The following is a 272821-nucleotide window of genomic DNA, read 5'->3' as shown; positions in this document are numbered from 1 at the left end:
CTCTCTGCCTTCAGAGAGAGAAGGGCCTGGCTGCAGGGAGCTAGAGACTAGATACCTGAGTGAAGCAGGGCTGGGGAAAGGCTGGGGAGCTCCAGCCTGGAAAGCCCCAGGCTGCGGCCTAGCATTGGGCTAACAGGTACTGGGGGTTGCAGAGGGCAGCCCAGAGGTAGGCCAAGGCAGCAGGTCCAAACCCTCCTTGCCAGTGATGTGTAGGCTGATACTGCAGTCTGCCCCAGGGTGTGGGGCTAGACAATGACTGGCAGTAGCCATATACTGAGGCAAGGTGGGGATAGAGGGTGGGGGTTCCCTGAGGAGGGGAGACCCAGAGAGAAAGGGGTTACTGCCAGGGGGCAGCACCCCTATGTAAAAGGGCACCGGGTCCAGGGAGGGACACGGGGGCCTGAGGACAGGCGGAACACCGGCCTGCATAGGGCACTCTGGATGCTGGAACGAGCTAATTCCCGGAGTCACCAGCAGGAGGCGCCGCAGGGGTGAGTCGGCCCGTCTACAAAGCCAGATATCTAGCTACTGGAGAGCCCCCTTGTTCCAGTCAGGCAGAAAATAAGAGCTACCATTTGCACAAACCCTTATAGGGAAAAGATGGATTTTTAACCTAAAGCCATACCCAGTTCAGCCACATTTTCATGACTTTCCAGGTGGGGCAGTTAAGAAATGGCTGGGCCTTTGCTTAAAATTTGACTCACTGTGGAATATCACGTCACATTACCCAGTGTTGGATAATTATGGACTGAAAGGCCTATGGAACTGCAGAATGACCAGCAAATTAAACCGGAGGTGATCTTTTAAAAATAAAGTGTTTACATTAACTAGTAAGCCAAACTCTGCCCAAACCCAGATCTGCTTTGTGTTTAAACCCTATGTAAAACCCAATGCATTCAAGCCAGCATGGAGCTGCTGTTTGAAGCATCTCATCTGGGCCTTTCAAAAGAATTTATAAAATTTAGATGTACTGATCCATTTGAAATTAAGTGAGAGCTGGGCATCCACCATCCATGGCATTCACCTGCTCCTCAGTATCATGACAACTGTGTACCTCACAACCTTTATTGTATTTAGCCTCACTACACCCCTGTGAGGTCGGGAATTACGACCATCCCCATTTCACAATTGGGGACTGAGGTACAATGAGATAAAGCAAGTTGTGAATATAACTCAGGAAGTCTTTGGCAGAACAAGTAATTGAATCTGGGTCTACCAAGTCCAGGATTAGCACCTCAGCCATGGAAACATCCTTATGCCTGACTCCCTTACCCACCTCTGAATATCCCCATCCTAGTATAAGCTTTTTCCACTGCAATTTCCTGTGCCTTCCATACGTTATTCATTGTCTTTAGACTTTAAAGACCTAAAAGACATCTGTGCTAGCTTTAGTTGCCTTCATAGACAAGTAGAAACACAATCCACAACAAAACAGCAAAAGCACATGCAGTGGCCAACTCAGCCAACACAAAACACATCCGGATACAAACATTCCCTCCCCTGATCTCCTGCAAAAGACGTACATCTCTTGTACTCAGATGTTGTGGAGCTAGAGCCTGAGCTGGTGTAAACTGGAATAGCTTGAGGATCTGTAAATTAAGCACTTTGAGTGCATTTTTCTTTTAAGTCTTTGACAAGTAAAAAATATACATGGTGAATAACATGTCCATGCCTAGTGTTCATTCATCTGAGCTATGGGGCTATTTGAGTGGAGGGAATGAAGTGTCAGTTTCACCATACTGTGTTACCCTGGCACATTTACAAATGGTTCTGAACCAATGTGAAGTAATTCATAAGCTAAAGGGGTGGCAGAGTAATTTTCAATGTTTTTTTTTCTATTGGACCTGATCAGAAAATGGCTTTCCATTCTGCAGGAAATTCTGACATTTCTGGGGTGGGAAATTTTTGACTTTACAGCAGAATGAATATACTAGTTCCTTTTGAAAGTGGCAAATAATTTTGTGTTATTCTGTTATAACAATTGTTTTTGTTTCAACTGTTATAACATATTAAACATTATAATAATATAATTTTAAATAGCACAACTTTACTTATAATGTCTGTCTGCTCTAGGAAGCACACTTCCAGATGCAGCCTACACATGCCTCAATTCCATTTTTCAAGAAACATAATTTCAATATCCTTTCTGCCATTCCTCTTCCCTAATGCTTATCAGGCAATGACTTCTCCCCAGGAAGGGGAATAAACGCACAGCGCGTGGGTGTACCTTAGACGTGGTCTACACCAGAAATCTGTATTCCTGAGCAATGTAGTTAAGCTAACCTAAGGGCCTATGTAGACAGTGCTAGATCAAAGGAAGAATTCTTCTGTCAACCTCCCTACTGCCTCTCCGGGAGGGGGATTGCTTACGACAACAGGAGACTCCCATCAGTGCAGGTCGTGTTTACACTGTAGTGTTTTAAGAGTAAACCAGCTCTTACATTAAGTGGACCTAGCCTTAAGCTATACAGGGTATTTCTATACTGCTGCTGGGACCTCGCCTCCCAGGCCGGTTAGGCAGACTTACTTTAGCTCCTCTTGAGCTAGTGTGCTAAAACTTGCCGTTTAGTGATTACAACACGGGCAGTGGCTCTAGTTAGCCACATGAGTTCAGACTCGGGTTGTGGAGGCTACAGGCAGTTTGAGCTGCCACTGGTGCTGCACTGTCCACATGACTATGCGTAGCATGCTAGCTTCACTGCACACTCTGAGTGGCCGTACAGACACACCCACAGTTGCTGTAACAACAGGCTGCTTGGAAATTCTCTTGGTTCAACAGAGACCTAGCACTGCAAATATAATCTAGAGAAGCAATCAGATGTTTAAGCATTTAGAAGAGAGGACCTTTAAACAAAAAGTGCTGCTCAATATTAATTGTAATATATAATTAATATAATGGTCCCTTCTGGCCTTAAAATCTGCAAAGCTATCTTATCCCTTACACCTTCTAACGTTTTGGTTTTGCTTTCCTGACTAGCGCTGCACATAGGAACATAGGCCCTGATCCTTAACGGTATTTAGGCACCTAACTCCCAAGGATTTGGGCCATAAGAAATTGTCTTAATGGATCAGACTACAGTGGTGCCCAACCTTATTACACAGGAAGGCCACATGAACCAAACACTGGGGGGCAAGCAGATTCTACACATTTTAATAAGATTTAAAGTCGCCTGTATTGATTGATATTTTAAGTTCACCTTGTTTTGTACGTATTTGGGTTGTTTCTATGTACAGGATTGTCTATTTACACCCTTGTGCAAACTAAAATGATGTAAACATGGCCCCAAAACACTAATGAATTGGCCCCTAGGTGCTGGACCTAGGGATGCTGCTGCTGAACCCCCTGGCTTGAAGTGGTTTCCATCATATACAGGGTTTACAGTTTGGTTCAATGGCTTTCAGCAGCCTCACTATAAAAATTGTTCCAGTGCCCCTGAATTGGCCGTCAGTAGATTGTGTTGAAGCGGGCTGCAGACCTTACAAAATGTTCTGGTGGCCCATATATGGACTGCAGGCCATAAGCTGGGCACCCCGGTATCAGAACAATGGGAGCTACAATCCTGCCAGACACCCCAGCCATTTGAGGAGAATTGCCACACAAGACACCCAAACAACAACTCCCCTAAGGCTGCAGGGAATCGTTTCCAAAGAGACATTTTTGGTTTTCAGCCAAAAGTTTTAGCCTGAACATTTCTGGGGTTTTATATTTTCTTTAAAAAAAAATTTACTGTGTAAAAACTCCCCTGTTTTGTGACAAGCACCAGTATTTCAATGGTTCAGGTCTGAATTTGCCCACTTTCCATTTCACTGGGGAGAAGTTGTCATTCAACTCTCCACAGTAACACCAGAGAATGTTTCACTGGCAGTTACTGACCTTAGAACACAGAATTGTGCGTGAGCTGTTCAAATCCTTTGTCAACAGTTAATTTCACCTGCCATTGAGCTGCCCATTCCCCCAACTTTCAGCTAGGTCCCTCTGAAGTTTTCACTCTCATTCCCCAGCCTGGACTCCCCAAAGTAATTCCATGTCATCTGCAAATTTTGCCACCTCACTGCTCACCCCCTGTACCAGATCATTAATAAATATTTGAAACACCACCAGTCCTAATGCTGAACATTGTGTCAACCCCTATTTTACCTGTTGCTGTGTTGAAATTGACGGTTTATTCTACTCTTTGGCCCAGATGCTCAAAGGTAGGTAGGCTCCTAACCCCACTGAAATCAACGGACGTTAGGAGTCTAGATATCTCTGAGATCTGGGCACTTGTTTTCTGTTGCGTAACCAATTTCTCATTCATGACAGCATTTTGCCTCATATTCCATGACTACATAACTTCCTTAATAGCCTAATGTGAGGGACTTTGTCAAAGAAAGTCCAAATATATTATGTCAGGTGGTTCCCCCATATTCGCTCTCTTGTTGACAAAATGAAAGAATTTAGTAAATCAATGAGGAATGATTTTCTGTAGTAGAATCACAAGTTGTTAGTCCCTATCATGACATGCTCATCTTGGTATTTTTTAATTCCATTTCATCATCACTGCTAGAGAGAGACACACATTATTGCTTATATAGGGTGAGATGTGCCCCCAGCCATGCCCTTCATCCCATTACTCTATGCATTACTCTATGCTATTGCAGCCCTTTCTGAACTCCTGAGTCTGCCAGTGCCCCTCAATCCTGATCTTCAGCCATTTTTGCTACTCCAGTCCCAGGTCTCTGGTACCCATGTTGAGTGAAGGTGGTTGAATTTATTTTAACCTATCTCAGAGCTGGAAGGGACCCCAAAAGGTCATTGAGTCCAGCCCCCTGCCTTCACTAGCAGGACAAAGTACTAATTTTTGCCCTAGATCCCTAAGTAGCCCCCTCAAGGGCTGAACTCACAACTCTGGGTTTAGCAGGCCAATGCTCAAACCACTGAGCTATCCCTTCTCCTACCAAATCATATTTTTATGAAAAATGTATTTTTGCAGAAAAATTTTAGTATAGTCCAACTTCTTCTGATGTTTCAGGGGGGGAAAAAGGAAACCAAACTCCAAATATTTTCAATGTGTAGTGAAATTTGGAACATAAAACCCTACAGATTTTAATAACATTTTTTCAAACCCAAACTATTTACATAGAGAGGAGGGGCACTGTTGTTTTGGTTTTTTTTTGTAAAAACTGCAATAGTGGTGGGGAAAAGCTCCATGAAATTTCCCACAAAATTTAAAATTTAATTAATTATTAAAAATCACATAAATTAATTAGAATTTAAAATCTCCAACCAGCTCCAATGCTGCATAATACTTTGCACCATGACTAATCAATGTAAATGAATGATGCAATCGGAGGATTAAGTTACTTCCCAAAAAGAGAGACTGTCTCAGAATCTTGTCCATCATGAATAATTTCTGCACTGTTTGCTTCCTATTATTTCAGCTTTCCAGCCTTCTAGCTACATTTCACTTTGACTAACTAATAAATAAGATAAAATAGGGTTACATTAAAAAGAAGATGCTTCCAGCTCAGGAAAATACAATGGTTTACTCCATTATTTACCCCAGCTTGATTCAAATATAGCCCTGTGAAAACTATCTGCTGATAAAAGCTGGCATTTACTGAAAGACTTCAAAGGATTTACATTAGTAAAAGGACTTGCGGGGGAGGAATTAGTCTCAAATCTGCCCAGGAAAGGGGGGGTTAGGGACTTGGGAAATATTTGGGGGAAGGCAGAGTTCCAAGTGTCTCTCCCCTAAGATTTGGAACACGCTTGGTGGTGGCAGCTTACCGTTAACTTAAGCTGGTAAATAAGCTTAGGGGATCTTTTATGCAGGTCCTCACATCTGTACCCTAAAGTTCAGAGTGGGGAAGGAACCCTGACAATGACTGAGGATATTGACATAGGATGAAACAGGTTTACAGGCAGTTTGATCTCAACCCACTAATCATAATAGAATATTATTGTTCTTATCTCTGTAAAGACAGGTTAAAAGGTAAATCTATTCAGAGAATATGTTTTCATATCATTATAAATATATGTTTCTAAAAATATGCTCATTATTGTTAATTTTCTCAGAAATATTCACCCCTGGCTACATGCTTTTAGTCTGGTCATCAGAAGTACACGTGTGGTAATTTTTCAGCAGCCAAAGATCTGGAATATCTTGGAAGGGGTGAATAACAACAGAGGGAAAGGTGTGAGTATCACGCCTTCTTGTCAACTGTTGGGAATGGGCCACATCCACCCTGATTGAATTGGTCTCGTTAGCACTGACCCCCCACTTGGAAAGGCAACTTCCATCTTTTCATGTGCTATTTATACCTGGTTCATATCTATGGGCCTTCGTAAACTCTGTGATATACACAAGCAGTTTGCTAAGATTATCCTACTGTGACTCCAATATCCTGAATCATTTTTTTCTGTGATATCAACCCACTTCAGACCTGATGCCCAGCCAAATACTTCCCCTCTTTTTCATGCAATTTTGCTCCCTTCTGCCTCCAGCTGCTGCCACCCCCTTTTCTGCCCTCACCCAAAGACCATGGAGTTTTTATCTCACTCCCCTGCCCAGAACACACTCAGACCCAGGGCAAAGGAAACAGCAATTCTAAAGGCCAGGGAGCCTGCTGCGTGGCCTACAGAAGCAGCAGTATCCCAGAGCTGAGAACTGTGCAGGCAAAGGAAGGGTGCAAAAAATACCGCCACACCCAGCTACAGCACCAGCCATCTTAACAGAAAGCATCACCCAACCCATCCCCTAAGAACATAAGACTGGTCATACTGGGTCAGACCAATGGTCCATCTAGCCCAGTGTCCTGTCTTCCACAATGGCCAGTGCCAGATGTTTCAGAGGGAATGAACAGAACAGGGCAATTATCAAGTGATCCAGCCCCTGTCATCCACTCCCAGCTTGTGGCAGTCAGAAGTTTAGGGACACCCATAGCATGGGGTTGTCTCTCTGACCATCTTGGCTAATAGCTATTGATGGACCAATCCTCCAGGAACTTATCTAATTCTTTTTTGAACCCAGTTATACTTTTGGCCTTCACAACATCCCCCTGGCAGTCACTGTCCTCCGCACAGCTCTACTGCTGACAGCTGAAATTCTTCTTTAGCACATCAAGTATTGGATTGTGTTTTAGGACCTGAGTACTAGACCCTATGTTGTTGTATAATTTAGTTGAAGTCACTTGAAATCAATGGAGCTACAGGAATGACAGCAAATGAGGATCTGGCCCTGAAAATAATGAGTTCTCCTGATACATCTTATTTTTATTAGTTAGTTTATCCAAGGGAAGGACAAGGCTGCTTCTCTGGCCCCTCTGGCTGTGGGGCTGCAGCCCTGCTCCCAGCACAGGTCTGCTCTCTCCTCAGCTCAGCCCCACTCTGTCTGTCAGACCCAGGGCGCCTTCAGCTCACACGGAGGACGGGACCTTTCTGACCCGCCGACTCCCTCATTGGCCGGCCTGCCCTGTCAATCAGGCTGACCTGGAGCATTGGCCTCTCCCCATTGGCCCTGGGGACTGTCAGTCTCAGGGCCCTGGTGTTCCACCGACCCCTCCCCTTTTGGCCCTGGGAGCTAGCCAACCAAAACACCCCCACTGAGTGTTAGTAAGGGGCCAACAGAAATGTGGGAGTGGAGCCACTGAGCCAAAGCCTGTGCTCACCAGCACCCGTATAAATCTGGAACAATGTCCTAGATTTACCAATGGCCTGATCCAGAGGTGCTGAACTCAGTGACAGCTTTGCCACTTAACCTTTTGTGGGCCTGGTGCCAAACATATTTGTGGGCCCCCATGGAGGCAGTGGAGCATGGCGGGGGGGGTGAGGTCAGTCCCCAGAGCGAGGGGCCAGCCAGAGGCAATGGGGCATGGCAGGAGCGGCCCCGCTCTGCCCAGCCCAGTGCAAGGGCACTGTTTACAAACCAGCAGTTGCCAGACACACACTGGCCTGCCCAGTCCTGTGCTGCCAGCGTGTCCTTTCCCCTCAGAGGTGGGCCTGTGCTGTGCCACACAGTCCCCCACCACCACCACCCAGCACCCCCTGACTCCCTATGACCAGACCCCTCCCGATCCACCCACAAATGCACAGCGCCCTGCACAACACCACCCCTGCCCACAGCCCCACCATAACTGCCCAGCATCTTCCACAGAATCCCCACTCCCTAGTGCCCCCAACACACACACATCCTCCCCGCCCCTTCACAGCCCAGCACTCTCCCATGCGCCCCACAGACCCACTCCCCCAAGCTCTGCTTCCCGGCCGCACTCACCGGCCCTGCTGGGAGGTGACTGTGTCTGCCGGGCTGAGCTGGCAGTGCAGCCAGGGCCAGTCCCAGGGCCGGGAATCGCTCCGTCCCCTCAGGAGTGGTGCAATCAGCCAGGCCAGGGCCTGCCCCGGCTGGGATCCCTCAAGACGCACTTGCCTGGAGGGGCTCAGCCAAGCCCTCCGCACTGTCTCCCCCTCCACCTGGCTGAGAATGGCCAGGCTTCTGCACCAGTCCCAGGCAGCTCAGCTCTGGGGAGACAGAATTTTGTTATGTGCACCAATATGGAAGTAATGTGTGACACATCACCTTCATATTGGTTCACATAACAACATTCATGTGGTGGGGGTGGGGCCAAGGGGTTCGGAATGTGGGAGGGATGAGGGCTCTGGGGTAGGGCCAGGGATGAGGGGTACAGGAGGGGGCTCAGAGCTGGGGCAGAGCACTGGGGTGGCAGGGCTTGGGGCCAGGGATGAGCGGTTTGGGGTTCAGGCTTCCCCAGGGCTGAGGTCGGGAGGACTCCCCCCCGCCCTCTCTTGCTGCAACAGCTTCGGACGAGGCACCTCTCCCCAGCCACAGCAGCTCCAGTGGGGCTGGGCCAGGCCGAGGGAAGGGCTCCTCTCCCCCAGCCGCAGCATGTCCAGGGCAGGTCCACGCTACCGCCAGTGCCGGGAAGGGGGGCCTCTCCCTGCCATGGCAGGTACATGCTGGGGCCAGCAGGGAAGAGACGTCTCTCCCCCCTGTACCCCTGAGCTGGACTTAACAGTCAGCTGCGCAGCCCCACAGCTTAGAGGGAATTTAGATTGTGGGTCTTCCCTAGGTATCCTGATCTAAATGTGACATTAAGCCAGCAGGAGCATATGCTGACACTGGAGAAACCAGAAGTGCCCAGCCTCCCTGTTCTATCTGCTGGGGTGGGGGGGAAGCTGTAGGTACAGTTTCCTCATACTTTAGTAACCTTCAAAGCAGCTTTGCAGCAGGTAACCTATCCATTTGGTCTCTGGTTTCATATTGTAACAGCTGCTTCCACACTTAGCATCTCCAGAATTTCTGCTGTTCTTTGCAAGGACTCCTATTAATTTCCCCATTCTGGCTATCTCGCTGACCCCCTTTTCCCAGCGGCTGGTCTCCTAATTCCTCTCCCAACCATTCTAGCTGCCTTTTATACTGACCTGTCAGCGAGCAGATCTTTACTACACATGCTGATCATGAGTTTTTTACCACAGAGTTTTGCTGCATCTGTTTCTGCCAGTTCTGTGGTTTTCTGTTGTTTTTTTTCCCCCCCAGCTGAACTCAAGCTTTCGACCTTGTGGTCTACCTTTTTTTTTTTTTTCCTTCAGCTGAACTTTTGACTTTTTGGCCTATTTTCAGCAATGATGTATCATGTGACCTGCAACTTCTAATGGTGGAATGACCTCTGCATATTCAAAATGCAAGCTAGGGATACCAAATGGAACCTGGAGAACCTCTCCGGTATCACACCATCTCTTACCCTGCAGCAATCCAGGCACTGGGATTCAAATCCTTCACACAGGCCTCTGAACTCCCACCCTCCACTTGTGACCCGTCTTAGCTCAGTTCACCCGCACAGAACCCCCACCTCCACAGACTTATTTCCACACAGCTGTGATTGTCTGGATTCCATAGACCACAAAGAAAACACACAAACCCCATCTTTTAGATCCAAATATTTATTTTCATCTCTTAGCTCTAACTACAGGAAGCTCACTACATGGATAGAAAAATATCACTAGTTAAAAAAAATGGATAAAGTATTAAAATCAGCCCTACAGAAAAATATTTGAATTAATCTAAACAGCTCTCCCTTAAAAGCTACATAGTGAAAGGGCCCCAATCCCTCTATGAGTAGATTTCCTTCATTACGTCTCTCTCAACTCATCATGACATTGACTGAAATAATTGGAGCGAGATCTGTGTTATAAAATCTGATGAAACTGCGGGAGAAATCTCTCTGGATTATAACGTCCTGTGAAGTTGCAGGAAAAAGATCTCTTTCCTGCTAAGAGTAAATCATGCCAATCCCTTTACTTCCCCCCTCCCCATGTTTATAAAGATTCCCAAATTAAAATATGCACACCCTCCTCTCAAAAAGAAAAAACAAAACAGAACAAAAAACCAAGGCTAAAAAAAATGTCACTTTAAAGGGGCATTTTAACAGCGGTCACTTCTCTAAAACAATCTGGGTTTCCTTTGGTTTTAGAAAACACTTCCCCATGTGAATCAAAAGAGCAAACACTTAAGAGAGGATGGAGGATGGGTGGAAGACCTGACTAACAGGGCCAGCTCCACCTTTTTCGCTGCCCCAAGTGGCAGGAGGGGAAGAAAAAAAGGAAAACCCAATCGAGCTACTGCCAAAGAGCTGCCGAAGAGGAAGATAGGGAGTGAAGGGCCCGCCACCGAATTGCCGCTGAAGACTGAAGCAGAACGATTGAGTTGCCGCTGAAGTGCCACCACTGCCGCCCCGGACCTACTGCCTCAACAACAGACGGATGTGCTGCCCCTTTCTACTGGCCGCCCCAGGCACCTGCTTCCTTTGCTGGTGCCTGGAGCTGGCCCTGCTGGCTAAGCAGAGATTCTAGCTAGTTACTTTGAAGATTCAGTGGCACCACTGTCAAAAGCAGCGAGTGATTCAGTGCCTCAGTTTTTAGGGGACTCAAAATGGGGGAGACCCCCTTACAAGGAAAGTGATTCCCCAGAACGCACTCTGAAAAAATCAGTCTCAGACTGAGCACTCCCAAAATAACTAGCCAGTTTGGAAAAAATCTTAGCCATTTTCTTTCCCTCCTCCTTCCCCCTCTCACCCCTTTCTTCAATCACAGCTTTTCCATGCCACATCTTGCTGCAAGCTTGTTGTTCTAAAAAGTCCTGGTGTTAAGTCGATTCTCCATGCAGCCCTGCTGCAGACTTAAAAACTGCCCCCGCCTAGGGTTGGGCACCTGCTTCTGGCTGCTGTGCACAATCTGTGCCTGGCAAGTCTCTGGTTGTTGAGGGCACTTGGCACAGGGCCAGCGAGTGCCATTATTTTGCAAAGAACAGAACACAGATATCTAGATTTCCATGGCCGCCTCTGCTGCAACCAATAGACCCCACTTCCCTCCAAGAGCCATGGATACAGCCCAGGCATCCTAACTCCCAGCCTCCCCTGCTCTAATCCACTCTACACTTTTCCCCTACCAGAGGTAGGAAGAAAACCCAGAAGTCCTGACTTGTTGAATCCCGTCTCTAACCTACACAGCTCCAAGACCAGACGAATCTTCTTCTCTGCCTTTACTTACGTATAGATAGTTCCACCAGGCTGTTGAGTTTTTTTATAAAGAATTCTGCCTTGCGGGCATATCTCCACCAAACTCCAGCGACAGCTTTGCCTGTAGAAATACAACAGGGCTGGGGGGAAGCTCTGGGGTTTATTCTTTAAACCTTAGAACCACCAGGAATGTATGTTCTTATTTTATTTCCCTGTGAAGCATCGGGTGAGGAGGCTCAAGAGCTAAACAGAACTCCCAAGGCAAAGGGTTGGTGAACTTTTAACAAAGAAGATTTTTCTCCAGGGTGTCTGTTATGCTGTGATGTACATGGGAACATTGGTAATATTTTTATGATCCATATGCGTGTCTCAGTTTCCCCGTGCACTTTGTATGGCTACCCACTGAGTAGAACGGGGAATGAGGGCTGGTAGAATGGCAGGTGGACTGTCTGAGATGGTACCAAAGTGTCTTTAGGAGCAGAAATGAATCAACACACCTGAATGAAAGATCCAGAAGACATAATGGGAGCCCCAGTGACTGAACAAGAACGCTTAGCTGCTGGGCCTGGAAAGAGCAGGCAACTTCCTCCGACACTCTGCAGGGAGGAAAGAGCCCAGCATCACTGCTAATACGCAATGGGCTGCATCGCTCCCTGAGAGGAGAATGTCTCCGCAGAAGTCTGATCTCAGTCGGACTCGCTGTAGGAGCTCCCGGTGGCAAACAGGGGTGCTGGAGCCTGAAGGCCCAATCCTGGAGTCGGAGAGGCCGCATGGCCTCCCCTGATGGAACTGTGTCCCCCCGAAGGTCTGCCACACTACAAGGGTTACTCCCAGGAGACTGTTTAAAGGCCGGGATGTAGCACAGACCCTGTAATTCCACGTCTGATGGGGCATTCACCCCACACCACCTCTGAAGGGCTTAATGTGGCTAGTTGGACCAATTAACCACTAAGGCTGTACCTGGAGGGGAGGCAGGGAGCAGAGAGGACTAATTAAAGGATGATGCTCACCTTGACAGGAATAGGAAGGGCTTGTAGAAAGCCAGGTAGCTGAGGGCAGAAAGGGGCTGCAGGGAGGTCTGTAGTCACTCTGTGGGGCTTGAGAGAGCAGGCAGCTTGGCCCAGAGGGAAAGGCAAACCTGGAGGAGGATGGAGAGGAAGCTGGACAGAGACAATGTAGGAAGCAGACCAGGGAAACAGCAGTCGTGTGGGACACAGCAGGCCTTAGCCACTGGATGTAGGGTCCCTGGGCTGGAAGAGGCCAGGCCTAGGTTCTCCTACCAGCCACTGGGGAAATGGCTCCATTGATGGGCAGCGAACTGGAAGACTGCCTGGGATGACTGGTACAGAGAGACGAGGGTACACTAAGCCATGAAGAGGGAGCCATTGAGTCCCAAGAGAGAGATGGAGCGAGCACATTCAGGAAGGGGTGTGAGACTGGCTGAGCTATTCCCCAACTGCGGCCACAAGCAGGTGCCCCAGTGGTGAGCAGAGCATTCCATGACGCCATGATATAGGCATTTGAGTTATATAAATATTACCACAGGCAAAGAATCTGATAGATAAGTGTCAACAAAGTGAGCCTAACTCAGTTATCCAAGGAGCATGTTGGAGAAAAATCCTCATAGTTAAAATTTGTGTCAAAACTTTCAATGGTGACGGTCAGTGCCCAACTATTAATGGCTAAGGGGGCCCAATTTTGAGACAATGCTGAGCACTTCCTCCTGAAAATTAGGCCTCTATGATATCTCACACAATGGACGTCCTCCAAGAGTGCTACTGAAAACTCCTAGCCTTAACTTATGTTGTAAAGCCATTCTCCAAGTTCAATCAGGTTTAACTGATCAGACCCAATTCTCCAGTCTTCCCAAGAGACTTCCAAGTTATACAACTCCCAAATTTCTAACGTCCCAAGCAGGCTGATTCCCTCTGCCCCTTCCCCAGGCTTTGTTTTGTGCATCATAAAGTAGCAAAATTGAAGGGCACAATCCCCAGTTTTATTTCCCTTTCCAGAATCTCCTTAAATTTCTTCTCCTGGTGGTTGAGAGAAATGAGATATCAATCGTGGATCTTAATTACTGCAAACCAGACTAAGAAAAGACCTAGAGATCTATGCTCTACAGCTAACCCAGAGCATGAACAAAGCAGGTCAACTGAGAGCCACTTCTGGCTTAGAGAATTACTCACCACATAAAGAATAATAAGCACTTTTCATCTATGAATCTCAAAACACAGTAGAAAAAAGCCAGGTATTATCATTCCCATTGTACACAGAGAGGCACAGAGAGGCTAAGTGACCGAGCTGGGGCTGGAACCCAGGAGTCCTGATTCTCCTAGCCCCCTCTGATACCAGCCCTAGACCCCATTCCCCTCTCTAAGGATCGAACCCAGGAGTCCTGACTCCCAGCCCTAATCACCATACCACACTATGTTTGCTTATTTCCTCTCTACAAATCAACGCTAGACAAGTTACCTTAGCTCTTCCTGCCATTTTGGGATCTTTGCAGAGGCCATCAGAACCTTGATCCACTGGAAAGGGAGGAGGGGGGAGGCTTCTAGGGCACTTGGCATGCATTGTGGATAGGAGCCAAGGTTTCCGAGATGAATTGGTTCGTCTTGCTGAGCAATGGGGGTGGGAAGAGAGGAAGCCAATTTACTCTCTATAAAGGTGCCCATGTCCTGCCCAGCCCCCCCCGGAAGTCACATCAATGTTCTCCTCTGTAGTGGCCCCTGTTCCCCAGGACATGTCAATTTCACCCTCTCGAGAGCCACCGGTGCCCCCCTCCCCATCTGCTGAGTGTCTACTTGGTGTGCGTCCTCTGGTGCTTCATGAGAGCGGAGCTGTCTCCAAAGCCCTTCCCGCAGTCAGTGCATTTGTAGGGCCGCTCTCCAGTGTGGGTGCGCCGGTGGTTGGTGAGTCTGGACCTATTGATGAAACCCTTCCCGCACTCGGAGCACTTGTAGGGCCGCTCCCCGGTGTGGATGCGCTGGTGGTTCATCAGGGATGAGTTGCAGCGAAAACGCTTCCCACACTCGGTGCACTCGTAAGGCTGGTCTCTGCGGTGGATCTGCCGGTGCCGCATGAGTGACGAGCTCTGACTGAAGGTCTTGCTGCACTCGGGGCAGCTGTAGGGTCTCTCTCCGGTGTGGATGCGCCGGTGCTTGATGAGGTTGGCGCTTTGGCTGAAGCTTTTCCCACAGTGGCCACAGCTGTAGGGTTTCTCCCCAGTGTGGATGCGCCGATGTTGGATCAAGTTGGAACTGCTTATGAAGCTCTCGCCACACTCAGCACAGCTGTAGGGCTTTTCGCCCGTATGGGTGCGGACGTGCTTGGCAAAGGATCCCAGGCTGAAGCTCTTCCCGCACTCGCTGCAGAAGCAAGGCTGCTCCCCGACGTGGGTGTGGTAATGCTTCACCAGAGTGTAGCTGCATTTGAAACTCTTCCCGCACTTGGTGCACTGGTAGGGCCGCTCGCCCGTGTGGATGCGCTGGTGCTGGAAGAGGTGGGAACTCCGGATGAAGCCCTTTCCACACTGGCTGCACTTGTAGGGGCGCTCCCCGGTGTGGATGCGCTGGTGATCAATGAGGTTGTATCTGAGGACAAAGCTCTTCCCGCATTCGGTGCACTTGTAGGGCTTCTGGCCCGTGTGAGTGCGCTGGTGCTGGACCAGGTGGGAGCTCTGACTGAAGCTCTTCCCACAGTCCAAGCAGCTGTAGGGGCGCGCCTCAGCCTGGGCATGGTTGTCCTCCATCACCACCTTGAGGTCCGTCTCATCCGCAGATATCACCTCTGTCTCCTGCTGCCGTCCAGCCTCGCTGGCCTCTCCCTGCTCAGCACTCACACGAGGCTCCCTTCCTGCAGCCCCTTCCTGATCGGGATTATCCTCCTCCATCCCAGCACCTACTGGGGAGAGAGGGAGAATCCAGGCAGGGCTCATCCCCTGTGCCAGGGAGAGAGGGGGCACAACAGGGAGCAGAAAATCTGAAGAGCAGGAAACGAATCCCCCTCAAACCCTTCCCCAGAGGAGAGCAGAGAGGCTGGTTCTGCCCCAATGGCCCGGCTGAGTCCTCAGAGAATGGCTGGGGGAGGGCAGGGTTCCACCCAGGGGGTCAGGAAGGGTGGGCGAGAGCCGGGAGTGACATTTGTCACGAGGACAGAGACCTGCTGGAGATGACATTGAGCGAGTCCAGACTGTGGAGGGCTCCAGGTGCCTTCGCTGGGACCCCTTCACTCCTGTAAATTGCCAAATTAACCTAAATTATTTGATGCCAAGTTTGCCACTTCAAGGATTCCCCAGCTTTGTGGCTCACGGACACCAGCCCTATGGGTTTGGGCTGCAGTTCTCCAGCCTCAGTTTGGCAGGACGTCAGACTAGCTGACTAGAGCGGCTCCTTCTGGCCTTCCCCATCTATGGCTCTAGCATGGCACCCTGGGGTGCTGGCTGTTAGTTCGTGGAGGGTCTCTGGGCCAATATCACTCCTTTCTTACCTGTGCAAATGACCATCAGGTTCTCCCTTTCCTGGGAGCCCTGGATATCCGGGACTCTCGGCTCTTCCCCTCGCTCCATCCAGGGGATCACAGCCGGAACAGGGACGAGGAATCCTGCTCGGGGGAAGGAAGCAGAAGAGGTGGTGCTTGGTGAAGTCTCCCTGGAGGGCTCGGTGCAGAGAACACGCCCTCGTTTTAACCTGACCCTGTTCTCTGCTGGGGAGATATGTTCACAGGGACCCTTGGGGCAGGGTGATGCCTGGGGGGATGGGATGTGCCCCCTGTAAGGGAGTCAGAGATCTCAATACACAGTGAGGGGGCGAATGGCTCAGAGAGTCGCTGGGCCGTTCCTAGCCCTGCAGAGAGAGCAGAACCCCTGCTGGGCATGGAGCTGCCTTGGGAGGGGGATAGAGGGATTCAGTGTGTGTGGGAACCAGAGCAAGGAAATGCAGCCACCTGTGCCCTGGAGATCTCTGGGGGAGGGGATCAAACTACCCCCTGTGAATCTCCTTCCAGGGAGGGGCTGTGGGGGGTGACCATCTCTCCTGTGGGGCCTGGGGCAGGGACCAATCCCCCAGAAATCTACAGAGCCAGGGAAGAGCCCTGAGCCGAAGCTGTCCAGGGCTCCCCGCTACATCAGCTCCTGATCCCCGAGGGGCAGCGGTGCCTCACCCAGCGAGATCAGAGTCTGGTAATTCTCCTGCATGACGTCCCTGTAGAGCTGCCTCTGCCCTTCGTCCAGGAGCCCCCACTCCTCCCGGGAGAAATACACGGCCACCTCCTCGAACCCCACCGGCGCCTGGAACCAGAAGGGACCCCGCTCAGCACCTGCTGCTCCAGCCACAGCTCCCAGCGCTGGATCAGAGGGTGGGCAGCGAGGGGCACCGCTGGGAGAGCCCAAAGGGGGAGTGTGTGCAGCAGGATCCAGGGGGCAGGTGCAGAGATCACTCTCCGATAGCACATCCCGCTGAGCATCTCACCTGGTAGCCAGCCACAGCGACCACCAGCTCCTGTGCCGGGCCGCTCCCCTCCTCGCCCAGGGCAGGCCGACCTGTGGGGGGGGGGACAGGGAGGTCAGAGCCAGGGCACAGCCCCCCGGGGACGGGTGTATGGCCCCCTATGGAGCTAACTGCTCTGCTGGAGACCCGTGGTTGGCACAAGGTCCAGCGGGCCCTGCTGGGGCCATGCTCATCCTGGGGCACATGGGCAGCTGCTGGGCTCGCCAGCCCCCTTGGCACAGCTGCCAGCCCCACGGAGCCATCCCCCTGCTGCTCCCCCAGGATCTGCGGCGTGTGAACCCCGCTGGCAGCCTTGGGGGCTCGCGTGGGGCACGAGACACAAACACTCGCGGAGTCTGGTCCAGCCACACACACGGAGCCCAGCTCTGTAGCTCCAGCAACTCCGGATTTCAGTCCTACTGCCCCTGCCCCCAGCCCCGCCGTACCCAGGTCCTGCCGCTCGCGGGGCTCCGGCAGCGGCTTGTCCGGGGAGCCCCGGGGGAACCGGCTGCCTCCGTCCCGCGGCTGGGAACCGGGCTCCAGCAGGGAGCTCAGGGGATCCATCTTGCCTGAGATCATTTCCCCTCTGCAGCCATCACGTGTAATCCGGAGCCAATCCTGTTAGAGCCGGGAATGAATGAGCCCTGCCCGTGCCCCTCACTCCCAACCCACAGCCCCTGCAATGCCAGCCCTGGGCTCCCCCTCCCCAGCCCTGCCAGTGCCCCTCACTCCTGGCCTGCAGCCCCTGCTGTCTCCTCCTCTGTATGCACCTGCCTTGCACGTCTGCCTGCAGCACTCCTGGCGCTATCCAGGTGACCCATGAAGAACTCGTGTTCTGGGAGCCTCTCAGTTAACAGGCTTCACTTCAAAGGGGGCGTTTCCACCTAACCTGAAGAGAAGGTGGGGAGCCAACATGACATTGGCTAAAGCTCAGGACGGCTGGGTTCTGATCTCATTTCTGGGAGCTGAGTGGCATCTAGCGGACAGAGCGGGGGGTGGGCGCTAGGGCTCCTGGGTTGTAGCCTGCCCTATGGGAGAAGAGTGAATTACAGCGGGGGCGGGGCTGGGCGTCAGGACTCCTGGGTTCCATGGCCCAGATCGCCTCAGGCAAGTAACTGAACTGGTCTCCGGGTCCTTGAGGAAACAGGGATGGAAGGAACTTGAGGAAAAATAATTTCCTGCAGACTGGAGAGTTTAGTGTTAATATAATAGAGAAATTCAACCCCAGCTTCCCAGAGCGGAGCCGGTGCTGGCTTAGGCTGTAATAGCGCAGGGACCTTCCTGTCCCAGCCTCTGGACAGCTGGGTCCCTCCCAGGCCGGCTTGTCCCGTCCCCCTGCGTGCCCAGGGGTGAGTCCCTGCTGAGGGCCGAGGGGGTAGCCTGGCCGGGCGGTGAGCGGAGGCTCAGGGAGAGGCGGCCCCGGGGAGGGAGAGAAACGGCAGGAGGGCAGGAAATCGCTGTCTGGGGGAAGGGGCTGCAGGGAGGAGGGGATCGGGGGATTCGGGGCTCCCCGAACTGCATCTGGCACCAGAGACACCCTCGGGCAGCGGGGAGGGGTCTGTGGAGCTGAGCCCAGCAGACTCTCCCCAAGGCAGCCAGCTCCTCGGGAAGTTTTGAAGGGGTTAATGGTCATTTATCAAAGCAGGACTTCCCCTCTTTGCTCCCCTGCAGGCAGGATTCCTGGTCCCTGACTCCGGGATGGAGCACAGGGATGAGCCATGTGTCTGGGATCTCCAGGGTGCCGAGGAAAGGGGGACCCTGACCGTCACTTGCACAGGTGTGGCCTAGGCTCCGGGACTCTCCATAAACTAACTGCCAGACCCCCGGGGTGCATGCTAGAGCCATAGATGGGGAAGGCCAGAGGGGGCAGCTCTGGTCAGCTAGTCTGACGTCCTGCCAAGCCCAGGCCAGAGAACAGCACCTCAGACCCGTAGGGCTGGTGTCCATGAGCCACAAAGCTGGGGGAGCCTTGAAGTGGCAAAACTGGCATCAGATAATTTAGGTTAGTTTGGCAATTTACAGGAGTGAAGGGATCCCAGCAAAACTGCCTGGAGCCCTCCATAGTTTGTCTGGTCTCACTCAGTGTCATCTCCAGCAGGTTCCTGTCCCCAAAGCAGGCATCACTCCCAGCTCCCACCCACCCTGCCTGACCCCTGGGAGGAGCCCGGCCCTCCCCCAGCCATTCCCTGGGGGCTCAGCTGGGCCATTGGGGCAGAACCAGCCCCTCCATTCTCCCGTGACGAAGGCTTTCCAGGGATTCATTTCATGCCCTTCAGATTTTCTGCTCCCTTTTGTGCCCAGTCTCCCTGGCACAGGGGATGAGCCCTGCCTGGATTCTCCCTCTCTCCCCAGTAGGTGCTGGGATGGAGGAGGATAATCCCGAGCAGGAAGGGGCTGCAGGGAGGGAGTCTCGCGTGATGTCCCAGAGCTCTGAGCAGGGAAAGGCCAGCGGGGCTGGACGGCAGCAGGAGACAGAGGTGATATCTGCGGATGAGATGGACATCAGGGTGGTGACGGAGCACAACCACGCCCAGGCTGAGGCGCGCCCCTACAGCTGCTCGGACTGCGGGAAGAGCTTCAGCCAGAGCTCCCACCTGGTCCAGCACCAGCGCACTCACACTGGCCAGAAGCCCTACAAGTGCACTGAGTGCGGGAAGTGCTTTGTCCTCAGCTACAACCTCATTGATCACCAGCGCATCCACACCGGAGAGCGCCCCTACAAGTGCGGCCAGTGTGGGAAGGGCTTCATCCGGAGTTCCCACCTCTTCCAGCACCAGCGCATCCACACGGGCGAGCGGCCCTACCAGTGCACCAAGTGCGGGAAGAGTTTCAACCGCAATTACACCCTGGTGAAGCATTACCACACCCACGTCGGGGAGCAGCCCTTCATCTGCAGCGAGTGCGGGAAGAGCTTCAGCCTCGGCTCCTTTGCCCAGCACGTCCGCACCCATACAGGCGAAAAGCCCTACAGCTGTGCCGAGTGCGGCGAGAGTTTCAGCAGCAGTTCCAACTTGAGCCAGCACCGGCGCATCCACACCGGGGAGAAACCTTACAGCTGTGGCCACTGCGGGAAAAGCTTCAGCCAGAGCTCCAACCTCATCAAGCACCGGCGCATCCACACCGGAGAAAGACCCTACAGCTGCCCCGAGTGTGGCAAGACCTTCAACCAGAGCTCATCGCTCATGCAGCATCAGCGGATCCACCGCGGCGAGCGGCCCTATGAATGCACCGAGTGCAGGAAGCGCTTCATCGACAGCTCCAAGCTCAACAAGCACCGGCGCACCCACACCGGTGAGCGGCCCTACAAATGCACCGACTGCGGGAAGGGCTTCAGAGACAGCTCCGCCCTCATGAAACACCAGCGGACCCACACCAAGCAGGGAGGGGTCTCTGGAGGAGGGGAAATTGACGTGACTTGAGGGGGACTCTCTGCCAGTATATCATAGGCTAGGAAACTGAGGCGTCCATGCATATCAATCATCGAAGTATTTACCAACATTCTCATGTTCATCACAGCTTAACAGACACTTTGGAGAAGGCTTCCTTGTTCAAGGTTTGCCAGCATGTCAGCGTGCTGGCGTTGTCGCCAACTCTAAAGCATGCCCTGCCACACCCAGTCTTTTCAAGGAGGTCTATTTCTTTCCTGTTCTGTGTGCTAATCTCTGTGAAACAGCCTTAACTCAATTTTGGCCCCAGGCTTCAGGGCCACCCCACCCTGGGGTCTTGGGAACCCCTGTTCCTGGTAGTTTCCCAGTTTCAGCCACCTCTACATAAGAACGGCCATACTATGTCAGACCATGGTCCATCTAGCCCAGTATCCTGTCTTCCGACAGTGGCCAATGCCAGGTGCTTCAAAGGGAATGAACAGAACAGAGCAATTATCAAGTGATCCATCCCCAGTCATCCAGTCCCAGCATCTGACAGTCAAAGGCTTAGGGACACCCAGAGTTTGGGATTGCATCTATGACCATCTTGGCTAATAGCTATTGATGGACTGATCCTCCCTAAACTTAGCTAATTCTTTTTTGAACCTAGGTATATTTTTGGCCTTCACAACATCCCCTGGCAAGGAGTTCCACCAGTTGACTGTGAGTTGTGTGAAGAAGTATTTCCTTCTGTTTGTTTTAAACCTGCTGCCTATTCATTTCATTGGGTGACCCCTGGTTCCTGGGTTATGTGAAGGAGTAAATAATACGTCCTTATTCACTTTCTCCACACCATGGTTTTATAGACTTCTATCCTAGGGTTAGTGAGGGATAGCTCAGTGGTTTGAGTATTGGCCTGTTAAACACAGGTTGTGAGTTCAATCCTTGAGGGGGGCACTTAGGGATCTGGGGCAAAACAAAGGGTGGGGAATGGTACTTGATCCTGCTGTGAAGACAGGGGACTAGAATCAATGATCTTTCAAGGTCCCTTCCAGCTCTATGAGATAGGTATTACCCCTCCTTAGTCATCTCTTTTCCAAGCTGAACACTCCCAGTCTTTTTAATCTCTCCTCATATGGAAGCTGTTCCATACCCCTAATCATTTTTGTGACCCTTCTCTATACCTTTTCCATTTTAAACATCTCTTTTTGAGATGGGGCAATCAGAACGACATGCAGTATTCGAGGTGTGGGCATACCGTGCCTTTATACAGTGGCAGGGCTTCTTCCCTGAGCTCCCCCTTGCTCCAGGGACCCATCACAGGAAGTAGCTCCACTCCAGTGTGGCTTTTCCACTCCAGGGATCAGCCTGTCTCAATCTTTCCTCCCTCTAGCCACTTACTAGCCGCCCTTTATCGGCCCAGATGTAGCCCAGCCATCTTTAATTAGCTGGATTGAGCTCACCTGCTCTTGTCCAGGGGAGCTGGACCTAGTCTATCCACAGGGACCAGCTACCCTGGGATACAGCCCTTGGGGGGAAAGAAGGGGATATGCTGGAGTATTCTGTCTATCTTGATTATGTTGGGTGGTGCTGTGGTGCCTGGAAAATATAAAAAGGAAATGAAATAAAAAGATGTGGGATCTTTAGATCAATGTCTGTAACCCCTGACTGCATCAGCGTTAAGGGCAGATTCTGATCTCACGACACCCATGTAAATCCCATGCGGCCCCGCTGATGTCAGTGGAGTTAGGGCTAGATTCTGATCTTAGTGTCCCTGGTGTAAATCCAGAGTGACCCCAATGATGTCAATCGAGCCAGGGCTGGATTCTGATGGGTCTTATTAACAAAATTCTGGTCTGTTTGTTCCTTTAAGAGCCATGTTCAATTGCTGGATAACACACAAAGGTTCTGACCTGTTTTTTATCCATGCTGCTAGTGAGTTACTCTCAGTCCTGGTATAACGGGTTTCTCACACAGAAACTCAGTAATTCAAAGGGTCTGATTCTGATCTCACACCAGAGTAAATCCAGAAGGACTCCAGGAAAGTCAGCAGGATAACTCTGGATTTAAACCACTGGGACTGAGATCAGAATCCAGGCCTGACTCCAGTGACTGAGTGGGGTGCTGCTGGATTTACGCCAGGGTCACTGAGATCACAATCCAGCTCCATGATTTTAAAGTTCTATTGATACCATAACTTAGACCATGGGAGGAGCAGATGCTGGTGAAATTAAACTTCTGTATTGACCAAAATTCTGCCTTCTGCTACATGAGCACTTTGATGGGAGTGGGAGTGGGAGTGGCATGCTGACTGGGTCCCATTGAATGGTTGGTTGGTTGGTTGTTTTTACATTTGTCTGTTTCCAATAAACTCTGATGCTTAAGGCACATCTGAGAGGAAAAGACTGTGTTATCATTTTAAACCTTGCTCTTTCCACTGAAATAGCTAAAACCTGTAGTTTACACATCTCTCATCTCTCCAGCCTCAACCCCACTGAGTCTGTGGCATTTTTCTACAAGAGGCCATGAAAAGTGGGATGGGGCTTGATGGGAGATTTTTAGCTCATCCTTTAACTTCTTTTGACAATAGAAGTGTCAGGCCTTGGAGCTCTCTCTGCAGCTGTCGTGACCAGGGAGCTGGGAATTTCCTCTGTTCCTGAACCAAGGGAAGTGGAGACAAAGGCCCCCAGACTGGGATTCAAACCCACATATCTCAGCACCACCCTCTTTTGCAGATCCCCCACTCAGCCCCTGCTGAGTTGGTTCCTTTATTCTCCCCTTGTAAAGGGGTCCCTGCAGCCTCTGATCATGTCTGTTGCTCTGCCCTAGGCTCCCTGCATCTGTCTATATCTCTCCAGGATTGAGGGACCCAGAGAAGAGCCAAAAGAGCCTCTCCTGGATTATATATCAGAGGGGTAGCCGTGTTAGTCTGGATCTGTAAAAGCAGCAAAGAATCCTGTGGCACCTTATAGACTAACAGACGTTTTGCAGCATGAGCTTTGCTTGGTGGTATTGAATGCCGGTAAGTATTCACTAGCTCATGCTGCTGCTAAAAACAACTTAGTCTATCTATTATAGACAGGAACTATCCCCTCTGTTCTCAGGCCTGGGAATGGGACATGCAGCCTTTCCCTTCTATGGGGCTCCGAGCAGCCTCATGGCAGGGGAGTGGGTGGGGAATGGGATACGGGGCCTTCCCCCTCTAAGGGAGCCAGCTCCAATCCAGCCCCAGTGCAGTGGGACTGGCTGACTCAGGGGGGTGGGGAATGGGATACGGGCCAGGACCTTAGTGTGTGAATCTCGTTTGCTGTGTTCATTAGGCCTAATGTGAAATTAGTTGGGTCTCAGCCTGATAGGAACAGACAGGTGTGCGCTAGACCACAGTCCCCACCAAATTGTGAGCTCAGTGACAGCAGGGGCCATGAATCCCTGTGACATTTCTGCCTCATCAGCTCCCTCCAGGGTCAGTGACTGAGGTATTTACCTCACACCTCAGGCCCCAGCCTCCCACCCAACTGCCACAGAGCTGCCAAACCACAACATGCTCAAGTGCCATGGAACCTCCAGAAAACAAACCTTCCAGTTTTGTTCAATATCTTCATTGATGATCTGGAGGATGGTGTGGACTGCACTCTCAGCAAGTTTGCAGATGACACTAAACTGGGAGGAGTGGTAGATACGCTGGAGGGGAGGGATAGGATACAGAGGAACCTAGACAAATTAGAGGATTGGGCCAAAAGAAACCTGATGAGCAAGGACAAGTGCAGAGTCCTGCACTTAGGATGGAAGAATCCCATGCACTGCTACAGACTAGGGACAGAATGGCTGGGCAGCAGTTCTGCAGAAAAGGACCTAAGGGTTACAGTGGATGAGAAGCTGGATATGAGTCGACAGTGTGCCCTTGTTGCCAAGAAGGCTAACACCATTTTGGGCTGTATTAGTAGGGGCATTGCCAGCAGATCAAGGGACGTGATCATTCCACTCTATTCGGCATTGGTGAGGCCTCATCTGGAGTACTGCGTCCAGTTTTGGGTCCCATACTACAAGAAGGATGTGGAAAAATTAGAAAGAGTCCAGCGGAGGGCAACAAAAATTATTAGGGGGCTGGAGCACATGACTTATGAGGAGAGACTCAGGGAACTGGGTTTATTTAGTCTGCAGAAGAGAAGAATGAGAGGGAATTTGACAGCTGCTTTCAACTACCTGAAAGGGGGTTCCAAAGAGGATGAAGCTAGACTGTTCTCAGTGGGACCAGATGACCGAAGAAGGAGCAATGGTCTCAAGTTGCAGAGGGGGAGGTTTAGGTTGGATATTAGGAAACACTATTTCACTAGAGGGTGGTGAAGCACTGGAATGGGTTACCTAGGGAGGTGGTGGAATCTCAATCCTTAGAGGTTTTTAAGGTCAGGCTTGATAAAGCCCTGGCTGGGATGATTTAGTTGGGGATTGGTCCTGCTTTGAGCAGGGGGTTGGGCTAGATACCTCCTGAGGGCCCTTCCAACCCTGATATTCCATGATTCTAGATCCCAACATCCCCCTCCCTCCACTGCCACAGAACCTCCAGACCTCAGCACCCCCTCCCCCAAGCCCCATGGAACGGCTAGAGACCCCCAACATTCCATCGGAAATGGACCGTCTCCTAAAAGCAGCTGATTTCCTCCTGCAGAGGTTACTGGGGGGCGGGGGGGGGCGTTAGGCAGCGTGGACCCGGAGAAGCTGTTCGCTCTAGCTGGGTTTCACCCTGCGGTGGGACAAGAGCACTTTAACTGCGACACGGGACCCCGAACCCCAGGGAGCCCGTAATGCGGATTCCATCCGTTTCCTCTCCAATCTCTAGAGAGAGAAAGACTGGACCAGCGCCCTCAGGGAAATCTACCGCCTGGTACCCCTCCCTGGGCACATCCCCTAGGGAGAGGGCACCCCACTGCTCCCCACGCAGCTCTAGCCTGTAGTGTCTTCCCCAGGGGCTCCCATATCTGGCCAGCCCAGTCTCTCCATGGTAGGAGCCTTTGCCTGCTACTTGTATCCGGAAAATCTCTGGGTTAAAACCATAGAGATTGGAAGCGCCCAGGACTAGAGCGAAGCCGGGACGAGCGGGGCTGTGATAGCCCCGGGACCTTCCTGTCCCAGCAGCATCCCGGACACCTGGGTCCCGAGCCCTGCTCCCGGCCCGGGTGTGCGCAGGGCGAGGCCCCGTCTGCAGCCCCGCTCGGGGGAGATCGTTTGTGAGCGGCAGGGGACGGAGAGAAACAGCAGCAGAGGCAGGAAATCGCTGCCCGGAGGAAGGCGGGGAGACCCCCCCCAACCTGCGGGGGGTCTGTGCAGCTGAGCCCCGCACGGTGCCCCCAGCCCAGCCCGCTCGAGGGCAGCAGGGACGGGGGCGAGGGGTACCTGGGCTTGGTATTAAAACCCGGGCGCGTTGTCCGCTCTTAGCCCTCGGGGGAGATCATCTCACCGAGCCCCGTCTCGCCTGTTTCCTTCCCCGGCCGCGATCCCCCGCATGGAGCCGGGGGCAGAGCCGAGGGGCCCGGATCTCCAGGGCTCCCCGGGAAGGGAGATCCCCAGAGGCGCCCGCCCAGGTGAGGAATGAGCGACACCGGCTGGGAGTGAAGGGAACCGGTGGGATCCCAGCCGAGCCAGCGGGAGCCCCCCAGTTCTGTCTCCACTCGCTCTGTATCGTCCCCAGCAGGTCCCTGTTCTCATGGCAGGTGTCACTGCCGGATCCCACTCCTGGCAGGAGCCCTCCCCTCCCCCAGCCTTTCTCTAAAGGCTCAGCTGGGATGTTGGGGCAACCTCGGGCCCTCCTCTCCCCTCAGGGAAGGATTTTTGGGGGGTTGCTTCTTACCCTCATGTTTCCTGCTCAGTGACAAACCCCTTTGTTATCCCTTCTCACCCCGACCCCTGGCTGGATTCTCTCTCTCTCCCAGCAGGTGCCCGGACAGAGGAGGACAACTCCAAGCAGGAAGGCCCTGCGGGAGCAACGCTGCATGGGACGTCCCACTGTCCCAAGCAGGGAGATGATGCCTGTGGGGTAGGACAACAGCAGGGAGCCCCCCCGGGGCAGAGACCTAATGATCTCGCCCAGCTGGCCTCCATCCCAGCAGAGAAACCCTACAAATGCCACGAGTGCAACAAAAGCTACAGCCTGAGCTCGAACTTGAGCCGCCATCGCAGGAGCCACACGGGGGAGAGATCCCACAAATGTGCCCAGTGCGGGAAGAGCTTCCACTTCAGCTCCCAGCTTGTCCAGCACCAGATCAGCCACACTGGGGAGCGACCCTACAAATGCCCTGACTGCGGGAAGAGCTTCGGTGTGAGCTCCAACCTTCTCCAGCACCAGCGCATCCATTGGGTGGAGCGACCCTACAGCTGTGCCAACTGCGGGAAGAGCTTTGGCCACAGCTCCCTCTTGGCCCAGCACCAGCGCATCCACATGGACGAGAGACCCTACAAGTGTGGGGAGTGCGGGAAGGCTTTTGGGGTGAGCTCGGCCCTGATCCGACACCAGCGGATCCACACAGGTGAGAGGCCTTACAAGTGTCTGGTTTGCGGGAAGAGCTTCAACCTTAGCTCCAACCTCTTCACCCATCGCAGAATCCACTGGGACGAGAAACCTTATAAATGCCCTGAATGTGGGAGAAGCTTCAGCCAGAGCTCAAGCCTCAGCCGCCACCAGATCAGCCATACGGGAGAACGACCATACAAATGCCCTGAGTGTGGAAAGTGCTTCAACCAGAGCTCCCTCCTGATCCGGCATCAGCGGATCCACACGGGGGAGCGACCCTACAGATGCTCCCAGTGCTGGAAGAGCTTCCTACGGAGCTCCCAGCTGAAGAGACACCAGAGAGTCCACACTAGGTAGGGGGCAGTGACTGATGACTCTCTGTAGGAGTTCTACAGACCAACCAGGATCACTTGGAGAATTGGGATCATCTCAACAAGATGTGTTTTAACACAACCAAATGCAATGCTGTACATTCAGGAATGTATTTTGCATTTACTGGGTGAAGGACTGTATCCTGGGACACAGTGACTCTGAATAGGACTTACGGGTCCTGGTGGATAAGCAGTTGACCGTCAGCTCCCAGTGTCATGCTCTAGCTAAGAGGGTAACATGATTCTTCGATCTATAAACTGGCGAATATTGAGTAGCAACGGAGAGGGGGTATCACCTCTGTATGCGGCATTGGGGAGACCATTGTAGGAGACTGCGTCCAGTTCTGGAATGCACCCTTCAGAAAGGGTGTTGACAAATTAGAAAGGGTTCAGAAAAGAGCCACAAGAACAATGTGAGGTCTGGGAAACCTTCTTTGTAGTGAGCCACTAAAGAGGTTTGATCTATTTAGCTTATCCAAGAGAAGATGAGTCGATGAGTGGATCCCAGTACCTACATGGGGAGGAGAATTCTGATATCAGAAGATTCTTCAGAGTAGCAGCCAAAGGCTAAATGAGATCCAATGGCAGGAAGCTGAAGGGAGACAAATTCAGACTGGAAAGAATGTGTGAATTTCTAGCAGTGGGGGAAATTAACCACTGGAACAACTCACTGAGGGATGTGGTGGATTCACCTGGAGTCTTTACACCAAGCCTGGATGACTGTAAAAGCTCTGCTCTAGCACCACCAGAAGTTCTGGGCTGGCTGCAGGAATCACTCGGAAACAAAGTGTGGGACCCCCTAGCATAGAATGTAGGTCACTTCAGGAGCTGAATGAGCGATATGTCAGAGCCCTTCATTCCCCGCTCCCACCCCACATCCCTGGGGCCTCCCAGGAGGTCTCCAGCAGAACTACAGAAGAGGAGACTTTGATCAGGAGCCTTGGTCAGGCACCAGGAGCACACTGGGCTTAGTGCTGTACGTTATTAGGTATTGTGACGGGTTGCTCCCTCCCCCTTCCAGGGCAACACCTGATTTTACTGAGGTATCACTGAGCCCGCCTGTTCTGCCAGCCTGGGTTCCCTCATCCTGTCCTGCTGAGCCAGGTCCTCAAGCCTCTTCCAGCACACACCCAGGTAGGGCCACACCCAGCTGCAGAAAGACACAGATGCTGAGTTCAGCTCTGCATGGGACAGCTCAGCTCGGGGATTGCCCAGCATTCAAGAGCACACCCCCTCTGGAGTGTAAACCCAAAATTGTCTTGTCTTATGCTGCACAGACAACTGTACAGCGTAAGCTCATGCAAATCACCCCCTCCCTCAATGGGGAGGAAGATCTGCTCAGCTTTTTGCCCCCCAGTTATGAAATGCACAAACTGGAGAAAACAAACACAAGTTTATTACCTACGAAGGATAGATTGTAAGCGATTATAAGGGCTAGCAAACAGATCAAAGCATGGGTCACTTGCTGGAGGATTCTCTGCACCTTGAAGTCTTTAAACCACAAGCTGAGGATTTCAATACCTCAGACATAGGTCAGGGTTTGTTACAGGAGTGGGTGGGGTGAGAGTCTGTGGCCTTCGTTGTGCAGGAGGAGGAGATCATAATGGTCTCTTCTGACCTTAAAGTCTATGAGATTACTGAGCAAATAAAACAAACACGCAAACTAAGCTTAATACACTAAAGAAACTGGCTACAAGCAGTAATTTCTCACCCTAAATGTTGTTTTAAGCAGGTTGCAGAGTTTCTTGAACTTTCAGAACTTCTCTTTCTTGCAGCTTAGAACTCCACATATTCCATTCACAGGCCAGACACCTTCTAGCCTGGGTCCAGTACTTTCTTCCCCCAATCACATGTAGGTGTTTTCAGCAGTCATCCTGGGCAGGGTATCAGTGAAGAACCGACCAAGATTAACTCACTTCCCTGCCCTAAATAGGATTTACATATGGCGGGAATATATATTTACATATGGTGGGAATCCTTTTTGTTTCCCAGTTTGGTCCCTAGCCCCTATTAGTGGAAAAATACTAGTAGGCCAAGATGACCTACTCCAGGTGACAATGATCACATGACCCTGCAGTGTCAAAGCAGCATCCCCAGGAAGCTTCTTAGGAAGGTAGGAGATTAGCATCTTCAGAGTCCTGTTGTTCTCCCTAACGGCCCATCCAGGCTGATTGCCTACTGTCTGGTGGGCGTTCCCCAGGTGTAAACACAGTTGTAATTGTTATAGTCAACATTCATAACTTCAGATACAGGAATGATACATGCATACAAACAGAATAATCATACTCAGTACATCATAACCTTTCCAATGATACCTCACATGACCCATCTTGCATAAAACATATCTTAGTTATGCCATATTCCTATAACAATATCTAAGAAGAATATGGGGTGCAGTGTCACAGATGTATTATAGTAGCATCTAGGAGCCCCAGTCATGAGTCAATACCCCATTATGCAGGTGTTGCACCAACACAGGATGTGGGGGGAATCATATTGGGGAAGCATCAGTAAGCACCTCTGGCATTTCCACACTTTCTGTTATTATTTCTCCCCCCTCATTGAGTAACAGGCCTACCTGTCCTTGGTCTTCCTCTTGCTCCTAACATATTTGTGGAATGTTTTCTTGTTACCTTTTATGTCCCTAGCTAGTTTGATCTCCTTTTGTGCTTTGGCTTTTTCTAATTTTGTCCCTACATACTTGTGTTATTTGTTTATCTTCATTCTTTGTAATTTGAGCGAGTTTCCACTTTCTGTAGGACTCTTGATTTTTAGATCATTGAAGATCTCTTGGTTAAGCCAAGGTGGTCTCTTGCCACCCTTCCTATCTTTTCCTACACAATGGGATAGTTTGCTCTTGTGCCCATTGTGCTATTAGCCAGGATGGGTAAGGAATGGTGTCCCTAGACTCTGTTTGTCAGAGGGTGGAGATGGATGGTGGGAGACAGATCACTTGATCATTACCTGTTAGTTTCACTCCCTCTGGGGCACCTGGCATTGGCCACTGTTGGCCGACAAGGATACTGGGCTAGATGGACCTTTGGTCTGACCCAGTATGGCCGTTATGTTCTCATGCCCTTAATAATGTCTCTTTGAAAAACTGCCAACCGTCTTCTATTGTTTTTCCCCTTAGACTTGCTTCCCATGGGATCTTACCTACCAACTCCCTGATTTTTCTAAAGGCTGCCTTCTTGAAATCCATTGTCTTTATTGTGCTGTTCTCCCTCCTACCATTCCTTAGAATCATGAACTCTACCATTTCATGATCACTTTCACCCAAGCTGCCTTCCACTTTCAAATTCTCAACCAGTTCCTCTCTATTTGTCAAAAATCAAATCTAGAACAGCCTCTCCCCGGTAGCTGTCTCCACGTTCTGAAATAAAAAATTGCTTCCAATACATTCCAGTAATTTATTGGATAATCTGTGCCCTGCTGTGTTATTTTCCCAAAAGATGTGTGGGTAGTTGAAGTCCCCCATCACCACCAAGTCCTGTGCTTTGGATGATTTTGTTAGTTGTTTAAAAAAAGCCTCATCTACCTCTTCTTCCTGGTTAGGTGGTCTGTATTAGACCCCTACCATGACCTCACCCTTGTTTTTTTACCCCTTTTATCCTTTACCCAGAGAATTTCATCAAGTCTATCTCTTATTTCTATCTCAACCGCAGTCCAAGCGTATACATTTTTAATACATAAGGCAACACCTCCTCCCATTTTTCCCCACCTGAGCAAGCTGTACCCTTCTATACCAATATTCCACTCATGTGTATTATCCCACCAAGTCTCTATGATGCCAACTATGTCATAGTTGTGTTTATTTACTAGCATTTTGAGTTCTTCCAGCTTATTCCCTATACTTCTTGCATTCATATACAGACATCTAAGATACTGATTTGATTTCCCCCGCCCCAGTTCTGTCTTGTCTCTCCCTTATCCCTCCTGTAAGAGCCCATGCTCCCCCCAAATCCCAAACCTTCTCCCAGGTCTCCATGTTTTTGATTTACCTGTGGGCTTTAAGTGTCAGAGGGGTAGCCGTGTTAGTCTGGTTCTGTAAAAGCAGCAAAGAATCCTGTGGCACCTTATAGACTAACAGAGGTTTTGCAGCATGAGCTTTCGTGGGTGAATACACACTTCTTCGGTCACCTGACACCTTCGAACCTAGTTTAAAACCCTCCTCACTTGGTTAGCCAGTCTCTAGCCAAATATGCTCTTCCCCTTCCTTGATAGGTGGACCCCATCTCTGCTTAGCAGCCCTTCTTCCTGGAACAGCATCTGTGGTCAAGGAAGCTGAAGCCCTCCTGGCGACACCATCTTCGCAGCCAGGCATTCACCTCCAGGATGCATCTGTCCCTGCCTGGGCCCCTACCCTTGACCGGAAAGATAGAAGAGACAGGAGCCCCCAGCTCCTTCACCCTCACTCCCCAACCCACAGGGGCTGCAGGGCATGTTGATCCCTCTCGGGAGTGGTGTGGGGCCAGGGTAGGCAGGGAGCCTGCCTTAGCGACAACCACACTGCATCGCCAAACAGGAGCTGCCGGAGGTAAATGATACCCGGTGGGAGGCTGCACCCCAAGCCCCAGCCCTGAGCCCCTCCTGGAGCCAGCACCCCAAACCCCCTCCTGCACCCCAAGCCCCAGCCCTGAGCCCCTCCTGGAGCCAGCACCCCCAAACCAGCCCTGAGCCCCTCCTGGAGCCAGCACCCCATACTCCCTCCTGCACCTCAAACCCCAGCCCTGACCCCCCTCCCAGAGCCTGCACACCCACCCCCTCATGCACTCAACACTCTGACCCAGCACCCTATAACTCCTCCTGCAACCCAACTGCCCACGCCAGCCCTGACCCCCTGCCCAGAGCCAGCACCCTATACCTCCTCTTGCAACCCAACCCCCTGCCCCAGCCCTGACCCCCGTCCCAGAGCCAACATGCTGTACCCCTTCTTGCACCCCAATACTCTGCCCCAGACCAGAGCCCCCTGCTGCACCCAAACTCCCTCCGAGAGCTTGCACCCTCACCCCCTCCTGCACCCCAGCCCCTGGCCCCAGGCTCAATCCAAATACCCCTCCCACACTGCAAACCCCCCAGCCCAGAGCCCACACCCCTCCCACACCATTTATCCCCTGCTCCAGCCCAGTGAAAGTGAGTGAGGGTGGGGGAGAGCGAGTGGGGGATGGAGTGAGTGGGGTGGGGCTTTGGGGAAGGGGTGGGAATAGATCCTGGGTTGCCTTTAAATTCAAAAAGTGATCTTGGGCATAAACAGGTTGGAAATCAGTGTCCTACACTCTAACCAGTTCCTGCCCCTGCCAGCCTGGCTGACCCCTCCCATGCTCCCACAGTTAAGGACACAGCTCTCCACCCTGATCATGAATATGCAGCAGACAGTGGCTCTGAAATCTCCCACACGCCTCAGTAAATGACCAACCCTGCCCATGGTGCATTGGAAAGGGAGACTCCATTTCCCAGAGTCCCCTGCAAGGGGGACTGCACTAAAGGTGGGACAGGTTCCCAGTCCCAGCCCGTTCCCACCCCCTTAGTTCCTGCCCCAGCAGCCCTGGGGATTGGGGCTGGACCAACCAGTGGCTCCCTGGTGGGTCCCCCTGGGGGGCTTTTGGAGGAGACGCCGAGGCCGCTCTGCAGGGACGTCATGCAGGAGAATGACAAGACCTCAATCTCGCTGGGTGAGCCTTGGCTGCCCCTTGGGGATCAGGGGGATCGGAGGTGCCCCGGGGGAGGCTTTGGTTCAGGATTCCTCCCCACCCCCTTGGGTTCCCAAGGGAACCACCCCTGGAACCCCACCACCCCATAGGATAGAGGTGGTGGGGCCAGCTGCCCCTCCCACACCCCCAAGTTCTGAGCTCTGCCTCTCTGTCCCCACCAGCAACAGCTGGAGACCCCCCCCCACGTCTCCAAGAGATCCCTAAATCTCCGCAATCCCCTGCCCTCCCTGAGCAGCATCATCTCCCTTAGGGTGACCAGACAGCAAGTGTGAAAAATAGGGATGGAGGTGGGGGAGAAATAGGAGCCTATATAAGAAAAAGACCCAAAAATCAGGATTGTCCCTATAAAATTGGGACATCTGGTCACCCTAATCTCCCTGAACATTGCCCCCTCCCATTCATACACATCCATCACCCAAGTTCTCTTTCCGTCCACACAGGGAGGAGAAGAAGTGTGTGCAGGTGGCGGGGTGAGAGGATGGGTGTGCATGGTGAGGGGAGGGGTGCACACACATGTGCAAGCAGGGCCGGGCTGGGGGTGCATGTGCAGGGAAGGATGGGAGAGGTGCTGCTAGACCCCATCTCTGTGGCTACGGGGAGTGTCATGGGGGTGCACTCACCACCCAAGCACCCTTTGGGATCAGGACACGACAGGGATTCATCTAGCTTCAGCACCCTCTTTTGTCGGCTGATCTGGCTTTGCCGCAGTGTTGTCCTGGGTGACTCAGCCCTCAGGCCAGGACACACTTCAAGTTTAGTGCTGTTCCGGGATATCCAAGTCCAGCTGTAACTGGTCAGGCCCCACGCTGGCCTCTTCACAGTCCCTTCACCCACTTCCCCCTAAAAATGGAAGTCCATCCCCCTGTGCTGAGGTGGGACCAAGTAAACCTAGACCATCCCTGACAGGGGTTTGTCCAGCCTGTTCTTAAAAACCTCCAGTGACGGGGACTCCACAACATGTTGCCTCTGAATTCTCCATAGAGTTAGAAAGTTTTCCCTTATATCTAACCTAAAGCTCCCTTGCTGCAGATTAAGCCCATTGCATCTTGTCCTACCTTCAGTTGATCACTGTCCTCTTTATAACAGAACTTGACATATTTTAAGACTGTTATCATGTCTCCCTCTCAGTCTTCTTTTCTCAAGACTGAACAAGCCCAGTTTTTTTAAAACCTTTCTTCATAGGTGAGGTTTTCTGAACCTTTTACTGTTTTTGTTGCTGTTCTCTGGACTCTCTTCAGAGTCCAAAGGACAGCATCTTTCCTAAAATGTGGTGCCCAGACTGCGCCACAGTTCTCCAGCTGGGGTGTCTCCCAGAGCCGAGTACAGCAGGACAGTTACCTCCTGTATCTTACGCACAACACTCCTGTTAATACACCCAAAGTCCTTCCAAATTAAACAGAACCTAGCAAAATCACACTCTTCTTTCACAGCGTAGCAGATCCTGGGGCTTCTCCCTGGGCCGCCTCCATAGAACTCAAAACTACGAACAAAATTAAACACTCCCAAAGCATTTCTCACCCCTCTCCACACTTGGGCCTCTCATCTCTCCAGGACTCCTCGTCAGTTCCCTGTTTCTCTTGTGGAATGCTGGCCACAGGACGGCATCCCTGGAGCCGGGCCCCACCACAGGAATGGAATTGAACTGAAATGGCATGGCTCGGCTCGGCTCTACATCAAGCCCCTCACTGTGTTCTCTTAAGCCTTTCTATCATGAGGCCCAGGTGTTCACCATACTAAGACCCAACCCCATTATTCCCACTGCCTCAGGCTGAGATGCCATTAATTACGGCACAGGTGGCGCTGGGCCCATTTCCCCTTAAGGAGGCCAGTCACCCTGGCACTCTAGGCCCCATCTCTATGGGTACAGAGGAATTGGGGGGATGCGCACTCTAGGCTAGGGTGACCAGATAGCAAGTGTGAAAAATCGGGATGGGGTGGGGGGTAATAGGTGCCCATATAAGAAAAAGCCCTGAATATCGGGACTGTCCCTATAAAATCAGGGTATCTGGTCACCCTACTCTAGGCCCCGTCTCTATGGTTACAGCAGAGCTGGGAAGATGCACATTCTAGGCCCCATCTCTTTGGATACAGGGGAGCCAGGGAAGTGCATGCTCTAGATAGAGTCTCTATGGTTATGGTTGAGCCTGGAAGATGTACACGCTAAGCTGGGTCTCTATGGTTACTGGCAGGACAGGAAGATTTTGGGGTTAGGGTTGGGAATATGCGCTCTAAGTCCTGGCTCTGTGGTTGCAGGTGGGCCGAAGAGACGACCGTCCCGATATTTGGGTGGTTGTCCCGCGTCCCAACCGATGTTTGGTTGGGACACAGTTTGTCCCGATATTTCGCTCCACCGGCAGCAGTGGTTTGTTTGTTTTTTTGCTCCGCTGGTGGACCCCCCCCCATGTGTCCCATATTTTCTTCATCTCATCTGGTCACCCTATTCTAGGCCCATCTCTGTGGTTACAGGCGGGCTAGAGAGACGTGTTCTCTAGACCCCATCTCTATGGTTACAGGAGTGCACGGAGACTTACAGTCTAGGCTAGGTATTACGTTGTGCAAGGTGGGGAGCCAAAGGGAGTGAAGTCAGGGAAACCTTGAGAGGGGACTACAGAGAGAGGGGAGAATCCCTTTTTTAAATTATTATTTTTGAGGGGATTTTATATTCATTGTCTTGTTTGCATAATTGTATGGAAATTAGGGGATTGGCTCATTTGCGTAAACCCTCCAGATTTCTGAGCCTGCAGCCACAACATCCTACATAGACAGTGAGGGGGCAGCAGGAGAGTGGAGGGTGGTATAAATTATGCTTATGGGCAGGGTAGATGCTTTCCACTGATGCCCAGGCCTATAACAACTCAGACGATTCACTGGGCGTAGCCAGGATCTTCCCAACCAGGCTGAGGGAAGGGTTTGAGGGATTCACTTCCTGCCCATCAGGTTTTCTGCTCTGTGACAAACCCCTTTGCTGCCCCTTCTCTCCCCAGCAGGGAACGAGCCCCGGCTGGATTCTCTCTGTCTCCCAGCAGGTTCCAGGACCAAGAATAGGAATCCCCAGCAAGAAGAGCCTGCGGGGGCGGAACTGCAAGGGACGCCCCAGAGCCCTGAGCTGGGAGATGCTGGCCAAAGCCAGGGAAGGAGAGGACAGCAGCAGGGAGAGACAGAGGGAGAACCCACTGATGAAGAATGTTCTAAGAAGCTCCTTGGCTTGCAAAGAATCTGCACAGCAGAGAGACCCTATAAGTGCCCTGAATGCGGGAAAAGCTTCACCCAGAGCTCTATGCTCATCCGCCACGAGAGATCCCACACGGGAGAAAAACCCTACACATGCTCTGTGTGCGGGAAGAGTTTTAGTCAGAGGTCCAATCACATGCAGCATCAGAGGATCCACACGGGGGAGCGACCCTATAAATGCACTGACTGTGGGAAGAGCTTCTCTCTGAGCTCCCGCCTGCTCCAGCATCAGATGGTGCATACTGGAGAGCGGCCTTACAAATGCCCTGACTGTGGGAAGAGCTTCAACCAGAAGTCGAATCTGAAGCAGCACCAGAGAATCCACACAGGGGAGCGACCGTACCGACGCCCTGATTATGGAGAAAGCCACTCTCTGAGCCCACCCCAGGGGATCCATAAAGTAGAGAGACCCTATAAGTGTCCCCAGTGTGGAAAATGCTTCCGTGTGAGCTCGCACCTTATTAGACACCAAGTCACCCACACAGGAGAGCGACCCTATAAATGCTCCCTCTGCGGAAGAAGCTTCTCCCTGAGCTCTCACCTCATCCGGCACCGGATAGTCCACACAGAGGATAAACCCTACGTCTGCACTGAGTGTGGGAAGAAGTTTAGCCTGAGCTCCAGGCTCGATAGGCACCTGAGAACCCACACGGGAGAGAGACCCTATAAATGCCCCAACTGCGGGAGCGGCTTCGTCGACAGCTCTGCTCTTATTAAGCACCAGCGGATTCACACCGGGGAGCGACCCTATACCTGCCCTGAATGTGGGAAGAGCTTTGGTCGGAGTTCGTACCTTATCACCCATCAGAGAACCCATACGGGAGAGAGACCCTATAAATGCCCCGACTGCGGGAAAAGCTTTGTCGGCAGCTCTGATCTTAATAAACACCAGCGCACCCACACAGGAGAGCGCCCCTATAACTGCCCTGAATGTGGGAAGAGCTTCAGCCGGAGCTCAAACCTCATTGCCCATCAGAGAATCCACACACGTTCCTTCAGTCCTGCTCAGGGATGTGGTTAGGGAGATTTTGAATGTTGGCATTAAACTTTTTTGGGGGGTTATTTATCTGATCACTTGGCTCCTATGTAGCCTCTTATTTCCAAACCCTGCTAGTGCCTTGTTCATCCTGTGTTACACCCTGTGTTTTAATATGGCTAAATGTAAATGTATACATCTGGGAACAAAAAGTGTCAGCCAGACTTACAGGATGGGGGACGGTCCTGGGAAGCAGGGACTCTGAAAAAGATTTGCAAGTTATATTAGATAATCAGCTGAAGATGAGCTCTCCCTGTGACGCTGTAGCCAAAAGATCTAATCCAATCCTGGGATGCATAAACAGGGGACTCTCAAGTGGGAGTAGAGAAGTTATTTTACCTTTTGTATTTGGCACTTTTGCAACCACTGCTGGAATCCTGTGTCCAGTTCTGATACCTACAATTCAAGAAGGATGTTGCTAAATTGGAGAGTGGTCAGAGAAGAGCCACAAGAATGATTAAAGGATTGGAAAGCCTAAAGGTGGCAGACTCAAGGAGCTTAATCTATTTAGCTGAACAAAGAGAAGATTCTGAGGTGACTTGATCACAGTCTGTAAGTAACTCCATGGGGAAAAATATTTAATAATGGGCTCTTCAGTCTAGCAGAGAAAGATCTAACACTAGCCGGTGACTGGAAGTTGAAGCCAGACAAATTCAGACTGGAAATAAGGCATCATTTTTTAATGGTGAGAGTAATTAACCATTGGAGAACTGGCCAAGGGTTGTGGTGGATTCTCCATCACTGACAATTTTTAAATCAAGATGGGGTGTTTTTCTGAAAGTTCTGCTCTAGGAATGATTTTGGGGAAGCTCTCTGGCCTGTGCAAAACAGGAGGTCAGACTGGATGACCACAATGGCTTTAGAATCTATGAATCTACATAAAGCCTTGGAAGGAATAGATTTTTAGTCAGTAAATGTCAATTTCAGCATGCACACACAAACCAACGACCAAATATTTCCAGTGATAATCAACATTTACAGATAGGCAGAGTAAGAAAAATGCTGCTTTAGAACTTCTTGGAGTCCAAATTCAGTGACTGGAAATAAGCCTGTTACAAATGGACTAGTGAATGAATCGTAAAAACAGGTAGGATTTGGTGATGTCAGGATATTGACTTTGTATATTTTGACATGTGATGCTGACAATTTGGTTTTAATGGTTTATAAAACCTAAATTTTTTTAAATCTCAACATCGGCTATAATTAAATAATTATCTGACCCTCCTCACTTAATTTCCGGCAACTGTGAAAATTTAAAGAGAGAAAAATAAATGCTTAAAAATAAACATTGATATTATCTGTTGAAATTATTTTTAAAAATTCTGCTAAACCTAGTTTTATATATACCTCTACCCCGATATAACGTGACCCGATATAACACGAATTTGGATATAACGCAGTAAAGCAGTGCTTGGGGGCAGGGCCGCGCACTCTGGTGGATCAGAGCAAGTTCGATATAACGTGGTAAGATTTTTTTGGCTCCCGAGGACAGCGTTATATTTGGGTAGAGGTGTGTGTATGTGTGTGTGTGTGTGTCTATATATCTATATATATATATATATATATATATATATATATATATATATATATATATATAGTACCTATTGAAGAGACAGGCCCTTTTTTTAATATATAAAAGCTCTTTGGAACAGGGCCTGTCTCTTCAATACGTACAATGCCTAGCACAATGGGATCCCACACTTGATTGGTCCCTCTGGGTGTAACCAGGCTGGAAACATTAAAATAACAAAAATGTCCATGTTTTGATTTATAAAATGCTTTTGCAGCCTTTCTTTGAGAAGCTCTAACACCTCTCTTGTTTGTAGCAGAGTTCTGAAATTTGGCAGAGGGAAAGCCCTTGGGCTAGAGAAGTGCCTTTTCTTTGTCCTGGAAAGTCTGCTCCAGTTTGGCAGAGATATCAATTGTTAACAGTTACCAATTCTGTTCTCTCGCTTGGGTTCCTCCAGAAAGTGGTGAGAGGTTGCTGGAATAACACCCGAACTCAACCATTGTAAAGAGCCAGGCCTGTCCTGCTGCAGCACATGCTACTGGAAATATGTGGGAACTGCTGGCATGGAAGGGAATGGGGGACACACAGAGCCCCTGGCATGAGGGAGAAGGAGGGAGTCCCTGAAATAGAGGGGTTGGGAGGGTGGCACACAGGGAACTTCAGTGAGGGAATGGCAGGAAAGGAGCCCCTGATGTGTGCAGTGAGTAGGGCCTGCTGGAGAAACAGATGTGTGCAATCTTGTGGTGGAGAAAGTACTAGCATGGGACTGGGTATTCCTGGACCTTGAGGGAGTCATTCCCTTCTCTGCGCCTCTTTCCCTCTCCCACCTTGTGTCTGCCTTGGGCAGGCCTGTCTCTTGGCTAGGACTGCTGTTGTAAAGTTCTTCCTCTGAAATGTGTTGCCTTTCAAGTCCATTGAGCGTGCCTTGATGGTCTTGTGGCACAGGAGATCCTAAGCTACTGGCTCTACCTCACCTGTCTTTCGGGTCCCCTCTCACTCCTCCCCTCTCTAGGCTAACCAGCCTCTGGCTTTCCAGTCTCACTCCATATGAGAGTCTGTCCTGGCTGCTGATCATTCTCGGTGCCCAACCCTGCCCCCTGCGCCTCCCTGCACCCACCAGGCTAGTGGAGAGATTTGTAGATCTTAAAGCCACAAAGGACCATTGGGATCATCTAGTCTGACCTCCCATATAACACAGGTCAGAGACCGGCCCAGAATTAATTCCTGCTTGAGCCAAAGCAGATCTTTCAGCAAAACAGACTGTCTTGAACAAAGGTAACAGCTCCCCGCCCCTTCATGAATATTCAAGAGGGGGTGGGTCTGAAATCTCCAGCACGCCCCAAACAAACAGCCAACTCTGGTGCACTGCAAAGGGAGACTCCATTTCCCAGAGACCTTTGCAAACGGGCTAAAAGCACTAAAAGCTGCACAAGACCCACCACCATCCTAGTCCGATCCTAAAGTAGTTCCTGCCCCAGCCCTAGTGGTGGGGACCGTGGCCACAGAGGCAGGTGCTGAGCGGGGTCCACTTCCCTCCTGGTTCCAGGCGCCAGTGGGGCTCGAGACGGGGGCTCCCGGGAAGAGTGGGGGCTCCTGGACGAAGGGCAGAGGCAGCTCTACAGGGACGTCCTGCAGGAGAATTACCAGACTCTGATGTCGCTGGGTGACGCGCCGCTGCCCCTCGGGGATCAGGAGCTCCACGGGCTTTGATGGACCCACGGCAGCATCGGCTCAGGGCTCTTCCCCGCTTAGATTTCTGGGGGATCAGCCCTGCAGCCCCAGCAGCACAGGGACATGTGCCCCCAGCAGAGAGCAGGGCTGGGGTTAAAATCAATGAGCTGTTCTCCGTACCGAGACCTCGGTGCGAGGGGGGGGAGAATTTCACCGAGCCCCATCTCACCTGTTTCCTTCCCCTGAGCAGGATTCCCCGACCCAGCCGCGATCCCCCACATGGAGCGAGGAGAAGAGCCGAGGGTCCCAGATCTCCAGGGCTCCCTGGGAAGGGAGACCCTGAGAGGCGCCCACACAGGTGAGGGATGAGCAACACCGGCTCAGAGACCGTCCCAGAGCGAAGGGAAAAGTTCGGATCCCAGCAAAGCTGCAGGGAGCCCCCCAGTTCTGTCTCATCTCAGTATCGTCCCCAGCAGGTCCCTGTCCTCACGGCAGCTGTTACTCCCTGATCCCACCCCTAGCAGGAGCCCTTCCCTCCCCCAGCCTTTCTTTGAGGGCTCAGATGTTGGGGCGTCCCCGGCCTCTCCTCTCCCCCTGGGAAAGGGTTTGGGGGATTCACTTCCTGCTCATCAGGTTTTCTGCTCAGCGACAAACCCCTTTGCTGCCCCCTCTCGCCCCAGCACAGGGAACGAGCCCCAGCTGGATTCTCTCTCTCTCTCTCCAGCAGGTGCCGGGATGATGAGTGGGAACTTTGAGGAGATCCCCCAGCGGGAAGAGCCTGCAGGAGCAGAGCTGCCCAGGATGTCCCAGAACCCCGAGCGGGGAGACACCGATGGGACAGAACAGCAATGGAGAGCCTCCCCAACAGGGAAACTGAGTCAATCCAGAGCTGGTGTCGAAGCTGAATATGACATGGTGTCTCGGGGAACCCAGGCAGGGGAGAGAGCGAATACGTGCCCCAAGTGTGGGAAAAGCTTCCCTTGGAGCTCCCGGCTCCTCCGACACCAGAGATCCCACACCGGGGAGCGCCCCTACCAGTGCCCTGACTGTGGGAAGGGCTTCGGCGAGAGCTCAGCCCTGATCCAGCACCAGCGCACCCACACCGGGGAGCGCCCTTACAGCTGCAGTGTGTGCGGGAAGAGTTTCAGCCTGAGCTCCCACCTGATCCGCCACCAGCGCACCCACACGGGGGAGCGCCCCTACCAATGCCCCGACTGCGGGAAGGGCTTCCTGCGGCGCTCCCAGCTCACCCTGCACTGCCGGACCCACACGGGAGAGAGACCCTATAAATGCCCTGACTGCGGGAAAGGCTTCAGTGAGATCCCCAACCTGCACCGGCACCAGCGCAGCCACACGGGGGAGCGGCCCTATAAATGCTCCGACTGCGGGAAGGGCTTTGTTCAGAGCTGCCACCTCCTGCAGCACCAGCGCACCCACACAGGGGAGCGGCCCTACAGGTGCCCCTGTGGGAAGGGTTTTGTCCGGAGCTCCCAGCTGATCCGGCACCGGACAGTTCATACAGGGGAGAAACCGTACAAATGTCCCATCTGCGAGAAATGCTTCACTCAAGGATCCACCCTGGCCAGCCACCTGCGGATCCACACCAGGGAGAGACCCTTCAAATGCCCCCAGTGCGGGAAGAACTTTGTTCGGAGCTCCCATCTTATTACACACCGGAGAACCCATACAGCATAGAACGCCACGCGCACACACCCCCATACGTGTCCCAGCCCTGCGGTGTGTGTTAGCCAAGATTCATCCCCTAAAACACCCCTTAAAGCCCACACATGTGGCTCCTTCCATAGATGTTCCCTCCTGCGCAGAGGTACAGCTAAGGCGCGTTCAACATTTTTAGGGGCCTCATTTATTTCAACAACCGCTTGGACTGAATCCCTTGATTTCCAGCCAGACTGCTAGTGCCTTTTTGATCCATGGGGGGGGGGGGGGGTTCAGAGAGGACCATGGGGTTCAGATGCCCCCTCTGTTAATTTTAATGGGGGTTGGATCACCCATTCCCTTAGGCATAAAAGGTGGCAATAAGGCATACATTTTTAACAGAGCAATTAACCAATGGAGCAGTTTACCATGGGTCATGGTGGATTCTCCATTCCTGGCAATTTTTAAATCAGGAGTGGAGGCTTTCCTACAAGCTCTGCTCTAGGAATGATTTTGAGGGAGTTCTCTGGTCTGTGCCATACAGGAGGTCAGACTAGATCAGTGGTTTTCAAACTGCGGGTCGCAACCCGGTACTGGGTCACGGAATGTTAGGCACTGGGTTGCGGCAGCTCTGGTCAGCACCGGCGACCTGGGCCGTTAAAAGTCCCGTTGGCGGTGCTGCCTGGCTAAGGTCCCTACCTGTTCTGACACTGCACTGCGCCCCAGAAGCGGCCAGCACAGGTCCAACTCCTAGGCAGGGGGGCCACAGGGCTCCACGTGCTGCCTCCACCCTGAGCACTGGCTCTGCATTCTCATTGGCCGGTTCCCGGCCAATGGGAGCTGTGGGAGGTGGTGCCTGCAGGTGAGAGCGATGTAGAGACCCTTGCGCGCCTCTACCTAGGAGCCAGACTTGCTGCTGGCTGCTTCCAGGGAGCAGCACGGTTCGCAGTGCCAGGACAGGTAGGAAGCCTGCCTTAGCACCCCCACTGCGCCGCTGATCGGGAGCCACCAGAGGTAAGCCCATGCCCCAGCCCCAGCCCCAGCCCTAGATGCTATGTATCTATTGAACAGACTGTAAGTTCACCTTCACCTCTGCCTCCACCTCCTCCCCTGGCGCACCGCCGCGTCCTGCTTCTCCCTCCTCCCTCCCAGTGCTTGCGCCGCGAAACAGCTGATTCGCGCAGATGGGAGGGAGGGGGGAGGAGGGGGAATGCAGCAGGGCCGGGGTGGGGATTTGGGGAAGGGGTCCAATAGGGGCAGGGAGGGGGCAGAGTTGGGGCAGGGACTTTGGGGAAGGGGTTGGAATGGGAGTGGGGAAAGGGTGAGGGCGGGGCCAGGGGCGGAGGGGCGCAAGCACCCACCGGCACGAGGGGAAAGTTGGCATCTATGGGACAGGACCCCAGCCCCCTCCATTCCCACTCTACTTAGTCCCTGCTGGGGACTGGGGCAACATTGCAGGGTCCCTTGGGGTTCCAGGTGCTTGTGGGGTGGGGATTGGCCATGCATTTCTTCCGGGAGGAGTGAGGGCTCCTGGACAAAGGGCAGAGGCAGCTCTACTGGAACGTCATGCAGGAGAATTACCAGACTCTGATCTCGCTGGGTGAGGCGCCGCTGCCCCTCGGGGATCAGGAGCTGGTGGGGCTCTGACACATGCACAGCTGACTGCCAGCCCCCCTGCTCTAGCCCAGAGTCCTGGCTCCCAGCTGCTCCTCCATGTGTGCGTGATGAGACGTAAGCTTAAGGATCAATTTCCTATGAATGCATTGTCATGGCAACAGAGATCACATCCCTATGACTTGTTACTAGGTGTATTACGGTAGCGTCTGGAGGGTCATCATCCCCCCCCCCCCACACACACACACACACACCCCTCTGAGATTGTGCAGGCCATGGAGGTAGACTCAGGACTCCTGGATTGTATTCCTGGCTCTGCCATTGACACACTATGTGACCTTGCCAAAGTCAGTTTCCCTTCCCTCTGTTTAGATCATAAGCTCGTCCTGTTGGGGATGGTCTCTCACTGTTTCTGCACAAGGCTTAGCACAGTGGGGTTGGAGCCTTTAGGTGCTACATAAGACAAGTTTGCTGCTCTTCTCATTGCCTGGACTGAACTGGCCTTTCCTTGGAATCTACTGGAAATGCAGTTTCACGCCTGGAAACTATTTACTTTTAAAAATGTTATTTGGATTGCGCTTAGCACTTCGTTTACCTGCATAGAATCATAGACTATCAGGGTTGGAAGGGACCTCAGGAGGTATCTAGTCCAACCCCCTGCTCAAAGCAGAACCAATCCCCAACTACATCATCCCAGCCAGGGCTTTGTCAAGCCTGACCTTAAAAACCTCTGAGGAAGGAGATTCCACCACCTCCATAGGTAACCCATTCCAGTGCTTCACCACCCTCCTAGTGAAATAATGTTTCGTAATATCCAACCTAAACCTTCCCCCACTCCTTGTTCTGTCATCTGCTACCACTGAGAACAGTCTAGCTCCATCCTCTTTGGAACCCCCTTTCATGTAGTAGAAAGCAGCTATCAAATTCCCTCTCATTCTTCTCTTCCGCAGACTAAATAATCCCAGTTCCCTCAGTCTCTCCTCATAAGTCATGTGCTCCAGCCCCCTAATCATTTTTGTTGCCCTCCGCTGGACTCTCCAATTTTTCCACATCCTTCTTGTGGTGTAGGGCCAAAAACTGGACACAGTACTCCAGATGAGGCCTTACCAATGCCGAATAGAGGGGAATGATCACGTCCCTCGATCTGCATTAATACTGTGCAGCTGGATTGTGCTATGTGATTGATATTTTAATAGCAATAATCATTCGAAATATTAATAGTTAGTAGTTTCAGCAGTTACACTTCTGTGTTTCTAGTATAGCACTTCCTGTTTCTCCTGCAATATTAGATTTTAATTCTAAAGTGTGTGTGTGTGGGGGGGGGGTTTGATGTATTTATTTATTTATTTATTTATTTTTATACCCAAGTTTACTCTTTGTGATCATGTGACTTTTAGGTTGACTGATTTCCTGTTTTGATGTCAAAACCTCTTCAGTTTCCTTTAATCCACCAATGGGGATTGCCCATTGCAACTGTTACTTTGCCTCTGTAACCAGCACCGTCATCCCTTTTTAACATCACTTGTGTGTCAAACTTCGATCCCAAATAGTCATCACAGGCCAGATTTTTAAGGGTTGACAATACCTAGATGCTTTTGAAAATCCCACTAGTCACCTAAATACCTTTTAAAAATCTGGCTCTAAGGGCACTATTCTATCTTGTATGAAATCCTTCTCAGAGGCAAATTTCTACTGTAATTTTTACTGAATATAGGTATACAATCCTGAGATAGATTGGAGGTGTCAATCTTTCAAAAATCATGACTTTTACATCTGAAAATCATGATCTTTAAATAAATACATACATTTGGGGGTCTTCTCCAACTTGTCAAGGTCATTTTGAATTCTTATTCTGTCCTCCAAAGTGCTTGCAACCCCTCCCCCTTGGTGCCAGCTACACATTTTATAAGCCTACTCTCCACTCCATTATCCAAGAAGTCATTAATGAAAATATTGACTAGTACCGGACCCAGGACTGACCTCTGAGGGGACCCTTCTAGATCCACCCTTACAGTTTGACAGTGAACCATTGGTAACTATTAAGTATGGTCCTTCAACCACATTTCATCTAGATGGCATTTCTTTAGTTTGTTTATGAGAATGTCATGTGGGACTGTTTAAAAAGCCTTGCTAAAATCAAGGTATATCATATCTACTCCTTCTCTGCTAACCACTAGGCCAGTAACCCTGTCAAATAAGAAAATGGGTTGGTTTACGTGGTTTGTTCTTGACAAACCCAAGCTGGCTATTCCTTATAACCTGATTATCCTCCAGGTGCTTACAAACTCATTGTTTAATAACATGTTCCCATCTCTTTCCAGCTATTGAAGTGAGGCTGACTGGTCTATAATTCCTGGGTCTTCTTTGTTCCTCTTTATAGAGAGTTAGGGTGAAATTTTCAAAGGTTTAGGCTCCATTTGCAATTCCCAAAACTTCTGCCAAACCCTTTAGGCACCTAAACAAACTCAGCAGCTACATTTTCAGGGTAGAAGTTCCTTAGATGCCTAAGCTTCTGCCTTTGAGCATGACACTGCTGCCTTATCCTAGGCATCTGGCTGCCAATGTCCCACAGCGAATTACAAACCTGGGAAGATGATGGGTGTCAATGCTCATCTTTAGGGCCCCACCAAATTCACAGTTCATTTTGGTAAATTTCACGGTCACAGCATTTAAAAAATCTTGAATTTCATGGTTTGAGATATTGAAATCTTAAATTTCACAGTCTTGTAACCGTGGGGGTCCTGACCAGAAAGAGGGTCAGGTGGGGGGGTTGTGGAATTGCCACCCTTGTTTCTGCGCTGCCTTCAGAGCTGGGTGGCTAGAGAGTGGCAGCTGCTGGCCAGGCAGCTAGGCCTGAAGACAGCGCTGCTGCCAGCAGCAGTGGAGAAGTAAGGGTGGCAGTACCCAGGTTCAATTTCCTCCCTTGGGCAGAAGGGGAGAAAGGATTTGAACAGGGGTTTCCACAGCCCTGCTGAATGCTCTCACCCCTGGGCTAAAAGTTACAAAGTGGGCACCAATCCTTCCTCCTCTAGCTGTTTGTGCTTAGGTCAGTCTTACAAGAAACAGCTGAGGCACCTAAGCCCCCTGACCCCAGGAGAGGGGTTCCCATTTGTGGATTGCCAGGCAGAGCGTGGTGCCTACCTGCTGTGGGGATTTAGGCACTGAACTGGGTGAGTGGATGGGGCTTAGCACCCGCCCCTCTGTTCGGCTTCTCCCATTGGCTGGTTTAGGCAGCTCCCCGCCAGCATGCTGGCTTTTGTGGATCTTGCGCTGAGGCGCCTCTCTTCCCAGGCATTGCATAGGGAACCCGGGCAGCTCGCTCAGGATCTGTGACTCACAGGGTGTCCCTGGGAATTTCTCGGTGCCCAAAAGCGATGCGGGGTGACACTGAGCATTCAGCGCCCAAGTCCCTGAGTGAATCTAGCCCTAAGGCCTCCTCACTGCTACAAAAGGGGATTATCGTTTTCTTGTGTTTAACTTGGGGTAACCAGAGGCAGATCAAGATCTCCAGGGGCCCTGGGCCGGAGCAAGGGAGGGGGCCCTGGTGCTGGAACCATGGCCCTGCCCCACGCCTGTGGCCCTGCCCATAGGCCCACCCCATTCTGCCTTTTGTCCAGCCTGCGTTCTGCCCATGGCCCCACCCTGGTTCTGCCCCTTCCTCAAAGCCCTGCCCCCGCTCGCTCCTTACTGGCGTCTGCCCCCACTATGGCACTAAGACTGGAGAAACTCTGCTCCCACACCAGCCCTGGGGCTGCCGTGGGGACCGAGAGGTCCTCCAGCCCTCAGGCTGCGGTGGGAGGGAGGGAGATTTTTCTGGGGGCCCCCGGGCATGGGCCCCATTGGCCCATGCAGTAACCTGCCATTGGGGGTAAGGAAGGTTCAGGAGCTTTTCTGAGCTAACCACACAGCGAGGACAAGGCACTTCGGGTTTAGCAGTGAGGGAAAGGCCTGAGCAAACATCTCTGCAATAAGATCAAGGGGCCACATCCTCATATGCTTGTGCCAAAGCAGAGAAGGGCAAAGTTTGTTTTGAAAACTGGATCCCTGTGTGTAGCCGTGCCAAGGGAGGGGACAATGGATAAGGAACAATGGTCGATTTTCTGCCTAGTCCCTTGTGGTTAAAAGGTATTCCTAAGTTCGGAACATCCTGTTCCCAATGCTTTAGGCTGGTTGCAGTGCTCTGTGCACATTAAATGTTTGTTTACTACAGAAACTTTCTAATGTACAAAGGGACGAGGCTAATACAGAAATATCACCACCCCCCTTCCTCTATTCCCTGAGGGGTTTTAGAGGCGATAGCCCGGGCCTGGACGCTGGAGAATGCTTTTGCAAAACAGGCAAATCCCTTTCTTTACGTGTGTCTCCATTTAACACAGAGATTTCACAGGGGGTCGCACAGTGTGACCTCTAGCTATCACAAAGGGCTCCCCCCACCCCAGGACCAGGAGAGGGGGAAAGAGGAGAGGTAGCAACATTGTGACAAGCCCACCCCTGTCTGGCACACCCGGCTACCCCCGGACCAGATAATGGGGAAAGGCGGAGGCAGCAAACAGGGGAGCACCAGAAAAACCCCAAACCGCGCATCGCTGGTCGTAGCCCAGTGGAAGGGCAGCAGGGTGTAGCATTACACCGGCCAGCTGGGGATGCCAAAGCCCCGGGGATCTCCCGGTATTTTGCGGGGTGGGGGGGAGTTTCAACCCCCCCTCACGCTGTGGGGAAGGCGACCGGGCTAGGAGGGAGCGTGCTGGGCAGGGAAGGGTTAAGCCCAGGGCTTCCCCACCCCAGAGCACATGGGGCCGGGCGGCAATAGCGCAGGGACCTTCCTGTCCCAGCCCCGCCGGGCGGGGGGCGGCGCAGCAGCCGAGGCAGGAGATCGCTGCCCGGAGGCAGCGGCCGCAGGGCCGGGGGCGAGATCGGAGCCGAACTGGGATCGGAGAGACCCCGCCCCCCAGCTCCGGGGCAGCCCGGGGGTCTGTGCAGCTGAGCCAGGCGGGGACCCCCCACCCAGCCCGCTGCGCCTTCGGGGCAGCCCCGGCCCCTCCTCTCCCCCGCGGTTCGCTCCTGCCCCTCGGGGTCTCCCTCCCTTGGCCAGGCGCAGGGAAGGGGCCTGGCTGCATTTCGCCCCCCAGCAGCCCCCAGGGCGCAGGCGGGGAGCCCCCGGGGGGCAGGGCCTGCAGAGCGGAGCTGCCTGGGGGGGGACACGCGCAGGGAGCCCCCATGGGCGACGCGCTGACCATCTGCCCGGACTGCGGGAAGAGCTTCCGCCAGTACTCGTACCTGGTCACCCACCGGCGCGTCCACACCGGAGAGCGGCCCTACAGCTGCGCCCAGTGCGGCCGGGGCTTCTCCCAGCACTCCAGCCTCATCCGGCACCGCCGCACCCACACGGGCGAGAGACCCTACCGGTGCCCCGACTGCGGCAAGGCCTTCGCCCTCAGCGCCTCCCTCCTGACCCACCAGCGCACCCACACCGGGGAGCGCCCCTACAGCTGCGCCCAGTGCGGAAGGGGGTTCAGCCAGCGCTCGGCTCTGGTCACCCACCAGCGCACCCACACCGGGGAGAGACCCTATGAATGCCCTGACTGTGGGAAGAGCTTTGCCATCCGCTCCCACTGCACCGCTCACCAGAGGACCCACGGGGATCCGGGCGAGGAGCCCCCCTACCGGTGCCGCCAGTGTGGGGAGGGCTTCCGGCTCCGTGCCCACTTCCTGCATCACCGGCGCAGCCATGCAGGGGGCAAACCCCATCACTGCCCCGACTGCGGGAAAGGATTCTCCCGCAGCTTCCTGCTCAAGACGCACCAGCGGATCCATACCGGAGAGCGGCCCTACCCCTGCCCCGACTGTGGGCGCCGCTTCCGGCAGACCTCCCACCTCACCCACCACCGGGCCACTCACACCGGAGAGCGGCCCTACCGCTGCAGCCACTGCGGGGACGCCTTCCCCAGCAGCTCGGAGCTCTACCTGCACTACCGAAGCCACACCGGGGAGCGGCCCTACCAGTGCCATGACTGTGGGCGCAGCTACACCACCAACGGCAGCCTGCGGCGGCACCGTGCCAGCCACGCCATGGGCTAGGGGGTGCAGCCAGCTCGGCCCATAGGCACCCTCCTGGGCAAGGTGCTGCATCTTCCTGGCTCTAGGCATGGCCTTTCTGGCTGTTTGCTGGGTGGCTTGTACTGGGGAAGAGAGCTAGGGATGGGTTATAGGGAGCTAGAGGTGGATCATACCAGTAGAGAGAAGGAACGCAGGGTGGGATCGATGGGTCATACAGGTGTAGAGCTGGGTCATACCTGTTAGAATGTGAAAAGCAGCTCCACTCCACTTACCCCTGGTCCTGATGTTGAAGTTTTCAAAATGATCTGAAGTGTGTGTGTATTTTTCCAAGCACCTTGCAATAGTGTGTGAATGTATCTATTTGTTCTTAGTTGCAGAACTATGTTCTATGGCTCAATATAACAATCGGCCAACCCACAAATTGTGCAGGTAGGGGGTGTGATGTTGCTAGGCACTGGCGGCTGCCATCTGGTGACAATCACAGACCTCCTTAGTGCCACTGGCTCCCACATGGAGTAGAGGGAGCCACCGAGACAGGAAGTGACTGCCAGGAGACATGGTGGGTCAGAGCTGAGCTGGTTGCAAACCCGAGCGTTAGGAGATCAGCGTGGGTTGGAGTCAGCAAGCCAAGAGAAGGAGATGGGAGCATGACTCTGAGAGGAAGCAGAGAGACAGAGCTTCTTGGTCACAGAGCCCACTCGGGGGGCAAAGGTGGGGACTGTGCTGCAGGGAACCTGCCTGCTCATTGTTTTCTGCGATGTATCGGGAAACAGGGTACTGTGGGCATGTTTTGTAAATAAACACCATCACACCTGGAATAGACCTGCCTTGTCTGAGCGAGGTGTCATCCAAAGAGGACCAGTTTTGCAAGGCCCTGGCTATTGGCTAAGAGCTTGGGCCAGACGGGTTTCAGGGTTTGTACACGATACCTTGCCCCAGAGAAATCCTGGGTCAGTCAGTCCCTTGGGAAGAGAACAGCATGAGCCTGAAGCAGCACAGATCTGCCCCAGCCGAACACTGGACCCCAGACGGGGTGAACCAGTGTTCTAGGTGGTCCACAGAATCTTCTTTCTAGCTGGCTGGCCGGTGGGTCTTGCTCACATGCTCAGGGATGACAGATTAGAGGTCAGGAAGGAATTTCCCCCCCAGGTCAGATTGGCTGGGGCCGTAGGGGGGTTGTCAATTTCCCATGCAGTGTGGGGTGTGGGTTGCCAGCTGTTGAACATCTGGGCATGGAATTATAGAGTTGTAGGGCTAAAAGGGACCTCAAGAGGTCATCAAGACCAGCCCCTGCACTGATGCAGGACCAAGACGATCCCTGGCAGGTGTCTGTGTAACCTACTCTTGAAAACCGCCAATAATGGGGATTCCACAACCTCCCTGGGTAAACCTGTTCCAGAGCTTTGCTACCCTGAGAGTTAGGAAGTTTTTCCTTATAACTAACCTAAGTTCCCTTGCTGCAGATTGAGCCCATCACTTCTTGTCCTACCTTCAGTTGACATGAAAAACAGTCGATCACTGTCCTCCTTATAACAGCCCTTAACATATTTGAAGACTCTTATCAGGTCCCCCCTCTGTCTTCTTTTCTCAAGAGTAACATGCCATGTTTTTTAACTTTTCCTCCTAGGTCAGGTTCTCTAAACCTTTTTTGTTCCTCTCTTCTGGACTCTCTCCAATTTGGCCACATCTTTCCTAAAGTGCGGTGCCCAGAGCTGGACACAGTGCTCCAGCTGAGACCTCATCAGTGCTGAGTAGAGCAGGACACTTACCTTCTATGTCTGTCTTACAACATTCCTGCAAATACACCCCAGAATGATATTAGCCTTTTTTGCAGAGACATCACATTGTCGGCTTAGACTCAATTTGTGACCCACTGTAACCTTCACATCCTTTTCAGCAGCACTGCCACCAAGCCAGTTGTTCGCCATTTTCTAGTTGTGCTTTTGATTTTTCCCTCCTAAATGAAGAACTTTGCACTTCTCTGTATTGAATTTCATCTTCTTGATTTCAGCCCAATTCTCCAATTTAGCACGGTCATTCTGAATTCTGAGCCTGTCCTCCAAAGTGCTTACAACCCCTTCCAGCTTGGTGTCATCTGCAGATTTGATTATCACACTCTCCACTCCATTATCCAAGTCATTAATGAAAATATTGACTAGTACTGGACCCAGGACTGACTCCTACAGGACCCCACTAGATGCACCCTTCCAGTTTGACAGCAAACCATTGATAACTACTCTGAGTTTGGCCTCACCCAATCAATTCCCTGCCAGTGCAGGGACCTCAGGCATTGGCGGCTCATTGGTTTCTCATGTTCTCTGCCTGTTGCTCACAACAGGGCTGAAATGCTTTGGTCTAACAAAAGTCTTTGGACTTAAATAGTAACGGCCTGTGTTCCACGGGAAGTGAGATTAAATGAGCTAATGGCCTCAAACATCCAAGGCCTGTAACCGAGGGCTCTGTTATTTATAATGACTTTTTAAAAATGCATCCAGGCCTCTGGGTCCCTGGCACGTCTTAAAGATTGCTGCCCAGAAAGCTATTCCCTGCCTTTCAGAGTTTGCATTTCAGCCCCCCTCCATCAGCTGCGGGCAATGGCAACGCTGCATTAATTTTCCGGCTGGGGATTTCCCTTGTTTGTTATTGAGGAAGTGCCGCTAGCAGTGAGGGGGCGGGATTGGGGGCATCTGTGTGTGCAAAGGGGAATCCTGGGCACACTTCACCATTCAACACCCTCCTCCGTGCTGCCCCATGCCTTGGTAAGATTGGAGGGGCCATGGGGAGCTGGTGGGGCTGTGCGGGGCATGGCCCAGCTGGGGGCAGGAGAGTGGAGATGACAAATGCCTGTCCCAGATACACACGTGCCTCTGCAGCATGGGAGAGGTGTGAAGTGGCCCATTCATCTCAGGGCAATGAAAACCCCAGGGAGAAGACCACAGCCTGCAACAATAACTCGGAGAGGTGCGTCCTGCTCCATTCATCCCAGCAGGTGTTCCCGTCCTGCAGTCTCAGTGCTGTGTGCATGTGCCATGAACCGAGCATGCCCATCCACAGTGCGCATACCCCTCGTGTTTCCAAAAGGAGCCCCAGACACCACGCAAAAGGCAGGGTGAGAGCGAACGCCTGTGGCACGGAGTGACCCGCGCAGAAGATTTGGCCTCGTTGCCCTTGGCTTTTAGGGGCAGCACTTGTTGCCTTAATCCCTCAGGTGAGGAAACAACAGCAGAGGTCCAAACGGCTGCCTCCACCAAGGGGCCTGAGCCTCAGCATCGCAAGGCCCAGCTCTTAGGTATCTGCCACAGGTTCAGAGGAACATAGAACCATAGGGCTAGAAGGGACCGCAAGCGCCATCTAGTGTAACCCCAGCCAAGCTGCAGGATTTGCTGTGTCTGACCCATCCAAGCCGGAGGCCTCTCCAGCCTCCTTTTGAAAACCTCCAGCAAAGGAGCTGGGTACCCTGTCACTCACATCCCCACCAGTCTGGGTTAACTGAGATCTAAATGGAGGAGCAATTAACAAATGGAGCCACAAGCTGACGGGCTAATTAGATGGTGGGGAAGGGAAGAAGCAACTTCAGCAGCTGGGAGCAGACAGATGGAGAGGAAGGAAGCCCTGAAAATGGGTGGGTGGTTTGTGCTGTCTGCTGCTGCTGCTAGCGCTGCTCCCTTTCACCGAGAAGGAAGAGGGGAAGCTGCCTGGGACTGCTAAATATGTAAATAGCACCTCATAGACTTTAAGGCCAGAAGGGATCATCTGGTCTGTCCTCCTGCACATCGCAGGCCACAGACCCTCACTCACTGTTGTAATAGGCCCCTAACTGCCGTCTGAGTGACTGAAGTCATTGAATCATGGTTTTAAGACTGCAAGTTACAGGGAATTCACCATTTACACTAGTTTAAGCCTGCAGCTGACCTGTGCCCTGTGCTGGAGAGGAAGGCAAACCCCCACCCCCCCACCAGCATCTCTGCCAATCGGAGCAGAAGGAAAATTCCTTCCCGACCCCAAATATGGTTCTCGGTTAGACCATGAGCATGTGGGTGCGATCCACCAGCCAGAGACCTGGGAAAGAATTATCTGTAGTAACTCAGAGCCCTCCCCACCTAGTGTCCCAATAACAGTACAATAAAGCTCGGTGGTAGTGAAGGTGGCCTGTACCTACAGTGAGAGAGACTCACAGGTGGCCACCCCATGGCACCACCCTTCAAGCCACAGCCCTGAGTCAGGGACCCAGGCTCTCTATACAATGTGGGGGCAGAGAGAGGTGCCAGGGAATGGGATCCACAAATGCCGCATGCTGAGTGCTGCGTAAGCCACCCGATTGCAAATACCGAGGGGGCGCCCTAAGCCAGGACCCAAATATTCACTGGGCCAGACGCAGAGCAAGAATGACTCTGTAGCCCGGTTGTTAGGAGGGTTGGCTGGAATGTGGGTGCTACAGGTTCTACTCAACTATTTGTGCCCTATGGAACAGCTGCAATAGGAGAGAGCGAGAAAGTCCTGCTCCCAGACATCCCGTCGTCCAGGCACTAACTGCAGATGTAGGTTCACTTCCCATCAGGCAGAGGGGAGATTTGAACCTGGGCCTTCTACATCTTGGGCTCTAACCACAGGGCTAAAGCTTAGAAATTGTGATTCATATAGAACGTCTGAGATCAGGGACTAGCTCAGGCCCAATAGGTGGGGAACACCTAGACAGGGTTTAGGTGTGAGACAGGCCTCTGGGCAGCAGGCCTTTAGGTGGCAGTGTGGTTTCCCATTGGCAAATCTTTAGGTGCTAAAAGGCCTTTATCAATGGAGATTCACAAACCTAGAGGCTTTCAGTGCTCACAGGATTAGGCAGCATCTGAACAGGGATTTTGAGGATCTAAATGTTGGATTAGATGCCTAACGTGCAGTTAGGGTGACCAGATAGCAAGGGTGAAAAATCAGGAGGGGGGGGGGGGGGAAATAGGCGCCTATATAAGACAAAGCCCCAAATATCAGGACTGTCCCTATAAAATCGGGACATCTGGTCACCCCAAGCACAGTTAGGCACCTAAATCTCTTTGTGGATCTAGCCTTAAAGCTTTAGTTCTGGAGTCTTTAGGAATTAAAGGTGAATCTTTAATGAAAGATTATGTCACGTGATGAAAGCTCCAGGTGTGCATCCAGCCAAAATTGGCAACCCACCCGTTATACATTGTCTGAGCAGGGCCAGCTCTAGGCACCAGCAAAGCAAGTAGGTACTTGGGGCAGCACATTTGCAGGGGCGGCAGGGATCCAGCATGGGAGCTGAGAACCAACAGGGGACCCTGAGAGCTGTAGTTCCTTGGCTAGCTCCCTGCTTACAGAGCCAGCCCTGGAGCAGGGAAAGAACTACATTTCCCAGCATTCCCTTGGCAGTGATCAACAGGAAAGGGAGGGGGCGGGAGGTAGCTGAGACCTCATGCTGCAGCTTGCTGTGAGTGGAGAGCTCGCTGCTAGAATGGGGTGGCACTGTGAAGGGGGAACAAGTATGCCCAAGGAGTAGAAGGCTTTGGCCCAGATATCCCCTTCAGAAGACATCCCCAGCCTGGATTAGGGATACTGGTGTGACCTCACCTTGCAGCTCCCAAAGAAGGAATTGGGTGGACTAAATGGACAGTGCCCCTCTCTATCTGAAGCCTAGCAAGGAAGGTATGTGGATCCCACTAGAATTTAAAATGAAAAGTAAGGGAGGGGAGGCTCTACTGGACCTGGGCAGCTTTAGATACAGTACCAGGCATGCAGGAGGATTTCCACTCCTCAGCCATGGAAGCAGAAATTGACTTTTCCTTTCCAGATTTATCCAATACTCAGAAAGGGAATCTAGCACCTGCCTTCCAGATTTGAACCCCTCGAAATTCAGGAGGGCTTAAGCTCAATTTGAGCAGCTGTTATTTCATTTCTCCCAAATCAAATATACTGATCCACTGTAACTTGCTGTAGAGAAAGTAGGATAACATTGAGCAAGAAATGCATCCCAGTGGTTATTAGGACTGGAATTGCTATTTTTAACAGCCATTGCCATTTGTTGTTGTTGTTTTGTTTTTAAGTTTTATTTGTTTAAAAGGAAGACAGTGATATTGCATTGGCAAATTCCCCATAGAAACAAAGAGTGGAACAAAAGATTAATAAAGGCACCTCAACTTTTCCTCATGTATGGAGGACAGTCTTATAATATGCATCCAGATATCCTCCAATCACACAAGCTGAAAATTGTGCCACTTTACTGCAGTTCTGTAACCATATGGGAACCAATCCTGTCTGTGTTCTGTGCACATCCAAAATTCCTGCTGAATGACCTGCCCTGGGAGCGAGTTACCAGTGACCCAGGGCTGGGGCAGCAGGAGAATGCAGTTGGGGGGGGGAGTCCAGGGCTGGGGTGGCAGGGGGGTGTGGGGATGCCCAGAGCTGGGGCAGCAGCAGTGTGAGAGGGGAGCCCAGGGCTGGGGTAAGGGGCAGCCAAACATTTGTTTGCTTGGGGCAGTAAAAAACCTGTAGCCGGCCCTGGCCTTAGCTCTGGGCCAAACACATGATAAAAATCTGCAGATGTTCAAAGCAGCTCTTTTTGGTGGGGCTGTATGTGGGGAACTCCTTAACCAAATGACCCACAATTGTCCCTTCTGGCCTTAGATTCTATTGCACGTGGGTTTTAGAGCACTTTGATTGTTAGAGTCGGACGCTGATTGGGGTGGCCTGTCAGAGGAAACCCTTGCCCAAATGATCCCAAACTAGTACCATTTTCTGTACTGCCGGTACTGAGGACGGGTAGCAATTTTCAAGACGATCTGACTAGGCATGTAGGTTTCCAAGCACTTTGAACTATTGGTTCTTAAGCAAAAAGCTCTGAGGTTAGGGCTCCTTTGCCACTACTGGAGAGCATTCATCTATGCTGGGGAATTTGCCAACAGCTCAACTTGAACTCATGACACAGGGGAGGTGCTTGGAGTCAACCCTTAAGCTCCTGAGCAACTCTGTTATTAGCGCTGTCGCCTCATAGGCTCCTTCATCCCAGTCTCACGGTACACCAGCAAACCTTCCCAGGCGCATGCCACTTCGGCGTGCCAAAGCACAGCCCGTGCTCCCCCGAAGGCGGAGTGGGTGCTAGACACTAGCAGAGATCAGACCTGATCAGGTGAGATCAGTGTGAGGTGATCACAGCAAGAATTTGAGCCCATAGGTGTGTAGCAAAAGGAAAAAAAAACCTGATAAGAACAGAAATGTTACCAACCGGTGCTTTATTCGGGTGCTCTGGCTCAGCAACCCCTTGTCCAAATGACTCCAGATTTGCCCCGCTGACCTTATGCCAGGCCCTGATAGTGCCCAGGGATTTTTAAGCAGCTTTGTCTATGTAGATGCTAACCTAACAACTTCCAATGCTATGTTCCAGTTGGCTAATACATCCTGCTCAGTCTTGAAAATGCTGCTTGGTGTCCCTGCAAATACTGGCTGAGGTACATTAAGAATGGCCATACTGGGTCAGACCAAAGGTCCATCTAGCCCAATATCCTGTCTTCCGACAGTGGCCAATGCCAGGTGCTTCAGAGGGAATCAACTGAATAGTTAATTATCAAGTGATCCATTCCCGGTTGCCCCTGAGGAGCATACAAGTTTCTGACCAGGAGTCTATTTCAGTTGGATTTGCTCACAAGAGTTTGCAGTGTGAAACAGGAGTTCTGGAGGTGGCAAGGCAACGCGGCCTAACCTGAAGGAAGTGTCAGACCCCGTGGGAGCCTAACTGTATAAAGGTTCCCCCCAAGAAACTGTTTAAAAGCTGGAGCAAAGCACAGATCCTGTCCGTGCCCAGAGATCTGGCCTGGGTGGTGCTAAGAATGGTGTGGCACATTCCAGCTAGAGCTGGGGGAATAATGGATCTTTTGATTCACCGGCAATTCTGAAAACGAGAAAAGAAATAATTTGGGGTTGAACCGAAAACCACATGTTCAGCAAATCAAAAAGTTGGGGGGAGGGAGGGATTAGTTTTGGATCAATGTACATTTTTTGGTTTCAATTTTAAGCATTTTTTTTAAATCTTTTTGAATTGGAGTTTAATGAAATTGAAGGAAATTCAGAAACCCAAAAGTTGTTTTGAACCAAAAAAAATCAAAATGTTTCATTTAGAAAATATCAATATTATACATTTCAATTTTTCAGATTGTTTTTTCCTAAATCAACAATTTGGTGAAACCAGTATGAATTTGTGAAATGTTGCAAAAATCTGCACTTTTCATGGGGGAAAAAAAAGGCTTCAGGTGAAGGTTGAAGCCAGGAGGGTTCTGTGGCAGTCGGAAATGGGAGTTGAGTGGGAGCAGTGGGTAAGGGCTCCCTACTGTGATCATTTCTGAGGGGCTGGTTCTGCCCCCGGGATCCAACGGCATTCAGCACAGGCCTCAGCTGGAGAAGTGTGCCCAGTTCTTTAGGAAAGATGTGGACAAACTGGAGAATCCAGAGGAGAGGAACAAAAATAATGAAAGGTTTAGAGAACCTATGAGGAAATTTTACAAAAACCAGGCATGCTTAGTCTTGAGAAAAGAAGGCTGAAGGGGGACCTGATAACCGTCTTCAAATATGTTCAGGGCTGTTACAAAGAGGACAGTGATCAATTCTTTGCTATGTCCACCGAAGTTGGACCAGAAGTAATGGGCTTAATCTGCAGCAAGGGAGATGTAGGATAGGTTAGAAGTTTCCTAGGGAGGTGGTGGAATCTGCAATATTGCAAGTTTTTAAGAACAGGTTGGACAAACACCTTTCAGCGATGGTCTAGCGTTACTCGGTCCTGCCTCTGCGCAGGAGGCTGGACCTTATGGCCTCTCGAGGCCCCTTCCAGCCCTACATCACTATGATTCTCTGAGCCCTCAGAGAAAGGCTGGGGAGGGGAGGGATCCTGACAAGGATCAGGCAGGGTAGGAGGAAGCTGGGAGCCACACCTACCATGAAGCCGATACTGAGCAAGACAAGACGGTGTTCTGCAGGGGTTTATGTCAGGATCAGAGCGGCAAATCGTGATAACTGGGAGCCCAAGCAGCTTCTGAGCTTCCCTGCAGGCGAGAAGAACACGTCCAGGGCCATGTTGAGCCCTGAGACAGGGCCCTCACCACGGAGACAGGAGGAGGCAGATCCCGGTGGGGAAGTTTATTTCCTACAGATACAATTGACTAACACCATAGGAGACAGGACCATCACCAAAGACAGCAGGAGGGTGGGATCCAGGTGCCTGCTGGGAACCGAGAGCCACGGGTGGGGCTGGCTGGATGTCAGCTGCACCAAGCGCGTGAACGGATGTTCTCCAGGTGCCACTGGACTCTGTGCACCGTGGAAAGAGGAGCCAGGCACTGGAGACACCACCAGGGAGAAGGAGATTATGCACTCCCTCACCCCCCGCCCAGCCGTATGGGAGCATATGTCTGTCTGGCCTCTGAGAGCAGCCCCCTCCAGTTTCCAGCAGCCTCACTCACCCCTCCCCATGGGTCCCTAAGCCTCCCCACCCCCAGCCCCCGGGAGAGGGGAAGGAGCAGAGAGTGAGGCCCAGAGCTGTGGAGTTCCAGGGGAACGAAGGAACAGGTCCCCCTACCCCCACCCCACCCAGGAGCGGGCACAGACAAAAGCCCCCAAGTCCTTCAGAGATCACTCCCTCACTATTATGGGGATTCTCACCTTTTCCCTACCAGGATACCACTGCCATATAGCCGGGAACCCGCCCTCTTAGAAACAAGGAAGGGGCATGGTTACCATGACCCCCTTTGTGGGGCAGTGATCCCAGGCTGAGAACCCTGCCGTGTGGCCTCTAAGCATTTCTAATAGCCCCATCTTGACTGGGGCAGAAGGGACCCCCACGTTCACTTCCTTCCCCACTTCAACTAATTTCCACCCATGGGGCCCTCAGTCATTCCTGTCCCCGCTTCCGCCCATACACACGCTGCATCCATATTGCAATGGGCTGTGCCTTGCGCCAGGGGAAAAACTATATCAGGTCTCTGGGCTGATGTGGTTCCTAAAGAGCCTGCTTCCATCTCCCTAAAGAGGCCTGGTCCCAGGTCTCCAAGGCCCTTGGTTTCTAAGGAGGCTGGTCCCTAAAGAGGCCTGCTCTCTGGTCTCTAAGGAGGCCTGGTCCCTAAAGAGGCCTGCTCTCTGGTCTCTAAGGAGGTCTGGTTTCTAAGGTCCCTAAAGAGATGTGAACAGTGAATAGAACAGTCCTCACATGGGGACTCTAGGCCACATGGACCCTCTGGTGCCGGACAAGGTGGGAGCTGAGGATGAAGCTCCTCCCACACTCTGGGCATTTGTAGGGTTTCTCTGCCGAATGGGTGCGCTGGTGCTGATTCAGAGTGGAGCTGTCCCCAAAGCCCTTCCCACACTCAGAGCACTTGTAGGGCCGCTCCCCGGTGTGGGTGCGCTGGTGCTGGATCAGGGCCGAGCTGTCCCCAAAGCCCTTCCCACACTGGGTGCATTGGTAGGGCCGCTCCCCCGTGTGGGTGCGCTGGTGCTTGATGAAAGCCGAGCCCCAGCTGAAGCTCTTCCCACACTTGGCGCAGTTGTAGGGCCGCTCCCCGGTGTGGGTCCGCTGGTGCTTCACCAGGGTTGACTTGTGCCGGAAGCTCTTCCTGCACTGGGGGCATTTGTAGGGCTTATCGCCACGGTGGGTCCTCTGGTGCCCGATCAGGGTGGAGCTGTGGCTGAAGCTCATCCCGCAATCAGCGCATTGGTAGGGGCGTTCCCCCGTGTGGACCCGCTGGTGCTGAACCAGGTGTGAGTTCCGGCTGAAGCTCTTCCCGCACTCGGTGCATTTGTAGGGCCGCTCGCCCGTGTGGATGCGCTGATGCTGGATGAGGTAGGAGCTGTCGCTGAAGCTCTTCCCGCAGTCAGGGCATTTGTAGGGTCTCTCGCCGTGATGTACCTTCTGGTGGCGGGTAAGGCCTGACTTGTCTCCGAAGCTTTTCCCACAGTCCGGGCATTCATAAGGCCGCTCGCCCGTGTGGGTGCGGCGGTGCTGCAGGAGGTAGGAGCTGTCGTTGAAGCCCTTCCCGCAATCAGGGCATTTGTAGGGCCTCTCACCGGTGTGGATCCGCTGATGCTTGGTGAGGTGGGAGCTCTGGCTGAAGCTCTTCCCACACTGGGAGCAGCTGTAGGGTCTCTCCCCCGTGTGGATCCGCTGGTGCTTAATAAGGTCCGAATACTGGCTAAAGCTCTTCCCACATTGCCCACAGATGGTCAGTCTCTGGGGGACAGACATGCTATTGAGAAGCCCAAAGCCATTTTCCACCCCTTGGAGGTCTCCCCCCTGCCGTCCCGCCCTGTTGGCCTCTCCCTGCTCGGGGCTCTGCGACGGCCTGTGTGGCTCCTGCTGGGGATTCTCCTCCTCCTTCCTGGCACCTGCGGGGAGAAAGAGAAAGTCCAGTTCTGAGAGAGGGGGCAGCAAAGGGGTTTGTCATTCACCCACTGATATGTCTGAAAAGTTTAATCTGGTTGTGAAGGACTGGGGAAGGGAGAAAGTCACCTCATCTATCTACCCTCACCTCTCTGTGTTGTGTCTACTCCTCCTAATCTAATCTGTGAATCCTCCCTTCTCACATGGCAGTTTATGGTATCCATTCATCCAAATCCCAGGTCTAGTTCTGGTGTCCACAACTTCAAAAAAGGTGTTAACAAATTGGAGAGGGCTCAGAGAAGAGCAACAAGAACGATGTGTCCATTCTGGATAACCTGCCTTATAGCATACAAAGCTCAGTTGATTTAGCCTATCAAAGGAAAGTGACTTGATCACGGTCACTGGAAGACGATATTATCATGGATTCTAAGGCCAGGAGGGACCATTTAGTCTGACTTCCTGTGCAACACAGGCCAGAGAATGTCCCTCCTGGTAATTCCTGTTTGAACCAGAGCAGGTCTTCTAAAAAAAAACCCTAAAAACAAACAAATCAGCCAATCTTGATTTTTCAAATCGCCCATGGTAGAGAATCCACTACGATCCTTGGTCAGTTGTCACAATGGTAAATTGCCCTCACCGTCACAAATTTTCACCTTGTTTCCAGTCTGAATTTGTCTAGCTTCAAATTCTAGCCTTTGGGTCCTGTTAGACTTTTGTCTGCTAGACTGAAGAGCCCACTACTAACATTTTGTTCCCCACATACCTAGTCACAGACTGTGCTCAAATCACCCCTTAACCTTCTCTTTATGAAGCTAAATAGATTGAGTTCCTGGAGTCTATCATCCTAAGCCAGGTTGTCCAATCCTTCAGTCATTCCTGTGGCTCTTCTCTGACCCCTCTCCAATTTATCAACATCCTTCTTGAAGTGTGGACCCCAGAACTGGACAGTCTACAGTAATGGCATCACCAATGCTGTATACAGAGCTAATATCACCTCCCCATTACCCTGCTCATACATCCAAGGACCATTTTAGCCCTCTTCGCTACAGCATCAATCTGAGAACCAAGTGAAGATGAGCTGTCTATCATTAGCCCCTCCCTAGTCCTTTTCAGAGTCACTCCTTCCCAGGATACAGCTCTCTCCTTGATACAAGAGAGCTGTTTAATCTACTGGACAAAGGGCAAACGAGACCCAACAGCTGGGAATTGAAGATGGACTGATTCAAACTGGAAATAAGATATTGATTCTTAACGGGGAGGGAATTTAGTCAGTGGAACAGCCTTACCAAGGGGTGGGATGGATTTTCCATTACATGGAAACGGGGTTGTCTTTCTTTAGGGAGACAGTGCAGCCTACCAGATAGAACACCAGGAGTCCTGGGTTCTATTCCTGGCTTTGCTACTGGGATGCCTTGGGCAAATCCATTTCCCTCTCTGTACCTCCGTTTTTCCATCTGTAAAATGGAAAACGAGCCTTCCTCTGTGAGAGTCCCATGACGATGCTCTCCAGCCTGGGCTACGCAGGAAGGGCAGGCTGGACAACCATCACGGTTACTTTTGGCCGATCATCTAGGGATCTATGGATGGTCTCCTCTGGTTTTCCAATCCATGACTCTAATCCAAGGCCTGCCACAAGCCTTTCCAAATGCTCCCCTGGCCCAGCTTATCTAGTGCCCCCATCCAGACCAAGGCCACCAAGTCTAGTTACAGAGGCAGAGATGTGGAGGATGAGTGAGGGTGCGTCTGCTCCAATGTGAGCAGCCCCCCCCTGCCAAGCCCTGCCCAAGTCACCGCTCCTCTGGTGCTGCCTTCCCCCAGGCAAGTGGGTTACAATGCCAGGGCTTCTGGAGAACACATCTCACAATGCTTTGTGCTGCACTCAGCTGAGCTTGCTCTGTGATTCTTTCCCAGTGCATCGTGGGAGACGCCGTCCGGCCTTCTGGGGGTGGTGGGAAGGTGTCAGCGGACTAGCGGCGCTCAAGGGGCTTTGCCAGCATCCTCACTGCGAAGCAGGGAGGTTAGCAGCCAGGTCGAGCACTTGAGGAAGACCCATATTGGTGGCGACTGGCCGGAGCATGACCTGGCCAAGGCTAAATGAAGGAGCCTGCAGCTGGCTCGATCTCCAGAAGCCAAGAGGACTCCCCTGGGGCCTGGAAGCCAAACGCTACCGAGAAATGGTGCCCTTGTCCCCTGGGGAGAAGGGACAGAAATAGGGACACTCCTTGGCGCCGGCTGGGGACGATACAGAGCGAGTGGAGACAGAACTGGGGGGCTCCCGCTGGGATCCCACCGGTTCCCTTCACTCCCAGCCGGTGTCGCTCACTCCTCACCTGGGCGGGCGCCTCTGGGGATCTCCCTTCCCGGGGAGCCCTGGAGATCCGGGCCCCTCGGCTCTGCCCCCGGCTCCATGCGGGGGATCGCGGGCGGGGCGGGGGATCCTGCTGGGCGAAATCTCCCCCCGGGGCTTTGGCCCCGCCGGCCCCGCTCTCTGCTGGGGGGGAGGCGGGATCCAGGCCGGGGACCCTTCGGGGCAGCGAGATCGCGGGGCGGGGGGGAGAACCGGGCTGGGCTCCGCTCCGGTCCCCTCCGGGCAGCGATTTCCTGCCCCTGCTGCTGTTTCCCGAGCCGGGGACCCCGGCTCCGGGGGGCTGGACAGGAAGGTCCCGGCGCTGCTCCAGCCCCGCGGCTGGCAGCTCCCTGGGAAGCGGAAGGTTCAGGAGAGCGGTGGGTTTAACCCGTTCTTCTCCGGGCCCTGCAGAGACACCGCTGGTTAGAGGCACTTCCGATCCCCACCCCCCGCTGCCTTTCTACAGTGGTTAGCTCGCTGCTCTTGTCCTAGCTGGGACCAGGACCCAGGAGCCCTGACCCCCCTAGACCCCACTCCCTTCCCCCGAGAGCTAGGGACAGGAGTAGAACCCAGGAGTCCTGACTCCCAGCCCCCATATTATCCCCCCTAGACCCCACTCCCGTCCCCCGAGAGCTAGGGACAGGAGTAGAACCCAGGAGTCCTGATTCCCACTGCGAACCCACTAGACCCCACTTCCTCTCCCCCCAGACCTGCCGATAGAAGTTAGAACCCAGGAGTCCTGACTCCCAGCCCCCACACTAAGCCACTGGACCCCACTCCCTTCCCCCCAGAGCTGGAGTTAGAAGTAGAACCCAGGAATCCTGACTCCCAGCCCCCACACTAACCCACTGGACCCCACTCCCTTCCCCTGAGAGGTAGGAACAGGAGTAGAACCCAGGAGTCCTGACTCCCACTACAAACCCACTAGACCCCACTTCCTCTCCCCCCAGACCTGTGATAGAAGTTAGAACCCAGGAGTCCTGACCCACCGGTTCAGTTCTTATCTAGGCAGAGGACTCCTCAATACTACCACACAACCATCCATGTGAGACATGCAGATGGTGACAAAAGAGATCCAGGAAAGGTGATGAATATACACAATAACCCACTGTAGTTAAGAAGTTCAATGGGCCTAGAGTATGTAACAGAGCTTTCTTACACCTGAGCTATCCAGATACAAGAGGAGAGATTATGAATAGGGCCCTACCACATTCACATTTACTATTTTAAAAATAGTAAAATTCATTATTTCAGATATTTAAATCTGAAATTTCATGGTGTTGTAGGGATCCTGACCCAAAAAGGAGTTGTGGGGGGGTCATAAGATTATTGTAGGGGAGGTTGTTGTACAAGAATGTCTCATCTTACGCTGGGGTTATGTTCCACTGTCAGCGCATAAAGCGAAAATCGCGTATAGTCAGAATTACATTGAGTGTAATGGTGGGCGGGAGTCGCCCGCACTACAGGTACAGTATTGAAATTGTTATTTTTCTCTAATTTTTTTTGTTTTTGCTGACTGTGCAAAGCTGAATTCATGCATGTTAAATGCGCATAAGATGAGACTCACCTATACTGCTACCCTTCCTTCTGCGCTGCTGCTGGCGACGGTGCTGCCTTCAGAACTGGGCACCTGGTCAACAGCCGCCGCTCTCCGGCCGCCCAGCTCTGAAGGTAGCACAGAAATAAGGGTGGCAATACCATGATCCCACCCGCCAAAAAATAACCTTGCAACCTCTCTGCAACGCCCTGTGGGTCAGGCCCCCAATTTGAGAAACCCTGGTCTCCCCCATGAAATCTGTATAGTATATGGTAAAAACACACAAAAAAACAGATTTCACGGTCCATGATGTGTTTTTCACATCATTTGGTAGGGCCCTAATTATGAATAATATGAGACCACATTATTGGACAAGCGTGTGAGGGTCTAAGCGCTGCTTGATGGTGTTTCTGTTTGTATTGTTGTGCCCGGATGCCTCATCCGGTGCTGAGATACACCTGTTTTGGGGGTGGAATGTGGGGACTGTTTATACAGGATCCCGCACCTGCTGCTAAGATGTTGCCACCTCGGAGTGGGGTGTGGGGCTGTCCATACAGGGATACCTTGCCTATTGCTGAGATGCAGCCATCACTGAGGTGGAGTGTGGGAGCTGTTTCTATAGAATCCTGCACCTGAATCTGAGATGCAACCACCTCTGATATAGGGCATGAGGGCTGTTTATACAGAGATCCCTCCCAATTTTTAAACCAATGTTATGATTATTATCTCATTTGTCACTGAGAAGAAAACTTGATGGGCAGGAAGTGAATCCCCCCAACCCCTTCCCCAGAGGGGAGAGGAAGGGCTGGGTCTGTCCCAACGGCCCAGGAAAGGCCTCAGAGAAAGGCTGGGGGAGGGAGGGCTCCTGCCAGGGGTGGGATCCAGGAGTGACAGCTGCCGTGAGAACAGGGACCTGCTGGGAATGATACTGAACATTACGACAGAATTGGGGGGCTCCTGGTGGCCTTACTGGGATCCCAGCTTTTCCCTTCGGTCCTAGACAGTCTCCGAGCTGGTGTCACTCATTCCTCATCTGTCCGGGATCCTCTTGGGATCTCCCTTTCCTCGGAGCCCTGGAGATCTGAGATGCTCGACTCTTCCCTTCGCTCCATCCAGGAGATCACAGCTGGGTTGGGGATGGGGAATCCTGCTCAGGGGAAGGAAACAGGCAAGATGGCGCTTGGTGAAGTCTCCCCCAAGAACTAATACAGAGAATGTGCCCTGATTTTAACCCCAGCCCTATTCTCTGTCAGGGGGATGTGGGATCTGAGCAAAGGGAAAATGTTCATAGGGATCCTTTCAGGTAACGAGATGCCTGGGGGAAGATGGCCTGCACCACCTGTAGGAGAGGGATCCCCCCTACACACGGGCAGCTGGGGGCTTAGGCACAGCACAGGTATGCCATCACAGTGATAGTCAGACTAGTGACTATGTAAAAAGGAGTCCTTACAAACACAGTCATTGCCTCACTGGAGCAAACAAGAGAACCTGGGGAACTACAGACCAGTCAGCCTCACTTCAGTCCCTGGCAAAATCATGGAGCAGGTCCTCAAGGAATCCATTCTGAAGCCCTTGGAGGAGAGAAAGGTGATCAGGAACAGTCAGTATGGATTCACGAAGGGCAAGTCATGCCTGACCAACCTGATTGCCTTCTATGATGAGATAACTGGCTCTGTGGATATGAGGAAAGTGGTGGATGTGATATCTCTTGACTTTAGCAAAGCTTTTGATACGGTCTCCCACAATATTCTTGCCAGCAAGTTAAAGAAGTATGGATTGGATGAATGGACTATAAGGGGGATAGAAAGCTGGCTTGATTGTGGGGCTCAACAGGTAGTGACCAAAGGCTCAATCTAGTTGGCAGCTGGTATCCAGCGGAGTGCCCCAGGGGTTGGTCCTGGGGCCGGTTTTGTTCAACATCTTTATTAATGATCTGGATGATGGGATGGATTGCACCCTCAGCAAGTTCGCAGATAACACTAAGCTGGGAGGAGAGGTAGATATGCTAGAGGGTAGGTATAGGGTCCAGAGTAACCTAGACAAATTGGAGGATTGGGAGAAAAGAAATCTGATGAGGTTCAACAAGGACAAGTGCAGAGTCCTGCACTTAGGACGGAAGAATCCCATGCACTGCTACAGCCTGGGAACCAACTGGCTAAGCAGCAATTCTGCAGAAAAGGACCTGGGGATTACAGTGGATGAGAAGCTGGATATGAGTCAGCAGTGTTGCCAAGAAGGCCAACGGCATATTGGCTGTATTAGTAGGAGCATTGCCAGCAGATCAAGGGAAGTGATTATTCCCCTCTATTTGGCATTGGTGAGCCCCACCTGGAATATTGTGTCCAGTTTTGGCCCCCCCCTACAGAAGGGATGTGGATAAATTGGAGAAAGTCCAGCAGAGGGCAACAAAAATTAGGGGGCTGGGGCACATGACTTATGAGGAGAGGCTGAGGGAACTGGGGTTATTTAGTCTGCAGAAGAGAAGAGTGAGGGGGGATTTGATAGTAGCCTCCAACTACCTGAAAGGGGGTTCCAAAGAAGATGGATCTAGACTGTTCTCAGTGGTACCAAATGACAGAGCAAGGAGTAATGGTCTCAAGTTGCAGTGGGGGAGGTCTAGGTTGGATATTAAGAAACACTATTTCACTAGGAGGGTGGTGAGGCACTGGAATGGGTTACCTAGGGAGGTGGTGGAATCTCCTTCCTCAGAGGTTTTTAAGGTCTGGCTTGACAAAGCCCTGGCTGGGATGATTTAGTTGGTGTTGGTCCTGCTTTGAGCAGGGGGGTGGACTAGATACCTCCTGAGGTCCCTTCCAGCCCTGATATTCTATGATTCTAAACCAATGGGCCCATCTGGCTTGGTATCCCACCCCTCCCTGGATCAGCCCAATGATTAAAAAGCTAGGCTGGTATAAAATGTACATGGCACAGGGGACTCCTCATTGGCCAAGTGTGTTTCCAGGGGGCCCTGCAGGGATCGGGTCTGGGCCCTACACTATTAACGTGTTGGAAGGAGAGAGGAGGGAATCCCTGGCACAGTTTGCAGAGGACCCAGAGACACGGGCGATCAGGAAGAGGCCAGGTGGCTGAGTCAGAGCGAGCTGCATGGGTGGGAAGTTTGGCACGTGTTTTAACACGGCGCGGTGTAAACGCGTCCGCAGAGGAACAAAGAACGTGGGCCAAGCGCTCCCAGGATGGGGATTGGCCAGAGCCTCCGTCACCCATCACCCAGGGTCGCCTGGCCCTTTAAATCCCCAGCTTCTCGCCCTCTTCCAAGATGGCCTCCCCCAAAACTGCTTCACCCCCTCCGATGCCCTTATCCAAGATGGCAGCACCGCATGGCGGCACCGCTATGTCCCCTTTTGCCACCGCCCCTCGACTTACACTCTTGCCCCACCCCAAGATGGCGGCGGCTCAGCTTGAGCCGTGACACGGCTTTCTTTCTCGCCCATTTTCAAGATGGCGTCCCCCCACGACTTCAAGCTCCGGGGACCTCCGGGCAGCAAGGCGCGCGCTTATTGGTTGTGGGCGGATGGGAGTAAGGCCCGCTGCCATTGGCCGCGGGGGGTCGGGCCGTGAAGCGTCGGCAGAAACGGGGCGGGGCGGGAGGAGGTTGAGCCGCAGCCGGAGACCGAACGGGAGCGGGCGAGAGCCGGTGAGCGGCCGGGGTGGGGGAGCAGTGGGAGGGGGGAGCAATGGGTGGGAGGAAGGGGGGCAATGGGAGCTGGAGGGGAGTGGAGGGAGGGGGAGCAGTGGGGGAAGGGGGGCAATGGGAGCTGGAGGGGGAGCAGTCGGGGAAGGGGGGCAATGGGAGGGAGGGGGGAGCCGGGAGGGGGGCAATGGAGGGAGCCAGGAGGGAGTAGTGGGGAAGGGGAGCCAGGAGGGGGAGCAGTGGGGAATGAGGGAGGGGAGGGGGAAGTGTAGAACCGATGTGAATGAAATTACAGAAGTTGGGGAGCTGGGAGGGGAGCAGTCGGGGAAGGGGGCAATGGGAGGGAGGGGGAGCTGCAGGGGAGCAGTGGGAGGGGGAGCAGTGGGGGAATGAGGAGGGGGAGCTGGAGGAGCAGTGGGGAATGAGGAGGGGAAGTGTAGAATCGATGTGAAAGAAATTACAGAAGTTGGGGAGCTGGGAGGGGAGCAGTCAGGGAAGGGGAGCAGTGGGAGGGAGGGGAGCTGGAGGGGAGCAGTGGGAGGGAGGAGGGCAATGGGGAGAGCCAGGAGGGGAGCAGTGGGGAAGGGGGCAATGAGGAAGGGGGAGGAAATTGAGGTAGCTGGGACGGGAGGAGTCGGGAAGGAGATTCAGGGGGTTAGGGAGCAGTGAGGGCTTTTGAGGAGGGGGGACTCATGGGGCAGGACAGTGGGGGGGTGATCAGTGAGGGAGGGTAACGGGGTGGGATAGGGGGAAGGGGAAGTGCAGCAGGGGTGTGGGGAGACCTGGGGGATGGATGGCTTGGTGGATTTGGGGTGGTGAGAGAAGTGGTGGAGGGATTTGATGGGGGAAAGGTGGAGTGCAGCTGGGGAGAAAGGGACCAAGGGGGGAGACCAGGTGGAAGGGCAGTTTAGGGGGACCAGCGATGGGAGCCATGGGGGAATACCCAGGGGGAGAGCAGATGCTGAGAGGGGGCGCCTACAGGGGTGGGAGCAGGTGGGGAGGGGTGCAGCATTGGAGGGAAATGAACATGGGGAGAGCCGGGGAAGAAGGGACCTGTGGGAGGGGATGAGAGTAAAGAGGTGTGGGGGAGGTGGGGGAGTGAGGGAAAGGGGAAGTAGCTGGGGGGGAAGACCCAAGGGGAGGAGCGAGACCTAGAGCTGGGGTGATGGATTTTGGGGTAGGGACCCAGTGGGGGAGAGATTTGGGAGTAATCAGAGTGGGAGCCTGAGAGAGGGGAAAGAGAGAGGTCTGGTGGGGAGGATCTAGGGGGAGAAGGGAGGAACCTGAAGTGGGGGAGGCCTGGTGTGGAGAATCAGGGTGGGTGAGTCCTAGGGGCAGAGTTAGGGGGCGTCAGTGCTGGGAGGTAGGACAAAGAGATGGAGATGCCCCATCGGGGCCGCTCTAGCGTGTCCCCGACTGCCCAGGATCGATGTGTGTCCTTTGTGGCCTGGGAAACCATCTCTAGGTGATGGATCCCAACCCCCACACCTCCGAGGTTCCCCTTTGCTCCCAAGCTGGTGTCAGGTCACACCTGAGCTGCGCAGGGGGCTCTCGGGTTACCGCTAGCAATGGCTTTGCCTGCCTGCTAATGCCCTGTAATTATTCTCCCAGCGGCTCCCTGCTCTGCTTGTCCGTTGTGAGCTCCGAGGGCTGCACCGTGGGAATGTGCCACCTCTGCAGCCCTTCCCCACCATATACACACACCCCAGTCTGATCCCCCATGGCTCAGCCCTCTGCCATTGTGGCCATGCTGCCAGCCCTAGGATGCAGGAGGTTGGGGGGTGTCATGCTGAGTCCTCAGGGGCACTTCAGCAGAGCCGGTGCCCCCTAGAGCTGGGTTAGGGCGGGGGTCTTGCCGTGCTCATTGTAACCCTGGATTCTCTTTCCTGGGCAGAGGCGGCCACGCTGGAGGATGAGTAGGCAGGAGGCTGTCCCGGGACGACCTCTGAACCCCTGATCCCAGGGGGCTGCCCCCTACATCCCAGCTGGAGCCAGCTATGGAGCACCCCATGGCCAGAGGGGGGCTGGCAGGGGGCGGCACCAAGCTGTCTGCCTCGGAGCGGAACATCCGGCGCCAGAGGCTCATCGTGTACAGGTGTGTGTGTGGGGGGGGGTTCACCTCTGTCCAGCGGCCTCCTCTCTGGGGTCAGGGCCTGGGCAGACCTCACCGGGGTCAGCGCCCTTCGTCTTTCTCTGGGCATGGCCAGGAGGACTGTGTGTTTGGGGGGAGGAGATTCGGGCGGGGGGGGTGGGGTGGCAGACAGTGAGGGGCAGTGGTCTGAGCCAGGCCGGGTGGGTGATTTTGGGGGGGGGGGGAGCGCTGGGTCCTGGGGCGAACATCATGCCAGTAATCAGGGGGATTTGGGGTCCATGGCCCCCGTGAGTGACCCCATCTCTCTCTTCCAGACCCTCCACTGCAAAGCAGAGCTCCCCCGCCCCCCGGGGGCCCGAGGAGAAGGCTCCCCCGCTGTGCTGGCTGCCCCGGGGCAGGGCCGGATCTCCTCAGGCAAGGCGCCAGTCGGAGAGGCTGCAGGGCAGACGGCAGCGGCTGCAGCAGGGGGTGCCTCAGTGGGCCCCGGGGGCGGAGCTGTGGCTGGTGGCCTCACCCATGGAGAGAGCCCGGCACAGGGTACTGGCCATTGCCCTGGAGGAGTGTCTTGCCACCACACAAGGGGCTGTGAGTGCGAGGGGGAGGGGTGGTTTTCGGGTGGGGGGGGCCCTGCTTGGAGATCCGATGGCCTGAGCCCCCCAACCTCCACTGACCCCTCCCAGGCCCTGTCGTCCTGCTCCCTTGAACCTGCTGAATCCTTTGCCGCTCCCCGGTATGGATTTCTTGAGCCAGCCTCTCCCCCGCGTACCCTCCTTCTCTCGCTGCTGTGGTTTGCCCCCGGACGGCCCAGAAACTCCTGTGCTGAGCTCAGGCGGGCAGGACCACTTGGTATTTGCGCCCCCATTACACATGGGAGGGGACCAGGCTGGGCTCTTGAGGAGGGTCATTTGGGGGTGCCAGGAGCTGGGAGTCAGTTTCGGGGTGGGGAATGGGGTCCATGTTTAACCCCATGGCGTCTCTTGCCCAGCAGGTCTCCCAAAGGGGCACCTCTCCCTCAGCTCATCCAGCCACCCCCTCCCTCCCAGGACACCCCCTCCCTGGGAAGGCCTTGCCCCCTCTTGAGAGCCCTCCGCCTGGTTCGGATTGGACCCCTAGGCATCAGGAGCCCGCCGTGGACAGGTGAGCGGGGGTGAATCACGTGTCAGGGCACCTGTTGTCCTGGCACCTTCCAAATACTGAGCAGGGCGTCTGCCAGGGGAGGGGATCGCTGGCTTCTGGGGTAGGGGCTGGATCTGGAGGATCTGACAGGGTAGGTATAGCAGCGTGTGGGAGGCTTTGGGAGTTGGGGGTGGGGATGGGGTGTCAGGAGGCTCAGTGGAGCTGATGGCAGGGATGCAGGGAGTGGGATCACGGAGGGGATGCTGGTGGTGTGATGATTTTTTGGGGGGGGGGGGCTGAAGATCCTGGGGGGGTAAAGATTGTGTCAGTGAGTGATGGGGCTTTGGGGTCTGTGGCCCCATCTCATTCTTCCAGACCGTCCCCCAAGGAGCATCGGTCTCCCGTCTGCCAGAGGCCTGAGAATAAGGCCCCTGCATCGTGCTGGCCACCCCAGGGCACAGCTCGGTCGGAGTCAGAGCGGCTGCAGGGCAAGCGATGGCTGGTGCGGCAGGGGGCGCCGCAGCAGAGCCGGGGGCCGGGGTCATCTCCCTCCGTCTCCCAGCAGGGGAAGGAGCTGGTGACATCACCCATGGAGAGGGCCCAGCAGCGTGTCCTGACCGTGGCACTGGAGGAATGCCCCATGGCAGCAGTGAGCAGCTGGGGAGCTAGAGGGAGCTGCCAGAGCCCAGAGAGGAGGGGATGGGGGTGGGTGACGGATTGTGGGACAGCGGGGAAGCTGCCAGAGCCCAGAGAAGAGGGGATGGGGGTTGGGGGGGCTGCCAGAGCCCAGGCCAGAGGGGAGAGGGATGGGTGGGGATCTCAGTAGTGGGTGCTACCCCAGATGGGTCAATGGAGGGAGGGGTTGGGCTTACAACCAAGGAGGAAGCTGCTCTGACCAGGTGCCGCTGACCTGTCAGCCTCGGGTGTGGGGGGTGGACCCCATCCTGTGCCCCAGCTCAGATGCCACCTCTCATTGGCAGGATGCCAGCCTTCAGCAGGAAGATCTGCTGATGCCGTCGCCTCCTAGCACGTAAGTGCACGTCCCTACCAACCAGCTGGGGTGGGACACAGGGCCCTCTAGGGGGCGCTGTCCCAGAGCTTCACTTGCTCTCTTTCCTGACAGGGTTGATCAGCTGACAGCATCTTCCTCGTCCTCAGACCAGTGGGAGCGCTGCCCACAGCCAGGTAGGCGGAGCTCCAACTCATGCAGGGGCGGGGGTTGAGGGTGGAGCTTGGACACGGGGTGGGGCTCCATGGAGAGCAGGGGTTGAACTTTTCCTCAAAACGTTTTTTGACCAAAAATGTTGTTGAGAAGGAAACATTAATTTAAATTAAATTTCAGTTAAAAAAAATATTCTATTTTGGATGTTTTGAGAGTGTCATTTTCTTGTTTAGCAACCATTTTTTTTGTTTTATAGAAAAAGACACGCTAAGAAGCTTTTAAAGAGATTGAATCAGTCCAAAAAACGTTTAGATCTTTATCAGAATGAAACCTTTCTGCTCGAAATGTGACTTTCCCCAAGTCTCGTTTTGTGGGACGTCAACATTTCTTCTTTGTTCTGAAAATAGGTCTGGGGAGGCAAGAGTGTGCATTTTTGTGGGGGGGTTCTGGGAACTTGCTGAGGGTTTAGTGGGTTCAGTACCGTTGCAGGCTGTCTGTGCGTCGCAGGATGTGGTCCTCCCTTGACTTCTCCTGACCCCCTGTGCCCTCCTCCCAGCAGATCCTGTCCCAGAAGAAGCCGAGCCACCTGGCAGCCTCCTGCCTTCCTCCTCCTCCACCTGGCCTCCCCCGATCTGTTCGCTGTTGCGCCCCCAGGCCACGGTCCCCCCCTTGCGGCACTGGGGTATCGCCCCGCTCTTCCAGAGCGTCAAATCCAAGCTGGAGACCTTTGCCGACATCTTCCTGAGCCCGGTCAAGCCGCGCCTGCGCCCCCCGCCATCTCCCCATCCGGACGAGGGAGAGGGTGGAGGGCAGCCGGCGGAGCCCCCCCGCCCCGAGGAGGAGCCAGCGCAGAGCCGGAGCGGGCCGAGCCAGCAGGAGGCGCACAGCTCACGCCAGGGGGTGAACATCGAGGTGAAAATTGCCATCTCGCAGCCAGCGGAGAGGAGGGGCCCTGGCGAGGCCAGAGATGACGGGGAGGGGGACAGCATTGTGAGCCGCAGACCCCCCATCTGCCAGTGGCGCCTGAGCCCTGAGGACCCCGGCCAGCCCCGCCTGGGCCGCAGCTATTCCTGCCCGGACTTCCCCTGGGCCATGCCGTCCCCGTTGCCAGCGTCCGCCCCCTGCCCGCCACGCCGGCGCCGTCACACGGTCTGCAGCCTGGAGGTGTCGCGGGAGTTGCTGCGGGGCCACCCCTCGCCCCCCATCCTGCCCTGCCTGCGCAAGGAGGTCTTCCCCTTCCCCTCCCCGGCCTCCCGCCGCCTGCTCAGCCCGGTGGTGTGCATGACCCGCTGCGACGAGGCCCGTTCCTCCTGCTCGGGGCCACCCCACCACGAGGAGCCTGCTGCTGCCCTGCTTTGCCCCAGGTAACCCAGCCCCCTGTCGCCATGCCCCCTGCTTGGCCCTGAGGAACTCTGCCCCCTGAACCGCCAGCGCCCTGACTTCCTGCTTGGCCTGGGGAGCTCTGCCCCCTGAGCCCCCCTGCCATGCCCCCAGTAACCCTGTTGGTGCCTGCCCCTAACACCACCTCACCTTGCCCCAGGTAACTCCTGCCCCATCCCTCTTGCCGCCCTGCCTTGGCCTAAGTCATCCCACTGCCATCCTGCCTTGCCCCAGCATCTGGGCTCCCGGTGCCATGGCATTGCCTGGCCCTCCTGAAAAGGCCCTGAGAGGTTCCTGGTCCATATGGTCTTCTTGCCTCACAGGGACGGCTCCCAGCACCCAGAGCAGGGGGGCAGGGGCCATGGTGTCACCACAGGCGGGATTCTCCTGTCACACACAGATGCCAAGGTGAGGTGGGCCAATGGGAGGCAGTGCTGGTTCCAGAGTCCCAGTGTAGTGCTGGGGTGCCATGCTGTGGAGAGTGGGGGGCTCAGCAGAGGATGCCGTGCTGCCAGGGGGCAGGCTCGGCAGCGGGTGGTGGAGGGGGCGTGCTGTGAGAGGGCTCAGTGCGGGACACTGTGCTGCCGGGGGTGGGGGAGGGAGGTCTTGCCTGGAAGTGCTGTGCTTGGAGCGGGGGGGCCTCAGTGGGGTGCATCGTGCTGCAGGGGGAGGGCTCGGGGGCGCTGTGCTGTGGGAAGGGCTCAGCGGGAGATTCTAGGAGTACCCCTGAGGATACAGTGGCTCTAGGAGGATCCAATAGCAGAACATTTTGGGTGTATCCCAGGGGAGATGCTCCCTAGAAGAGCTCAGGCTTCTGGGAGTATCCTGGGAGTGGGGGCGTTGTGCTGTGGGGGGAGGCTCGGCGGGGGGGGTGCAGTGCTGCTGGGAGCAGGGGAGGGCTTGGCAGGGAGCCGGGGGTGGGGGCTCAGCGGGGGGCGCTGTGCTGCCGGGAACAGGGAGGGGGCTCGGCAGATTGCCGTGCTGTGGGAGGCACTCTCCACTCAGTGTGTACATAACAGGGAATCTTTCCTGATCCTGTCCTATTTCTCTCGCCATTCCCTGCAGTGCTCCCAGGAAGAGACCACAGGGAAAGTGTCTCGTTTCCGCATCCGCAAGACCCCAGCCAAACAGCAAGCCAACCTCACGCCAATGGGCCTGCCCCGGCCGGTCAGGTATTGGGAGCTCTGGGCGGAGGGGAGTGGCTGAGAGTCAGGACTCCTGGGTTCTATCCCTGGCTCTGAATCTCCCCAGCAGTTACAGCTGGCCATAGGATTCTCTTCTCTTCTGTTGTGTGGCGGTTGTCCAACCCCCACGTCCCACCCCCGAGGCTGCTGAGTCTCCGCACGGACAAGGGATTCCCGTGCGCTGTTGCTAAGTCTGGTCTCCCCGTAACAGGTTGGACAAGAAGGAGTTCAGTTTGGAGGAGATCTACACGAATAAGAACTACCGCACTCCCACCGAGAAGCGGTGAGAGGGCCCTGGGTGCTGCTGCTGGAGGGGGTGAGGGGTTGGGAGTGGCTACCATGGGGTGGGTACATCCCCCTCCTCCAACTCATAGGAAGGGGAGAGCCTGACTTCAGAGTTGGGGAGGGGTGCAGGAGGTTAAATCTAGCCGTGGTTGGTTCTTGCTACTGGGAACCCAGGGGTGCAGCTCACAAACTCGCTGCCCCCCTAAACAGCAGGAGGTGTTTGGTCCTGAGTGGAGGACCCAGGAGTCTGATCCCCATTCCCCCTGCCCCCTGTGCTGAGGGTGTCCCAGTTGGGGGACACAGTAGGTGAGGACCCAGCTGTCTGGGCCCCATTTGTGCTATGGGCGTCCCAGCTGGGATACAGGGTGGGTTGGTGGACTCGGGCACTGCGTCCTGTCTAGCCCTCTCTCCTCCCCCATAGGACCTTCGAGACGATCTTCGAGGAGCCTCGGGAGCGGAATGGGGCACTGGTGCTTACCAGCCAGCGCAAGCTGAAGCGCACCATGGAATTCCAGGACAGCAGCCTGCCCCGCAAGCAGCGCCGTGCCCGGCCCCGGGGGAGGCTGGTGGGGCGAGCGCCAGGTGGGCGACGGGCCCCACCCCAGCACCCCGACCTGGAGGAACTGCTGCGCCAGCGCCTGGCCGAGCTGGACGCTCTATTTGAAGCTGATGGTGACTAGGGGGTGCTGTGCACTGTCCAGATCCACACTGGGCATTGAACCAGAGACTGAGTGGCCCCTCTGTCCTTGGTATTGCTCATTGGCCTGGGGGAGCTCCCAGAATCCTCTGGGATCCTAGGAGAGTAGTTACCTCCCAGGATACTCCCAGAAGCCTCAGCTCTTCCAGGGAGCATCTCCCCTGGGGATACACCCAGAATGTTCTGCTATTGGATCCTCCTAGAGCCATCGTGTCCTCAGGGGTATTCCCAGAATCCTCAGCTCCCCTGGGGCTCCTGGACCCACGTCCAAGCAGAGATCTCTCTGGGAGAGAGATGTCCTAGTTCTACCCAGAATCCTTTGCTGCCCAGGAGGAGACATCTCCTCCTTGAGCCCTAGTTCCACCCAGAATTGGCTGCTTCCCTCGGGGAAGCTCTTGGCTGCTCCCAGATCTGCCTGAGCTGAGGCAGCCGTCCTGCAGCCAGTCACAAAGCTGCCTCCGCCACTGCTCTCCTCACAGGCTCCAGGCCCAGTCCAGGAGTGGGGTGGGGGGATGAATGTCCAGCAGGTGTGATGAACCTTTCCGTTCTCAGCACTCAGTTGCCTACGCACAAATCCTCCTGGTGCTTCCATCCTCCCGGTGCCTCTGTCTAGTGCCCCCCAGTGGCTGAATGTACCAGGGGGCAGATTGTTTGGAGGGAGGGGGGGCATTAGCCATTTTAGGATCACCTCCCACTGGGTGCCTGGGGGGCAAGTGGCCTTTGTCCAGTCTGGCTAGGATATAGGGCAGGAGAGGGGGCTTGTGGGCACCAGGGCATCAGTTCCCTGTGTGCATCAGGAGGAGGGCATTTTCCCCTCTGAAGTGTGACTGCAGCCTCGGGGGCACTGGCAGGAGCCGTAGGCAGGCGGTGTCTCCTGAGCTGGGCCCCGCTGGGTCAGTCAGTGGATATTTGCTGGTTTTATGTGTGTGGGTTTTTTTTGAGATCTATATTTCTATTAAACTTTTCAACAAAAACATCCAGCCTGTTGTCTGATCTGCTTCATTCGTGCTGACCCTGGCACTAGGGACCACTGTGCTACGGGGGGGAGCTCAATAGGGAGTGCTTTCCCTTTGCAGGCAATGCTGATCTCTACACACCACTAGGGGGTGCTGTGCTGCAGTGAGCTCATCAGCTGGAGTCTGAGAGGTAGCGGGTACAGGAGGAAGCTGATGGGAGGTAAGCCCTGAATCTCCATTCCCTGAGGGTGGGAGATAAATCCACCTGGAGCTGCTGGCCTAACTGGCCCAGGCTGTTAACCCTGAACCCTACTGTTGGCACTCATTGAGTGCTGCTCCTTGCTTGTTCAGGCTCATTTGGCAGCTCTGAGCCTGCCATAGCCACTGCAATGCCTTGCCAGAATCTGACCTGCTTGCACCCCATCTCTTAAGGGTCCCAAAGAGGGTGGGAGCTGCAGCGGAAGAGGCTCCTGTTTTTATGCGAGGGAAAGGAGATGGGAGGAGGCCAGTGTTAAGGCAACTCCTTTACTGTAGCACCTAGGAGCCCTAGTCACAGTCCAGGTCTGCATTGTGCTTGGTGCTGTATGAACAAAGTGATTGTCCCTTGAGTGGTGGCACTGGATAGGGATGAGATACCCCGAGTCATACCCCCTCCCTGCTGTTGTGGCTTACAGTGGGGGAGGGATGGAGCTGGGTTTGGACTGGCCTGGTGTGACTGCATGGACGCTGAGGGCAGAACTGGATGTGCCATGCTGCTGTGGTTGGGTGGGGCACTGGGGCTGTGACATCACAAGGCTGGGTGGTGACATTACAACATGGTGTGGTGACATCAGGACAGAATCAGGTGTCATTGTGCTATGTCGTATGGTGGGGCTATGACATCAACGTAGGATGTGATGTCATCAAGCTGTGATGTGACATCATGCTGCAGTTTGTGGGGCTGTGACATCACCGGGCTGTTACGTCTCCTGGGGACGCTGTGACATCACAATGTGGGGGAGGGGCTGCAGGGATTACTTCCAGCGGAGGGATTTTTTCCCCTTCTGCGCTATCATCTGATGGCGGAGGGATCGCACGCTGTGGACGGGATTACGTCGCGTGCCGTGCGCAGAGGGGAAGAGGATCCGGCAGCGACGCGCAGAGACAGACAGCCGAGAGAGTCGGGGGACAGGGGCGAGCGGGGCGCGGCCCGGCGAGGGCGAGACCAACCGGGCCCCCTCCCGTGAGGGAAGCAGAGACCGGCTCGGACCGAACCATTCCGTCCCCACCGGTTCGGCCAATCAGCGGGGGGGCAGCGAGGACAGCGCTGGGCACGAGCCTCGCGGCCAATCAGCGCGGGGGTCGCGAAGACGCCCCGCTCCCCGCAACGGCCGCGAGAGCCCCCCGTCCCCGCCAACGGATTCCTGCCCTCTACGGCCGCTTTCTTAAAGGGACAGAGCAACGTCAGGAGTCAAGGGGGATTTCTGCCGGAAGAAAACAACCCCCCTCTTCATCCCAGCGCCTGTCAATGGATTTAAAGGGAGCCCGGAGCTGGTAAAGGGGAGTTCGCTCCTGCCCCATTGTGGAAGGGGGTTTCTTGTCGGCGGAGTTTGACGCCAAGTTCTTAAAGGGGACGCCAGCTGGCCTAATTACGGAAGTGGCTGGTGAGATTTAAACTCTGGGTTCTTAAAGGGGACGTGGCCCCTGACATGAATCCCGGGAAGCGATTTCAGTCCGGTTTCTTAAAGGGGCAGTGACCCCGGCCCCCCGGGAGGCAGGAGCCGTTCAATCTGGATTTTTACACGGGAGGCGAGTCCCGCGAAGGCAGACCCGTTTGCGGGGGGAGCTTTACCCCTCGGCCCATCGACCATTGCCATTGCTGGCAGAAGTGGAAGCTGGAGTCTTAAAGGGGAAGTCACGCCTCCCCCTCCCCGCCGACGTGTTTGATGGCTGAAGAGGTTTAACTCCGGACTCTCCAAGGGGAAGTTGCCTCGCGTGCAGGCCGGCTACCCCAGGGACTGCCTGTGGCGGGGGTGTCGAGCCCGCCCACTTAAAGGGGAGGGGCCCCAATACCGCAGGGGGGGATGTGAGGCCTGATTAAAGGGGAGGCCTCTGCCAGAAGCTGCCTCAGCCATTTCATGGCCTACCCTTAAAGGGGAGGCCCTTGGAAAGAGGGGTGTAGCGTCGTTGGCTTCGGCAGCAAGTTAATCTGACTTAAAGGGGAGGTGCACCTCTGCCCACCCTGGTCTAGGAGTTTATGTTAAGGGGCATTAAACGTCTGTTGTTGGAAAGGCCTGCCTTAAAGGGGAGGACGCACAGAGCAGCCGCTGTGGCGTACTGAAGGGGAGGCCCCCCAAAGAAACTGCCACAGGGAGTTCGTGTTGGGGGGCCCTAAATCGGACTTCAAAGGGGAAGGTTGTCAAAATCCCCCTTAAAGGGGAGGTTGCCAGCAAGCGTTTAAAGGGGAGGACGAAGACACACCCCCTCCACTTCCTGGGGGAGGAGCTCCCCCCTCTGGTTCTCCACCAGTCAGCGCCCAGAGGAGAGGACCCAGTTCAGAACAGCTGCCATGCGGCAGGCCGGAGAGGGGTGAAGGGCGTCGGAGGAAGAGGCTTCGCCGGGGGCAGCATGGAAGCGGCGGCAGCTCCTGCCCCCTGCTGGAGCGGGGGAGGTGGCAGGGCCCGGAGGCTGCGGCGCTGCTCGCGGCGGGACCGCGAGAGCCGCCGGAGCCAACGTCGAGGGGGACGCCCAGGGGAGCCCGCCCACCGGGGCGTCCTCTCCTCTTCCTCAGACTCTGAGAGCGAAGGTCCCGCCCCACCAGCCCCTGTGGCGCCTGGTAAGCCCCGGCGCCGGCCCTTGCGCCGGAGGACAAGGCCATCAGGCTCCTCCTGCAGCCATGAGGAGGAGGAGGAGGAGGAAGAGGATCTGATTGACGGCTTTGCCATTGCTAGTTTCATCAGTCTGGAGGCACTGGAGGTGAGGGCCTGAGAATCGTCCTCAGCCACAGGCACTATAGGGCACAGGAGACACGTAGCAGAGCCCATTCCAGGCGAAGCACAGTGGTGTGCGACACACATACACCACACCCAAAACAGACAATTCTAGGCAGCCCAGCCCGGATAGGGTGGATTGATGGGGTTATGTTTCTGGAGTACTTGGCATATAGAATGGAGATGGGGCCATGTCTTAGTGCTGGGGGTTCCCGGGGGCTGGAATATAGTGAGGGATGTAGTTAGGTGCCAAAGGTTCCTGACGGCTGAGATAGTTGGGGAGACAGGGATGTGTCTTGGGGATGGGGGTTTCTGGGGGCTTGGATATAGTGGAGCAGGGGGGGAGGGAAGGGCGGGACAGGGCTGCGTCTTGATGCTAGGGGATGGGATATAGGATGACGGAGGGGATGTGTCACAGTGCCAGGGGATGGGATATAGCTGGTGGGGATGCCTGTGCATTGGAACCGGGGGTTCCTAGCACTGGATATAGTGGGAGAGATGGGGCTATCTCTCAGTGGCAGGGCTTCCCGGGGGCTGGGATCTAGCGGGGGGGACGGGGCCATGACTTTTTTCTGGGATCCTGAGTGCTGTGTCCAGGAAGGTTGCTCTCCTTTGGGAAGAGGTGCTGTGTCAGGCTGCAAGTAAGGCTGTGTCTACACTTCCAAAACTTCAGTCATTCAGGGGTGTGAAAAAACACACCCCGAGTGACAAAAGTTTTAGCACTGAAAAGATACCTTGTTCGAGGTGGTTATTTTTTTAACCCCAGGAGAGCTCTCCCCTGGCGATAAAGTGTGACTAAACTGCCCACGTTACAGCGCGGCAGCGCTGTGCCGTGGGCAGTATAGACATGCCATAAGACATCTTCCGGTTAAAATGTGAAGCAGGGAATCCAGGTGTCAGGAATGCAGGGTGGGGAGCTCTCCAATCTCAGTGTGTTCCTGTTCTGCAGTGACTCATGCTTGCTCCTCTTGTCAGACTCGACTGATTCGGAATCAAGGCGTGTACCCAGAGTAAAGGTCGAACTCCACTAGGGCAGTTGTATTCTGCCATGTCCCGCCCCCCAGGTGGCTGCTTCTCAGCACCAGGCAAGGGATCCCTATGTAAACAGTCCCTGTGCCCTACCCAAGAGGTGTCCATATCTCAGCACTAGGCAAGGGATCCCAGTATAAGCAGCCCCCCACGCTCCACCCCAGAGGTGGCTGTGTCTAAGCGCTAGGTGAGGGAACTCATTAGGGGTGGCTGGGCAGATGTCATCTGTCCTCAAGGAGCTGCTTCACCGTCTTCCCCTCCCCACAGAAGGACACGACACTGAGGACGCCCGAGCGGCTGGAGCATCGGCTGAAGCACTCGGGGAAGCGGAAGCGGGATGAGGGGAGCGGCTCAGAGGAGGAGGAGGGCCGTGATGAGAGCTCAGAGAAGGGGTGTGGGCGGCATGCCGGGGAGCGGGCGCTGAGGAGACGCAGCAAGAGGAGGAGGAAAGAGGTGAGTGGAGAGGGGGATGTGGGGTTGGGCAGGGAGAACTGGGGGGCTGGATGACACGGGGCTGCAAGGCAGTGTGGGGAGCTGGGCAGGGGGATGGTAGGGTATTGTGAAAGGGGGACAGTGGGGATGCTGGAAGAGTAGGGGCTGGGTTGGGGGAAAAGGCTGGGGATGCAAGGGAGGGTGAGGGGATGAGGAGAGATGGAGCATGGGGGGTGCAAAGGAGGGTGGAGGCTGGATGAGGACTTTGGGGTGCAGGCTGGGGGTGGGTAGCTTGCAGGAGGTGCTTATTACACATGGCAGGGGCATCCCAACTCTGCTGAGCAGGGGGCGGTGCTGCCAATCGTACCCCTTCTTTTCCCCCAGGCCTCCCTCCGCTCCTACTTGGAAACAGGATACATAGTAAGTGGCTCTCTCGCGCTCCGCCTCTCCCCCCTTTGTCTGGCCCACGGCACCCCCTAGGGGCAGGTTCAGGCAGCGCGCCCTCCGCTCATCCCACCTTTGTCTTTCTCCCTTGCAGTGCGACATGGAGAGTGACCCAGGGGAGCAGGTGAGAGGCCCTGAACCCTACCCCTCCTCCTGCCCCCATCTCCACCCCCTGAACTCCACCAGCCCACCCCTCCTGCCCTCACATCCCTAATCCCACCCCCCCGGGCAGGCATGGTTGGGAGGGGGACCCCTCCCTGGGGAGCTCAGAGAATCAAGGATGGTTAGGGGGGCTCCTGGTGTGTATTTGGCAACAGGGGGCTCCCCACAGCCAGTGATAACGTGAGTTCATTTCTCTCCCTATCAGGCCTCCAATGATGATCTGGATCAATCGTTCACTGTCTCAACCAACAAAGGTGGGTGCTAAAGAAGAAAAGCGCCCCTTACAGAGCCCGCCCCCCGCCCTGCTCGCTGCAGCACAGTGCCCCTGTGACATTACCCCGGATACAATCCAGACTGTTAAACAACTGTCCCCCCTTCATTCTCTAGCCTGCGGTGCCTTTTGCTCTGCTTTGCTGTGAGAACAGCCACTATAGCCCCTAGCCTGCAAAATCGTTCCCAGCTAAATGACTGGAGCGCTCTGGCCAGCCTCTCATGAATTACATACAGGGCGACGCCAGCAAATTCCCAGTCCCAGCCTTGTCCGCCAGAAATGTACGTCTTGTACTGCACAGCTCCCAGCTGGGCAATACAAGCTCACAGAAAGTCAGTCATTTCATCAATGGAAAATTATATGCATAATGTTCTCTCAAGTGGCAGTTCCCAAATGCTTCAGTCCAAACACACTGGCTTAGAAAAAACAATAAAACAACTTTCGTATCTACAGAAAGAAAGATTTTAAGTGATTACAAGTAATGAAGCATCAAAGTCAGAATTGGTTACAAAGAAAATAAGTCAAAAAGACAAACTAATACCTAACATAAGAACTGCCACACTGCGTCAGACCAAAGGTCCATCTAGCCCAGTATCCTGTCTGCCGACACTGGGCAAGGCCAGATGCCCCAGAGGGAATGAACAGACAGGTTATCAAGTGATCCATCCCTTGTCAGCCATTCCCAGCTTCTGGCAAATATCCCTGCCCGTCCTGGTTAATAGCTATTGATGGATGTATCCTCCATGAATATATCTAGTTCTTTCTTGAACCCCGTCGTAGTCTTGGCCTTCACAACATCCTCTGTCAAGGAGTTCCACAGGTTGACTGTGCGGTGTGGGAAAAAATACTTCCTTTTATAAGGAAGTACCTACCTTAACAAGCTAAGTGAACTTAAAGCAAAAATGTTTTTCTCGCCATAAGCTTACAGCAGTCTGGCTGGATTGCTTCAGCCAGGATTCCCCCCCAGTTCAGTGATGCTTCCTTTGTCATTCTAACTTCACTGCTCCTGTGAGTAGAGTGAGGGGCGAGAGATGATTTGGAGGCCACTGTTTCCCATACGCTTTTCCCCTCTTTGAGGATTATCTCCAACTGGGGTTCAGGTGACAGACAGTCTGTTTCCATGGAACCCCCCAACTGTGGCTCTGCCAATATGTAAAGTTCTCGCTCACACCTTTCTTCCTGCCAAAGAATGGCCACTTATCTAGGTGGTAGTATATGATGGTTCATTGGTTGTGCTGATACCTGGCCGGGACATCAATGTGTCTTTTGTCTCTGAAGAACTGTTTTGGGCCTGCTTTTCTAAACTTGGGACACGTTACAACAATGTGATATAGTAGAATCTTATAACTTCACATACATTGTTGCCACACATATTTTACCAGGACAAAAATGTTCAGCAGATTATGAGTTTTCAGATACCACCTCACAAGGGATACATTTGTACACAATTTATCATAGTCTATTGAAAAGTGTGAACATGAGTACAGCCTGTCACACACCCCCAGCACTGCACTGGGGCATAGGGCAGCACTGACTGCTGGGGAGTGCCTCCTACGGAGCCCTCCCACCCTGCTCATTGCATGGCAGCACCCACCCACCCCACCCCAGCGCTGCATTGGGGCATCAGGGCAGCACTGGCAGCCAGGGGAGTGCCCCCTGGTGCTGGGTGGTCTCTCACTGGCTGCTGTCTCTCTCCCCAGCCTCGGGCCCAGTTGGTGCCGTGAACGGGAGCTGTGCAGCCAAACTCTCTGTGATCCCCAAGGTTTCAGGGCTGGAGCGGAGCCAGGAGCGGAGCCACGAGGCCGACGGGGGCCCCCAGCTAGTGCCTTTCCTGCCCAAGGACCCCCTTTCTCAGGCAGCCCCAGCCCTCCCTGTGGCCCCGGCCCGGCCCCCTACTCCTCCAGCCCCGCCGCCCTCCCGGACACCCAACCCGGCTGCTGCCCGCACCACGCCCCAGCCCCGGGGCCAGCCACCGGTGCCGCAGGGGGGCCCAGCACCCCACGGCCTGCCCCAGCCCACTGTGCATGGGAAGGGAGCGCCCTTCGCCAGCCCCACGCCGCCGGGGCCCTATGGAGCAGGGCTGGACCTCAGCATCGCCGGGTGAGTGAGCTAGGGCGTGCGTTCCTGCCTCGTTCTGTCCCCCTTCATTCTGTCACCTTCCCCCCCCTTCTTTTCTTGCTCTCTTTCAATCGTGTGTCCCCTCCTCCCCCTGTTCCGTGTTCCATACCTGCTCGTCTTCCCCCCCACTTACTCTCCTCTCGTTCGGTCTCGCTCGTTCTCTCCCCTGGGCTGACTTTCTCTCTTCCTCTCTGTCTTCTGCAGGTGCAGCCGGAGCAGCGCACACGCCAAGCCCCTGCTGCCCCCGTGCTCCTCCTCCTCACAGCTTCCTCCCCGCCCCTCCACCCCCTCGCTGGCCCTGCCCCCCCACGCCTTCCCTTCCACCCTGCGCCCCCCCACCCACCATCACCCGCCCCTCTTCCCCCCCTCTCCGGGCCTGCCCCCACCACCCCCTCTGCTCCAGGTCGCCGGGCACCCGGCCGCAGCCGCAGCCTTATCTGGTGAGTTGGGAGGGAGGCACAGGGGTTGGGGGTGGGGTGTATGGCAGGGCTGGCTGGGAGAGGCTGGTGAGGGGGAAGGGAGGGGCTGGTGGGGCCAGTCCCATCTCTTCTGGGAAGGGGTTGGCGGAGGGAGGGAGGGAACATCTTTCAGGGTGAGGCAGGCAGAAGATGGTTCCCATATCTCCAGGGGGAGGGGCCGGCTAGGGGATCCCATCTCTGGGAGGGTGCGGGGGTGGCTGGTGGCTGTGGAAGGGGTTTCATTTCTCAGGAAGAGGTGGTGGAGGGTGGTCCCGTCTCTCTGGGGGACTGAGGGGGAGGGGCTACAAGGGGGTCCCATCTCCCCCTGCTAACTCCACCCCCTGCTCTCTCCTCTCTCTGCTCAGAACAAGAGTTGATCCGGCAGGGCCTGAGCTCGCGGTTCCTGACGGCGCAGGGCGGGGCCGACATGGGGGCAGCCGCCATCCGCCCGCTGGCCTTCCAGTTCCACCAGCACAACCACCAGCACCAGCACACCCACCAGCACACGCACCAGCACTTCACCCCCTTCCCGCCGGGCATGGTGCCCGCCCCCGCCATGGTGAGTGACCCTTCAGGGGCGTCCGCTCCGTCCGACCCAGGGCAGGAAACTCTGCCTTCGGGGGGAGCGGGGAAAGGGACTCGAGAGAGCACTGGTGCGTTGGGTTCCCCTTATAGCCCACTTTTTCTTTTCCAGTTTGAGAAATACCCAGGCAAGATTGATGGGCTTCTGAGGCATAACGTGAGTGCAGCCTTGGCAGCCACTGCCCTGTGCCAGGGGGTCCCAAGGGCTGGGATATTGGGGGGGGGGCAGAGTTGTGCCCAGGTGCCAGGGCTCCTGGGAGCTGGGGATATTTGGGCGGGGGGGCAAAGCTGTGTCTAGGTGCCGGGCTCCTGGGCGCTGGGGATATTGAGGGGCGGGATGGGGCCATGTCTCAATACCAGGGGTGGTTCTTCGAGCAGTGTCCGTGTGGCTGGTGCACTGTAGGTGCGCTTGTGCCCCCTGCACCTTTGGTCAGCGATTTCTCATAGCAGTGTCTGGTCTGCTCGCGCATGCGTGCTAGTCAGCCTCGTGCCCTGTGCTGCGGTTATATAGCACTGCACGAGCCCTGTGCTGCGGTTATATAGCACTGCACGAGCCCTGTGCTGCGGTTATATAGCACTGCACGAGCGAACCACCCTCAGTTTCTTCTCAGCCGCCTCGGCCGGAGACAGAGCTCTGGCAGCGGTTCCCGCTGAGATGACCTCAACTGTGTCCTGCTTTGTTACTGTAGTAGTTCGTTCGTAATGTTTAACATTAGTGTAATCAGTTAACAAGTGGTAGTAGTAGCTTTAGCTTCCTAGTTATGAAAAATAATTAATTTTTTTTTTAAATCTGTTACATTTAGATAGATATTAGTTAGTAGATAAGGTCATTCCTGTTCACTAGGAGGTTATGCCCGGTTCTCCCAGTGTCAAATGTTGTCTGTTGTGACAGGCACTCCACAGTGCACTTGTTGCCTCAGGGAATCACACATTGCCCAGAAGTGTAAGTTCTGTCTGGCATTGACATCTAGAGCCAGAAAAATCTGGGAGATCAAACTTCCTCTCCTGATGATGGAGAGCTCACTACGCCTGGCTTCTGATCCAGGCCAAGGGACTCTTCCTGTACACCAGTCTCCAGGAAAATGTTACCTCCACTATCTCTCAACTGCTCTCATCGAGGGCATCTAAGAGGAAGACGCAAGACTCCTCTCATAAGCCTTCCAAAGGTCGTGCCCTGAGTTCACCAGGTAGAATTTATCTCAAAAAAGCCAAGGTCGTTAGTGTCTTCAGCTACTTCAGCACTGTGTGTTCTCCAGTCTGGTACCTGTGAGGCTGCTGGTTCCTCAGGTTCCGAGGGCACCACTAAACCAAAAGATGGCAAAGCCGTAGGCCCAGCGCGATCGTTGGTACCGTTAGCAGACCAAAGCAGCAAGAAAACTCTTCCTCTGCGCCCTTGGTACCAAAGCAGCCTATCGTTAACAATTTTCCAGGGCTTCGAGCACCACCCATCACAAAGATAGGCAACCTTCATCGCCTGCCCTCTCTAGGAGACCTGATCCTCAAGAAGAAATTTTTTGAGGAGCAAGAAACTAAAGCCAGTGAAGAGGTGTCTCCTCCAACCACATCTCCTCAACTCTTGATGAAGCAGTCATGCCTCATCCTCCATCCTTGGTGGATGATTTTAAGCAGTTCAGGATCTGGTCAAGAGAATTGCCAGTTCCTTGCAGATCCCTCTCCAGGAGATTAAAGAACCTCATCATAAGCCGCTTGGTGTCCTTCATTCACCCTCATCTGCCCACATAGCCTTGTGTGTCAACAAGGCCCTTCTGGATCCTCCAGCGATCATCAGGCACTATTCTGTCTACCTGTGAGAGAACGGATAAGAAATATTATGTTCCAGCAAAAGACTTGTTTTTTCTCAGCCCTCTCCTACTCCTTTGGTGGTCGACGCAGTTAACAAATATGGAGGGCTGCACTGTGCTAAATCCACACCCCATGAAAGAGAGATGATAAACATTTAGCCCTAGTTGGTAGAAGATCTTACTCGTCAGCCTCCTTACAACTTAAAATAACCAACTATCAGGCGTTAATGGTGAAATATAATCACTGGGCCTTACCAAATTCACGGCCATGAAAAATGCTTCACGGACCAGGGAATCTGGTCTCTTGTGTGCTTTTACCATACAGATTTCACGGGGGAGACCAGCGTTTCTCAAATTGGGGGTCCTAACCCAAAAGGGAGTTGTGGGGGGTTGCAAGGTTATTTTAGGGGGATCGGGGTAGTGCCACCCTTACTTCTGCGCTGCCTTCAGAGCTGGGTGGCCGGAGAGCGGTGGCTGTTGGCTGGGTTAGCTGAAGGCAGCGCCCTGCCAGCAGCAGCGCAGAAATGAGGGTGGCAATACCTACCACGTCATTCTTGTGCTGCTGCCTTCAGAGCTGGGCGGCCGGAGAGTGGCAGCTGCTGACTGAAGGCCCAGCTCTGCAGGCAGCAGCGCAGAGGTAAGGGTGGCAATACCATACCGTGCCATCCTTACTTCTGCGCTGTTGCTGGCAGCGGCTCTGCCTTCAGAGCTGGGCTCCCGGCCAGCAGCCGCCGCTCTCCAGCTGCCCAGCTCTGAAGGCAGCGCCGCCGCCAGCAGCAACGCAGAAGTAAGGGTAGCAGTACCACAACCCCACCCTACAATAACCTTGTGACTCCCCCTCCCCCCACCTCTTTTGTTGACCGATTACTGGTAGAGCATAGAGAGCAATTCCAGGCAATTATTGCGGAGGGCCAGCTACTTGCCAGAACACCAGTACAAGCCTCTCTCAACACTGTCGATATTGCTGCCCATTCGATCTCTGCAGCAGTAGTTCTGAGAAGGGCCTCCTGGCTCTAGCTCTAGATTTCCGAAAGAGGAGCAGAATACAGAATACAGTGGAAGACCTTCCTTTTGATGGGTGCAGATGAATCTCTGAGCACATTAAAGGACTCTAGGGCTACTTTGTGTTCTCTTGGGAACTATACATCTGTCTACAAAAGATGGTTTAGCAAGTCCCAGACAGCTCAGAGATCCCAGACAGCTCAATTCCTGATCTCCTAGAGGCTGTGTGAACCATATCAGAATACACCCAAATTCCAGAGAAGGAAACCATCCAACCCTCAGCCTTCTGCCTTGCACCCTTCCACCTCCATGCAGCAATTCTGATGGGCTGGTTGAGATTCTGAATTACCACCCTCATCCGTACCGACTCCACCAGTTCCACTGCCTTCCTCCCTTTGGCGACCACCTTTACCTCTTCAGGCACGTTTGGGAGTCGATCCTTATAGTCAGATAGGTTTGATCATCTCCACAGGGTACGCCATCCCCTCCACATCTTTTCCACTGACCAACCGCCCTCTCCATCCCTTTTCAGGGACCCCTCTCACGGGAGCTTGCTTTGTCAGGAAATAGCCTCTCTCCTACACTCGGGTGTTTGTAGAACCAGTTCCCATGCAGCACAGAGGAAAGGGGTTTTAGTCCAGGCCTTTCCTAATACCAAAAAAGAATGGCCCTGGGAGACCCATCCTAGATTTGAGGCTACTCAACACTTGCACAAACATTCAAAATGGTGACACTTGCAGTGTTAATTCCGTCACTAGATCCAGGGGATTGGTTCTCAGACCTTGACCTTCAGGATGTGCCTTTCCACATTGCGATCCAGCCATCTCACAATGGACATTTTATTGTCAGCCAAGACCACTGTCAGTACCAGGTGCTCCCTTTCAGCCTGTCATCTGCCCCAAGGGTCTTTTGAAAGTCATGTCAGTAATAGCAGCACAGCTCTGCAGGAAAGGTATTTTAGGGTTCCCTTACCTGGATGATTGGCCGCTGAAGGATCGCTCCCTGGAACTGACTTCGTGGGCCACTTCCAAAGCCATAGATCTCTTCCTCAACTTGGGCCTACAACTGAACATTCAAAAATCTCCTTTTGACCCCTGTGCACAACTTAGCATTAATAGGAGCACATCTTGATTTAGTAACAGCAAGAGCCTACCTTCTTCTGCGCAGGTGTGTGGCTCTTTCCAACATAGCCAATACAATCCAGCTCAGCACCCAAGCTTCGGTCAAGAACTGTCTTCAATTGTTGGGGCACATAGCAACTAGTTGATCACGGAAGGCTCTGATTGCACTGCCTTCAAGGGTGGCTCAAGAGTGTTTAGTCACCAAACAGACACAGTTTAAATATGCTTCTTTCCATACCCACTTGCATAAAACAGTCCATCAATTGTTGGAAAGACCATCACAGAGTGTGCGCAGAACTCCCATTTATATGTCTTTTCCCAACGCTCGTCATAATGACTGATGCCTCCATGCTAGGGTGGGGAGAGCATCTGGATGTTCACGTGGCCCAAGGCAAATGGATGTCACAAGAGACCATGCTACACATCAAACTCCAGAGTGGTCAGATACGCCTTTCTCCGGTTTCTACCACTAATCGGGGCAAGTACATAAAGGTTGTGATGGACAACGTCATGCATGTTTTACATCAACAGGCAAGGAGATGCAAGATCCCCATTCCTCTGCACTGAGGCTGTCAAGCTCTGGAATTGGTGCATATACAATCAGAGTGTCATCACAGCAGCCTGTCTTCCAGGGGCTCAGAATGTGACCATGGATACTCTCAGCAGGCACTTCTTCCAAGACCATGAGTGAGAAATAGATTCCAGCATATTACACTACATATTCCAGTAATGGGGCACCTCCCAGATAGGTCCCAAACTGGAGAAGGTTGCTCTGTTGGTGGATCAAGATTTCCAATCCACCACAGCGATAAACAAGAGATGTGCCTAGTTTTGCTCCAGAGGCGGACTGGGTCACCGATTCCTGTGAGATGCCTTCATTGGTCGTCGGATCTACTGCCTGTATGCCCACTGACTCCTCTAATAGCCAAAGTTCTGCTCAAAATAAAAAAGGACAGAACCAGAGTCCTCTGAATAGTTTTGATCGGGCCCAGACAAACATGGTTTCTTTACCTGGTACAGCGGTTCGTTTGCTCACTGATCACTCTCTAGGTTTATCCTCATCTGCCCTCCCAGGAAGGGCTGGAAGATCCTTCACCCCAGCCTTGGAATGCTTCATCTTAAAGCACAGTTGTTCCATGATTCATGGGATTAGAGACAGCTTGCTCAGAGGAGGTAAAAAGAGTAGTTACACAGCAGAAAACAGTCTACTCACTAAATGTACTCTCAAATGGACAAGATTTGTCTGTTGGTGTGACCTCCGACATATTCCACCAACCTCATCGCAGCCAGATATACTGGACTATATCCTAACTCTAAAAATTTCGGGGCTGTTGCTGAGTTGCATTAGAGCCATCCCAGCTTTCCATTCTACAGCAGAGGGTTATTCTGTTCTTGCCCACCCAACAATATTGAGGTTCCTCAGGCGGCTCAGAAATCAGAATCGGTCAGTCAAGTGTCGTAATCTGGTTCTTAAATGCCTTACAAGATCACAGTTTAAACTGAGCTGCCTGCTCCATTTATCAATGAAAACAACATTGCAGGTAGCCATCCTGTCGGCACGACTGGTTGAGGAAAAGGGGGACATGCCACAAAGGCCCCTTTTCATAGATTTTTTTTTTTAAGGAGGTGGTCACGTTATGATCCCACCTCGAATTTTTACCTAAACTTTCCTCTGAGTTCCATATTAACCAACCCATTCACCTGCTGATCTTCCACCCTAAACCTCACCTAGGTAAACAAGAAGTATTGTTGCACACCCTTGAGCTTGGGAGAGCCCGCGCCTCCTCTCTGGATATGACAACCACTTCAGAAAGACCCCAAAATTGTGTGTCTCACTTGCAGCTAGATGAAAAGGGCCTGCAGTCTCTAATCAAAGACTTGCCAAGTGGATATCTGGCTGCATTAATTCTTAGTACAAATCTTGTAATATTCAGGCACCTCCGGACATCTGAATTCACTCTATGAGATTCATTTCCACCTCTACGATGTTTCTCAAAAACATGCCCATGACTGAAATACGTAAGGCTGCTACTTGGGGTTCTATATGCACGTTCGCTGAACGCTCATCAGTAACTCCCGACTCTGCTTCTGATGCTGTGTTTTCTGTACTTTCTTTCGTACTGAAATCGACTCTGAAGGCCACGCATTTCCCCTCCCCTCCCCGCCCTTAGAGGGAATTGCTTGGTAGTCACCCGGAGCGGAGCACCTGCAGGGACACTACTCAACGAAGAAGAGACAGTTACTCACTCTGTGCTGTAACTGTTGTTCTTCGAGATGTGTGTCCCTATGCGTGCACCACTCCCCGCCCTCCTTCCCCTCCGCTTCAGAGTTCTCTGCTTTAGGGTTTCATGGTAGAGACGGAGCTGAGGGCGGTTCGCCCGCGCAGTGCTATAGGACAGTGGCCCGGGGCAGTGCCATGAGAACTGTCAAGTCAAAGGCATGAGGGCGCAAGCACAGCTAGCGGGCAGCACCCGGAGGGGGCACATCTCGAAGAACCACAGTTACAGTCCAGGATGAGCAACCATTTCTTCCCGGGGGCTGGCTATAGCGATGGGGGATAGGGCTGCGTCTCGGTGCTGGGAGTTCCCAGGGGCTAGGATCTGGGTTGTGTGTCAGTGCCAGGATATCTCGGCAGCTGGGATATAGCCAGAGGATGGGACTGTTTCTCGGTGCTGGGGCTTCCAGGTGCTGAGGCATAGCGGTGGGGGACAGGGCTGTGTCTTGGGGCTGGGGGTTCCTGGGGATTGGGATATAACCGGGAAGATGGGGACATGATTCAGTGCTGGGGGTTCCCAGGTGCTGGAATACAGTAGGGGAGAGGCTGGGCCTGTTGTAGTGCTGGGTTTTCCTGGGGGTTGAGGTCCGAGGTCCCAGGGTGCTGCTTATTCCCCAGGGACTAGGAGACCCCTGCAGTGATGGCACTTCCCCTTCCACTCAGTGAGCTCTCCATTCCCTCTCTCTCTTCCTAGTTCTATGCCACGTTCCCTCCCACCGTGACTGGGATCCAACCTGTCCTGCCCCCTGCTGTTTCCTTTGGCTCCCTGCAGGGGGCTTTTCAGCCTAAGGTGAGCAGGGAAGTAGACGTTGTCCATTCCCAGCTCTGGGAGGGGAGTGGGGCCTAGAGGGTTAAAGCTGGCGGGGGAGGGGGTAGTGGCTGGGAGCTAGGGCTCGTGGGTTCTATCCCCTGCTCTGGCAGGCGAGTGGGGGGGCTGGGAGTCTAGGCAATTGTGGGGGAGGGATGGGAGGGAGGACTCTGTCCTGGCTTTGGCTCTGGCTGTGGTAGGGGGATTGATTTGTTTGTAGCCTCCTGACCCCCTGTTCTCTCCCCAGAGCACTAACCCAGAGCTGCCGTCGCGGCTTGGAGCTGTCGCCCCCTCTTTGTCCCAGAAAGGGGGTCAGGTGAGCAGGGCAGTGGGCTGTTTGCATGGCATGCGGTGTGGGCACAGATCCCTCTCTAACCGCCCGCTCTCTGTCTTTTTGTAGCTCACGGACCCTTTCAGACCCTCCCTGAGGGTAAGTAACCACGTGTACCAATCCTGTAACTTCACTTGTTGCAGCAGGGGACGCTGTGAGAAATGGGTCCTGGGGGAATAGGCCAGTGCGTGCCCAGCAGGGGGCGCTGGGAGGAACGGGTCATGGGGCAGGGGAATAGCCCATTTTGTGCCCAGCAGGGGGCGCTGTGGGGAATGGGTCACAAAGGGAGAATAGCCCAGGCGGGGGCACTGCCCTGGTGTGTCCCAGGAGCTGATGCTTTCCCATCTTTCTTGTAGAAGCCTGGCAAATGGTGCTCCATGCACGTCCGCGTGGCCTACATGATCCTGCGGCACCAGGAGAAGATGAAGGTAGAGTCGTGGTGGTGCCCTTTCTAGGCCCCAGTGGGCACTGCGGGGGACAGCAGATCCTGACCAGTAGCGCCCCCTGCAGTACCGGTGCTGGGCGAGAGCACAGCTGGGATCCTGCACTCATAGTCTGGGAGCATAATGTAGTAAAAACTCGTTCGGGGGGCACCTTAGCCATAGAAAGGCAAGAGAGGTGTCAGCTGAGTCTTAAATATCTCCAGAATTATAAATTCAGTGGTTTCACCCTCTGCAGCATAGCAGGGGACACTCGCTGCCCCCAGCCCCAGATCTAGATCCTCCAGTTGGTGGGAATTTTGATAATACGGTGTCATCAGAAATGAGTCCAGTTGAGTATCATTCAAAAGCCCTTTCTCCCTTGAACACAACAGTACCAAACCTAGAACATTTAAATGGATCCTGTCAAACTAACCTAATATCTATATTTTTTTTTCCGAATGAGATTACAAGTTTGATTGATAAAGGTAACGTTTTTTTTTTTTAATTGTACTTTAACTGGGGATGCGTTGGTTACATAAAAAAGACATGGTTCTTTAGTAATCCTAGGGAAGTTAGCCTTGACGTGTAGGACTGAAAACATGTTTTCATCAAAGTCATTGTCGGGGTCCTCTCCATCTAGGCACGTTGTCACACTGATCTTTGTCCATGCCACACTCTCATGTCTCTGTACAAGGCAGACTGCTTGCCAGACATTGCAGGGTGATGAGTATCTGGGCTTTGCATGTGAGCATTTGACTAGGTAAGGGTGGATTCGGGAACACATGGTATTTTACACATAACTGGTGTGGTCAGGCCATCTGTGCCTGATAGGAGGAGGATAGTTTTGGATGCACATGATCATCTTGGAGCCGTTCCATTACTTGATGATTTGCCCTTCTGGTAGCAGGTCTAAATGCACCCCTTGTCAGTGGCAATTTATGTCCGTTGGTCTGCTTCTTGGAAAACATGGACACTGTAACTCTGCAAGTGTTGTAATGTTCATCTTCAAATGTTAAACTCGGCATATGAACGCCTCCAGTGCACTTGTGACATAAGAACGGCCATACTGGGTCAGACCAATGGTTCACCTAGCCCAGTAGCCTGTCTTCCGGCAGTGGCCAATGCCAGATGCTTCAAAGAGAATGACCAGAACAGGTAATCGTCACATGATCCATCCCTTGTTGTCCCAGTCACAGCATCTGGCACTCAGAGGCTTAGGGACACTCAGAGCATGGGGTTGCATCCTTGACTATCGTGGCTAATAGCCATTGATGGACCGATCCTCCATGAACGTATCTAATTAAATTCTCTTTTTAATCCATTTATAGTTTTCACCTTCACAACATCCCCTGGCAACGAGCTCCACAGGTTGACTGTGTTGTGTGAAGTACTTCCTTTTGTTTGTGTTAGACCTGCTGCCTAGTCATTTCATTGGGTGACCCCCTGGTTCTCCCGTTATGTGCAAGGGGGAAAAAACATTTCCTTATTCACTTTCTCCACGCCACTCCTGATTTTATAGACCTCTCTTATACCTCCCCTTAGTCATCTCTTTTCCAAGTTAGAGTCCCAGTCTTTTAACTCTCCTCATATGGAAGCTGTTCCGTACCCCTAATCATTTTTGTGGCACGTCTCTGTACCTTTTCCAATTCTAATATGTCTTTTTTTGAGATGGGTTGACCAGAACTGCATGCGCTATTTGAGCTGTGGACGTACCATGGCTGTATATAGCGGCATTATGGTATTTAGTGTGTTATCATCTATTCCTTTCCTAATGGTTCCTAACATTCTGTTCGCTTTTTTGACTGCCGCTGTATATTGAGTGGATGTTTTCAGAGAACTATCCACAGTGATTCCAAGATCTTTTTTGAATGGTTATAGCTAGTTTAGACCCCATCATTTTATATGTATAGTTGGGATTATGTTTTCCAATGTGCATTACTTTGCATTTATCAACACTGAATTTCAACTGTCATTTTGTCGCCCAGTCACCCAAGTTGTGCGAGATTCCTTTGTATCTCTTTGCAGCCTGCTTTGGACTTAACTATCTTGAGTAATTTTGAATCATCTGCAAATTTTGCCACTCCACTGTTCATCCCTTTTTCCAGATCATTTCTGACTATGTTGAACGTCACTGGTCCCAGTACAGACCCCTGGGAGACACCTCTGTTTACCTCTCTCCATTCGGAAAACTGACCATTTATTCCTACCCTTTGTTTCCTGTCTTTTAACCAGTTACTGCCCCATGAGAGAACCTTCCCTCTTATCCCGTGACCGTTTAGTTTGCTTAAAAACCTTTGGTGTGGGACCCTGTCAAAGGTTTTCTAAAAGTCTAAGTACACTATATCCACTGGATCACCCTTGTCCACATGCTTGTTGTCTCCCTCAAAGAATTCTAGTAGATTGGTGGGGCACAATTTCCCTTTACAAAATCCGTGTTGACTCTTCCCCAACAAATCGTGTTCATCCATGTGTCTGATAATTCTGTTTATACTGTAATTTCAAACAATTTGCCCGGTATTGAAGTTAAGCTTACCAGTCTGTAATTGCCAGCATTGGCTCAGGAGCCTTTTTAAAAAATTGGCATCACATTAGCTATCCTCCAGTCATCTGGTACAGAAATTGATATAAATGATAGGTTACAAACGAATAGCTGATAACGGTGATGATCTGCACCAAGGAACCGCTTCTCTTTTGCCGATGACGCCAAATCAGCGGGAAGCTCTCTCCTTCCCTTTCTTGTAACCTTAAAAAACCGAATCCAGTCTCATGTTCTGAGCATTAACCGCTGCAAGGGTCCCAGTTTCACTTCGGAAGGGCTGCATGTTTCACATCCCCGGGTTAAAGTAGAATTAAAAGACCATTTGGGGTTTCAATATTTGTCTCTAATCCCAAACTACATAATTGTTCGAGGTTTGGCCCGTTGTGTGCAGGGAGAAAGGGCTTTGGAATGATACCCGACTCGCCCCATTGCTGCTGATGTATAATCCAAACTTCCACCAACCAGAGGACCTAGAGCTGGGGAGGGGGGGACTGAGAGTCCCTCGCAGAGGGTGACACCAGTGAAATGAGGAGTCTGTAGATTTTTTTTTTTACGAATCGGTTGACCCCTCCCTCACCTGTTAACTTTCCCCAGAATTACACGTGCTCCCAGACTGTGAGCTCTGGCCCAGGGTTCCCAGAGCTCCAGGAGGGCCCGTTCCCTAGCACCGAGGCATGTGAGACTGGGGGCTGATGCCATATGGAGCCCTGGGGAGTAACCATTGGGGGTGACCCTGCCTGGGCGGGGGTGGGCTAGAAGGGCCCTGTGAGATGCCGTTAGGTTCCCCCTTGGCTGACCTCCTTTCTCCCCTCTCCCCAGCTGATGCAGGGTGATCCCCACAAGCTGGATTTCCGGAACGACCTGATCACCTGCCTTCCTGGCACAGGGACCTTTGGAAGCCTTGCTCATGGCCAAGAGCTCACGCGCCCCGCCACGCTCTTTACCCCCGCAGGTCAGCGCCTTCCTGGCCCCAGGAGCCTGCAGCCACTGCCCCTCTCCCAGCCCCGGGTACCCAGGTTATTGCCAAGGGAGTTGGAGGCCTATCTGGGGGAGGGAAGAGACAGGCCACCCAGGGGCTGTGGGGACTGGGGCTCAGTCTGGGGGAGAGAGGGAGGGAGCTGGGCTAGCCAGTAGGGATGACCTCCTCTCAACCAATCTAATGCTCTTTCTGTCCTCCACAGGGGCCGTCCAGGCAAGCTCTGGTGCCTCCTTTGGGCCTCCCAGCGCGCCACACAGCTCTTTCCTGGGCCCCAGCGCACACATTGGTAAGAGCTGGGGGCGGGGTACAGGGCACCAGGACTAGGCATGGAGTCAGGGGCTGCACGTGGGCTGGGTGGGGCGCACCAGGGGTGGGGCCCCGGGGGGCATCGCTGCGCCCATTCACCCCTCCCTTTCCTTCTTGCCTTTCAGATCCCTTCAGCCGCCCCTCCGGCTTAGCCGCGCTGGGGGCGCTCTCCAACGGGGCCTTCGGGGGCCTGGGGAACCCCGCCTTCAGTGAGTAGAGGGGGCGGGGCCACAGGCGTGTGGGCGGACTCCAGTGCTGGGAAGGAGGGAGGGCTGTTCTAGGCCCCATGTGGGGCGACCCTGGGGGCTGAAACCCCCCTGGGAGGGAGTAGGACCTGCATGGTGAGAGGCTGGGGGTGGAGCCGGTGAGGGAAAAGTTGTGGACACGGGCGAGCTCTGGGAAGTGAGACCCCCCCATGTGAGAGGAGGGGGGGCCTCAATGAGTCCTGGGGGAGGAGGGGTGAGGGGTGTGTCCAAGAGGGACAGTAATTGAACAGGGACGACCCTGGAGCAGGGCCTGTGCTGGAGCAGGCAGGCAGGGATTTCTCGGGGGAAGAGGGGCGGGGCCTGCACCTGAGGGGCGGGGCCTGTTCTCGGAACCTCTAGGCGAATCCCCCATGGGATAAGGCAGGGCCTGGATAGGGAAGGGACGTGGGGGTGGGGCCTCCCTTGGCAGGGGCGGGGCCTCCCTTGGCAGAGGTGGAGCTTTTGCAGGGAGAGCTTTGGGAGCGGCGGAGCATGTGCATGGCGTTGTAGGGCGTCCTTCCCAGTCTCATGCTCTGGTCTCTGTGTTCCCATCCCAGACTCCAGCTCCATGTTCGGGCAGAAGGACAGCCCCGGGGCCCAGGCCTACGGCAGCCCCCACGACCCATGGAACCGACTGCACCGCACGCCCCCCTCCTTCCCCACTGCCCCCGCCTGGCCCAAAGGGGGTGCCGGTGATGCAGCTGAGCGCGGGCCGGCCCAGCACGACAAGGAGCTGGACAAGCGGGAGGTGCCTGCCATAAAGGACGAGAAGGACAGGTATGAGGTGGGGGCAGGCGGGGGGGGGGCAGGGGTCAATGCAAGAGGGCAGGAGATGAGGGTTGCAGGGCTGGCTGAGGGTTGTGGGGGGTCAGGGTGGGATCCGGGCAGTGAGGTCCAGGCGCGGGGGCAGGACTGATTCTGGGGAAGGGGGGACGGGCTGGCCAGAGATTGTGAGGAGAATCAAGGGCTGATGCGAGGGTGGGAGAGGAAGGGGATGGAACGGCTGGGGATTAAGGGGTGGGATGGCTGAGGAATGGGGGGCGGATCGGGGACTGATGAGGAGGCGGATGAGTTGGGGATTGTGCGGGCCTCAGCCCAGTTTGTGGTACTAACCCCCACCTCTGTTCCAGGGACACCCTCTTCTCCAGGCTCCCCCCTCATGCCTCACCGGCGCCCCTGCCCACTAAGCACCCCGCCTCCCTGGGGCTGGAAGACGGCCCCATGCGGGCACACAGCGAGCCAGGCCGGGAGCAGCGTTACGGCAGCCCGGTGGGGGGCCGGGCCTCACGCTCACCCTACCCTGACCCTGCCCTCAAGAAGGAAGTGAAGGTGAAAGAGGAGCCGGAGCTGGGTGTCTTGGAGGGGGCACTACGGGCGGGCGGGCCCTTTCCCGGGGCTCTGCATGTCCCCCACTCGCTGGGGCCGCTGGCTGTCTTCGAGCGGCCACCGTACCTGGTGGCTGGGCCAGCCCCCGGATCCCCCTATGCCACCCTGGAGGCCTGGCGGGAGCCCTACGCCCTGCCCCGCTACCTGGAGCGTGAGCTGCCCGAGGACTACGAGCGCGCCCGGCTCTATGGGCTGGGCCCGCACCCCCCGGGGCTGCTGGCCTACCCCCGCCATGCCGCGCTGCTGGCCAAGGCCCCGCCCCCAGAGGGGTTGCTTGGTGCTCCTCCGCCCCTCATCCCTGCTGTGCCCGGCGCCCGGCCCAGCTCCCCCCGCCGTGCCCCGGACCTCCGAGAGCTCACCACCGCCTACAAGGACCGGGACTCCAGATAATGATGCCCGTGGGTCCCACACCCTGGCATCAGCGGTGGCATCCCCTCCCCACACTGGGCTGGCTAGGATCCCCCCACCCTGCCATTAGGGGCAGCATTCTCCCCCCGCCCACCCCAGCATCAGGGGCAGTATATCCTCCCCACACCAGGCCAGTCGGCATCCCTCCCACCTGGCATCAGCACTGGTATCCCCTCCCCCCACTGTGGCATTAGGTGTAGCATCCCCTCCCCCATCCCTTGGACTGGCCAGGGTCAGGGGTGAGAGCGCTGAGGAACCCCCCACCCCGGCTGCTACACACAGACAAAAGCTCAGAAGGGATGGGGGGCAGGACAGTGGGGTTCAGGGTGTGGCTGTGCCTCCCCATCTCCCCCTGGCCTGGCTGGGTCCAGGTGAAGGAGGGTTGGCACTGGGTGCCCCGCGCTGTCCCATGGAGAGGGCTTGGGGGAGAAAGACCAGCTGTCGGGGTGTTCTCTACTGGACTGAGGGGAGTTAGGTCTGGGTGGTTGGGATCACCCCGGGGCAGGTGGGGGTTAAAGGGCGATCTCCCCAAGCTCGTGGGCTTTCAGGGCAGGAGTTTGGGCTTTGGGTTCCCCAAATCTCCCCGTGAGTGGGGATTTCGGGGGGTGTCTTTGCTCCCCTGTGGACTGGGGGGGCAGGAGTGGAGCTGGGGCCCCCAGCCTAGTGTAAATAGGTCCCTGCTCCCTCAGGTGAGCTGGGTTTTGTACATTTATACCAGGTTTGAGGTGGTGATTTTAAAGGATCCCCCCGCCCCTCTTCTCTTCCCTCATTTTTAATGTACCGCGCTTTTTTCTATTCCTGTATCGACGTTGTGATGCTCTCCTCCCTCTCCACACTGGACCTGATCAGAAAGGGGTAACACGGCTGCATTGGACACTGCCGGTTCCTCCCCTTCCTCTCCCCCCCCCCCCCCCCCGGTTTAATTAAACCCCAGATTGGTGCTTCTGGATAGATTCCTCTTTGTGATTTCTTCTACATGGGGATGGGTGAGGGATCTGGGTTATAATCCATGACTGCAGGATCTGAACATGCCGGTGATGAAATATTCAGGCTCAGGGCTGGGAGGCTCCGGGAAGGAGGGGGCAGCTGGTGCCTTGACGCAGTGAAATGAGGGAGGCCAGATGCGGGCTGATCCTGGGGTTCGGGCACCAATCCAGGACCCCGGGGTTCCATTCCTGGCTCCACTGCAGGCTGGGGGTGACCTTGAATCTCTCTGGGCCTTATCTGTAAAACGGGGAGAATCATCCTCCCCTTTGTCGATTTCGATTGTGAGCTTCCTGGGCCAGGGACTTGTATTCTCTCTCTCTGTGGCACCCAGCACAATGGGGGGCCCCGGTCTCAGTTGCAGTCTGGGCAGCACCCACCGCAGTGGGAGCCCTGATCCATTCGGGGAGGGATCTGGGCAGAGCCTGGGGCCATGGCAACTCTGATCCCATGTGGGGTGAGGTTGTGCGGCCCCCAACATGACACGGCCATGATCCTGTGCGGCAAGAGATCTGTGCGGCCCCGATCCTGTTCGGGGAGGGGTCCATCTGGCCCCTGGTGTGACATGGCCCTGATCCTGTGCAGCATAGATCTTGGGAGCCCCCGGCGTGATGCGGCCCCAGTTCCATGCAGGGAGGGGTCCGTGCAGCCACCAGCGTGACACGGCCCTGATCCTATGTGAGGAAAGGGCCGACGGCCCCCGGCACATTGTAGTCTCAGTTGGGGAGGGGTCCACACTGCCCCTGATGCAACAGCAGCCCTGATCCGGGTCAGAGAGGGGTCTGCGTGATTGCTGGTGTGACAGCGTTCCTAATCCCTGCTGTACGGCTGAAGAGAGACTCTCTCCTCCAGCTCTGAGAGGCTTCCAGAGCATTCTCCACCCAAAACCAAACTCCCCATCCCTCCTGTTCCACTGGTACAAAACTAGAAGGGGTCAGAAGCCCCCCTGATTCCCTGCCCTGTTCTTTGCAGGTAAGAGCCACTGGCCCCTGCCCCTAGTTTTTCTCTGTGTTTCACTTCTGTGGCAGTTGCATTTTGGCAGGGCCGTGGCAGTGTGTTGCAGGGTGCGTTTGGCACATGGGTGCTCTTTCGCCCCACAAGCCTGCTACAGCGAGCAGAGTACAGGAGCAGCTGTGGAAGCCTGCAGCATCACCCAAGCCAGCAGGAGGTGCTTTATTGCGGGGGAAATGATGGCAGAGGGGTCTCCGTATTTCTAAAATGAGGGGCTCCTCTCCACAACCGCCAGCTGCTGACACAGCCCTGACCCTGGGCTTCCTCCAGGTCGGGCATGATGCTCCAACCCAGAGCCAATGGTGTTTAAGTGAGGTTCTGTGTACAGAAGGAATGAAATAGGATTGGTGGGAGCTGGGACTCCTGGGTTCTATCCCCAGCTCTGGGAGGGGAATAGCATCTGTTGATTAGAGCAGGAGGCACTGGGAGCCTCAAGGGTTCAGCAAATGGAAAAAATGCTCCATGTTAGAGGATTTCTAACAATTATCTACTGCAGTCAGGATGGGGCGTCCTGGCCCCGAGCGTTTAGAAGGGGGTTGCACTGTCACGGTACTACAGCACTCCCGAGAATGAGTAATTATCATTCACGGTGCAGGGGACAATCTGACCCAACAAAACCCACGGCTAGGGGTAGGGATGCCTCCTGTTGTGCAGTGATAGGCTGACCCATTTCCCCCAGTGGATGGAGCCATGAGCAATAAGGGAGTGAAGGGGGTCTCATTCATACTTAACAAAGCCTGTTCAAAGGGGAACAGAAAAGAAGCCAGATCTCAGGACTAGGGGGAAGATGAGCCCTAAAGGATCCTGCTGTGTTAATTCAGAAGGAAACAGGATGTTTGGGGACGAGTTGCTGGATGGTTGAAGTGCAGCTGACTACTGTCCCCAGGGAGTGGTAGTGGGATGAACGGACTTGTTTGCAATGTATGATTTGGTAGCATCCCATTACTTTGAAATGGGATTTGACTGCAGCTCCAGAGCTAGTTTTCTGTCCACATATATCCTCCTCTCTCTACCTCTGCCCGTGCACGCCCCTTCCTCCCTCCACATATCCCTCCCCTTCCACATCCCCATCTATCCTCATTCACACCCACCTACATCCATCCCTCCTTCCTCATACACATCCATCTACATCTGTCCATCCCTCCACCTACACCCAATCCATCTATCCTCATCCACACCCCTCTATTCCTGCCTCCCTCCACACCCACACCCCTTTATCTGTCCATATCCACACCCACCTAACCTGTCCTTACTTCCAAATACACCCAATCCATCCATCCCTATACAATGGCCCTCTATATCCATTCCTTCCCATACACACACATCTATATCCATCCCTCCATATGCACCTCTTTCCATCCATTCATCCCCATATGGACACCTCTATCCATCCTCCCACACACCCCCATGTATCTATCTCCATACACTCAGACCTACACCCCCCTGACTCTAATCACCGTTCCATCTGTCTGTTAGCTACTGGGACTGTTTATGCAGAAACAGGGTGGATTTTCCATAGGTGGAGTGTTTAGATAACGACAAGACGTCTTTTTCTCAACTCTGCTCTAGATCAGCCAGGGAGGATGCAGGAAGCATTCGGGGAGGTTCCCAACCCTGTGGGATTCCACCTAGATCATCTAATGGGAGCTACTTCCTGGTCCCATGAGTTTAGCAAGCGATAGCACAGGCCAGTCCGCTCATGCTTTCTCTCTCTCTTAAAGCCCATCTATGGCTCCATCTAGGCAAAGGCGCCGATCACATCCGCACACGAGCACCACCAACAGGGGCATGGCAGAACATTTTGCACAGAAAAATGATCACAAGGTTTTGTTTAAGTTCCCCAGATGGTAGATATTGAGACTCCACCATGGTTCGGGTCCAGTGTTCTCACTGAAGAGTTCAAGGGAAAGACTCCCTCAAAAATTCCCGGGGAAAATCCTTGACACCCTTCCATGGAACTACATTTCCCAGCAGCCTCCCTGGCACTCTGCTGGAGAACTACATTTCCCAGCATCCTCCTGTCTCTCCCGGCCCGGTTCCGTGGAACTACCTTTCTCAGCATCCCCTTCTGCGCCGGTTCTATAGAATAACATTTCCAAACGCCCCCCTCTGCCGCCCGCTCCATGGAACTACTTTTCCCGTCATCCCCTGCGCCATATCTCCGGGCTGGACTCCATTTCCCACAACTCCCTGAGCTCAGCGCTCTTTCTTTCCTCTCTGGGAGTCGGGACTTCACTTCCCGCGCTCTCCTGCTTCCTTCTCTCGCGAGACTTCGAGGCGGCGTTGGCCCAGCTCTGCCCCCTAGCCCCGCTCGAACTCCACTTCCCGCCGTCTCTCGCGGCTCTGACTGTGTCTCCCTGTCACCTCTCGCGAGAGTTGGCGGGCGGCGAAGCGGGCGGGGGGGCCGGCCCTGGTGGTGGAGGTGGTGGGGTCCGCCATTTTGCCGCGGCGGCTCGGCTCGGCTCGGCGGGGCCTGGTTCGGGGTCGGCATTCGGGGGGGAGGGGCCAGCGCGGGGCTGATCGAGGCCGGCGGGGCCCAAACGCGGGGAGGGGCGGGGTGGCTGCGGCCGGGGGGCTGCGGATGGCGGCGGATCTTGCCCGGCGGCGGCGCTGGGGCTGAGGCGGCGGCAGGAGGAGGCGGAGCAGGAGGCGCCTCCCTCCCTCCGCCCCCCTCCCACCCAGGTAAGATGGCGGCCCGGCCGGGGCTCCGCGCTCCCCCCCCCGCCCCTACCCATGGGGGCGCGAGACGCGCTTGGGGTGGGAGGGGGCGCGAGGGATGAGGGAGCGCGTGCGCCGCCAACGGCCGCTCCCCCTCCCCGCGTGGCACTAACCGCCGCCTTCCCTAGAGGGGGCAGCCTCGCTCTGGGGAGGGCTGGGCAACGGGGGTGGGGTCAAAGGGCAAAAGGGTGGTGGGTTAGGGTGTGTAGGGCTCAAGGGGCAAAAGGGTGTTGGCATGGACTGTAGGGGTCAGAGGTTAAAGGGTCAGAGGGCAAGGGGTGTTGGGTTAGGCACTGGGGATCAAGGGGCAAGAGGGGGCTGGGCTGACAGGATCAAGGGGGAATAGGGTTAGGGGCTGAGGGAGGGCAGGGGCTAGAGGTCAAAGGGCAAGAGGGGTTGGGTGGAAGTGGTTTGGGGGCTATGGAGTCAGGGGCAGCACAGCTAGGGGGTCTGTCTGAGAGGATAGTAGATCTGAGGGTGTCTGAGCAGGGTCAGGGGGTGTCAGAGCTTGTGCAACAGGTGGTTGCGGGGTCCGTGGGGCAGGGAGCATCAGGGTTGATGGGACAGGATCAGGAGTTGGCCCAGCAGGCAGCCATGGGTTTAGTAGGGCAGGGGACACTGGTGTTGGCACAACAGGCAGTCATGGAGTTTGTGGGGCAGGATCCAGGGGCACCAGGGCTGGTGGGGCAGGATCAGGGGGAAAGGGAGTTTGTCAGTTTGGGTCAGGGGTCGCTGGGACACAGTATGCCAAGATTAGTAGTGACAGCGGAGGCAGGAGAGTCTCCAGGCAGGACAGAGGTGGTTGACAAAAGGGATTCGGCAGTGTGGGGTCTTGGGAAGAGGGAGGTGGTGGGTGTTGGGGTGACAGGCTTGGCAAGATGGAGTTGTGAGGTAATGCGGTTGGGGGGATATAGGATGGTGGGTTTGGCAGGTTTAATGATACAGAGATCTAGAGTACCTGGGTTGGCTGGATGGGGTCAGAAGGTACTGGGGTTGGAGGTAGAGGGATATGCAGTGACAGGACAGGGGCAGCAGGTGAGTGGGTTAGTGGACTTGGTGACGGTACCCAGGGTATCAGGCTTGAAGGACACAGATTACAGGACTTCGGAATTGGTAGGGTTGGCAAGACAGGACCAGGGTGTAGTAGTGGCGGGACCAGGGATGGTGGGACAAAACCCTGATGTGACAGGCTTGGCAGGATGGGTTCAGGTATCAAGGGGGCTGAAGGCAAAAGTAGGACCGGGTAAGGAGGTCGTAGAAGCATCTGGGATGGTGGGAAAAGGGGTGACAGGGCTCGGAGGCCAGGATCGGGAGCTTAGTATGTTGAAGGTGGTGGGAAATAAAGTGGCTAAGTTGTCGGGACAAAGTCCAGAGGTGCTGGAGTTGGAAGGGGCAGTGAGATGGGAACGTGGGGTGGCAGGGACGGCAGGATATGAGGGGCTGGGTCGGGAGGGACAGGGTTGTGTATTGGGAGTGACGGAGGCAGTGGGGCTCAGGATGGCAGGTTTGGCATTGGAAGGGCCCGGGGTGAGGGAGTTAGTGGGACAGGGTCAGGCCTTGGCAGAGTTGGTGGTGGCAGGGCACAGCGTGCAGGGGCTGGCAGGACAGGGTCATCGGTTGGCAGGCGAGCGACCTGGGGTGACAGAGTCTGTGGGATGGGGATTGGCAATGGAGGGGTACAGGGCAAGGAGGTTGGCAGTACGGGGTCAGGGGGTTACAGGGTTGGAGGTGGTTGGGCACGGGCTCACTGGGTTATTGGGACATGATCGGGGAGTTCCAGGGCACAGCATCACAAAGTGGGGTCAGGGGGCACCTGAGTTAGCAAAGACAGGACACCGTAGATGGGGGTGGGCACAGCAGGATCAGGGAATGACTGAACTGGTGGTGGTGGGACACAGGGTGACTGGCCTGATGGGGTGGGGAAGGGGGGCTGTGGGATTGGCAGGGACGGGACAGGGCATGGGGTAACAAGGAACACTGGGCACATGGGACCAGGAAACAGGAAGGTGTAATAGGATTGGGGCTTATGGGGGTCAGGGTAGTGAAGGGGAGGGGACGCAGGTTGCGGTTTGGGGGTGCAGTAATGTGGTAAGCAGTATGAAGTCAGTGGGGTGGGGGCCAGGGGTTAGCAGGTAATGACAATGGAATGGAGTGACAAGGGATGGGTGAGGAAGGGGTCATAGGGTGGGCCAAGATTGGGTGTAACATGGACACCAGGGCATCAATAGATCAGGGGGTGGGAGATTAGAAAGGGGTGAAGGGCTGCGAAGGGCTAATATGGGATAAGGGATACGTTACAGCAACCGCATGGGCAAGGTGGCGGACAGGGAAGTGGCCAGGGTTAGAGGAGAGAATCCGAGGGTCTGGGCTCCTGACTCCACCCTGTCTCTCTGGGACATCACCCTTGCAGACGAGCCAAGCCAGCGAGCTAAGTGGAGATGGGTTATACCAGCCTTGACGACATCTAGGCATTGCTGTTGGGGGCCAGCCGTCTCCCAGGCTCCGCACTGGACAGACAGGGTGTCCCTGTCCCTGCCTCTCCCCAGCACCCTTAACAGGTCTCTGCCTTTCCCCATAGGCAGGGATTTGGTAGCTGGTGCTCAGAGAAAACTCTCCGTTATATCCTGCAGCTAGGTCCATAGTTTGCCGGCTGCATTTCAGGCCCGGAGAGACAGGTTTAGCTAGACCCAAGGACTGGTTTGTGCGAGCCATGTTGGACCAAGGGTGCAGGGAAAAGTGGGGGGTCTGTATCCCTGTGGAATACCCTCCCAAGGAAAGCGCTGGGATGGACTATTTGCTACCTCTTAGAAAAGTGTGAAGGGAGAAGGAAGTCTGGACCCAGGCCCCCATCCTGTCGCATCTTGTTGCAGGAGCAGTCTTCCCCGGGAAAGAGAAACCGTGGAAGTGGAGTCTGACGAGGAGGAGGAGTTCTCAGCTCACACAGGTATGGCTGTGATATGCTCTCTGGTGGCTCAGGGCTTTCTCCCCCTCTTGGGGGAAGCTAGCCGTGTAGCATTGCCTTTGCAGTGGGAAGCTTTGGATGTTCTCCAGAACAGTGTCACGTTTCACCCCACAGGCAGGTGCATTTCAACAGCGGGCAACTGAATCCTTCCCACTGTAAGAAACCCTTTTAAGATCCCAAATTCAAAAGTGTTGGAAAAACACAAATCACTGATGAAAAGGGCTGAGGGATCAGATGGGCAGAAGTTGGTTATGGATTCCCTGTGTCAAACTGGGAAGCAGCCATTCTTGGGGGAATCCTGACAAAGAAGGCGGTGTATTTCCAACTATTTCAAAATATTGTTGACTTCAAGATGTTTTTGTTTCCTGCTAGGAGGAAACTTTAACACCGTGGGGCTGTCTTCTTGTTCTGTTGTCGTACGGCACTTAGTGCAGTGCGGTCCTGGTTTGTGACTCGCACATCTAGACGCTACTGTAATAATAATATAACTAAGATAGTATATGAGCATTCTTGCTAAGTAAATTAATTTCAGCTGCAAAACTTAGTCCTGGACGCATTAAAATTGCACTTATAGTAGTGATGCTGAACTTGGAAACTTCCTGATCAACTCTTTCCACTTAAGGCAGTAGACTGTGTCTGTATTATGGAGTTGCCACGGTGCATGTCTATTGGTGTAATGTAAATCAGTGCAGATTTTTTTAACTTAGATCAGGCCAAATTCCTGCTTATCTCAACTTCAGCAGTTGTTAAAATATGAACAACAATTGAAAATAAAGTGTTCTGTGTCCTGAGCTTAGTTCCCAGTTCTTGGTAGTTGATTGACAGGTAGAACTGGCAGCAAAAGGCAGTGTAGTCAGGGAGGGAGTTTTTCCCCATTATAAACTTTTTTTTTCCCATTGAAGATCAGCGTCTATACCACAGCACAGAACCAAGGAATCCTGGCTCTGTTCCCTCCTGCTCTAACCCATTAGACCCCACTCCTCTCCCAGAGCCAGGGCTAAAACCCAGGAGGTCTGACTTCCAGCCCCTTGCTCTAACCACTAGACATACTCCCATCTAGTTCTGTTTTTGCAAGGTGAGTCTCCCCAGAGGAGATAGCTGTTGCCTTCTGTAGCAGAGGAGTCCCTTCAGATTGCCCAGCTGGCAGCGTGAATACACGTTTGATGGCTACTTCCCCATCTCTTGCCAGGTGATTCAGAGACAGGCAGCCCCGAGCGCAGGCTGGGCTGCCAGGGGACCCAGGAGCTGGACAGTTCGTCCCAGCAGTTGCTTGACCAGAATGAGGCCGGTTCCCAGCATGCACTGGAGCAGGACGACAGCACTTCGGCCACGAGCAAAGCTATCGGGGCGCGAGGCGAAGAGCAAGGGAGCAGTAAAATGCAGAGCAATCCTCCCCAACAGCACCATGCACTGCGCAGTGAGGTAGGGGCTCCTAGCCTGGCCTTGGAGCTGATCAGGAACACGCTGCATTGCTGCCTGGGTGGGAGAGCTGGAGAAACTCAACTGTTGCTGGGGGTTCAGAAGGGGGCGCTCTCCTCTCGCAGTCAGTGCTGACCCCAGTGTGGTGCTTGGGGGAGCTGTGCTGCAAGGAGCAGCGTGGGGCCTCACTAGGGGGCTCCCTCCCTTCAGTCAATTCTGACCCCAGCACTTGGGGGAGCTGTGTTGCAGGGTAGGGAGCACTCTCACTTCAGAGTCAGTGCCAACCCCAGTGCGAGGCTAGCGGGTGCTGTGCTGTATGGACCAGGGTGGAAGCTCAGTAGGGGGTGCTTTTCCCTCACAGGCAGTGCTGGCCCCAATGCCATGCTGACAGTCACCACTGCTATGTCTACACTACAAAATGGTGTTGACCTAACTTATGTCTGCGTACAGCCACTGCAGTTATTATATCGCTTGTGTGGGTGCACACTTGGCTCCTTGTGTTGTTGGTGCCTGTTCTCACCAGGAGCACTTGTATCGGTTGTATTAGCAGTGTGGGGCATTGTGGGACAGCTCCTGAAAGCCAGTAACTGGCAGCGTAAACAACACTGACATTGCGTCGACCTAATTATATCGACTGTGGCTCTACGCCACTCGGGGAGGTGGTGTTACTAAATCAGTGTAGAGAGGCACTTGTATCGGCAGAGGCCAAATTTAAGGGAAGAAACTTCCACAGCTAGATCAACGCAAGGCTGTAGTGTGGAGCAGGCCTTTGCTGTAGGTCTTTCATTAAGACAGTGATACTCGGACTGAGGCTCAGGAGCCGCATATAGCTCTTTAAAAGTGTCTCCTGCGGCTCTTTGCAGCACATGATATTAAAACACTGTGATTTAATTATTAACCGGTCTAAGTAATTAACCAATCAGGGTGTTATTACTATATTATTAATCAATTGTAGTTGATAAAATAATAATACTCGGTCAATCATTTTGCTGTGAGAATTTATTATATATTTCTATAGTAAATGAAACAATGAATTCACACTACTGCGGCTCTTTTGGGTAATGCTGATCACTAATTCGGTTCCTGAACCACTGAGGTCTGAGTATCGCAGCATTAAGAGATTTAAAAAAACCCTTTCTATGACCCTGTCTTGGCCCTTTTTTTTTTCCAAGACTCGGAGTATTAATCTTACTGTCCTGTCCAAATCTTAAATGTAATTCCATTCCGCTTCCTTAATTCCGTCTGCAGTTTCAGGTGGATATGGGATTTTCTGTCACTTCCCATCCAAAACTGTTATGTGCAGCTGATAATTAGAGGCCATGCCTCAGCCGAGAGCTGGCTGCACCTGGGTGCTGGGTGAGCGATCCCTGTATAAACAGCCCCCTTCCCCACTCTCAGCACTAGGCAAATCTTCCTTGTGCATACACATGGGGAAAAGCACTTTACGGTCCTTAGTCTGAACGGGCTGCTGAGTTCACTGGTTCCATATGTAGCTGTGGCAGTGGCTGTCCCAGTCACCTCATCCTCTTTCACCTCCAGATTGCACCAGACAAAATGACGGGGAGCAATCCTGTGTCGCCGGCCTCTTCGGGGTCACCTGCCTCCAGTGGCAGCATCTCACCATCACACCTCACTCACGATTCCTCTCTGGACAGTCACCTGGGCTTTGATGTGCCCAGGCTGCAAAGCAAAGCTCTGGCGTCCCCAGGAGTTTACGCCTCGGACCCGGCCAGCATGTGGGACAAGACGCATGCTGAGATCGCTGAGCAGGCCAAGCATGTGAGGAGCTGACTGTGTCTGAAGGGTCCCCTGAGCTGGAGCCCTCCATGCTCCCATGGCCATGACCCAGATGCCCTCAAGGAGCCCATGCCAGGGCGGGGGGGGTGGAAGGAAGTGGGGCTGGGGAGGAGGGGTAATGTGACTCAGAGCCCCTTTAGGTCCCTTACACCTGTGTCACTGTGGGTCATCTTTTGTTTATGGCCAGATGGGTCTCGGCCCAGAGGATGGTTGCTGTGGGTCTCCCTGATTTACCCCTGCCTTCTAATCTCCCGTGATGGGTGGGGGCTGGGATCCCTGCTGACTTGGTGCTGTGTTCCAGGAGGCGGAGATTGAGAACCGCATCGCGGAGATGAAGAAGGAGGGTTTCTGGTCTTTGAAGAGGCTCTCCAAGGTGCCGGAGCCAGTTCGCCCCAAGGTACACTGGGATTACCTCTGTGAGGAGATGCAGTGGCTTTCGGCAGACTTTGCCCAGGAGCGACGCTGGAAGAGGGGAGTGGCCAGGAAGGTGAGCTCTGCCCCTCCCTGAAACAGCTCTGACTGGTTTATTAACTCCCCTAAAGCCCAAAGGTGGGTTTGGATTGTCTTGGAAATTGCTGTGCCTCGAGGAGCCGTAGGGTAGGGTAAATGGTCCAAACCTGGGGGCATTTGAGATAGACCTGTGAAAGTATCCCATGACGTCAAAATGTTCTGTGTCTTCTAACTCTCTCTTACACGCATCTGGGGTTCAAACCTATTGCTGTGATCCTCCCCCACTCAGGATTGATCTCAGCCAGCATTTCATACCCACTGGCCCCCTGGGAAATCAATAGCACAAGACTCATTGAGGGCCAAATCTGGGAATTCCAGCATAGGTCAAGCCACAGTGCAGGGTGGATTGATTTAAATCAAAGCTATTTAAATGCCTGATTTAAATCATGATTTAAATCTGCAAGCCGGTAGCCTTGATTTAAATCATTTATTTTACTCTTGTTCTGCATTTGTACTTCTTAGTTCTTTCCTAAAGAAAGGTTGATTCTCTTTGGTTGGTAACACTTACAACATACTGAATTACAACTAAATATAACCTTTGTACTAAATTTGGTGCTTCTTTTAGTTAACCAGCAGGATATGCTACTTAAACTATGTACTTGCTTAAATGAAGGTGTAACTTACATTTACTCTGATTCTTAATTTTTACATTTTTGTTAGTTTAGAAAACAGTGAATGATGCATTTCTTTTTGTACATGTGATTTGTGCCAAGCTGTATATGGATGGAGAGTCAACTAAAATGCACAAAAACAGTTTTTGAATGTTTTTTAAATAGTTAAATAAACCTGTCTTAAACGTGCTAGATAAACTGTCTGATAAACTTTTCTTGTTTATCAAAACATGTTTTATGTTGAAAATTGATTTATTAAACAAAGGAAGTACTTAATGCATTGAACTATGGTTTTGGTCACCATGTCCTTCATAAATTTAGAATTAGTAGATCACGTCCTCTCATGCCTAGTTTTTATTCATAGATTGGAAGAAGAAAACAAGTTTTTCTGCTTTTTCAACACCCAGCTCATTTCATAAATGTGAATTATCTAGTCATTGAACTGAATTAGTTGGATAAACTGAAATGAAGCAAATTATTCTGCAGCTGCAGAAGAGGCTACTTGTGTCAAAAGCTAGTTTAAGACTACAACAAACTCTGGTTCCAGGTGCTTTGCCTGTGACTTCCACAAGTTCAGTGCTTTGTCTTTCTTTAAAACTTGGCACCAAATATGCATTGCTAATTTTTGTATTTAATTTTAATTATTTTATCGATGCAATAGATTATGGTAAGTTGAGGTCTTAACATAGGTTGTCATTTCAAATTTAACTTGAAATAGGTTTATTATTAAAATGTAAACCTATAGCTAATTTAAATGTTGAAAATCTGATTAAAAAAAAAAAACATAGATTTTTGTTGAACATGCTATGCCAAAGAGGGTGGAAAGGCACGTGTTCAGCAGGACAGTGTATCTGTTGCAAGGCAGAGGGTTTGCAGATCGCCTGGTATCAGGGTAGCTGGATGCTCCCGTGTGCTGTGAGTTCAAGTCCTGCCCTCAGCAGTTCCCTGTGACTGCTGGGCACATTTTGCAGGGGATTTACTAAGAGTTCTGCCCAGAGAGCACGCCTTCTGGCTTAAGAGATGGCATTTCCAAGCGCTCTGGAATCCATGCAAGCACCATCTGCCTGTCCATCCATCCAAGCGCCCATCCGTCTATCCATGTGCTCCATCTAGGCTTGCTCTGTCTGTCCTAGGTGCTGAACGGAAACCTCCATGACCCTTCTCAAACTGTGGCTAGTGACCCAGCTGTTGGTTGGCAGCATGTCCCTGGGCTGTGGCTCCAACTAGAGAGATCTCCCCCACCCCCAGTACAGTCTGCCCTGGGTCAGTGAAGCCCCCATGTCCCCTCTGAATGCATCTCACCCTCCTCCTCCCCTCCCCCAGGTCGTGCGGATGGTGATCCGGCACCATGAGGAGCAGAAGCAGAAGGAGGAGCGAGCCAAGCGGGAGGAGCAGGCCAAGCTGAGGCGCATCGCCTCCTCCATCGCCAAAGAGGTCAAGCAGTTCTGGAGCAACGTGGAGAAGGTGGGTAGGGCGTGCAGCACTAGAGGGAGTGCTCAGGCTGGCTTTGGGCCTGGCCTTCTTCATATAAGAATTGTCACATAACATACAGACCTCTCTAGCCTGGTATCCATGCCTCTTCGCTGCTCTAGCTCAGGCTGTTGGGCTTCTCTCTCCCAGCATCCACTGCTCTCTGTCATTTCAGCTTGGGCATCAGGACTCTCTAGCCCAAGGTCCCTGCCTCTCCGGGGCTCCAGGGTGGGTTTCACTAACACAGCGTCTTGTATCGAGCAGTACAATACAGTCGTCAGAGGGGAGATTTCCTTTTGCCCCTCAGCTGGGCCACAGCAGGAAGGTTGTTCAGAAGCGAGTACGACGGGCTAACAATATGCTGCCTATTGAGACCTCCCCCTTACCCTTCTCTTTCACTTGGATGTCCCTGCCCACCCCCGTGGCCCTCCACTGGCAGGTGGTGCAGTTCAAGCAGCAGTCTCGCCTGGAGGAGAAAAGGAAGAAGGCCCTGGACCTGCAGCTGGACTTCATCGTGGGCCAGACGGAGAAGTACTCAGATCTGCTGACTCAGAGCCTCAACGAGACCTTTCCCATGGCCAGCAAGACTGGCTCCTCCTCCCACATCAGCTCCTCCCACGCTGGCTCCACCGCTTCCAGCCCCCCGCCACCCCCACACCTCACCGACGAAGAAGGTACGGAGCCAAAACACCCCGCGTCCCGTTCCCTGCTCATCTTGAGCCAGCCAGTCCTCCCCTAGAGGTTAAAGGTCTTGTGTCCCTCTCCTGCCCTGGGGCTGGATTGGAGATGGCACTTTTTGGAGATGAAAGATTCCATGTCCCATTCCCTGAGCCCTCCAGTCCCATCCCCCCAAGGCCAGATCAGCCGGTGCCCCCTACAGGGAAAGGCACCAGGTTTCACTCCCAGGGCTCCTTCGCCCCAGGGTTCCCCATTTGCCCTATCAGTGCCCCAGGTGTATGGTTCATCCCCTGCTTCCTCCTCCCACAGATGGGGACTTCCAGCCCCATGAGGAGTCAGACGACGAGGAGACGATTGAGGTAGAGGAGCAGCAGGAAGGGAACGACTCAGAGACACACCGGCGTGAGATAGAGCTGCTGAAACAGGAGAGTGAGCTGCCCCTGGAAGAGCTGCTGCAGTCCCTGCCCACCCAGATCCTGGAGAATTCCTGCAGCACTGCCCCCTCCATCTCCAGCTCCAACAACAACGAGGAGGAGGAGGCAGTTGGGGAGAGTGAGGAGGAGGTAGAGAAACAATCCAAGATTGTAAAGATGGCGGAGGGGTGGGTCAGACCTGCCAGGGAGACTAAGGAGATTGGTGATGGGCGAGAGTCTGTGGGGCTGTAGACAGGACACCCCTGACTGGGGCAGCACTTTGCTCAGAGCAAGCACCTCTCTTTGCAGCCCACTGACCTGGAGAGGCAGCTGCACTCGGATACCTTAAGCTGCATGCTCTGTGTGTCTCAGCTAGGCCAGGGTAGGAGGGCTTGGAGGGGCCAGGGCTCTCCCTTTGGGGTGGGAGGGCCTGGCCCCAGCCTCTCCTCCCAGCGCTCTCCTTCATGCCTCCAGCAGGAGAAAGCAAAGTCCGTCATGCAGAGGAACAAAAGGCCGTGGAAGCCTGACAAGGAGGATGAGGAGTTCACGGCCAATGAGGAGGAAGGTGAGCATGGCAAGGGACCTGCTGTAGCATCTAGGCTCTGGGTGGATGGGAGGGACCTGGCTGCCACGGGTGGCTGATGGGGGTGACAGGTTAACGGGGCCTTCTCCCATCCACCTGGTAACACAGCCCCCTTTTTCCTCAGCTGAGGATGAAGAGGAGACGATCGATGCTGAAGAAAAGCTGGAAGGGGACATGGATCACAGGAAGGAACTGGATGACTTGGCCCAGGAAGGTACGGAGGGGATGGGAGGAGACTGATTCCAGCCACGTAGCTCTGATGTTTGACATGGCCTGGATCTCTCTCAGGGACATAGGGTCAGGTTCTCTGTCCCACCATCCCCAGGGCTCCTGGCAAACTGTCCCCCAAGTCATGTGATCAGTGTTCGGAGAGCACTTAAACAGGTCTCTGCCTGGCCCCATAGGCTGGGATTTGGTAGCTGGTGCTCAGAGGAACCTCTCCATTGCAACCCGCAGCCAGGTCCTTCCTGTGCTGGCTGCGTTACAGATTTGGAGAGACATCTAGTCACAGGGCAGGGGTGGGACATGACATGACATGACCCTTGCCCCATCCCACCCTCTGCGTGTTCCCATGCGCCCCTGACCCTGTCGCTGTCTGGCAGGGGAGCTGCCCATGGAGGAGCTGCTGCAGCGATACGCCGGCGCCTACGCCTCGGACTTGGAGATGGATGAGTCGGATAGCTCCTCGGATGCCTCGGAGCCCAGCACCTCGGAGTACGAGGAGGAGTCAGAGGACGAGGACAGCAGCAGCCAGTCAGGTATGGAGGGGTGAGGGGGTGCGGTCTGAGGAGTGGGTGGGTGTCTTAAGGCAGGGCTGATGCTGGCTGGATCTTGCCCCAGACTCCACCTCAGAGGAGGAGAGCGAGGAGGAGGAGGAGAGCGAGGAGGAGGAGGAGGATGTCCCCGCTGAGGAAGCGACGGCGGCGAGCCAAGAGGAAGACTTCGGCGTGGAGTACCTGTTGAAAAGGGATGAGGATCGGGGAGAGGGGGGTAATGACGCAGCCCCTGCCCTGGGGCCCAAGAAGGAGATCACAGACATCGCAGCCACTGCCGAGAGCCTGCAGCCCAAGGGCTACACCCTGGCCACCACTCAGGTAAGCGGGACCGCAGTGGGGAAGGGGTTGGAGGAGGGAAGGCAGCCAGACTAACCTCCTCCCCCTTGGCGCAGGTGAAGACGCCCATCCCTTACCTGCTGCGGGGGACCCTGCGGGAGTATCAGCACATCGGCCTGGACTGGCTGGTCACCATGTATGAAAAGAAGCTCAACGGGATCCTGGCAGACGAGATGGGGCTGGGCAAGACCATCCAGACCATCTCCCTGCTGGCTCACCTGGCCTGCGAGAAGGGTGAGGGGGTGGGACGGGGCTGCATGGGGCGGCTCCATCTCTGCCGGGGTTTAGATAGACGGGGACAATCCTGCCCCAGGTGGGGATGGGCTAGATGGGCCCACATGCCTGGATTGCAATAGCCACCTGCCTCATTGATGGCATGTGGAGAGAGGCCCAGGGCTGACAGAGCATGGAGATGGAGCTCCCTTCCCCCGGGGCTCGGGGAGGTTCATTGGTGAGGAGGGTGCGTGGCAGAGATTGCCATGCCACTGCCCAGGCTTTGCCCACCTTGGCACTCCAAGATCCCTGAGCCTGCAGCTTGAGAGCAGCCCTGCTCTGTGTTGGTCCCACAGGTAGCTGGGGTCCCCACCTGATCATCGTGCCCACCAGTGTGATGCTGAACTGGGAGATGGAGATCAAGCGCTGGTGCCCCAGTTTCAAGATCCTTACCTACTATGGGGCACAGAAGGAGCGCAAGCTCAAGCGGCAGGTGAGGAACCAGGGGCCCCTCCATCCCCCCAGCTGGGATACAGGACTGCCTCCCCACGGTGGCGGAAGGTTATCCACTCTCCCTGGCATTGGGGATGAGAGTCATAGAGTGTAAGCCAGAAGGGACCACTAGATCTAGTCTGGCTTCCATATAGAGCACAAGCCACCAGCACCCACACACTAATCCAGCCAGCGAAATGTGGCCAGTATATTGACTAAACTGTTGTGAGCCACAGGCAGAATAGGAGGGATTGGTGCCCCGGCACCAGCAGGGAAATGATTAGGTGCAAGATCCCCAGATGGCCCCAGCAAGCAACCTGCACCCACACGCTGCAGAGGAAGGGGAAGTCGTCTCCCCCAACCCAGGGTTCCTACCGGTCTGACCTGAGGGGAAATTCCTTCCCAACCCCACATACAACCATCAGTGAGACCCAGCCCTTGTGAGCAAGAACCAGCCAGCCAAGCACTGGAGAGAGAGACTGCTCGGTGCCACCCGAGTGCCCTGGCCCGCCCTCCCAATGTCCCATTTCCAGCGTGGCCATCCCTGTTGCTTCAGAGGAAGGAGATGATAAAAGCCTCACAAAAACAGAATATGTGGAGGAAATCCCTTCCTGACCCTGGCTGAAGCCCTGAAGCATGAGCTTTAGGAACATAAGAAATAAATCTGTCCCCTGCCAGCACAAACAACCCCCTCATACAATCGCACACATACATTTTTCCAGCTTTCTCTTAAAACTAATGAAGATTTTTGCTCCCAAAACACCTACTGGGGGTTGTTCCAGAACCTCACCCTCCTGATCGTTAGACGCCGCCTTCTCATTTCCAGCCTGAACTTGTTCATGGCCAGTTTATCTCCATTTGTTCTTGTGCCAACTTTGTCCTTTAGCTTCAATAGCTCTTCACCCTCCCTGGTATTTGCGCGCACACACACCCCACTCCCTGGTGTATTTATAGAGCTCAATCAGATCTCCCTCAGTCTTTGCTTGACTAGACTAAATAAGCCACGTCCTTCCAGTCCCCTCTGGTAGGATCGGCCCTCCGTTTGCCTGGTCATCCTCCTCGCTGTTCTCTGCACCTGTTCCAGCTGGAATTCACCTTTCTGGAACCAGGGGGCCCAGCACTGTGCACAGTATTCCCAGGGAAGTCTTCTCAGTACCTTGGACAATGGCATTAATACGTCTCCCTCTCTACCGGAAATGCCTCTCCTGAGGCATCCTCGCATCACATTTGCCTTTGTCACTGCACGTTGGTGGCTTATAGTCATCCTGTGATAGACCCCCACAGCCACGTCTCTCCTCTCTTGCTTCCAGCTGATGAGCTTGTAACAGAAATTCTTATTATTAGACTTGAGATGCAGGACCTTGTACTTTTGCCCTGCTGAATTTCATCCCATTTCTGTCACTGTAGTCTTCAAGGTCTGATCTTCCTGTATAATATTTCCAATCTTCTGTATTGACAGTGCCCCCCAGGTCTGTATCATTAGCACACTCCTGCTCTAGGAGCAGGCAGGCTTCTGCGGGGTCGCATGGGATACTGGCTGACTCGGGTGTCAGGGAATGGACCCGGAGCCTTTCCCCTTCGGGGGCACCAGCTCCAGTCTGGTCCTGAGCTGTGGAACCACCTGGGTTGGGAATGGGAAGGGGATCTGGGTGGCCTATCTTCTCTGGCCCCTCCCAGTGTAACCCAGCTCCCCTTCTTAGGGCTGGACCAAGCCCAATGCCTTCCACATCTGCATCACCTCGTACAAGCTGGTGCTGCAGGACCACCAGGCGTTCCGGCGCAAGAACTGGAAGTATCTGATCCTGGATGAGGCCCAGAACATCAAGAACTTCAAATCCCAGCGCTGGCAGTCGCTGCTCAACTTCAACAGGTGGGTGGAGTACTCCCTGTGAGGGGGGAGAGGGCCCTGGCCTGGCGTGGCCCAGCACGCTCACTGCTCTGCCCTTCCATTCCCCATGTCTCCTCCAGTCAGAGGCGGCTGCTGCTGACAGGCACCCCCCTGCAGAACAGCCTGATGGAGCTCTGGTCCCTCATGCACTTCCTGATGCCCCACGTCTTCCAGTCGCACCGCGAGTTCAAGGAGTGGTTCTCCAATCCCCTGACAGGCATGATCGAGGGTAGCCAGGAGTACAACGAGAGCCTGGTCAAGCGGCTGCACAAGGTGAGGGTGGGAATTGCTGGGGCTGCGGTGGAAGGGGAGAGGGAGCTGCTGAAGGGTGGGGAGCAGGGGCTGCTAGGAATCAGGCCTGGGGTGGGGTCTGCGAGGGACTGGGGTTGGGTCAGGACGGGGACGTAGGTGGTTTGATCTTGTGCTCGGAGCAGAGGTGACAGGCCTAGTGGTCAGAGGCCAGGTCGGGAACCTGTCAGGAAGTCAGTAGGTTGCTCAGACAATTTTCTGTGCCTCCTGCTGGTTTAAATAGTACAGTCGAGCCAATCAGTGGGGGCCGGGCATTGTCCCCAAGCAGGATCCTCCTATGGGGTGCCTCAGAGGGGTCAGAGTGCTGCTAGCCAGTGGTGGCCAGGGTGTGAGGGCAGAGTTCCCCTGTTGGGCTGGGCTGGGTGTTTCCAGCTGGCGATCAGGACCATTGGGGGTGGGGCTGGCGTTCAGACTGATGGCTCTGCCCCACCCCTGGCAGGTGCTGCGGCCCTTCCTCCTGCGGAGGGTGAAGGTGGATGTGGAGAAGCAGATGCCAAAGAAATACGAGCACGTCATCAAGTGCCGGCTGTCCAAGCGCCAGCGCTATCTCTACGACGACTTCATGGCCCAGGCCACGTGAGTGCAGCGGGGACAGGACGCTTGGGTTTATCCCTGGCTCGTGGGGTGTCTAGTGGGGGCTGGGAGCCAGTACTCCTGGGTTCTGTCCCCAGCTCTGGGAGGGATGGGGCCAGATCCCAACTCAGGTGATTGCATTCTGCCTCTCTAACTCCTGCCTGTTGTGTCAGTTGGGTACAGAATCCACCTTCACTTCCTGTCCCAAACTGTTCTGTTGCACTGCTGTGTTAATTAGTCACTGCTCCCTGTCCCAGAGGTAGCTGCATTTCAGAATTAACTGAGGGGGTTCCTGTGCAGTGTCACGGTGTGGTTACCCAGCTGCTGCACCGCACCCCAGAAGCGGCCGCATCTCAGCGCTGGGTGGTCAATCCCAGGGTGGCATTGCTGGGTGGTTCTTACCCACCAGCCAGCCCAGAAATGCAGCATGTGGTGGCGGCCCAGAGCACTGGCTGATTCCGCTCTCGGTTTTCTCTCAGCACCAAGGAGACTCTGGCCACGGGGCATTTCATGAGCGTCATCAACATCCTGATGCAGCTGCGGAAGGTGTGCAACCATCCCAACCTCTTCGACCCCCGGCCCATCCACTCGCCCTTCATCACCGAGGGCATCTGCTTCAGCACCGCCTCCCTCGTCCTGTGCGCCCTCAACCGGGATCCCTTTAAGGCAGGTGCCCCCGGCCCTTTGTGGGGGGTGGGACACAGGGCTCTAGGGGACTTAGGCCCCAGGACAGGGGCTTGGCTGGCTCAGGGAAGACCAGGGGAAGGGAAGGGAAGAGATGGGACCTTGCTCCTCTAGGGGTCCTGGCCCTGCCGGGGACTGGCTTACTCAAGGGGGCGGCGGGAATGGGACACAGGCCCTTCCCCTTCCCGCCTGCCCTCATGTTAGTGTTGCTGGGGGGAAGTACCAGGCGCCATGGGGGGGCTGGTCCTCTCCTAACTGGGCCTGGCCCCTTGCAGCATGTGGACATGGGCATTTTCGACCTCATCAACCTGGAGGGGCGCGTGTCCCGCTACGAGGCCGACACCTTCCTGCCTAAGTGGAAGGTGACAAGGAAGCTGATCGAGGAGATCGCCGAGTCCCCGGACCCCCCGCCCAGGCCCAAGCCTGTCAAGATGAAAGTGAACAGGTACCACAGCCCCCCAATGGGGAGGGAAGGGGGCTGCCATGGCCATGGGCTGGGGGGATGGGGATCTCAGTGGGGGCAGGGGACTGCCAGGGATGGGGATCTCAGTGAGGGGCACGGGGCTGCCATAGCCCGGGGAGAGGGGGATCTCAGGGGCAGTGGAGGAGGCTTCCGTAGCTGATGCTAGCGGGGTTCTTGGGGGTGTTTGTGGAGGGGGCTTCCATAGCGCGGAGCAGGGGGTTGGAGGGGAGTCCAGGATTTGCGGGGGGGAGGGGAGGGGTGTCAGCAGGAGTGGCGAATTCCCTTGCCCACCACCACTTTAACCTTGTCTGTCCCTGCTCCCTGCAGGATGCTGCAGCCGGTGCCAAAGCCAGAGAACCGGACCGTGGTGCTGGTGAACAGCCCTCGCCCCGTGGCCCCCTTGCAGAGACCTATGACTCCTGTGTTGCCAGAGGCCCTGGCCCCCATGCACCCCATGGGCCCGGTTCTCCCGGGGCCCATTCAGCCTCCCCTGCTCCCTCACCCCATGGCCGTACCCATCTCGCTGCCCCTGCCCCTCCCGCCGTCCCCGGTGCCGGTGCCTCCCGCTACCAGGCCGCAGGGCCCAACGCTAGTGCCTACGCTGAGCCAGAACAACGCCGCTGCCGCCATGCTCCAGGCCCCGGTGTCTGCCCCGCAGGGTAAGGGCCCTGCCCAGTGGGACGGTGGGGCGGGGCTGGGTGCCCACTGGGATCCCCTGGAGCGGGGCCTTTTCTTCTGCCTGAGGGCTGAAATGCCCTACTGGGGGTGTGTGGCCAGGATTTCCCTCCCCTCTCCTTTTTGGGGGGCAGGGCCGGGCCAGGTAACACCTCCTTGGGCCCTGCCCCATCTTTCTGAGGGTGGAGGAGGTGGGCTGGTATCCCCGTCTCCCTTCCATGGGGGCGTGGCTAGGCTGGCTGATTCCGCCCCTCTAACCAGCCCCTCTTTCCTCCCACAGTCCTGCCCACACTGATGCCTGCGGCCCAGCTGGTTCCGAATGCCCCCCAGCCCCCCGTGCTGCCGGCCCCTGCCACCGCTGCTGCTGCCTCCACTCTCAAGCCCGGCCCAGTGCCAGCCCCCGCCGTGCGGCTGGCCACCAACCCCCTGAGCCCGGGCGCCGTGGGGAGCATGATGAAGCCAGTGACAGTCCATTCCACCACCAACACCCTGCCTGGCTACAACTTCCCGGCCACCAGCGCTGTGCAGCAGAGGCTGCTGCTCTCCCCGGACATGCAGGCCCGGCTGCCCTGTGAGTACAAGGGGCGCTGCGGGGCGGGGGGTGGGCAGCGGGCGGGCGTCCTGGGAACTGACCCCATCTCCTCTCTGCAGCGGGCGAGGTGGTGAGCATCGCACAACTGGCCTCGCTGGCCAACCGGCCCCTGCAGAGCGCCCCAGGCAGCAAGCCCCTCACCTTCCAGATCCAAGGCAACAAGCTGACCCTGACGGGCACCCAGGTGCGGCAGGTCACCATGGCCCAGCCCCGACAGCTGCAAAGTAGGTAAACCCCTCCCCTCCCATGTGGCCTCAGTCACCTCTGCTCCCCCCTCCCCTCCTTCCATTCTGGTGAGGGATCTCTGTGTAAACAGCCCCCACACCCCACCCCAGAGGTGGCTGCATCTCATCAGTCCCTGTACACTGTGAGATCCTTCTGCTAAGAGCCCTCCCCTGCTTCCACCATTGCTGTTCTCACTGCCTCTGTGCCCTGGCTGCTTGGCTGGCTCACCTGCTTTCTCGCCTCTTCCCCTCCGCTCAGCCAGGGCTCTGCTGAACGTTCGTTCTTAGACCTGATGAGGCAGGGTGGAGGGAGGGGGCATGAGAGACTGCAGCACTTGGGGGAGGAGATGGAATTGCCAAGGGGCCCGGGTGGGTGGGTAATAACGGATCTGGGGCAGTGGGGTGCTAGGGAACAGCCGAGGGGCACGGTGGGGAAGAGCAAGGAACTGACAGGCACTGGGTCAAGGGGAGCCATGGGGCACCGGTGGGGTGCTGATTGGGGGCGATGGGCAGCGGTGCACGGAGGGATGCCAGTGGGGTGGGGAACCGAGGGGCATTGGTGGGCAGGGAGCGGAGGGGCACCGTAAAGGAGTGCTGGGGGATGACTGGGCAGAGGGCCAGGGTGGGATCCCTCTAAGCTCCAGCCGTCTCTGCCCGTGAGGCGCCTGTTGACCCGAGGGAGAGAGCAAAACTCCAAGCCTGACTCTGCTGTAAGGCCCCAATGCCAGCCCGGCCGGGTCGCCGCAGGGGGGCGCACAGAGGAGGGAGGGGGTGGGCGTGCTCTGGTGGGGAAGCTCGTCCCTGCCAGCTGTTCCTGCTTTCTCCCCTGCAGGGAATGTAGTTCACCTGGTCTCTGCCGGGGGGCAGCACCACATCATCAGCCAGCCGGCCCAGGTGGCTCTCATCCAGGCCATGACCCAGCAGGGCGGGCAGGCGCAGGGTGGGGTGCAGGCCATGTCAGGCCCCCAGCCCACCACCATCCTGCCCGCCCCAGCCTCTGCCACCACAGCAGCCGCCACTTCAGCAGCCATCAGCGTCCCCATAGCTACCACGCAAGGTGAGTGTCAGTGGCCTGGGGGCAGATCAGGGCGAGCGGCAGGCTGGACTACTGGGTTCTAGCCCCAGTTCTGGGAGCGGGGTGGAGCTAGTGGGTTAGGGCAGAACGGGCTGGGAATTAGGTTTTGTGCCTCGCTCTGGGAAGGGAGTGGGGTCCAGTGGTTTGTGTGGGGGAAGATGTCTGCCAGGCTCTGATCCTGCTTTTCTCGCCCCCAGTGCCCTCCTCCATGGTGAACAGCTCTGGCGTGGTGAAGATCGTGGTGCGGCAGGCCCCGCGGGATGGCCTGGTGCCTGCCCCGGCACTACAGCAGCCTCCACGCCCAGCCGCAGCCACCACCCTGCCTAGCCTGCCAGCCGCCCTGATGGCACAGCGAGCCCAGCTCCCCGTGGCACCCATGCCGCCCGTGCGGTTGCCCACTCAGCCACTGGTTCCGGTGCGGGCACCCACCCCACTGCAGGCCCTGGTGCGACCCATGATCCGGGTGGTGCAGGCGCCAGCGCCCAGCATGGAGCACTCATGTAAGCAGGTCGTCTTTGCCTTCCTAGCCGGGGCGTTGTGCCCTAGGCCTCACACTAACCCCACTTGGCTTTCCTCTGCAGCTCCAGCACCGGCTCCACCTTCTCCCGTCACGGCCGCCCCTCTTCCCATCCCCCCTGCCACCACCATCGCTGCTGCTGTCTGCCCCGCGCTGGCTCCCCGGCCCGCAGCCGCGCCCAGCCCGGGGCCCAAGGAGGAACCTGAGACACTAATGCTACGCTCCACCACGCCCACCCCGCCTCCCCCGTCGCCACGGGCCCCACGGCACAGACGGCAGCCCCCTCCCCCACCCCGGTCCCCCTTCTATCTGGTGAGTGAATGTGCAGGGAGTCTGGGACTGGGCTTGGGGGAAAGTGGGGGGGAGGCAGGGAGGGGCTGGGATAGTCTGTGGGGAGGGGGATCTCAGTGTGGTGGGGCAGGGATAGGATTGGACCGAGAGATGGGGAGGAGAAGGATCTGGACCAGCTGGGCTGGGGGGAGGATCTCGGAGGAGGTGGGAGCTGTGCTAGCCCAAACTGGCCCAGAATGAGGGGAGAGGATCTCAGGTGCGAGGCAGCTCGGGGGCGCGTCCCATCACCAGCACTGACATCCGTCCGTGCGGTCCCGGTGGCAGGAATCACTTGAAGAGAAGCGGAAGAAGCAGAAGGAGGAGCGCCTGGACCGGCTCTTCCGCCTCAACGAGCAGCACTGCAACCTGGCCCCCATCTATGGCACCGAGGTGCTGCGCCTCTGCACCCTCTTCCCACCCGGCCCCCCTCGGGAGCAGGAGGAGGAGGGGCAGGAAGTGGCACCCGAGCTGGATGGCTGGAGGGGGGCCAGCTACAGCCATTGCTACATGGCACAGATGCATCGGGACCCCCAGCACCTAGAGGCGTATTGGCAGCAGGCCACAGCCATTGCCCAGGCCATCCTGACCCCCCAGCAGAGGGTTGAGCAGTTGGCAGACATCGTTGAGAGGTAACGCCTCCTGGCGGCACGGCTGGGCCCCTCTGTGAGGAACGGGGATCTGTGCAGGTGCCTTGGGGAGCTGGGGTTCGAACTCAAGAGTCCTGGCTCCCAGGCCCATCCTGCCCCATTCCAGGCCTGGGGCTGGAACCCAGCAGCCCTGACTCCCAGGCCCATTCTCCACCCCACTGTAACCCACCAGATCCCGCTCCCCTCCTGGAGCTGACAACAGTGGAGGCGCGTCCTCCGTCCCCCTGGCCTGCTGCTGTGCCGTGGCTGTTCGCACCCTCAGCCATGCCCGTTGTATCTGCAGGTTCATCTTTGCTATGCCTCCCGTGGAGGCGCCTGCCATCACCATTCACACCTCTCACCCGCCCCCGTCACTCCTGCTCCACCAGGCCATCTTCAAGGAGACACTGCGGCGGGAGATCTCACCCCGCGCCAGCGGCCTGCATCGCATCGTCTGCAACATGCGCACCCAGTTCCCCGACCTGCGCCTCATCCAGTACGACTGCGGTATGTGGGTGGGCCGGGCAGTGGGGGCCATGGCTAGCTGGGCCCCTGGCCGATCCAGGGGAGGGGTGGGAAGCAGGGAGGCTGGGCAGAGACACTCTGCTCAGGCAGGGGCTGAGGGAGAAGCAGAGAGGCCAGGCTGTTCTTGGTCCCCACCCCTGCCTGGCTGGCCTGGTCACCATCCCCGTTCCTTCCTGCAGGGAAGCTCCAGACCCTGGACCTGTTGCTGCGACAGCTGAAGGCCGGGGCGCACCGGGTCCTCATCTTCACCCAGATGACCCGCATGCTGGACGTGCTGGAGCAGTTCCTCAACTACCACGGGCACATCTACCTGCGCCTGGATGGCAGCACCCGCGTGGAGCAGAGACAGGTATCGCCGGCTGTCGCCCTGTCCTTGCGCCCATGTGTCATGGGGGTTCCCTCAACAGCCAGGCTAGGGACTCCTCAGAGCCCCCAGGCCTCTCCTGCTATTCATCCTCTCAGAGCTGGGGACAGAACCCAGGAGTCCTGACTCCCAGCCCCGCTGCTGTAACCTCTAGGCCCCAGCAGCCCCATATCTTGTCTGCTACCCCTCACTGTGGCTTCCCCCCACCCCGGCAGGCGCTGATGGAGCGTTTCAACGCTGACAAGCGCATCTTCTGCTTCATCCTGTCGACACGCAGCGGAGGCGTGGGGGTGAACCTGACGGGCGCTGACACTGTGGTGTTCTACGACAGCGACTGGAACCCCACCATGGACGCCCAGGCCCAGGACCGCTGCCACCGCATCGGCCAGACCCGCGATGTCCACATCTACAGGTCAGCCACGCACCCAGTGACACCTGCTCTGACTCCTCCTGTCCAGCAGAGGGAGCCTGTGCAGTGCATGTCCCCTCCCCTCCCACTGCCCCAGAGGGTAAGTTGCCTCCATGCCTCCCCCTGCAGGCTGATCAGCGAGCGGACAGTGGAGGAGAACATCCTGAAGAAGGCCAATCAGAAGAGGATGCTGGGAGACATGGCCATTGAGGGCGGGAACTTCACCACAGCTTACTTCAAACAGGTACCTGGCCCTGCTACAGCCGTCGCACTCCCTGCTGCATTACAGCCCTCGCTGACCAGCTACGTCATGGGCTTGAAGCTGAAACTCCCTGCTGAGTCCCAGGATTAGTGATTCCCAGCACCCCCAACCTACCAGACCCAGCTCCCCTCCCAGAGCTGGGGAGAGAACCCAGGAGTCCTGACTCCCAGCACCCCCTGCTCTAACCCAACAGACCCCACTTCCTGCCCAGAACAGAACATAAGAATGGCCATACTGGATCAGACCAAAGGTCCATCTAGCCCAGTATCCTGTCTACCAACAGCGACTAATGCCAGGTGCCCCAGAGGGAATGAACAGAACAGGGAATCATCAAGTGATCCATCCCCTGTCGCCCATTCCCGCTTCTGGCAAACAGAGGCTTGGGACACCATCCCTGCCCATCCTGGCTAATAGCCATTGATGGACCTATCCTCCATGAACTTATCTAGTTCTTTTTTGAACCCTATTACAATCTTGGTCTTCACAACATCCTCTGGCAAGGAGTTCCACAGGTTGACTGTGCGTTGTGTGAAAAAATACTTCCTTTTGTTTGTTTTAAACCTGCTGCCTATTAATTTCATTTGGTGACCCCTAGTTTTGTGTTATGAGAAGAAGTAAATAACACTTCCTTATTTACTTTCTCCACACCAGTCATGATTTTAGAGATCTCTATCATATCCCCTCTTTGTCGTCTCTTTTCCAAGCTGAAAAGTCCCAGTCTTATTAATCTCTCCTCATATAGCAGCCGTTCCATACCCCTAATAATTTTTGTTGCCCTTTTCTGAACCTTTTCCAATTCCAATACATCTTTTTTGAGATGGGGCGACCACATCTGCACACAGTATTCAAGATGTGAGTGTACCATGGGTTCATATAGAGGCAATATGATATTTTCTGTCTTCTTATCTATCCCTTTCTTAATGATTCACAACGTTCTGTTTGCTTTTTTGACTGTCGCTGCACATTGAGTGGGTGTTGTCAGAGGACTATCCACAATGACTCCAAGATCTTTCTTGAATGGTAACAGCCAATTTAGATCCCATCATTTTATATGTATAGTTGGGATTGTTTTCCAGTGTACATTACCTTGCATTAATCAACATTGAATTTGAGCTGGGGAGAGAACCCAGGATTCCTGACCAAGCCTGAGCTCCTTCCTCTGAGAGACTCCAGTCCCAGAAATCTGGCTGAGTACATTGCTCTTGCTCTTACTCTTACAAAGCCCCTCACTCTAGCAGGTCACAGCTCAGTATAACCTGGGGGTATCTGTGCCTAACCTGTGTGTGTCTGCCCCTCAGCAAACCATCCGGGAGCTCTTCGAAATGCCCCTGGATGAGCCAGCCAAGAAGGAAGGGGAGGTCCTCACCATGGCGCAGGAGGACGAGGAGGATCCCATGGCCAACAAGCAGACCCAGATCCTGGAGCAGGTAAGCCCCACCAGCCACGGGGAAGGCTGATTTTCCCTCAGCTCCACCTCCCCACCCACTGAGATAAGTATGTCTGGCTGGCAGGCGCTGTGCAAGGCTGAGGACCCTGAGGACATCCGGGCGGCCACGCAGGCCAAGGCTGAGCAGGTGGCAGAGCTGGCCGAGTTCAACGAGAACATCCCCCTGGATGCGGACGAGCGGCCCAGCAAGGAGGAGGAGGAGGAGATGTCGAAGGCTGAGCAGGAGATCGCCTCGCTCATGGAGCAGGTGCAGGACGGGGGCAGATTGGCTAGAAAGAGATCCACCCTGCATCCTGTCACTCCCCTTGTTCCTACCCTGCAGCAGAATGAGCCCTAGTGTATCTCAGCTGGGGGAGCGTTGGACCATGGGAAGGGAGTGGGTGGCTGTGTCCTTTCTGCCACCTGCTGGAGGGAATGAGCCCTGCTCTTGGTGGGTGGGTTCAGAATCTCACAAGCTCTTCCAGCAGACCCTGCACTCTGGGTTTAGCCAACAATATGTGCCTACCATTTCAGGGCTCTTTTATGTGCAATAGGCCCAAGAGACCTGACTGCCAGTCCCCTGCTGCTCTAGTCCAGCAGACCTCACTCCCCTCCCGGACCTGGGGATAGAACCCAGGAGTCCTGACATCCCCAATCTTTCTGGTAACTCCTGTTCACCATCTCCTGCCCTTGCAGCTCACCCCCATTGAACGCTATGCCATGAACTTCCTGGAGGCCTCTCTGGAAGACATCAGCCGAGAGGAGCTGAAGCAGGCAGAGGTGAATGTGACCCCCTTTAGCCCTTTCATCACTTGGGGCTGGGTGGGGGATCTCACCCTGGCTGGCCAGAGTAGCTTTGTCCACAGCTTTGGCTTCGGCAGCACCTCCAAACCTCAAGCGCGTGGCTCCCCCCATGCAACGCAGCTTCGGTGGTGTGGCCGCACAGCAACCATCTCCCAGGCTGTTGTGAGCCCCACTCCCCTGGGCTTATGACCTTTCATGGAGATGACACTGGGGCACCAGCTGCGTGGGAGACGGGGGTGGCCACAGGGCACTGAGGCATTGTGTAAACCCATCTAGCCAGGTATCCCATCCTCCCTGCCTCCCCAGATCACATCCAGGGATCCATCTAACCCGATATCCCATTCCCCCCTGCTGCCCCAGATCACACCCACAGGATTATCTATCCCCCTGTATTCTGCCCCAGATCACGCCCATGGGACCCTTGAGGCACAAACACCCCTCTCATATCCCGTCCTGGATGAGACCCACAGGACCCTCAAGCCCTGTACTCTGCCCCCTCATCTCAAACCCATGGGCCCATCTAGCCCAATATCCTGCCCTGGATCAGGCCAATGGGCCCATCTGGCCAAGTATCCCTCCCCCGGCCCAGACCAGAAGCCTGGTTGCTTGGCAGATGACCACTCTCTCTCTCCTTTACAGGAGCAGGTGGAGGCTGCCCGGAAGGACATAGACCAGGCCAAGGATGAGGTAGTGTTCAAGCTGCCCGACGACGAGGACGAGGGTCGGCTCAGCGAGGAAGGCTACATCAAAAAGAGCAAGAAAGCCAAGGTGCCCAGCCGTGCAGGCCCAGAGCGCACTGGCACACGCATGAGTGAGCGACTGCGGGGCACTCGCCTCTCCCTGCGCGAGGCAGATGGAGTGGACACCGAGTCACCCCAGGCCCGGCTCCCCAGCCTGCGCCACCTGCGGGGCCACCATGCCAGGCTGGAGGCCGAGGAGGCAGAAGATCACCTGTCCCTGGTGGCCCAGCACACACGTGGCGCGGCCATCCGCAGGGACCTGGTGCGGGAGGAGACGCCAGCTCCGACTCGCAAGGCCATGGCCAAGAGGGAGGAGTCGGGGACCAAGGTCCCAGGGGCTGGCGAGAGGGTGCTGCGGCCCATCCCTCACAGAACAGAGGCCCCCGTCATTGGGGAGAGGGTGCTCCGGACCTCTCCACAGAGACCTGAACCCCCTGCCACCGGAGACAAGGTGCTGCGAGGCACCCCCCAGAGAGCTGAGCCCTCAGCCACCATAGAGCGGGTGCTCCGAGCCATCCCTCAGAGAGCAGACATCCCTGGGGACAGGATGCTACGAGGTGCCCCGCAGCGAGCAGAGTCCCTGGCTACCATGGAGCGGGTGCTGCGCAGCGCCCCCCTGAGAACAGATGCTCCAGCTCCTGGGGACAGGGTGCCCCGGCTGGCCCCACTCAGACCAGAGGCACCTCCTGCTGGGGAGCAGGACCTGAGACCTGAGGCACCAGTGACTGGTGCGAAGCTCCTCCAGCCAAGACCTGAGGTAGCACCTGCCGGAGAGGAGACCCTCCAGCCAACACTCCCAGCTACTGAGATGAGGATGGTCTTGGGGGCGCCGGCCCTGCTAGGGCATGAGAGCACAGCACCCACAGGGGAGCTAGCCTCAAAGAAGCCCCCTGTTGAGCACATGCTGAGGGTGGAACCCCCACCCACTTGGGAAAAGGTGCTGGGATCCATGGAGCTCTCCACAAGGGTGAAGATGGGGAGCGTGGAACCATCTTCTGCCTCAGAGAAAGTTCCCCTACCAGCCCCCTGCAGCCTGGAGATCCCAGCCTCCCACAAGCCGGTGCCAAGCCCAGAGACGCCAGCCTCTGGGGAGGAGCCACCTGAAGAAGCCAAGGGATCTTTGGGCAAAGCTGAGGTAGCCGGAGAGCTGGCCCAACGCTCAGTGGAGCTGGACAGTGTGGACATGAAGAGGGGAGAGCCAGCCAGGCATGCCCTGGAGGAGCTGGAGAGCCTGGCCCCCGATGGGCCCGCAGCAGAGCTCCCCCCGGAGATGCCTGCCCACTGCGCTGCTAGGACAGGGGTTGAACTGCCCGCTGCTGAGCCTTTCTCCACCACAGAGGGCAAAGGGCCAGGAGAGGTGGAGCCCCAGCCAGCCTGGCCTCTCTCGGGCTCCCTGAACCAGCCGGTGGAGGCTGCCAACTCCCTGCCTCGACTGAAAACGCCGCCCCCCAGCAAGGAGCACAACGGGCTAGAGCGGCCTTCCCCTCTCTCCAACAGCCTGGCCGAACCCCAGCCCAGGGAGCTGGCACAGGGTGCCACAGAGCCACTAGAGATAGCCATTGGGTGCAGCAGCAGCCCGAAGGAGGTGTCCAAGAGGGGGCTGGGCGACCAGGAAGACAAGCCCAAGCACCCAGACGGAGTGAGTGCAGCCAACACCGCCTCCCTGGGGCTGGGGGAAATGCAGCCAGGGACGACCTCCTCCTCGGACAGCCCATCGCCAGCCAAAACACCGCGCCGGCGCACCAGCGCTGACGTGGAGATCCGGCAGAACCACCAGGGCCAGGACGGCCCGGCTGCCAAGGTCTTGCGCAAGCTGCCAGGCCGCCTGGTCACCGTAGTGGAAGAGAAGGAGCTGATCCGACGCCGGCGCAACCGCATCCACAAGCTGGACACCACCGGCAGCACCGTGGTGAGCCCCAGCAGCAGTTCGGCCCACAGCATCTCCGAGCTGGAGTTGTCCCCCTCCAGCAAGGACCTGCCGCTGCTCCGTGACCTGCCTGCCCGCCGCAGGATTGAGCTGGAGAGCCGGGCCGCCAAGGAGAGGGGAGACGAGGGGTCTGGGCTGGAGCTGCCCCCCAGCCTGCCCCCGCCACCCCTCAAGCGTAAACGCGGCCGGCCCCCCAAGAACAAGTCTCCAGAGCAGCCAAGCCAGGGGGAAGCGCAGCCACCACCCAGCACCCATGTACCCCGCGTCAGGAAGCCAGAGATCAAGACTCCCGAGCCATCCTCACCCAAGACCCTGAAGCAGCCATGCAAGGGGGAGGCACGGCCACCGCCCGGCACCCTGAAGCCACGTGCCCAGAAGCTGGAACCCAAGGCCCCTGAGCCAGCCTCGCCCAGGAGCAAGACAGAGAGCAGTGAGAATGACTCCCCCCTGGAGAAGCGCCGGCGGGGCCGGCCCCCCAAGGCACACTGGGCCCCCGCCACTCCCAGCACTGAGTCACCCCCCAAGCGCAAGCGGGGCCGGCCCCCCAAGAACCCAGCTTCCCCCCGCGTGGAGACAGCAGCCCCCCGCCCTGGCTCAACCTCGGACCGCGACACCTCCGCCGAGAAGGAGCTGCCCCCACCTGGCCGCAAGAGGAGGTGGAGAAGGAAGGAAGAGCCTAGCCAGGCCCCCAGTGAGAGCTCGTCGGATGGCGAGGAGGCCCGCCCCCTCACCCGGCTGGCCCGTCTCCGGCAGGAAGAGAAGCTGGAGTCGGGTAGTGAGTGTTCGGCCCTGCTCCCATCCCAGAGTGCTGCCCCTAAGCCGGAGCCGGACGGCACCTCCTCAGGGGAGAGCAGCACCTCCGAGCAGACCCCGGCCCGCTCCACCCGCCAGCGCCCTGGCAGCTTGGTGCCACCGCTGGAGCAGGAGCATCAAAGGCGCAAGCGGGGGTGCTTGTCAGAGGGCGGCAAGTCCCCTGGGGCTGCCGGCTCATCGGAGGACGACGGGGGCGGCGAGTCAGAGTCCTCAGCAGAGTTGAGCGGCGAGGAGGGTGAGCGGCGGCCCAAGCGCCGCCGCCGCCACGCAGGCCGAACCACCGGGAGCAGGAGGCGGCAGTGCCCACGGGGCAGTTCGGCCGACCGCATCCTGCGAAGCGCCGCCGCCACCCCAGCCGGCAACACCCGCTCGGCCACCGGCACCACGCCGGGGGGGGTGGCTGGAGCCCCCACCCCCTCGGCCACCGCTGCTCCTGCCGCCATGGTTACCTCCTCACTAAGTATCAGAGGCCGCAAGCCCAAAACGTGACCACAGCCTGGGAGATGCCAGAGTCGCTTCCCATTGGGATAGATCGGAGCTCACCTACCCACTCACCCCCATCCCCGCCCTTCTCGGGAAGCAGTACAGCCACTCTGGGCTTCCCACATCTCTGCCATCCCCGTCTGGACTGTTAAACCACTACTTGAACGCGGGAGGGGCTGGTGGCATGGCTGGCTGGTTCCCCTGGCTCTGACACACGCTTGGCTCTGGGCACAAGCTAACCCAGCTGCAGGCCTCGGCAGCCTGGGGGGACCGTGCTGCTCCGCCCTGGGGAAGACGCGGCCTGTGGGGGAACAGGGCTCCGCTCTTTGGCATCACGGAGCAGGCAGGGCGCCAACCAAGGCAGGAGGTGTACACGGTTCCACCTGGTTCTGGGCATGGGATTAGCCCAAGGCCCTGGCTGGATTGGCCCAGGTGTTTCACCCCCTTTTTTTATTTCTATCCTCTTGCCCAATCCAGGGTTGGTTCAAATCCCCCCCGCCCCCCCAGTGGAGGGAGCTCCCCCCGAGTTCTAAAAACTCGCCCTTTCTTTTTAACTAGCTTGGGTTGGTTTTTAACTGACGCGACCAAATTCGCGGCCTCCCACTCCCACCTGGGGTTTTTCTTGATTTCCTTCCTGCTCTTCCATGCAGGAGCCAGGTTGTCAGGCTGGGGCAGCCAAATCTGGCCGCTGGGGACAGACTGGAACACGGGGTGCAGCGGCCCCCCAACACAGGAGAAATTGTCCTCTTTTTAATTATGTACATTTCAGACTCACAGCTCCAAGGACTCTTGGGGCTCTGATTGGTTGGGCCCCCCCCAACACACAAGCCCCCCCACCTTTCTCTTTATGTACAGCCCTTGTTGTAAAATAGGTTCTTTTGAACATAATCTATGCAAAGGTTATTTTGTATAGGGGAGCACACCATTCCCCCCTCCACGGCAGGACTGGGGGCGGCAGCGGTTCTCGGGTTGGGGGGGAGCGTGTGGTTGGGGAGCAGGGGGTGTAGGGACTGGGGTGGGGGTGTTCCCATGGAGCTGTCTTTCCTACTGAAGCATGTTCAGAACGTGTACAGAGGTCCGATGTAATCTTTCTTCAGAATAATGCTATGAATAAAGTGTTAAAAAAAAAAAAAAAGAAAAACCGACAGCACAGCCCCGGCCTCTGCAGTGTGGTTTGTGCCTCCTGCACCCTCCCATCTCTCATCCACTATCTCAGCCTTCCCTCGCGGCTCTGACTGTCTCATCTGACCTGCCTTGTTGCTTTCTGCCGCAGCCTGGCATGCGCACGCACTGGGATCCTGAGCATTTCCTGCCATTTCAAGGGGCTTGGGCACTGGTGGCACTTCACTTGTCTTCCCCACCACCACCACCCCGGTTCTGTGTGGCGCTGCAGAGGACTGAAATGCTTTGGGCTAACTAAAGCCTTGGGGCTCAACATGGGGAACTGGGTGGGATTTAATGGTCTGTGCTCCACAGTGGGTCAGAGTAGATGCTCTGTGGGCCTCCTTCTGGGCTTTGAATCTGTAGAACAGCCCCATTTGGAGCAGCCCAGGCCACAGTTCCTGGGTTGAAGCCTGTATCCGATGGCCAAGCTAGAGCATGTCTTTGAGAAGGGACGGGGCGGCCAGAAGTATCCCATCTGGCAGTGCCCAGTACTAGCTGCTGAAGAGGAAGGTGTGAGAGCCTCCCACAGATACTCATCCCCTGTATTGCTGTGACTATTGGGTGCTTCATACTGTCTGGCCTAGCTCACTGTAGAGGCTTTTGGAGGTTTTCAGGCTTTAAATGTAAACTACACTTCTCCCCATAGATACCACCTGTGGTTCCACTATCAGTCACACCTTCCTGTGCCCTTGTGTGGCACAGCTGGGCCATGATACATTCCCCTACGGGTAACACGCCATAGCCAGGTAGCTGACACCTCTCTGTGCCTTCAATGGCACTGCTGGGTGCATGACAGCAGCTGCTTGGCTGGGGGGAGGGGAGGAGAGTAGGATTTTTATGCTATTTTTATGACCCATCTGGCTGACTCAGGGCCGCTTCCCACATGGTATGGCCATCCTTTGGGGGGAAAGAGTTCTCCCTGGGCCAGGGGAGATCAGGGCTAGGGTTTCAGCTGAGCCCAGAACTGGCTGGAAACCCCTGGAAGGGCAGACCCTGTGCTGGCAAAGGAAAAACCATGATCCCAGGGCAGGAAATGACCCGCAGTGGGAAACAAAGGAACAGGGTGTGTGCCAGGGAGCCAGGATGGATCTCAGAAGAGCAGGGCAGTGGGGGGCCATGGCTCCTTCCGGTGGGACTCTGAAACCTGGCTTGTCCATGCCGCCCTAAGGACTTGCTCATGCTGACGTCTAGGTGACTAACGGCTGCTGCCTTGTTTGAAAAGTTTATGCAGCATCATGTGAAAACTCTGCGGGCTGCATCGCTCCCTCAGGAAGCTGCTTTCTCTTGGCTTTGCTACTGAGAGACGGGGTGCTGGAGCTCAAAGACCCCATCAGGATGAGTATGGGGCCTGCCCTGGTGGTACAGCAGGAGCCCTGGGCGTCTGGCACATTAATAGCCGGGATAGAGCACAGATCCTGTGACTCCACCCCACCCTCTCTCTGCCCTTACATGGTACAGCTGGTGGAGTAACAGCCTGGCACATGATGGCTCCTCTTGCCCTTTAGAGAGAGAGAGAAAGAGTGTGTGTGTGTGAGAGAGAGAAATATACATACACCGGTCTCCCTAACACCATATATCGTAGAGCCTGGTGTGTCTAAGCTCCTGCCCACCTTGCATTCCACCTTCCTGTGCCCCCCTAGCCACTCTGATCCCTGTCTACCCTGCACCCTCCCTGTGCCCCACACACTGCCTCCAGCCCGCCCTGCACCCCACTCCACGCCCTGCCTGCTCCACACACAGCCCCTGCACTCTCTGCCTGGCTCACAGTCTCAGCATGACCTATGTTCTGTGTTTCTAGATCTTCACCTGGAGACTTAGCTGTATCTGAACACACACTATTTGTTTGCAACCCATTTACCAGGCAATCCAGGTTGCTCTGACTCAGCGACTTCTCATCTTCTATATTTACTGCTTCCCCCAAATCTGTCTCATTATCAGTGAGGTGTTTGTTTTGTGCCAGGCTACTCAAAAATGTTACATAGCGTAGGGCCAAGAACTGATCCCTGTGGGCCCCCCCCATTATATCCCAGCCCCTAGGAACTTCTTGCACCGAGACAGCCCCACTATACCCAACTCCAGGAGCCCCTGGCATCAAGACACAGCCCTATCCCTCCATCATATCTCAGCTCTCAGGAACCTCTGCCACCAGGACACAGCCCTGTTCCCTTGCTATATTCCAGCCCCCAGAACCTCCAGCACCAGGATGGCACAGGGGCTGGGCAGGTGTCTGAGGCCGTGAGGTCCCCGCCTGGTTCATCACCACAGTCTCTGCCTCATCCCCTGTGGGTTTCCCAGCGCAGCCGTTCTGCACGCCAAGTGCCATCTCCTCCCCCATGGGGCACTCAGGGTTCCCCCAGGGTGGGACTGGGATCCAAGCCGGGGGGGCACCTACAGGACAAAGACATGAACAGTCAACCCGGCCAGCTTCGGCTGCTGCAGCCCCGGTGTGCTTCCCGCTCTTCCCTTGGGCAGGGAAATCAGTGCCAGGGTCCCCAGCAGCTCCAGGAGGGGGTGCTGAGCAGAGTGATGGAGCAGCCCCCTGGGGTTCCACTCTCCTTTTGGGAGGAGCCCCAGGGCTGGGCACCCTCGTTCTTTGCGGGGCCCCCATTTTGGGCTGTCTGTGCGTGGCCCCTCCTGGTTTTCTTCAGGGGAGTCCCCAGCTGCCCAGGGAAGAGAGGTGGCACCGAATGCCAGGACACAGCACATTCCTGAGCTTCTAGGGACAGCAGCAGCCTCAGCCAGCAGTGCCCCAGTGCCCCCGAGAGGGGGAAGCCTCCTCCCCCGCCCCACTGAGCCAGCCAGTCCCCCCCAGTCTCTGGTTCACAATCAATTCCCCTCCCCAGGTCGAATTTCTCTCTCTCTCCATTTCAAACACCCTCCAACTAACGGGCCATTTCATCTTGAATGGTCCCTTAGCATAGGTGTTACTGGCTTATGCTGAACTATCTGCTCCTCCTGTTTAGCTGTGACTAGGGTTGCCAGGTGTCTGGTTTTCGAAAAGGGCCCCTGGCAGCTCCAGTCAGTACATTTGACCAGGCCATTAAAAGGCCAGCTGGCCGCAGCGGGGCTAAGGCAGGCTACCTGCCCAGCTCCACGCAGTTCACAGGAAGCGGCCAGCATGTCTGGCTCCTAGGCAGAGGAGCGGCCGGGGGGCTCCGTGCATTGCCCGAGAGCCGGCTCTATAGGTCCCATTAGCTGGGAAGCCATGGTGGGTGCAAATCTGGGGCACCATGGCTGTGGCCAGTGGGCGCTGTGGAGCTGGCATCTGGTCTTTACTCATTCCTGTGCCCACAGCATTGGCATGGTGCCACCCCCATAGCCTGGCATGAGAAAGGGGAGAGAGAGGTAGGGTGACCAGCTGAGAGGAAGAAAATATTGGGGGACGTGCGGGGGGCCACCGGTGGAGAAAACAACAAAAAAAAAAGCGGAGTGCCGCTAGCAGAGCAAAAAAAAAAAGAAAAGAAAGGAAAGCCACGAAATATTGGGATGCGGGACAAATGCCTAAATATCAGGACAGTCCTGATTTTATCAGGACATCTGGTCACCCTAGAGAGAGGAGGAGGAGCCTCTTATGTACCTCTCTAGCACCCCAAAGAGCCTGGACTGATTAACACCAGCTTCTCAGGGAGCTTCCTGTTTCCTGCTGCTTCCCTGAACCCGCTTGAAGAGAACAGGCAGTCAAGTGAAGTAATAGGAGCCAGTTAGGCCCTTAAGACGCTGATATCGTCCCTCACTCAGACCCTGCTACCAGCCTGCTGATTTGTCCCCTTCAATTGAGTGTTGAGAGCCACTCTAGCTGGCACAGAACAGCAGTCATGAGTGAAAGAAGAAAACGCCCCTCTGGGGCAGCATTTAGAAAAAGAAAGAAAGCAAAGGAAGCTTTTCTGTCTAAGCAGGAAGGAGCTCTCCTGAGATACAGAGACACAAATGTTCACAGAGAGCCTTCTGGCCCCAATGAGGATGTGAGTGGTGAGGAGATGCCTGATCTTCCAGTTAGTCAGAGTGCAGGTGACCTGGTAGCTACTGCAGCATCCATATCTCCATATCAAATGCATGTAACCATGCACATTCCTGAAGAAAAGTGTAGGTCAGAGAAGAGTGTGGTGGAGGTGCAAGAAACAGCTGCTGCTGAGTTTAGTTGCTTAAGTCTTAGATGATCCAGGACTGTGGACCCACTTGAGCAGTAGCCTGAGGGACTTCCTTGTACTGCATGGGCCACAGTAAGTGAAAAACTTCATGTACCCCAAAGCAGTGGTGAGCTGGAGACGGTTCGCACCGGTTCTGCAGGAACCGGTTGCTAAATTTAGAAGCCGGTTTAGAACCGGTTGTTAGGGTTATTGCTGGGAGACAAGAAATGGAATCACCAGAAACATACATAACTTCACATTTCTGTGTGGCTTAGTGTTGTCGCATGACATACTGTTTGAAATAAATGTTGTAAGCAAGAGACTCCAAGGTGTTGACCTTGATATATCTGGAGCAATTAAACAACTGGAAAAAGCAAAGTCAGACCTACAGTCTTACCGGTCAGATGAGAGATTTCAAAATGTTCTGAAGAGTGCACAGAAGTTGGCAGAGGAACTTCACATTGAAGCTATTGTCCCACTCATTCAAGAATACAAATGTCACTGAAGAAGAAGACATTTTGATTAGTAGGCACGGGACAAGCCCATAAGAGACCCCAAACAAGAATTAAAAGTTGAACTCTTTAACTAGGTGCTAGATTGAGCAATACAGTCAGTTGAAGAACGTTTCATGCAGCTCAAGGAACCCAGCAGTATATTTGGGATGTTGTATGATATTCCAAAATTCCTCTCTATACCTGAAGAAGACCTACACCAGCAATGCAGGGCACTAGAGACAGTGTTGACACAGGATGACATGCGCGATATTGATGCGAGTGATTTAGGTGATGAACTGAAAGCCCTTTCAAGATACGTTTCAGCAGGATCAACTCCAAAGGCTGTTCTGGAATATATGTGCACAGATAAGATGACCACCCTCTTTCCAAAACCTTTTGTTGCTCTGCACATACTTCTAACACTTCCTGTAACAGTTGCCAGTGGAGAACACACCTTCTCCAAGCTGAAGTTAATAAAAACACGTCTACACTCCACAATGACACAGGAGAGGCTAGTCGGCCTTGCAACCATCTCAATAGAGCATGGGCTGGCCCAGACTGTGAACCTTCAGCAGGAAGCAGTTCATACTTTTGCAACCAAGGCGGCACGGAAAGCACCACTTTGATCATTCAAACAGATAAAAATGCCAGTGTTTATTATGCAGACAAGAAAAGTTACATTTGCTGTTCAGACATTTGTAAGTTAAGTTTTACTTAAAATTTTTGAACAAGGCATTGTAAGTTGTTATTTCTCCTTTATTGGGGTAGGTAGCAGAGCAGTACCATGAGGAGTAGAACAGGAAGAAGGCAGAATTGAGACCTTTCACAGTTTTGGGCCAAGCGAGGGGGCATGGGGGCATCAGTTGACCTCCCTGCCTCAGGTTCCAAAATGTGGGCCGGACAGGATCCCTTTTCCACTGGGTGTTCCAGTCGCAAACCGGACACCTGGTCACCCTACCCCCGAACATATGTTGTGTGTGTTCATCCCACGGGTGAGAGTCTCCACCCTGTGCTCCAGGGGGCTTCGGGCACGGGGGCCTAACAGGCCCCTCTGGCCTCAGGGAACCTGGGCCTGGCCGGGGACAGGACGCGCCCAGGGCAGCCCCCCACTGCGGCGCCCGAGGGACCGTGTCACAAAGGTCACTGGGGGCTGGGCTGTCATGTGACCTGGGGGCACCACAAGGTCAGCTGGGGTCAGCATTTGCCATGTGACACCCCAGGGCGATGGTCAGGTCACATGACCAGGCTGCAGCGGTGACACCGCTTCCCCCCTTGGCGTGAGGGCCCCAACCTTGCCTCTGGGGTCAGAGGTCACCTGGCTGACCCCATGTTAACCCAGGAACCTATCCAGTTAAGAGCTCCTTCTCTTCCCCTATTGGCTGACAGCTCCCCTCGCTTGGCTCCTGACTGGTTGGCTACTAGGGATAACCGCTCCTCCTCCACATCTGATTGGCTCGGTGCTTCGTCAATCACAGTGCGGCGCTGCATCCCCATTTCTGATTGGCTACCCGAGCCGTCACTCATCTTCAAACTCCTCCTTCCCCTTCTGTTTGGCCGCGCTCCCCGCTGCTCACCCCCCGAGGCCGAGCCCCGCAGCTCGATTGGTCAGTCAGGCTGCCGCTCCATTCCCCGGACCCGCCCCTCATTTGCTCCCTGCCAGTGCCCGTGGATTGTCCTGCCTCCTTGGCGCGTGGGCAGCCAGTCTGCGCTCCGGAAGCGGGCGCGGCGCGCGGCCCAATCGAAATCGCGCGGCCTGGAACCGAGGTGCTGGGCGCGTGGGGGGCTCCGGCCTGGTGGGCGGGCTGGGGCTGCGGGAGCTGGGGGGAGGGGCTGGAGAAGGGGGAGCTGGGGGGAGGTGAGTGGTGCCTGGGGGGAGGGTTGGTTGGCTGAGGGGAGCTGGGGGAGGAGTGGTGGCTGGGGAGGGCTGGAGGGGAGCTGGGGGCAGGTGAGTGGTATCTGGGGAGGGTTGGTTGGCTGAGGGGGAGCTGGGGGAGGGGCTGGAGGAGGGGAGCTGGGGGAGGTCAGTGGTGTCTGGGGAGGGTTGGTTGGCTGAAGGGGAGCTGGGGAGCTGGAGGGGAGCTGGAAGGAGGGTCTGAGTGGTATCTGGGGAGAGAGTTGGTTGGCTGAGGGGGGAGCTGGGGTGAGGGGCTGGAGGAGGAGGGGGCAGCTGGAGGAAGGTGAGTAGTATCTGGGGGAGAGGATTGGGCATGGGGAGCTGGAAGGAGGTGAGTGGTATCTGGGAATAGGGTTGATTGGCAGAGTGGGGAGCTGGAGGTAGATGGTTGGGGGATGGGGGTGGATGGGGGAGGGGGTGGTTAGGAAAGGAGGGGAGACCTGGGCGTGGGGCTGTAATGCTTGGGGAGGGGGAAGTGCAGATAGAGGTGAGTTGCTGCCCCCTCCCCACTTGGTGTCTCTCTCTCCCCTCCCCCAGCTGGTCTGCAGGTCTGTGAGCTTAGCTCCAGGAGAAGCTGACTAGCATGACCCAGGACATGGGGCTTGAGGACAAACTGCCTGACCTCGGTGGCAGGAGGGAGCTGGACCAGAAAGATAACGACAGTGGCAGCAGCTGGGCCAGCAGCATCTCAGCGCTGGCGCTGTCCTCCAGCGGCGAGGAGTTGCTGCAGCGCCGCAGCCAGCCCGCCAGCCGCAGGATTGAGGTGGAGAGCGAAGACGAAGCTTCTGAGCCAGAGATGGCCCTCAGCCTGTCCCCAGTGCCCCTCAAGCCTAAACGGGGCCGGCCCCCCAAGAACAAGTCTGTGGAGCAGCCAAGCCAGGGGAAGGTGCAGCCCCCAGCCGGCACCCCCAAGTCCCAGGCCAGGAAGCCAGAGACCAAGGCGCCTGAGCCCTCCTCACCCAGAAGCAAGAAGATCCTTGAGAATGACTCTCCCCTGGAGAAGCGCAAGCGGGGCCGGCCTCCCAAGGTGCACCGTGTCCCAATCGCCCCCAGTGCTGAGTCTCCCCGCAAGCCAGGCCGGCCTCCCAAGGCAGGATGTCCCCTGGTTGCCCACAGTGCTGAGTCACCCCGCAAGCGGGGCCGGCCTCCCAAGGCACAGTGTGTCCCAATCACCCCCAGTGCTGAGTCTCCCCGCAAGCCAGGCCGACCTCCCAAGGCACAGAGTTGCGTAGTTGCCACCAGTTCTGAGTCACCTCGCAAGCGGGGCCGGCCTGCCAAGGCACAGCGTTCCCTGGTAGTGGTCACCCCCAGCGCTGAGTCACCTCGCAAGCGGGGCCGGCCAGCCAAGGCACAGCATTCCCTGGTAGTGGTCACCCCCAGTTCTGAGTCACCCCGCAAGCGGGGCCGGCCTCCCAAGGCACGGTGTCCCCCGGTCGCCCGCAGTGCTGAGTTTCCCCGCAAGCGGGGTCGGCCTCCCAAGATCAAGTCTCTGGAGCAGCTGAGCCAGGGGGAGACGCAGTTGCCATCCGTCACGCCTAAGTCCCACATCAGGAAGCTGGAGACGAAGGCCCCTGAATTGTTCTCACCCAGGAGCGAGACAGACAGCTGTGAGAGCAACTCCCGCCTGGAGAAGCGCAAGCAGGGCCGACCTCCCAAGGTGCGCAGTGCCCTGGTCATCCCCCATACTGATTTGCCCCATGAGAGGCACCGGCCCTCCAAAAACAAGTCTCCAGAAATCAACAAGGGAGATGTGCAGCCACCACCCGGTGTCCCCACGTCCCATGTCATGAAGCTGGAGACTAAGATGCCTGAACTCTCCTCACCAAGGAGCAGGACCTCAGAACTGCCAGGGGAGGGGGAAGCACAGCCTTCACCCAGCACCCCAAAGCCACATGCCCAGAAGCCAGGATCCAGTGCCCCTGAGCCAGCCTCGTCCAGGAGCAAGACAGTAAGCAGTGAGCAGCCTCTGGAGAAGCGCCGGCGGGGTCGGCCCCCCAAGGTGCCCTGGGCCCCGGCTGTCCCCACTGCTGAATCACCCTCCAAGCGCAAGCGGGGCCGGCCCTCCAAGAGCCCAGCTTTGCCCCGCATGGAGGTGGCAGTCCTGTGCTCCGGGTCAGCCTCAGACCGTGACACCTCGGCTGAGAATGAGCCACCTCTGCCTGGCCGCAAGAGGAGGAGGCGGTGGAGGAAGGAGGAGCCTGTCCTGGCCGGCAGCGAGAGCTCATTGGATAGTGAGGATGGGGTGGCCCCACTCTGGCCGAAAGAAAAGCCAGACTTGGGCAGTGAGACCTCGGCCCTGCTCCCACCCCAGAACGCCGCCCCTGAAGCAGAGCCAGAAGGCAACTCGTTGGGGGAAAGCGGTGCCTCTGAACACCCCCCAGCCCGCTCCACCCGTAGCACAGCAGCAGTTAGCAGTAGCAAAACGGGGCCCATCAGTGGCTCACTCAGAATGTAGAAAAGGAAAAGAAAGGAACAGGTCTAAAAAGAAAAAAGAGCAGCCTTTAAATCCTCAAATTCCCACACCACTGTCTGATGAGGACGGTTTAACTCAAAGGCTTCGGTGTTCATGGTCTGCTCCTTTCTCTCCTCGCTCAACTCAGGGTGCCGAACTTGGTGCTGTTGCCTGTGCTTTGGAACGCTCCACTGGTTTCCTCGTACCCTTGCTTTCGCTTTCCAATTCTGCATGGCTCTGTAATGCCCCCACCGAATTCCAGCCTTTCTAATAAACCTGCCCCTGATCTTGCCTCTCTCCTTTCCTACATTGCTTCCTTCGCTTCATCCTCTCCTGTTGTTCTAAAGGTTTCTTAGATTCCAAGGTCAGAAGAAACCATTATGATCCTTCTAGTCTGACCTCCTGCGCTGGCCATAGATTTTCTCCTCCCATTGCTTATAAATTGCTTTTCCATCTGTATTCTACGCTCTCTTCGGATTTTTTCTTTCTTTTTTTTTTTTTTTTGGTGCTTGCATTCTTCGTCATTTTATTTTTGTGTCCCCCACCTCACCCTTCTCATTTAATTACTTGATCTGTTTAAAAGGTACTCTGTTCTTACCAGAGTCACTGGTAAATTCGGTAAGCCTTGAAGTGCAGCCTCCTTGTTGGGAATCAGACCCCAGTCTGCTGCAGGACGGGCAGTGATAGTCACCATTATGCTAATGAAGAAAGCTGTATGGCTCCATTTCATTATGAAAATCTTATCGCTAATTCCTGCTAAACCAAGTGCTCAAGGGGTGACAAGGAAGTGATGGGCTCTTTCCATAAAATTGTGAGCATTTCTGTTTTAGCAATCAGTCTTGCAGAGACCGTACCTGATTTGTAGGCTCTGCAGAGGTAGATTGCCGTGTTGTCAGAAGCAATAAAACAGGTGCAGGCAAAGAAGGAATTATCATAGGACTCGCTCTTAAAATCTTACAGACCAAAATAGAGAGCCATGGAGAGTTGCTTTCTTATGTAAAAAGGGAATGGGTCACTAATATGACTGGTGCCAGAGCAAATTTTGAAAATTGGATTTATTTGGTCCATGATGTTCCCTCAGGAGGATAGCAAGGGACTGATAAAACCAGGCAAAGATTGTCGAGAGTAGGTTTGTAGGAAGAGATAAGAAATGATGTGAAATAATACTGTGGTGATCGCTTGATCTGTGCGCAAAATTATCTTAAAGTAATAAGAACGGTGCTCCCCTTAAAGCTCATAAAAATTCAGGGCCATGGTCTACTTTGCAGATTCATTTGGTGGGACTGTTACCTGCAAGTTAAAAAGGAAATAAATATTTTTTACTTCAGCAACGGCTCGTGTGTTGTAATCCAGGTATTCTCCTATTGGGCCCTACTGGCATAATTGAAATCAGATTGAGGAACTAATTTTACAGGAAAAAAAACTTACAAAATTGTCTTTTGTTGTTGGGGACAAAACAAAAGTTCCACATTCCATACTGTGCTCAGGACAGGTGGAAAGGATGAACAGAATAGTCAAACTGATGAGAAAGTTTCTCTCTTAAAGGGAAGAGACCAGGACAGTCTCATTCCATTACTTCACATGGCAACTGGGCTGCTTTGCTAGTGAAAGAAATTGCATTTTGTTTGAGGTAATGATGCATGGAGAAATGAGACTTTCAAAGCGTCTATGAAAAACTAATGATGCACGGGATTGAGGGAATAAAAATGGATGTTTTGTGTAAAAAATGTCAGACTACCTTAAACAAGCACGTGTACATAGCTAATGAATTGGGAATATCAAAGTGAAAAGCATGACATGAACTGTGGGTAAATTAAACTCATCTATGTGTAGTCGGGTTACTGGAAATAAGAGAAATGTGTATAAAGTTTAGCATGCTACCCAACTTCAGCTGTTTTAGAGACCAAAGACACCGAGATATATCAGTGCACAGTGAAGAAACCCCCAGGCATCGGGAGGAAAGATAAACCTACAGGTGACAGATGAGCCAATTACACTTCCACCTACTATGTAAGAACTGAGTATGCAGTTGGCCATAGAGATGTTACAGTGCCCTAAGGTTGGACCTGTGCTTGCTTACTGGTCTAACTGCTATTTCAGTCCCTGGTGCTTTGCTTAATAATGTGCAGTTTATGCATATATATCTGTTTTAAATCTTTCTCAATGGAATATTGCTGAATTTGTCCACTGTGTAAAAACAAGTGTATTGTTGCTGTACGCATCTTTATTAGATTTAATAGCATTTTATCAGGGACAAGTGCAAAATCTGGGAGCTGCTCAATAAACTATTACATAGTCTGGTATCTTTCAAAATAGGCAACTCTGAAGTTTTGAGGGAATTGTTGGTTCCATTTTAGGGTTATTTGGATCAGGGATGTCTTTTTCGAACAGGCAAGATCTGGAAAATATAAAAAGACTTATTAACTATTTCAAGTACCAGGCAGTGGAAACAGTTTCTAAACCTAGAATATGGCATTAATGGCCTAACTACTGAGGAAAGGTATATTTTGTGTGTGTATAATAAGCATGACATTGCTAAACTGTTCAGCTGGACACAAATTCCTGAGTTAAGAAATAACAGGAAAGAAAAGGAATATGGCATAGGTAAGGAGATTATTTGCACAATTTACGGAAGTTATGTGTTAACTGCCATAACCAGTTTGTCAAGTGATATTGAAATGGATAAATTTCCTGATTTTTATCAATGACAAACAATTAGCTAAATGGTCTTTCCCTCAGTGTATTCAAAGGCTCTTGTAAACCGGCAATGTCTCAAATCCTGCAAACAGATTCCCTTGAGCACAATTTTTTAATTTGGAGTCAGTGACATCTCATCATAACAGAGGTACGTGTTGATCTAAACAGTCTTCGCTTCCATTGTCCAAATTTTAGTGCTGCCATGTTTAATAAATTGGCATTTGTCCAGTCACTTGACAAAAACATCTACATCTGCAACGAGTGTCTGGATGAACCACAGCTGCTGGTATTTCATTCAGCAGTACAAACCTGGAGCCCACCACATGTAGCCTGCTGCCTTTGACGACATAACTCCTGTCTGTGTCCATGCCAGCCTGACACGGCTCAACGAGACAGGTGAACAAGATGCTACAGCCTCTTGTCCCGCAAAGCTCATCCAGTGGTGACAACCAGCAGTTAGGGCGACCTAGGCTCTGGAGAGATGGTATTGCATAGTAATCAATTAAAAACATTTTTTAGATTGACTTCGCTTGTGATAAAACCACTCCAACTTTGTTTGACCCACAGTGTTGCAAGTCAAACCATAATGTGTACATCGGAACAGGCATCGATGAATCCATTATCCACAGTGAACCCCATTACCAGGATGAAGTTAAAAAATACCAGTTGTTTAACCTACACATTGATCCACTAACCTCAAATGTAAAAACATCATTGGACTGAAGAGATATGCATCTTACTCAGATTAGCAATGTCATGCACAAAGCAGAAAAGGTTATACACATCACAGGCATGATGGTGACTTAGAAATACTTATGTTTAATGCTTGGATAGAGATTACTCTTAAGGTTTTAATTGTATTGATTTTGTGTGTGTCAGTTTTATTTTGTCATGTATTTTGCTAAAACAGCCTAAACTTAATTTAAATGCTTTCACATCAGCTACATTTTTTCCCCCAGGGTGTCCTCCTGTTGCTATAATCGAGGGGGGGTAGAGGGGGCTATTAGCCAATATATTTCTGACAGTTTTGTATTTTCTGCACTTACGCTACGTTCTGTAACTATGAAGCAGACTCCTAGCATGCTTTATGTTCATGCTAAGCTTCCAGTTGTTGACTTGTGATCCCTGAGCTGATTTTTGAAAGGTCCATATTTAAAAAGAAACTATTTTCTCTTTGCTAGGAATGGCTTGCTTACAGTCTCAAATAATCTGGTGGGTTGTTTGGAAAATGAGTTAAAAGCTGGTCAGACCAACTCCATACACCAGGATGACAGGATAGTGGAATCTTGTCTACTTATGGTGTTTCTCCACTTACTGTTTCTTCCATCTTCACCTGTGATGCTTCTGGTGGTCTCCATGAGGTTGTGAGCATGTGCAAGGCAAGGAACCACTTTGCTGTTTCCTTTTCAGTTGAGTATTAATTAGTCTTCAGATCTGTGTGAGACCCACCAATGTCAGGTGGTGTGATAAATTTTACATAGCTGTGTGAGTACCGTGATCAGTGACTTGTGCACTCTAAATTAATCAAAAGACTATGGAGTGAGCTGTATATAACTTCTGGTATTTGTAAGTGTAGGAACTGTCAAACGAGATGTATATTTTAAGGTTTGCCAAATAACAGTGTACAAAATACAGGGTATAAAGTGACAGGAATGATTGGTGCAGGTGTCTTGGGTGAAGATGTCGGTAAACCTTGGAAAAACAGGTGGGGAAAGTAGATAAGAATAGGGAAATTAGGTCTTTGTGACCGTGAGATGGGGGTTTTCTGCCTGTTGAAAATGTAGGATATAAATATGTCAGCTAAGCTCATGATTTTGGAACAGATTGAAAACTGCTGTGAGCCTGTATCCCCAGCTGGTACAGTGCTAACCTTTGCTTTTCTGTATTGTGCTGATCTGTCTTTGCTTAATAAACTGACCGAGCGTGGTTAGCTGATGTGCCATTGATCAGTAATTTAAATTGACTCCTCAGTATTTTGTATAAGGGAACACAACATTTCCCCACTCCGTAGCAGGACTGGGGGCAGCAGCCATTCTCCGGGAGGGGGCAGGGAGTATGTGGTTGGGGAGCTGGGAGATCAGGGGCTGGGGGTGGAGGGAGGTGTTCCCATGGAGCTGTCTTTCCCACTGAAGCATGTTCAGAACGTGTACAGAGGAGTGATGTAAACTCTCTTCAGAATAATGCTATGAATAAAGTGTTTTTAAAAAATATAGAGCGAAAACTACCAGCACATCCTCTGCAGTGAGTTGTGTGCCTCCGTTCTCCCATTCCTTCAAGGCAATGCCCATCTCCTCTGACCTCCTTCCTCTGCACCATGGGGTGCTCGCCTGCTGGGGTCATCTGGGCATCTCTCACCTCAGCAGTTCCCTCCCATTGCCACATCCTCAGGCTGGCAGCTCAGTCCCCCCCTGTTCTCTGCCTGTGTCTCACAACAGAGCTGAAATGATTTGATCTAACAGAAGTCATTGGGCTTAACACAGCAAGAAGTCGGTGGCCCATGTAAGAAATACAGGGTATAAAATAATCTGTGGTTAAGCAACTGCTTATCTGATTACCAGGCTCACCTTTCTGAGGGTTCTTCTCATGCTGATTGCTTAACTAAAGAAAAGGTCATGGGAGTTGAATCGGATTAAATATCCTTAGCAGCAACTATGAGTTTAGGACATAAGAAGACAAGAATAGTGTTGAACTATGATGTGGCTCCATAAACTAGCACGGTCAATATAACCATGTAGGTTTTCAGAATCAAATCACACAACTGCCATCGAAAACGCTTTTACTCCAGTCACTCAAAACTGGGTCTAGCTTATGCCTGTTGGTGTCAGCAACTTTGGTGCTGCTCTCACACCAGAGGAAACAATCCAAAACTAGAGTAGAAGACAATCTGCCAATTACTTACACGCCAGCTCACCCGTGGAGGCATAGTAATCAACCCTGGTTACCTGTTTCCCAAGGAGTGAGATTAGCTCCAGGCTCTAACACTCCGAAGTAGCTAAGATGAATTCCTACATTCTAATGAGTCGTGTAGACTGAGTGCAGATCAAGAAGCTTGCCCGCTTGGTCTCATTTGATATCTGTGTGTGCCCAGGACTTGACTGGAAGGTGTGCCACGCTGACAATATCCCATAATGTCCTGAACAAATCATACAGAACTAAGAGAAACTTTACAGAGTTAACGCCTTTGGGGTACATGGCATTAAAAATGCAGCTGCCTGTGTTCTTGCAGCACTGTATGTACCTTCTCTAGTAGGGAATGGGGTGCTAACTAACTTCCTGCATTATCAGTCTTTGAAGTCCCCTCCCCGGGGAGATACGCATAGACTAGTTCCAACTGGATTCTCCAGAGCCCCACAGACAACAGCTAAGGTGGAGTTGGGCCTTTCTTTCTCTTTCTTCCAGCAAACAGACTGGACCCTTGCTCCATGGAGGGCCCCAATCCTCAGGGGTAGAGTGGAAGGACTTGGCCTACGAGGGCTCTTAAGTCTGTGTACTTGTGACTGAAGCTCTGCTGAACTTATGATCACAAGGAAGCCCCTGGGAGCGAGGGTTGAAAGAGGGGTCTTGCCACAGCCCATGTGAGAGATGGGTTGAACCCTGGTAAGCTTATTAGTACGTGTGCCAGTTCTTTTGTTGGTTTTAATAGTTCTCTGTCATGCTTTGTACCTTCAGAATAAAGTCAGCTTGGTATGGTAACTTGTATTGCTGGCAATTGCTGTTTGTCTGTGAAGAGGAAGCAAGCAGGTCTGTTTGGGCAGCCTGTCTGTGTTGGAGCGAAGGCAGGGAACTGTCCATCCTGGAAATACCCTGGTCAGAAGGGAGAGAGACCCAGGGCTCCACTCAGTAAAGGCAACAGCTGTGGTGCTGGAAGCCCGAAGGTTGGGTGCCCTCGCAGAACCACTGATGGCAGATACAGCTACACCTGCCCTGAACTGGGACACCAGTATGGAACATTAACTATGGTAGACATGCATACGGTGTTATACCATCTTAGTTACCAGCAGTCATTTGTTCAGTGTCAAAGCTACTGTACAACAATCTCGAGTGGAATTTGCTACAAAACAAGAACACGTTCTGTGACACTCTTTAAAGCTCATACACAAGCATGTATATACTTCCTTACTAATTAGGAACCCAGTTTCAGCAAGTGGTCAGTTGATTGACTTGGGTCATCACCCAAGAGAAAGTCTGTGTGTTACTTACCAGATCTTTGCTCACTTGTCAGCCTTGAGCACTGTTACTATTCACCGTAAGAGCTGACGTTGCAAACACAGGTGGAGCAAAGGATGCAAATAGTCTTTTCCCAGTGCATTAGCAGGCAACCTGAATTGCTGGAAAATGGAGACAGTTAAAAGTGCCTATCTGAGACAGATACTTCATGTCACCAGGAGGACTCGGGGATCAGCTCAGGATCTCTGTCTTCTCCCTTCCAGGTGGCTGTGTGCTGAAGGAGACAGCATGTATTCCTTTTCTTGGAAGTGCTGGTGTGGATGGTGAAGATTTGAAATGTGCCATCCAATTAGGGAATGAAACATCAGCTTTTGAGGTTTTGCAGCTGGGACTGGAACTTTCTAGTCTCTTTGTGCTGCACATCTTATCATACCGGCTTGTGTAAAACAAGTTAGGCCGTGACTGTTGGTTGGTACAATCATCTTGGGACATACCCTGAGCATTGGCTTGTTTGCATTGGTCAGCAATTTACCTCCACAAGTTGCTTTCCATGGGCACTTTGCAGCCCTTGGACAATTTGTGCAATTCTGCTTACTCAAGTTGCAGTTCCTCCATTAATGCCGCTAACGGCTGAAATGTTCAATTTAAAGTTTATAATTTATACAGAGACTCTCCATCTGCTTTGATGCTCCTTACACTTGTTTTAGTGTTCAATGCAAAGTGCCTTCAAGATCTGTTGTTCTCTAGTAGGCTGGAACACCTCTATAAATCTTTCTGGTCTCCCTGTTTTAACAACAAGGTGAACCATTGGTCTATATGGCTGAGCCGAGTCTGTGCATTATCAGTTGAATTAGGTAGAGGTCTGGGGAAGGTATTCTGTCACAGCTAAATACTAGGTGGAACAGGTTGTTTAGTCTTTTGGGTTTGTGTTAAAGATTAAGAGGTCTAGTGAAATAAAAATTACGTATCAATGTTTAAAAGATCTGTCTCTACCTTTAAAAAACCGTGTTAGCTTATTTTTGAAGTTTTGCTAAATGAATTGCCCAGACTAGAAAACCCCCCAACCACACAAATACCTTCTGTAAAGATAGTTGACAAAGATGGGACATAGGTCTATTACTAAGTACCTGAGTGAGCCCTGTTCTACACTGGGCGGGAGAGGAATCGACCTAAGATACACAACTTCAGCTATGAGAATAGCGTAGCTGAAGTCGACGTATCTTAGTTCGACTTACCTCGCATCCTCATGGTGCAGGATCGACTGCCAACGCTCCCTCGTTGATTCTGCTTCCGCTTCTTGCCGCCGTGGAGTTCTGGAGTCAACGGCAAAGCGATCGGGGATTGATTTATCCGTGTCTACACTAGATGCAATAAATTGATCCCCAATAGAGCGATAGTGAAGACGTACCCTGACGGTCTCAAGTTGCAGTGGGGGAGGTTTAGGTTGGATATTAGGAAACACTATTTCACTAGGAGGGGGGTGAAGCACTGGAATGAGTTACCTAGGGAGGTGGTGGAATCTCCATCCTTAGAGGTTTTTAAGGCCCGGCTTGACAAAGCCCTGGCTGGGATGATTTAGTTGGGGGTTGGTCCTGCTTTGAGCTAGGGGTTGGACTAGATACCTCCTGAGGTCCTTTTCACAGGGCCGGCTCCAGAGCCCAGCGGGGCAAGCACCCGCCTGGGGCGGCCCTTTCCCGGGGGGGCGGCAGGCTGGGCTGGCGGACCTGCCGCAGTCATGCCTGCGGGAGGTCCACCGGAGCCCCGGGAGCAGCGGACCTCCCGCGGGCATGACTGCGGAGGGTTCGCTGGTCGCGCGGCTCGGCTGGACCTCCCGCAGGCATGCCTGCGGCAGCTCAACCAGAGTCGCCAGACCAGCGAACCGCCCGCAGCTGCGGGAGGTCCAGACGAGCCGCGCGACCAGCGGACCCTCCGCAGTCATGCCCGTGGGAGGTCCGCTGCTCCCGCGGCTCGGGGGCGCCTCCCGGGCATGACTGCTTGGGGCGGCCAAATTTGTAGAGCCGCCCCTGCCTTTTCAACCCTGATATTCTACTAGGCTCATCACTTGCCAATTGTAAAGAGAGACTTAAATTCTAAGCATGCTATAAATCTGCTCAGTTCAGGGATTTTACAATAAAAAAGTAAAATGTTAAAAAGCAAAAGCCATGGCTTTGTGCCTGCATTCGGGTCAGAGATAAGGCTGCAGCCTCTGACACTGTTGTTCCATGCTCTCTCCTCCCTTTCTGAATTTTTTTTTGTCTGAAACTGCAACCTTCTCCACATTTGCCTCTTAAACGTCTGTTAAGTTTAATCAAATATAGTTGTACTGTTCCGTGGACTATCAGACTAGTAAATAAATACCATTAACAAAAGCATAGGAGAGAGCACACAATGGGCAATATTTTGTAGCAGTATCTGCAAAGCAACAATTACATTCTTTGTTTTTATCATCACAATCAAGGGCCCCAAAAGAATGATTTTTTTCCCATTCTTACCTATCATTGGCCTGCTAAACCCAGGGTTGTGAGTTCAATCCTTGAGGGGGCCACTTAGGGATCTGGGGCAAAAATTGGTCCTGCTAGTGACGGCAGGGGGCTGGACTCAATGACCTTTCAAGGTCCCTTCCAGTTCTAGGAGATTGGTATATCTCCAATTATTACCTTTTATTACCTTTTTACGCAAGCTGTAACTCTAGATACGTGAAAGCATTAAATAATACAAGTCAGTAGCTGAGAGAGCTGAGAAATTACTGAAAACAGGTGTTACAATGAGAAAACCCTAATGCAGAGAGACAGGGGAAGGGAGGAGTTAAAAGGCACCACTGAAGTGGAAGTGAGTATGAGAACAAATCATGCCAAATCAACCTAATTTCCTTCTTTGACAGGGCTACTGGCCTAGTGGTTAGGGTGGAAGCAATAGATATATCTATTTTAATAAGGCTTTTGAGACATGAGATTCTCATAGGCAAACTAGAGTAATGTGGTCTAGATTAAATTGCTATAAGGTGGGTACAAAACTGGTTGGAAGGGTAGTTATCAATGATTCACTGTCAAAGTGGGAGGGTGTATCTAGTGGAGTGCCCCAGGGGTCAGTCCTGGGTCTAGTACTATTCACTATTTGTATTAGTAACTTAGATAATGGAGTGGAGAGTATGCTTATAAAATTTGTTGCTGACACCAAGCTGGGAGGGGTTGCAAGCGCTTTGGAGGGCAGGATTAGAATTCAGAATGACTGTGACAAATTAAGGAATTGGTCTGAATTCGACAAGATGAAATTCAATAAAGACAAGTGAAAAATATTACACTTAGGGAGGAAAAATCAAAGGCACAAATACAAAACGGGGAATAACTATCTAGATGATAGTACTGCAAAAAAGGATCTGGGGGTATAGTGGATCACAAATTCAATATGAGTCAACAATGTGATGCAGTTGTGAAAAAGGCTAATGTCATTCTGTGGTGTTTTAACAGAGGCGTTGTATGTAAGAGACGGGAGGTAATTGTCCCGCTGTACTCAGCACTGGTGAGGTTTCAGCTGGAGCACTGTGTCCAGTTCTGGACACTCCATTTTAGGAAAGAGGCGGAGAAATTGGAGAGAGTCCAGAGGACAGCAACAAAAATGATAAAAGGTTTAGCAAACCTGAGCTATGAGGAAGGGCAAAAAAAAATGGGCGTTTTTAGTCTTGAGACAAAAAGACTCAGGGGGGACCTGATAACAGTCTTCAAAGATGTTACGGGCTGTTACAAAGGGGGCAGCGATCGATTGTTCGCCATGTGCACCAGTGGTAGGAGTCGAGTGGCTGAGGGCTACTTTGTGACAGACTAGATGCCCTGCTGCCCATAGACCTACCACACACTCGGGAGGACATGGGGCCACGTGTCTCTTGTTCTTGACAAACTCTAACTTACCAACATGTCTGAGAAAAATAATGCAGAACTAAGTGTGCAAATGTATTTGCCCTTTCAACAATGATCCTTGGCCTACTATGCCCCAAACAGAAATTCCTCCTTGAGGGAGGCCAATGACTTTCTGAGAGAGAAGCAATTTGGGGACTGCCCAAGTTGTGTTGTAGATGCCCCTGGCCATGACCATGGTGATGACTCCACTATAACAGGCTTTTAAAAAGAACTGGATAAGATCATGGAGGACAGGTCCACCAATGGCCATTAGCCAAGATGGTCAGAGATGGAACCCCATGCTCAAGGTTATCCTAAACCTTTGACTAGCAGAAGCCAAGGGTGGAAGACAGGGTGGGTCACTCCATATTTGCCCTGTACTGTGCACACTCTTAAGCTCTGGCATGGGCCACTGTCAGAAACTGGATTCTGAGCAAGACGGACCATGGTCTGTGACCCAACATGGCAACTCTTATGTTTTTTATTATGTGAACCGTAAAATCAAAGATCCTTTTGTTAAATTTGTGCATGGGGAGTGTTTTAAATATTACCACGTTGGGATGCATACTGCAGTGCCTCTGTTTAACACAGAATCGCTCAGCTCAAAGACCAGAGCGGGTGGACAAAGGGCCAGAGGCAGACGACCCAGCTAGAGCAAAGAATCAGAACGGCACATGGAATGTTGAACGGCTTTGTTTCGCTGTATTTCGCTAAAGTCATACTAATTATCCGTAGAGCTTCCTGCAAGCTCTTAAACATCATTTGTGGCAACTCCTTTCCGCAGACACACACGTCGTCATACCTGTATCCCTCCAAACGTTAACCACCGGTGAGTACACGTTTAAAACTTACCCTACGCAGGCCTTTGAATTGTGTTAGCCTATCCTCTGCATAGAGCATTATTTGGCATCCCATAATGGCCACATTTACTGCCCTCTAACAGAACCACAAACGTTCTCTCACATCTAGATGTGGTATTATGTATATGGGCAAAATAGAGCACAAGCAGAACTTACTGTTCTTATAGGACAGGTTTCAGAGTAGCAGCCGTGTTAGTCTGTAGCCGCAAAAAGAACAGGAGGACGTGTGGCACCTTAGAGACTAACAAATTTATTTCAGCATAAGCTTTCGTGAGCTACAGCCCACTTCTTCGGATGCATAGAATGTACTCCTGTTCTTCTTGTTCTTATATGGCACAGCCGGGTAGCTTGACACCTCCCCCTGCCCTGCTGGGAATATGACACTTGGAGGTGCCATATAAGGGCATGGCAAAGGGGTGACCTCCCCTGCTGTGCCATATAAGGGCAGGGGGAAGTGACACACCCCCAGCTGTGCCATATGAGGGCATGGAGTTGTAGCGCCCCAGCCCCGGGGCATGCCACAGGAATGAGTGAAGACCGGTTTCCTGGCTGGCTCGGGCAGTCCCAGGGTGGATCGTCCCCCGCAATGGGCCCCAAGTGCTTCCTGATTCAGCCCCTCCTGGAGAGGGAGCGGTGGCTCGTGACATGTTTGCTCGGCCTTGGGGCTGCTGGATAGACACATGCTGAGAGGCAGAGGGACACACACAGAGACTCACATGTCCTGCTGCTGCTGCCCATGGGGAGCGGGCTGCCAGGCATGGAGAGAGCAAAACTCCCAAGCTAATCGAAGGCGGCAGCCAGACGGTTCCCCTGCCCCAGAAACTAGCTCCTAACCCACGGCAAACAGCCCTCCCCATGTCACACGCCCCAGAGGCAGGGGGATGTCAAGGCTCAAGCCACTAGCCCAGCCTGACTATCCACCCGGGGACCTGGCAGGGACTCGGCCAGAGGGGCAAGGTGGGTGGGGGCGTTTGCCGAGGCAGCCGGCCAGCTTTGAGTCAGAGTCAATGAGCTCATGCTGAGAGGCTGGGCCCACCCCTAAAGAGGAACTGCCAAACCTGGACCGGGAACTCATCCGTGTGCAGACAAACAGGCAGAGGGAGACGGGTGCAGCTGGGATCCCAGGCCAGGACCTTGCCACCAGGTGAGACAATTCTCCCCTGGCGGGGAGGGGGCCCCCTCCCCTTCCTCCCCTGCACAGCCCCCTCCCCAAGAGTCTGTTTCCCCAGCAGAGATGGAGATGACTCCCTATCAGGGCCCATCCAGCCTGTCCCCTCTGCCCCAGTCTACTCCCTGCCTTTCCCTAGGGCAGACCAGACTCACAGCTGCCCTGGCGCTATGGGATAGTTACTCCCCTTAGCACCCTGCTCTTGGCTAGAGGCCCCCCCCCCTTTGCCCCTCCGGGTTGTGGCTAATGATTTTCCAGCCAGGGCTGTTGGGTGTGGCCTGAGAGTCACTGTCGGGACCCAGCAGGCTTTGGAGAGGCACCCAACCTGACTGCGAAGCCCAGGGGCTGGTGTTTGCTCTGCGCTCAGAGCCGCCTTTGAAAAGGAGCTGACAGAAAGAGCGAAGGAACGATTCTGAACCAGAGACGGGGGGGACTGGCTGGCTCAGCGGGGAGGCTTCCCCCTCTTGGGGGCACTGGGGGATGGGGCATTTCCTGGCTGAGGCCGCTGCTGTCCCTGGAAGCTCAGGAATGTGCTGTGCCCTGGCATTTGGTGCCACCTCTCTTCCCTGGGCAGCTGGGGAATCCCCTGCAGGCAGTGACTCGGGGCGATGACGCAGATAATCCCAGGCACAGACACAGCCCGAAAGGGGAAGCCTGTGAAGAATGAGGGGACCCGGCTCAGAGGGGACCCAGCCTTAAGGGAGCTGGTGCTGGGCGGGGCTTCTCCCTAATAACTCTGGGCTCAACACCCTGTCCCTGACCCTGGCACCCCAATTCCCCTCCCTGAGGGGGAGCATGGCCATGCCTGGAGCAGGGCAGGGCAGGACTGTGGCATGTGACTATCCGTGTTTCTGTCCCGTAGGTGTCCCCGCGGCCCCATGCTGGGGGAGCCCTCGGTGCCCCATGGGGGAGGAGATGGCACTCAGCGTGGGGAACGGCTGCGCTGGGAAACCCACAAAGGATGAGGCAGAGACTGTGGTGATGATCCAGGAGGGTCCCTCGCGGCCTAAGCCGTCTGCCTGGACCCCGCGTCCCCGTGCCCTCCGCAACCTGGCCATAGGCAGCATCATCTGCGGCTGCTCCTGCCTGGGGGTGCTGGCCCTAATCTATGCTGTCAAGGTGAGGGGGGCTGAGATACAGCAGGGAGGATGGAGACATGTCTCAGTGCTGGAGGGTTCTGGGAGCTGGGATATAATAGGGCGAGGTGGGGCTGGGGCCATGTCTTGGTGCTGGAAGTTCCCAAGAGCTGGGATATGGTGGTGGGGGCACAGGGCCCTGTCTCGGTGCCAGGAACTGGGATGTAGTGGGGGGCACGGGGCTGTGTCTCGGTGCCAGGAGCTACCAGGGACTGGGATGTAGTGGGGGGCACGGGACCATGTCTCGGAGCTGGGGGCTACTGGGGGCTGGGATTTAGCAGGGGGCACGGGGCCGGGTCTCAGTGCTGGGGGCTACCGGGACTGGGATTTAGCGGGGGGCAGGGGGCCACATCTCGGTGCCAGGAGCTACCAGGGGCTGGGATGTAGCGGGGGGGCAGGGGCCCATGTCTCGGTGCTGGGGACTACCAGGGGCTGGGATATAGCAGTGAAAGAGGATGACAGGGCCGTGCTTCTGCTGACTTTCCCTTTTCTCCCAGGCCAACGAGAAGCGGAAGACAAACTCTTCTGACGCGAATCTCTGGGCCCGGAAGTCCTTCCGGTTCTCTCTTCTCAGCATCGGGGTCTGGGTGTCTCTGCTCATCCTGGTGCCGCTGCTCATGGGACTCATCTCCTACCTGATTGCCAGGGCAGAGTGATCTCCTGCCGCATCCTCATTGGCTCTGGGGGATCAGGGGGATTCCCAGGTCTGATTTTTTTTCCCCTCCTGGGACTGCAGGATGGGAGTTGCCCTGGCTGCATCTCACCACAACTGGCCTGGAATCTCCCCAGCCCTGCCAGTTCTGGAGCAGCTCCGGCTTCTCCATGGCTTGGGACTGAGACTTCAGAGAGACCAGGGTGGGGAGTGGGACAGGATCGTCCGTGATTGTCTATTCCCAGCAGAGATGGTGATAAAGGAACCTAAAAAACATCAAGGAAAAATCCAAGGCTGGTAGGGCTAAGGACCAGACTGATTCCATTCCTAGATGGAGATGGTAAAGCTGTTAATAAGGATGTACAAAAGGTGCTTTGTATTTGGAGAGAAGCAGGATGATGAACTCCTATCATATGAGGATGATGAAGTACTTTCCAGCCCATTAATGACTGAGGAGGATGTTAAACAACGTCTAATAACACGTTACCTGGGCCTGTGATTGGAACATGTCCCCAAAAGTCCTAACAAAGTTGGCCGTGGAGATCGCAGGCCTGCAAATGTTCATTTTTAATAGATGTTGGAATGAAATTCCAGAAGACTGGTAGAATGCTAATGCTGTGCCGGGCAAGCAGGGTGACCAGGGGGATTACAGGCTGGTTAGCGTGACATCAATCCTGGGACACATAAGGGGAAAGCTGATAAGGGATTCCATCAACAAAGACTGAAAAGATGTAGTTAAAGCCAGACTGCACTGGTTTATGGGAAAGACTTTTTTTTGTCAGACAAAGCTGATTAAATTCTTTAACAAGGTTACGAATTTGGTTGATAAACGCAGTTGGGTAGCGGTAATATATTTAGGGTTTTTGTAAGGCAGTTGACTTAGACTCACATGACATTCTGATAAAAAATATAGCACAATGCAACAGCAACAGAGCACAAGTGAAATGGATTAAGAACGGGCTGACTGGCAGCTCTCAAGAAGCAGCTGTCAATGGGGAATCATCCCTGAATGGGGGTGTTTCTAGCGGGGTTCTGCAGAGATCGGTACTAGGCCAGATACTATTTGACATTTTCATCAATGGTCTGGAAGTAAATAGGTGCTGATAAATTTGCAGAGTGTCCAGCCTCTGTTCCCCTCGACACACAGAATTCACAGACCTGCTGTTCGCAAAGGAACGCTACACCTCAGCTTACCACAGGATCACTGCTCTGCTTAACACCCAGCACTTCTCTTTGTTTACGGTTAAAAGTACAGTGAAAGCAAACAACAGCAATTCATATAAGAGCAAGTAGGTAAAAGTGTTAGAAACAAATGGGTTACATTTAAAACAAAATCATAATATGCCTTCTAGAGTCCAGATTTAAATAACAAGACACTTTCCTGGTCTAATGACGTTTGGGTCACCCAAAGTCTTTCTCCCAGTGAGCAACAAGCAGGCCGGCTGTGATCCTCCATTCATAAGACAAGCGGGCAGGCAGCTTGTCCCTTCCGTGAAGGCTACCGTATGTCTCTGCATGCTCCTCCTGATATACCAGACTAATGCTTTGATCTTAGTCATAAACAGGACAACTCTTCCTATTGTGTGGTGCTGCTTCCTGTAGATTTTGTGATCTCTTGTTGACTTTGAAGTCTTGATTAGCTGGTGGCTCCTGATGCCGCAGATAGATTTACATTGTAAGACACACAATACACAATGGTCAGCCAGGGAGAGATAAGCACCTCCACCTTCAGTTGACCTGTTTTAACCTCCACACATGAAGACCACAATGTTCGGTACAGAAACGTAACTTCTTAAATATTATTATCATTTTGCAAAGATTAGCTGATTAGCAGCATACTGGCTCAGTGGAGACCTCACATGCCCCTCCACTGGTGAATTATTATGCATATACCAGCTCCAGGGGGTGCCAGTAAACCTCTGTGCATCACTTATGTCATCCGTCAGTTGGCGCTAAGGGACCTCTGGGTCAGAGTAAGCTGGGCCTATTCAAACAAAACGGGTCCTAATGTAACGCCGACAGACCCCGGTCGTCAGTGGGCGGGATTGAACCTGGGAAGCTCTGGAGCTTAGTGCACAAGCCTCTGATTTAGATGGGGACTGGTCCTGCTCTGAGCAGGGGGTTGGACTAGATGACCTCCTGAGGTCCCTTCCAACCCTGATATTCTGATTCTCTACCGCATGAGGTAAAAGCCAACTGGCTATAGAGCAGACTCATTTTATCTCTCTCTTTAAGTAGTCTCGGTGCCACTAGATGGGACAGAACACCACACCCATGAGGTGTGTGGGTACATACTTCCCCTAGCTGAAGAAGGGCATCCCGAGCTTCAGAGACTTCCCAGACGAGCCCCCACTTGTAACATCGACAGATCCTGGTCGTCAGTGGGCAGGATTGAACTGGGGACCTCTGGAGCTTAGTGCATGAGCCTCTGCCACCTCAGCTAAAAGCCAACTGGCTGTTATCTAACGTTGTAGAGGAGACTCATTTTCTCTCTCTCTCTCTCTGTGCTGCTAGATGGGACAGAGCACCACACACTAACACAACCAAATGCAGAGCTATACTGCTGGGACCGAGACACGCAGGCCAGAGCACACGAATGGGGGACTGTAGCCAGGGCAGCAGCGACACTGAAAAGGATCTAGGGGTCAGAGCGGACAAACGAGCGCCCGGCGCGGCGCGGGGGCAACCAGGGGCTGATGCGAGCCGTGGATGGGAGGAGGGGGAGGAGCAGGAAGGTGACTCGGGCGCACTGGGGAGAGCGATACGGGCCCCCCGCCCCCGCTCACATCCAGCCCAGATGCTTTAGGGGCTGGGCTCAGCGCGGGGGGGCTGGGGTGACATTCGCCGCCCTGGGCTCTACGGGGCCTCGGGGCCAGGACGCGCCCAGGGCAGCCCCCCACTGCGGCGCCCCCAGCCCAGCCCAGCCCCAGCTGCCCCAGGGCCCGTGTCACAAAGGTCATGGGGGGTGGGGGGGAGCTGGGGGCCGTCACGTGACCTGGGGGCACCGCGGGGTCAGCTGGGGGCAGCATTTGCCATGTGACACCCCAGGGCACCGGTCGGGTCATGTGACAAGGGGGGAGGGGGGCCCTTGGCGTGAGGGCCCCTAACCCTGCCTCTGGGGTCAGAGGTCACCTGACTGACCCTTTGCTGAACCAGGAAGCTGCCCACTCTTCCCCGCTGGCCGGCCCTCTCTTGGCTCTTGATTGGTTAGCCATAAGGAACTACCCGCCCCCATCCTCGGCTGACTGGCTGCTTGGTTTGTCAATCGTGCTGCTCCGCATTCCCGTTGATGATTGGTCAATTGAGCTCTCACTCAGGTTCAAACCCCGCCTTGGACGCTTCACAGCCCGCCATTCACCACATCTGGCCCCACCCCGCAGCTTGATTGGCCTATCAGGCTGCAGCTTAATTCTTAGCTCCGCCTCTTATTGGCTCCTGGGCTCATGACACCCGGCTCCCGACTCGCTCTTCCTGCCTGCTGATTGGCCGCCTTCCCTCTTCTCCCATGTGGGGTGGAAAGGGGGGCGGGGATAGTGCGGGCCAATCGGGGCAGGCGTCGGGGGCGGGGCTGGGAATCCGGTTGGAAACCGGGGTGCCGGGTGAGTGGGGGGGGGAGGTTGGGAGCGCAGGTCCCGGGGCGGGCACGTGGGAAGCTGGAGGGGCGCAGGGGAGGGGATGCCCGTGGGGAGAAAGCTGGAGGGCGCATGGGGAGGGGATGCCCCGTGGGGAGCTGGAGGGGCGCATGGGGGGAGGGGGATGCCCCGTGGGGGGGGTAGAAAGCTGGAGGGGGGCGCATGGGGGGGCTGCCCTGTGGGGGGGGAAGCTGGAGGGGCGCATGGGGAGGGGATGCCCCGTGGGGAATCTGGAGAGGGCGCATGGGGATGCCCTGTGGGGAAGCTGGAGGGGACGCATGGGGAGGGGATGCCCTGTGGGGAACTGGAGGGGACGCATAAGGGGAGGGGATGCCCTGTGGGGGGGGAGCTGGAGGGGGATGCATAGGGGGGGAGGGGATGCCCCGGGGGGGGAAGCTGGAGGGGGGGCAAATATGGGGAGGAGAGGGATGCCCCGGGGGGCCCCCTGTTCAGGATCTGGCCACCCTGTGGTGGGCGCTGGCTCTGACCCGGTCAGTGGCTGCGGTGGGTGGGATCCCCAGCTTGGCTGGCTGCACCCTGCGCATTCCCCCCTTGTTCACTCAGCATCACCGCCCCGCCTGGCCTTGTCAGCTGGCCCCTTGGTGAGGGGAGACCCCTGCTGCCACCCAGCCTGCCCTTGCTGCCCAGGCCACTCTGGCCTGGCTTAGCTCCCTCGCCCTTCTCCTCCTGCTCCATCCCACCCGAAGCTCCCCCTGCCCTCCAGTTCCTGACCAGACCCTTCCAAGATGGCTCCTCCCGAAAGTGGCTCTTGCTGAGGTCTGATCACCCCAACCCTGGGGGCTGGGAACAGGGTACAATGAAAGGGGGGCTGGCTGGGGGAGGGGGTGTTGCGAGGGGGGCAGATGGCTGGGGGGGAGGCACGTAAGTCAGGAGTGGGTGCTCTGTGGGAGGAGGTTAGGATGGAGGGGCACATGGGTGGGGAGGGGGCACTCTGTGGGAGGAGGCACATGGGTGGGGCTGCCCTGGGAGGGATGCGAGGAGGTGGGTGGTCTGGCTGGTTGCCCGGACAGGAGAGGGAAAGGGGGTGGGTGAGCTGGAATAATGCTGGGCAAGAGAAGTGGGGAACTGGGGGAGGTGAAGTGGGTTGGCTGGGGGAGGGAGTGGGGTCAGCTGGCTGCGCTTGGGGTCTCCCATGCTGCAGGGGAAGGTGGTGTGTGTGGGGGGTTGTGTGTCTGTGGGACAGATCACTGCTCCCTCCCCACTTGCTGTCTGACTCTTCTTTTCCCCAGCAGGTGCAGGGGTCCTGGAGCCCGGCTCCTGGCGAGCTGGCCAGCATGACCCGAGGCGTGGGGCTAGACGACGAGCTGCCCGACTGGGCCGGCGCCAAGGAGTTCTACCAGAAGTATGACCCCAAGGAAGTCATCGGCAGGTGGGCCTCGGAAGGGTCTCGCTCCCTGCTCTGGAGGAGGGTTTTTTGGGGGGGGCTCTGTGTGCATCTGGATGGGCAGCTACATCTGTCCGTGGCAGGGCGTGAGCAGCGAGGTGTGGGGGCGGGGGGAGAGGGGTCTGTGGGTGTCAGTCTGTCTGTCTTACTGGGGTGCCTGTCTGGCTGTGGCAGGTGGGTGAACAGGTGATGTTGATAAACTGGAGAGGTTAGAGAAGAGCCACAAGACTGATCAAAGGGTTGGAAAACCTGCCTAATAGTGATAGGCTCAGGGAGCTCAATCTATTTAGCTTAAGAAAGAGAAGGTTGGGGGTGACTTGATCACAGTCTATAAGTATCTGTAGGGGGAACAAAATCTGATGATGGGCTCTTCAGCCTAGCAGAGAAAGGTCTGACACAGGGATGGGCAAACTTTTTGGCCCGAGGGCCACATCTGGGTATGGAAATTGTGTGGTGGGCCATGAATGCTCACAAAATTGGGGGTTGGGGTGTGGGGAGGGGGCGAGGGCTCCGGCTGGGGATGCAGGCTCTGGGGTGGGGCCAGAAATGAGGAGTTCAGGGTGCGGGAGGGGGCTCTGGGCTGGAGTAGGGGGTTGGGATTGGGGGAGGGGGGCTGTAGACTCTGGCTGGGGGTGCAGGCTCCGGGGTGGGGCTGGGGATGAGGAGTTGGGGGTGCAGGAGTGTGCTCCGGGCTGGGACCGAGGGGGTTCAGAGGGCAGGAGGGGATCAGGGTTGCGGCGTGGGAGGGGGTCAGGGGTGCAGGCTTCGGATGGTGCTTACCTCAAGCAGCTCCCAGAAGCAGCAGCATGTCCCCTCTCTGACTCCTACACAGAAACATGGCCAAGTGGCTTTGCCCGCTGCTCCATCCGCAGGCGCTGCCCCTGCAGCTCCCAGTGGCTATGGTTCCTGGGCAATGGGAGCTGCGGAGGCGGCACTTGGGGCAGGGGCAGTGTGTGAAGCCCCCTGGCTGGGCGACATGTAGGAGCCGGAGCGGGGACATGCTGCTGCTCCTGGGAGCTGCGCGGAGTCGTGGCACGCACAGAGCAAGGCAAGCCCCCGATCCCACTCCCCAGCTGGAGCTCGAGGGCTGGATTCAAACATCTGAAGGGCTGGATGTGGCCTCTGGGCCGTAGTTTGCCCACCCCAGTCTAACACAATCCAACGGCTGGAAGTCGAAACTCTACATCTTATTTGTAGTCTGAATTTGTAAACATTTAATAGTGAAAGTTATTAGCCATTGGAACTAGATGGTCACAGTGGTTCCGTCTGGACTGAGAACGTATGAATAGACAGAGTGTGGAGGGCTGTGGGTGTCTGTCTGTCTCACGGTGGTGTCGGTTGGTCTGTCCATGGCAGGGGCGTGAGCAGCGTCGTGCGACGTTGTGTGCACAAGCAGACGGGGCAGGAGTTTGCGGTGAAGATCATCGAGGTGACCTCAGAGCGCATGACCCCGCAGCAACTGGAGGAGGTGCGGACCTCCACGGGCAAGGAGATTGCCATCCTGCGTCAGGTGGCAGGGCACCCCTACATCAGTGAGTGACACCCTCCGTCCCCCCGGGACACCCCATGTCAGTAAGTGGGTATGTTTACACTGCAAAAAACGGGTGGTCTTGAGTTCATGGATTCCAAAGCTAGAATGGACCATTGGGATGATCTAGTCTGATCTCTTGTATAACACAGGCCAGAGAGCTTCCCTGAGTTATTCCTTATGGAGCAGAGTGGGTGTTTTAAAAGAAAACATCCAGTCATGATTTTAAATTTGCCAGTGACGGCGAATCCCCCACTAACCTTGGTGATTCATTCTAATGGTGAATTATGCTCACTGTTACTCATGTCTGCTTTAATTCTGAGCTGAATTTGCCTAGCTTCAGTTTCCAGCCATTGGATCGCGTTAGACCGTTCACTGCTGGATCGCACTGGGAGCTCATGATCAGCTGATTATCCATCATGGGCCCCCAAATCTTTTTCAGAGTCACTTGCTTCTCAGGATGGAGTCATCCATCCTGTAGTATGGCCAACATTCTTTGTTCCCAGATGTACATTTGACTATAGTGAAACACACATCGCTGCTTGCACGCAGGGAGCTGTGAAGTAGAGGTGAAGATTTAATGGCTCAGGGTGAAGCCTAGAGGACTGAGTTGATTTTCCCCCTGCTAACCCATGTCAGTGTGTCTTCACTGCTAGTTTAACCCCAGTGAAGAACACGTCTTTTCGCTGTGCCTCTCTACCCCGTGACACCCTCCAGATTTCCTGGGCACCCCTATGACAGGAAGTCCCACCCCTGGTACTACCCCCTGTCACACACCAGGATGCAGTCCAGACTAATGAACAGCCGTGTCCCTCCTGCCTGCAACCTTGCTGAAGTGCCTGCCACCTGGGCTGCTCACAAACAGCATGTAAGTCACACCCTGTGTGTCTGTGTGCAGCTGCAGACACACCTGGGTTACACTCTGGCTCTCACCAGCCTAGGTTATACTGCAGGGTGACCCCCAACACACCCCCAGTTTTAAGATTTCCACCCCCCAGAAATGTATGTTCTATTGTGCCCAACCCCCTCCTGGACAATAAAAGTTACATTAAGTCCATTGTTTCTTTCATAGGAATAATGCACACAACTTGCGACCCCAATGGAGTTTCCCAGATACTTCACTTTAAACATACTGGATTAGATAAAATCTCTCTCTTTGTACTTATTAAACTTGTGATTGTTTTTGTTATTGTTTTTAAGAGAGTACAAGTAATGAGGCATAAAAGTCAGAAATGGTTACAAGAAAAATAAAGATAAAATGCAGCTGGTGCCTAACTTAACCTTGCTTTGAATTTAACAGTTTGTTTTCTGACCACGTGCGCTCAGCAGTTTGACCAGACTTCTTAGCTTAGGACCCCTTCTGCAGTCCAATGGCTGCTTCCTGTGTCCCTTTAGGTGCAGAGAATTGATGGGCAGAGAGAGAGAGAGAGGTGTGTCTTGGGGTGTTTGTCCCTCCTTTTTGTAGTTTCAGTTGCTCTTGAAAAACATTTCAAGCTTGGTTCCAAGAGACAAAAAGTCTGTGTGGAAGGATGCTCCCTGCTGCTTTTCTTTCATCTGTTTGAGATTTGTTTGTTTCTCTTCCTGCTTGATGACTCTGCTTAAATGCAAATTAAGCAGAGCACCCTTTCCTTTGTTTGGAACATGTGTTAATAACACCATACAGAGGAATGTTATAACTTAGAATATCAGGGTTGGAAGGGACTTTAGGAGATCATCTAGTCCACCCCCCTGCTTAAAGCAGGACTAATCCCCAGACAGATTTTTGCCCCAGATCCCTAAATGGTCCCCTCAAGGATTGAGCTCACAACCCTGGGTTTAGCAGGTCAATGCTCAAACCACTGAGCTATCCCTCACCCCCCTAACTTCACATAAAATGTGTGTGGAAATATTGTATCAGGACAATGATTAGCAAATTACGAGTTTTCAGATTATCCCTTACAGGGTGTACTTTTTACAAAGATTATGACAATAGTGTGTAGGGTGTGAATACAGAAGTACGTTCTGTCACGCCTCCCCCTTTACAGCGCTGCAGTAAGATTAGCCACTGGCTGACCTGGAGGCAGCAGGTGAGGGCCCTCTTTCCTGGATAGGGGATCTTCCACCATTTTTTCCTTTCCCTTTATAGGTACAATTTCCATATCAAATTTTTGGAGTATAAGACTCCAGCATAGAAGCTTGGAAATTGAGCCTTTCTTTTTTTTTAACCAGATTAATAGTGAATGATCCATCGATACCCTGAATTTTCTGTTAATGAGATAGGCAGTCAAGCAATTAAGGGCCTACACTGTAGCATAACGTTTTTTTTCCATGACAGAATAATTTTGTTGGTGGGTGTCAATTGTTTGCTGAAGAAGGTGAGGGGGTGTGTGGTGGTGTCTTTTTCCCCCATCTGGATCAGCACAGAGCCTAGACCAGTGTCTGATGCACCTGTACAGAGTTCAAACATTTTGGTCAAAATCTGGGCTAGCTAGAACAGGCTTTTTCGGACAAGATTTTCTTCACCTTATCAAAGCCCTCTTGACGGGTCTTCGTCCACACGACTGCGTTAGGTTTATTGGTTTTTACACAGGTCTGGGATTGAGATACAATGGCGCTGAACCCAGGCCCAAACCTCAAGGAATAGTTCACCAGACCTATGAAAGCTTGGGCCTGTTTTTTGGTTTGAGGTACAGGCCAGTTTCCAGTGGCTTCAACTTTTAAGAGCTCATGGGATATGTGACCTTCCCCCTACCCAGTCTTCTAAATAAGGAACTTTGGCTGCTCCAGTTTTACACTTAGAGGCTTTTACGGTTAGGCCTGACTCTGAGCTTTGACAGCACAACTGCCGAGAGTTTTTTTTGTGATCAGCCCAAGCGTTGCTCAGCACTGCGATGGCCTTAAATGCTTTGCAGAACTCTGCAAGGGCCTATGTTAACACTCGGTTGACCAGCCTCTGAAAGTTGGTTCCAGCATTAATCAACCCAAATGGTAACATTATGAACTCAGGTTTCAGAGGGGCAGCCGTGTTAGTCTGCATCAGTAAAAACAACGAGGCGTCCTCGTGGCACCTTAGAGACTAACAAATTTATTTGGGCATAAGCTTTCGTGGGCTAGAACCCACTTCATCGGATGCATGGAGTAGAAAATACAGTAAGCGGGTATAAAGGAACCAATCCCTGCAAGAAACCCTGTTGTCAACTCTGTCTGCATATCTGTTCAAGGGGGACACCATCATAGGACCCAGCCACAGCGTCAAGGGCTCGTTCACCTGCACATGTACCAATGTGATATATGCCATCATGTGCCAGCAACGCCACCCTGCTGTGTACATTGGCCAAACCGGACAGTCTCTATGCAAAAGAATAAATGGACACAAATCAGACGTCAAGAATTGTAACATTCAAAAACCAGTCGGAGAACACTTCAATCTCCCTGGTCACTCAATAACAGACTTAAAAGTGGCCATTCTTCAACAAAAAAAACTTCAAAAACAGACTCCAACGAAAACTGCAGAACTGGAATTAATTTGCAAACTGGACACCATCAAATTAGACCTGAATAAAGACTGGGAGTGGCTGGGTCACTACAAAAAATAATTTCCCCTCTGTTGATACTCACACCTTGTCAACTGTTGGACATGAGCCACATCCACCCTAATTGAATTGGCCTTGTTAGCACTGACCCCACCCCCACTCGGTAAGGCAACTCCCATCTTTTCATGTGCTGTGTATTTATACTGGCCTACTGTATTTTCCACTCTGTGCATCTGATGAAGTGGCTTATAGCCCATGAAAGCTTATGCCCAAGTAAATTTTACGCACTAAGGTGCCATTATGAACTCAGAGTCCCATATTTGTGATGAAAGCAGATTTTTTTTTTTTCCTGAGCACCTTTATCTAAAGGAATCTGTCAGTAACCTCAAGTTAAATCAAAAGAGTGGAGATATTTAGCTTTGCTTAAAATGTGCATTATATCAAGTCTAGGGATACACAGCTGGTACTGTAACACCATTGAGTTTTCTATAATCAACACAAAACCATACAGTGTTGCATTTCTTAGAGATCAAGACCACAAGTGACGCCCAAGAGCTGTCAGGCTCTTTAATTACTCCCAGGTCTAACATGTTTTGTATTGCTGTTCGAATTTGTTCCTGCATCTTGCCGGTGGCCCTGGAGCTTCTGCTGGGAGGTGACTGTGGTCATTCTGTAATGATCTTATGAGTTAGCGAGTGTGTCTTCCCCGGCTCGTGAGAAAACACTTCTTTGTGTTCTTGCAACACAGACAACAGCTCTGCCCTTTCAACTGGTGGTAATGCACTGCAGATATTGATGCTTTACAGGGGTGAGTTAGTTTGGCATTCAGCCATTCAATGAATCATAGAATATCAGGGTTGGAAGGGACCTCAGGAGGTCATCTAGTCCAACCCCAACTAAATCATCCCAGCCAGGGCTTTGTCAAGCCTGACCTTAAAAACCTCTAAGGATGGAGATTCCACCACCCTCCTAGGTAACCCATTCCAGTATTTCACCACCCTCCTAGTGAAATAGTTTTTCCTAATATTCAACCTAAACCTCCCCCACTGCAACTTGAACCAGAAGTAGAACCCACAGGTCTGGAGTTGTAACTTTTTAATGACTGTTTCAGCTACACTCCCCTCCTCATCAGATACCCCTCCTGGGGAATCCCACAGCCTGCACCATGGGGATCTAAGCTGAGTCTCTTCTAGGACTTGCCAATAGGCATCTTCCTTTGCCTCGATTCTCAGCTCTGCTTGTTGTTTGCTCACGTTCTCTGTCACTTTCTTCAGCTTCCAGGCTGGCCAGCTCTGGCTTTGCAGTTGTTTCGCCGTTGCTCATTTTGATGCTTTACTGTTTCCGTTTCCCTGACCCGAGATAAGCAGACAGAAAACAAACCGAGGTTAACCTCTCCCTGTCCGTTTCCAGCCAGCGGTGCCTTGAAGTCTAGACGGCTGGAGTCAACTTCCCCCTGCTAACCCAAGTCATGGTGTCTTCACTGCTAGTTTAACCCCAGTTAAGAATACACCTTGTTTGCAGTGCTTATATACCCAGTGACCCCCCCCACCCCAATCTCCTGGGCACCTCTCTGGCAGGAAGTCCCACCCCTGACACAAGGAGTGCGCCGCTGTACCCCCCATCCTCTCACTCCTCTCTCTCCCCACAGTCACACTGATCGATTCCTACGAGTCGTCCACATTCATGTTCCTGGTGTTTGATCTGTGAGTATGAGATCCCTGCACCCAGCCCCCACTTCTCCCACAAGGACCTTGCCACGAGTGACCACCCCCCTGCAGGGGTCTGCCGCATCGCAGGGGCCCCCTGGTACGCTCACGTCTGCCCCCTCTCCCTGCAGGCCCCCCCCCCATGCCCTAGGGCTCTCACGCCAGGAATGGAGCCAGCCAGCCTCCTGCAGACCTCAGGGTTGCTGTGGTATGGGGCGGCCTGTACCCATGGATCAGGAGAAGTGGTGCCCCCAGATCCTGTACTGCCTGCCTGGGCTCCCTCCTACTCCATCTGCTCCCTGGAACAATTTCCACCCACCCCACCAGGGCTGATCGCTCCCAATCTTCCTGTCGCCCCACCAGGGCCAATTCCCCCCCCACGCCCACCTCCCAGCTGCTGACAGCCCCCTTCTCTCCCCAGGATGCGGCGTGGGGAGCTCTTTGACTACCTGACGGAGAAAGTGACCCTGAGTGAGAAGGAGACCAGGTACTGTACAGCACCCCCTGCTGGCGGAAGCTGGGGCTGGAGCAGCCGGGAGCTCCCCCACAGTCAGCGCTCCTGCCCTGCTCCCCACAGCGCCTTCTGTTGGGCGAGGCGGTGGCTGCAGGCGTGATCTGTTTCCCCCCCCACCCCCATGCCCTCCAGGTGCATCATGCGAGCGCTGCTGGAGGCAGTGACCTACTTGCACGCCAGCCACATCATCCACCGTGACCTGAAGCCCGAGAACATCCTCATGGACGATCAGCTCAATATAAAACTCTCCGACTTCGGCTTCTCCTGCCGGCTGGAGCCAGGGCAGAAACTGCGGGGTCAGAGCGGGCTGGGCGGGAAGGGCCTGGGGGGAGGCCAAGCTGATCTGTGGTCAGTGGGAGGGCTGAGCTAGCTGGGTCAATCCAGGGGGTGTAGAGAGGGGAGAGGCCAAGGGGCTGACTGATGGGTGGGGGGCACTCCACACACTCCAGTCTGGGGTGCTGGCTGGATGTGGGGGCGATCCAGGGTTGGGGGAAGGGAGGACATGGCTGGGTGGGAGGGGGGCTGCTGGGGACTGCTTCAGTGGTGGGGGAGGGGGGCAATGATTGCTGATCCGTGGGGCTGATCCGGGAGGGAGTTGGAGGGCACTATTGGTCCCTGCTCACTCATGCCTGGGTGTCTCTCTTCCCCCTCCCCCACACCAGAGCTGTGCGGGACCCCTGGGTACCTAGCCCCAGAGATCCTCAAGTGCTCCATGGATGAGACGCACCCGGGCTACGGCCAGGAAGTGGACCTGTGAGTCCCTGTTCCAGCAGCCACTGCTGGGCTGTGGGGAGAAGGGCTCATTCGGGGGGTGGGGGGTGACTCATTCTGGGGGGAAAGGGGTGGTGGGGAGGGCTCATTCCTGGGGTGGAGGGGGTGGTGGGGAGTGGGTGGGCTTGCCCCATATACCTCAGTTTCCATCATGGCTCTTAGACACCCCCATGTGTCCCTGCTGGCCACCCACCCTGTGTGCAGGAGGGGTGGGGTGGGGATCCTGACCATTTCCCTGGCTAGTGGCTTCCTGGCCCCCCCCGCCCACACCCAGCACCAGCACCCTGATGGGTCCAGCTGGAATGAGTTAACCCCTCCCACCCCATTGTGTCTGTGTTCCAGCCATGTCCACATGGTCCCACCTGGCAAGTGATGGGTCTGGCCTGAGAGCGTGCGGGGGATGTGGCCCTGTCTGCCAGCTGGTGGGGGGAAGGTCCTAGCTCCCCACACAGTGGCCACTGGCCCCTCTTGCTGATGATCCCCCCCACACCCCGTTCCTGGCTCCACCCTCTGCCCCCTCCCTGCAGAGTTGCGATGGCTGAGTAGTGTCCATGGTTCCAGGCCAAGAATCTGTCTGTCCATCCATCCCCACCCGTTGGTCTGTGTCTGTCCATCTTTCCCTGTCTATTTGTCCCCCTCCCAGTGGCTCTCCGTGCCCTAGGTCTGGCTCATGGAACCACAGCGTGACCTCCCCCCCACACCTTTCCTCCCCGCAGGTGGGCATGTGGCGTGATCTTCTTCTCCCTGCTGGCCGGCTCGCCCCCGTTCTGGCACCGCAAGCAGATGCTGATGCTGCGCATGATCATGGAGGGGCACTACCAGTTCAGCTCTCCAGAGTGGGATGACCGCTCCGACACCGTCAAGGACCTGGTGAGAGCAGGAACCCCCTCTCCCCCATCCCAGATTGGATCAGTCTCCTCCTGCAGTCGCAACCCCCCCAACTCCATCCTCAAATCAATCAGCCTCTCCTCACCCCCTCTGAATAGAACAATTTCACACACACACCCGTGCCGCCCAATGGTCGGGTGGCTCAGGCCCCTCTGACTCCTCCTGTCCCTGCAGATCTCGCGGCTGCTGCGTGTGGAGCCGTCGGAGCGGCTGACAGCGGAGCAGGCCCTGCAGCATCCCTTCTTCGAACGCTGCGTGGGGCGCCCGGTCCGGCTGTTCAGCCCCTACCGCCGGTTCAGGGTGAGTCACCTCCTTCTCCCCTTCCCCCCACGAGCTGGGGCTCTTCCAGATGGGCTCTTCCCATCACTGTAATGGGCCCTTCCAGCAAGAACCCCCCTCCCTCGTTGGGTCAGTGGGCTCCTGTGTCCCCAATAACTCCTCCCAGCCTGCACTGAGCTAATGGGCTTTCCCAGGTTCCCCTACAACGTGCATTGAGCTCTCCTGGGTTCTCCCTCTCCCCCTTCTGCACTGGGCTAATGGTCTCTCCTGGGTTCTCCTTCTCCCCTTCCCGCCTGCATTGAGCTCTCCTGGGTTCTCCCTCTCCCCCCACTGCACTGAGCTAATGGGCTCTCCTGGGTTCTCCCTCTCCCCTTCCTGCCTGCATTGAGCTCTCCTGGGTTCTCCTTCTCCCCCCACTGCACTGAGCTAATGGGCTTTCCCAGGTTCCCCTACAATCTGCATTGAGCTCTCCTGGGTTCTCCCTCTCCCCCTTCTGCACTGAGCTAATGGGCTCTCCTGGGTTCTCCCTCTCCCCTTCCCGCCTGCATTGAGCTCTCCTGGGTTCTCCTCCCCCCACTGCACTGAGCTAATGGGCTCTTCTGGATTCTCCCTCTCCCCAGCTTTCTCAGGTTCCCCCTCTCCCCCCACTGCACTGAGCTGATGGGCTTTGCTGGGCTCTTCAGGGTATATGCCCCCCTCCTCCATGTGCTGCTTTAAGGGGCTCTTGTGACTCCCCCAATCCCCTTCCTTTTTCCCTTCTCCCCTTTGCTGGAATAGTCCTCTTCCCCCCCCCCCCCCGGGGTAATGGCCTCTCCTGCATGCTCCTCCCCCCTTAATGGTGGGGATGATGGTCTCTCCTCTGCCACCTGGCCTCTCCTCCTCCTCACCGCAGGATAATGGTCTCTGCCATCCCCTCCCTCCCCCTGCAATGGGAAAACGGTCTCCCCTGTGGCCTCCCCCTCTGCCCTGTGCTAATGGTCTGTCCTGCTTCCCCATTTCCCCCCCCATCTGGGACAGGGATACTGGGCTTGCCCGTGTTCCCCACCCACTGGGATAATGGTCTCTCCCAGGCACCCCCACCCCCCTGCTGATGGTCTGTCCTGCGTGGTAGGTGCTGGTGTGGACGGTGCTGGCCTCCATCCGCATGTTCAACAGCTACCGGGTGCGCACGCGGCCGGTGACGCGGGAGCTGCTGCTGCGCGACCCCTACGCGCTGAAGGGCGTGCGCAAGCTCATCGACGCCTGCGCCTTCCGCATCTACGGCCACTGGGTGAAGAAGGGCGAGCAGCAGAACCGCGCCGCCCTCTTCGAGAACCTGCCCAAGGCCCTGCTGCTGGCCCTGCTGGGCGCCGAGGGCGAGGGGGCGGAGCTGGGCGAGGGGGCGGAGCACCACTGCAGCACCACTGCTCCCCTCCACTAGGAGGCAGGGACCAGGCTGGGCTGCGGGAGATCCCGGGGTGGCCCCCCATAGCCTGGGCACCGCGAGTGGGGGATGGTTGCACTGAACTTCAAGCCAGGGACACTCCCCACCCTCTCGGGAGTGCGGGGGGGCCCTAGTGCAGGTTTGTCCGGGATCTCTGGGACAGGAGGGGACAGTCCTGCCTGGGTGAGGTTTAGGGACCCTGTGTGTGTCTGGCAGGGAGGGGGGAGACCCCTGGCAGGGGAGGGGGCTCGCATGCTGTGTGTGTACGTCGAGGATGCAGGGGCAGCTCGCATTCCCCTGCCCTGGGATTATTTTACTGGCTCAGTATTGCATCCGGGGGGAGATGGGGCCAAATGCTCCCCCCTCCCCGCCGGGCTCAGCCTGTTGATGTAGCTTGGTTAATTGTTATGTTTTTCTTGTAGTCTGATTTCCTGTGCGTTAGAATAAAAATCTACTGTGACCCCTACAGTGCCTGGGGCTCCTTCCTTCGTCTACGCTCCCAGCAGGGGCCCCAGGTCTGGGAGCATCTCCCCTGGGGCAGGGGCCGTAGGGGGGACCTTGAGACTGGGGTTCCCCCCCAGCAGGGGGCAGTTTCCCAGGGCAGTGAGACACGGCACCACTGTAGAATCGGAGTCCTTTATTGCCCTCTTCTCTCCCCTCACTTCCGGTGGCCCCGGCCGCCCCCCTTGGGGGAGTTGGGCACCTTCTCCAGCAGGGCCAGCTTGGTGTTGAACTGCTCCTCGCTCGCCCGTAGCCGCTCCTCCACCTCCAGCCGCAGCTGGGCCAGCTCCTGGCAGAGTTGAGCCGAGATGTATTCCCGCAGCGGGGCCCTGGGGCCTGCAGAGGAGAGTGGGGTGAAGAGAGCAGCCAACCAGTTCCCTCGCGCTGGGGCTGGAGCAGGGCTGGTGCCCCCTAGAAGGAAAAGGCCTGGGTCCCATTCCCCATCCCCACCCTGGGGCCTGCCTGGCGGCCCCGCTTGCCCCGCAAGGGGAAAGGCCCCGTATCTTGTTCACTCCTCGAGGCAGCGGTGGTCTCTTACTCTCCCTGGGGGCTGTGGTTCCACTGTCGGCTTCCTCCTCTTGCGCTGGGGGCACAGGTGCCATCACGCTCTCAGCCAGTTCTCCTGCTGGGGGGTGAAGACATTGGCTAATCAGGGTGGGGCTTGGCTTCATCGGCTGGATGCTCCACCTTCCTGTGCCCCCTAAAGCCCTCTCCTCCCTTCTGTGGTGCCTGGGAGCTTGTCCCGCCCAGCACCCTCAGGTGCCCCACTCTGTTGGGATCAAAAAGCCCGTGTCTGGCTGGGAATTGCCGTCCTGTTAGAGCATTTCACCTTGGCCCCAGGGCTTGCTCTTGGTCAGCAGCAGAAAGGAGAAGCCCCAATCATCTCCTCCCCCACCTCCCAACCAAACCCCTCCCATGGGTACGAAGGAGGGTAAACTCCCCTGAGTTCACCCACGTGGCCGAGAGTTTTGGGGGTTCAGTGAGCACCAGCCACTCACCCAGCTCGGCCGTGGGCTCCGGCTCCGGCATTCCCACGTAGGACAGCGATATGTCCAGCCGGACCTGCGAGGTGAGAAAACAGGGCAGTCCTGGAAGCTGCAGGGGCTGAGGCAGGTGTAGGGCTGGGCACGCCTGCCCCCTGCTAGCTGCCCCGTATGGGTGGAGGTCTCGGGAAGGGGGCCTGTGGGCAGCTAACCCATGCGGGTGGTGGGGCAGGCCAGGTCCCCGGGGGGGGCTGGGCGTGGCTGACACTGGAGGTGCCATTCCCCATGGGATTCCCCAGGGGGCGCCATACCTGGGGTGTGAAGGCGTATTTGTACAGCTTGAAGTGGCGGAAGTAGGTGTTCACCACGTAGTCGCTCATGAGTGCCAGCTGCTCCTGGCTGAAGAGGTCGATGCTGAATGGAGGTCGCTGGGGGGGGGAGGAGAGGAGAGGGTGAGGCAGGTGATGGGCAGGGACTCCCCACCCCAGACTCATCCCTCTAACTGGGCCCTGCCGTGGAGGGGCTGGCAGCAGCCGGGGGCCCTGGCCCTCCCCGGGGCTCACCCGCACGGCGTGGCAGAAGAGCAGCTCGGTGAAGTAGCGGTAACATTCCTCCACATTGGGCAGTGGTGTCTCTGCGGGAGCAGACATGAGTGTGAGGGACCTGCACCCCCATGGCTACACCCATCCTGCAAGCTCCTCCCCAACAACCACACCGTCTTCCAGGCTCCTCCCCTTCCTTCCCGTGGCCACCTCCACCATCTCTCCAAAGCAACGTCCAACCTCCAGGCTCCTCCTGAGAGCCCCACCCACCTTGTAGACTCCTCCCCCTCCCTGTGCCCATCCCAACTCATGGAGGGTCCTCCCCTGAGACTCATCCCCTTTCTTCAGGCCCCCCACCGTTCCCTGACTTCCTCCTCCCACTGAGGCCGGTGCCTCCCTTCAGCCCCCTCTCTTACCCACACAGGCCTCGTGGGTGTCTTTGACGATGGCGAAGAAGGCGGAGCTTTGCTCCCGGGTGAAGTTGTGCTCCCGGCTGAACTGCACCGTGTAGAAGTAGAGATCCAGCAAGATGGCGGCCCGTGGGTCCGATTCCCAGCCCTGCAGCTGGAACAGCTCTGCCAGCACCCTGTGGAGAGGGGACCACTGATTGCAGGGGTGGGGTGTCTCCCCACCCAGGGGCTCCCTCCAGGGTGGGGGGCCCATGGGAGGACCTGAAAGTACAGGGGGGCTGGTAGGGGGTGCTCTCCCTACCATGGAAGGATAATAGGGGGGACCCCAAGCCTAGGTGCAGAGGGTGGGGGTGTCTCCCCAGGGCTGGGGGGCACTGACCCAGAGCCTTCCCTCAGTCCTAAAACCAGTTACCTCTTCAGCTCGTCTGTGGTCTGCGCCTTGTCGATGAGGTCCATGGAGTGAACGTCCAGGTACTTCCTGCACCAGGGAGAGGGACCCCAATGCCATGAACGAGCATCATTTGAAGCCCCAGCATGGGCTCAACAGCCCGTTGGGGAACATCGACAAGAGACCATCTATTAATATGGCAGGATCAGGAGATACCTTGGGTCTCCCAGCTGAGCCGGTTCTGCCATTCCCAAGTACTGCACCAACAATACCCCCTCCCTGCTCTAGCTCCAGGGCGTTCCCGTTACCTGCGTTTAAGGACATAGTTGGTCCTAGGTGCTGGGTGCACCAGAGACTCCAGAACTGATGTGGAGATAGGTTCACCTGACCAGCTGTAGCCTGGTATGTACCCTGGCCCAAAAGGCCGTCCCTAAGTTACATTGCCTGTGCCAGGCCTGGAACCCCAGCCAAGGGGGTAGTGCAGGGGTGGGCAAACCTTTTGGCCTGAGGGCCACATCGGGGTTCCGAAACTGTATGGAAGGCCAAGTAGGGAAGGCTGTGCCTCCCCAAACAGCCTGGCCCCTGCCCCCATCCGCCCCCTCAGAACCGCCTCTGGTCCTTGTCCCCTGACTGCCCCCTCCCGGGATCCCCTGTCCCTAACCCTCCCCTCAGGACCCCCACATCTATCCAACCACCTCCTGCTCCTCCCTGTTCCCTGACTGGCTCCCCAGGACCCCCTGCCCCTTATCCAGCTCCCCTACTCCCCACTCCCTTACCATGCCGCTCAGAGCACCAGGACTGGCAGCTGCGCCACCCAGCTGGAGCCAGCTACACCACCGCACAGTCTAGAGCACTGGGGCAGGCTGGAGGCTCTTGCAGCCACGCTGCCTGGCAGGAGCTCAGCCCCGCTGCCCGGAGCGCTGTCGGCATGGTGAGCTGAGGATGTCGGGGGAAGGGAATAGGGGAGGGGCTGGGGACTAGCCTCCCCGGCCGGGAGCTCAAGGGCCTCGCAGGACAGATGTGGCCCACCAGCCATAGTTTGCCCACCTCTGGGGTAGTGCCTTGCAAGCCATTACAAACTCAACACGCGATCTACGGAGCACCATCCTTGTGTCCCAACATTCAACCCTTTGGCTACGAGTAGGTAGGAGGTTAAATGGTCTTCCCAGAACTGAGCTTTGGGGTAAATCCCATCAGCTGAGAAACAGCTCCCGGGAAGCTTGGTTCTCTAGAGCAGTGCTCGGAGCCAAACGATGTGTAGGGGCGAGATGGAAGAGCAGAAGCCTGGCACGGCCCCTCGGCCAACCAGGCAGCTAAAGAGCGGGAACATTTCAGAGAAGAGGGACCTCGGACAAATTTGAAAAGATCTGGTCTGACTTTTTAGACCCCTTTGATTAATTCCTAGCAGATGGAAACCAACGTGGCGCTCTCCTTTCCTCGCCCTTCCCGTTGCTTTCTTTTTTTGTTCTTTTGTCTTGTTTGTTCTCCTTTTGGGAGCAATCACTAAGATGCACATGACATAACTATCAGATGCTGCATCTTGCATTGGGCAGCCAGGTAGCAGCCACACAGCGACACCACACGGGGTGGCTTGCTTGGCACTGAGATGCAGCTGCCTCGGGGGTGGGGAGGTGGGTAAGAGCCATGCTGAGACGCTGCCCGGGGATGGCTTGCCTGGCGCTGAGATGAAGGTGCCTCTGGCTGGGTAACAGCCACACAGTGATGTGCCCAGAGTGCCTCCTTTGGAGGGGGATGGATGCTACTCACCACATGCAGATCCTGGCTTCATGGCACTGGGGCTGAAAGAGAGAGCGGTGTGGGGAGTCAGTGAATATGATGGGGATGGGGCCAAGACACTGGGATGGGGGGAATGACAGGTCCCACATGCCCCACCCTGAGAGGGGTAGCCTGGCCAGTGGCCATAAGAATTAGCTGGTTGATGTTCCTAAGGGGTTAGTAAAAGTGCTCAATAGTTTTATTAATATCAGATTATCAGAATCCAAGAGACAATTTGCCCATGTGTAATGAGGAATATCATGAGCCAATCAACAACATACTCAACATCAGTGAGGAGACAATCAGCTGGCAGGAGGTGATGGATATTCATGAGGTGATCAGCAATGTGATTAATATTCATGAGGACATGATTAATCAGCTGTGGATGCTGACTTCGTGAGACATGTTTACATGTACAGTCTACATATGTACAAGAACCTACATTACAAAACAGAATTTCCCTCCTGACGTTTTGAAATTTGGTTTTGTGCAGAATCGGAACAACAAGCTGACATTTATTGTGGAAATTTAGAAAAATTGCACTTTGGAACCATCAAAACATTTCATTTTGATAATGTGGAACTGCCTACTTTTGACAATGTCAAAATGTTTTATTTTGATAATAACAATAATACCACCAATTTCTTAGCGCTTTTCCTCAATAATTTCCAAGCGCTCCAGAATCTTTAATTGGATGCAGAGTAGTTGGAAGTGTGTCAGTCCCAGAATATTAGAGAGACCAGGTGGGTGAGGTAATATCTTTTACTGGTCCAACTTCTGCTGGTGAGAGAGACGCTTTCAAGCTACACAGAGCTCTTCTTCAGGTCAGAGAAAGGTACTCCGAGTGTCATCGCTCTATTTATGCTAAACAATCTGTTCCACCTTGCATTTAGTGGGTGCTGCAAGGCAGAGGTCCTGAGCTTCCTCCCTGAAAAAAAAACCTGGCAGGTTAAGAAGGGGGGTGGGGCTCTGGGTGCTGCACTTTAATGGTAAACGTGCTGTATGTTGGCCACCCGTGTATTATAGTGTCCGTAGCATTGACATACCTGCAGTGATGAGTGTTTTTAAAGCTGTGGAAATTCAGTAGGTGACAAATCTTACTGAATTAGGTAATGCTGAGTTTGGATATTCAGAGTGTGATCAAGGTAAATGCGGCGATGAATATTCAGGAGATGATGCATATTAAGGAGGTGATGAAGGCGTAAATAGTCATGTTGAATTATTATTAATGAGTGATGACAATTAAAATGATTGGTGATTCCTCGATTCGAGGCTGATCTCTACCACGGATTTACATATGGGTCCTGAGATGACTCAGGAGTCCGATCCTAGAACCGCGAATCTGCCCGCAGTAGGTACAGACATTTCGTGGCAGGCCAGCTGCCTGTTGGGAGAAAGTTCTTTCTTTTTCCTTCCTTCTCTCTCTCTTTTCAACTTTGAGGGCAAGGCACATCTCCTCAAAGCGGGCCACTGCCTGATGGAGGATATGGCACCATTGGGATCGGTTGGTGGCTTGCTCCTCCCAGTTTGTGATGTCCACATCAATTTTCTTAAGATACGCTTTCAGGGCGTCTTTGTAGCGTTTCCTTTGACCACCACAGGATCTCTGACCATGGGCGAGCTGAGAGTAGAGGACTTGTTTTGGGAGGTGAGAGTCTGGCATCTGCATACAATGTCCAGCCCAGTGAAGTTGATGCAGGAGGATCATTGCTTCAATGCTGGTGACATTGGTTTCGGCGAGGATGCTGGCATTAGTGCAGTGATCTTGCCACTTGACGTAAAGGATCTTCCGGAGGCATTGTTGGTGGTTCCTCTCCAGACGCTTGAGGTGCTGTCGATAGGTCACCCAGGTTTCATATTCATAGAAGAGTGTTGGAACAACAAATGTCTTATAGACCTGAATCTTGGTGTCCACGATCCATGAAAATGTGTCGGAGCAATTTCCCAAAGGAAGCACTTGCGCACTGGATCCTGTGCTGGATCTCACTGTCGATTTAAATTTAAACCACTATCGGTGGTTAGCTGCTGGTGTGTGCCAAATCGTGCTGGCTACTATTGCTCCCTTGTGCCCTCCTGTTGGTCTGTCTGGCTCCATCTGGTGTCTTGTTTTACACAGGGATTGTCAGCTCTTCGGGGCAGGGACTGTCTCTCTGTTCTGTCTCTCTGCAGTGCCTAGGACAATGGGGTCCTCCGGGGCTGTGACTGGGGCTTTTAGGCGCTACCGTAACACACCGAATAAATAACATACAGCCCCTAGCGCAAGGGGGTCCTGGTCCATGGCGGGGGCTGCTGTGGTGATAATAATCCGATCATGTACAGGGACTAAGTGGCAAATGAATGAGGAGCTGCGGCGAGTTAACGAATGTCCACAATGGACGGGGTGATGAATATCTACAAGGCGATGCTCATCAGCAAAATCGCCACGGGCATTTCTGCAAGTCAGTGGAGAATATTTACATACTCATAAATATTCATGAGCGGCTGCATCTGGGGTTGCTTCCACTCACCTAGTGAGGGCTATTTCCCTGGAGAGGGATGACCCTCAAATGCTAATCAGATGCTGCAATCACGAGCTGATGAATATTCATGAGGTGTCGATTCTGCGGCAGCGTCTGAGTCTCCCATCAGAACTGGGCGGCTATGGAGGGTTGAACTGACTTCAGGTGAATACTAATTAGTCGAGCAATTAATACCAATTAGCATGTGCACATTAATTAAATCACGCATGCTAATTAGCCAATGAGTTAATTAGACGGCCCATATTGTTACCTATTGATTGGGCCGTGCGTGTTAATTGGCTGGCTCGTACTAATTAGCTGATCTATGTTAATTGGGTGAATGTTAACGAGCTCATTAACGTTAGTAATTAGCTATGAAAATTGATGGCGATGAATATTAATTAACCGACGCATATGAATCACTTGGCGGGTGGTTAACGAGCCCGCGCATATTCATGAGTTAATTAATATTAATGAACCGACAGCGGAAGCGTTACGAAGCTCATGCATATTCATGAGAAAATCGAAGGGCCGCGGCCCCACCTCATGGACGGGTCTTCGTGGCGCGGTTGCCATGGCAGCAGCGTAGCCCCCGCCCCGCCCCGCCGGCCCCCGCTCACCTGCTTCAGGCCGCCCCCCGGCCCCATCATTGCGGCGGTGCCGGCTCCCGCTAATGCTCGGGACACGTCGCCACGGCAACCCCCACTCCGCCAATCAGAGAGGGTATCGAGGCCCGAACCAATCAGGGAAAGAGTCACTGTTCGGGTGAGAGCTCATCAGCCAATCGGCGATGTTGTCTTTGTCCAGCCAATCACACGATGTATCTCTCCCGGGCTATGAAAGAGTCTTAATATCTCCAGCCAATCAAAAACAGTCTTTTCGGTTTAGCGGGCTTAGGCCAATTAGTGCATGTCTCTCTTTGAGGGTCGGCTTCTTCCGCTTTCACCTCTCAGCCAATCCTCAGCCAGCTAACTTCAGCCAATCTTCGGCCGGGACACTGGTCGACTAACCCCGCCCCTCCCTCGCTCTCATCCAATGGGAGAAGAAGAAAAAAAAAACACCCTCGTTCCGCGCATGTGCAGCGCGAGGTAGGGGGGAAGGTGGTGGGAGTGTCAGGTCAGCGCGTGCGCAGTGGGGTGGCTGGGGGGTGGGCCTGGCACGGGAAGCCGCTGGGAGTGGGAGCGCGAGGCAGGTGAGAGCCCGGCGATGAGGGTGACAGGTGGGGGTGGGGCAGGCAGTGAAAGTGGGAAGGGGAGAGGTGGGTGTTGGGGTGAGAAATGGGGTGGGGGGAGGGGTGGTGGGGGTGAGGTGGGGGCAGGCAGTGAAAGTGGCAAGGGGAGGTTGGGGAGGGGACAGGTGGGGTGGGATGAGAAGTGGGGTGGCGGTGGGGGGGGTGAGAGGTGAGATGACAGGTGTGGGGGTAGGCAGTGAAAGGGAAGGGGTTGAGATGAGAGGGGAAGGGGTGACAGGTGTGGGGTAGGCAGTGAAAGGGGAAGGGGTTGGGATGAGAGGGGAAGGGGTGACAGGTGTGGGGGTAGGCAGTGAAAGTGGGAAGGGGAAGGGGTTGGGATGAGGGGGTGACAGGTATGGGGGTAGGCAGTGAAGGGGAAGGGGGTTGGGATGAGGTGGGAAGGGGACAGGTGGTGGTGGGGGTAGGCACTGAAAGTGGCAAGGGGGAGAGGTGGGGATGGGGGTTAGGATGAGAGGTGGCAGTGGGAAGGGAAGGGGGTGACAGGTGTGGGGGTAGGCACTGAAAGTGGCAAGGGGAGAGGGGGATGGGGTTAGGATGAGAGGTGGCAGTGGGGAAGGGAAGGGGTGACAGGTGGTGGTGGGGGTAGGCACTGAATGTGGCAAGGGGGGAGAGGTGGGGATGGCGGGTTGGGATTGCATGGGGTGGGCTGAGAGTGGCATAGTGATATCATTAAGGGTGTACATGAGTTTGGGGGTTTAAGGGGTGTCATGGGGCTGGGGAGCTGAGGGCTTTGGGGATAGCAAAGGGAGATGGGAGGGGGTTGGGTAAGAGTCCGGGGGATGTCGGGGGCGGATATGATAAGGGTAAAGAGGTACCTGACCCCTCTCTGTTTCCCTTCCAGGTGAGGCGCAACTCCTGGGCTGACCCCCCCTCCCCCCCCGCTGCTGCCAGAGACCCCGGCCAACGGCGCCATGTCTGGGCCGGGGAGCAAGCGGGCGGCTGGGGATGGGGGATCAGGGCCTCCTGAGAAGAAATCCAACCGGGAGGAGAAGACGACCACTACCTTGATCGAACCCATCCGCCTGGGGGGCATCTCGTCCACGGTCAGTGCCTGGGGTGGGGACTGTTGGGGGCAAGGGGGGCATTTGGGGAGTTCAAGAGAAACTGGGAGCATGGAAGGGATTTGGGAACCCTGATTGGGTAGGTGGGGGTGGGAGGGATGCTGGGTGTAAGTTGGGGAGGGCAAGGTGTGGGATTGGGAAGTGGATGGGGGTCCCTGGGGAGGAGGCAGCTGCGGGGGTGTGGCAGGGAGCCACTGCTGACCCCCCTGTTGCCCCTCGCCCCCAGGAGGAGATGGACCTGAAGGTGCTGCAGTTCAAGAACAAGAAGCTGGCAGAGCGGCTGGAGCAGCGCCAGGCCTTTGAGGACGAGCTGCGCGAGCGCATTGAGAAGCTGGAGAAGCGCCAGGCCACAGATGATGCCACTCTGCTCATTGTCAACCGTTACTGGAGCCAGGTGATGCCCCTGCCCGTCCCCTGGCCATGGCCCTCTCCCCACGATCTCTCCTGCAGCCTCCCGCAACTCTGCATTTCACCCCCAGCCCTCCTCCCATCCCGGCCACAACCCTCTGGCCCTGCATTGCACTCCCTGTCACAATGCCTCATCTCCACCACGATACCCCTGCCACCCATTCCCCACCCAGCCTTGTTGCTTAGCATCATCTGCAACTGGAGAGCTGCCTCTCTGGACCCTCAGCATCTCTCCCAGCGACCACAACACGCTGCCTACGGTGAGGCCTCAGCCTGCCGTTCTCTAGTGGGGTTGAGTGATTGGGGGCTGGGAGCCAGGACATCTGGGTTCTTAGCTCTGTTACCACAGTCTTCCTCTGTCCCTCCCAGAGACCTTCCTCCTGGATGTACGTTGCCCCCAGTCAGTGGATCCCCAAGAGGGGGGGGCGCAGGTGTTATTTCCTCTCCCAGGCCTGTGCTGGGCTGACTCCTCTCTTCCCCCACCCCCCTCCCCCAATCTCCATCTCCCCACAGCTGGATGAAAATGTGCAGGTCCTGCTGAGAGGCTATGATGGGGACTGTGAGCCCCCACCCCCTGCAGCCCCTTCTCCCCCCTCCGCAGAGGAACCCAGGCCAGAGCCAATGGGACCGGATCCCGAGAACACAGCCAGCCCTGGTACTGAGGGCCCAGATAGGACAGGTGAGCATGGGACAGGTGCCAGGCTGCAAGGGGCGCTGCGCTTGGGCAGGGGGGGTTCTGTGGCTTGGCAAGGGGGTGCCACTCTGGTGGGGGTTCAGCAGGGCGGGGGCACTCAGCAGGGGGTGCTCTCCCCTCGCAGTGATCTCAACATAGCGCCAAACCCTTCTCTGTCCTCCCTACCACCACAGAAACAGCCCCACCTATTGTGGCCCCGTCTACCTCCTGGAAAGCTGGGGGGCTCCTGCTGAATGAGCCGGCCCTGTCATTCCTGGCCACGCTGGCCAGCAGCAGCAGTGAGGAGATTGAGCTGCAGCTGCAGGAACGCATGGAATTCTCCAAGGCTGCCGTGTCCCGTGTGGTCGAAGTCTCCAACAAGATCCACCGGCGCACGGAGGAGCTGTGCCAGAAGATCCATGCCCGTGGTGAGCCGAATGCCGGGGTTCCATCCTGGCCGTGGGAGCGGAGTGAGATCTAGGGGGTTAGAGTTGGGGTGCTGGGAGTCAGGACTCCTGGATTCTCAGAGGTGTGACTCCTTTTCAGCTGACTTGGACCAGCTGGATGAGGCGTTGAAGTCCTTGAACAAAGAGCTGATGAGAGAGAATCAGCGGCTGCAGGACTTGGCGATGCAGCTGCAGGAGAAACACCACAAGATCTCGCTGGAGGTATGAGCTGGTTCTCAGGGCAGAGGGGCGGGCTGGCTGGCTGGCTCAGGGGTAGGGAATGAGTCACAGGGCCTTTCCCTTCTGGGGCACCGGCTCTGACCCCAGGGTCGGGGCCTATCTGGCCTGGAGTGGATCCAGCCCCGCTCATCTGTCTTCCTTCCTGGCGCAGTACACAGAGCTGCAGGACAAGGTGACATCGTCGGAGACCAAGGTGCTGGAGATGGAGACGACGGTGGAGGATCTGCAGTGGGACATTGAGAAGCTGCGCAAGCGCGAGCAGAAGCTCAACAAACACCTAGCTGAGGCGCTGGAGCAGGTAACCTGCCCCTGTGCCCAAGGCTTCCCGCTCTTCATCCTCCCAGGTCCCTTCCTGTGTCTCACTGCTCCCATCTGGCCCTGTTGCAGCTGGAGCCATAGTTTCTCTCTGCTGCCTGTATCTGGGTCCCACTCCCGCTCTCCCCCTCATCCCCTGTATCTGGGGCTCGCTGCCACATGTGCCCATTCCTCAGAGCACTGGGGAGGCCTGGTCGGTGAGGGAGTTGCTGACTCTCTTTCTGGCCTTTTGCAGCTGAACTCCGGTTACTACGTGTCTGGCAGTTCCGGGGGCTTCCAGGGTGGACAGATCACGCTCAGTATGCAGAAGGTGAGGGGGCATGGGGAGCTGGGGACTCGGGACGGATGGGGATCTCTGGCACTTGGGTCCCAGTGGGTGGGGTCCCAGTGCAGAGCGGGGTGGGGGTCTCTGGGAATGGGATGGGGAAGTCCTGGTGCAGGGAGGGGTGGGAGAGTCTGACCCCGAGGTTGGGGAGAATCTTTGTGCTGGGAGGGGCGGGGGTCTCTGGAGTGGGATCCTGGTGCAGGAAGGGGCGGGGTTGTGAGGGTGGGGTCTCGTGGCACATGTTGAGGCAGCCCCTGGATGGGGGTCTTGAGGTGGACGGGAGGTGGCCTGTGTCATCGGAGCCCTGTGTCGGCAGTTCGAGATGCTGAACGCGGAGCTGGAGGAGAACCAGGAGCTGGCCAACAGCCGCATGGCTGAGCTGGAGAAGCTGCAGCAGGAGTTACAACAGGCTGTCAGGACCAATGAGAAGCTCAAGGTAACAAGGTGGAGGGCGGCGCCCCCTGGAGCCAGGCTGGGTAGTGGGGTCTGGCCGGGAGATGTGGAGGGCGGCAGGCTGGGTAGGGGTGGAGGGCAGCACCCCCTGGAGCCAGGCTGGACGATGGAGCCTGGCCGGGAGGGGTGGAGGGTAGCACCCCCTGGAGCCAGGCTGGGTGGTGGGGCCTGGCTGGGAGGGGTGGAGGGCAGCACCCCCTGGAGCCAGGCTGGGCGATGGAGCCTGGCCGGGAGGCGTGGAGGGCAGCACCCCCTGGAGCCAGGCTGGGTAGTGGGGTCTGGCCGGGAGATGTGGAGGGCGGCAGGCTGGGCAGGGGGGCCTGGCCGGGAGGGTGGAGGGCAGCACCCCGGTGGCAGCACTCTGGTGGCAGGCTGGGTGATGGAGCCTGGCTGGGAGGGGTGGAGGGCAGCCTCCCCTGGAGCCAGGCTGGGTGGTGGGGCCTGGCTGGGAGGGGTGGAGGGCGGCAGGCTGGGCAGTGGGGCTGGCTGGAAGGGTGGAGAGGGCGCCCTGGTGCCAGGCTGGGCGGTGGCGCCCCCTGGTGCCAGGCGTGGGGGAGATGTGGGGAGGCTGGCTGGGGTGGAGGGCAGTGCCTGTGGCAGTGACGCCCCGTGCCCCCAGGTGGCGCTGCGGTCGCTGCCCGAGGAGGCGGTGAAGGAGACCCTGGACTACAAGGTGCTGCAGTCACAGTTCTCGCTGCTCTACAACGAGAGCCTGCAGGTGAAGACCCAGCTGGACGAGGCGCGCGCCCTGCTGCTCACCACCAAGAACAGCCACCTGCGCCACATTGAGCACATGGAGGTGAGGCTGGGGGGAGGAGTCACAGTTGGGGCGGGGCCTCTTGGGCGGGGCGGGGCCTGTGAGGGGAACGCGCCACACCTTATGTGCATCGGGTGGTTACTGTTCTGAAGGGCCTGTGCCAGGGCGGAGGGTACCATTTGTGGTGCAGCGCCTCATTGTATGGGGATGTACCACTCTGGCCGGGGGTGGAGGAGTGCTTACCATGCTGCGTGCAGGGAAGCCGACGGGGGTTGGGGGAGAGATTCCTCCCCCGTCTCTCACCCTCCGCCCGCCCTGTTGCAGAGCGACGAGCTGAACCTGCAGAAGAAGCTGCGCACGGAGGTGATCCAGCTGGAGGACACGCTGGCCCAGGTGCGCAAGGAATACGAGATGCTGCGCATCGAGTTTGAGCAGAACCTGGCCGCCAATGAGCAAGCGGGTGAGAAAGAGACACTTCCCCGTGCCTGGCCCCGTGGTACGGCCCGGCATGGTGTATCGCCCGACCCCGTGTGCAGCTCCGTGGTACGGCCCTGCGCGGAGTGCGCCCTTCCCCCACAGCAGTGCACTCTTGGCTATACCCCCGCACTCACTCAGTGCAGCGAGCTTCCTCCCAGCGGTGCCCTGGTGCGGGCTGCTGCCCTGGCATTGCCTGCCAGGATCTCTGCGCTGCAGTGAACTTTCTCTCCACCAGTGCCCTGCCACCAGCCACCTGCCCCCCATGGCAGATGCCCCCCATTCCTCAAATGCTCTCCTCCTTCCCCCCCGCCCTGGGAAAGCAGGTTTCTTATCCCCCTGTGTAACCCTGCCCCCTCAGGTCCCATTAACCGGGAGATGCGCCACCTGATTAGCAGCCTCCAGAACCACAACCATCAGCTGAAAGGAGACGTGCAGCGATACAAGCGCAAGCTGCGTGAGGTGCAGGCTGAGATCAACAAGGTGAGATTCGCTGGGGAGGGTGGCACTCAGTGATCCACTCTGGGGGAGGGGAGGGCTTGACTGGAGGAAGGACAGGGAGGGATCCATTTGGGGATCTGCTTGGCATAGAGGCAGCATTTAGGGATCTGTTTTGCAGGGAGGGGTGGTGTTCAGGGATCTGCTCAAGAGGTAGAAGGGATCCACTCAGGAAGGGGCAGGTGACATTTAGGGATCTGCTCTGAAGGGCAGAGAGGTATCCACTTGAAGTGAGGGGCTGCATTTAGAGATCCATTTGGGGTGGGGAAGGATCTGCTCTAGGGGAGGGGCTTGCTTAAGGATCCATTTGAGTGGCCACAAGGGATCTGTGGGGTGCAGGGTTTAGGGATTGGCTTGGGGGCGGGAGGATCGGTGGGGGAGGTGCGGGGTTTGGGGATCAGCTTGCAGGGGGCGGGGAGGGCTCGGTGGAGGAGGGGCAGGGTTTGGGGATCAGCTTGCAGGGGGCGGGGAGGGCTCGGTGTGGGAGGTGCGGGGTTTGGGGATCGGCTTCGGGGGGCCCGCGAGGGCTCGGTGGGGGAGGTGCGGGGTTTAGGGATCAGCTTGGGGGGTGGTGGAGAGGGATCTGCGTGGGAGGTGCAGGGTTTAGGGATCTGCAGCCCTGGGGTCTCACTCCCCCTCTCCCTTTCCCAGATCCGGATGCAGTCGAGCGGCTTCCCCTGCGGCTCAGCTGTTCTGCCCCCTGCACCTGGGCCGGAGGAGCCGGTGGGCGTGGCCCCGGCCGTGGTGGTGAAGGAGGAGGAGGGGGGCGCGCCTGCCCTAGAGGTGAAGAAGGAGCCGAAGGAGGCAGTGGTGGCTGTGGTGAAGAAGGAGGAGGTAGCGCCTCTGCCCGAAGGGGGGGTGAAGAAGGAGGAGGAGGAGCCGCTCCCACCAGCTCCCCAGCCGCCGCCCCCGCCTCGCATCAAGGAGCCGCCGGAGCGCCCCAAGGGGAGCCGCGGGGGGGACCGGGAGCGCTCGCGGGACCGCGACAGGGACGGCTCGGCACGCGAGCGCGACCGGCAGAAGAGCAGCGATGACCCCAAGAAGAAGGACTCAGACCTGCTCAAGCAGCTGCGCATTGAGCTCAAGTGAGAGAGCCCCGGTCCGGGGGGAGGGGGAGGGAGCTGGGGGTGGTCCCAGGCTGGCTGTGGTGTGCAGGGCCCTGATTCCTCTCCCCACCAGGAAGGCCCAGGAGAGCCAGAAGGAGATGAAGCTGCTGCTGGACATGTACAAATCAGCCCCCAAGGAGCAGCGGGACAAGGTGCAGCTCATGGCTGCCGAGAAGAAGACCAAGGCCGAGGTGAGTGAGACCCTCGCCGGGTGGGGGGTCTGGAGGGTGGGTCTATGGGTAGGATGCAGATTGAAGGGTAGGGTCTGCCTCACTCTCTGTATGGGTGGATATGGGACAGTGACCCCCATCTTTCTGCACCCAGCAGGCAGAGGAGCTGAGGGGGTGGTGGTTATAGGGTTGACACCATATCTCTATCCGTTGCAGGTGGAGGAGCTGGGGATAGTTAGGGGGCTCTGACCCCCATCTCTCTGCCCCCCTGCAGGTGGAGGAGCTGGGGGGGTGGTTATGGAGCTGTGACGCCCGTCTCTCTGCCCCCTGCAGGTGGAAGAGCTGGGGGTAGTTAGGGGGCTCTGACCCCCATCTCTCTGCCCCCCTGCAGGTGGAGGAGCTGGGGGGTGGTTATGGGGCTGTGACCCCCGTCTCTCTGCCCCCTGCCGATGGAGGAGCTGGGGTTAGTTAGGGGGCTGTGACCCCGTCTCTCTGCCCCCTGCCAGTGGAGGAGCTGGGGATATTTATGGGGCTGTGACCCCCGTCTCTCTGCCCCCTGCAGGTGGAGGAGCTGGGGGGTGGTAATGGGGCTGTGACCCCCGTCTCTCTGCCCCCTGCAGGTGGAGGAGCTGCGAGGGCGGGTGCGGGAGCTGGAGGAGAAGGAGAAGAAGGAGAGCAAGAAGATGGCAGACGAGGATGCTCTGCGCAAGATCAAGCTGGCGGAGGAGCAGATTGAGCACCTGCAGAAGAAACTGGCTGCTACCAAGCAGGTACCGGGATGAGGGAGTGGGGGGCAGATGGGTTGGGGGTGGTTAGTGGCGGGAGGTTCCCCTGAATGGGGTGGGAAGGGGAGATCTGGCAGGGTTGGGGAGGGCTCCGGGGGTGAGGCTGGGCAATCTGGCAGAAAGGACTTGGCCCCCCTGACCTCATGGCCCCCCTGACCTCATGCCCTGCCGCAGGAGGAGGAGGCCCTGCTGTCGGAGATGGACGTGACGGGCCAGGCCTTCGAGGACATGCAGGAGCAGAACATGCGCCTCATGCAGCAGCTGCGTGAGAAGGACGATGCCAACTTCAAGCTCATGTCCGAGCGGATCAAGTCCAACCAGATCCACAAGCTGCTGCGTGAGGAGAAGGACGAGCTGGCAGATCAGGTGCTGGCCCTCAAGTCACAGGTAGGGGGCGCTGCTGGGAGTGGGATGGGGGACTCAGAAGTAGGGTTGCCAACTGTCCAAACACCCTTCCCTGTCCCTTCCCCGAGGCCCCACCCTGCTCACTCCGTCCCCTCTCCCCCACCCTCACTCATTTTCACCGGGCTGGGACAGGGGGTTAGGGTGTGGGAGGGGGTGCCGGCTCTGGGCTGGGGCCGAGGGATTCGCAGTGTGGGAGGGGGCTCCGGGCTGAGTCTGAGGCAGGGAGTTGAGGTGCCAGAGGAGGTGTGGGGTGGAAGATCTGGGAGGGATTTTGGGTGCTGGAAGGGGCTCGGAGCTGGGCCAGGGGCTTGGGGTGTGGGAGGGGGCTCAGGGCTGGGGCAGGGGATTGGGGTGTGGGAGGGGGTGAGGGGTGCAGGCTCTGGGAGGGAGTTTGGATGCAGGAGGGGGCTGGGACAGGGGCTTGGGGTGCAGGAGGGAGTTGGGGTGTGGGAGGGGGTGTGGGGTGCTGGCTCTGGGAGGGGGCTCAGGGCTGAGGCAGGGGCTTGGGGTGCAGGAGGGGGCTCCGGGCTTGGGCAGGGGAGTGGGGTGGAGGAGGGGGTGAGGGGTGCAGGCTCTGGGAGGGAGCTGGGATGCAGGAGGGGGCTGGGACAGAGGCTTGGGGTGCAGGAGGGAGTTGGGGTGTGGGGTGCTGGCTCTGGGAGGGGGCTCAGGGCTGAGGCAGGGGCTTGGGGTGCAGGAGGGGGTGTGGGCTCTTGCATGGCAGCACTTACCTTGGGCGGCTCCCAGTGGGCAGCACAGCGGGGCTAAGGCAGGCTCCCTGCCTGCCCTGTCCCCGTGCCACTCCCGGAAGCAGCTGGCATGTCCCTGTGGCCCCTGTGGGAGTGGGGGGGCACCAGGGGGCTCTGTGCTGTGCCCCTGCCTGCAGGCACAGCCCATGGAGCTCCCATTGGCTGCAGTTCCTGGCCAATGGGAGCTGTGGAGTCGGCGTTCGGGGAAGGGGCAGTGCGCAGAGACCCCCTGCTCCCCCCCTCCAGGGGCCGCAGGGACATGCCGGTTGCTTCCGGGAGCGGTGCGGGGCCAAGGCAGGCAGGGAGCCTGCCTTAGCCCCGCTGTGCCACTGGACCTTTAACGGCCTAAAGTCTCCCTGTTTGGCTTCAGTAGCGTCCAGGAGATTGAGCCTGATTCCGAGAGATTCCCGGCAAAACCGGGCGGGTTGCCAACCCTAGCTCAGTAGGGGGCGCTCTCCCCTCCCAGGCAGCGTGTGCCTCAGTGCGGCGCTAGGGGGCTCTGGGCTGCACAGAGCCGGATGGGGGTTCAGCAGGGTGGGGTTCATTACGGGGTGCTCTCCCCCGGCAGGCGGGGGCGGGGGCAGTGGCTGGCTGCGAGTCGGCCGGCGGTGCTCTCCTGACCCGGCCGCGTTGCAGGTGGACGCCCAGCTGCTGGTGGTGCAGAAGCTGGAGGAGAAGGAGCGGGTGCTGCAGGGGAACCTGGGCACAGTGGAGAAGGAGCTGACCCTTCGTAGCCAGGCCCTCGAGCTCAACAAGAGGAAGGTGAGTTGGGGGGCAGGGCTGGGGACCTGGGAGGGGGGGTTGATGAGGGGCATCCATGGCGGGGGCGGCTCCTTTGGATCCACAGGGCTAGTTCACAGGAGAACCCTTATTTCTTGGCTAAGCCTTGAAGTTGGCATTTTCCTAGGGGGAGCTCCACAGCTCTCTGGGGCTGGGCCTAAGGGCTCCGGCCCCCCCTCTTCTTCCCACAGCAGGTCCGCCTGAGGTCAGGCGCTGGCTCCGAGCCCTTTGCCCTGTCGGGAGCCACACAGCCTGTTGCAGCCAATTTAGCACCCGTTGGGCAGCTGGGACCCAGCGTCGGAGAGGGTTTGGGTCCACACCCAGAGCCACGCTCCGGTCAGCGTCCCTCCTAGCCGGCCACCCGTCGTCCGTCTCCTTGAGCTCTGTGCGTGTGTGTGTGAGCCCAGATCTTCGCTCTGCTGCCTCTGCCCAGCCTTCTCCCGCTCAAGAGTCCCTCTGCTTCTTGGTCCGTTGTTGGGGTTCCTGTTTGTAGGTGTGGATCCCAGGGTACCTGATCGCATCCCAGATGCTTGGCCAGGCTTCATTCCCCTCTCCCCTAGGAGTCATCTGTCTGGTTCCGCTCAGCGTGTGGGGAAACTGAGTCACACACGGTTATAAAAATGACAAATATCCCCACGTTGGTTGGGGATGCTGCCGGAGGGACACTCACAGCATCGGGATGAGCTCTGTGGCTGGAGCCCTACTATGGGGAGGGAAACTGGCAGTGCTGTGGGCTGTTCCCCAGTGGGAGTATAGGCGCCGACTCCGTGGGTGCTCCGGGGCTGGGGCACCCACGGAGAAAAATTAGTGGGTGCTGAGCACCCATCAGCAGCTCCCCGTGGCCCTGTCCGGCTCACCTCCGCCTCCTCTGCGAGCGCTGTGCCGCATCCTGCTTCTCCCCCCTCCCTCCCAGCGCTTGTGCCGCGAAACTGTTTCGCAGGGGCGGCGGGGGGGAGGAGTAGGGTGCCCAGCTGTCTCGATTTTATAGGGACAGTCCCAATTTTGGGGTCTTTTTCTTATATAGGCTCCTATTACCCCCCACCCCCGATTTTTCACACTTGCTGTCTGGTCACCCTAGGGAGGAAGGGGAACACGGTGCACTGGGGGAAGATGCGTGGCTGGGGCAGGGATTTGGGGAAGGAATTGGAATGGGGGCAGGGCCGGGGTGGGGAAAGGGTGCAGTCAGGGCGGGGTCAGGGACGGGGGGTGGGGCGCAGTGCAAACTCCCACCGGCGCCAGAGAAAGTTGGAGCCTATGACTGGGGCGAATCTTTCTAAGGTGTTTCACTGCACATGCTGCAGCTTTTCTTAAAGGAATCAGAGATCATTACACGTCTATCCTAGCTTTTAGATCTAATTTGAATAGATTGAATTAGTTATTGTCTGTCATTTTTTTCTCTTTTTTTTTCCACTTCCTCTTCTCTTCTTAATTTGATTTTATGCTGGCCACATTAGACTGTTAGACCCCAATCCTGCAGGCTACTGGAACATCGTACAAGATTCCAACCCTCCTTACCATTTTCACCGTGAATAGGATCACTCTGGAGCTGACTGTCATTTATATTAGTCCCCTTTAACCACTTTGGAAGTGTAAAGGGGGCTTAAAATGGGTATAAATATAATTGAACTTACACCACTTTTAATGTAATTTAATTTGACACCCACTTTACACTGAATGGTGCAAAATGGCCTTCATGTAAAAGAGAATCCGTTTCCTGTGTTTGTTTCCATTACATCATTTGTATGCATCAGTTCTCGGGCACTGTTCAGGGGGACGCTCACAGCGATTGACATTCCCTCCTCCCACAGGCGGTGGAAGCAGCCCAGCTGGCCGAGGACCTGAAGGTGCAGCAGGAGCACGTGCAGTGCAAGCTGAAGGAGATCCAGGCCTGCATGGCCGAGAACCGCGCTGCCAAGGAGAAGGAGTCCTTCAACCTCAAGAGGGCCCAGGTAGGGGGCAGGGGCCTGTGGGTCATACTGCGGGGAGGGGCAGGGGAGGGCCCAGGCCCCCTTGCTGACTGGATCTTCCCTGCCCCCCAGGAGGACATCTCCCGGCTGCGGCGCAAGCTGGAGAAGCAGAAGAAGGTGGAGGTGTACGCCGACGCTGACGAGATACTGCAGGAGGAGATCAAGGAGTACAAGGTGGGCAGTGGGCAGCTGGAGGAGGAGGGGGAAGCCTGGCACTGGGTGGGGGGGGCTGTGCTTGGGTTCTGGGGGTGGGGGGAAAGGGACCCCCCCCCACTAACAGGGTCTGTGCCCTCCCTGCTCCCCAGGCCAAGCTGACCTGTCCCTGCTGCAACACACGCAAGAAGGACGCGGTGCTCACCAAGTGCTTCCACGTCTTCTGCTTTGACTGCGTCAAGACGCGCTACGACACCCGGCAGCGCAAGTGCCCCAAGTGCAACGCTGCCTTCGGCGCCAACGACTTCCACCGAATCTACATCAGCTGAGCGTCTGCAGTCTCCCTTCCCACCCCCTCCTCTAGCCCTCCGTTCCGCAGGTCCCCCCTCCAGGATCCACACGGCGGTCCCCTCCCTCCTGCCCTCTGCAAGCTGCTCAGCAGGTGCTGCCAGGATTCACTTGACCCATCCCTATGGATCCCACCCAAGTGATGCCTGATCCCCTGAGGATCTGCTCCTTGCAGCTCTCTGGATCCTCCCCCACTCTGGGTTCTGCCGGGGTCTGCTCCCCTGGGGCTGGTCTCCTCCTGCTAACATTTGAACCTCGGTGAGAGCCCCGTTGTGCCGAGAGGATGCCCTTGGGGGTGAAGGGTCTCAAGGCAGCAGCTGACTGTGTGGAGGCCGGGGGGGGATGGGAGGATGGGGACTATTCATTCTATTTGGATTTTATTTTATTTTTAAATACTATGTTTGGTTATGTGGGAAATAAAAATTGGAGAGTCCCACTGGGGCCAGATCCTCCAGCCTGGGAGTGTCTGTATCGGTGCTTGGGGAGGGGAACGGTGGAGGACCCCAAACACGGGGCTGTGGATCACATAGGAGGCTTTTACGTTACATTTACGAAAGTTTGTCTGGCTCTATTATCCATAAACCCATGGTGTTGGTATTAATTACATTGCTTTCCTTTATTAATGGAGTCCCCCATCAGCTGATCTATTCTCTTCAGTGGGATTGAGGTTAGGCTGACAGGCCGATGATTATCCAGGTCATCCTGTTTACCCTTTTAAAATATTGGCAAAACTTGTGCATGTGGTCAGCCAGGGCACTGCCAGGCGGCAGCTCGCAGCTTTCAGACTCTGGGGGAATGGGAAAGGGGTGTCCCCTTTTCTAACCTGTCACCCAGCACTGGAGAGTTAAGAGCTGCTGAGCTGAGATGGAAGGGTTGTCCCATGACCCCAGAGCCTTCATCCACCCAGTGAAATTTAAGGGGAATGCTGCATCCCATCACCCTCTTTGCTGCCATGATGGCTGAGAGGGGCTGGGGTGGAGACCCTGTCCTTGGGATGGTGCTGCTTCATTCATGTGGCCCTGCTTCCCTCCCAGAACTGGGGCAGAGAACCTCGGAGTTGAGTCCCAGCCCCCAACCCACTAGGCCCCACTCCTCTCCCAGAGCCATAGATAGAACCTGGGACTCTTGACTTCCTCCCAGCTGACTCAACCTCATTCCCCTCCCAGAGCTGGGGATAGAATCATAAAAATGTAGAACTGGAAGGGACTTTGGTAGCTCATCCAGTCCCATGCACTGAGGCACTTCAAGTATTATCTAGACCGTTCCAGACAGGTGTGTGTCCAGCTTATTCTTAAAACTCTCCAATGACCGAGATTCCACACGCTCCCTTGGCAACCTGTTCCAGTGCTTAACTACCCTGACAGGATGCTTTTCCTAATATCTAACCTCAGTCTCCCTTGCTGCAATGTAAGCCCATTAATCTTGTCCTGTCCTTAGTGTATAAGGAGAACAATTTGTCACCCTTCTCTTTGTAACAACCTCTTACATACTTGAAGACAGTTGTCATGGCTCCCTTCAGTCTTCTCTTCTCCAGAAAAACTCAGTTTTTTCAGTTGTTTTCTAGACCTTTAATCATTTTTGTTGCTGTCTATGTAGGTGAAGTCCCTCATCACCACTAAGGTCTGGTCTCCACTACAGACTATTAGCGGTATAACTTCATCGCTCAGGGGTGTGAAAAAGCCGCACCTGTGAGCCACAGTTACACCAACCTAACCTGCCGTCTGTCTACACAGCGCTATGGCAGCAGGAGAGCTTCTCCCGTCAACATAGTTACCACCTTTTGGGGAGGTAGAATTACTACGCCGAAGGAAGAGCTCTTTCCTGTCATCTTAGAGTGTCTTCAAGTGCTACACCGGTGCAGCGTTTTAAGTGGACGTTTGCTCTAAGGCTTGTGTTTGGGATGATTTTGTTAGTTGTTTAAAAAAAGCCTCATCCACCTCTTGATGGTCCCTCGTAGACCCCTACCATGACCTTCCCCTTATATTTTCCTTTTATCCTTTCTCAGAGACTTTCAGCAGTCTGCCTCCCTTCTCTTTCAATCTCAGTGTAAGTGTATTCGTCTTGGATAGTCAAGGCAACACCTCCTCCCTTTGTCCCCTACCTGTCCTTCCTGAACAAGCTGGACCCATCTATACCGCTATTCCAGTCATGTCAATTGTCCCACCAAGTCACGGTGATGTCAGTGGTGGCCTAAGTGTGATTATTCACTAATAAATAGTTTTAGTTCTTCCTGTTTATTCTCCATACTTCTAGCATTAGTATGCAGCCATCCAGGACCCCAGGAGTCTCGACTCCCAGCCCCCCTGATCTAACCCACTAGACCCAGAGCTGGGGAGTCCTTGAGCAACAGAAGGTGAGTGACTGAAGCTCTGCTCCTAGTCTCCAGCTGGTCTCAGTGGGGCTGGTTTCTGCTGTTCCATGCGCCCCCAGGGCCTGTTGGTGAAAAGTCCAGGACTGACCCAGGTTTCAGGGGCCAGGCGTATGCAATTGGGGCCAGCCCTATTGAGCCCCCAGTGCGCGGCACGGTGCCGCCTTAGCATCACACTGGGGCCAGCCCGGTCGGTGAGGTCCCCTCCTGCGCCCTCACCCCGCTCCAAGCCGGATCCGGTGACCCTGCTGCGCGCTGGGGGTGCAAGTAGCCCCGGGTCTCAGGGCACGTGCTAATGCCCCTGGCTCTCCTCTCCGCTGGGCTGGGGGCAATCGCAGCCCACCCCCACCCCCCATGGGGCGAGTCCTAGGCGAGATCAGGAACTGTTGCAAGGAGGGGACAGAATAAGGCGGGGACCTTCCTGTTCCCAGCAATCCCCCCGGCTTGTGTTGTGTGGTGTGTGCGCCTGGCAGCGGGGAGGGGAGCGCACAAAGAGACCCGCTGCCGGCCACTCCTGCCGCGGGGCCGCGTCTCCGGCTGCAGCCCCGGCCCCGGGAGGGGATCGCCCCGGCCGGGCGCCGAGCTGGGGCGGGAGACAGCAGCCGAGGCAGGAAATCGCTGCCCGCGGTGAGGCGGGGATCGGAGCCGAAGGGGGCTGGGACTGGACAGACACCGCCGCCCCCAGGCAGCTCCGGGGCAGCGGCGTGGTGGGGCTGGGGAAGGGATAGATGCTAAGCCCAGGTGATCTGGCCACGGGGGGCCCCGGGAGCAGAGGGCAGAGCGCTGCGATGGTTGCAAAGCCCCCCCCCCCGGCACAGCCCCCGGGGCGTGCGGCCCTAATTCCAGCTGGAAATTGTACAGGAGCCGTGTTTCAATAACTCCCCCCGGCCTGTACTGAATGGGGCAGAAATGGAACCCAGGAGTCCAGGGTGTGGGGGGTGTCTGGGTGCTTAATCTTCTCCCCCGCCCTCCTGGTCCCAGTGATTTCTGTGTTGATGGTGTTCGTCTCCTGGAATTGGCATGTGTGTTGGGGGGAGCGGGGTCGGGGCTGGCTGAAGGTTTGAGCACCCAGGGGGATGGTTTGAGAGACGTGCCTGAGCTGGAAGGGGCAGCCCAACAACTTTGACATGTTACATGTCATCATTAGGTTTCAGAGTCGATGCCCCCATTGAGAAGAGTGGAGGCAATTCATGCCTTTCAGGGCAAGTCTATGCTACGATATCAAGTCGATTGAATCGGTTTTACACGTCCACACTAGGCTCCTTGTGTCGGCGGCGCGCATCCTTACCAGGAGCTTATTAGCTACCAGTGTGGGGCACTGGGTGTTGGTTTCTGAAAGGCAGCAAGGGTCGATGTCAGTAACGCAGTTTTTACACGGACACTGTGTTGACCTAACTATATTGACTTAAGCGCTACGCCTTCGCGGAGGTGGAGTTATTAAGTCGGTGCAGTGGGCGAGTTACATCGGTGGGAGCTACATTTTAGTGTAGACACTTACAGAGCCAGTTCGATGTAAGCTGCCTTACATCAGCCTACCTGTGTCATGTGGCCTGGGCCTCAGAGTGATCAGTTCAGGCTCTCTGCAGACTCAGGCAGATTTTGGGTCATGTTCTCCAGATTTTCTGCGCACCTGTGACAGCTAGAAATATGTTTTTTCCCCTTGGTGAAAACTGAAGTTCTGCTGCTAATTGTGCATTCTGGGCACTTAGTACATGTCTCTCCCTATCTCTGGTTTCATCTTATTCTGTGCCCAGCCTTTCGCAGTTCAGAAGTGATGAAATGAAAACCTTTAGCGTGGAAAAGACCAACTCATTGAGACCAACAGCTGCTTTCTAGGGCCAGATAATGCCCCGGGGCAGGTGTGGAGCATTCTGTGGCATGTGGAAGAGGAATTAGCTGGGAATAAAGCATCGTCTTGTGGTTGTAAATTGTCCCAATGCCAACTATCGGGCTGGGGGGTGTTGAGTGACGGTGCCATGATTAGGTCCCCTCTTAATTAAGCTCTTGGCTAAGGGGCCCTCTGGAAGTGGGGTGCTAACAGTGGATGGCACCAGAATGAGAAGGGGAAACCTAACAGTGTGTTTGAATTCAGCAGCTCGCTCCACATGACTGGGATCATGCCTGGCCCTGCACCAGGGTTCCCCGACCCGGCTGGGATCTCCCGGCTGGAGCGAGGGGAAGAGCCCAGGGTCCCGGATCTCCAGGGCTCCGAGGAAAGGGAGATCCCGAGAGGTGCCCGCGCAGGTGAGGAATGAATGACACGGGCTTAGGGACTGGGAGTGAAGGGAAAAGCTGGTTTCCCAGCAAAGCCATTGGGAGACCTCCCACCCCAGTTCTGTTTTCCACTCCCCCATCCCTTTTGCCCTCCCCCATTCCTGTTACTGTGTGACCCCATTCACAGGCATGAGGAACATGCCCAGCAGTGGCAGGGAATTGGGCTCCAACTCCTGCACCCTGTGGGGCCAGATGCCCCCCTCTGCATCCCCCAGTGCTCAGCACTGCCTCTTTCTGCTCCCCCCATGACAGCTGGGGAACCCCAAGGGCCACTGAGGATCCTAAAATCTCCCCAGCAGCATCTCCCTGAGCAACACCCCCCCCCCCGCCAATTCTGTTTCCATAGAGATGGGATGGGGAGATGTGGAAGGGGCTAGACCCCCATCACTATGGATACAGGTGGGTAGGGACCTCTAGGCTCCATCTCTGTAGTTACTGAGGTGCGGGGGCAGGGCGATATATGTTCTAGGCCCCATCTCTGTGGTATGGGCAGGCCAGGGAGCAGAGCCAGCTCCCCAGGCCTGTGCCAGCCCTGGCATCTCTCTGGGCACTGCTGGGATCTGCCCTGCCAGAGGGAGGGTCTCTTTGCTGCAGTTCAGCTGGGACCACTTCCCAGCACAGCCCCAGCACACAGGCCAGAGAGGAGAGATCCTGCGGGGTTGGGATCTCGGGGGCGTAGCATCACCCCGCACATACCCATCAGCTACGGGGCCGGGGGTGGGGTCTCCCATCCGGCAGCCAAACAGATCAGACCCTGCGTAGCAGGGGAGAGTAGAGCAGACCAGATCCCACTGTGAGTTGGCAGGGCAGCAGTTGTGGGTCCCCTGCGGCAGCTGGGCCATTGGGGCAGACGTAGCCTCTCCTCTTCTGTCCTGCGAAGGGTTGGGGGGATTCAGCTATCTGCCCATCAGGTTTTCTGTTTCCCTTGGCCAGGGAATGAGCCCTGTCTGGATTCTGTGTCTCCTAGCATGCGCCAGGACGGAGGAGAATCCCCAGCGGGAAGGGCCTGCAGGAACGGAGTCTTACGGCAGCCCCAAGCAGGGGGAGGGCCGGCCCGACTGGGAGACAGTGTGCGAGAGCCCCTTGCAGGAAATCCTGGTGCACCAGCGCACCCACATGGGTGAGAAGCCCTACAAATGCCCCGAGTGCGGGAAGAGCTTCCACCAGAGCTCCCACCTCATCCGGCACCAGCGCATCCACACCGGGGAGCGCCCCTACAAATGCACCGAGTGCGGGAAGGCCTTCAGCCAGAGCTCGCTGCTGACCCGCCACCAGCGCACCCACACCGGGGAGAGACCCTACAAATGCACCGACTGCGGGAAGAGCTTCAGCCGCGGCTCCAACCTCAGCCAGCACCAGCGCATCCACACCGGGGAGCGCCCCTACAAATGCACCGAGTGTGGGAAGAGCTTCACGCTCAGCTCCCACCTGATCCGCCACCAGCGCACGCACACGGGCGAGCGGCCCTACAAATGCGGCGAGTGCGGCAAGGCCTTCGCCGAGAGCTCCCACCTGCGCCAGCACCGCCGCACCCACCGCTGCGAGCCGCCCTACAAGTGCCCCGACTGCGGGCGCGCCTTTGCCCTGAGCCTGGACTTTGTGCAGCACGTGCGGGAGCACACGGAGCGCCGCCCCTACCGCTGCGGGGCCTGCGGACGTTGCTTCCCCCTCAGCTCGGCCCTCTCGCAGCACCGCAAGAGCCACCACCGCCCCCCGGCCGCCCCCAAGGCCCACCCGTGCGGGGTGTGCGGGAAGGTGTTCGGGAAGAGTTCGCACCTGGTGACCCACCGGCGGGTGCACACGGGCGAGAAGCCCTTCGCCTGTGCGGAGTGCGGGCGCGGCTTCAGTCAGAGCGCCGACCTGGCGAAGCACCGGCGCACCCACACCGGCGAGCGGCCCTACCGCTGCCCCGAGTGCGGCAAGAGCTTCAGCGTCTCCTCCACCCTGGTCAAGCACCAGCGCAGCCACAAGGGGGAGCGGCCCTACCCCTGCCCCGAGTGTGGCAAGTGCTTCAGCCAGAGCTCCAACCTCATGCAGCACCAGCGCAGCCACCGCGGGCACCGGCCCTACCACTGCACCGAGTGCGGCAAGGCCTTCGCCCAGAGCTCGGCCCTCCTGCAGCACCACCGCACCCACACCGGTGAGAAGCCCTTCGCCTGCCTTCAGTGTGGCAAAGCCTTCAGCCTCAGCTCCAACCTGCGGCAGCACCGGCGCACGCACCGCGAAGACACCGGCCCTGCCTGGGGAGCGGCTGCAGGAGCTGGCCCACTCGGACACATCCAGAAATACCTCGGCTGACCAGGAGGGGACACGGGAACCCCACGGGGGTGTCCCTGGGAGGGGATTTAGAGCAGGGAGAGGGCTGAGAACCGGGACTCCTGGATTCCCTGGGGGTAGAGTCTAGTGGTTAGAGCAGGGGGCTGGGAGTCAGGACACTTGGGTTCTTTCCCTGGCTCTGGAAAAGGAGTGGGGTCCAGGGGTGAGAGAGAGGGGCAGGGAGTCAGGACTCCTGGGTTTTCATCCTGGCTCTGGGAGGAGAGTGGGGTCTAGTGGTGAGAGCAAGGTGGGGGTTGGGAGACAGGACTCCTGGGTTCTACCCCTGCCTCTGACACTTGCTTTTGTGCTCTTGGGTGAGTCTTTTCCCCTGTCTCTGCCTTAGTGCCTCATCCGGGAAAAGGGGACGGTGCTGCATGCTGACCTGCCTTTGGGTAAGCGCTTTGGGATCTAGGCTGAAAAGAGTTGATATGGGAACTCAGCAAGATACATAGGCTCATCCGAAGAGGATCGGAACGGAATGAGGGTGGGGACAGATGGGTTATTTCAAATTCATGTGGAGGGTGGGGGAGGAGGTTTAGATCGGGGTGTGGACTCAGTGGAAGAAGAGGTTTTGGGGGAACATTGGAGAAAGAAGGATCCGAGTTTCTCCCCGGTGCCCTGGGAATCCCATCCATGCTGGAGCTGGAGGCAAAGTGCCCCAGTTTGGGGGTCTCTCCTGCTCTCCCACCCCCCACTCTGCATGGATCATTAACTCTGGCAGGCCCATCCTGTCCCCTAATGCCTGTGCCCATCCTGGGGGCCGGGGGGAGGGAGGAGGGGGAACGACACCATCCCTTCACTCTCCAGAATCTGGCTGCCTCTGGACCACGCTCTCTGCTCCTTCCCCCTTTCACAGGGGGTTCAGGAGCTGTGGGCGTGTGAGACTGCTGGGTACCAGAGAGGCTGGACAAATGGACACACCCAGACGGGGGGCAGCCTGTCTCCTTCTCTCCAGCACCAGGCTCCTCTCTTTGCAGCGCATGGAGCTGCATGTTCAGGAGCCCAGTGACACCTGAGGAACATCCCCTCCTGGCCTGGAGCAGCCAGAGAGCTTCCCAGAAGTCAGTCTGGTCCCAGCCCAAACTCTGTTCCCAACAGGTGCCTGGATCCTGCTCCCCTGCTGGATTTTGTGACCGACTGAGTCTCTTGTTGTGTTAGCAAGTTGTACCTGTAGGAAATAAACTCCCTTCCCCTGTGAGTTGCCCGTGTCTGTGCTGTGGACCCCATCTTGGGGGTCAGAATGGCCCTGGACGTGTTGCCGTGCTGCAAGAGAAGCTCAGAAGCTGCTTGGGCTCCCAGATGGGCTAGGAGGCTCCCAGTTCTGTGGTGGGGGCCGGACTATACCAAGAGAGACCTCAGCGAGACCTCCCAGACTGTAATCCCCCTCCAGGATTCTAAACCATAGAGAGTCCTGGGAGATCTCCCACATTCCAGAATGGAATCTCCTCCAGGATTCTAAACCATAGAGACCCCTGGCAGCTCTACCAGAGCGTAACCCCATCAGGACTCCAAATCATAGAGACCCTTGCGAATCCTCCCCCAGCGTAATCCCTTCAAGGGGATAAGCAACTCTCAGCAGCCCTCCCAGACTCCTTCAGGATTCTAAACCATAGAGATGCTTGGAAGACGTCCCAGAGTGTAACCCCTGCAGGAGATCAAATACTAGAGACTCCCCAAGAATGCTCCTAGATTGTAACACCCTCCAGGGCACTGTACTCTCTGGAGCAGTGTTTCTCAATGACCGATCTGTGAATCAGCGCTGGTCCCTGAGATCTCCCTAACACAGTTTAGGAAGCAGCTAGCTGGTCCCTGGTATCAAAAAGCTTGAAAATACCTAGATCAGTGCAGGTGCTAGCCCATTGGAGGCCCAAGCCAGGAATATTTTTGACTCCTTCTAATACTAAAACAAGCAAATAGGGGTCCCCCTTAAGCTGCTTGGGACCCTAAGCAATTGCTCAGTCTGCTTATGCCTAGCACCAGCTCTGCCCTAGATCATAATGCTCCCCAACCCATAACCATAGAGATATGGATAGTGACATGGCTAGATTGGTACTACACAGGTGGTCGCTCTGGCCATATTTCTGTGGCAAGGCTGGCAGAGAAAACTGTATCTCTATGGTTATTAGACTCCTGGAGGGTGCCTGGAAGACTCACCATAGAGACCCTGCCCTAGAGTTTCTCTCAGCTGGCCTACAGCCCTGGACAATGCTAGTGCATGGGGTGACATAATGGATAGAGTGGACCAATGCAGGCAGCCACTCTTAGCTACGTCTCTATGGCCTCAGGGTGGCTGTGGGGGATCAGTGCTCTGTGGCACGGGTGGCCAACGTGTGGCTCCGGAGCCACATGCGGCTCTTCATAAGTTAATATGCGGCTCCTTGTATAGGCACCGACTCTAGGGCTGGAGCTACAGGTGCCAACTTTCCAATATGCCGGGGGTGCTCACTGCTCAACCCCTGGCTTTGCCACAGGCCCTGCTCCCACTTCACCCCTTCCTGCCCCCTCCTCTGAGCCTGCCGTGCCCTCGCTCCTCCCCCCCCCCGAGTCTCCTGCACACCACAAAACAGCTGATCGGGAGGTGCTGATCCGCACGACTGCTGATGAGTGGGAGGCGCGGGGTGGGGAGCTGATGGGGGGCTGCTGACATATTACTGTGGTTCTTTGGCAATGTCCATTGGTACATTCTGGCTCCTCAGGCTCAGGTTGGCCACCCCTGCTCTATGGTCAGGGAGCCCTTGGGGGAGGGAGAGAGGGGGGAAGGGGTTGGGCGGGGTGGGCAGAGCCAACCAGAAATGACAGTTGGGGGGAATGATGGGGGGGCGGGGAAGGAATCTATATTATGTAGATAAATCAACACAGATTAATCCAACATGTCACTGCTATTGCATACTTCTCATGAGATGCCTGGATCTCTGGTCCCACAGACAAGGGACTGGCCTGGGGATGTTGGTTTGCCTCCACAGTCTCCTGGGGAGAGATGGAAATATCAGACAGGGCAGGGCAGAATCCCCTCCCCCAGTGTTGCCAGCTCTCATGATTTTTCATGAGTCTCATGCTAATTATTTTTCCTTAAAGCCCCAGCTCCTGGAGTCAAGTGAAGATGTGATAATTCCAGCCTTCATTCTGAAAGAAAAATGTGACCCCTGTGCAGCCTAAAGGCTCACAAAGAAGAAGGCAAAGAGAAAGAACCCCAAATCTATTCTTTTTACCTACTCTCATGATTTTGGGTGAGCCTGATGCTCCTTGGCTGCCTCCTGCTGAAGTTTAGCAGGGGGCTTCCCCAGCCTGGTTATGCTTCAAACACCCAAAGAAAAGATCCTCTGTTGCATTATGAGTGGGTGTAACAGACCCCAACCAGTAGGGGGCAGCACCCCCTAGAGGGGAAAGGCCCCATGTCCCTTTCCCTGAGCCAGCCAGTCCCCTGCCCCTGGCTGGGGCTGGATCAGAGCTAGTGCCCCTGATGTGTCCTTTGGCCAGTCACTTGGTTCTCAGTTCTGCCTCCTGGAGCTCCCTGTCCCTGCCAGGCTAACAGGGGAAAGTTACAGCTCCCCACCTCCATCATGAATATGCAAGAGGAGGTGGGCCAGCAATCTCCCAAGCGGCCAACCCTGCCCATGGTGCATTGCAAAGGGAAACTGCATTTCCCAGAGTCCCCTGCAAGGGGGACAGACCTAAGAGTGGGACCGGCTCCCAGCCCCAGCGCGTTCCCACCCCCTTAGTTCCTGCCCAGAGCGGCAGGTGCTGAGCGGGGTCCCTGCCCCGGGGGTTCCACCCGCCGGTGGGGCTCGAGGCGGGGGCTCCCGGGAGGAGTGGGGGCTCCTGGACGAAGGGCAGAGGCAGCTCTACAGGGACGTCATGCAGGAGAATTACCAGACTCTGATCTCGCTGGGTGAGGCGCTGCTGCCCCTCGGGGATCAGGAGCTCCACGGGCTTTGATGGACCCAGGGCAGCTTTGGCTCAGGGATCTTCCCCGCTTAGATTTCTGGGGGATCAGCCCTGCTGCCCCAGGCCCAGCAGCTCAGGGACCGTCACCCCACAGTGCGGATCCCGTGTCCCCCCAGCAGAGAGCGGGGCCTGGGTTAAAGCCAGGGCGTGTTCTCCATACCGAGACCCCGGGGGAAATTTAACCAAGCCCATCTCGCCTGTTTCCTTCCCCCCAGCAGGATTCCCTGTCCCTGACCCGACCGTGACCTCCCGGATGGAGCAAGAGGAAGAGCCGAGGGTCCCGGATCTCCAGGGCTCTGAGGAAAGGGAGACCCCGAGAGGCGCCTACACAGGTGAGGAATGAGTGACGCTGGCTCAGAGACTGTCCGGGAGTGAAGGGAAAAGCTGGGATCCCAGCAAAGCCTCCGGGAGCCCCCCAGTTCTGTCTCCACTTGCTCAGTGTCATCCCCAGCAGGTGCCCTGTCCTCATGGCAGGTGTCACTCCTGGACCCCACTCCCGGCAGGAGCCCTCCCCTCCCCCAGCCTTTCTCTGAGGGCTCAGCTGGGCCGTTGGGGCAGCCCCGGCCCCTCCTCTCCCCTCAGGGAAGGGTTTGGGGGATTCGCTTCCTGCTCATCAGGTTTTCTGCTCAGCGACAACCCCCCGCCCTCTCCCCGGCACCGGGAATGAGCCCCGGCTGGATTCTCTCTCTCTCCCAGCAGGTGCCGGGATGGAGAAGGAGAATCCTCAGCAGGCAGGGCCTGTGGGAGCAGAGCCACACTGGACTCCCAAGCAGGGGCAGAGTCAGGGTGAGACGGGCCGGCCCTACCAGTGCCCCGAGTGCGGGAAGAGTTTTGCCCGCAGCACCCTCCTGATCCGGCACCAGCGGATCCACACGGGCGAAAAGCCCTACAAGTGTGGGGAGTGCGGGAAGAGCTTCTACCAGAGCTCCAACCTGGCGCAGCACTGGCGCACCCACACCGAGGAGAAACCCTACAGCTGCCCTGACTGTGGGCGTGGCTTCCGCCACAACGCCCACCTGGCGCAGCACCGGCGCACCCACACCGGTGAACGCCCCTTCCCCTGTGCCCAGTGCGGCAAGGCCTTCAGCCAGCGCTCCAACCTGCTGCAGCACCGGCGCACCCACACCGGCGAGCGCCCCTTTGTCTGCACCCACTGCGGGAAGGGCTTCGGCGACAGCTCCAACCTGCTGCAGCACCTGCGCACCCACACGCCGGAGAGACCCTATCAGTGCCCCGAGTGCGGGCGCAGCTTCCGCCACGGCAAGCACCTGACCCAGCACCGCTCCCTGCACACGGGCCAGAAATCCCACTGCTGCCCTGACTGCGGGAAGGGCTTCAACTGGAGCTCCCACCTCGCCCAGCACCGGCGCATCCACACTGGGGAGCGGCCCTACCAGTGCCCCCAGTGCGGGAAGGCGTTCACCCAGAGATCCAACCTGCTGCAGCACCAGGCCCTCCATCGCCCTGCCCAGGACCTGGCTGAGCAGCTGCAGATGAGCCCTGTGGCTTAGGAACGGCTGGGGTCAGAGGTCATGCCAGAGAGGAGGGAGAACCCCCTCCCAGCATGGGATACCTGGGGTTAAAGGTTTGACAATGTCCAACACCCAGGACTCCCCCACAGCATGGACACGCCAACTAGACCCCACTCGGACGTGCTGCCAGGGAATGGGGGGCTGAATTAAACAGGCTCCCAGAGGGGAGTTATTTGCTGGAGTGGGGAGCTGGGGACTTTATTAATAAAGGGTGTAAAGTAAGAGTGTGTAGGGGTGTGTGTGCAGCACTGCCCCCTGCTGGAGGGAATCAGTCCTGTGTGTGCAGCACTGCTCCTTGCTGGAGGGATGTGGGGCTTTCTGGATGTGAGGCGTGTGTGTGTGTGTGTGTGCGCGCATAACACTGCCCCCTGCTGGAGAGAAGCAGTCATGTGTGCACACATGCACAGCGCTGCCCCCTGCTGGAGGGATTTGGGGCTTTGTGTGTGGATCCCTGCTGCCCCCTAGTGGAGTAAATGAGCCCAGGTACCTGTGTGATTCTGTATGTGGGAATATAAGACACTTTCCCCCCTCACAAACCCCTTCCTATCAACCCACGTGAAATCCAGATGGTAAGAAAAACAGCTTTTGTCCCAGAGGGAACACGAGCCTCAAGGCAGGACAAAATCCAGCTGTTGGCAAGGAAGAGAGCCCTCTCTGCACTCTGTGGCGCAGCCCTCCCAGAGCCAGGCACCCGTCCCCTGCTCTAATCCACTAGCCCCCAGTCTCCTCCCAGGGCCAGGGACTGAACCGGGGGTGCTGGGAGCCATTGAACCAAACTAAACCCTGTATATGATGGAAATCACTTCAAGTCAGCCCACACGCCCCTAGTTCCAGGACTCTCAGCCCAGCTCTCCCCCAGGGTGTGACAGACAGGCATTCAGAGCAGCTGCATGGCTCTCCCAGAGCCACTGTGATTTCACGCAGTGGAGGGCCCCTGTTTGGGGGATCCCCCACGGAGACATCTCACTCCGATTGCAGGGCGGGCCAGAGAGATGCAAATCCTTCCCCTCCACCTGGTAAGCTCCCAGAGTCATTTCAGACCTGGTCTGTTCTTCAGCGTAAATGTGATAATGCCTGGGAATTGTCCCCTTGCCTGAAATCAGTCACCCTGAGCACTGGCTTTCCTCATTTGCTCCACGTGCAGCACCTGGCACAACGGGGGCTCAATATCTGGGTCTGTACAGTGCCTGGCACAATGGCAGCTCCGATCTTGGTCAGGGCCTGACTGAAGTGGGGGAAGAGGTGAGGGTTGGGACCCAGCTGGGGGGGCTTGTTGGAGCGGGAGGTGAGGGAGCCGGCAGGGTGTCCAGTGCAGGCTACATAAGCAGCAAAGCACACGCCCCTCTACCTGATAGTGATTAAAGAATCCTCTCTGCCCCGTGTCGGGGGCTGCCAGCTGTTCCCTGTGGGCTGGCACCTGTTCTCTGATATGTGGCACACTCCCCTCTGGCGGCTGGCCTGTGTAGTGGATAACAGCCCACTGATGCTACCAGCAAAGGGGTGACTCCTTTCAGAGCTCAGGGCTGATGGGCATGGGCAGTAGTCAAGAGAGAATAACAACCTGCTACTGCTGCTTGGCTCAAACAGGAGAGAGCCGAGTTAGGCTGTCCTCCCAAAGGCTTTGAATTCATTAGTGCTGGCGACTGCGGTACATGGAAGATAACAGTTTACTATGGCAGCCTGCAGGTGGCATTACTGCACTCAAGTGGCAGCATGTTGTGATGTGGCAAGGGAAAGCCATGGGTTTGAATCCCAGTCAGGGCTGTTCTGCTGTGTGCTGCCTGTCCTTGTTGATGTTAGGGGGTGCTCAGTGCTGCTTCAAATGGGGTGCTAGGCACCCCTGAGTAGCAGCCACGCTGGCCTCAGGCTGTTGGGGCAGGTTTGTAGAGCTCTGAGCCTGGCCACCTGCACATCCTGGAGGCCCAGCATCCTGGCTGTCTGCTGGAGAGGGAGGTAGCTCTCTCTCTATCCCCATACACCCCCTGTATCTATCTCTAGCCCCATGCACTACCTCTGCTATCTTCATACCCCCAATCCATAAGAACAGCCATACTGGGTCACACCAAAGGTCCATCTAGCCCTGTGTCCTATCTTCCGCCAGTGCCAGGTGCCCCAGAGGGAATGAACAGAACAGGTAACCATCAAGTGATCCATCCCCTGTTGCTCATTCTCAGCTTCTGGCAAACAGAGGCTAGGGACACCATCCTGGTTGATAGCAATTGATGGACCTGTCATCCATGAATGTAACTAGTTCTTTTTTGAACCGTGTTATAGTCTTGGCCTCTGGCAAGGAGTTCCACAGGTTGACTGTGCATTGTGTGAAGAAATACTTCCTGTTTGTTTTAAACCTGCTTCCTATTAAATTCATTTCACAGTTCTTGTGTTATGAGAAATCATAAATAACACTTCTTTAGCTACTTTCTCTACACCAGTCATGATTTTATAGACCTCTATCATATCTCCATAGAACCCCCCCAACCCTATACCCACCATATCTCTCTAGCCCCATAGCCCCTCCCAGCCCCATATACCCCCATCCTTATACCCCCCAACCCTATACCTGCCTGTATCCCTCTATCCCCATACAACCCCCATCTCTCTATCCCCATATACCCCCATCCTCATACCCCCAACCCTATAACCCCCATATCTTGGTCTGTCCCCATACACGCCCTCCACCTGCCGGGTTTGTGGCCTGGCCCCACCAGGGACCCAGCAGGCAGAGGGGCCGGTGCGAGAACTGGGGCTGGGCTGCTCCGACAGGGACTACGCCCCCCCAGACTGCCCTGCACGGGGGAAACTACATCCCCCACAATGCCCCTCACAGGGGAAACTACATCCCCCACAATGCCTCGCGCGGGAGTAGGGGCACGCGACAAGCCCACTGCCTAGAGTCCCCCGCACCCTGCTGGCCTCTGTCCCTGCTGCTCCCGCGCCCCCTGCCCAGGTAAGTGCGGGCAGCCCGGGCCCCGGGGGTGTGTCCCGGCCTGGGGGGCGGGGCGCTTCCCGGGCCCCTCCCCCCGCCAACGTGTCCCTCGGGCAGCGGCGGGGCGCCTCGCTCCTGCCCCGGGGTGCAGCCTGCGGGGTGTGTGTGCCGGTGGAACTCACTAACTTCCCCCCATAGCACGCACAGCGTATTTATAGCTCTGTGTGTGCAGGCAGCTACACTGCGTGTGTAACACTACACACTTGCACACCCACAACGTGTAACACACAAAGTGTGACACCCACACACTTGCACACACACAATGTGTGACACAGAGTGTAACACCCACACACCACGCACAGCATGTAACACAGAGTGTAACACCCACACGTGCACACATGCACAGTGTGTAACTTACAGAGTGTAACACCCACATACTTGCACACCCACAATGTGTAACACCCACAGGTGTGCACACACACAATGTGTAACACAGAGTGTAACACCCACACACGTGCACACATGCATGTAACACAGAGTGTAATACCCACATGTGTGCACACACAGTGTAACCCCCCCCACAGCATGTAAAACAGAAGGTAACAACCATGCATGTGCACATAGAAAGCACAGAGTGTAACACCCAAACCTGTGCATGCACACAGAACATAACACATGGAGTGCAACACACACAGAGCGTGTAACACACAGCGTCTAACACCCACACATGTGCACAGAGCAAGTAACACACAGTGTAACACCCACATGTGTGCACACACAGAGAACATGTAACACAGAGTGTAACATGCACACAGAACATGTAACAGTGTAGCACACATAGAGAGTGTGTAACAGGCACATACAGAGTGTAATACACATGCACACAGCATGTAATGCACACACAGTGCAATGGACACGCACAGAGCATGTAATACACATTGCACACACGTACAGAGCGTAACATGCACACACACCCACACATATACACACAGTGTAACACATATGCAGTGTAACTAAGGTGACCAGATGTCCCGATTTTATAGGGACAGTTCTGATATTTGGGGCTTTTTCTTATATAGGTGCCAATTACCCCCCACCCCCATCCCGATTTTTCACACTTGCTATCTGGTCACCCTAAGTGTAACATGCACGCACATGTACCATACACATACACAAAATGTGTAGCACGCACACCATACTCTTACACACAGCGTAACACAGATTGCATACGTGCACTAATGCACACACAGAGTGTAACACACTCACCACAGACGGGGCTGCATTCAGATTGCACGTGCCCACACACGCTGTAACATGCCCCCGGCGTGTAATGCACTGATTGCGCATACACCGAGTGTAACACTGAGCATGTACAGTCTCTGCATTACACTGGGTGTTTGTGTGCTGTGTGTATGTGTGACATTGTGCGTGTGTGTATGCAGTTAGTGTGTTGTGTTCTCTTCTCATGCCCATGGACGACTCCTCGCTCTGTCTAACGCCTCTCCCCCCCCCAGACCCGGCTCCAGCCATGCCCAGCCTGGGGGTCCAGCCGCTCTGCACGGAGCAGTACGGCTCCCGCGGTGCCCGTTACTACCTGCCCTCACCCGATGGGCACCTAAGCTGTGTGGGGGATGAGCCGGGGCGCGTGGGATGGCGCTCGCTAAAGGAGATCTTCATGGTGAGACGAGGGGTGGGGGGGGTCAAAGGGCAAAGATGGGGAGTTGGGGGGAGCCAGGAGGGCTGATGGGTAATTCAGAGGTGGGCAGAGGAGGAGAGATTCAGAACTCAGAGGCGTAAATTGGGGGGCCCAAGGGATCAGGGTGGGGGGCACAGATTGGGAAGGGGGCTCAGGCAGGCTGCATCTGAGTGGGGAGGAGTTGGAGGTTATGAAGGCGAGCTGAGGTGTAGAGGGTAGGAGACGAGTGGCAGGGAGATGGGGGCCTCGGAGGAGTTTACCGGGGGTTGGAGAATTTGTGGGGGGGCAGGGCTTGCTGTTGACCAGGTGGAGACGTCAGGGAGGGACGTGTGGTCTCTGATTCTCAGGGGAAGGTCCCTGTTCTGCTCACTTTTGGCCCCCACTTTTCTCCACTGCAGTCCGTGTTTCTGCCCCAGGGGTACCCCGAGAGTGTGAGCCAGGACTACCTGCCCTACCAGATATGGGACACCGTACAGGTGAGGCACTGAAGCAGGGGAGACTCACCCCAGCTTTGGGGGAGGAGGGGACCCAGCCCCCAACCTGGGGGATTGAGGGTGCACTGGGAGTCAAGCGGACCCAGTCCTGGGGGAGGGGGGCGCTGCGGGGAAAGGGGACCCAGCGCCAACCCTTGGGGGAGGGAGTACCCTGGCGGGGGGCAAGGGAATCTTAGCAGTGGGTTTTGGGGGGTCAGAGTGCAGTGGGGTGTGGCCCAGTCCCCCTCTTTATAGTACTGGGGCGTGGGGAGGGCAGAAGGGTGTGATGGGGGTAATGGCGGGCACTGGGAAGCCAGGAGTGGGGAGAGGTTGGTCAGCGTCCTTGCCCCTCCCCCAATAGTAACAACCTCCTCTGTTCCTCCCAGGCCTTTGCCAGCAGCATCACAGGGGCGCTGGCCACGCAGGCCGTGCTGAAGGGGGTGGGTGTGGGGGACCAGACCTCGACTGTTGCTGCAGCCACAGTCACCTGGATACTCAAAGGTGAGACACACACCCCTGAATCACCCTGGAGACACCCACTCCACAAATCCCTACCTCTGATCCCACCATCGGTCATATGGGTTAAAAAACTGGTTGGGAAGTGACAGCATCTTCAAAAATATAAAAATATTTTCAAAAATATAAAAATAACATGTAATGACTAGAAGAAAGGGGAAAGCTCATAGTAATGATTATAAATCAGAAGCTAGGAATTGCAGAAAATTGATAAAGGAAGCAAAGAGACACAAGGAGAAATCTATGGCCAGCAGAGTTAAGGACAGTAAGAGGGAGCTTTTTAAGCATATTAGGAACAAAAAGAATCTTCACAGTGGTATTGATCCATGACTAGATGGAAATGGTTTAATTAATAATAATAATGTAGAAAAGGCAAGAGTGTTCAATAAATGTTTTTGTTCTGTGTTTAGGGCAAAAACAAATGATGATGTCACATAACACAATAACACTTTTTTCCATTCCACTAGTATCTTTAAAGGATGTTAAACAGCAACTACTTAAGTTAGACATTTAAAAATCAGCAGGTCCAGATAACTTCATCCAAGAGTTTTAAAAGAGCTGGCTTAGGAGCTTCCTGGACTGTTAATGTTGATTTTCAATAAGTCTTGGAGCACTGGGGAAGTCCCAGAAGACTGGAAGACAGCTGATGTGACAACATTTAAAAAGGGTAAACAGGATGACCTGGGTAATTATAGGCCCATCAGCCTGACATTGATCCCAGCCAAGAAAATGGATCAGCTGATACGGGACTTCATTAAGGAAGAATTAAAGGAGGATAGTATAATTAATGCCAGTTGAAATGGATTTATAGGAAAACAGGGCCTGTCACACTCACTTGATCACTTTGTTTTGGGTAAGATTACAAGTTTGATAAAGGTCACACTTGTAATATACTTAGACTTCTGTAAGGCTTTTCGCTTGGTACCGCACTACATTTTTATTTAAAAAATTAGAACAATGTAAAATGAACATGGCCCACATCGAATGGATTGAAAACTGGCTAATAGATAGGTATCAAAACGTGCCTGTGAACGGGGAATCCCCCCCGAGTGGGTGTGTTACGAGTGGGGTCCTGCAGAGATTGGTTTCTGGCCCTTTGCTGTTTAACACCTGCATTAATGACTTGACAGAAAACATAAAATCATCGCTGGTGACTCAAAAAGTCTGGGGAGTGGGAAATAACAAAGGGGAGAGGTCACTGATACAGAGGGATGAGTTGAGCTGGGCTCACATGAACAATATGCGTTTGATATGGCTAAATATATAGGTATAGGAACAAAAGAGTGTGGGCCAGACATACAGGATGGGGGGACTCTGTCCTGGGAAGCAGGGACCCTGAAAAAGATTTGGAGGTCCCGGTGGATAATCAGCTGAACGGGAGCCCCCAGTGCGAAGCTGTGGCCAAAAGAAGTCATGCGATCCTGGGATGCATAAACGGGGATCTCGAGTAGGAGCAGAGAGGTTATTTTACCTCTGTATTTATCCCTGGTGCGTCTGCTGCTGTGTCCAGTGGTGGAACCCACAATTCCAGAAGGATGTTGATACATTGGAGAGGGGTCAGAGAAGAGCCATGGGAATGATTAAAGGATTAGAAAACCTGCGTTATAGTGACAGACTCAAGGAGCTCAATCTCTTTAGCTTAACAGAGCGAAGGTTATGAGGTGACTTGATCCCAGTCTGTAAGTACCTACGTGGGGAACACATATTTAATAGTGGGCTCTTCAGGCTAGCAGAGGGAGGTCCAACAGGATCCAATGGCTGGGAGTTGAAGCTAGACAAGTTCAGACTGGAAATAAGGGTAAATATTTCACAGTGGGGGGAATTAACCACTGGAACAATTTATCCAGGGTTGTGGTGGATTCTCCATCACTGACAATTTTAAAATCAAGTTTAGATGTTTTTCTACAAGCTCCGTTTTAGGAATTACCCTGGGGCAGGTCTCTAGCCTGTGTTATCCAGGAGGTCAGATGAGATGATCGCAATGGTCCCATCTGGCCTTGGAATCAATGAATTTGGGAATCCATCCCGGCCTGGGACTCCCCCATACCTGAGTTCCCCTCCTTGATGTATGCCGGCCTGGGACATTGCTCCCTTCCTCCCACTAAACCCAATAGTGCCCCCCAGACTCCCCTGAACACCCCATTCACTCTGCGGGATCTGCCGTTTCCTTCGCTGCCCCTGACAGCCCTCTCTGTCTCCCCTGCAGATGGGACAGGGATGCTTGGCCGGATCCTTTTTGCCTGGATGAAAGGGTGAGTGGCACACCCCGTGGAGAGGGAGGTTTCTGGGTCACCAGTGCTGGTGTGGTTATCTCCCTCGTGACCTCTTCTCTCCCTCCCCCCAGGAGCAAACTGGACTGTGATGCCAAGCAGTGGAGGTAAGTGAGGAAAGGACCCGTCCCCCCTTTTCCCAGGACATCCCTCCCACAACCCCTCATCCCTGGGGCGCCCTTCACCCCGACAGCCTGGGATGCTCCGTGGAAGATCCCTGCTTGCTGACCATTACATGATCTTTGACCTCTGAAACTTAAATGCGTTGGTCTTGTCCTCTGCACGTGACTGGACAATCCTCCCCTCTGAGCCTCTCAGGTGACCCTCACACTCTGACCTCCCATTGGGCATTTGTCCTCTGAGCCCCCATTGCGTGATCTTCATCTTCTGACTGTCCATTGGGCAACAATTGCCTTATGACCTTTGCCCTCTGACCCCCATTGAGTGAACCTCGACTTTTGACATTTGTTGAGCGATACTTGACCTTTGACCTCAACCCCTTGGTGACCTTCACTCTTTGAACCTCATGGTGCAGTTCTCAACCTCGTAGCCCGTTGAGTGCCCTCTGACCTCCCTCATGACCTCTAACCCTTCACCTCTGACCATCAGCAGGCAATTCTGAACCTCTGACCCCTGTTTAGTGCCCAGTGTCCTCTGAACCCCATGGGTGGCACATGAGCTCTAACCCTGCCATGCCCCACCACTCTTGCCCCTTGTGCCCTGCAGGCTCTTCGCAGATGGGCTCAATGACCTGGCCATCTTCATGGAGATCCTGGCCCCTGCCTTCCCAGCATGCTTCACTCTCATCATCTGCACCAGCGGCTTCTTCAAGGTAGCGGGGAGTGGATTGGCATGAGGGGGTTTGGCATGAGGGGATTGATGCAAGGGGTTGGCATTGAGAGTTGGGGGGGGTTGGCATGAGGGGAAGAGGGTTGGTTATGGGGAGGAGGCTGGTGTGATGTGGGTGAGGGGTTGGTGGGAGGGGTTGGCATTGGGGGATTGGGGCATTGGCACAGGGGGAGGGGTTGGCATGGGGTGATTGGTAGGGAATTGGTGCTGGGGCAAAGGATTGGCAGAGGGGCAGGGGATGGCATCAGAGCCACGTGGACGGCAGAAGTTCCATTTCACGAAGGATTTTGTGCTTTTGAAATTTGGCCGCATTCTCCATCAGAGCAAAACCCGACCATTTCAATATTCTCTGTGATGGAAAATTCCAGAAAACCTTCATTTCAGCTCCTTGGAAACATTTGGTTTCAATGTCACCTCTTTGTACTATATGACACAGCATGAACCCCATAGTGGGGTCGATGCACTAGAGAATTCTATGGCCGTTGATACCAAAATGAAATAAGAACAATCCAAACAAACAGTATTTTCTCAGTGAAGAGTCAGGACATTGTCGGAACATTTTTACCCCCATTTTCTTTTTTTCCCCCTGATGAAATTGGGCTGGAGCTGCCCTGATTTCATGGGAACCACATATTCCCATGGGCTACAGCTCTGTTTTAAGTCTTTCCCACTGACTCTCGTTGGCATGAGTCCTGCACCCCACACCCGGACCCCTCTCCTCTCTCTCTGCCCCAGTGCATCGTGGGAGTAGCTGGAGGCGCCACCCGGGCAGCCCTCACCATGCACCAGGCCCGACGGGACAACATGGCGGACGTTTCGGCCAAAGATGGGAGCCAGGTGGGATCCTGCTGGGGCCAATATTAAGGGGCACCCCACAGTGCAGCGGGCAGGGGCGCTCCAGGGGGCAGAGGGGACAGACTCTCCCAGAATGCAGCAGGGCGGAAATGCCCGGGGTGGTGGGGATTGTACCCCACCTCTGCAGATGGCCTCACTCACTCCTCTCCCCCCCCAGGAGACCCTGGTGAATTTAGCCGGCCTGCTCGTTAGCCTCCTCCTCATCCCCCTCGTCACCGACAGGCTCCAGTGAGTGACCCCAAGGGCAGGGATAGCACAAGTGTTGGGTGGGGTCAGGGGATTGTGGGAGGCAGGGGGTGCAGGGGATTGTGGGAAGGATTGTGGGGGATTATGGCAGATGGGAGGCAAAAGGGATTGTGGGAAGGTTGTGGCAGGCACAGGGGATTGTGGGGGATTCTGGGTCTGGCTGGGCCTGCCCCTGTCTCTGACCCCTGTCTCTGCCCTCCCCCGCAGGCTCACCTACATCCTCTATGGCCTGTTCACGGCTCTACACCTCTACGCCAACTACCGGGCCGTGCGCACCGTCTGCATGGAGACACTCAACCGGGCCCGGCTGCGCCTCGCCCTGCGGCACTTCCTGTGCCAGGGCAGGGTGCCCACGCCCGCCCATGCCAACCCGCGGGAACCCCTGCTGCCAGGTGACCACGGGCGGGAGAGGGGAAGAGGAGAACCCCAGCATGGGCAGATGTAGAGAGACCAATTCCCCCGAGAGGAGAAAGGCCCCACGTCCCATTCTCCCCCCCTAATACCCAACTGACTAGACTCTTTGCTCCTCACCTCTCCACAGAATTCCAGCGGCATCTCAGGATAACGCTAGGAGCCCCACTCCACCTGCTGCTCTCCAGGTGAGTAACAGAGGTGTAACTTGTCCCTCATCCCTCCCCAGGGATTGGCCCCTCGGCCCAGCCAGCACAAGTCTCTAGGGAGACCCCCCTTGACACATTTATTCTAGTTGCAGTTCCTGCTCATAGAAACCTATGTGTCTTTGGTGGATCTTCTCCCTGAAACATCTTGTGGCGGGGAGTTCCAGAGGCTAAACGTGTCTGTTCCATTCATAGTGATCATCTCCTTCTTTGCGTATTCTTTCCCTCTGTCTATCCCACAGCGTAGCTGAGTTCCAGCAGGCCTGCGAGGGCAACTCGAGGAACTATCTAATCGCTCTGAACCGAAAAGCTGGTGAGGAGGGACCGGGAGGAGGAATGAGACCCAGGTGTCTGGGATGGCAGCCACAGGGGGCAGAGACCAGGAGGGGAATAGGACCTAAGTGTCCAGCACGGCAGCTGTAGAGGGCAGAGACCAGGAGTGGAAATGGGACCCAGGTGTCCCGGATGGCAGCTGTAGGGGGCAGAGACCAGGAGTGGAAATGGGACCCTGGCGTCCGGCACGGCAGCCGTAGGAGACAGAGATTGGGAGGGGAAACGGGACCCAGGTGTCCGGGATGGCAGTGTTGTGAGATGGTGCGGGACACCCTGCTGTGCCCTTCTCCCCACAGGCACCGTGGCTGTGGCCCTGCGCCATGGGGCGAGCAGTGTGGACACCATCCAGGCCTGTTCCCATGCCCTGCTGCTAGAGACCCTGCTGTGCCAGGCCCTGCCCCCGGGTGCCGTGGAGGAAGAGACGCTACAGAGGCTGCAATGGCAGCTGTGTGGAGGTGAGGGGCGGGGTGACCAGACACCCCCTGTGCCTGATCCTGTGGAGGGGGAGGGGGGCTCATCCAGGGGTGTCCCGGCACCTATCCTTCACCCACAGCCAGCTCTGTTCTGTCTTTCAGCCCCTGATGGAGAGGTCTGGGCTGCGCTGACGGAAACTCACCAGCTGCTGGACAGGCTGTTCCCCCAGTTCCTAGCAGGTAACTGGGATGTCTGTGCACTCAGCCCTCAGGGACTCCTAGTGCTCCTCCCTGGGGAGAGCGCCCCCTGCTGGGGAATGTCCCCACCCCCTGCACTCAGCCCTGAGCCCCCTAGTGCCCCTACACCCGGGAGAGCGCCGCCTGCTGGGGAATGTCCCCACCCCCTGCACTCAGCCCTGAGACCCCTAGTGCCCCTTACACCTGGGAGAGCGCCCCCTGCTGGGGAATGTCCCCACCCCCTGTACTCAGCCCCGGCCCTTCCCTGTGTCCCCCTGCTTGGGCAGAGTGCCCCCTGCTGGGGAACATCTCCACCCCCTGCACTCAGCCCTTTGGGACCCCTAGTGCCCCTACCCCCGGGAGAGCGCCCCCTGCTGGGGAACATCCCCACTCCCTGCACTCCCAGTCCTGGTCCCCCCTGCAAGGCCCCATGCCCTGGGAAGAGCACCCTGTGCTGTGGGGACCCCACCCCCCATGCTGTCAGCGCTGGGGTCTTCCCCATTGGCCCCTGCCCTGGGGAGATCGGAGAGACACCCCCACCCACTGCATTTCCAGCCTGGGGGTGTCCCCTAGTGCCCCCTGTCCCATGAAGAGCGCCCCCTGCTGGGGAAACACACATATCCTGTGGCCCTGGGCTGGTCTGTCTCTTGCAGGGCTGGTCTCGGCGGGCTGGGTCACGGATCGGAACCTGCTTGGAGCAGAGGAGTGGCGTCTGGATTGGACCTCAAAGGACAAGAAAGCCCTGTAGACCTGCCCCCCTCCCCAGCGTCGGCAGCGACCCCAATGAGACCAAAACGTTCTGTGCCTTAGCGGGCTCACCCCAGTGAGCTGGCTGGGACCAGTGACTGAAGGAGGCGGATTAGATCCAGCTCCATGTGGGACCAGAGTTACACACACTGTGAATCCAATGTGCTCTGCACCCCTGTACTGCTGGGAATAAAGTTTTTATATATATATATACATAGACATGGGGCTTTTTCCTGCTAGGGGGTACAGCGGAGATGCAGCCACCTCTTGGTTGGGGCGTGAGGGCTGTTTATATGGTGATCCCTCACCCAGCACTGAGATGCAGCCACCTCTGGTGCAGGGTGTGGGGACTGTTTATACGGGGATCCCTGGCCTGGCGCTGAGATGCAGCCCCCTCTGGGGTGGGGTTCGGGGGCTGTTTATACGGGGATCCCTTGCCTGGCACTGAGATGCAGCCGTATCCGGGGCAGAGTTCAAGCCTCTACTGTTTGCAATCCCACCGTGTGTGCGTGGCCAGGTGATGTCACGGTCCTGCTGTGTGGGGTGATGATGAGACCATAGGCTTGTGCGGAGCCAATTTCATGAGGGAAGGCCCGGCCCCTCCATGCAAGTCTTGTGAGTCATTGTGCACATGTCATGTGATGGCCATCGCTGAGCACTTGCAAGGTGGAAGAGACGGATCCGGGCCAGCAACATCCTTGCTCCCAGTGAGTGTGTCTGCTCTGTCTTCGCCCTGTGTGTGTGTGTGTGTGTGTGTGTGTGTGTGGTGATTTGTGTGTTGTTGTCATTCTCTGTGTGTGTGTGTTATTCTCTGTACCCTTGTAGTGGGTGTGATTTTGTGTTAGTGTCATTCAGTGTTTTTCTCTGTGTGATTGTGTTAGTGTTCTGTGTGTGTGTGCGATTTTGTGTTTGTGTGAATGTTACCCTCTATTGTTATAGTGTGCGTGACTGTGTGTTAGGAGTGTGCTCTGTACCCTTGTGTGTGTGATTGTATGTCTGTGTGTTTATGATTGTGTTAGTGTTCTCTGTATGTTGTGTGGGTGTGTGATTTTGTATTTGTGTGAATGTTACCCTCTTTTATTACAGTGTGTGTGATTGTGTGTTAGGAGTATTCTCTGTACCCTCATGTGTGTGACTGTATGTCTGTGTGTGTGTGTGTGTCTTCTGCATGCCATTGTGTGTGTGACTTTGTGTCACTGTCATTCTATGTGCCATATTGTAGGAGGCTGCTAGGGGGTGTCTGTGCTGAGTTGTGGGGTGTGTGTGCATATGCATGCACCAGCATCAGCAGATATCAGCTGTCTTGAGAGTCGCTGTCCTGCTATCAGTGTGTGCAGGTGTGCATGTTGCGGGGTGTGGGTCATTGTGTCAAATGTGTGTGTTGTATCTGTGCCGGTTGTACCGTCTGCTGTCAGCGAGTGTGTGTGAGTTTTCAGAATAGCAGCCGTGTTAGTCTGTATCCGCAAAAAGAACAGGAGGACTTGGGGCACTTTAGAGACTAACAGATTTATTTGAGCATAAGCTTTCGTGGGCTAGAACCCACTTCATCGGATGCATGCAGATGAAGTGGGCTGTAGCCCATGAAAGCTTATGCTCAAATAAATTTGTTAGTCTCTAAGGTGCCACAAGTCCTCCTGTTCTTTTTGTGTGAGTTTTGTTTCCTGTGTATATAAATAGCAGGGCGTGTCGCTCAAGGCAGATGTGTGTTACGTTACTAATGCGTGTAGAGGGGTGTCCTGTTCCATGTGTGTGGGACCCAAAGGCCAGGAGTCTCTCTCCCAGCCACTGTGCGTCAGTGTGTATGTGTACATTTGTGCATGTTTCCTCTGTGTGTGTAAGTGGGGGGCTGTGGCTGTCTGTAGGTTTTTAGGAGTCACACCCCACTCTTAGCTGCTGTGTGTTATGTGTGTGTATGTCTCTCTGTGTGTTACACTGTTATAGTCTGTGCGTATATGACACTGTGTCTGTGCACGTGTGTGATGTGTGTTACACTGTGCTACACTGCGACACTGTGTGAATTACGCTGTGCTCTGAGTGTGATACATGCTCTTTGTGTTAGTCTATTAGTGTATCACATCTGTTAGTGTTACACTGTTACACTCTCTATGTGTTACACTGTTATTCTATTCCCTGTGTTAAATTTGTGTGTGCAACTGTTACACACAGACACACAAAGAGTATCTTGGTGTGTGTGTTACACTGTGCTCTGTGACCCGGTTACACTTTCTGTGTTACACTGTTAGTGTGTTACACTGGTTTATGCTCTCTTTGTGTTACACCCTATGTGTGTTACATTTGTATGTGCAACACTTTTGCTTTGTGTCTCTATCAGAGTGTGTGTGTTATACTGCTATGCTCTGTGTGACACTGTGTGTTACGCTCTCTGTGTTACTGTGCCTGCGCACAACACTGTTATGCTCTGTGTGTTTGTGTTATGCTGTGTGTAACTGTGTTTGGTCTCGGGGAGTGGGCTGTCTCTGTCTTGGGGGTGCTGTCTGGCCCCATGGCAGCCCCGAGCCTGGGTGCTGCTCTCCTGATGGGCGTGGGGGGCCCAGCCCGGCTTTGGGGGATGCCTCTGGGGCAGTGACTCCCCTCTGCTCCAGGCTGGAATCTCCAAGGCAAAGGCAGGCTGTGTAGATCATCTCATAACTCCCAGGGGTGAGCACCCAGTGCTGCCCTCCGGGACGCCTGGGTCCCATTCTCTATCCCGGTCCCCCCCCCCCCCGGGGTGAGCCGTAGTGTGTGCATGGTGCTGTACTTGTCCCTCCAGGATGGCCATCCCCAGGCTCTCCCTGCAGCGCCATCTACCCCGGATACCTGGCCATGCCCTGCGGCTCCGCTCCTGGCAGATTCTCAAGCCCCTCACCCGTGTTGGGCTGCAACCCACCAGCAAGGTCAGGGCATGGGCGGTAGAGAAGGGGCCAGCGAGGGGGAGGAACTGGGGAGAAGGGGGGCAGAAGAAGGGATGGGAAGGATCAGGGGTGGGATGGGAGGAGTGGGGGGAGGGGATATATGGGGGGGCTCTAAGGGGTGAGTGCCCTCTGCTGACTCTCCCCCCTGCAGGCCTTGTACTGCCGTGCCCCCACCCGGCTGCTCTCGCGACTCTGGGGGATGCTGACAGGGCTGGCGCTGCCCCGCTGGCTGCAACGCCCCCTGCTGGCGCTCTACGTCTGGGCCTTCTCCGTCAACATGGCCGAGGCGGCTGAGGAAGATCTGAGTGGCTACCGCAGCCTTGGGGAGCTCTTCCGGCGCCCGCTCAAGCCCTGGGTGCGTCCCATTGCACCCCATGACATGGTATGTCCTTCTCTGTCCCCCCCATTGCCCTCCCATGGCATGGTACGTCCCGCCTTGCCCCCCATTGCCCTCCCATGGCATGGTATGTCCTTCTCTGACCCCCATTGCCCTCCCATGGCATGGTACGTCCCACCTTGCCCCCCATTGCCCTCCCATGACATGGTATGTCCTTCTCTGCCCCCCCATTGCCCTCCCATGACATGGTACATCCCATCTTGCCCCCTGTTGCCCTCCCATGGCATGATATGTCCTTCTCTGTCCCCCTCCCATTGCCCTCCCATGGCATGGTACATCCCGCCTTGCCCCCCATTGCCCTCCCATGACATGGTATCTCCCGGACTGCCCCCCAGTGCCCTTCCATGGCATGGTATGTCCTGCTTTGTTCTCTCCCCCCCTGCATTGCCCTTCCATGGCATGGTATGTCCTGCCCTGCCCCCCATTGTCCTTCCATGGCATGGTATGTCCTGCCCTGGCCCCCCATGACATGGTAGGGCCCTCCCATTGTCCTCCCATGACATGGTATATCTCGCCCGGCCCCTTCATTGCCTTCCCATGTCATGGCAGGCCCCCCACTCCCCTAGCAAAGCTCCTCATGGGATGGGATGTTCAATCCCACCCCTCCACAGTACGATTACCTTCCACTCCTGAACCCCCCACAATATGATAGGTCTCATTTTGTTCTCCCCTCACATGGCATGGTATGTCCCACCCCTCCTGCACAAATTATGGTATGCCCCCCTATGGTCTGCCTCATTCTCCCCTCCCCCCTGTGCCCCATATCATGGGTCTTCCCTTCCCATGAAACCCCTTTGACATGATGCCCACAGTGACAATACACATGCACGTCCCTCCCTGAGGCCAGGCTCACCAGGGTCCCAGACCTCCCCGCCTGCCTTGGCCTGCATGTGTGCCCAGCAGCTCTGCGAGCTCAACATGGCCGCGCCAGCAGCGGCACGAGCCTCCCTCACGTGTGAGACACAAGCGTGTTCACCAGGGCTCCAGGCCTGGTGCTTTCACAGCCTGGCTTTTCACAAGAGCTTTGCACTGTCTGTGCATGGGCTGGCATGGACTTTCCCCAGAGCCCTGCCCCTGCCTCCCCAGGGTACTGCTCCCTGGGGATTGGGAGTGCCCTCATCTTTGCTCAGCTGGCACAGGTGTGAATGCCCTGGCCTGCCCTCGTGAATCTCCGTGCAAGGCCATCCCCACTTCTCATCCTGTCCTGGCTGGTTGCAGGTCAGCCCGGCAGACGGCTGCATCGTGCACCTGGGCCGGGTGCGAAGGAGCCGCCTGGAGCAGGTGAAGGGGGTGACGTACTCCCTGGAGAGCTTCCTCGGGCCCCAGGACTGGAGGGAAGATAGGGGTGAGCGAGGGGTTAGGGAGTGGGCTGATATGGGGGGTTGGTCTTAGTATCCAATCCAGGGAGTGGGGGTGGTGGCTGGGGTAGATCCCAGGGGCCAATCTGGGGACCAAAGGGGCCACACTGGGGGGACAATCCCTCTGTGTGTGTGTGTGTGTGTGTGTCCGTGTCCCAATCCAAGGCAGGTGCAGATTAACCCTTTGCTGTCCGTCTCTCTCCCCAGGTAGGGGTCTCTCCCCATGGTGGCACCGGGGGCACCGGCTCTATCAGTGCATCATCTATCTGGCGCCGGGTGACTATCACCGCTTCCACTCACCCACCGACTGGCACATCCGGCACCGCCGGCACTTCCCCGGTACGGCACAGCCGAGGAGGGGAGCAGGCTGGGGCGGTGGGGGGCATGGACCCGATTGTCACTCACACTGGGGTCTCCTCTTCCCTCCCATCTATCTGCCTGCCCTGCCCCGTGCCCATCCGTGGCAGGCTCCTTGATGTCGGTGAGCCCGAGCGTGGTGCGCTGGATCCCAGGGCTATTCTGCCACAACGAGCGGGTGGTGCTGAGCGGGAAGTGGGCCCACGGCTTCTTCTCTCTGACTGCTGTGGGGGCCACCAACGTGGGCTCCATCCGCATCTACTGTGACCAGGTGGGGCTGGGGGCAGAGGGAGCTGGGAGCCCTGGAGAGGGGGGCAGCCCTCGTGTCCTGATGGGGTCCCTGGTGAGCGTGTGCACTTGTGGGGGTTGCATAGGGGCGAGTCCTGGTGAGCGTGCACAGGCTCATGGGATTGCATGTGGGGGGGGCCCTGGCGAGTGTGCACACGCTTACATGAAAAGACATGGGGGGTCCTGGTGACCGTGCACATGCTTGCACGATCTGATGTGAGGGAGGCCCTCGTGAGCATGTGTGTGCTTGTGGAATCTCATGTGGGGTGTCCCTGGTGAGCGTGCACGCATTTGTGGGATCAGACAAGGGGGGGGGCCCTGGTGAGTGTGCGTGCACATGTGCGATAGCACGTGGGGGGGCCTCCCGGTGAGCATGTGCGCCCATGGGATTGCATGTGGGGGGGGGGCCTGGTGAGCGCATGCTCTGGAGGAATTGCACGTGGGGTGGGCTAATGAGCATGTGCTCCTGTGGGGTCGCATGTTGGGGGTGGGCGGTGAGCACAGAGTCACATGGCTCTTGCGAGCCAGAGCAGACGTGGACTGAGGGGGTGCCCATCACCATGGTAACCGTGGCCCCCGTTCTCTCTGGCAGGACCTTCGAACCAATTGCGCCCGCCACGTGCAGGGCTGCTACCACGACCTCAGCTACTTGGCCTGGGCAGGGCCAGCCGGGGTCCCCGCCCCCAAGGGAGCCGGCCTGGGCGAGTTCAACCTGGGCTCCACCATCGTCCTCCTCTTCCAGGGGCCCCGGCGCTTTGGCTTCCGCACCAGTGCTGGGTGCAGGGTGCGGGTGGGGCAGGCGCTGGGCAGCCTGTGACGTGGCGGGCAGAGGAGCAGGCCCCCATTTCAGGGCGGGATCCTGATCTCCTGGGGAGATTGGCGAACCCCTTCACTGCCATGGGGGGACACCCCAGATTCAGTGGGGTACAGGGAGGAGACACCACACTTGTGGGAGAAGGGAAACCCCCATTTCAGATGGGAGAATTGGACCCCTCTTTACTGGGGGGAAGGGAGGGGTCCCCCATTCCAATAGCCCCGCCAGCTTTTTAGTGAGGAATGTGGGGGGCTTTGATACCCCTTAAGAGCCATGGAGGAAACATAGGAGTGACCCTGATCTTAGCAGGGGATGGGATTTTTGGAGGCGGGAGCACGAGGAACCATACATTCAAGGGGGGGCAAAGAGCCCCCCGCACTAGGAGAAGGGACCCCACTTTCCAGTGAGGGAATATGGGGTGAATCTGTTGCCCCCCCACCTTTAATTCCAATGGGGGTAAAAAGAAGCTACTTGGTTTTAAGTGGGGGGCAGTCCCACATTCAGCGGGGAGGGCATGGGGTGAATCCGAGCCCCCCCCTTAATTCCAAAGGGGGATGATATGAATGGGGCTCAGGGGAGCTCCTTCCCAGATCCTTTGGGGTTGAAATCTGGGGGGAACATTTGTACCATCCCCTCTGCCCCCCTGCCACCCCCACGCCATCCCAGCACCATAAAGCCGTCTGAGCACCAGGGGGCAGAGTAGCTCTGAAATAGAGCTTTCTATTTTCATATACAGCCTGTTTGTGTGTGTTTGTGGTGGGGAATGGGACCTGGGGCCTTTCTCCACTAGGGAGTGCCAGCTCCAGTCTGGGGCCCTGGGCTATGGGATTGCCTGGCTCAGGGGGGTGGGGGACGGGACCTGGGGCCTTTCCCCTTTAGGGGGCGCCAGCTCCAATCTGGCTCTGGGCTAGGGGATTGGCTGGCTGGGGGATGGGACCTGGGGCCTTTCCCCTCTATTTTCATATACAGCCTGTTTGTGTGTGTTTGCGCCTCTAGGGGGCGCCAGCTCCAATCTGGCCCTGGGCTACGGGATTGGCTGGCTCAGGGGGTGGGGAATGGGACCTGGGGCCTTTCCCCTCTAGGGGGCGCCGGCTCCAGCCCAGAAAAGCAGCCACAGGCTGGAGTTTCCCATTCATTTATTTGTCTATTGCTTCCCCTCCACACTCTTCCCAGCCTGAGTTTCATGGGGCTGGTGGGAGGCCGGGCTGGGGGTCGGTGAGGGGCTGGGGGCTCTGCTGTCCCCCTCCCGTTTCCACTCTCTTCCTGTGGTCTCTGTACTGGGGTTGTGGGGGAGGGGAGCCCCCAGAATATACCTTGCGGGAGGGGGAAGGTGCACAGCAGTGGGGGGGTCTATGGCATAGGGCAGAGGGGACCCCCCACCCCAGGGAGATGCCACATTGGATAGAGGGTGCAGGGGGCGGGTTACAGGAAAGAGGGTTTATTTGGCGGCAGTGGGGGGCGGAGGTGGCCTGGGAGCCCTGTGGCAGAGCAGGAGCGCCCCGTGGGGGGGCTGAGGCGGGAGGGCTCCCCATGGCAGCGGCTCAGGCGTAATAGCCCCACAGGAAGAGGGCAAGGGCCATCATGGCGATGGCATTGAGGTTGACGACCCGGCTCCAGGTCGGGTGCTCCGTGATGTCTGGCAGCCGCTCCGCACCTGGCTCCGGTGCCCGCTGCGCTGCACCCCCCAGGCTGCACAGCCACGCCATGCAGCGCCCCACGCAGCCCTGGGGCTGACTGGCCGGGGGGCCTGGCGGAAGAAAGAGTGTGAACAGCGCCCCCTGCCGAGCCCCCAACCCGCTCCCTGCAGCCCGGCTCCCCCCGCCGAGCCCCCCGCCCATCCCCCTACAGCCCGGCTCACCCCCGCCGAGCCCCCTGCAGCACAGCGCCCCCTGCCGAGCCCCCTCCCCGTCCCTCTGCAGCCCAGTGGCCCCTGTCAAGACCCACCTTCCACCTCCAAGACGTGCTCCACAGCCCCGTTCGTGGCCACTCCCTGTTGCTGCCTCGTTTCTTGCCTCCTTCTCTCCTCCTCCTCCTCCGTGTCCAGGTCCACGCGCTCCTCTTTGCTGTGACGCAGGCTGAACACCAGCCGATGTAGCTGGGGAGGGGGGGGGTCGCAGGGTGAGCACTTTGCACTGGGACGCCTGGGTCCCATTCCCCGTCCTGCTCCCTCCCGCTAGGGACGAGTGCCCTGCGCTGCTGTCCCGGACACCTGGGTCCCATTCCCTGTCCTGCTGTCTCCCCCTAGGGGCGAGTGCCCTGCACTGCTGTCCCGGACACCTGGGTCCCATTCCCTGTCCTGCTCTCTCTCTCTAGGGGTGAGCACCCTGCACTGCTGTCCTGGACACCTGGGTCCCATTCCCCATCCTGCTCTCTCTCTCTAGGGGTGAGCACCCTGCACTGCTGTCCCGGACACCTGGGTCCCATTCCCTGTCCTGCTCTCTCTCTCTAGGGGTGAGCACCCTGCGCTACTGTCCTGGACACTTCCCCACCCTGGTCTCTCCCTCCTAGGCGTGAGTGTCCTGCACAGCTGTCCCGGATGCCTGGGTCCCGTCCCCTTTCCCCCCTCCCAAGGGTTGCTCACGTGCTTGTCGGGGATGGGCGGGGTGCAAAGTGATACCCCCACCACCAGGACGACGCTGGCGAGGAAGAGGATGATGGCGAAGTACAGGTAGTGCACCCCGCAGATAAGTCTGGGGCAGGCGCTGGGGAAGATGCAGCTGCCTGTGCCGTAGGCGAATTCAGGCAGCAGACGGGCCAGGCCCATCAGCAGCCCCCCGATTAGCCCCCAGAACGCGCCCTGTGTGGAGAAAGACGGGGGAGGTCATCTGGGCTTCTGGGTCCTCGCTCCCTCATCATCCCACTGCCGGGATGCGAGTTCCCCACTCCCTCCACCCTCCCATGTTCTCCCGCTACCCAGATGCCCGGGTCCTCCGCACTCTGTCCACCATCCTCCCTGTGCCTGGCACTTGGGTTCCCCACATGCTCCCTTCCTCCCCCATCCTCCCACTGCCCAGACACTGGGTCCCCATTCCCCACACTCCTCCCCTCCCTTCCCACTGCCTGGATGCCTGGGTCCCCTCCTCCCTCCCCGCTCCAGCTGCTGCCTGCTGTGGACACTGGCAGACCAAGTGTCAGCTCATGCCAAGGCCTCTAGGCCTCAACCGGCCCCTGACACACACACAGCTGAGACCCAGCCTAGCTCACCTGTGTGTTAGCCTTGTTAAATTAGGGCTGAGGGCTTAGCGTTTAGACTCGCTGAGGCGTTTGTACGTTGCTGCAGGCAGTGAGCTCACCTAGCGCCTCTGTACCCCGGTTATACTGTGGGGTTGCTCTGTAACAGTAAATCACCAGCTGGGAAAATAGCACCACCGGGTGTGAAATGCCAGTTTGCCACAGGAGGCAGCTCCTGCCCTGCAAAAGCCGGCCCGTGGGGTCTGTCTCCACGGCAATTAGCCGCCCACGCTGGCCCGTGCCAGCCGATTCAGTAGACATCTGGGGTCGGGCTGGAGCCCAGGCTCTGGGACCCTCTGACCCCGCAGGCGCCTACAGCCTGGGCCGCACCCAGCCGTCTACACAGCCATGAAACCGGCCCACAGCCCAAGCCTGAGTCGGCTGCGGGTGTCAGCTGCTGTGTAGCCAGATCCAGCAACACCAGACAGACCAACGTGGAGCATCAGAGGGCAAATGATTGCCCCCCACACACACCCCTGAAGAGGATATGCCCATGAGGCCTCATCCTGCCAGCTTAAACTTTGGGGGAAGGGAATAAAAACCCCTGCCAGGAAGAACGTGGCTCTTTATATCGTTCGCACTGTGAGGATAGCTCAGGGATTTGAGCATTAGTCTGCTAACCCCAGCTTTGTGAGTTCAGCCCTTGAGGGGGCCATTTAGGGATCAGGGGCAAAAATCTGTCTGGGGATTGGTCCTGCCTTGAGCGGGAGGTTGGACGCCTGAGGTTGGACTCCTGAGGTCCCTTCCCACCCTGATATTCTATGATGCCAAGCCTAGGTAACCAGTGCTCGGCCTGCGTTAGCGCACAAGGATGCATGAGGTTTGCTTGTGAGCAATGCTTCTGCCCCCTTCTGGAATCTAAGACTCATTTGTGTGTGTAGCTTTACCCTTGTAACTAACACGTTTGTTTCTTCTTAGTTACTAAATCTTCCGCTGGTTTATTACAGGACTGGCTGCCAGCCTTGTCTCTGGCGTGAGCTCTGCAGAGCGACTGAGCTGGGGTGAGTGACTGGTCCCTTGGGACAGGGAGTAACCTGAATATCGGAGTGAGTTTTTGTGTCAGTCTGCCCTGAGGTTGGGACTCACGCCCTTGATCCATTCTAGAGAGTGTGACGCCTGCATCTCCACTCCCTCCCCCCCCTCCTCTTTCTTTCCATTGCCTGGACACCTGGGTCCCTCACCACCCCCCCACTTCCTGGAGGCCTGGGTCCCCCACATCCTCTGGCTGCCCAGACACCTGGATCTCCCATCACTTACCCGCCTCCTCTCCATCCCCAGACACCTGGGTCCCTTCCCCCCTCCCTCACCTCCTCCTCCTCTCCATCCCCGGACACCTGGGTCTCCCGATCCCCCGCCCGTTTCTCGCCATCCCGGACACCTGGGTCCCTTCCCACCCCGTCCCCTCCCCCCTCCATCTCCGGCTGGCTGGGTCCCCTGGCACTCACGGGCTCATTGACCCTCTTGACGAACAGGGCGAGGAAGAAGACAGCAGCGATGGGTGGCGCCAGGTAGCTGGCGATGGACTGGATGTAATCGAAGAGCTGCCCGCTCTGCGCCGCCTGCACCACTGGGATCCAGGCAATGCTGATGGCCACCATGCACAAGATCCACACCCTGCCCAGAGACCAGGGTGAGGGGCAGGGGCATGGCTGGGCCCACAGCGCCCCCTAGTGCTGGCTAGTAGACAGGGCATGGCTGAGCCCACAGCAAGCTCAGAGGCACAGCACTCCCTGCCACACAGTGCCCCTAGTGCACCCTCACCTGCCCACAATCAGCAGCTCCTTGCTCCTGGCCTGGGGCCGCAGGCGGTTGTAGATGTCCATGGTGAATAGGGTGCTGCTGCTATTGAAGATGGAGGCCAGGGAGCTCATCAGGGCGGCCAGCATCACGGCCAGCATCAACCCCCGCAAACCTGTAGGGGGCGACAGAGAGTCATAGTGCCCACCCCTTGCAGCCCAGCGCCCCCTACTGAGCCCCCCCACCCGCTCCCTGCAGCCCAGCGCCCCCTGCTGAGCCCCCACCCGCCTGCAGCCCAGCGCCCCCTGCTGAGCCCCCCGCCCGCTCCCTGCAGCCTGGCGCCCCTACTGAGCCCCCACCTGCTCCCTGCAGCCCAGCGCCCCCTGCTGATCCCCCCCACCCGCTCCCTGCAGCACGGCGCCCCCTGCTGAGCCCCACACCCACTCTCTGCAGCCCAGCGCCTCTGCTGAGCCCCACACCCACTCTCTGCAGCCCAGCGCCCCCTGCTGAGCCCCCTGCCTGCCCCCTCCAGCCCAGGGGCCGCGACTGAGCCCCCCCTCCTGCTCCCTGCAGCCCAGCTTCCCCTGCTGAGCCCCCTGCCTGCCCCCTCCAGCCCGGTGCCCCTGCTGAGCCCCGCCCCCCTCCCCTGCAGCCCAGAGCCCCCTGCTGAGTCCCCCATCTGCCCCCTGCAGCACGGTTCCCCCTGCTGAGCCCCCCTGCCCGCCCGCCCACTCTCTGCAGCACGGAGCCCCGAAGAGCCCCCGCATGCCCCTGCAGCCCAACACCCTGCTGAGCCCCCGCACCTGCCCGCTCCCTGCATCCTGGCACCCCCTGCAGAGCCCCCCGCCTGCCCCTGTAGCACAGCGCCCCCTGCTGATCCCCCCTAGCAATGCACTAAGGTATTGGGTGCCAGCTCCAACTGCTTACCGGCAGGCATGAGAGTCACCACCAACTTGGGGTAGGCGATGTTGGAGCAGCCGACTTCAGTGCCACAGATCCGCTTGCAGTCCTCTGGCACCACGCAGGCCACCTCGTCTGGAGAGAAAAACGGGGTCAGCAGGGGGGGCCAGGCCTGGAGGCAGGGGGCTAAGACATGGGGCAGCTGGGATCCCGCCAGCAGGGGGCAGCAGTGCCCAGCTGTCCCTATCTCCTGGTGAGGTGAGGGGCACCGTACCTGGGTAGAGGATGCGGCTGATCATTCCTGGCATCACCATGAGGAACATTGGCAACAGCTTCAGGTACCCACAGAGGATGCAGCCGGCTTTGACGTGGGTCAGGCTCTTGCCCGCTAGGCAACGTTGCACAATCACCTGTGAGCAGGGAACGCCCCAGTGAAAGGCCCCATGCCCTGAGCCAGCCAGTCCCCCACCCTGGGGCTGGAGCGGAGCCGGCGCCCCCAGAGGGGAAAGGCCCCGGGCCCCATTCTCCGCCCCCATACCTGGTCGCTGCACCAGTACCAGGTGGAGATGATGGTGAGGCCGAAGATTAGCGCTGGCCAGGGGAGGTCTCCGGTCAGGGGGTCGCGGAGGAGGTGGAAGGCGTCGGGGCGGGGCTGGTAGCAGGTGGCTGAGATGTTGTACAGGGCCGGGGCTGGAGAGAGGGTGTTGCTGGGAAGGGCCTCCAGGTATTTGTCAAAGAGCCCCTGGTAGCCCCCCACCTCGTGAAACGCTGCAAACCAACCAACAGGGGGCACTGTGACCAAGAGAGGCCTCGGCAGCCCGCTCCCCACAGCTGGGAGCCCCCCCGTCCAATAGCCAGTGCCTTTGCCCTGCTCCCTACAGTGCCCCCTGCTGGGGCTGGAGTCACCAGGAGCCCCCCACACCCAGCACCCCCTCCCCACTCCCCACAGCTGGGAGAACGTGGGGCTGGCAGGACCAGGGGCCCCTCATAGCCAGTGCTCCTGCCCTGTTCCCTACAGTGCCCCCTGCTGGGTCTGCCCCCATGCCAGTGCTCCTGCCCTGTTCCCTACAGTGCCTCCTGCTGGGGCTGGAGTCACAGGGAGCCCCCTCCCCTTACAGCCAGCACCCCAGCCCTGCTCCCTGTAGCACCCCCTGCTGGGGCTGGAGGTACCGGGAGCCCCCTCCCCTTACAGCCAGCACCCCAGCCCTGCTCCCTGTAGCGCCCCCTGCTGGGGCTGGAGGCACCAGGGGCTTCCTTTCAGCTGCAATTCCTGCCCCTGTCTGTGAGGGGAGCATGGGTGGGTCTCACTCACCAAAGCCCATGAGGACGAAGGCTCCCCCAATGATGACGAAGGTTTGCACGGTGTCGGTGTACATCAGGGCCGCCAGCCCCCCTGGGAGTGCAAGGAGGGGTGGGGTGAAACGGTGCCCACCTGGGCTCCCCTCCCCCGCCCCGGGCCCAGCTGGAGCAGCCCCTGGGCCCCCACCCCAGCTGCGGCCCCGTTACCTGTCACGGTGTATATGGTGGTAATTACGAGCAGGGCAATGACAGCGACGTAGATATCCCAGCCCAGCGCCTGCTGGATGAACACAGCCCCCGAGAACATGTCCACCTACGGGGGGCGATACAGGGTGGGGGGCTCAGCACGGGGCCGATGTACACAGCACCCCCTGCTGGGAGAAGCCGGGGCCAACAGCCACTGCTCCCGCCCCCGCCCCCTGGAAGAGGATTAATTACGTACTGAGATTTTAGTGAAGATGTAGAGAAAGAGGGACAGGACGGACAGATAGATCCGGATTCGCCGGCCCCCAAATCGCTTCTTCAGATACTGGGGCATTGTGATCACCTGCAGGTAAAGGGAGAACAGAACGGAACCCAGGAGTCCTGGCTCCCAGCCCCAACCCTCCAGACCCTCCTCACCTCCCAGAGCTGGGGATAGAACCCAGGAGTCCTGGCTCTCAGCCCCCCCCCCTGCTGTAACCACTAGACACCACTCCCCTTCTAGGGCTGGGGATAGAACCCAGGAGTCCTGGCTCCCAGCCCCACCGCCTGTACCCAGTGTGATGCTCACCCCAGCAGTGAGGTAGACAGGTACAAAGAGCCATCCAAGGAGGAGAACCACGAAGAGAGCCTGGTGGGGAGAGTGGAGCGGGGTCAGGGAGGGGGTGGAAGTGGGGCAGGGAGAGGGAGGTGGTTATGGGCACTCGAAATCACTTACATTCCACTCAAAGCCGGCCACAGCTAGGCCATTGGCAGCACCGGTGCCAGCCAGCCCCACGAAGTGCCCACTGCCGATGTTACTGGCGAAGAGAGACGCGCCCACCTGCAGCACAGCACGAGGGAGAGGGACTGGGCTATGGATAGATGCACCGAGTACTGTCCTAATGCCACCCCTGCCCTGGGCACTGCCCCTAATGCCATTCCCTACCCCTGGGCACTGCCCCTAACGCCACCTCCTGTCCCCTGGCACTACCCTAACGCCAATCCCTACCCCCGGCACTGGCCCTAATGCCACCTTCTGCCACTCAACCTCATCTCCTTGCTATGGTCCCCTGATGTCAAACCCTTGCCCCCCCATCCTCACCCCAGCTCCTGCTAGGGTCAAGTATTAAGCCTCAGCCCTAAACCCTGTTCTGAATCCATTCCCAAGATTGACGGTTAGCCCCATATCTACCTGTCTATCTGTCCCGCCCCCATTGCAATACTCACCGGCCACCAGACCATATTTCGACCAGCCAGGAAGTAACCCCCGATGGTGCTCCGGTTGGTGCGACACATGGACTGCAGGGGCAAGAGCGGGAGGAGGACATTTTCCAGGGGCTGGATGCTGCCTTTCTCCACCAGCTCCAGAGATACCCAACCAGCTCCATCTCCCTCCATGGGGTGAGTCCCCCCAGCTCTGGCTGGAGATGCCAGGCTCAGAGAAGGGCGATGGGAAGGAGCAGAGAGCGGGATCAAATCTCCTCTGGAGGGTGACTGGCCTGGGACTCACAGATTCTCAGGCCAGCCGGGTCTGACCTCCGGTGTCACACAAGCCAGGGAACTGCCCCAGATCATTCCTGGCTGAACGGGGGCAGATCTATTAGCACAACTTCCCAGCGATGGCGAATCAGCCACAGCCCTGGGTGAGCTGTTCCAATGGTTAATTCCCCTCAGTCTTTAAAACGTACCCCTTATTTCTAGTCTGAATTTGTCTATTTCCAGCCATTGGGGGGTGTCAGACCTTCGGCCACTAAAGAGCCCAGAATTAATTATTTGTTTCCTATGGAGGTACGTACAGACTGGGATCGGCCATCCCTTAATCTACTCTTGGTTATGCTAAATACATTGAGCTCCTGGAGTCAATCACAAGGAGGCAGAAAATGCACTTTCACCCGAGGTGTGATCGGCCTTCAGAACGCCCCGCCACCAGAAGTTGTGGAGGCCAAGATTCAAAGAGGGACTGGATATTTCAGTGGATGAAACTAGCCAGAGTTGATGACACAGCCTCCTGCTGCAGGGTTTCAGGGGGTCCCTGTTAGAGACCGGGTTGAGACATTTTGTGTGTGTGTGTGTGTGTGTGTGTGTGTGTGTGTGTGTGTCTCACATTTTCCTTTGCTGGAGACTGGGTTAGATGGGCCTCGGTTGTGAGCCAACCTGGCACTGAGTGAGGAATCCCACTGCAGTGCATGTGTCTTGCCTGAGTAATTCTGGTGTGTCCTACCATTTTGGGTCTTTGCCATGTACTGCAGCAAGCTGAGGGGCAGGGGTGGCTCCAGGCACCATCGCAGCAAGTGCATGCCTGGAGCGGCAAGTCGCGTGGCCGGGGGGTGGGGGGGGGGGCGGCGGCCTGCCGGTCCCTGTGAGGGCTGCAGTCAGGCAGCCTTTGGCGGTGTTTCTGCGGAAGGTCCACCGGTCCCACGCGGTTTCGGCGGCAGTTCAGCGGCGGGTATGGCGAACGCGCGGGACCGGCAGATCACCCGCAGAACCGCTGCTGAATCCGCGTGACCAGCGGACGTCCTGCAGACACGCCGCCGAAGGCTGCCTGACTGCCGTGCTTGGGGCGGCAAAAAACATTGAGCCACCCCTGCCGCGGGGGAGGGCTCCTGCACTCGGGGCTGTGTGCGGGTGGGGCTGGTGAGTTGGAGGGTCCGCAGTGATTCATTAAAGCCCTGGATCCATGGATGGGGGGGCTTTGTGTGGTGAGGCGATGCAGGGGGCCCACGCCGCACATTTCTGCTCCCTGACTAATCTGTTGAGATTTACACCTCATTACAGGCCTCATAGCATTCCTGGACCATGTACTTCCCAGTAATAATTAACAATCTCTTCCCCTGTCCCTGCCCAATGTGGAGCTGAGATCAAAGAGCTGAGAAGAGCAAAAAAACAACAACTACACAGCCAGGATGAGGACCCACTAGTCCTTCCACTGTGTGATGGGACCCTCCTGGGGTGGAGTAGAGGGCGTTATAAGGGGGAGAAGGGACAGAGATGTCATGGGAGTGGTGGGACAAGGAGAGCCCCATCTTGGAGCCCAACGGTTTGGGTTCTAGGTACATCAATCATGCCAGTGACTTGTGTTCTAGACATGTCAATCACATGAGGTAGCTGGGTTCTAGGATTTAGGGACTTAGGCATGGTGCTCAGTAAGGGAACACTTAATGTTTAGGTGCCGAGAAAATCACTGGACCAACACTGGGATCCAGAAAGTCTGAGCTAGGCACCAGGCTCCCTATATAATGAATGGGTGCTAGGCATGCTAGGCAGGGAGCCAGCTGAGCGAGACAATGGGAGATGGGGGGGGGTCCTATGTCCCGCCCCCTCAAGGAGTTCACCCCCTCAGTCCAAGCTGCAGAGAAGCGCCTCGCTCTGCCAGTGACCCAGAGCCGGGAACCCTTCTCCTGGGGTTGAGCAGCTTCGGTGCCTGCGTTGTTTCTTGTGAGAAAGAGTGACTGCCTCACTTCACGCAAAACAGCCACAGGAGGAGGTGCCCAGCTTACAACGCCCAGCCCAGTGCTTAGAGCACTCAGCCTGGGATGTGGAAGCTCCTGTTTCAATCCCGCCCCCGCCTGAAGAGAAGCCACAGAATGATAATAGGATAGTTGGACATGGGGCTCCCTTGGTCTCTCCTGGTACAGCTCCTCCTCCACAGTGGCTTTAAAGAACAGGAGTCCCTGGGCCAGAGAGAAAGCAGGCCAGGGCTTGAGAAGGACTCTGTGGGCCGGTGGTTGGGACACCCAGCTGGGAGGTGGGAGACCCCTGGGGCCAGTCCCTTGGCTGCAACCACTCCTTCACTGAGCCACCGCGGACCGGCTCCACCACGAGGGACTGAGGGGGTCCCACATCAGCATAGCCCAGTGGGTAGCATGAACGCCTGTCCTCCCCTGGTCGGTGGGTCGTGCTGGGGCTTAGGTGCGAGACAGGTGCCCAGACGCCCAGAGGGAGGCAGCAGCTCACATGTCCTGAGGCAGAAACTCAGGCGGGTATGAAACTTCTACTACAATGACTTAGGTGTTGGGCATGAGCCGAGCGAGAGTTTTGGGGATCTCAGGGGAGCCTAAAACTAGGACTTGGGCACCTAAGTCCTCCATGGATGTGGGTCTCAGCCGCAGGCCCTTCTGAGCCCTGCTGTTCTGTGTATGGGCTTCCCGGGCTGCAGCTCAGGTTCTGGGGTCAGATTTCTGGAGTTGAGCCCTGGGCTTTGGTTCTGGGATCTGCCAGCAACAGGGACATGCTAGGGTCAAGATGGAAATTCAAGTTTCAGCGTCTGAGTTCCTGGGTAGTGATGCTTGATTCTGGGATGGATGGATAAGTGTGTGCGAGGGTGTGTCTGGAGACCGATAGATGGGGGGGGGGGTGTGGGGATAGGCAGATGACTAAAGGGGTGAGTATGAGGATGGATAGAGGGGTGAGTAGCCGGCTGGATGGGTGGATAGAGGGGTGTGTATGGGGATAGACCGATGGATAGAGGGGTGTGTATGGGGATAGGTAGAGGGGTGTGTACGGGGATGGATAGAGGGGTGAGTAGCTGGGTGGATAGAGGGGTGTGTATGGGGATAGGTAGAGGGGTGTGTATGGGGATGGATAGAGGGGTGAGTAGCTGGCTGGATGGGTGGACAGAGTGGCGTGTAGATGGATACAGAGAGGGCTGTGTTTGGGCTGGATGGATAGAAGGTTGAGTATCAGGATGGATACATAGGGAGGTGTTTATGGAGACAGACAAAGGGATAGAGAGAGGTATGTACGGGGAGGGATGAATGGATAGACAGAGGGGTCTGTATAGGAATGGCTAGAAAGAGGGGTGTGTATAGGGAATGAAGGATGGATAGAGGCAGGGGCGGCTCTAGACATTTCGCCGCCCCAAGCACGGCGGCACGCCGCGGGGGGCACTCTGCCGGTCGCTGGTCCCGTGGCTCCGATGGACCTCCCGCAGGCGTGACTGCGGAGGGTCTGCTGGTCCCACGACTCCACCGAAGCCGCGGGACCAGCGGACCCTCCACAGGCATGCCATCGAAGGCAACCTGCCTGCCGCCCTCCCGGCGACCGGCAGAGCGCCCCCCCCCGGCATGCCACCCCAAGCACATTGGCATGCTGGGGCCTGGAGCCGCCCCTGGATAGAGGGGTGTGTATGGGGATGGACAGAGTGATAGAAAGCAGGAGATATATGGGGAACGATGGATGGATTAGATAGAGAGAGGAGAGTCTATGGGGATGGGTGGATGGATGGATAGATAGAGGGGTGTATATGGGGATGGATAGAGGGGTGTATATGCGGCTGGGTGGATGGCTGGATAGATAGCAGGACATACATGGGGATGGGTAGATAGAGGGGTGTATATGGGGATAGGTAGAGGGGTGTGTACGGGGATGGATAGAGGGGTGAGTAGCTGGGTGGATAGAGGGGTGTGTATGGGGATAGGTAGAGGGGTGTGTATGGGGATGGATAGAGGGGTGAGTAGCTGGCTGGATGGGTGGACAGAGTGGCGTGTAGATGGATACAGAGAGGGCTGTGTTTGGGCTGGATGGATAGAAGGTTGAGTATCAGGATGGATACATAGGGAGGTGTTTATGGAGACAGACAAAGGGATAGAGAGAGGTATGTACGGGGAGGGATGAATAGATAGACAGAGGGGTCTGTATAGGAATGGCTAGAAAGAGGGGTGTGTATAGGGAATGAAGGATGGATAGAGGCAGGGGCGGCTCTAGACATTTCGCCGCCCCAAGCACGGCGGCACGCCGCGGGGGGCACTCTGCCGGTCGCTGGTCCCGTGGCTCCGATGGATCTCCCGCAGGCGTGACTGCGGAGGGTCTGCTGGTCCCACGACTCCACCGAAGCCGCGGGACCAGCGGACCCTCCACAGGCATGCCATCGAAGGCAACCTGCCTGCCGCCCTCCCGGCGACCGGCAGAGCGCCCCCCCGGCATGCCACCCCAAGCACATTGGCATGCTGGGGCCTGGAGCCGCCCCTGGATAGAGGGGTGTGTATGGGGATGGACAGAGTGATAGAAAGCAGGAGATATATGGGGAACGATGGATGGATTAGATAGAGAGAGGAGAGTCTATGGGGATGGGTGGATGGATGGATAGATAGAGGGGTGATATGGGGGATGATAGAGGGTGTCTATGGGGATGGGTGGATGGATGGATAGATAGCAGGACATACATGGGGATGGGTAGATAGATAGAGGGGTGTATATGGGGATGGATAGAGGGGTGTATATGCGGCTGGGTGGATGGCTGGATAGATAGCAGGACATACATGGGGATGGGTAGATAGATAGAGGGGTGTATATGGGGATGAGTGGATGGATGGATGGATAGATAGGTGTGTATATGGGGATGGGGGGTATAGATAGAGGGGTGGCTGGCTGGATGGATGGATAGCAGGGTGTATATGGGGATATCCTTGACTCAAGTTTTGGGTCTAATTTTGGGGTGGTCAGTTCTGGTTCTGGGTCCAGGTTTCTGCCTAGTGGTTCTGGGTCCCAGAAGAGTGGCTCAGGTCTCTACCCTGTTCCATTTCTTCCCCTGGTGCCCAGTGTTGGGGGGTGGGAGAGAGGGGCTGGGGCAAAGGGCCGTGTCCCCAGGTCACCTACCCACAGCCCTACGCAGATGACCAGGACGAAGTAGCCCACGATGACCCCGATATCAGCAGGGTTGTTGATGATGGCCGTGGGCTGCAGCACTCCCTCCATACTGTTGCTGTCTCTCTCCCTGCACCGAAATGACACCTCCCGGAAGGGTCCCCAGGGGCCAGCGTGGATGGTTAATAGCAAACCTGGTCATGGGGCTGGATCTGTGATTAACCAACCCAGAGACTGTGGGGAGGGGAGAAGTAGAATAGAATGAAGGAGTCCCCGCTCTCCCACACCGAGCTGGGGATAGAACCCAGGAGTCCTGACTTCCAGTCCCATTGTTGTGCCAGGCACCGGCTCTGGGTTGAGTCTCCATGTGCCAGTGGCTAGTGTCAGAGCAGGGGTGTCTCTAGCAGGTGATTAGCCCTGTCCCTCCTCCTTCCCTTGCTGTCTCTGCCCCACCATTCCCTGGTAGCTGGGCGGAGCTGAGCCCATGTTCTGAGCCAGCTGAAGCCCTCTCCTAGGAGAAGCAGAGTGAGGCTGGGCTGAGCCAGGCAGAAACATGCACTGCTGGTGAGTGTCACCTACCACCCTGTGCTCCCTAATGGATGGGGAGGGGGCTTCTGCCACGGGAGGGTCGTCACCGGGGGGGGGGGCAAAGGGGGAGTCAGTAGTGGCAAGGAGGGATGAAGAAGATCGATTTATCTTTCCTTCCATCCATCCCCATGCAGACCCATCTACATGTCTATCCATCTCCCTGCACCGTCCTCTATGTATGTATCTATCCCCCCTCATGAACCCAACTACCTATCCATCTCTCTACAGAGCCAACTACCCATCCATCCCTCCATCCTCCTACAGACCCAACTACCCATCCCTCCATCCCCCTACAGACCCAACTATCCACCCCCCCTCTGGATCCAACCACCCATCCCTCCATCCCCTGACAGACCCAATTATCCATCCTTCCATCACCCTCAAGACCCAACTACCCATCCCTCCATACCTCTACAGACCCAACTATCCACCCCTGCCCCCGGATCCAACTATTCATCCTTCCATTGCCCAAGAGACCCAATTATCCATCCCTCCATCACCCTACAGAGCTGACTACCCATATGGATCAGCTACCCTAACCCTGCATCCCTCTATGGGCCCAGCCCATCCCTCCATCTCCCTATGAACCCAACAACTCAGCAATCCATCCCTCTACAAACCCAGCTACCCACCCACCCATCCCTATATCCCTTACCTACACACCCACACATCCTTCCATCTCTTCATCTCTGTGACGGGGTGTTCACGCCACACCAGAGAAGAAGGGGTTAATGGAGGCCTCATGAGCCTCCACACCCTGTCCAAAAAAAGAAGCAGCGGAGGTGAGTCCTCCAAGCAACCTAGTGAGGCTGTGCAGGAAGCAGCCAATTGCAGGGAGGCTGCACAGAGCAGCCAATCAAGGCCCAGTGGCATCACATAAAAGGAGAGGCCAGAGACAGTCAATTGCTCTGGGGAGCCCAAGGAGGGAGGACTGTGTTCCTAGCAGGTTGCAGGAAAGGTAGCACTGTGGACAGAGCAGTTGCTGGCAGGGACAAGGGGAGCAAGAGAGAGCTGCTGGGACTTGCTGGTTGGATACTCTGAGACGGGGGCGAAGAAGGTGCTGGGGCTGTAGGGAAGTGGCCCAGGGAATAGAAGCAGCATGGAGTAAAGTTAAGGGGTTGCAGCAGGAGGCTGCTATCTACAGGGTCCCTGGGTCAGGACCTGGAGTAGTGGGTGGACCTGGGTGCCCCCCACTTGCCACTGGGGAAGGGGCTGGACTGTTGAACTGAGCTACTTCGCTCCTGGAAGGGGGGAAAGACTCTGATAACATGGTTAGAGGGCAAGAAGAGGACACTGCGGCATAGGCGCCCACTCTGTGGGTGCTCCAGGGCTGGAGCACCCCACAGAGAAAAAATGGTGGGTGCTCAGCCCCCCTATCAGCATCTCTCCCTCCTCCCAGCACCTCCTGGCCACTGGCGGGCCCTGCCAATCAGCGCTTCCCCCTCCCTCTCTGCCCTCCTGCCTGCCGCAATCAGGTGTTTTGCAGCGTGCAGGAGGCTGGGGGGGGGAGGGGGAAGGAGCGAGGACGCAGCGATCGGGGGAGGAGTGGGGGCGGGGGTGGAGCAGGGGCGGGGCGGAGGAGGAGCAGGAGCAGGGTCTGGAGCAGCACGCAGCTGTGCAGGGCACCAGGAAATGTGGTGCCCCAAATTTCATGGAGCCATATGCAGCTGGGTACTTTGCGTATGGGTAAGGACGGCCCTGCTGGGCACGTGCCAGGATGGTACCACAACACTCCGGTACTGGCACATTCCCCACAGATAACAGGAACAGGCCGACCTAGCCTAAAGACAGGGGCAGGAGGGTAATATGGTAGAGTTGTTTTGTGAGAGGCGGCACCCTGACACGTAGAGGGGTTGCGTCAGGAGTGAGGTGTAACTTGTTTGTACCTGTGTATAAGAATGCACCCCTGGCGTAGGGGGCAGTGATAAATCCCGCCACTGACTGATCCGGTCCATTGTCAGGGAGCACATACATACTGGCAGAACCGTAGACATCTGATCCAGGGAGCTAGAGACTGTGTTTCGTTTGGCTATAAACCTGGCCGGGTGCCTTCATACCTTATCAGAGTCTGTGGTCATTGGGGGTTCTCTCGGGGTTTGCTGCATCAGCGATCTGCAGAGCCGGGGCAGCACAGAGGGAACGCACCCACACAACCGACTGTTATCAACACAGAACAGAGCAGAGCACCAGATCTGTAACTTCTGACAACACTGGTGACCCCAACCGCTGATCTGGTGAGTAAACGAGCTGTCCGCTGTAGAAATCACCATCTAACAGGACAGAAAACCAAAAGCTAGGGAACCCCCTTAACCCCTCCCTGGAAATCCCCACAGAGTTTAAAAAATATAATGGGGAAGAAACATGTGATGAAATGTGTAAGGCTATAGCAGAGACAATAGCCTTGAAATGTAGACTACTGCAAACTATAACCATGGCCGTTAAACGGTTAAAACAGCAGGCCTCAAAACTGGCAGGGCAAGTAACGGTAACAAAAAAAGAATCAAAAGAAGCTACACAGCCCTGGAATGCTCCCACCCCCCTTGCAGGGCGGCAAGGAGTCCAGAGACAGACAGCGCAGGAACAGAATAAAACATCGGAAACAGCTGCAAGGAACCTACCAAAAATACATGTGCCGTCCCCTGTTATAAATATTGGTGGTGAACAGCAGGCTTCAGATAGCTCCCTGTGCCTGAAGAATGGGGACAGACATGGAAAAAGGTGGCCCTAGTAAAATTAAAAGATGAAACGAGGTCCACTGCAGTGCAACCACCACCTTATGGTAAAAGCCAGGTTCTGGGAAAAGCTAAACAGCATCCTAGACGGGTGCCTGTCAGAACGGGACAAGTACGTGCACAGGTGGAGAAAGTAGCACCCAACACTTTCACTGAATTGGTAAATCAAGAGAAGGAAAAAGTGGAACAGTTCACAGAGCACATTACAAGACAGGCGCTGCGACTCAATCACAGGGGAGTGAGTACAAAGGAATTTCAAAGTCAAAAACTAAAACTGAGCAGGTTAACACCTAAAATGGATGCATTAACACAGGGGTCGGCAACCTTTCAGAAGTGGTGTGCAGAGTCTTCATTTATTCACTCTAATTTAAGGTTTCGCGTGCCAGTCATACATTTTAATGTTTTTAGAAGGTCTCTTTCTATAAGTCTATAATATAGAACTAAACTGTTGTTGTATGTAAAGTAAATAAGGTTTTAAAAATGTTTAAGAAGCTTCATTTAAAATTAAATTAAAATGCAGAGCCCCCTGGATCAGTGCCCAGGACCCGGGAAGTGTGAGTGCCACTGAAAATCAGCTCGCGTGCCACCTTCGACACGCGTGCCATGGGTTGCCTACTCCTGCATTAACACATGGAGTTGCCCCAAACCAGTTAACTGCAGGAAAAGGGGGCACTCCCGCAACCTGTTCGGCATGCAGACAAAAACAACAGACACGGGCAGAACAAATTCAGGTTTTACAAGAGCAGATAATTACCCCCACTCTCATCTCAGAGCCAGGATCAAAACCCAGGGTGCCGTTTCCCAACTGCTTTGACCCACGGAACCACACTCCACACTCCGCTAAAAATATAACCTCCTTTCTCAAATATTTTTACATCCCAGTATGTTTTCTTTTATATCCTTTATCAGTTTGCTAAACTTCCTGATGCTGCCTGTACCTTACCTGGGTTCTAGCCCACGAAAGCTTATGCCCAAATAAATTTGTTAGTCTCTAAGGCGCAAAAACAAGGTAAAATCTTTAAATAAATCCAGTAAATTAATTATTTTAACCCTCCAGGAATGCAACAACTGGAATTATTCCTAATTTTCTTGAAGATAGGTTGCCAAGCAACAGAAATGCACACTCTGCTTCTAATCCTAACCACTCACTAATATTTGAAACATGGACTTTTCTTATTTCCATATAACATTATTTTAAAACTCTGCTAAGTAATGTAAAATTCCTTGTTACCCAATTAATAGAATAAATTTGGCAAATATTAATATATTTTTACCATTTTTTGTTAAAAGTTTTAAATAAGGTAATAAATTGTTTATTCAAATGTTTAACTCTTTTTATTTTTTATTTTTGTTTGCCTTATTTTGTATAGTTATGAACAGAATTCTGGTGCCATTTGTTTTTAATTGTAAGTTTGTCCTGTATGCAGGGCCGGCTCCAGGCACCAGCTAAAGAAGCAGGTGCTTGGGGCGGCCAATACCAAGGGGTGGCCCTCTGGCCGCTATAGCGGCAGCACATCCAGGTCTTTGGCGGCAATTCCGCGGCGGGTCCCTCAGTCCCTCTCCATGCGAAGGACCCGCAGCTGAATTGCTGCTGAAGAGTGGAGCTGTGCGATCGCGCTGCCACGGCTTTTTTGTTTGTTTGTTTGCGCCGCTTGGGGCAGCAGAAAACCTGGAGCCGGCCCTGCCTGTATGTCATGTAGGTTGTCTTGTGTTGTAGGTTGTGTGTGTCACGTGACTATTTTTAATTTTTATTTTGTTGCAACAAAAATCAATTTGATACCGTTTATATATAAAAGGGACCACACTATTTTAATGTTATGGTTGGGGTATAACCATCATAATATTATTAATACCATTTTTTTTCAAAGCTCAACAAGGTCTCGGTTATAAATATATGTACATCTATTTCTGCATCAACAAATGCAATTGCAAACAAAAATAATTCTCTTTTAGTAATCACAGTTTTGGTTTGTTTTTTAATTTTTTTTATTTGTTATGCAAAGAAAAAATGTAAGGGGAAACATCAACATTAAGGTAAAGATAATATTAACAAAACGTCAATTTCTTGTTTGGGTTTTTATAAACTTGTTTGGGGTTTTATAAACTTGTTTGGGGTTTTAAATATAGTTATAAGAATGTGATAGCAAAATGTTTAAAAATAACAATTTATGGATAAATCTGATCAAACAATTTCAACAGCTTTCCACATTTTCAACAGGTTTCCACCTTTGGCTCCCAAACAAAACAAAAGAATCATGGACGTTTAATACCCTCAAAGTATTTGCATGGACCTGTATTTAAAACTTATTTTAGTTAAATTTTATAGTTAGTTGAATTTTATACGCTTTTCTTTTGTTATGTTATGTTAATGGGAAGCAATGGTTGTTAAAGTTTGTGCTTCTAAACAGTTAACAAAAGTGGAATAGCTATCACAAGCAAATTAAATCTAAAAAGCTCGGTAAAAATTCCGTTAACTCATTTGCCAAAACTCAGCAAGGGAAAGCAATACACCTTCTCACAGAAGATTGTGAGCATCTATTTTAGTAGTTAAGCATTTTATTTAGAATAAAATATTAGTAATGCACCTCAACTGAAAATGAATGTCTATTCAACAATGGCAAAAGTATAGCTTATGTTATAAAAAGACTTGGTCCCTATTACATTGTCAATAAACTAAGGTGAACTTTGTATTAAGTTTGAGTTATTGAAAACAAAAGAGGAAAACAAAACACTTTACTATTTTAACAAACAAAAGTTGTTTAAAGGTTGCATCCCACAGACCAAAGACACCGGAAGATCTCACACTACAAAAACCCCAGATGATATCAGTATCCAGTGAAGAAACCACCCCCCAAGCGTCAAGAAAAGAAAAAGGAAGTGCTTTATAACGAAGAGACTGGTGAAATACACTTCAATCTACCATATTCAGTTGGCAATCAGCTAGCAAATCCTGTCAGTTAATTTGAATTTGGCTTCTGCGTAAAAGCAACTATTATTGTTGTATTATTGTTGTAGTGTTGTATTATTGTTCTGTATCATTTACAATGTGCATAACATTGCTAAACTGTTCAACCAACGCACAGGGAAAAATCAACAGATGAACGGCAGCAAACAATATGAAGGCAAGGAAAAAACAAATTGGTAACGAAATTAAGTTACACAGTAACTACAATTTGGGTAAACAAATTCCCGGTTAGTACCAGTCGTAATTTGGGTTACTGAGACTGCAGCCTAACTAAGGCACATGTTATTCAAAACAGTCTGGATACCAATACTACATCCTGACACAGCAATATTTGATAAATTGGTTACTGTCCATTCAGTAGGTTATCTGGAAGACAGCATCCATAAGAAACAACTGGATCTACGTCAACTGCTGGTGTATCACAGAGCAGTTCAACCAATGGAACCGAGAAGCAAGCCACTTCTGTTTCCTGCCCAGTGAAGCTGACCAGAGGGTGACAACCACCAGTATGGGTAACCTATAACATAAATGGGCAGTACTGTGTAGTAACTAATTACAAGACATTTATATATAAAGGCCTCAGTGGTAGTGTCACTACTCCAAATTTCAGTTTTACTTCTCATGTACATAATACTGTGGAACACACTATAACAGGGCTTGGCAACCTTTCAGAGATGGTGTGCCGAGTTTTCATTTATTCACTCAAATTTAACATTTTTAGAAGGTCTCTTTCTATAAGTCTAGAATATAGAACTAAACTACTGTTGTATGTAAAGTAAATAAGGTTTAAAAAGTGTTTAAGAAGCTTCATTTGAAATTAAATTAAAATGCAGAGCCCCCCCCGGACCGGTGGCCAGGACCCGGGCAGTATGAGTGCCACTGAAAATCAGCTCGCGTGCCGCCTTCGGCACCCGTGCCATAGGTTGCCTACCCCTGCTCTAATATGAATGTGTTTCTGTGGCAGTAAAGTCAAAGGGCCAGAGTACACCACGAGCTTGGAAAAACCTGGTTATGCTTGGATATAAAGTGGTGTCATATATACACATACATACTAGACACCTATACCCATATACGCTACAACTATATATGCCGTAGCCATATTATTCATATATATTAATTATGTGGGCGTGCCCCTAAGGCTCAGTCATAATACTACATTGCTCAGTCATGGTCCCGGGCCCAATATTCCCAGGCCCACCATAAGGGACTAAAAATAATTGCATAATAAAATCCATCAGTCGTACAAGGGAATGTGCAGACTAAAGACAGGTGGGGCATGAGTGGATGGATGGTGAAATGAGGTGACCACATAACAGTGTTTAGCCCACTGGGTTATCTTTAGTTCCTGCACTGTGCTTTTCCGGGGTGATGGGTAAACATCCTCCCCATAAAAAGACAAAAAGTAGGGGAATGTAGTAAGAGGAGGCCCTGAAACATAAACTCTTGCATCAGAGGCCTGGTATGAACCCTAAGGCCTGAACTAAAGTAACGGTCAAGACTTTGCTAACATAAAGCAAAGTTCAGCTGTGAGCCAGAGGCAGGCCCTGCTCACAGAAGCTGGCAAGATGAGGGCCGATGTTGCAAAAATACACATACCTAAAAGCAGGGTGACCAGATAGCAACTGTGAAAAAATGGGATGGGGTGAGGGGTAATAGGCGCCTATAAAAGAAAAAGTTCCCAAAAAAGGGACTGGCCCTTTAAAAACGGGACATCTGGTCACTCTACCTAAAAAGGTACTAGGCACTAGTTATGGAGACACGTGCCAGGATTAGGGTGACCAGATGTCCCATTTTTAAAGGGACAGTCCCGTTTTTGGAGACTTTTTCTTATATAGGCTCCTATTACCCCCCACCCTCACCCCTGTCCCGTTTTTCCACAGTTGCTATGTGGTCACCCTAGCCACGGTGGTAGCAGAACACTTTGGTATTAGCACATTCTCCACAGATAACAGGAACAGGCCGACCTATCCTAAAGACAGGGGCAGGAGGGTAATATGGTAGAGTTGTTTTGTGAGAGGCGGCACCTCTACGCGTCAGGAGTGATGCATAACTTATTGCTACCTGTGTATAAGAATGCGCCCCTGAGGAGTTGTCTTGGTCTGGCCTAGGGAGTGGTAGTAAATCCTGCCACTGACTGAGCCGGTCCATTGTCAGGGAGCACATACGTACTGGCAGAACTGTAGACATCTGATCCAGGAAGCTAGAGACTGTGTTTTGTTTGGCAATAAACCTTGCCGGTTGCCTTCATACCTTATCAGAGTCTGTGGTCATCGGGGGTTCTCTCAGAGTCCGCTGTGTCAGCAATCTGCAGAGCTGGGGCAGCACACAGAGGGAACACACCCATGCAACCGACTGTTATCAACACTGAACAGAGCAGAGCACCACACCCGTGACTTCTGACAACAGGAGCCATCAAGATACTAAACCACCATCAATGGCCCACACCTGGCATAATTACAATAGGACCACAGAGTTATACTTCATATTTCTAGCTCCAGATGCAAGAATGATACATGCATACAAATAGGATGACCACACTCAGTAGATTATAAGCTTTGTAATGATACCTTACAAGAGACCTTTTGCCTAAAGCATATTCCAGTTACATCATATTCATATTCATAAGCATATTTCCATGAAACGTATGGAGTGCAACGTCACACTCCCACCGGAGGTTTTAATCACTGACAAAGTATCTAGAACCTAAGGTGGAGGTTGGGCTGCAGGGACTGGAAGGATGGTGTAGCGATATTGGCTTTGGTGGGATCTGAGTGTGTCAATTCAGGACAGATTGCTTAAACCAGGACAGTTGCAGCCCAAGGCTGGAGTTCCTATGCACCCCAAGGCAAACCAAACCAGCCAAACAGAGAAGACTTCAGTTTTACCCCACTGGCTAACCATGAGTCATACTAGTAATTCCCTTAGACACTCCAGTTTCCCAGTATCACCACCAGTGCCACTCGTTATGTCAATGAATGGTTATGAAAACCAATACCCCAGTAAAAGAAAAAAGGTTCTCCTGATCCCAAAGGACCATGCCCCAGACCCAGGTCAATGTACAAATCAGATCTTACTCACAAATCACGCTGTTGCCAATCCTGTAGAATCTAAAATCTAAAGGTTTATTCATGAAAGGAAAAAGATATAGATGAGAGCTAGAATTGGTTAAATGGAATCAATTACATCCAGTGACGGCAAAGTTCCTGGTTCAGGCTTGTAGCAGTGATAGAATAAACTGCAGGTTCAAACCAAGTCTCTGGAGTCCATCCACAGCTGGGATGGGTCATTCAGTCCTTTGTTCAGAGCTTCAGTTTGTAGCAAAGTCCCTCTAGAGGTAGAAGCAGGATTGAAAACAAGATGGAGACAGGGGGACTGTCTTTTATAGTCTCTTCCAGGTGTAAGAACACCTCTTTGTTCTTACTGTGGAAAATTACAGCAAAATGGAGTCTGGAGTCACGTGGGCAAGTCACATGTCCATGCATGACTCAGTTCTTTACAGGTGGCAGCCATTGCCCACATGCTATCTTGAAAGTCCCCAGGAAGACTTCTTATGTGGATTGGAGTCTCCCAAGGTCTGTTGTCAGTTAAGTGTTTCTTGATTGGGCACTTAACTTGCAAATTCCTTTCTCAAGAAGCTGACCAAATGCCTTACTAAGGCTACTTAGATTCAGAATACATTGATATACAAGTGCATAGCCAATGTTCATAACTTCAACCACAAAAATGCTACACACACACAGCTAGCATAATCCTAATCAGCAAATCATACCCTTCCCATAGACAATACAATATTTGCTGCAAATATATAATGGTGGTTGCAACAATGATCTATACGGTTACAGGTTATGTCAGTAACGTCACAGATGGGTAAAAATAAATGAAAGGTTTCTGCTAATTTGCTAATGCTAATGGACTCCTTCCTGGAGTGGCGCAGGGCCAGAGTAGGCAGGGAGCCTTCCTTAGACCCGCTGCGCCACCTCCCGGGAACTGCATGAGGTAAGGCCAGTCAGAGCCCACACCCCTTATCCCTCCTGCACCAGCCCAGAACCCCCTCCTGCAGGGAACCCCCCCCACACCCATTCCGGTGCACCCTCCTGCACGCACACTCCCTTCCAGCGCTTGCACCCCACATCCCTACTGCAACCCAACCCCTGCCCCAGGCCTAGCCCCGAGTCCCTTCCCATGCTCCGATCCCCTCGGACACAGCCCAGAGCCTGAGCCCACTCCTGCACCCCAAGTCCCAAGCTCAGCCCCGTGAAAGTGAGTGACAGTAAGAGAAAGCGAGTGATGGAGTGACCGGGGTGGGGCTTCAGGGAAGGAGTGAAGTTGGGTATGGGGCCTTGGGGAAGGGTCGGGGTGGGGCAACAGTGTTTGGGTTTGTGTGACTGGACAGTTGGCAACCCTATCGGGAGCCCTCTAACCAAACAAAACCCCATTTCCATCATCACCGCTCCTCCCGGCGTTAAGGATAAATGTAAAAACCAATGTATCTCTGGCATGTCATTTGAGAGCATTTTGAATAATAAACTCTCCAACAGAGACTCTGTGGAAACATAATTATGGAGTCGGTAGCCGTCTCTGAATAATTGTCCTTTTTCCAGGACATTCTTCTCTTCTCCTCTGATGGAATGTCCAGTGACATGGAGCATGAAGCATCCATCTGGAAAGCCGTCACAGGACTGGCCTGTCTCCCAAGATCTGTGAGAGTGAGGGATCATCCTTCAGGATACGTTGTAGATCCTTGATGATGCACTGGAGAGGTTTTAGTTGGGGGCTGCAGGTGACGGCTAGTGGCGTTCTGTTACTTTCTTTGCAGGTAACTTCTAGGTAACCTTTTAGCTTTGTCAATCTGTATCTTAACTTCACCAGGTGGGTAATGTAGTTTTAAGAACGCTTGATAGAGTTCCTGTAGGTGTTTGTCTCTGTCTGAGGGAGTGGAGCAAATGCAGTTGTATCTTAGAGCTTGACCGTAGACAATGGATCGTGTACATCATCACGGATCTACAACCTATCCTGAAGGATGATCCCTCAGTCTCACAGACTTTCGGAGACAGGAAAGTCACTGAGGTCAAACATCAAAAAACTCACAGAACTGAAGTGTTGCCAGGTGCCTGGCAAACCCTAAAAACTCTCTGCCAGGTGAAGAATTGTATAAAGTCGTATGACAGTTTTATTATTTCTAAGAAATTCGACATAAAAATACAATATAAACATTTACTTTTCTGAACACCACCTTCAGTGGCATTATTTGCCCACTGGGAGGATTTGAGGACTGGCTCTGGCCCTAAGGCAAATTGAGTTTGAGACCCCTGGTATAAAGCTTATACAGGGTAAACTCATATATTGTCCACCCTCTATAACACTGATAGAGAGAGATGCACAGCTGTTTGCTGCCCCCGCCCTCCCCCGGTATTAATCACTTACTCTGGGTTCATTAATAAACAAAAGTGATTTTATTAAGCATAAAAAGTAGGATTTAAGTGGTTTCAAGTAGTAACAGGCAGAACAAAGTAGGTCATCAAGCAAAATAAAGCAAAAACATGCAAGTCTAAGCCTAATACATTAAGAAACTGATCACGGGTAATATTTCACCCCCAGAGATGTTCCAAAACGCTTATTTCACAGACTAGACTCCTTCCTAGTCTGGGCCCAATCCTTTCCCCTGGTACAGTCCTTGTTAGTTCCAGCAGACATCTCAGGTGGAAAAAAGGAGCTTTCTCATGACTGGCAGCCTTAGGTGGTAAACACGGGTGTTCTCATGACTGGCCTGCTTTGTCCTGTTCCACCCCCTTTTATAGCTTTGGCACAAAGCAGGAATCTTTTGTCTCTCTGGGTCCCCACCCCTACGTCCAAATGGGAAAGTACCAGATTTAAGATGGACTCCAGTATCATGTGACATAGTCACATGTCCTATAAGACTTCATTCTTCATTACCCAAGGGCTGGCCCATACGTACACAAGAGGGCTTGCAGGTAAATAAACATCTACAACCAATTGTCCTACTCAATGGGAGCCATCAAGATTCACACACACATGCACACAACCGACTGTTATCAACACTGAGCGGAGCAGAGCACCACACCCATGACTTCTGACAACAGAAGCCATCAAGATTCTAAACCACCATTAATGGCCCACACTTTGCATAATTACAATAGGACCTCAGAGTTATAGTTCATATTTCTAGCTTCAGATACAAGACTGATACATTCATACAAACAGGATGACCACACTCAGTAGATTATAAGCTTTGCAATGATACCTTACAGGAGACCTTTTGCATAAAGCGTATTCCAGTTACACCATATTTACATTCATAAGCATACTTTTATAAAGCATACGGAGTGCAACGTCACCCCACCTCTGCCCACTCAGTCCAAACTCCTGGCAGTGTGGGGCTTGTGATCCATTCCTCCTGAGATAGGTTACCTGAAGGGTGCATTCCCACCCAGTCTCCAAGAGGACTGTGATCAATGCTGATCTCCAGGACTGTGGAGCAAAACCTATCCCTATGTTATAGATGGGGAAACTGAGGCCAAGAGCGGGGATGGCGCTTGATGACGGTCACATAGGGAGTCTGTGGCTGAACCAGAAATAGAACCCAGGAGTCCTGGCTCCCAGCAACCCCCTTGCTTAGGCCCAGCCTCTAGGTGTCTGGCTCTGTCCCCCTATAGCTGCCAGGTGATTGCTGCAATACTGATGAGTAGAGGGATCAAGCCTGCAGGCTGCGGGGTGGAAGCAGGGGCGGCTCTACCTTTTTGGCCGCCCCAAGCAGTCATGCGCGGGAGGCGCCCGGAGCCGCGGGAGCAGCGGACCTCCCGCGGGCAGGACTGCAGAGGGACCGCTGGTCCCGCGTGGCTCGGCTGGACCTCCCGCGGCTGCGGACGGTTCGCAGGTCCGGCGGCTCCGCTTGAGCTGCCGCAGTCATGCCTGCGGGAGGTCCAGCCGAGCCGCGGGACGAGCGCCCCCTCCGCAGTCATGCCTGCGGCAGGTCCAGTCATCCCGGGGCCCCGGTGGACCTCCCGCAGGCATGACTGCGGCAGGTCCGCCGGCCCAGCCTGCCGCGCCCCCCCCCCCCCGGCTACAGGGAACGGGCCGCTCCTCGGCTCGCAGCGGCAGGATGAGCTGGGGCCCCAGCCTTTTGCCGCCCCCTAGATTTTGCCGCCCTAGGCTCCAGCTTGTTTTGCTGGTGCCTAGAGCCGCCCCTGGGTGGAAGAGGAGCTGGGGGTGACTCAGAGGGCCACCGAGGCCTGCACTTGGCGATCCCCAAGGCTCTGCAGAGGCCGGTAGTTGTTCTGCAGCCGGGGCCCAGCATGTGAGTCTGTGGAGCGGAGGATGGAGGGGAACGCAGCCACCTGCAGGGAGGGAGACAGATTAGTGGGGGAGGGGCAAATTGAGGGGGGAAGGCAAACTTGGGGTGCCCTACTGAGTGGAGCGGAGGACACCCCATCAATGGAGAGAACTGAGAAGGTTCTGATGGGGATCACTTTGGAGCAGAGACAGGGGGTATGAACAACAGAGGGGAGGGGAGCTGGAAAAAGGACCCAGGAGTCCTGACTTCCAGCCCCTGCTTCTCTCACCCACCAGAGCCCACTCCCCTCCCAGAGCTGGGGAGAGAACCCAGGAGTCCCTTCCCTCCACCCTACACGCACACTCGCACTCACCACACCAGGAGGCACCAGGATGGGCTCGGGGAAGACAGTCCAGACCACGACTTCGTCACAGTTGGGGGTGGTGAGGGAACCCTGGTAGCGGTAATAGCGGGCTAGGTCCACCGAGCCCAGGAGCCCCCTCAGGGAGAAGGAGCCGTCCAGATTCGTTTTCTTATCTGGAGGGGCAGAGGGAGAGTGAGGGCCCAGCTCGGCCCCTCCCGGAGCTGGGGATAGAACCCAGGAGTCCTAGCTCCCAACCCCCCTGCTCTAACCCACTAGATCCCACTCTCCTGCCAGCTTAGGGACAGAACCCAGTAGTCCAGACTCCTCGCCCCCACCCGCCTCCTCGCATCCATTGTTCTCTCTCGCCCCCTGGTGGCACAGAGCTGTACTGTCCCCAGCCCCAATGCTAGGCCAGCCGTAATCCACCTCTCCCGCGCCCCAGTTCAGGGGATACTCACCCTTCAGAGCCACCTTCTTCAGGTGCTGGGTGAAGGAATCCCAGGAGGGGGAGGGGCGTGCGTGGGCTGTTGCCTGAGGGACAAGATCACATGAGTACAGCAAATAGGGAAACTGAGGCATGGGGAGGGCTGGGAGTCCTAGTGTGACTCAGAGTAAGACTCCAGCCCCTCCTTGAATCATTAGATACCACTTCCCACCCAGAGAACCCAGGAGTCCTGCTGCCCAGCCCCCCGCTGTTCTAACTTATTAAACCCTGCTGCCTGTTCAGAGCTGGGGATAGAACCCAGGCGTCCGGGCTCATCGCCCTGCACTGCCTCACCTGGATGAAGAAGGCCAGCACAGCAATTCCTTTGGGATCCTTGAGGGCGTCATCCATGCTCAGGTTGTTCTTGGTATGAACAATGTGGAGCTAACGGGGGAGAGAGAGAAAAATTGGAGAGCGCCCCCTATGGAGCCCCTGCCTGCTGCTTGCCGCACAGCGCCTCCTACTGATCCCCCACCCACCCACTGCAGCACAGTGCCCCCTGCTGAGCCCCCTGCCTGCCCCTTGCAGCACAGCGCCCCCTATTGAACCTCTGCCCACCCCCTGCAGCATGGCTCCCCTATTGTGCCCCCTGAACCTGAAGCACAGCGCCCGCCAAACCCCAACTGCTCCCTGCAGCACAGCGCCTCCTACTGATCCCCACCCCTGCAGCACAGCCCCACCGCTGAGCGCCCGCCTGCCCCTGCAGCACAGCACCCACTACTAATCCCCACCCACCCTCCAGCACAGCGCCTCCTGCTGATCCCCGCCCAGCCCCTCCAGCCCCCGTGCCAAGCCCTCCGCCTACCCTCTACAGTTCATTGCCCCCTGCTGAGCCCCCCCCCCCTCCCCAGTAGCGCAGTGACCCCTGCCGAACCCCCCGCCCGCTCCCTGCAGCATGGTGTCCCCTGCTGAGCCCCACTCCCTGCAGCACAGCGCCCCCTGCTGAGCCCCCCAATCCGCTCCCTGCAGCACAGCGCCCCCTAGTTCTGCACTGGGGCATTAGGGTCAGCGCTGTGCCCCCTGCCTCTCTCACCTCCATGGAGAACCCTTTGTGATTGATGAAATGCTCCGAGCCAGGCCGGGCTGCCCCCTGGCCCCAGTGCAGGTGGAAGGATTTGGCTGTGTAGGTAGCTGGGAGCCCCTGGGCGCTGAGACGGAGCCCATCCGCTAAATGCACGTCCACTGTTTGTGTGTGTGTGGGGGGGAGACGAAAACAGAGAATGAGACCCAAGGAGAGACCAGGGTGGGGAATGGGACCCAGGCATCCGGCACAGCAGCGCAGGGTGCTCGCTTTAGGGGTCACTCTGTACCTACCTGTCTTCCCCGTGTTTTCCATGGAGATAAGCTTCCCGGCATCCCCATAGCCAGCGAGGGACACAGGCCCCAGGTGGGGATTGCGGACAGCCGCAGGGGTGATGATGTTGATTGGGGACTGCCTGGTGCCCTTACAGTGCCCCGCCCATGTCTCTGGACCTGCCGGGAGGGGAGGAGCCAAGAGGGAGGGGGAAGGGCCAGAGAAGGAAATGGGGGAGGAGTCAGAATGTTAATCAGCTTCTGTCAGCCACCCCAGAGGTGGCTGCATGATGCAAAATTTAGGATTCCTGGGTTCTGTCCTTGACTCTGGCAGGCGAGTGGGCTGTGGTGGGATAAAGTGGGGGAACTGGGAGTCAGGACTCCTGGGTTCTCTCTGCAACTATAGTCGGGGAATGCCGTCTAGTGAGTTAGAGCAGGGGAGGCTCCTGGGTTTTACACACGGCTCTGGGAGGAGGTTGGAGTCTTGTGGTTTAGAGCAGGGGGTGAGGCTGGGAGCGAGGACTCTGGGGTTCTATCCCTGGCACTGGAACGCTGACCCTGCCCTTGTCTGTGCCTCAGTTTCCCCACCCATCCAAATGTGGGAAAACCATAATTAACTCCTGCCCAGGGTGAGGCCGGAGGGTGGATGTCTGTGTCGCAGGGGATGGATGGGTTCTCTTACCGCATTTTGGGTCATAGTAGCACCAGGGACCTGCAAGACAGAGAGAGGTGGGGGAGGGGGTCAGAGCCGGGAGGTGGCCAATAAATAACCACATCCTGCTGCCCCCTCCCCTGGGCTTGGCCCCTGCAGGGAGGGTCCCTTTAGAGCAGGATCGGGGGGGATGGGGAGCAGCGTTACCTGACGTATTCGTACTGGTGTCGCCGGCTCCCAGCAGCGTCCCCAGGACAATGAGGTGCTGGACCCAGGCGGGATTCATGTCTCCCGATGTCACCTGCTGAGAGCAACCTGGAGGAAGGATTGGAGAGACTGGATTGAACTCCCCTGCCCTGAGCCAGCCAGGCCCCACTCTGGGGCCAGATCGGAGCCTGTGCCCTAGAGAGGACAGACCTGTGGCCCATTTCCCACCCCCGGCCAGTGGCGCCCCTAGAGGGGATGGGCCCCGTGCTCCATACCCCACCCCTGGAGCTGGCGCCCCTAGAGGGGACAGGCCCCTAGGGATGCTCGGCAGCGAGCAGCTCTCACCTGCTCTGTGTCTGGCGGGGGAAGGTCACACTGCAGGGGAGAAGGGCTCCTCGCAGCTCCTTATATACATGGGGTCACACCCCAGCCCAGCCCAGCCCAGCCCAGCCCAGCCCAGCGCGGCCGGGGGTGGAATTACAGTGAAGGGATGAGTTACATCCACGGGGTGGGGCAGGGACAGAGGGAGGTGGGGGAGGGAGGGAGGGAGAAATCCAGGGAGCAGAAAGAGAAAGGAGGGAAGGCAAGAGGGGGACGGTGGGAAAGAGGAGTAAGGGGCACCAGCCTGGGTGCGTCTCCCTTTGGGCACCAGCCCCCGGTGCCAGGCCCCCCCCCCCAAGGCCATGGACACGCCTCTGTGGGGGGAGAGCTGGCCCCAGATGCTCACATCGACTCTCGCTTTTCTTGGAAGGGATGTGCGGGGAGATGGCGCAAGGAGGAAGTGACACAAGGCAGCCTGGTATGGGGCAGAGCACGTCCCCCGCTGCTGGAAGGGCACCTCACACCCACCTTGGGGTGAGCGGATGTCCCTGGACCACTGCCCAGTGTTGGCCACCTAGAGCTGGGGATGGAACCCAGGAGTCCTAGTTCCCTGCTCCCCCCAGCTCTAACCCACTAGTTCCCACTCCCCTGTCAGAGCTGAGGACAGAACCCAGGTGTCCTGGCTGTCAGTCCCCACCCCGAAATTATTATACTAGATATTTGCCACCCTCAGTTATTGGCACTGAGAGGATAGAGAGCGCCCCCTATCGAGCCCCTCCCACCCCACTCCCTGCACCACAGCACCTCCTAGCGCCGCACCAATTGTTCCAGAGTCTTTCAAACACTTCCCAGAGGTTACGTTAGCCAGGATCCCTCTAGAGCGGGTCCCTGCAATCCCACACAAATCCGGAAACATCTGCCTGTTTAATACCATGAACTTCTAGGGCACTTAAAGTTAATTCAGTAAGGTTTGTCCAGGGTATTGCAGGAAATTACCGTCTCGGTCACACGTGGTTCTTGCTTTTTGCCTCTGCTTCACTCTCTGTTCTATATGTTTTCCTTTCACACACACAGAACAGGGCTCATCCCTCCAGCAGAAGGCAGTAGGACAGATGGATGGACGGACACACACACACACACACACACACACGGCTCACTGCTCCAGCAGAGGTCAGTAGGATAGACGGATGGACACACACACACACACACACACACACACACACACACACACACACACACACACACACACACACACACACACACACTATTCAGCAAACCCCCCTGTGATGGGTTCGGTCACAGGGACTCCCTTGGGACTGTCACCTGATGTGCTGAAATTACCTGTGAGCCCGTTATCCTTTCGAGCTTGGGGCTCCAGAACCCGCGTGGAGGCAGGGTGACCTGGAAAGTCGTGCTGAGAGCACGCCACGCCACGCCACGCTGAGCGAACAGGAAGGGGAATTTCAAAATTCCCAGAGAATTGAAAGGCCGAGTCTGACGGTTGGTCACCTGAGGGCAGGGCAGTGGAGTCCAAAGTGACGACCAGAGTGGCTAGAACAGGCATTGTGGGACACTTCTGGAGGCCCATCCGAACACATTAATAGACCAGGGTGTCCACACTGGTGCTGCGGCGCTGCAGCCAGGGTGCAGCAAGCTCTCTGCCTCTCGTGGAGGTGGATTACCGGGGGTGCTCCAGCTGTGGGGTCTGGGTGCTCTACGTGCCTTGCCAATGTGGACACCTCAGGAGTTAGGGTGCCCGGGGCTGATTTAATGTGCTCTAACTTGCCAGTGTAGCCAAGGCATAAGGAGCTAGTTCTCAGCTTCTAGCCCCAAGCTGCTTTAGCCAACAGACCCACGAGCGCTCGCTGGCTTTGCCCTGGGTCACACTGAGCTCACAGGGCACTGCTTGGTGGCCCAATTCAGGGCAACTGCACCTGTATTTCCCCCATATGGTCCAGCAAGGGCTCCCATTCGAGGCTCCCAACTCCTCAGCCGTCACATCTCCTGGAAACACACCTGTGTCTCATTTCCTTCTGGGTATTTCCAGGCTGCACAATTCCCTGCCTACACTGTGAATTCACTCAGACCACCTCTGCAGGTCTGCGTTGCCTTCCCCTCAGAGGCTATAAGCAGCGTCAGTGCCCACTGGTGAGTCACCACCCAGCAAGCACATTTATTCTTAAGGTGAAAGCGTTACAGAGAAAACATTTTGAGAAGAACACAAGAACCTACACGCAGGCAAATAAACTACCCAGAGATCACCCGAACCCCAGCCAGGGCTTGGGAAGGCCTTCAAGGCACACCCAGGAGTTTGTCTGTGGTCACAAGTTCATAACAGCTGTTAGCTCAGAACAAGAACCCCCTGGAATCTGAGTCCCTCCTTTTATCCAGCTCAGGGCTCAGGTCTTGTCCTCCCGTAGCAGAAGATCAGACGACAATGGGTTTCTCCTCTGGAGGTGAGATGTTGCCTTCCCGTCCTCCGAAGTATCTCCGAGGGATCCCACTCAACCAACAGTTCGTCCTTAGCTGGCCCATTGTTCCAGAGTCTTTCAAACACTTCCCAGAGTTTATGTTAGCCAGGCTCCCTCTAGAGCTGGTCCCTGCGATCCCATAAGGATGTGGGAACGTCTGCCTGTTTAATACCATAAACTTCTACAGTACTTAGTTAATTCAGAAAGGTTTGTCCAGGGTATTGCAGGAAATTACCGTCTCAAAGGAAAACACATAGAGAAGCAGAGGCAAAAAGCAAGAAAGCCAGCACACATGGGGCAGGGCTCATCGCTCCAGCAGGGGGCAGTAGGACACACACACACGGCAGGGCTCATCCCTCCAGCAGGCAACAGTACGACACACACACACACACACACACACACACACACATGAAACATGGGGCAGAGCTCACGCCTCCAGCAAGGGGTAGTAGGACAGACAGATACACACACACACACACACACACACACACAGAGGCAGGACTCATCCCTCCAGCAGGCGACAGTAGGACAGACGGATGGACACACAGAGACAGGGCAGGGCTCACCCTACAGCAGGGGGCAGTGGGACAGAGAGATAGACACACACACACAGAGCAGGACTCATCCCTCCAGCAGGGGGCAGTAGGACAGAAGATGGACACACATATATACTACTCAGCAAACCTCCCTCTGCCCACTCAGTCCAAACCCCTGGTGATGGGGGGCTTGCAATCCAGTTCTCCTGAGTTATATTAGCTGACGGATATGTACCAACCCAGTCTCCAAGAGGACTGTGATCAATGCTGATCTCCAGGACTGTGAAGCAAAACCTATCCCTATGTTATAGATGGGGAAACTGAGGCTCAGAGCGGGGATGGCGCTTGATGACAGTCACATAGGGAGTCTGTGGCTGAACCAGGAATAGAACCCAGGAGTCCTGGCTCCCAGCACCTCCCCTGCCTAGACCCAGCTTCTACATGTCTGGTTCTGTCCCCTTATAGATGCCAGGTGATTGCTGCAATACTGATGAGTAGAGGGATCAAGGCTGCAGGCTGCGGGCTGGAAGAGGAACTGGGGGTGACTTGGAGGGCTGCCGAGGCCTGCACTTGGCGATCCCCAAGGCTCTGCAGAGGCCGGTAGTTGTTCTGCAGCCGGGGCCCAGAATGTGAGTCTGTGGAGCGGAGGATGGAGGGGAACGCAGCCACCTGCAGGGAGGGAGACAGATTAGTGGGGGAGGGGCAAATTGAGGGGGGAGGCAAATTTGGGGTACCCTACTGAGTGGAGTGGAGGACACCCCATCAATGGAGAGAACTGAGAAGGTTCTGATGGGGATCACTTTGGAGCAGAGACAGGGGGTTTGAACAGCAGAGGGGAAGGGAGCTGGAAAAAGGACCCAGGAGTCCTGACTCCCAGGCCACTCTGCTCTAACCCACTAGACCCCACACCTCTCCTAGAGTTGGGGAGAGAACCCAGGAGTCCTGACTCTCTCCTTTCCCTCCACCCCCATACTCACCACACCAGGAGGCACCAGGATGGGCTCGGGGAAGACAGTCCAGACCACGACTTCGTTACACTTGGGGGTGGTGAGGGAACCCTGGTAGCGGTAATAGCAGGCTAGGTCCACCGAGCCCAGGAGCCCCCTCAGGGAGAAGGAGCCGTCCAGATTTGTTTTCTTCCCTGGAGGGGCAGAGGGAGAGTGAGGGCCCAGCTCGGCCCCTCCCGGAGCTGGGGATAGAACCCAGGAGTCCTAGCTCCCAACCCCCCTGCTCTAACCCACTAGATCCCACTCTCCTGCCAGCTTAGGGACAGAACCCAGTAGTCCGGACTCCTCGCCCCCACGCCCCTCCTCGCATCCATTGTTCTCTCTCGCCCCCTGGTGGCACAGAGCTGTACTGTCCCCAGCCCCAATGCTAGGCCAGCCGTAATCCACCTCTCCCGCACCCCAGTTCAGGGGATACTCACCCTTCAGAGCCACCTTCTTCAGGTGCTGGGTGAAGGAATCCCAGGAGTGGGAGGGGCGTGCATGGGCTGTTGCCTGAGGGACAAGATCACATGAGTACAGCAAATAGGGAAAGTGAGGCATCGGGAGGGCTGGGAGTCCTAGAGTGACTCAGAGTAAGACTCCAGCCCCTCCTCGAACCATTAGATACCACTTCCCAGCCAGAGAACCCAGGAGTCCTGCTGCCCAGCCCCCGCTGTTCTAACTTATTAAACCCTGCTGCCAGTCCTGAGCTGGGGATAGAACCCAGGAGTCCGGGCACATCACCCCGCACTGCCTCACCTGGATGAAGAAGGCCAGCACAGCAATTCCCTCGGGATCCTTCAGGGCGTCATCCATGCTCAGGTTGTTCTTGGTATGAACAATGTGGAGCTAAAGGGGGAGAGAGAGAAAAATTGGAGAGCGCCCCCTATGGAGCCCCCTGCTGCTCCTTGCAGCACAGCGCCCCCTACTGATCCCCCACCCACTGCAGCACAGCACCGCCTGCTGATCCCCCACCCACCCCCTGCAGCACAGCGCCCCCTGCTGAGCCCCCTGCCTGCCCCTTGCAGCACAGCACCCCCTACTGAACCTCTGCCCACCCCCTGCAGCGTGGCACCCCTATTGTGCCCCCTAACCTGAAGCACAGCGCCCCCTGCCAAACCCCCAACTGCTCCCTGCAGCACAGCGCCCCCTACTGAGCCTCCTGCCTGCTCCTTGCAGCATAGCACCCCCTGCTGAGCCCCCCACAGCCTGCTCCAGACCTCACAGCGCCTCTTAGTTCTGCACTGGGGCATTGGGGCCAGCGCTGCACCCCCTGCCTCTCTCACCTCCATGGAGAACTGTTTGTGATCGATGAAATGCTCCGAGCCAGGCCGGGCTGCCCCCTGGCCCCAGTGCAGGTGGAAGGATTTGGCTGTGTAGATAGCTGGGAGCCCCTGGGCGCTGAGATGGAGCCCATCCGCTAAATGCACGTCCACTGTAAGGGGGGGGAGAGAGACCAACACAGGGAATGGGACCCAGGCGTCCGGAGTGGCAGCTGTGAGCTGGGGGAGAGACCAGGGTGGGGAATGGGACCCACCAGGGCTGTAACATGGGCGGGGCGAGCGGGGCTGCCAGCCAGGTGTGCCCCACTGTTTGAAAACTGTCGCCTCCTGCCAGGAGCTGGCGGATCAGAAGCTGATGGGAGCCGCCTGCCCGCTTGGGCCCCTGGCTCTCGGAGCTGTGGGCGCCGGGGTGCTGGCTGGCTGCCAGGCGGCCCTCCCTGCCCTGTGCACTGAGCCAGGCCACCTCTGCACAGCCAGGTGCTCCCCAGGCAGGGCAGGGGCACAGCTCCTATCCCCTTCTGTGCTAAATGGAAGGCAAAATTGCGGGGGGGGGGGCACAGGACCCTGTCTGCCCCCCGACATGTCGCGTCTGGGAGCACAAATATCTTTGCTCACCACAGGTGCTAAAGTGCATGGTTCTGGCTCTGGGACCCAGGCATCCGGCACGGCTGCGCAGGGTGCTCGCTTTAGGGGTCACTCTGTACCTACCTGACATGTGTCTGACGAAGTGGGTATTCACCCACGAAAGCTCGTGCTCCAATATGTCTGTTAGTCTATAAGATGCCACAGGACTCTTTGTCGCTTTTTACAGATCCAGACTAACACGGCTCCCCCTCTGATACTCTGTACCTACCTGTCTTCCCTGTGTTTTCCATGGAGATAAGCTTCCTGGCATCCCCATAGCCAGCGAGGGACACAGCCCCCAGGTGGGGATTGTGGACAGCCGCAGGGGTGATGATGTTGATCGGCGACTGCCTGGTGCCATTACAGTGCCCCAGAGCCGCCCATGTCTCTGGACCTGCCAAGCGGGGAGGAGCCAACAGGGAGCGGGAAGGGCCAGAGAAGGAAATGGAGGAAGAGTCAGTATATTAATCACCTGCTGTCACCCACCCCAGAGGTGGCTGCATGATGCAAATTTTAGACCTGGAGCCAGGATTCCTGGGTTCTGTCCCTAACTCTGGCAGGGGAGTGGGCTCTGGTGGGATAAAGTGGGGGAACTGGGAGTCAGGACTCCTGGGTCCTTGCTGCAGCTCCGCACGAGGAATGCTGTCCAGTGAGTAGGAGCAGGGGAGTCTCCTGGGTTTTACACATGGCTCTGGGAGGGAGTTGGAGTCTTCTGGGTTAGAGCAGGGCTGTGGGGCTGGGAGTGAGGATTCCTGGGTTCTATCCCTGGCTCTGGAATGCTGACGCTGCCCTTCTCTGTGCCTCAGTTTCCCCACCCATCCAAATGTGGGAAAACAGTAATTAACTCCGGAGTTGGGTGAGGCCAGAGGGTGGATGTCTGTGTCACAGGGGATGGATGGTTTCTCTTACCGCATTTTGGGTCATCGTAGCACCAGGTATCTGCAGGAGAGAGAAAGAGGTGGGGGAGGGAGTCAGAGTTGGGAGATGGCCAATAAATAACCACATCCTGCTGCCCCCTCCCCTGGGCTTGGCCCCTGCAGGGAGGGTCACTTTAGAGCAGGATCAGGGGCGGGATGGGGAGCAGCGTTACCTGCCGTATCCGTACTGGTGTCGCCGGCTCCCAGCAGCGTCCCCAGGACAATGAGGTGCTGGACCCAGGCGGGATTCATGTCTCCGATGTCACTTGCTGAGAGCAACCTGGAAGGAGGATTGGACAGACTGGATTGAACTCCTCTGCCCTGAGCCAGCCAGGGCCCAATGTGGGGCCAGATCGGAGCCTGTGCCCTAAAGAGGAAAGGCCCACACCCAATTTCCCACCCCTGGAGCTGGCGCCCCTAGAGGGGACAGGCCCCTAGGGATGCTCGGCAGCGAGCAGCTCTCACCTGCTCTGTGTCTGGCTGGGGGAAGGTCACACTGCAGGGGAGAAGGGCTCCTCGCAGCTCCTTATATACACGGGGTCACACCCCAGCTCAGCCCAGCCCAGCCCAGCGCGGCCGGGGGTGGAATTACAGGGAAGGGATGAGTTACATCCACGGGGTGGGGCAGGGACAGAGGGAGGGAGGGAGGGAGGGAGAGAGAAAACCAGGGAGCAGAAAGTGAAAGGAGGGAAGGCAAGAGGGGGACGGTGGGAAAGAGAAAGGGGCACCAGCCTGGGTGCATTTCCCTTTGGGCACCAGCCCCCGGTGCCAGGGCCCCCCCCTTTGAGGCCGTGGGCACCCCCTGTGGGGGGAATGCTGGCCCCAGATGCCCATGTCAACTCTCTCTCTGTCCTTGGAAGGGATGTGCGGGGGAGATGGCGCAAGAAGGAAGTGACACAAGGCAGCCTGGCATGGGGCAGAACACGTCCCCCTACTGCTGGAAGGGCACCTCACACCCACCTTGGGGTGAGCGGATGTGCCTGGACTACTGCCCAGTGGTGCCTGCCTAGAGCTGGGGATGGAACCCAGGAGTCCCCCCTGCTCTAACCCACTAGTTCCCACTCCCCTGTCAGAGCTGAGGACAGAACCCAGGTGTCCTGGCTCTCAGTCCCCACCCTGAAATTATCAGAGTAGATCAGGGGTTGGCAACCTTTCAGAAGTGCTGTGCCGAGTCTTCATTTATTCACGGTAATTTAAGGTATCGCGCGCCAGTAATACATTTTAATGTTTTTAGAAGGTCTCTTTCCATAAGTCTATTGCTGTATGTAAAGTAAATAAGGTTTTTAAAATGTTTAAGAAGCTTCATTTAAAATTAAATTAAAATGCAGAGCTCCCCCCCCCAGACCGGCGGCCAGGACCTGGGCAGTGTGAGTGCCACTGAAAATCAGCTCGCATGCCATCTTCAGCACACGTACCATAGATTGCCTACCCCTGGAGCAGATTTTTGCCACCCTCAGTTATTGGCACTCACAGGCAGGGGCGGCTCTAGGCACCAGGACAACAAGCTGGTGCCTAGGCGCAAAAAAATCTGGGCGTCCCCGGGGGGGGGGAGGCTGGGCTGGGCGACGGACCTGCCGTCATGCCGGGGAGAGAGAGACACGGCCGGAGAGGACGACTGCCTGCAGCGATGATGACTGGCGAGGCGCTGCGCGTCTCGGCTGTGGCTGCCTGGACCTGGCAGACTGCGCAGCTCAGCGCGGGCCCCGGACGCCGCGCGCCGGACCGCCGTCCACCGCCAGCCCAGCGCGCCCCGAGCGCGCGACGGGCGCTCTGCAGCCGTCCTGCGCCATCATGCCCGCTGCTGCTGCCCGCTCGCGCGCCTCCGGCGCTGGGGCCGCGGCCAGCTAGAGCCGCCCCTGCTCACAGGATAGAGAGTTCCCCCTATTGAGCCCCTACTCTGCTCCCCGCAGCACAGTGCCCCCTAGTGCTGCTCTGGGGCATTGGGCCAGCACCCATTGTTCCAGTCTTTCAAACACTTTCCAGAGTTTACGTTAGCCAGGAACCCTCTAGAGCTGGTCCCTGCAATCCCAGAAGAATACAAAAACATCTGCTTGTTTAATACCGTGAACTTCTACAGTACTTAAAGTTAATTCAGTGAGGTTTGTCCAGGGTATTGCAGGAAATTACCATCTCGGTCACACCTGGCTTTCTTGCTTTTTGCCTCTGCTTCTCTTTCTTGCCTGTGTGTTTTCCTTTCACACACACAGGGGGCAGGGCTCATCCCATCAACAGGGGGCAGTAGGACAGACGAATGGACACACACACACAAGGCAGGGCTCACCCCTCCAGCAGGGGGCAGTAGGACAGACGAATGGACACACACACACACAAGGCAGGGCTCACCTCTCGAGAAGGGGGCAGGAGAACAGACTGATGGACACACACACACGGGGCAGGGCTCATCCCTCAAGCAAGGGTCAGTAGGACAGACAGATGGACACACACACACTGCTCAGCAAAACCTCCTGTGATAGGTTCAGTCACAGGGATCCCCTTGGGACTGTAACCTGACATACTGGAATTACCTCTGAGTTTGTTTTCCCTGCCAGCTTGGGACTCCAGAACCCTGCCTTGTTGAGCCAGACACGCCAGCCTGCTGCAACACAGACCCAGGTCTGAACCACGCCCCCAAAGCTGCAGACTTTCACCAAAAGCTGCTCAGCATGTTGCCTATCTGCAGCACCCAGACACCCAGCTCCCAATGGGATCCAACACCCAAATAAATCCATTTTACTCTCTATAAAGCTTATACAGGGTAAACTCATAAATTGTCTGCCCTCTGTAACACTGATAGAGAAATATGCACAGCTGTTTGCTCCCCCAGGTATTAATCACTTACTCTGGGTTCATCAATAAAAAGTGATTTTATTAAGTATAAAAAGTAGGATTTAGGTAATAACAGACAGAACAAAGTAAGTCACCAAGCAAAATAAAGCAAAAACACACTAGTCTAAGCCTAATTGATTAAGAAACTGATTACAGGTAATATCTCACCCTCAGAGATGTTCCAATAAGCTTCTTTCACAGACTAGACTCCTTCCTAGTCTGGGCCCAATCCTTTCCCCTGGTACAGTCCTTGTTAGTTCCAGCAGACATCTCAGGTGGAAAACAGGGGTGTTCTCATGACTGGCCTTCTTTGTCCTGTTCCACCCCCTTTTATAGCTTTGGCTCAAGGCAGGAAACTTTTGTCTCTCTGGTCCCCACCCCTCCTTCTAAATGGAAAAGTACCAGATTTAAGATGGATTCCAGTATCATGTGACATAGTCACATGTCCTGCAAGACCTCATTCTTCATTACCCAAGGGCTGGCCCATACGTACACAAGAGGGCTTGCAGGTAAATAAACCATCTACAACCAATTGTCCTTGTCAATGGGAGCCATCAAGATTCCAAACCACCATTAATGGACCATTACAATAGGAGCTCAGAGTTATACTTCATATTTCTAGCTTCAGATACATGAATGATACATGCATACAAATAGGAGGAATATATTCAATGGGTTATAACCTTTGTAAGACTCACGCATCTTTCAGATCACAAGCCTGTTCAGGAAGCTGCAAGCCGGGACTTTCTTCCCAGACCAGAAGATCACCGTAGGGGAAGTTGAAATGCCCATTGTGATCCTTGGAGGGCCCGCTTACCCTTTAATGACATGGCTCATGAAACCCTGCACAGGGAGCCTTGTCAGCAGCAAGGAGCAGTTCAACAACAGGCTGAGTTGGTGCAGAATGACTGTCGAGTGTGCTTTTGGCTGTTTAAAGGGCCGCTGGCGCTCTCTGTATGGGAAGCTGGACCTAGCCAATGACAACATCCTCAGGGTTATAGCCACGTGCTGTACCCTTGATAATATTTGTGAAGAGAAGGGCAAACGCTTCACTCAGGTATGGACTATGGAGGTTCAACACCTGGAGGATGAATTTGAACAGCCAAAGAGCAGGGCTATTAGAGGGGCCCAGTGCGGGGCTGTCAGGAGTAGGGATGCCTTGAGGGAGCAATTTGATGCCAAAAGTCACTAGTAATGTTTGGTGGCCTGCACGGGAGTGAAGTGCAGAGGTTCCAATGCTAGTAGGCATCTGTGTTTGCTGCGTATGATGCACTGACTTGCCGTGCCTGTTGCTTTCCTGGGTTATGGTATCTTTTACTTAATGCAATAAAGAATGTTTTCAAAGCCAAGAAATTTATTGAAAAGAAAATTCATTTATTGAAAAGAAACACAACTGACGGGGAAACACACGTAGCATGACACATCTGTGCTGTGCGGGAGGAGGGAAGGGACAATATGCAATCCACAGATTTGCATATGTCCTGTAATCATATTTAGCCTTCCTGTCTGGAGTGCCATGCAGTGAGTGCTGCATTTCAGGCTGGCTAAAATGCATGGTGACTGGGGTTGAGTGCAGTGGGTAAGGGTCATAGTTTGCAGGGCTGTGTGGTGAATTGACAGGTGTTGGACGCAGCTGGTGGCGATAAGAAACCGGATGTTGAGGGAAGTGGGTTGGCAGTGATATGGGGGCACAAGGGAAAGAGGTTTGGGACAAGGGCTGTGGGGGGGGGCATGGATGTTCTCCGTCTGCAGTGCTATGAGCACCTGGGTTGAATCTGCTTGGCGCTCCATGATGCTTAGGAGGCAGTCCATGCTTTGGTGCTGGCGACCTGCCTTCTGCTGGTGGAGCCTTTTTTCAGGCTTCTGCCACTCCTGCACTTTTTGATTTTCAGTAAGGGAGTGCCGCATGACTTCATGAAGTCGATCCTCTTTCCTTCTTCGTGGACGCCTTCTGATTCTTTGCAGTCTTTCAGCCGTTGATAACAAGGATGGCTGGGATCTCAAGGTTGCATCTGTAAACCCAAAATGCAACATTTAACAGAGGCAGCATTGGTCACACCAGACAGAGTATTGATTTGGCAGATATCTCGCTGCTGAGGGTGACCTGGGAAGAAAGGGAGGATCTTCTACTACAATGTGGCCTCTGCCTGGCCCTTATGTGCAGCAATGGTCCCCCCGCCCCTCACGGCACAGTGGTGCAGACATGTTAGCCTTACCGGGACAAGGAGACAATAGCTTTGCCAAGGAACCTGTGCAAGCAGATTGCCCAGCTTCTGCACGAGACCTTTGAAGAGATCACTGAGGCCGATTACCGTGACTTGAGAGAACACATCAATGCCCTATTCCGCATCTAGGCATGCACGCAGCCCTAACCCTTCTTTCTGCAACCCTCCTCACCCCAAGAGCCTGCACCGAGCAACTATTTTCCTAAAATAAAAGCCACATACTGGGAACCTCCTCTGCTGTTTGTTCTTCCCCAAACACTGTCCGCTGCATCTGGCTACCTTGCTCCTGGCTTGAAAACAGCTCCAGCCACAGGGTCTGGGTGCTCTACGTGCCTTGCCAGTGTGGGCACCTCAGAAGTTAGGGCGCCTGGGGCTGATTTAATGTGCTCTAACTTGCCAGTGTAGCCAAGGCCTAAGGAGCTAGTTCTCAGCTTCTAGTCCCAAGCTGCTTTAGCCAACAGACCCACGAGCGCTCGCTGGCTTTGCCCTGGGTCACACTGAGCTCACAGGGCACTGCTTGTTGTCCCATTTCAGGGCAACTGCACCTGTATTTCCCCCATATGGTCCAGCAAGGGCTCCCATTCGAGGCTCCCAGCTCCTGGATACACACCTGTGTCTTGCTTCAGCCTGGGTGTTTCCAGGCTGCACAATTACCTGCCTACACTGTGAATTTACCAGCAGGCCAGACTGCCTCTGCAGGTCTGCGTTGCCTTCCCCTCAGAGGCTATAACCAGCGTCAGTGCCCACAGGTGAGTCACCACCCAGCAGGCACATTTATTCTTAAAGTGAAAGCGTTACAGAGAAAATGTATTGAGAACAACACAGGAATCTACATGTGTGCTAATAAGCTACCCAGAGATGACCCAAACCCCAACCAGGGCTCAGGAAGGCACGCCAAGGGGTTTGTCTGTGGTCACAAGTTCATAACAGCTGTTAGCTCAGAACAAGAACCCCCCGGAATCTGAGTCCCTCCTTTTATCCAGCTCAGAGCTCAGATCTTGTCCTCCTGTAGCAGAAGATCAGCCGACAATGGGTTTCTCCTCTGGAGGTGAGACGTTGCCTTCCCATCCTCTGAAGTATCTCCGAGGGATCCCACTCAACTGACAGTTCGTTGTCAGTAGCTGGCCCGTTGTTCCAGAGTCTTTCAAACACTTCCCAGAATTTACCATTAGCGAGTCTCACTCTAGAACTGGTCCATGCAATCCCACAAGAATGTGGAAACATCTGCCTGTTTAATCCCATGAATTCCTACCATACTTAACCTTAATTCAGTAAGGTTTGTCCAGGGTATTGCAGTAAATTACTGTCTCAGTCACACCTGGCTTTCTTGCATTTTGCCTCCGCTTCTCTCTCTGTTCTATGTGTTTTCCTTTCACACACACACACGGAGCAGGGCTCATCCCTCCAGCAGGGGGCAGTAGGAGTAACAGAGGGACATACACACGGAGAAGAGCTCATCCCTCCAGCAGGGGGCAGTAGGATGGACGGATGGACACACACACACGGAGCAGGGCTCATCCCTCCAGCAGGGGGCAGGAGGACAGACGGATGGACACAGACACACTGCTCAGCAAAACCCCCTGTAACAGGTTAGGTCACAGGGATACCCTTGGGACTGTAACCTGATGTGCTGAAATTAGCTCTGAGCTCATTTTCCCTGCCAGCTTGGGACTCCAGAACCCTGCCTTGTTGAGCCAGACACGCCAGCCTGCTGCAACACAGACCCAGGTCTGAACCACGCCCCCGAAGCTGCAGACTTTCACGAAAAACTGCTCAGCATGTTGCCTATCTGCAGCACCCAGACACCCAGCTCCCAATGGGATCCAACCCCCAAATAAATCCATTTTACTCTCTACAAAGCTTATACAGGGTAAACTCAGAAAATTGTTTATCCTCTATAACACTGCTAGAGAGATATGCACAGCTGTCCCCTCTCCCCGCCCCGGTATGAATCACTTACTCTGGGTTCATTAATAAACAAAAGTGATTTTATTAAGTATAAAAAGTAGGATTTAAGGCATTTCAAGTAATAACAGGCAGAACAAGGTAAGTCAACACGCAAAATAAAGCAAACACACGCAAATATAAGCCTAATACGCTAAGAAACTGATTATAGGTAAAATCTCACCCTCAGAGATGTTCCAATAAGCTTCTTTCACAGACTAAAAGCAGCAGAGAATCCTGTGGCACCTTATAGACTAACAGTCGTTTTGCAGCATGAGCTTTCGTGGGTGAATACCCACTTCTTCGGATGCAAGAGTGGAAATTTCCAGGGGCAGGTAAATATAAGCAAGCAAGAAGCAAGCTAGAGATAATATAAGCAAATATAAGCAAGTTTTAGTCGAAATTTCCACTCTTGCATCCGAAGAAGTGGGTATTCACCCACGAAAGCTCATGCTGCAAAACGTCTGTTAGTCTATAAGGTGCCACAGGATTCTTTGCTGCTTTTACAGAACCAGACTAACACGGCTACCCCTCTGATATTTCACAGACTACACTCCTTCCTAGTCTGGGCCCAATCCTTTCCCCTGGTACAGTCTGTGACGTTATGAGTGTAATATAATATTTCATTGGAAGATGACAGGGCCAGAAAGAGTTAATCAACTCACAGACTGACCTGACCCATGGGTGAACCTTGAGAGAGCTTTGAAATGCAAGTCTGCATTGTTAGAGGTAGAAGGGGAGATGTTTGCTCAGGTCTTGTGATGTCAGCAAACAAGTCTTGTCTATTGCTATAGTTTTAATTCAAAGATCAAAAAGGAATATTAACATTTATGATAATACTTGAGTAAAATGGTGTTATTGTCTATGTGTCTCTTTGAAGATTGTGGTAACCTGTATCTGAACTGTTTAATGGATAAATTACTCTGGGCTAATTGCCAGGATGTTTGGGAGAAGGAGTTAAGCCTATTGTTTTCTCAGGCCAAAAGGCTGCTGGAAATGTATAAGAAGCCTGGGACATGACCCTTCTTCATCTCAGATCTGCTTTGGGTTTCAAGAGGGGGTAACCTTAAGCCATAAGGATTGAGATCCCCAGTCAATAACTGGAGCCACCCTGAATATGGAAATTGGACTATAACCTATGGACTATTTCTAAAAGGACGTTTGGCAAGTACAAGCTCATCTCTACTGTGTATCTGAACCTCAAGAATTGAATTCAAGTCTGTCTATATATTGATCTTTTAACCAACACTCTCTCTCTTTTCTTTTTTAATAAATTTTAGCTTAGTTAATAAGAATTGGCTATTGCGTGTATTTTGGGTAAGATCTAAGTTATAATTGGACCTGGGTATGTGGCTGATCCTTTGGGATTGGAAGAACCTTTTCTTTTATATGATGAGATCAGATTTTTAGGAATCATCATCATATCTGACAGGTGTGTCTGGATGGAGGCCTGAGGCTGGGCACTTAAAGGGAACTGCGTGGTTTGGACTTCTAGTGACCAGTAAGGTACTAGAGAAGCTGTTTTGTGCTGGTTGGTAAATCTAAGTATTGGAATAACCACCAGCGTTTGGGGTTTGTCTGCCCCGTTTGGTTTGCAGTTCACCCTGATTGAGTGACCTCAGCTGGCTCCCACGGGCAGCACTGTCACACCTGTGCAAGCAGATTGCCCAGCTTCTGCACGAGACCTTTGAAGAGATCACTGAGGCCGATTACCGTGACTTGAGAGAACACATCAATACCCTATTCCGCATCTAGGCATGCATGCAGCCCCAACCCTTCTTTCTGCAACCCTCCTCACCCCAAGAGCCTGCACCGAGCAACTACCTTCCTAAAATAAAAGCCACGTACTGGGAACCTCCTCTGCTGTTTGTTCTTCCCCAAACACTGTCCGCTGCATCTGGCTACCTTGCTCCTGGCTTGAAAACAGCTCCAGCCACAGGGTCTGGGTGCTCTACGTGCCTTGCCAGTGTGGGCACCTCAGGAGTTAGGGCGCCCGGGGCTGATTTAATGTGCTCCAACTTGCCAGTGTAGCCAAGTCCTAAGGAGCTAGTTCTCAGCTTCTAGCCCCAAGCTGCTTTAGCCAACAGACGCACGAGCGCTCTCTGGCTTTGCCCTGGGTCACACTGAGCTCACAGGGCACTGCTTGGTGGCCCATTTCAGGGCAAATGCACCTGTATTTCCCCCATATGGTCCAGCAAGGGCTCCCATTCGAGGCTCCCAGCTCCTGGATACACACCTGTGTCTTGCTTCAGCCTGGGTGTTTCCAGGCTGCACAATTACCTGCCTACACTGTGAATTCACCAGCAGGCCAGACTGCCTCTGCAGGTCTGCGTTGCCTTCCCCTCAGAGGCTATAACCAGCGTCAGTGCCCACAGGTGAGTCACCACCCAGCAGGCACATTTATTCTTAAGGTGAAAGCGTTACAGAGAAAATATATTGTGAACAACACAGGAACCTACATGTGTGCTAATAAGCTACCCAGAGATGACCCAAACCCCAACCAGGGCTCAGGAAGGCACACCAAGGGGTTTGTCTGTGGTCACAAGTTCATAACAGCTGTTAGCTCAGAACAAGAACCCCCCGGAATCTGAGTCCCTCCTTTTATCCAGCTCAGAGCTCAGATCTTGTCCTCCTGTAGCAGAAGATCAGCCGACAATGGGTTTCTCCTCTGGAGGTAAGATGTTGCCTTCCCATCCTCTGAAGTATCTCCGAGGGATCCCACTCAACTGACAGTTCATTGTCAGTAGCTGGCCCGTTGTTCCAGAGTCTTTCAAACACTTCCCAGAATTTACCATTAGCGAGTCTCACTCTAGAACTGGTCCATGCAATCCCACAAGAATGTGGAAACATCTGCCTGTTTAATCCCATGAATTCCTACCATACTTAACCTTAATTCAGTAAGGTTTGTCCAGGGTAGTGCAGTAAATTACTGTCTCAGTCACACCTGGCTTTCTTGCATTTTGCCTCCGCTTTTCTCTCTGTTCTATGTGTTTTCCTTTCACACACACACGGAACAGGGCTCATCCCTCCAGCAGGGGGCAGTAGGAGTAACAGAGGGAAATACACACGGAGCAGGGCTCATCCCTCCAGCAGGGGGCAGGAGGACAGACTGATGGACACACACACACTGCTCAGCAAAACCCCCTGTAACAGGTTAGGTCACAGGGATACCCTAGGGACTGTAACCTGATGTGCTGAAACTAGCTCTGAGCTTGTTTTCCCTGCCAGCTTGGGACTCCAGAACCCTGCCTTGTTGAGCCAGACATACAGGCCTGCTGCAACACAGACCCAGGTCTGAACCACGCCCCCAAAGCTGCAGACTTTCACGAAAAACTGCTCAGCATGTTGCCTATCTGCAGCACCCAGACACCCAGCTCCCAATGGGATCCAACCCCCAAATAAATCCATTTTACTCTCTATAAAGCTTATACAGGGTAAACTCAGAAAATTGTTTACCCTCTATAACACTGCTAGAGAGATATGCACAGCTGTCCCCTCTCCCCGCCCCGGTATGAATCACTTACTCTGGGTTCATTAATAAACAAAAGTGATTTTATTAAGTATAAAAAGTAGGATTTAAGGCATTTCAAATAATAACAGGCAGAACAAGGTAAGTCAACACGCAAAATAAAGCAAACACATGCAAATATAAGCCTAATACGCTAAGAAACTGATTATAGGTAAAATCTCACCCTCAGAGATGTTCCAATAAGCTTCTTTCACAGACTAAAAGCAGCAAAGAATCCTGTGGCACCTTATAGACTAACAGTCGTTTTGCAGCATGAGCTTTCGTGGGTGAATGCCCACTTCGTCGGATGCAAGAGTGGAAATTTCCAGGGGCAGGTAAATATAAGCAAGCAAGAAGCAAGCTAGAGATAATATAAGCAAATATAAGCAAGTTTTAGTCGAAATTTCCACTCTTGCATCCGAAGAAGTGGGTATTCACCCACGAAAGCTCATGCTGCAAAACGTCTGTTAGTCTATAAGGTGCCACAGGACTCTTTGCTGCTTTTACAGAACCAGACTAACACGGCTCCCCCTCTGATATTTCACAGACTACACTCCTTCCTAGTCTGGGCCCAATCCTTTCCCCTGGTACAGTCTGTGACGTTATGATATTAATGATAATATGATAATATTAATATAATTAATATAATATTTCATTGGAAGATGACAGGGCCAGAAAGAGTTAATCAACTCACAGACTGACCTGACCCATGGGTGAACCTTGAGAGAGCTTTGAAATGCAAGTCTGCATTGTTAGAGGTAGAAGGGGAGATGTTTGCTCAGGTCTTGTGATGTCAGCAAACAAGTCTTGTCTATTGCTATGGTTTTAATTCAAAGA

General features: G+C 55.2%; 18 protein-coding genes across 47 annotated transcripts; 13 read left to right on the top strand and 5 right to left on the bottom strand.

The window, feature by feature from the left end:
• Positions 1-13488: 13488 nt before the first annotated feature.
• On the bottom strand, positions 13489-17946 carry LOC120403162 (zinc finger protein 436-like). 4 transcript variants are annotated; one of them, XM_039533977.1, is made up of 5 exons: positions 17447-17595; positions 16983-17053; positions 16675-16801; positions 16003-16116; positions 13489-15417 (listed from the first exon to the last, which is right to left on the bottom strand). In XM_039533977.1, exons 1-5 carry the CDS (start codon positions 17577-17579, stop codon positions 14315-14317), a joined length of 1548 nt encoding a protein of 515 aa, XP_039389911.1. In that variant the 5' UTR covers positions 17580-17595; the 3' UTR covers positions 13489-14314. The 4 variants fall into 4 exon arrangements, with proteins under 4 accessions (XP_039389911.1, XP_039389912.1, XP_039389914.1 ...); XM_039533978.1 differs by having other exon boundaries at positions 13489-15414; XM_039533980.1 differs by lacking the exons at positions 16675-16801; positions 17447-17595 and adding an exon at positions 17775-17946 and having other exon boundaries at positions 13489-15414.
• Positions 17947-18084: 138 nt separating this feature from the next.
• On the top strand, positions 18085-28784 carry LOC120403223 (zinc finger protein 883-like). The gene is made up of 4 exons (XM_039534082.1): positions 18085-18349; positions 18672-18777; positions 19353-20386; positions 26472-28784. The coding sequence occupies exons 2-4, from the start codon at positions 18699-18701 to the stop codon at positions 27225-27227; spliced, it is 1869 nt and encodes a 622-aa protein (XP_039390016.1). The 5' UTR covers positions 18085-18349; positions 18672-18698; the 3' UTR covers positions 27228-28784.
• Positions 28785-32717: 3933 nt separating this feature from the next.
• On the top strand, positions 32718-50549 carry LOC120404072 (zinc finger protein 774-like). The gene is made up of 5 exons (XM_039536081.1): positions 32718-32913; positions 40651-40758; positions 41125-42089; positions 42958-43016; positions 48503-50549. The coding sequence occupies exons 1-5, from the start codon at positions 32880-32882 to the stop codon at positions 49746-49748; spliced, it is 2412 nt and encodes an 803-aa protein (XP_039392015.1). The 5' UTR covers positions 32718-32879; the 3' UTR covers positions 49749-50549.
• Positions 50550-59233: 8684 nt separating this feature from the next.
• Positions 59234-63782, bottom strand: LOC120403178 (zinc finger protein 436-like). The gene is made up of 2 exons (XM_039534008.1): positions 63423-63782; positions 59234-61097 (listed from the first exon to the last, which is right to left on the bottom strand). Exons 1-2 carry the CDS (start codon positions 63499-63501, stop codon positions 59935-59937), a joined length of 1242 nt encoding a protein of 413 aa, XP_039389942.1. The 5' UTR covers positions 63502-63782; the 3' UTR covers positions 59234-59934.
• Positions 63783-68489: 4707 nt separating this feature from the next.
• PRR14 (proline rich 14) lies at positions 68490-77524 on the top strand. Of its 6 annotated transcripts, none has more exons than XM_039533932.1 (12): positions 68490-68631; positions 70523-70723; positions 71035-71134; positions 71709-71857; positions 72212-72485; positions 72817-72866; positions 72960-73021; positions 73555-74362; positions 74702-74786; positions 75444-75550; positions 75774-75845; positions 76269-77524. In XM_039533932.1, exons 2-12 carry the CDS (start codon positions 70626-70628, stop codon positions 76525-76527), a joined length of 2064 nt encoding a protein of 687 aa, XP_039389866.1. In that variant the 5' UTR covers positions 68490-68631; positions 70523-70625; the 3' UTR covers positions 76528-77524. The 6 variants fall into 6 exon arrangements, with proteins under 6 accessions (XP_039389866.1, XP_039389865.1, XP_039389864.1 ...); XM_039533931.1 differs by having other exon boundaries at positions 71035-71257; XM_039533930.1 differs by having other exon boundaries at positions 71035-71305; positions 73558-74362.
• Positions 77525-78516: 992 nt separating this feature from the next.
• On the top strand, positions 78517-100702 carry FBRS (fibrosin). 3 transcript variants are annotated; one of them, XM_039533904.1, is made up of 18 exons: positions 78517-80455; positions 81769-81951; positions 82315-82350; positions 82469-82498; positions 82742-82790; positions 84508-84907; positions 85130-85365; positions 85749-85942; positions 86078-86122; positions 92860-92955; positions 93221-93289; positions 93374-93403; positions 93661-93732; positions 97085-97217; positions 97447-97530; positions 97676-97759; positions 98353-98572; positions 98926-100702. In XM_039533904.1, exons 1-18 carry the CDS (start codon positions 80108-80110, stop codon positions 99569-99571), a joined length of 2955 nt encoding a protein of 984 aa, XP_039389838.1. In that variant the 5' UTR covers positions 78517-80107; the 3' UTR covers positions 99572-100702. The 3 variants fall into 3 exon arrangements, with proteins under 3 accessions (XP_039389838.1, XP_039389839.1, XP_039389837.1); XM_039533903.1 differs by having other exon boundaries at positions 78519-80455; positions 81766-81951; positions 98926-100697; XM_039533905.1 differs by lacking the exon at positions 93661-93732 and having other exon boundaries at positions 81766-81951; positions 98926-100701.
• A 3993-nt stretch (positions 100703-104695) lies between these two features.
• Positions 104696-133423, top strand: LOC120403121 (Snf2 related CREBBP activator protein). Of its 3 annotated transcripts, none has more exons than XM_039533880.1 (34): positions 104696-105545; positions 107173-107246; positions 108454-108686; positions 110223-110462; positions 110782-110967; positions 112925-113065; positions 113511-113745; positions 114059-114312; positions 114637-114727; positions 114870-114959; positions 115348-115503; positions 115586-115839; positions 115914-116091; positions 116427-116563; positions 118263-118432; positions 118531-118723; positions 119199-119335; positions 119812-119998; positions 120292-120461; positions 120807-121138; positions 121435-121725; positions 121806-121970; positions 122803-123027; positions 123243-123545; positions 123627-123874; positions 124178-124521; positions 124823-125025; positions 125223-125392; positions 125623-125819; positions 125946-126060; positions 127377-127505; positions 127590-127772; positions 128201-128284; positions 128948-133423. In XM_039533880.1, the coding sequence occupies exons 1-34, from the start codon at positions 105502-105504 to the stop codon at positions 132275-132277; spliced, it is 9489 nt and encodes a 3162-aa protein (XP_039389814.1). In that variant the 5' UTR covers positions 104696-105501; the 3' UTR covers positions 132278-133423. The 3 variants fall into 3 exon arrangements, with proteins under 3 accessions (XP_039389814.1, XP_039389813.1, XP_039389812.1); XM_039533879.1 differs by lacking the exon at positions 104696-105545 and adding an exon at positions 106419-106860 and having other exon boundaries at positions 114640-114727; XM_039533878.1 differs by lacking the exon at positions 104696-105545 and adding an exon at positions 106419-106860.
• Positions 133424-139275: 5852 nt separating this feature from the next.
• On the top strand, positions 139276-147058 carry LOC120403151 (pollen-specific leucine-rich repeat extensin-like protein 1). The gene is made up of 2 exons (XM_039533942.1): positions 139276-139820; positions 140488-147058. Exon 2 carries the CDS (start codon positions 140534-140536, stop codon positions 142403-142405), a length of 1872 nt encoding a protein of 623 aa, XP_039389876.1. The 5' UTR covers positions 139276-139820; positions 140488-140533; the 3' UTR covers positions 142406-147058.
• Positions 147059-154998: 7940 nt separating this feature from the next.
• TMEM265 (transmembrane protein 265) lies at positions 154999-158231 on the top strand. The gene is made up of 3 exons (XM_039534068.1): positions 154999-155163; positions 156050-156306; positions 156821-158231. The coding sequence occupies exons 2-3, from the start codon at positions 156091-156093 to the stop codon at positions 156977-156979; spliced, it is 375 nt and encodes a 124-aa protein (XP_039390002.1). The 5' UTR covers positions 154999-155163; positions 156050-156090; the 3' UTR covers positions 156980-158231.
• A 2293-nt stretch (positions 158232-160524) lies between these two features.
• On the top strand, positions 160525-173099 carry PHKG2 (phosphorylase kinase catalytic subunit gamma 2). Of its 7 annotated transcripts, XM_039534013.1 has the most exons (11): positions 160560-160574; positions 161172-161419; positions 161858-161997; positions 163369-163544; positions 168701-168755; positions 169180-169245; positions 169405-169568; positions 169935-170025; positions 170760-170913; positions 171106-171231; positions 172322-173099. In XM_039534013.1, exons 3-11 carry the CDS (start codon positions 161903-161905, stop codon positions 172628-172630), a joined length of 1236 nt encoding a protein of 411 aa, XP_039389947.1. In that variant the 5' UTR covers positions 160560-160574; positions 161172-161419; positions 161858-161902; the 3' UTR covers positions 172631-173099. The 7 variants fall into 7 exon arrangements, with proteins under 7 accessions (XP_039389950.1, XP_039389943.1, XP_039389947.1 ...); XM_039534016.1 differs by lacking the exon at positions 161172-161419 and having other exon boundaries at positions 160525-160574; positions 161861-161997; XM_039534009.1 differs by lacking the exon at positions 161172-161419 and having other exon boundaries at positions 160525-160574.
• A 156-nt stretch (positions 173100-173255) lies between these two features.
• Positions 173256-180477, bottom strand: CCDC189 (coiled-coil domain containing 189). Of its 6 annotated transcripts, none has more exons than XM_039534052.1 (9): positions 180352-180477; positions 177225-177256; positions 175482-175547; positions 175076-175245; positions 174681-174751; positions 174429-174545; positions 174133-174196; positions 173673-173759; positions 173256-173470 (listed from the first exon to the last, which is right to left on the bottom strand). In XM_039534052.1, the coding sequence occupies exons 1-9, from the start codon at positions 180379-180381 to the stop codon at positions 173292-173294; spliced, it is 816 nt and encodes a 271-aa protein (XP_039389986.1). In that variant the 5' UTR covers positions 180382-180477; the 3' UTR covers positions 173256-173291. The 6 variants fall into 6 exon arrangements, with proteins under 6 accessions (XP_039389986.1, XP_039389985.1, XP_039389988.1 ...); XM_039534051.1 differs by lacking the exon at positions 180352-180477 and adding an exon at positions 180275-180322; XM_039534054.1 differs by lacking the exon at positions 175482-175547 and having other exon boundaries at positions 180352-180459.
• A 346-nt stretch (positions 180478-180823) lies between these two features.
• On the top strand, positions 180824-201252 carry RNF40 (ring finger protein 40). Of its 2 annotated transcripts, XM_039533897.1 has the most exons (24): positions 180824-180923; positions 181825-182026; positions 182271-182438; positions 182966-183131; positions 183320-183553; positions 183672-183793; positions 183963-184109; positions 184362-184436; positions 184768-184887; positions 185524-185703; positions 185986-186121; positions 186497-186618; positions 187285-187718; positions 187813-187930; positions 188530-188679; positions 188869-189081; positions 190485-190610; positions 192437-192577; positions 192668-192769; positions 192901-194884; positions 195350-195449; positions 197560-197708; positions 200398-200446; positions 200911-201252. In XM_039533897.1, the coding sequence occupies exons 2-20, from the start codon at positions 181895-181897 to the stop codon at positions 193075-193077; spliced, it is 3063 nt and encodes a 1020-aa protein (XP_039389831.1). In that variant the 5' UTR covers positions 180824-180923; positions 181825-181894; the 3' UTR covers positions 193078-194884; positions 195350-195449; positions 197560-197708; positions 200398-200446; positions 200911-201252. The 2 variants fall into 2 exon arrangements, with proteins under 2 accessions (XP_039389831.1, XP_039389830.1); XM_039533896.1 differs by having other exon boundaries at positions 192901-195449.
• LOC120404071 (zinc finger protein 835-like) lies at positions 197582-200036 on the top strand. Its single transcript, XM_039536080.1, has 3 exons — positions 197582-197708; positions 198706-198967; positions 199088-200036. Exons 1-3 carry the CDS (start codon positions 197582-197584, stop codon positions 200034-200036), a joined length of 1338 nt encoding a protein of 445 aa, XP_039392014.1.
• Positions 201253-203798: 2546 nt separating the features above from the next.
• On the top strand, positions 203799-205844 carry LOC120403192 (zinc finger protein 239-like). The gene is made up of 3 exons (XM_039534041.1): positions 203799-203943; positions 204215-204331; positions 204699-205844. The coding sequence occupies exons 1-3, from the start codon at positions 203910-203912 to the stop codon at positions 205508-205510; spliced, it is 963 nt and encodes a 320-aa protein (XP_039389975.1). The 5' UTR covers positions 203799-203909; the 3' UTR covers positions 205511-205844.
• Positions 205845-208363: 2519 nt separating this feature from the next.
• RUSF1 (RUS family member 1) lies at positions 208364-217887 on the top strand. The gene is made up of 15 exons (XM_039534000.1): positions 208364-208478; positions 209972-210135; positions 210552-210629; positions 211013-211127; positions 213349-213394; positions 213487-213519; positions 214139-214244; positions 214997-215098; positions 215274-215344; positions 215570-215754; positions 215904-215961; positions 216222-216292; positions 216609-216767; positions 216888-216965; positions 217616-217887. The coding sequence occupies exons 2-15, from the start codon at positions 209986-209988 to the stop codon at positions 217708-217710; spliced, it is 1347 nt and encodes a 448-aa protein (XP_039389934.1). The 5' UTR covers positions 208364-208478; positions 209972-209985; the 3' UTR covers positions 217711-217887.
• An 89-nt stretch (positions 217888-217976) lies between these two features.
• LOC120403186 (phosphatidylserine decarboxylase proenzyme, mitochondrial-like) lies at positions 217977-224502 on the top strand. 4 transcript variants are annotated; one of them, XM_039534026.1, is made up of 7 exons: positions 217977-218416; positions 220480-220603; positions 220773-221003; positions 222237-222363; positions 222584-222715; positions 222844-223004; positions 223614-223954. In XM_039534026.1, the coding sequence occupies exons 2-7, from the start codon at positions 220481-220483 to the stop codon at positions 223836-223838; spliced, it is 999 nt and encodes a 332-aa protein (XP_039389960.1). In that variant the 5' UTR covers positions 217977-218416; position 220480; the 3' UTR covers positions 223839-223954. The 4 variants fall into 4 exon arrangements, with proteins under 4 accessions (XP_039389960.1, XP_039389959.1, XP_039389963.1 ...); XM_039534025.1 differs by lacking the exon at positions 220480-220603; XM_039534029.1 differs by lacking the exons at positions 217977-218416; positions 220480-220603; positions 220773-221003; positions 222844-223004 and adding an exon at positions 221564-221701 and having other exon boundaries at positions 223614-224502.
• A 523-nt stretch (positions 224503-225025) lies between these two features.
• SLC5A2 (solute carrier family 5 member 2) lies at positions 225026-255784 on the bottom strand. Of its 3 annotated transcripts, XM_039533912.1 has the most exons (22): positions 255661-255784; positions 254344-254451; positions 254167-254196; positions 253506-253664; positions 253225-253373; positions 252486-252575; positions 252166-252238; positions 251717-251880; positions 232413-232484; positions 231922-232026; positions 231775-231834; positions 231445-231549; positions 231210-231315; positions 231016-231096; positions 230242-230471; positions 229978-230113; positions 229731-229838; positions 228828-228978; positions 228512-228680; positions 226417-226632; positions 225780-225930; positions 225026-225582 (listed from the first exon to the last, which is right to left on the bottom strand). In XM_039533912.1, exons 2-22 carry the CDS (start codon positions 254420-254422, stop codon positions 225377-225379), a joined length of 2640 nt encoding a protein of 879 aa, XP_039389846.1. In that variant the 5' UTR covers positions 254423-254451; positions 255661-255784; the 3' UTR covers positions 225026-225376. The 3 variants fall into 3 exon arrangements, with proteins under 3 accessions (XP_039389846.1, XP_039389847.1, XP_039389848.1); XM_039533913.1 differs by lacking the exons at positions 251717-251880; positions 252166-252238; positions 252486-252575; ... (3 more) ...; positions 254344-254451; positions 255661-255784 and adding an exon at positions 237780-237878; XM_039533914.1 differs by lacking the exons at positions 251717-251880; positions 252166-252238; positions 252486-252575; ... (3 more) ...; positions 254344-254451; positions 255661-255784 and having other exon boundaries at positions 225026-225481; positions 225823-225930.
• A 2346-nt stretch (positions 255785-258130) lies between these two features.
• LOC120403199 (carbonic anhydrase 4-like) lies at positions 258131-261733 on the bottom strand. Its single transcript, XM_039534050.1, has 8 exons — positions 261655-261733; positions 261474-261503; positions 260794-260958; positions 259944-260092; positions 259417-259506; positions 259098-259170; positions 258649-258812; positions 258131-258340 (listed from the first exon to the last, which is right to left on the bottom strand). The coding sequence occupies exons 1-8, from the start codon at positions 261731-261733 to the stop codon at positions 258131-258133; spliced, it is 960 nt and encodes a 319-aa protein (XP_039389984.1).
• Between the last annotated feature and the right edge of the window lie 11088 nt (positions 261734-272821).

The sequence above is a fragment of the Mauremys reevesii genome, linkage group 4 (genome assembly GCF_016161935.1).
Source record: "Mauremys reevesii isolate NIE-2019 linkage group 4, ASM1616193v1, whole genome shotgun sequence".
Classification (NCBI taxonomy): domain Eukaryota; kingdom Metazoa; phylum Chordata; order Testudines; family Geoemydidae; genus Mauremys; species Mauremys reevesii.
The sequence above is the reverse complement of the archived record's forward strand: the minus strand, read 5'-3'. Positions and strand labels throughout refer to the sequence as shown.

Excerpts from the sequence above, each read along its gene's own strand:
- LOC120403162 (XM_039533977.1), bottom strand. The coding sequence starts at position 17,579 with ATGATCTCAGGCAAGATGGATCCCCTGAGCTCCCTGCTGGAGCCCGGT. Across the intron at positions 16,117-16,674 it reads CCAGACTCTGATCTCGCTGG|GATTCCTCGTCCCTGTTCCG; the intron begins GTGAGGCACCGC and ends TCCCCCGAGCAG. Across the intron at positions 15,418-16,002 it reads CCTGATGGTCATTTGCACAG|TAGGTGCTGGGATGGAGGAG; the intron begins GTAAGAAAGGAG and ends CTCTCTCCCCAG.
- LOC120403223 (XM_039534082.1), top strand. The coding sequence starts at position 18,699 with ATGGAGCACAGGGATGAGCCATGTGTCTGGGATCTCCAGGGTGCCGAG. Across the intron at positions 18,778-19,352 it reads CCTGACCGTCACTTGCACAG|TAGGTGCTGGGATGGAGGAG; the intron begins GTGTGGCCTAGG and ends CTCTCTCCCCAG. Across the intron at positions 20,387-26,471 it reads CCCACACCAAGCAGGGAGGG|AAACCCTACAAATGCCACGA; the intron begins GTCTCTGGAGGA and ends ATCCCAGCAGAG.
- LOC120404072 (XM_039536081.1), top strand. The coding sequence starts at position 32,880 with ATGCAGGAGAATGACAAGACCTCAATCTCGCTGG. Across the intron at positions 32,914-40,650 it reads CAAGACCTCAATCTCGCTGG|GATTCCCCGACCCAGCCGCG; the intron begins GTGAGCCTTGGC and ends TCCCCTGAGCAG. Across the intron at positions 42,090-42,957 it reads CACACCGGAGAACCCATACA|GAGCCAGACTTGCTGCTGGC; the intron begins GCATAGAACGCC and ends GCCTCTACCTAG.
- LOC120403178 (XM_039534008.1), bottom strand. The coding sequence starts at position 63,501 with ATGGAGCCGGGGGCAGAGCCGAGGGGCCCGGATCTCCAGGGCTCCCCG. Across the intron at positions 61,098-63,422 it reads CCCCAGAGGCGCCCGCCCAG|GTGCCAGGAAGGAGGAGGAG; the intron begins GTGAGGAGTGAG and ends TTCTCCCCGCAG.
- PRR14 (XM_039533928.1), top strand. The coding sequence starts at position 70,626 with ATGGAGCACCCCATGGCCAGAGGGGGGCTGGCAGGGGGCGGCACCAAG. Across the intron at positions 71,306-71,708 it reads TTGCCACCACACAAGGGGCT|GTCTCCCAAAGGGGCACCTC; the intron begins GTGAGTGCGAGG and ends CTTGCCCAGCAG. Across the intron at positions 72,867-72,959 it reads ATGCCGTCGCCTCCTAGCAC|GGTTGATCAGCTGACAGCAT; the intron begins GTAAGTGCACGT and ends CTTTCCTGACAG.
- FBRS (XM_039533903.1), top strand. The coding sequence starts at position 80,108 with ATGGAAGCGGCGGCAGCTCCTGCCCCCTGCTGGAGCGGGGGAGGTGGC. Across the intron at positions 92,956-93,220 it reads AGGGGGCTTTTCAGCCTAAG|AGCACTAACCCAGAGCTGCC; the intron begins GTGAGCAGGGAA and ends TTCTCTCCCCAG. Across the intron at positions 93,733-97,084 it reads GGCACCAGGAGAAGATGAAG|CTGATGCAGGGTGATCCCCA; the intron begins GTAGAGTCGTGG and ends CCCTCTCCCCAG.
- LOC120403121 (XM_039533878.1), top strand. The coding sequence starts at position 106,610 with ATGGGCAAGGTGGCGGACAGGGAAGTGGCCAGGGTTAGAGGAGAGAAT. Across the intron at positions 110,463-110,781 it reads TCGCTGAGCAGGCCAAGCAT|GAGGCGGAGATTGAGAACCG; the intron begins GTGAGGAGCTGA and ends GCTGTGTTCCAG. Across the intron at positions 124,522-124,822 it reads TTGGCAGACATCGTTGAGAG|GTTCATCTTTGCTATGCCTC; the intron begins GTAACGCCTCCT and ends TTGTATCTGCAG.
- LOC120403151 (XM_039533942.1), top strand. The coding sequence starts at position 140,534 with ATGACCCAGGACATGGGGCTTGAGGACAAACTGCCTGACCTCGGTGGC.
- TMEM265 (XM_039534068.1), top strand. The coding sequence starts at position 156,091 with ATGGGGGAGGAGATGGCACTCAGCGTGGGGAACGGCTGCGCTGGGAAA. Across the intron at positions 156,307-156,820 it reads CCCTAATCTATGCTGTCAAG|GCCAACGAGAAGCGGAAGAC; the intron begins GTGAGGGGGGCT and ends CTTTTCTCCCAG.
- PHKG2 (XM_039534016.1), top strand. The coding sequence starts at position 161,903 with ATGACCCGAGGCGTGGGGCTAGACGACGAGCTGCCCGACTGGGCCGGC. Across the intron at positions 161,998-163,368 it reads CCCAAGGAAGTCATCGGCAG|GGGCGTGAGCAGCGTCGTGC; the intron begins GTGGGCCTCGGA and ends TGTCCATGGCAG. Across the intron at positions 170,026-170,759 it reads TACGGCCAGGAAGTGGACCT|GTGGGCATGTGGCGTGATCT; the intron begins GTGAGTCCCTGT and ends TCCTCCCCGCAG.
- CCDC189 (XM_039534051.1), bottom strand. The coding sequence starts at position 180,307 with ATGGCAACCGCGCCACGAAGACCCGTCCATGAG. Across the intron at positions 174,546-174,680 it reads TCTTCTGCCACGCCGTGCGG|CGACCTCCATTCAGCATCGA; the intron begins GTGAGCCCCGGG and ends TCCCCCCCCCAG. Across the intron at positions 173,760-174,132 it reads GGAGCCCACGGCCGAGCTGG|CAGGAGAACTGGCTGAGAGC; the intron begins GTGAGTGGCTGG and ends TTCACCCCCCAG.
- RNF40 (XM_039533897.1), top strand. The coding sequence starts at position 181,895 with ATGTCTGGGCCGGGGAGCAAGCGGGCGGCTGGGGATGGGGGATCAGGG. Across the intron at positions 184,110-184,361 it reads TAGCTGAGGCGCTGGAGCAG|CTGAACTCCGGTTACTACGT; the intron begins GTAACCTGCCCC and ends GGCCTTTTGCAG. Across the intron at positions 187,719-187,812 it reads CAGCTGCGCATTGAGCTCAA|GAAGGCCCAGGAGAGCCAGA; the intron begins GTGAGAGAGCCC and ends TCTCCCCACCAG.
- LOC120404071 (XM_039536080.1), top strand. The coding sequence starts at position 197,582 with ATGCCTGGCCCTGCACCAGGGTTCCCCGACCCGGCTGGGATCTCCCGG. Across the intron at positions 197,709-198,705 it reads CCCGAGAGGTGCCCGCGCAG|CATGCGCCAGGACGGAGGAG; the intron begins GTGAGGAATGAA and ends TGTGTCTCCTAG. Across the intron at positions 198,968-199,087 it reads CGCCCCTACAAATGCACCGA|CCAGCACCAGCGCATCCACA; the intron begins GTGCGGGAAGGC and ends CTCCAACCTCAG.
- LOC120403192 (XM_039534041.1), top strand. The coding sequence starts at position 203,910 with ATGCAGGAGAATTACCAGACTCTGATCTCGCTGG. Across the intron at positions 203,944-204,214 it reads CCAGACTCTGATCTCGCTGG|CAGGATTCCCTGTCCCTGAC; the intron begins GTGAGGCGCTGC and ends CCTTCCCCCCAG. Across the intron at positions 204,332-204,698 it reads CCCGAGAGGCGCCTACACAG|GTGCCGGGATGGAGAAGGAG; the intron begins GTGAGGAATGAG and ends CTCTCCCAGCAG.
- RUSF1 (XM_039534000.1), top strand. The coding sequence starts at position 209,986 with ATGCCCAGCCTGGGGGTCCAGCCGCTCTGCACGGAGCAGTACGGCTCC. Across the intron at positions 215,099-215,273 it reads CGGCCAAAGATGGGAGCCAG|GAGACCCTGGTGAATTTAGC; the intron begins GTGGGATCCTGC and ends CTCCCCCCCCAG. Across the intron at positions 215,345-215,569 it reads CTCGTCACCGACAGGCTCCA|GCTCACCTACATCCTCTATG; the intron begins GTGAGTGACCCC and ends CCTCCCCCGCAG.
- LOC120403186 (XM_039534025.1), top strand. The coding sequence starts at position 218,291 with ATGAGGGAAGGCCCGGCCCCTCCATGCAAGTCTTGTGAGTCATTGTGC. Across the intron at positions 222,364-222,583 it reads GGACTGGAGGGAAGATAGGG|GTAGGGGTCTCTCCCCATGG; the intron begins GTGAGCGAGGGG and ends CTCTCTCCCCAG. Across the intron at positions 223,005-223,613 it reads TCCGCATCTACTGTGACCAG|GACCTTCGAACCAATTGCGC; the intron begins GTGGGGCTGGGG and ends TCTCTCTGGCAG.
- SLC5A2 (XM_039533912.1), bottom strand. The coding sequence starts at position 254,422 with ATGAATCCCGCCTGGGTCCAGCACCTCATTGTCCTGGGGACGCTGCTG. Across the intron at positions 232,027-232,412 it reads GAAATATGGTCTGGTGGCCG|GTGGGCGCGTCTCTCTTCGC; the intron begins GTGAGTATTGCA and ends GCTGTGCTGCAG. Across the intron at positions 230,114-230,241 it reads GGTACTGGTGCAGCGACCAG|GTGATTGTGCAACGTTGCCT; the intron begins GTATGGGGGCGG and ends CCCTGCTCACAG.
- LOC120403199 (XM_039534050.1), bottom strand. The coding sequence starts at position 261,733 with ATGAATCCCGCCTGGGTCCAGCACCTCATTGTCCTGGGGACGCTGCTG. Across the intron at positions 259,171-259,416 it reads TGCTGGCCTTCTTCATCCAG|GCAACAGCCCATGCACGCCC; the intron begins GTGAGGCAGTGC and ends CTTGTCCCTCAG. Across the intron at positions 258,813-259,097 it reads GAAGAAGGTGGCTCTGAAGG|GGAAGAAAACAAATCTGGAC; the intron begins GTGAGTATCCCC and ends CTGCCCCTCCAG.